Raw genomic sequence first — 288358 nt, forward strand, 5'->3', positions numbered from 1 at the left:
TATTTGAAATTATTAAATATAGATTTTAAGACGGCACACTGAGGTTTATGTGTTGCATTGTGAAATAGACCGTGTTGATTTAGATAGACTGCGTCAAGTAAGACATGTGGTATCAGTACAAAACATAGCATAATACTAATTATGAGCCCAAAGAAAATACTACTTATCAGCCTTGGTTTAGCCTGAAGCCCAAGTTGAAACCTCTATACAATTTCTCAAAAGGCTTGTTCTCACAGAAATAGACTTCCTTCTTTGCTTCCTCCCACAACACCAAATGCAGACTCACTGGTGGGATTTCGACTTGGAAAATTTCTTGCATAAACCAGCATTGGTATACAAAATCACAGAGAGTTAAGGCATTAGGTTCAAATCCTACATTGATTTTCCTCTGTTGGAGAACCTATCATTGGATTTTTAGAGTTAGAATCAATCCTTGGTTACCTTGAACAAAAAAAGCTAATAACCTTCAATGTTTACCCACCTATCATAAATAATACAGAAAAATAATTTCTTATTAATACTTCAGTGGTCTCTGCTCTTTCACACGAAGTGAATTAGGTCACTGTTCCAGAAGGACTGCTTGATCTAAACTTTCAGGATGTGGTGATGCTGGTGTGGGACTGAGGTGGACAAAGTTAAAAGTCTCTCTATTTATCTCTTTAACCCCTTGGCTCACAAGCCTAATTCCTGATGAAGGGCTTATGCCTGAAACATTGATTCTCCTGCTCTGCAGAGGCTGCCTGACCTGCTGTGCTTTTCCAGCAACACACTCTTGATTCTGATCTCCAGCATCTGCAGTCCTCACTTTCTCAAAGTTAAAAAATTACACAACTCCAGGTTATACTCCAACTGGTTTAGATTAGATTACATTACAGTGTGGAAACAGGCCCTTCAGCCCAACAAGTCTACACCAACCCGCCGAAGCACAACCCACCCATACCCCTACATTTACCCCTTATCTAACACTACGGGCAATTTAGCATGGCCAATTCACCTGGCCTGCACATCTTTGGACTGTGAGAGGAAACCGGAGGAAACCCACACAGACACGGGGAGAACGTGCAAACTCCACGCAGTCAGTCACCTGAGGCGGGAATTGAACCCAGGTCTCTGGCGCTGTGAGGCAGCAGTGCTAACCACTGTGCCACCGTGCCACCGTACTTTATTTGGGAGTACTAGCTTTCAGAGCGCTGCTCTTTCATCAGGTAATTAGTGGGATAGGAACATAAGACCTAGATCTAAGTTTGTCCAATATATTGTTTTAAATGCATGATGCTGTGATCTTTTGCTATAAGTTCTATGTTTTATGATCCTGCCCCACTAGTTACCTGATGAAGGAGCAGCGCTCTGAAAGTTTGTACTTCCAAATAAACCTGTTGAACTATTATTTGGTATTGTGTTATTTTTAACTTAGACTTTCAGGAAGTAACCAACCCCATTTGTCATTTTTGTAAAATCCAAACTCTAAAAATAACATTTTGTATACAAAAACGCTTGGTATCTTTCTTCACTGCATAACATTGGTAATTGTTTATTCTTATGAGTTCTGAGAGATGAATTTTCAAAAGTCCTCTTCTGTGGAGAATGACCCTACTGCAATAGCTGCTGATTTCACCCTAGGTTTCAGGAATGACACACATTGATGTGTACAGGCTAGAGTATTATGCCTTTAAAGGTGAATCAACGGTGGTCTTTCTGATGGAAATCTTGGCTAAAATGTTGGTGTAATACAAACCTAATCTGGTGGAATAGGTAAGGTCTCAAAATAAAGCAGCTTCAAACTGTTAACCATTTCTGTGGGAGATGACTATCTTCTACCAGTGCCATTTTGTGGCTTTTACCAGGCTGTTAATAAAATCTGCAACTGCTTTCAGCAGGACTTGTACATCAACTTTAACATTGAAACAAATAATAAGAGAAAATGGATACTGAGCCACAGACATTGATAGTGAAAAGGGTTGATCAATTGGATAAATCTTAAGGAAGGGTAAAATGAGAGAAAATAGGTGCTTCTTTATATCCTAAAATTCCCTACTCTGCTTCATAGTTAATCCCTCAGGATCGAAGATGAATTAATTGCACTGTGGCTTGATGAACTCTGAAATAACTGATAAACAAAAACATTGAAACAGGAGTAAGCCATTGAGATTTCTCCACTAATTAATACGATCATGACTGATTGAACATTTCAATACCTTTTACTCACAGTATCCCCATAACTCTTAGAGTTCTGATTACCAATGGTGGACTCAATCAACATCTAACTTTAAATATATTCAAAGACTAAGCTTCTACAGTCGTCTCCAAAAAAAAATTCCAAAATTTTATAACCCTGAGTAAAACAATTCTTCTCATCTTGGTTCTAATTGGCATTCCCTTAGTTTTAAATTGTGCCACTGGTTTCAGGCACCCCAACATCTTACCTGCATCAATCCTCTCTATTGCGTTAAAGTGTTTTGCATGTTTTCATTAGATCACCTCTCATTTTTCAAAACTCTAGAGAATATTGAGTCAGTTTGCCCAATCTCTGGTCATTGGACAGTTCTACCCTGGGAACAAATCAGCTGAACAATCCAATAGCAAATCCATCCATGATCTGTCGACAAGACACATGTTAGGCTTTAGGTGTTTGAAAGCTTTATAGGTTGTTTGGCTGGAGGTTTGTGCATCCCCTTCAATATTTCAACTTTGACTCTGCATATTTCCATTGAAGTTTTTCAATAAATTCAGTGCCTTTCTAAATAAGCATCCTCCATTGGTTGGTCAGAAGCAAACGTCTCCCTTCAGTTGGGGTTTTGTTTGACCTCTTCGGGGATGCTTTAAGGATATCACCAATGTGTTTTTGCTGTCCTCTTGGTAGTCACTTGTTACAATCAAGTTCGAAGAAAAACTGTTGCTTCAAATGTCCAGTGTCAGGCAGAAGAATTACACATCCCACCCAGTTAAGCTGGTTTTTATTGATTAATGCTTTAATGCCATTAAAACTCCAAAGCGGCAGTACTACCCGTAGTGAGGAGGAGCTTGGGAACAAGGGCTGAGTGAATAAGTAGCGAAAAAAAATTATCAGAAAGGAAAGATTTACATTGAGCCTTGCATCGACACAGTAGATACACGGTCCAACTCATCCATGCTGACCAGGTACCCTAAACTGAGCTAGTCCCACTTGCCTGCATTTGGCCTACATCTCTCTAAATCTTTCCTATTCATGTACATGTCCAAATGTCTTTTAACTGTTATAATTGTACCTGCCTCCACAACTTCCTCTGGCAAGTCATTCCACACCCACACCACCCTCTTTGTGAAAAGGTTGCCCCTCAGGTCCCTTTTAAATCATTCCCCTTTCACCTTGAGCCTATGCTCTCTTGTTTGGAATTGAATTGAGTTAGCTTAATTGTCACATCTTGGAAAAAGATTTTGGCTATTCACCTTATCTATGCCCCTCATGATTTTATAAACCCTGTAAGGTCACCCTGTCAGCCTTCGATGCTCCAGGCTATTCAGTCTTTCCTTATAACTCAAACTCTCCAGTCCCGGCAACATCCTTGTAAATCTTTTTTACACCCTTTTCAGTCTAACAACTTCCTTCCTACAGCGGGGTAACCAGAATTGTATGCAATATTCCAAACCTCAATGTTAGTAATCTCTGTATTACCTCCAGTGTCATGTGCCAGTGAAAGTAGAAATAGGAGGATAGAGCAGCAGATGCATGTGCAGCTGAGGAGTTGGTAGGGATTCCTTTTTGGATCATTGCAAACTCTTTTGGGGCAGAAGTGTCTTGTACAAGAGGGATGGGTTGTACATGAACTGGAAGGGGAACCAATATCCTTGCAAGGAGATTTGCTGGAGCTACCTGGGGGGTTTTAAACTAGTCTAGCAGGGTGGTGGGACCCTGATCAGTAGTGAGACAAGAGTGAAGGTTGAGGTTTGTACAGACGTTAGAGAGCAAGTTAAATAGACAAGGCAGGCAAGAACATGGCAGAGAATGAAGGAGACTGATGAATTAAGCTGCATTTATTTCAATCCAAGTGGCCTGATAGATAATGCAGATGAATTCAGGGCATGGATATGAACATGGGATTGGGAATTCACAGCTATTACAGAAACATGGCTGAAGGAGGGACAGGACTGGCAGCACAATGTTCTATGGTATAGGCATCATTGGAAGGATAGAAGGAGAGGCAAGGGGAGGAGTGGCATTTTTGATTAGGGAAAACATTACAGCAGTACTTAGAGAGGGTATATCTGGGGGATCATCCAGTGAGGCTATATAGGTGGAACTAAGAAATAAAAAGGAAGTGATCACTTTGATGGGAGTGTACTATAGGCCCTGCAGTAATCAGTAGGAAATTAAGAGGTAAATATATAGAGTGATCACAGATAGCTGTAAGAATAATTGAGTTATAATAATGGGGGATTTTAACCTTCCAAATAAGGACAGGAACTGCCATAGTTTTAAGGGGAGGAATTTGTTAACTGTGAACAGGAAAAATTTCTCAATCAATGTGTAGATGTTCCTGACTAGAAACTGAATCTCCTGTGATTTTTGAGATGATTTGTAGCTCAGATTATGGTTCAGGGTGTAAGTTTGCTCGCTGAGCTGACCCAGGGATACCAGTTCGACTGGGACAATACATCCATCCTGTGACAGGTAAACAAAGACATGCACGGGAATTTCTAGAGGCCTGGCATTCAAACTGGAATTCCATCAACAAACACATCAATTTGGACCCCATTTACCGACCTCTTAGAAAAAGAATGGGAAGTAGTACTACCCACCATAACAAACCAAGACACAGAAATAGGAAACGGGACAGAACATCAGCACTTCACCAGAGGCTCACTGTTGATGTTACCTAAGTTCGTGATGAAACGTCTGCAAACAAATCTTCCAGCTCAGCGAGCAAACTTACAAACTCAACCTCCTCTTGGGAAATATGGCAGGGCAAGTGACTCAGGTATTAGTGGCGGAGCACATTGAGACCTTTGACCACAATGGTATTAGTTTTAAAATATAAAAGGGATAGGTATGGTCTATAAGTTAAAGTTCTAAATTGGGGCAAGGCCAATTTTGATGGTTTTAGTCAGGAATTTTCAAAAGTTGATTGGGGAAGGCTGTTCACAGATAAAGGGACATCTGGCAACTGGCAGTCTTTCTAAAATGAGATAATGACAGTTGAGGGACAGCGTGTTCCCATTAGTGTGAAGGGCAAGGCTGGCAGAAGTGGAAACACTGAATAACTTGGCCTATTGAGGCTTTAGTCAATAAAAAGAAGAATGCATATGTCAGGCTGAGATCAAATGAATCCCTTGAGGAGGTGTACGAGTACACTTAAGAGGAAAATCAGGAAGGCAAAAAGACAACATGAGATAGCTTTGGCTAAAGGAGAATTCAAAGAAATTCGACAAGTATCTTAAGGACAAAAAAGGACCTCTTACAGATCAACAAGGCTATCTATGTGTGGAATCATGGGAGATGTGTGAGATTTTAAACAAATATTTTTCATCAGTGTTTACCATGGAGAAAGACATGAAAGCTAAGAGGTTTGGAGAAGTAAATAGTGATGTGTTGAAAAAAGTCTACATTATATTATTAAAATGCAAATAGATAGATAAATCTTGAGACTTGATCAAGTGTATCCTAGGACATTGTGGAAATTGTGGGCCCCTACTGGAGATATTTGCATCATTGCCAGCATTGGGTGAAGTGCTGGAAGACTGGAGGATGGCTAATGCTGTGCTATTATTTAAGAAGGACTGCAAGTAAAAACCAGGGAAATTCAGACTGGTGAGCCTAACATCACAGATGGGTAAGTTATTGGAGAGAACTCTGAGAGACTGAACGTGCATTTGGAGAGACAAGGGATGAGGGATAGTCGGCATGGGTTTGTGCATGAGTTTTCTTTTTGAACATGTGACCAACCCAAGGTGAAAGCAGAGTAAGTTGTTGACATGAACTTTAGCAAGACCTTCGACAGGGTTCCCATGGTAGACTGGTAAGTAAGATTAGATCACATGGAATACAGGGAGCGCTAGCCAATTAGACACCTAGCCAGTTGGAGATCTGTGACCAGCAGTGTGCCACAAGGATTGGTGTTGGGTTCACTGCTGTTCGTCATTTTATATAAATGCTTTGGATGAGATTATAAGAGGCATGGTTAGTGAGTTTGCTGGTAACACCAAAATTTGGTGATATAGTGGACAGTGAAAAGTTTTCCTAAGAGTACAATGGTATCTTGTTCAATTGGGCTGGTAGGCAAAGGAATGGCAGATGGAGTTTAATTCAAATAAATGCAAGAGTTGCATTCTGCTAAGGCTAACCAGAGCAGGACTTTAACAGTTAATGGTAGGGACCTGGAGAGTGTTGTTAAATGGAGAGATTTAGGGGTGCATATCCATAGTTCCTTGAAAGTAGTGTCACAGGTAGACAGATAGTGAAGAATGTGTTTGACACGCTTGCCTTCATTGGTACAGATTGAGTACAGGAATTGGGATGTCACATTACAGCTGTACAAAACATTAGCAAAACCACATTTGGAGTACTGTGTACAATTCTGGTCACCCTACTATAGGGAAGATATTATTAAACTGGAAAGTGTTTACAAGGACGTTACCAAGACAAGAAGGTTTGATTTATAAGGAGGGGCTGGATAGGCTGGGAATTTTTTCCCTGGAGTGTAGGTGACTGAGGGTAACTTTATAGAGGTTTATAAAATCATGATAGGCATAAAAAAGGTGAAGAGCCAAGGTCTTTCCCCCAGGATAGGGGAGTCCAAAATTGGAGGGCATTGGTTTAAACTAAGATGGGAAAGATTTAAAAGAGACCTGAGGTGCAACTTTTTCACGCAGAGGGTGGTGTGTCTATGGAATAAGCTGCCAGAGGAAGGCAACTACAATTATAATTTTTAAAAGAAATTTGGATATGTACATGGATAAGAAATATTTTGAGGGATATGGGCCACATGTGATTAGTTCAGTTTAGGAAACCTGTTGGGGGGGAACAAGTTGAGTTGAAGGGCCTGATTCCATGCCGTTTGATTCTATGACTCCATGTACATACACTGAGCAGCCTTAACAACTTATCAGTTGTATTAGTGCCTGGCATATTCCAGGTCCCCATGCATTGTCATATTTAGTACGAATATGCAATAAACAAAGTTCCAGGGAATTCTAAGCATGAAGATAATTCTTGATCTTGCCTTCTCTTCAACATGTCTGTCTTGACCACAAACTCTTGGATTCCTGATGAAGGGCTTTTACCCGAAATGTCAATTTTCCTGCTCCTCGGATGCTGCCTGAACTGCTGTGCTTTTCCAGCACCACTCTAATCTAGAAAGTGGATATAAAACCATTTGACAAAAGAAAATGCACTGAATTCTATAAATGAAAGTCTCATGACATTTCACCTGCAACTGATGTGGAGCTAATGTATGTATGTCTGTCATCGACCCGTAGACCTGACCTTTGACTTGATAAAGAAACTAAGGAAAGGTTCTTTTCTGACCTTGAATAAAGCCTTCACTGCCATTCCAAAAGATCACAATATCATCCATCTGATTTATTGCCAGGATTGCTTGTGACTGATGGCTGGAGCAGGAAAATTGGGAAATATCGGATGGAAGAAAGCAATGCAAGTTGCTTAGCAAGGCCTGATTATACAAAACGCTCTCCCACCAGAAGGATAAATAAAAACCATATGGAAGTACTGTAGATCAAAGTACAGGCAACTCATGGATTACATAATGCTGTGGGTCAAAGATCCAACTGATGCCTATATCACTCAGTCTGTGTGAGGAACTGACAATCTTCGGGAAAACTCATCAACCTTTTCAATTAGTGATGAACATTGACTCATTGCAATACCTGAATGTTCAGGAAGAAGAAAAATCAATCATCTCTAAATCAATATCAGAACGTTGGGATCAAATAAATCATGGGAGACTCCAGATCCAGAGGCATTGTCTTAAAATCAAGGGGTGCAAATTTAAGACTGAGATGAGGAGGGATTTCTTCTCTGAGGGTTGAGTGTCTTTGGAGCTCCTTGCTACAGAGAGCTGTGTGAGCAGAGTCCTCATGTATAGTCAAAGTTAGGAAATCAAGGTTTATGAGGAAAATGCAGGAAAGTGGAGTGTCACGATCTACTGACTGGCTAAGCACATTCAAAGGCCAATGGCCTATCCTGTTCCTGTGTTTCATGGTTTAAGAACAATAAGCCTGAATTTCGGCTGGATGAATGGGAGGCCTAGAGATTTAAGCCTCTCTTTCCAAATTTGCAGAGAGACCACAGAGGTTTTCAAATTGTTTCCTAGGTAGTAAGGGAAGGTAGTACTTTATCCTGATTTTAAAGAACTAGAATCTGCACCCCTGATAGAGGAGTGGGAATTCTGTCTCCTTTCTTTCTGCATATGGAGGAAAACTAAGGAATTTTCAAAATAATGCAGAGTTGGCAAGGGAGTTGCCTCATTTAGTTTTAAAAGGAAACAAGCCTGTACCCCTGCTGGTTCCAAAATGAGATGGGGTCCAAAGAAATTTCCAAATAACTCGCAGAGGGGAGGAAACTGCCCTACCTCAGATTTAAAAGAGCAGTAAAACCTTGTTAGCTTCCCCTCAGCCAAGGAGTCCCAAATAACATGGGACAAAATAGGGACACAGAATGTCCTAAACAAGGGAGGAAAAAAGAAGGAAAGGAAGCCCACATCCCTGCTGGATCAGCAGAACGTCCTGCTAGCCAACACCATCTTTCTGAATTTAAAAGGAGACTAGGGCATTTTCCAGATAGGCACATAGATCATGAGGGAGATTCCTTACTTACTGGAAAAGCCACTACAAAGCACAGCTAGAGGGCAGTAGTGTTCAAAAGAGATGGGATGTACAAATCACCAATGTCTCCCCGCAGTAACAGAGAAGGAACAGTTAGTTCTCCTATGTTCATCACACTTCAGATTGCCACCAGAAGTTCAAGTCCGGGTAAAACAGAACCCAGCACAGACAGAGCCTGGTCAACAGGTGAGTGTCTACCAGAGGGTGTCAGTGACCTTTGATTTGATCTGAAGATGTTTTGCTATAGGTTTACTTCTAAAATGAAACTTAAAACAAAACGTGGTTTGGTAATATCCTTTGGCCTATTTCAGTAAGGGACAGCAGGAAAAGAGAAAGGAGTAAATCAAACAATACCTTGCTGGCTTGGGTTTAAGTGGGGAGAAGCAATCATAATTTAAACTACCACCCTCAGCTCCCCATTTGTGATATAATTCATATCATCAGCCTTCTGGTGTGAGCATTAAATATTAACCATGAGGAAATCTCTTTGCCTCCATTCCAATATTAAACTGAACACCATAATTAGATATTTAATTTGGTTTTAATGCATCGTGTTATGAACCCAGACTGATGTTACTATTGACAAATCTTATCCCAGACTGATCTGGTTTAACAAGCTGGTCTCACATTGAAACATGAGCATGCAAATTTGTATAGTAAGTTTTAGCAATAAGACAGGAGTTTATTGTGCAAAAGAAATAAAGATAAAACAAACGAAACCAAATTAACCATGTATAATACATCTTTCAAAGCATACAGTAAAAATATAATCCCATGAAACCCAAAGCACCTCTTTACAATACTCACACCAGTGAAAATCTCCTTCTCTGTGACCTCTATCAGCTTAATTGAACTGTGACTTCAACTCCCAATCCAAAGAATCTGACTGCCTCTTCCTGAAGCCGTTACACATGTAACTTCGAATTTTCTCAACTTCAAATAATCACTTCATGGTTTTATCCACATATTGGGTGGCACGGTGGCACAGCAGTTAGCACTGAGACCTGGGTTCAATTCCCGCCTCAGGCGACTCTGTTTGGAGTTTGCACATTCTCCCCGTGTTTGTGTGGGTTTCCTCTGGGTGCTCTGGTTTCCTCCCACAATCCAAAAATGTGCAGGTTAGGTGAATTGGCCATGCTAAATTGCCTGTAGTGTTAGGTGAAGGGGTAAATGTAGGGGAATGGGTCTGGGTGGGTTGCGCTTAGGCGGGCCAGTGTGGACTTGTTGGGCCGAAGGGCCTGTTTCCACACTGTAAGTAATCTAATAAAAAAAATACATTTATGGTCCAGAACTATACAGAGCTCCTTATTCTGAGGTAATTTACTTTTTAACAAATGTAAACTATCTCAGAAGCTGCTGAAATTATAAAATTTTCCAAGCTATAGGTGTTTCTTCTAAACTTAAAAAGACCACAACACCCAGCCACTGCAAACAGAAACCTGTTTACATTATTCATCGTTATAATTCTCTCAAAGTAAAACCGACTAGTTCTTGGAGATGATCTTGCTGATTGTTTAAAATAGAACAACCATGTTACAGAAATGCTTCCAAGTTAGACAGAGAACACTCAAATGCTACTAGATCAAAATGTAAAAATGCTAACTCAAAATTAAATGACTTTATTATATATATATATATTATATATATATGCATCACACACCTTGAATCACAATCAGCAGACACATTTTCCCAGTTGCCATTATGGTGTTTGTCACATCTGAGGGCATTCCCATGCCTTATTGTAAATGAATAAGTCTACAAACAAGGAAAATCATGTTGCAGAACTTTTTCTATCTACTGCAAATATTCTGGGTTGGGGTGGAGGGAGGGGAATTGCTTTCAGAAGTTGTCAATCAGAGAGTCCATCAGTAACAAAGGCTTCAAACAATTCACTCCTCTCATCCTTGCCTAAATGAATGTTAAAATATTGTCAAAAGAGATTTTAAAAAATCACAACTTTCCTTATGATCTCTGGGACCATTAAAGTTATGTTGCAACCTAGTTAAGGACCAGCAACGTTTTTGTCCAAAATAAGCAACATTTGAAATCCTGTGAACTAACCAAGGTAATAAACCTATGAGATTTCACCATATTTAGACAAACAGGAAAAACTTTACTAAGAATATTTCGGAAATAAAGCAATTTGCAATATATAGGCAACTTATACTCTAACATTTAAAATTAACAAAATGTAAGGAAGGTTAACAGACAAATTGCAGGCCTCAGATTTTGAAATGTTATATTTGATTTCCATGTTCAAATCTTTGACCTAGATTAGCTTGGGCCTAAGCACTAATGCTTGCCGACACCATTAGTCACAACTTGCCATTGGAAAATGATTTTCACTCTCTATTTTCTTTCCATTAACCAATCTTCAATCTATCCCAGTGTACCAGATGGTTCAAGAAGGTGATTCACCATCTTCTCAAAGGCACTTTGAGATTGGCACCAAATATTAGCCTTACCAGGAATGCATAGATCCCATGAAAGTATTAAAGTATTGTGGTTTTTAAGGCCTGTGGAGTTTCGTCAATCTAAGTACAATTTAGAAGCCTGAAGTGTAAATATTTATTTTTGCATCATTAGAGATTTTCTGTATAGCATTATGTATGAAAAGTTTTCCTGAAGTATTGTAAATGTCAAGGTTGTTTGTCTTTAATAAAATTTATAGATTATATGATACATTTATGCCATCTAGTGGTATAAAAGAAGAATTAAAAATTGTTGCTGCAGTCCAACTCCATGACACTAACGACAATGACTTTTATCAGATGACACTCCGTTGCTTTTCGTCATTAATATTATTAAGTGGAGGTTTTGATTGACTGTGAGTCAGGTGCAATGCTGTCTGTGTTGAATGAGACTGTGTCAAATATGTTATTTTATTGCATTACTCTATATAAAATTCAAAAATGCTTCTCATGTTGGGATTGTGTGAATATATATTTTATATACTGTTACCTCTTTTGCTCTTACAAGTGAATCTTATATACACTATGTTTGGAGGAGTCCCATTAGACCTAAATTGAGTAAGGGAACTCATAGGCAGGTGTCCCAGAGAAAGCACATCCTGGAAGGTTCACCTACATCTGGTTTAGGTCAAGTGAATTGCTTCGCAAAATCCAAATCAGAACCAGTGAAAATAAATGTCTGGTTAAATGGTCACCCAGTTCTAATGGAGATTGATACCAGTGCATCTTTTTCAGTGATTGAGAACACATCTTTATGAAAGTTCACCATGTTTGTGCAAGACCTCAGCTTGACCGAGAACCTACAGCAGGGACCCCCTACAGATTCGGGATACAACGTCGGTTCCAGTCTCATGAGAAGCAGCAGGTTCAGTTACTGTTTATTGTAGTAGAAGGTTTAGGCCCAAGTTTGATGGGGCAAAATCGGTTGAGAAAGATTCACTTAGACTGGCTCAACATTTTTCAATTAGAAAATGGCTGCTTGAGTGAAGTCCTAATTAAATGGCTTGAGGTTTTCGGGACAGTCTAGGGGCTATCAAAGGAGCCAAGGCCACTTTGCATGTTGACCAGGAATCAATTCCATAACTTTGCAAGGCCTGCCCAGTGATATTTGCTTTACGGGCAAAAATAGAGGCTGAAATCAGAAGGCAGGAAAGGGAAAGAATCATCAAATCAGTCCGGTTTGCGAAATAGGTAGCACTGGTCATACTGATTGTGAAGTCCAATGGTCAGTTTGCCTTTGTTGGGATTTTAAACAAACCGTGAATTGCTTTTTGTAGCTCGATAAATACACAATCCCTGGCAGGTAGGCTGTCCTTCACGAAGCTGGACATGAGCTGTGTGTATTTGCAATTGCGTTTAGATGAAGGTTCCCAGAAGTATGCTACAATTAATACCCATAAGGGTTTGTACCAATATGTGAGACTGCCATTTGGAGTATCGTCAGCCAGTGCAATTTTCCAGTGGAGAATGGAGACCATTTTACAATGTCTACTCCAAACTGCCATTTATCTAGATGATGTGCTAATAATTGGAAAGACTAATACTTTTCACTGTACCCAGGGAAGTGACAATAATAAATCAAACCAATAAGGAGCAATTAGAGAATTTAGACATTACCCTTCGATGTTTCTCCCAGGCGAGCGTATGCCTTTGAAGGGAAGAATGTGTTCCAGGCACCCCAGGTGAACTACTTGTGCTACAGAGCTGACAAGACTGGGTTACATCCATTTGCAGATAAAGTGAGGGCGATCAAAGATGCCCCAGCTCCCATGTCTTTCCTTGGGCTGTGAATTATTATAGAAAGTGCATTTATAATCTGGCACCTTTGCATCAACTCTTAAAATAATGGTCAGCCTTGGAAAGGTTGTGTACAAAGTTGGGCGGTGGTGGGGGGGCGGGGGGGTGGGGGAGGTGGGGAGGGGGGTGCACGGTGGATCCGTGGTTAGCACTGCTGCCTTACAGTGCCACGGACCTGGGTTCAATTCCAGCCTTGGCCAACTGTCTGTGAGGAGTTTGCACATTCTCCCCGTGTCTGTGTGAGTTTCCTCTGGGTGCTCCGGTTTCCTCCCACAATCCAAAGATATGCAGGTTAGATGAATTGGCCATGTTAAATTACCCATAGTATTCAGGGATGTGTAGGTTAAGTGCATTGGTCAGGGGTAAATATAGGAAAATAGGGTAGGGGAGTGGGTGTAGGTGGGTTATCCTTTAGAAGGTCGGTGTGTACTTGTTGGGCTGAAGGGCCTTATTTCCTCACTGTAGGGATTCTACGATTGTACAAAACATAGCCTTCAGGAAAGTGAAAGAACAACTATCATCGTCTAAAGTGTTGGCACACCATGATCCCAAGAGAGACCTGCTAATTACAGGTGATTTTCCCTGTGTGACCACTGGATTGTATTAGATCTTTCGTGGCCCAATGGAGAGGAATGACCAATAGCATATGCATCCAGGAATTTGGCTAATGCAGGCCGTAAATACACTCAAATAGAGAATGATTTGGAGTCAGGAAGTTCCACCAATACCTTTATGGATGTAGATTTGTAACAATAACGGACCACACACCCTTGCTAGGCCTACATAAAGAGGACAAGACAGTGCTTCAGGCCAAATTCAGCAGTGGGCACTAATATTAAGTGCCTATGATTACCAGTTGGAACACCGTCTAGGAGGCCAAGTACAGATGTGGATGCATTGTGTCACCTCCTGCTAGCAGATACACCTCCATTGGTACTGCCACTGGAAGAGGCTGTAATGGTTTTAAATTTAAAGTTGAAAATATCAGATTTTGAACACGGCAAGATTTGGTCCTGGCAAAACTGAAACAGCTGGTCATAATGGGGGAAACTAACAACCAGAATTGATTTGGAGATGCCAGTGTTGGACTGGGGTATACAAAGTTAAAAATCACACAACACCAGGTTATAGTCCAACATGTTTAATTGGAAGCACACTAGCTTTCGGACCGTCGCTCCTTCACTGCTACCTGATGAAGGAGCGACGCTCTGAAAGCTAGTGTGCTTCTAATTAAACATGTTGGACTATAACCTGGAGTTGTGTGATTTTTAACCAGAATCGAAGTCTTTTGGAGACATCAGAATACAGAAGATGGCAAATTATTATGGGAAGCAAAAATAATTGTCCTGAGCAAAGGTTGCTGCCAGATATTGGCAGAACTTCACTAGAGTCGTCAGGGGTGGATTTTGGCAATGTTATGTCTGGTATTGAGTACAAGAGTTGGAAGGTCATATTGCAGCTGTACAGGGCATTGGTTTGGCCACTTTTGGAATATTGTGTGCAATTCTGGTCTCCTTCCTACTGGAAGGATTTTGTGAAACTTGAAAGGGTTCAGAAAAGATTTACAAGGATGTTGCCATGGTTGGAGAATTTGAGCTATAGGAGAGGTTGAATAGGCTGGGGCTGTTTTCTCTGTAGTGTCAGAGGCTGAGGGATGACCTTATAGAAGTGTATAAAATCACGAGGGGATAGTATAAAGAGACAAATTTTTTTCTCTGGGGTAGGGGAGTCCAGAACTAGAGGGCAGTGTGAGGGGAAAGATATAAGAGACCTAACAGGCAACGTTTTCATGCAGAGGGTGGTACATGTATGGAATGAGCTGCCAGAGAAAGTGGTGGAGGCTGGTAGAATTGCAACATTTAAAAGGCATCTGGATGGGTATATGAATAGGAAGGGTTTGGAGGGATATGGCAGGTGGGATTAGATTGGGTTGGGATATCTGGTCGGCGTGGATGAGTTGGACTGAAGGGTCTGTTTCTGTGCTGTACATCTCTATGACTCTATGACGCTATGGTGGTGTGGGTTGAATGCAGACATAGCTGCACTGGTGAGCCAGTGCCTAGAGTGCCACCAAGGACAAAAATTACCGTCTGCAGCTCCCTCCATCTATGGCTAGGTAAACTCTGGACTCGGTTACATGTTGACTATGTCTTTTCATGGGCTCAATGTTCTTAGTCATTAAGGATGCCCACTCAAAGTGGCTGGATGTGCATAGTGTTCGTTGATCAAACATGAGGATGATGATAAAAAAACTGCATGCATCTTTTGGAATACATGGACTCCTGAAAGTATTGGTCACAGATAACAAGCCATCATTTACTCAATACCAAGGAATTTGACTATTTCCTAAAGTTGAATGATATTTGAATGTAAAGACAGCTCCATACCATCCACCATCCAATTCTCTGGGAGAAAGAGTAGCCCAAACTTTGAAGGCAGGCGTAGAGAAACATCCTACAGCTTCACTAGATACCAAACAGCCCTGGTTCCTAATTGATTATAGGCCCACCCCTCATGCAACTCCAGAGATAGCTCCAGTGGAGTTGTTAATGGGGAGAAGGCCACACATCCAGTTAAATCTGATCTTCTTGGAGCTGGGGGGGGGGGGAGGTGAAAAGGTATCAGAAATGCCAATGCTGAACACTAGACTCAGCTAAGTAAGTTTATTTCAGGGGACAAAGTTTGGTGTAGCAACCATGGCAATAGCCCTACATGGGTAAGAGTCATGGCCAGCATGAGGTCAGGTTCAATCACGTATAAAGTTCGGGTTGGTGTGATGGTCCTGAACAAGCATGTGGACCATATGGAAGCTGCAAACTTGCAAATGGGGACAGAGTAAAATGTGTCCTACACTTTGACAGTCTTTTTGACTGTTCTGGAACCCCAGACTTTTCCCACTCTGTTAAAGGTTGACGATATCTCAGAATATGAGGTGGACGCCGCCTGAAGAAGAGATTGACTTTCTTCCCAGACGCTTTGGGCACAAGAGGCAAGCTGCTGTGCAATACAAACTGCATGTATTAAAGACAGATTGGAGAAACTTGACCCAGTGCTAAAACGCCTCAGGAGGAGCTACAAAAGAAAGAACTGACCTACATCCTTAGACTTAGAGGGGGAGGGATATAGTGATTGTAATAGTTGAGCCAGGTTGACCTCATAGAATATCAGTTCCCTGACTGGGGCTGTTAATCTGGTCAAATTTGAGAGCCCTGGCTGACAGATATAAACAGGATTGTCAGACATCTTGTTCACTCTGAGAGCCGGCTCTGAGAGAGATGGATCAGTGTTAAAGACTCTCCACATGTAAATAAAGGGTGACTTAGCAATGAGATACTGGTCTCTGTGTAGTTATTTTAGAGTGACTTCAGATTTAATCCTTTCTGGATATTTTATGAATTCTGTAACTGATCTAAACTAAATGTACAACACATTCAGCACTGGATTCATTTCTGCCTCAAGTGAAGATATTCCTGCAGGTTGTTCATTCTTTCAAACAGTGAAAGCAGCTCTGAACATTTGACATAAAAACTGTTAATCAATTTAAAACTTTTACTCTTCCCGATGTTTGTTGTAAACTAGACTTTCATATACAGGGCACAATTTCAAAATTTGCAAATGACATTAAACTTGGGAAGTATTGCGAATAAAGAGGAAGGTAGTGTAGAACAATATCTGAGCCTGTAAAATGGGAGACAGGTCGGATATGGGTGAGAATGCTACGAACTGCATTTTACAAACCAACAGTGGGTGATCCTAACATTCTGTCCAATGTGTAAAAGTACTTTAAGTTCTGCTGGCACGAACAACAAAAACCAAGAAAGTTTATCCAAGACGGTGAGTAAAAATTAACACAAAGGGACCATTTTACAGGTACTTGACTTTAGTGGCATTTATTTTTGCAGGGCTGTTGATTCTTCCCATGCTGTTTTGAAATTCAACCATGAAGCAGGCCTATCTATACTCAATAGTGCTATTACTGGGTCTGACAACTGCTGATGATTGAAGTATCAATTTCTGTTGAGAAACGACCCTGTGCCAAGGGGAAAGCTGCCAAATGTTCTTTTTTTGGACATAGCAAGCTTTGTAACCTAATACTTATTTGAGCTCATGGATTTAGTTACATATTGTAAGATTGTGAGATAATCCAGGCCAGGTGAGAAAGGCCAATTCTTTTCCCTGGAGGAGATTGGTGCATCAGTTGGAATGTTCACTGCAATTCTCTGTTGTTAGTCAGACTTAATGAGTGCAGTTTCACAATTTATCATATCTTGGAGCCTGAACTCAACAGAGTGGCAGTGGAAATGGCATTGGTGTAGTGGTAATGGTGGTTTTGCTGACTTAGTAATCCAGATGCCCAGGCTAATGCTCTCACGGTCTGGTTTAAAGTCCTATCACAGTGTTTGCTGTAATTTAAAATGTAATTCATAAATCTGGAATTTAAATGTTAGACCCAATATTGGTGACCAGATTTAATGAAAACAAATTCAAAATTTATCATACCTTGAAGGCTGAACTCACATCATTTAGGATTATTACTGTATCCGAAATACAAGGCCTTTCCAACTATCAGCTAAAAGAGTATCAGAAGACCATAAGATATAGGTGCAGAAGTAGATCATTCAGCCCATTGAGTCTGTTCCTCCACTCAATGAGATTACATCTGATCTGATAATCCTCAACTCACTCTCCTCCCCATAACTCTTGATTCAATTACTGGTTAAAAATCTGTCTATTTTAGTCTTGCATACACCTCACATAATCTCAAAGGCCCTCTGTCATAAAGAATTCCATAGTTTCATTACCCTCTGAGAGAAGAAATTCCTCGTCTCCATCTTAAATGTGTGACACCTAATTCTGAGATTATGACCTCTGGTCCTTGACTCTCCCACGAGGAGAAATGACCTCTCAACTCTATCAGGTCCTCTAAGAATCTTGTATATCTCAATAAAGACTCCTCTCATTTTTCCCAATTCCAATGAGTATAGATCCAATCTACTCAACGTCACCTCATGTACATGTTTAGTTAATGGATGGAATACATCGATGTATTGGAAATTGGCAACAATTGAAGTGAAAGAAAATTACACCATTCATTGATTGCATTGGTATATTTTTAATGCACTGTGGATCCATAGCAGCCTTGCATTGATCAGAGTCACATAAAGGTAAAAAAAACTCTTTCCTTCTCCAGTTTTCTCACCTATTTTGGAGGCACTGTCTCAAGTTACAATTTGGTTTGGCAATAGCAGCAATCTGACAGTTTGTCCAAATGCTTGATAAGTCATAATGCAAGAACACTCAAAAGAGTTCAGAACAAACAGAGTTATACAATCTATAAAATTATCAATTTTTCTTTACAGCAACAACATTAGGCTTACATTTTTTGACAAGTGGAGGCAGTGGCAGTGGTGTGCTGGTAATGGTGGTTTTATTTATTTAGTATTCTAGGTGCCCAAGTGAATGCTCTGGGGGTATGGTTTCAAGGCTATCACAGCATCTGGTGCAATTTAAAATTGAATTCATAAATCTGGAATTTAAATGTTAGCCCAGTATTGGTGACCATAAAGCTACTGTTGATTTTTTAAAAACCCATCTACTTCATGAAGGTCTCTTTGGAAGAAAGCCTGTCATCATTAACTGGGCTAGCTTATGTGTGAGTGTGGTGCTGGAAAAGCACAGCAGGTCAGGCAACATCCAAGGATCCAAGAGTCGATGCTTCGTGCATAAGCCCTTCATCAGGAACATGCCAGACATTTCGGGCATAATTTTTTATTCCTGATGAAGGGCTTTTGCCCGAAACGTTGATTTCGCTGCTCGTTGGATGCTGCCTGAACTGCTGTGCTCTTCCAGTCCCACACGTTTTGATTCTGATCTCTAGATTCGGCAGTCCTCACTTTCTCCAAGCCTTTATGTGACCCCAGACCCATAGAAACATGATTAACTCTGAAATGGCCAAGCAAGTCATTTAGTTTAAAGTCATTTAGACATGGGCAACAAATATTGAGTTGGCAGCAAAATCTACATCCCATGCAAGTCTCAAAAATAATCACTGGTTCCTTATCTTGTCTTAATATTTTGCTCACTTCCAACCTCAATTAGTTTTCAATTGTTCAGTTTCATCCTTCTGTCCATTTTGGGACAAGATTCGGTCTGCTTCTCCATCTCCTGTCCTTGCTTGAAGGTACTTCTTAAAACTCACCGTCTCAACCAAACCTTTCTGATAACTCCTCTTTTTCAAACCCATCTTTGTTTGCTTATACCTCTGTCAAGTACCCTGGAACACCATGTATATTTATTTGCGTTTTTTTTTGGAAGTCCAATTTCTTTCAATATACTAACTCATTAAGGAGCAGTCAAACTGAATTCTGCAAATACATGGTGGATTTTACTCAAATGTCAGGCATCTAATTTACTTTCCAATATCAGTAGTTAGAATTGGAGCAATTCAATGATATGGGCAATGATAAATGCATCAAGAATATGAATATATTCTTTTATATGGCACAGATTACGTCTGTAGAAAATATCAGGGTATTTGAGGCATTTATACAATATGCAGGTTATATAATAGGCAATGTGTAATTAAAAGGGAAGCATTGCATATATATTTCTCTTGTAGTCGTAGTTCTTCTCATTAACACTGTTTGAATTATACTCTTTTCATTTACTTTGTTCATTTTTTTTCATTTCTTGGTAAATTCTGATATTCTTCTCGGGGTAGGTCACTTCAGATAGACTGACTTTACAGATGGCTTTATTATCGGTTGTCATCAGCAGAAATGTAACTGTGGAGAGGCAGAAAGGCAGAGTGCATGCAGGCAATCCAACCTAGAAAATAACACATGATAAAAAAGTTGATCATTCTTTTCTACCATTGAGGTTGAATTTATATTGAATAGCTTTGTGGAAGACATCTGCATTATTGTGTGGTTGGTTGTAGTAGTTACAATAACTCAAAGACTGCGAGCTATAAGATGCTATAACTTTGTTCCACAATACGTACAATAATGGAAACATTCCATTTTCAAGCTACTTTCTCTTTGTTTGTCCAATGATGTCACTTCCTTCTATTAAATCATATATGACTACAGTTACCCCTTTATGGGACTTAATCTTATATATTTCATTGTATTATTGAATCCTCCTGAGAGGCGTTAAAATTTAACAGTTTATAGTGTTATGTAGTATTCAACTGAAAGTGTACATGCAACTTCACATTGTGAAAAAAGACTTCATTCCACTCAGGGCTACAGGGAATGTATGCATTCTTGTCAGTTTATGCTCTTATTTTGCATTTTGCACATACGACAATTCTAGTAAGAATGACTTAGCCATGTTTTTGTTTTCTTTCCATTCATAATATTCAAGAACATTATTTTCATGCCAATGTAAATAATTTGCTACATGGATAGAGTTAGTGAGTTTTTCTTAATTGTGGGATGGGAGATTTGCAGCTTGTCACTGTGTTGATGTAATTACAAGCATTAACTGGCATTACTGTAGTAAAATTGAAAACAGTAACATCAATGTAATTTGAGACTGCCATTACATTGCTAGTTTTACACTCATCTGAACTGATCAGCAATCTCAGTAACACAATGATTATGGTGAAGTCAGCTTGCCCATGAGAATGTACTTCAGTTTTATTTTATTCATTATGGAGTTTTTCTATCAAATCTCTAGAACCTTATTATTATGAGAAATCCCATGTTATGGCCTGTTTCCTTTGAACATCAAATACTACCCCATTAGAACAAAATGTTGTAGACGTATCCAAGGTGCAGTGAGCTATAACGAGAAATAGAAATTGGGTTTGTTTGTTAGCTTTTGCACAAAACTACAAAGAAAATTGTGGGCAGTACAAAGATGGCCATTTATTATTGTTGCTAAAAGATAACATTTTCACCATTAGCTAAACTTGTAAAATTGTAAACTTATGTCCAAAATATCTATTGTTTAACAGGTTCTATGTTGTCAATAGCATTTTTTTCTCCCTGCTTTACTTTGCTTTATTGCATGCTGATACATTTTCAAAACCGTTGTATAAATTCTAGTTTGAATTCCATCCCTCCAATAATGTGAACTGCGCACAATCTAGCTGTGGTCTAATCAACCTTTTATATAGATCCAGGATAACTTCCCTGCTCTTAAACTCTCTGCCTTAACTAATAAAAACAACTATCCAATATGCCTCTTAACCACTTTATCTACCTGTCCAGTTACCTTAAGGGACTGGTGGAAATGTTCACCTCTGTTCCTGGTGTTTTCCAATGTTCTCCTATATTCTCTTGCCTGGTTTGTTCTGCACAAGTGCATCACTCGCATTTATTTTAATTGAGTTCCATTTGCCATTGATCAGCCCACCTGACTAGACTGTCTATACCCTCCAATTATCTAAGGCTATTCACCTATTTACCACACTACCAATTTTCGAAACATCTGTGAACCTACTGATCAATCTTCCTACATCAAGTCTAAATAACTTTTATATACCACTAACAGTAAAGGCCTCCATACAGATCCTTGTGGAATTCCACCAGCCAAAGACTTCCAGACACAAAAACACTCCTCAACAATCGTTCGCTGTTTCTCGCCACTCAATTAATTCTGGACCCAATTAGCCAAACTTTCTCAGATTCCAGTATTTCTTTCCTTAAGTAAGGGGACGAAAACTGTTCACAGTATTCCAGCATGGTCTGAGTACTGTGCAAAGCCTCCCATCGTTTAATCTTCATTCTCTTTGATAAAATGGCCACTACTCCAATTGCCTTCCCCATTAGAATTGAACCCAGATGCTTGGTTTTTGAGCTCTCCCAAATTTGTAGTTTTTCTTAGGGCATTACTAAATATCTCTCAATTAAAGTATATTCCTGAAAAAGATGAAATATCATCGATGGCTAAACAAGAAAATCAAGGATAACATAAAGACAAACGTGAGGGGTATATCATACTGCAAAAGTTAATGGCAGTCTGAAAGATTGGGAGAACTTTAAATGTCAGCAAAGGATTACTAAAAACAAAATCAGAAGAATTGCGATGAACTATGAAAAGAAACTAACAGAAAACATAAGCAATGATACCAAAAGCTTCTTTAAGTATAATTAAGAAGAGAATAATGAAAGTCAATGTTGACCCTTTCGAGGATGAGAATAGTGAGTTAACAATGAAAACCTAGAAATGGCAGAGGCAATGAACCAGTATTTTGTTTCTGTTTTCACTGTGGAAAATAATAATTTCTTCCCACAAACTGCAGTTACTACAGAGGAACCTGCTGAAATTACTATAACTAGGGAGAGGGTATTAAGTAAACTAATAGGATTAAGGACATATTCGTCTCCAGGACCTGATGGCCTGGTTATTAAAGGAGGTAGCAGCAAAGATAGTGGATACATTGCATATGATTTTCCAAAATTTCCTGGATTCTGGAAAGATACAAGCATTTTGGAAACATGCTACTGTGAAATGCTTATTCCAAAAAGGAGAAAGGCAAAAAATGAGAAACTATACACCAGTTGTACTCTGTATTGGGGCGGTTGCTGAAGTCAGTCATAAAGTAGGAGATAAGCAAACATTTGGAAAAAACAAAACTCAATTCATCACTGTTGGCATGCTTTCATGACAGGCAAATCGTGCTTGATAAATTTGCTGGAGTTCTTGGAGCATGCAATTAGCAAGATGGGTAACAGGATTCTGGTAGATGTGGTATATGTAGACTCCCAGAAGCCATTTGACAAGGGTGCCACGTAAATGAATGATCCAGAAGGTTAGATTCCAGGGGGTAAGGATAGAGGATTGGTTGACTGACAGAAAGCAGAGGGTCAGGATAAATGGGTCCTTCTCTGGATGGCAACTGTAGCTAGTGGGGTGCTGCAACAATTTACAGTCTGTATACATAATCTGCGAGCAGGGGCAGTGTGTAACATAGCAGAATTCATGGATGACTCTAAAATAGATGGGAAAGTAGACTGTGATGAGAAGAGCTTACAGATGGATATTATAGGCTCGGAGAATGGGCCAGCATCTGGCAGATGGAATTTCATGCAGGTAAGTGCAAAGTTTTCCTTTTTGGCCAGATAAGCAAAAGGGCAAATTATTATTTAAATGGGAAGCAGACTCAAAGTATGGCAGTGAGGGATCTGGATGTCTTGTGCTTGAATTGCAGAAAGTGCGTATGCAGGTAATGCATATAATAAGAAAGGCAAATGGAATCCTTGGAATTTATTGGAAAAGGAATGGACTATAAAGGTAAAGAAGTGTTGTTACAACTGTATAAGGTGTTGGTAAGACCACATCTGGAATATTGTGTCCAATTCTGGTCTTCTTACTTGAGGAAGGATGTGGTGACACTGGATACAGTTCAGAGGGAATTCACAAGGTTGATTTCAGGGATGAAGAGCTATCGTACCAGGAGCGATTGAATAGTTTGAGCTTGTACTCACTGCAGTTCAGCAGAATGAGGGGGAATCTGATTGAGGTATATAAAATGCTCAAGGGGATTGATGAGGTTGATGTTCAACAGATGTTCCCCCTTGTGGGACAGTCTTGAACAAGAGGTCATAGATATAGATGAAATGAGGAGGAACTATTTCTCTCATAGGATTTTAAATCTGTGGGATACTCTGCTCCAGAGTGCAGTGGAGGCAGAATCGATCAACAGATTCAAGAAAGAAATTCATAGGTTTCTAATGAAAAGCAGGATACTGGGCGATAGAGAGCAGGCAGGAAAGTAGAGTTGAGACCTCCAGGATAAGATCAACCATGATCATGTTAAATGGTGGAGTGACACAAATTGCCCACTCTTGTTCCTAACTCCTATGTTCTACATTTAAATAATACTCAAGTTCTCGATTCTTCATTCAAAACCTCACAGTTCCTGCATTGTATTCCATCCATTAGGCAAATGCTTTACCTGTCTACCATCCCTCTTGTTCTGACATTCTCACCACTTGCCTTCTCACCTATGTTTCTATTATTTGCAAACTTGACATGAGGCACTCACTTTTCTCATTCACGTCATTAAAATAAATTGTGAATAATTGTGGCTCCAGCCCACATCCTGTAGCACTCCACTTGCTAACTTCATTCTGAAAATGTACCCATCATTCCTGATTCTGTCTTCAACAGTTAGCCAATCCTCGATGCAGGTTTACACACTACCTCTGCTTGGAGCGCTATTTCTATTCCATCTGATCATCCAACACCATGGACTCTTATTTTGTTTCATAGCCTAATGTGTGGAATCTTATCAAACACCCTCTGAAGATCCCAAATATATTTAGCTCACTGATTCACCTTTATTCATCCTGCTTATTCTTCCTCAAAGAATACCAGTAATTTTGTCCGGCCTGATTTCCTCTTTTTGAAACCATGCTGACTCTGCTTGACCATATTATGTATTCCTATATGCTCTGCTATTTACTATATTCTTTATAATCAACTCTAACATTTTACCAAATGACAGTTGTTAAGCTACTTGGCATATAGTTACCTTTTTTTGTCTCTTTCCATTAGTAAGAAAAGTGTTACATTAATATTTTTTACACAGAGAGTGGTTTTTACACAGAGAATGAACTTCCAGAGAAAGTGATGGATGTGGATACAGTTACAGCATTTAAAAGGCATTTAGATAAATACACGAGTAAGAAAGATTTGGAGGGATATGGGGGCAGGTGGCAGGCAAGTGGGACTAGTTTAGATTGGGATTATTGTCGGCATGAACTGGTTGGACCAATGGGTCTGTTTCCATGCTGCATGATTCTATGACTATATGACAGACTTCCAATCCACAAGAACCTATCCAGAATCTGAGGATTTCTGGAAGCTTACTATCGTTGCATCCATTATCTCTGTAGTTACTTCTTCTGCTATCCCAGGATGTATCCTGTTAGGTCCAAGAGATTTTTGATCTTTGGCTCCTTTAGTTTCCTTCAAACGTTTGCTCCAGTGACAGTTATTAGATTTCCAAACCTCTCTTCACTTTCTTAAAATAAACTCATGGAAAGTAGGTGTCATTTGTTAGGCCACCATTTATTGGTAAGTTGCTTTTAAGAAGGTGGTCGTGAGCTGCCTTCTTGAACTGCTGCAGTCTATGTACCAAAGGTAGACTCACAATGCCTTTAAGGAGGGAATTCTAGGATTTTGACCCAGCGACAGTGAAAGAAAGGTGATATATTTCCAAGTCAGGATGGTAAGTGGCTTTGTGGGGAACTTTCAGGTGGTGGTATTCCCATGTACCTGCTGCCCTTGTCCTTAGAAATGGAAGTGATCATATGTTTGGAAGGTGCTGTCTAAGGAGCCTTGGTGAATTTTTGCAGTGCATCATTTGTATGGTGCAATTTACTGCTACTGAGCATCAGTGGTGGAAGGAATGAATGTTTGTGGGTGTAGTGCCAATCAAGTGGGCTGCTTTGTGGATGGTGTCAAGTTTCTTGAGTTGAATCTCAAGTTTGTTATTGGAGCTGCACCCATCCAGGCAAGTAGGAAGTATTCTACTACACTCCTGACAATTGCCTTATGAATAGAGGGGAGTCCGGAGGTAAATTACTCACCACAGTATTCTGAGCCTCTGACCTGCTCTTGTAGTTACTGTATTTTGTGATGAGTCCAGTTGAGTTTCTGGTCAATGGTAATCCCCAAAATGTTGATAGTGAGGGGTTCAGTGATGCCAATACCATTGAATGTCAAAGGGCAGTGATTAGATTGTTTCTTATTAGTGATGGTCATAGCCTGGCATTTCTGCAGCACAAATATTACTTGCCACTTGTCAGCCCAAGCCTGGATAGGACTTATTGTATTTGAACATCGACTGCTTCAGTGTCTGAGAAGTCACGAATGGTGCTGAATGTTGTGCAATCATCGCGAATATCCACACTTCTGACCTTAGATGAAGAAAAGGTCATTGACGAAGCAGCTGAAGATGGTTGGGCTTCAGACACCATCCTGAGGAACTCCTGCAGTGATGTTCTGGAGCTGAGATGACTGACCTCCAACAACCACAACAATCTTCCTATGTGCCAGAGATGACTCCAACCAGCAAAGTGTTTGCCACCTAAGGCCCATTGCATCTAGTTTTCCTATGGGTCCTTGATGCCATACTCAGTTGATATCAAGGGCTTTCACTCTCACCTCACCTCTGGAATTCAGCTCTTTTGTCTACCTTTGAATCAAGGCTGTAATGTGGTCAGGAGCTAAGTGGTCTCGGCAGAACCCTTAGTTACTGTAGTGAGAAAGTTGTTGCGAAGCGGGTGCTGCTTGACAGCACTGTTGATAATATTTTCTGTCACTTTATTAATGATTGAAAGTTAACGGATATGGCAGTAATTGACCAGGTTGGATTTGCTCTCCTTTTTGCGGACAGCACATACCTGGCAATTCTCCACCTCATTGAGTAGATACTAATGTTTTAACTGCACTGGAAGAACTTGGCTAGGGGTGCAGAATGCTCTGGAACACAATACCTTAGTACTATTGCCGGAATGTTGTCAGGGCCAAAGGGAACAGGCATCATAATGTGGGAAAATTTAGCATTCTGTTTGAGAGGGAGAATCTTGAGTCAGAAACAACTGTGCTAAATTTAAAGGACTATAATTACTTGGAAATTAGGAGAGAATTGGCAGGACTGAATTGGGAAAGATGTATAGCAGAAAAGAAACGTGATAAACAGAGGCAGATATTTAAGAAAATAGTTCCTCACTCATTGAAAAATATATATCCCACTGAGGAAGAAAGATTCTAGGAAGGAATTAAACTGACCTTGGTTAACTGTGTAAGTTAAAGGTAGTATCAAATTGAATCCAATCAATCATGCTACCTTCATGAACAAACTTCCTTGTTTAATGATGTCTGTCAGACATGGTTTAATGATAATGAATTCAGTGGGTTGTTATTTATTACCTCAACTGTCAATGATTCTTTTTTTCCCCTGAATTTTGTTGAAATCTTATCAGCATTGATGTCAGGCTGACTAGTCCATTGTTTCCTAGTTTATCCTTCTGACCTTTTTTTAAGATTGGTGTAACACTTGTATTGCTTCAGATCTCTTTGGCCCTGCTCCCATCTCTAGGGAGGATTGAAATATTGTAGTCAAAGCCTTCATTATTGTCATAATTGCATAGTCAGTCATCTTGGATAGGTCCCAATGGGAATGGAGATAGTCTCTATTCCATCTGATCCTTTTAACCCCATCCTACTTTGCATTAGTAACATCTCATTAATTTAATTGTTTAATTAAATGTTGTTTTAATTAATAAATGACTTGTTTAATAAAGGCAAATATGGAGATTTTATGGCGCATTATTAGTGTCTCTACTCTGGGGCAGAAGGCCTAGATTCAAGTCCCTCCTGTTCCAGATGTGTCATAACATATTGAACAGTTTGATTAGAAATAGACAAAAAAGACAGATGTAAAGGATTCATTCAACACCTTTGATAAAGCTACTTAAAGCATAGAAGGCAGCCATTCAAACCATCGAGAATATGGCAGCCCCCTTTGGAGCAATGCAGTGAATCTCACTCATCCCCTTGGTCCCATCTTCCTGCAAATTTATTTCCTTCAAATGCCCATCCAATTTCTTTTGAAATCTTGAATTATTTCTGCATTCACTATTCTCACAGGCAATGACTTTCATGTAAGTATTGACTCACTGCTTAAAAACGTTCTTCCTTGCACTCTTCCTACATTTCTTGCCCAATATCCTAAATCTGTATTCACTTCTCCTTGCACAATAAGAGGATGGGAAGTATTCTTCATTGTTTACCTTATCTAAACTTGTAAACCTCATTATCTTATATACCTTTATCAAATCTCCCCTCACTCTCCTTTACTTCAAAGAGGCAATCCCAGCCTTTCCTAACTAATCTTGTAATTAAAAACCTCCATCCTTCAAATCACTTCGGCACATCTCCTCTGTACCTTCTTCACATTGATCTGAAAATGTGGTGACTGAACTGGGCACAATATTCTAGTTTGGGTCTAACTAAACCTTTAGGTAGATTGAGCATAAAGATTCTGCATTTCTGAAGAAGTTCATACTGGACTTGAAATGCTACTTTGATTTTTCTCTCCATAGATGCTGCCAGACCTGCTGCATTTCTGTGGGATTCCCAATATTTTGTATTTATAGAACTTCCCTGCATCTGTATTCATAACACCCTTGCATCTGTGTTCTCTGTCGAATTATAATTTCATTCTCGGTTGAGAGCCCAGACTTCTATTAGACTGCTGAAACAACTGAGTTCCACTGCTTGATTGATAATCCTGGCTCTCTAATCTCTTCTGTCAATTTCACAATATTTACTGATATAAAATGTGGAGGCTTAAAGGCTTACATGGATAGATTGGTTCTGGTTAACAACAGAAGTTAAAGACACTGTCAGGTTGAAAGAAGTGAACATATAATGTGGGAGAGAGTAATGGTAATTTAGAGATTTGGGAAAGGTTTAAGAGCCAAAATAAAATAATAAGTAGGAGAAAATAAACATTGAGGGGAATCTAGGAATACAAAGAAAAAGAGTAACAGTTCTTTAAATAAATACAAAGAGAGACACTAAAGTGAACAAAAGCTCCTTAGAGCACATGACTCAGGAAGTAATACTGGTGAAGTGGGAGAGAAATTGAATAAATAGTTTGCATCAGTCTTCACAATAGAAAACATAATTTAGTATTTATAGAATGCTATTAATCACAGGTCTAAAATGGGAAGGAGAAATGAAATCAAAACAATAACTACCAACAGAGAATAAGTACAAGAAAAGCTATCAAGGCTGAAGGCTAAAATGTTCTCCAGACCTGATAAATTGCATCCCAGGATTATAAAAGAATTAGCTACACAGTTAGTGGATGCACCGGTGGTAATTAAATTAGATTCCCTACAGTGTGGAAACAGGCCATTTGGCCCAACAAGTCCACACTAACCCTCCCAAGAGTAACCCATCCAGATCCATTTCCCTCTGAATAATGCACCTAACACAGTATGGGCAATTTAGCATGGCCAATTCACCTGACATGCACATCTTTAGACTGTGGGAGGAAACCAGAGCACCTGGAGGAAATCTACACAGATGCAGGGTGAATGTGCAAGCTCCACGCAGACAGTAGCCTGAGGTTGGAATCGAATCTGGGCCGCTGGGGCTGTGAGGCAGCAGTGCTAACCACTGAGTCGCTGTATCGCCCTAAATCAACAATTTTTCAAGAATCCTGGAAAAGTCCGAGACGATTGAAAAACTGCTAATGTAACACCCTCATTCAAAAACCAATCAAGACAAAAAAAAGGTAATTATAAGCCAGTTAGCTTAATATCTGTCAGAGGGAATACAGGGCAGAAACCGTTCTATGAGGGCGCGACGTATGAGCAATAAGGTAAATGAGATGGTAAGCAGATCAAAAATCGGCTAGTATGATCTGGTGGGCATCACAGAGATGTAGCAGCAAGGGGATCAGGACTGGGAGCTAAATATTCAAGGTGACCAAGCATGTGGATGAGGGTAGAGCAGTGGATGTAGTGTACATGGATTTTAGTAAGGCATTTGATAAGGTTCCCCATGGTAGGCTTATGCAGAAAGTCAGGAGGCATGGGATAGAGGGAAATTTGACCAATTGGATAGAAAACTGGCTAACCGGTCGAAGGCAGAGAGTGGTGGTAGATGGTAAATATTCAGCCTGGAGCCCAGTTACAAGTGGAGTTCCGCAGGGATCAGTTCTGGGTCCTCTGCTGTTTGTAATTTTTATTAATGACTTAGATGAGGGAGTCGAAGGGTGGGTCAGTAAATTTGCAGATGATACGAAGATAGGTGGAGTTGTGGACAGTGAGGAGGGCTGTTGTCGGCTGCAGAGGGACTTAGATATGATGCAGAGCTGGGCTGAGGAGTGGCAGATGGAGTTCAACCCTGCCAAGTGTGAGGTTGTCCATTTTGGAAGAACAAATAAGAATGCGGAATACAGGGTTAATGGTAGGGTTCTTAGTCAGGTGGAGGAACAGAGGGATCTTGGGGTCTATGAACATAGTTCTTTGAAGGTTGCCACTCAGGTGGATAGAGTTTGTAAGAAGGCCTATGGAGTATTATCGTTCATTAGCAGAGGGATTGAATTCAAGAGTCGTGAAGTGATGTTGCAGCTGTACAGGACTTTGGTTAGGCCACAGTTGGAGTACTGTGTGCAGTTCTGGTCGCCTCACTTTAGGAAAGATGTGGAACTTTGGAGAGGGTGCAGAGAAGATTTACCAGGATGTTGCCTGGAATGGAGAGTAGGTCGTACGAGGATAGGTTGAGAGTTCTCGGCCTTTTCTCGTTGGAACGGCGAAGGATGAGGGGTGACTTGATAGAGGTTTATAAGATGATCAGAGGAATAGATAGAGTAGACAGTCAGAAACTTTTCCCCCGGGTACAACAGAGTGTTACAAGGGGACATAAATTTAAGGTGAAGGGTGGAAGGTATAGGGGAGATGTCAGGGGTGGGTTCTTTACCCAGAGAGTGGTGGGGGCATGGAATGCGCTGCCCGTGGGAGTGGTAGAGTCAGAATCATTGGCGACCTTTAAGCGGCATTTGGATAGGTACATGGATGGGTGCTTAATCTAGGTTAGAAGTTCGGCACAACATCGTGGGCCGAAGGGCCTGTTCTGTGCTGTATTGTTCTATGTTCTATGTTCTATGTTCTATGATATATGTCCTATTGAAAAGATAGCAGGTGGGCAGAGGGGATGAGGTTGCCTTGTTAGTAAGAAATGAAATTAAATCAGTAGCAATAAACACAGTATGGTCAGATGATATAGAATCTGTGTGGTAGAGGTGAGGAACCGCAGAGGTTAAAAAAACCATAATGGGAGTTATCTACAGCCCTCCAAACAGCAGTCCAGATTTGGGGCATAAGATACACCAAGAGATAGAAAAGGCTTGTAAGAAAGGCAAGGTTATAGTGATCATGGGGAATTTCAATATGCAGGTGGACTGGGAAAATCAGGTTGGTAGTGGATCACAAGAAAAGAAATTTGTGGAATGTCTGTGAGATGGTTTTATTTTGGAGCAGCTTGTGGTTGGAGCCCACTAGGAAACAGGCAATTCTACATTTAGTGTTGTGCAATGAGACAGAATTGATAAGGGAGCTTAAGGTGAAGGAACCCTTAGGAGGTAGTGAACATATTATGATAGAATTTACTCTGCAATTTGAGAGGGAGAGGATGGAATCTGATGTAACAGTATTACAGTTGAACAAAGGCATCAACAGAAGTATGAATGAGAAGCTGACCAAAATTGACTGGGAGAGGAGCCTAGCAGGAAAGACAGTGGAATAGCCATAGCAGGAATTTCTGGGAGTAATTTGGAACACACAACAAAAAGAAAAAAGAAGCACACCAAAGGGAGGATGAGGCAACCATGTCTGACCAGCGAAGTCAGGGACAGCAGAAAAGCAAAGGAGAAGGCACATAATGTGATGAAGGGCAGTGGGAAGCCAGAGGATTGGGAAGGCGCCCATGACCAACAGAGGACAATGAAGAAATAAGATGGGAGAAATTAAATATGAGGGTAAGCTTGCCAGTAATATTAGGAAAGATTGCAAGATTTTCCTTAGATATATAAAGGGCAAAAGAGAGGCAAAAGTGGCCATTGGAAAATGTTGCTGGAGAACTGGTAATAGAGAACAAAGAAATGGCTGAGGAACTGAATGAATACTTTACGTCAATCTTCATGGTGGAAGATATGAGTACTATCTGAAAACTTCAAGAGAGTTTGGGGGTAGAGATTTGTATGATGGGCATCACCAAGGAGAAGGTTCTAGAAAAACTGTAAGGGCTGAAAGTGGATAGATCACTTGGTCCAGATGGACTATTCTCCAGAGTTCTGAAGGCGATAGCTGAAGAGAGAGTGGAGCCTTTGGACGTGAGCTTTCAGGTATCATTGGAGTCAGGGAGGGTCCCAGAGGACTGGAAAATTGCTAATGTAACCCCCATGTTTAAGAAGGGAACAAGGCAAAAGATGAGCGATTATAAGCCGATTAGCCTGACCTCAGACTTTGGTAAGGTTTTGGAGTCCATTGTGAAGGACGAGATTTCTGGGAGTGAATGGTAAACATGGTTTCATCAAGGGGAAGTCATGCCTGACAGATCTGTTAGAATTCTTTGAGGAGGTAACAAACAGGTTAGACCAAGGAGAGCCAATGGATGTTATCTATCTGGACTTCAAGAAGGCCTTTGATAAGGTGCCGCACAGGACACTGCTGAGTAAGATAAGGTGAAAGTGAGGACTGCAGTTGCTGGAGATTAGAGTTGTGCGCGTTGTGCTGGAAAAGCACGGCATGTCAAGCAGCATCTGAATGAGCCCTCATTCCTGATGAAGGGCTTTTGCCAGAAATGTCGACTTTCCTGTTCCTCGGATGCTGCCTGACCTGCTGTGCTTTTCCAGCACCACTCTCTCAACTGAGTAAGATAAAGGCCAATGGTGTCAGAAACAAGGTGCTAGCATGGATTGAAGCTTGTCTGTCTGGCAGAAAGCAGAGAGTGGGGATAAAAGGATCCTTCTCAGAATGGAAGCCAGTGACTAGTGGTGTTCAACAGGAGTCAGTGCATGGGACCACAACATTTCACTTTATACATTCATGATTTGGATGAAGGAACTGAGGGCATTCTGGCTAGGTTTGCAAATGATACAAAGGTAGGTGGAGGGGGAGTTAGTATTGAGGAGACATGGAGACTGTAGAAAGAGTTAGGAGAATGGGCAAAAAAGTGGCAGATGAAATACAACGTGGGGAAGTGTGAGGTCATCCTCTTTGTAGAAAGATTAGAGGCATGGACTGTTTCCTAAATGGGGAAAAAAATCAAAAATATGAAGTACAAAGAGACTTGGGAATTCTAGTCCAGGTAAACTTGCAGGTTGAGTTGGTGGTTATGCAGGTGAATACAATGTTGTCATTCATCTCAAGAGGATTAGAATATAAAAGCAGGGGTGTACTCCTGAGGCTTTATAAGGCTCAGAGGAGGTTCACAAGAATGTCCCAGGAATGAAAGACTTAACAAATGTGGAATATTTGAGGACTATGGGACTACACTTGATGGAGTTTAGAAGGATGAGGAGGGATCTGATTGAAACTTACAGAATACTGAATGGTCTGGACAAAGTGGATGTTGGGAAGATATTTCCAATGGCAGGAGAGACTAGGACCTGATAGCACACTCTTAGAGTAAAGGGAAGACCCTTTGGAATGGAGATCAGGAGAACGTTCTTAGCCAGAGAGTGGTGAATCTGTGGGCCTACCCTGTGAAAGGTAGGTCATTGAGTATTTTTAAGACAGAGATAGATATGTTCTTGATTGCCAAGGGGATCAATGGGTATGGGGAGAAAGCAGGAAAATTGGTTTGAATGATGGAGCAGACTCAATGGGCTGGTTGGCCTAATATCTGCTCCTATGTCTTCTTGCCTTATAGTCTTATGATCTAAAATGTTATTATAAATGATGTAATAGCTGAGTATTGAGAATATATAATACAATCCAGCAAAGTCTGCATGGCTTCATGAATGAGAAGTCCTGCAAGAGAAATTTATATAACTATATTTCTTTGAGGAGGTAAGAACTATGATAGAGAAAGGTGAACCAGTAGCTATAATGTATTTTGATTTCTAAAAGACATTTGATAAAGTAGCACACAAAAGGCTATTTAATAAGTGTCTATTGTCTCAGGGTAGTATTATTAGTATGGATAGATGATTTGCTAAGATATAGAATTGGAATAATGGGGCCATTTTTAAGATGGCAATGCGGAACTACTGGTGTGCCACAGAGTTCCTTGCTGAGTGCCACAATTATTTACAAAATAATGACATATGTATGACAGAAATGAATGTAATATAAAGTTTTAGATAACATAAAAAATAGGTGGGAGTGCAAGTATGATATAGGTAGGGAGACAGTGAGGTCTGCAGATGCTGGAGATCAGAGTTGAGAGTGTGTTGCTGGAAAAGCGCAGATGGTCAGGCAGCATCCAAGGAGCAGGAGAATTGACGTTGTGAGCTGGAGCCCTTCATCAGGAATGAGGCTGGGAGCCTCGGGAGAGATAAAATTATGATATAGGCAGGCTAAGTGAGTGTTTAAAAACTAATGTATGAATATGTGAGGACATGTACTTTAGCAGGAAGAATAGAAGACTGGAAAATACCACAAAACAGAGGAATTTGGAAATCCTCGTGTATGAATCACAAAAAAGCTAGCATTCGAGTTGAGCAGAAGATAATAGGATAATAAGGAGGGTAAATGATATGTTGGCCTTTATACCAAAGAGAATGGAGTATTAAAAAAAGGATATGTTTCTAAATCTATACAAGTGCTAGTCAGAACACGGCTGGAATACTGTTAATGGTTTTAATCTCTTTATCTAGGTAAACATGATGTGGAGGTGCCGATGTTGGATTGGCATGGATAAAGTTAAAAATCACAGAACATCAGGTTGTAGTCCAACAGGACTAGCTTTCAGAGTGCTGCTCCTTTGTCAGGTAACCTGATGCTTCCAAATACATCTGTTGGACTATAACCTGGTGTTGTGTGATTTTTAACTTTATTTAGGTAAAGGTATGCTGGTATTGGAGCAAGTCCAGAGAAGATTCACCAGGTTGATCCCAAGATTTTCTTGAGGAGAGGTTGTGTAGGTGGGGCATCTATTCACTGGAGATTAGAAGAATGAGGTCCTTGTTGAAACATGTTAAACTCTTAATGAACTTGATAGGATAGAGGTAGAGAGATTGTTCCTTTTATAGGAGAGTCTAAACCCAAAGAGCATAATGTCAGAGTGAGGGGACAACCATTTAAGGCAGAGAAGAGGAGAAATTCTTTCTCTCAGATGGTTTTGAATCTGTGGAATTCTTTACTCCAGAAGGCTGATGAGGCTGGGCTATTGATAGTGTTCACTGCTGAGACAGTCAGATTTTTAGTCAATAAAGGAATCATGAGTTATGGAGATAAGGTAGGAAAATTGAATTGAGGATGATCAGATTAGCTGCAATGGCATTAAATGGTAGACCAAACTCGATGAGCCAAATAGCCTGTTTGTGTTCCTTTGTCTTATGGACACGTGTCTTATGGATAAACTGGCTTGTCACCACGAAAATTGCATATTTCAATGACACGGCTGTTCCAATGTGGAACTGGCCAGATTGGGAGTGCAGAATGCAAGCTTGTGACCCAACCTAACCCACACCTAAAACTGCTGAAATTAGGCATGCTGGAAATGGGGGTTGAAAAGTGTGGTGCTGGAAAATCACAACAGGTCAGGCAGCATCTGAGGAACAGGAGAATTGATGTTTTGGGCATAAGCCCTTCATCAGGAATAGGGCCTGGCTGCCATTTTCATTCCCGCTAATTCCATAAACTTCCAGGACTGCATGTTTCTGAAAGAATTTGACATCAGTTGTAACTCTATTTGTCTTACTCTGGCTTTTGATTCAGAATATTGTGGGTTAGAGTCCCATTCCAGAAGCTTGGAATGCATAGCTCAATCTGATACTTCAGTACAGTGCTGATGGTATCATGCTTTGTCAGAGGTGCTAGCTTTCAAAGAAAAGCCAACACCAATGACCTCTGCCCTATTTGATGAAATGAAAGATCCGATGGTGCTCTTCAAAAACAGGAAAATTTCCTAATGTCCTCATTAACATTTACTGCGTGGGCTCCATCACAAAAATCAGGTGCATTTCATAAAATTGTGCTCAATTCCAGACTATGCCGCATTCTCTCTCATTTAACTGTAGATTTATCTAAGTTTTGATAAATAATGGAAGAGACTTACCACAGACATTATGTTCATGAGGGCTTCTCCTAAGTAGGCGCAGAAGAGTGCTATTAGGGCAGCATAAAAAAACATTGTGCTTAATAAACTTGAGAAGCATTCACTTTTTCGATAACTTAATCACAATAAAGTTTGCAGTTGGTGTTTTTCTTTAATTTACTGCCTTTAAATTGTTCATTTCTTCCAAGCTTAGATATACCTAATCAAGAATGCTGCTGGAGAGAAGGTGAAATTCAACTAATTAAGTAACTTGTCAGACTGGTTTTCTAACTGCCAGACAGTAGACTCAATCCCAGTGCATTAATAAGAGAGGTAATGTGCTGGACACAGAATGCAGTGAGATAGAATGGAATTGCTGAGAGTTTGGTGAGTAAGGGAGTTCAGGGAGGAGAGGAAGAAATTGCTCTTGTTCTTTCTTTCTCTTTTCCTCTTTCTCTTTCTGTCTTCATCAGCCTCCACAGGATTAGGAGTCAAGAAGCTTCAAGAAAGAGTTGAGTTTCAAAAACTAATCTTAAGTGTTTGTAAGTTCATGAATCTCTGATCTTCAATTTTGAGTAAATAGTACAAAAGTTTGCTTAGCTTATGGCAGGACAACTCAGCCATATGGAATATTCTTCCTCTGGTCTGTAGGAATCGTGGATACTTCACGTGTCCTAGATGGCTGGCATGCACAGGAAGTATCACTGGCTGCAGAAACTTGATCTCCAAGTTTCAAAACTTGAGTGGTGGCTGAAGTTACTATGTTATATCCATTAGGCTGAGATTTACATGCATGTTCAGAGAAGTGGTCAAATCATAAGTTGGGTGCATGCAGGGAGATAGACATTGGGTGACTACTAGAATGTTAAAAAAAAATCAGTCATATAGTGCCCATGGCAGAGAATTTCAGAGGTTCACTCCCTATAGGCAAAGAAATTTCTCCTAATCTTAGTCCTAAATAAGTAACCTCATGTCCTTAGGCTGTGACCCCGGGTCTGAACCCTCTGTTCATTGGGAACATCCTTCCTGTATTTACCTTGTTAGAACTTTATAGGGTTCAATAAAATTTCCCCCTCATTCTTCTGAACTCCGGTGAGTTTAGTTCTAACTGATCTAGTCTCCACACGTCAGAGCTGCCATCCCAGTAATCATAGCCAAGACATCCTTTCTCAGATAAGGAGACTAAAAACTGCACACAATACTCCAAGTATGGTCTCACTAATGCCATCAACAATTGCATCCCTGCTCCTGTGCTCAAATTCTTTCACCATGAAGGTCAACATAACATTTGTCTTCTTCACCACATGCTGCAACTGCATACTTACTTTCAGCAATTGGTATAGGTGAACATCCAGGTCTCTTTGCACTTTCCCAAGCTATCACCATTTAGACAATCATCTGCCTTCATGTTTTTAATACCAATGTGGATAATCTCACATTTATCCACTTCATATTTCATCTGCCATACATTTGTCCATTCGCTCAAATTGTTGAAATCATACTGAAGCATCTCTCCATTCTCCTCACAGCGCTCTCTCTCTCTCTCTCTCTCTCACCTAGTCTTGTGTCATCTGTAGACTTGGTGATGTTGAGGACATTAGCTAACATAGGATCCAAGAAGGAAAGTTAAGTGGTCAGTCCTTGAGTGAAACATGTGAAGAGATTAAGAAGTGTGCCTCATAGACAAGCTGAGCTTAATGAGGGAAAGTGGAGAACAATGAGAGAAAGATAGAAGTTCAGGGGTAGCGCAAGGGGTAGTCTTACAGAATGTTGAACCTGGTGGACCAGGGTAAGTAAAGAGAAGTGGCTGAGACATATGATCACATAATATCAATCTTGGTGACAAAGGAAGATTTGAGCTCATTGTACTTACCGTTGAAGATGGTGGAGACTTATGGTAAGAGTTTAAGATGACTGCAGTGGAGAAAAGAAACTTGGGGCTACCTATTTATTCCAGGATGACCCTAAAATAGCTTTTATGTTATAGTCCTCTTGAGAGGAGTGACAACATTGTATTTGCCTTCCTGGCTATCAACTCAACCTTAAGAGAATCCTGGTCTAGGATTCCCTTTGCACTATAGATTTCTGAATTTTCTCCCCATTTATAAAATAGTCCATGCCTCTATTCTTCCTACCAAAGAGCATGACCTCACACCTTTCCATATTGTCCAGTCTCCTAACCTGTCCAAGTCTTTCTGCAGCCTCACTGTCTCCTCAATACTATCTGCTCCTCCATTTGTATTTGTATCATCTGCAAACTTAGTCATAATGCCCTCAATTCCTTTCTCTAGATCATTAGTGTATGAAGTGAAAAGTTGTGGTCCCAACACTGCCCCCTGTGGAACAACAGTAGTCAATGGCTGCCATCTGGAGAAGGACCCTTTTATCCCTCATCTCTGCCTTCTTTCAGACAGCCAAGTTTCTATCCATGCTAGCACCTTGCCCCTGACACCATGGGTCCTTGTCTTACTCAGCAGCCTCCTGTGTGGCACCTAATCAAAGGCCTTTCTGAAGTCCAGATAGATATCGCTCAGCAGCTCTCCTTGGTCAAACATGCTCATTACCACCTCAAAGAATTGTAACAGATTTGTCAGGGATGACCTCCCCATGATGAAACCACACTGACTTTACCGTGTTTTCCATGTACTTCCAAGTAGTCAGAAATCTCATTCTTCACAATGGACTTGAAAACCTTATCAATGACTGAGGTCAGGCTGATTGGCTTATAATTTCCCATCTTTTGCCTTGCTCCCTTCTTAAACATTGGGGCTACATTAGCAATTTTCCAGTCCTCTGGGACCCTCCCTGACTCCAGTGATACCTGAAAGATCATTACTAAAGGCTCCTCTCTCTTCAGCTATCGCCTTCAGAACTCTAGAGTATAGCCAATCTGGTCCAGATGATCTGTCCACTTTCAGCCCTTACAGTTTTTCTAGCACCTTCTCCTTGGTGACGGCCACCATACTCATCTCTGCCCCTGACCCTCTTGAAGGTTTGAGATAATACTTGTGTTTTCCATCTTGAAGGCTAACGCAAAGTACTTATTCAATTCCTCAGCCATTTCTTTGTTCTCCAGCAATATTTTCCTGTGGCCCAACGTCTAGTTTTGCTTCTCTTTGCCCTTTATATAACTAAAGAAACTCTTGCAATCTTTCCTAATATTACTGGTTAGCTTATCCTCATGTTTAATCGTCTCCTATCTTATTTCTTTCTTCGTTGTCCTCTGTTGGTCTTGGTCGGCTTCTCAATTCTCTGGCTTCCCACTGCCCTTTGCCACATTATATGCTTTCTTTTTTTGCTTTTATGCTGTCCCTGATTTCCTCTTCCTTCCGTTGGTATGCTTAGTTCTCCTCAGGATGAAGTTTTGCAGTTCCTCTCAAATTATTCCCAGAAACTCCTGCCATTGCTGTTCCATTGTCTTTCCTGCTGGGCTCCTCTCCCAGTCAATTCTCATCAGCTCCTCCCTCATATCTCTGTAGTTGCCTTTATTCAACTATAATACCATTACATCTGATTCCACCTTCTCCCTCTCAAATTGCAGACTAAATTTTATGATTTTGTGGTCATTGTCTCCTAAGGGTTCCTAAGGAATAACCATATGATTCAGAAGCAGTGGAGAGATGTAATTCCATCCAGGACAGAATCAATGGGAATTTACACAATGATAGTTTGGTGCACAGTGAGTGAACACTCAGTGAGGGAAATTTTGTTAGTGATAGAAGCACAATTATATTGATTGGAATTGAACAGGATAGCCTTAGGTTTACTGAATTGAGCTATGGGTGTTGTAACTATCCAGCAGTTTACTTTAGTCAGTGAAAGGGAAAAAAACAGTTTTGATTAAAGTTTAATAAAAGTTAGGCAGGATAATATTTGGGGCAAGGAAAGTAGGAAAAACAGTTGAATTAATCCAGCATAGTAAGGTTGCATCAGGTCAGACATGTTAGCAGAATAAACATAACACAAACAGAAAAGAAAGAGTTAAACAAATGGTCTTGTAATTTGGAGATGATGGTGTTGGACTGGGGTGTACAAAGTTAAAAATCACGCAACACCAGGTTATTGTCCACCAGGTTTATTTGGAAGCACTAGTTTTTGGAGCGCTGCTCCTTCATCAGGTGGTTCTGCAATGTGGAGGTGGGTGTCCAAAACTAGATGGCGGAGTTTTAAGATAAGAGGGGAAAAATTTAAATAAAACTTGATGGATAACTTTTTCACGCAGAGGGTGGTGCGTGTATGGAAAGAACTGCCAGAGGAAGTGATGAGGCTGGTACAATTACATTTAAAAGGCATCTGGATGGGTGTATGAATAGGTAGCATTTAAGGCATATGAGCCAAGTGCTGGCAAATGGAACTAGATTAATTCAGGATAGCTGGTTGGCATGGACAAGTTGGAGTGAAGGGTCTGATTCTGTGTTGTGTGACTGTATGAGTCTGTAAGTTGCACAGGACAGTGAAACAATAACACACCTGCATGAACAATGCTAGACCCAGAGAAAATGTTTCCTTTCCCATGGGAAAATGTATCACCCTCAGACATTAAGACATTCTACTGGGCAATAAACAGATAGGATGTTGCAGTAAGTAAAGATTTGGCATCTGAACAAAAATAAAGTTGAAGATATAGCAGTTGGCTATCTGTTTAGCGCCCTCACAACCACATACCTGGATATATGCCCTAGTGTTAATTTACTATTCAAACATCATAGGTGCAATTTGACCATGACTGGATGAATGAAATCACATGTATTATAGCTGATTAGTACACTCAAATAATGGAGCATCCATTTAAAAAGTGTACCAAATCAGTTTTGTTACAGCCCTGGAGTCAAAAAGATCCATTTTCCCCATGAGATGAGTGGGTCTTCTTTCGTTATCAGGTATTGTGGGTCGAGGTGGGCACAGTTCTGGAGTCAAAGGTTTTGATATGACAGGTGGGAAAATGAGTGAATACTGTCAATGAACATTTTGAAATTTAGCCCATGCTTATCAACAATGCTGCGGGAGGAAAACATTTCGGTGATGAATACAAGAGCAACAGTAAAATTAATTGTACAAGCAAGGGAGAAATAGTTTGAGGATATGCCATGTGTAGGTTTGTTTTCAGGTGTGAGTGGGACCATAATAGCTTTTTACCACTGATGTGGCTGGGAGAAAGAAAGGATGGGAAATGACGATCAAAAGTGTTATTGTGATATTGGCTTGAAGGATGATCCAGTTTTCTTCCAAGAATTATTTCTCGTTTTATTAATAGTTAACTTTTATTTTGCAATGAAACAATTATGACTGCATTTACATGATGCCAACATAGATTTGTTTGTACTTACAGCATATTATTGCCAAGAGGTGTGTTTGCCATGTAAGGGCATAGAACATTCCTCCCACTGCAATACAGGCCAGAACACAGTTATAGCTCCATAATCCATCATAGATTTTCTGGAATGGTGAAGCAAGTGTTAATCCTATAAAGCAAATTGATAAAAAGAATAAAATATGTATCTGTTCAGTCCTTTACAGATTGTGAGCTGCTTTGATCCTGTTTTGTTGAAAAAGGACGTCAAGAATATTGCAAATATACAATACAAATAAAAGTTTTGATAGAAGTATTTCAAATGTATAATTATTAGATAATATAACCAGAAGTAATTGACTTTAAACATTCATTTTTACTCAATGAACAAGTGAAACCAACAGTTAAATGCAATTTCGTGTCAGAAAGTTGGCCAGAAATCTCCTAGACTCTAATCAACAGTCTAAAAGGAGAATTCTTTGTGAATGTGTCCTTTAAATAGCCCGGGTCCTTCCTGCCTTTTAGTACTATGAGGTCTCAGTGAGTTTATCACATGGTGAGTCAAACACTGAGGCAGATTAATATCTCAAACGGAAGTGAAAAGTGGTTATTTAAACAGTTCATTCATTGTTTTATGTAGTTTTGACGGGCATTCTGAGAAGCAGCCTGATCCAATATTGTATTGCATATTGGCAGGGAATGAGCACACACGTGTCACTTTTCTCGTTGAATGCTGAGGTGCTGGTTTGGTTTCTGAAAATGGGCTTCCAACTCCCTCTGGATGGTTTTTAACCGACAATGGTTAGGAATAGGCAATAAATATTATTCCTGCCCAAGAAAAAACAAAAAGTACATGTAACTTAGATTTTTTTGTGTGCTTATATCTCAGGAGCAGTGATAAAATCATACCTGCCAGTATACCCACAGTGGATCCAATTGCAGCATGGAGACATATGATTGGAGATGAGATAATTAATGCAACAAGGAAAATACCACCAGTCCATGGATTGTCACAGCCGTACACCTGTCCAACACCAACAGGGATAGCTCTCACAAGCTAAATAGGTTGAAACAAAGAGATGTTAAGTAATTTTTAAGGACTACAAATATTGTTTTTAAGAAGTTCTTGTTGAAATAAACAATTAACTCAAAACTGAAGGCAAACATTGGAAATGCTGGATATGTTTGTATCAATTCAACTATTTAAAGCTGTGATGGACCAGACCAAAGCCTCTCAAAATATTCTGAAGATAGTCTAGACCCTAAATTTTTCTCATTTTAAAGGTAAATGTAAGGTGTTGTGTTCCAGGTGCAATTTGATTGCTCAAACTACTGGACTTAAATCAAAATACACATTGTTTTATTTTAACTATAGTAGATGAATAAAGAAGGAGGTAATTGGAATAACAACTCAACTGGGAAACCTAACAGAATAATAGATAAGGTAACTATTACTAATTAACTGATCCAATATAGTTACATCCCATAAACACACCCTTGGAAAAAGGCAAATTCAGAAAAACAGATTGTCTCACATGCAACTCTTGTAAGCAGGCAAAAAACTCAAAGCAATTGGCTGTAACCAAGAGAGGAGAAAAAATAGCTACCACCTCTTCAAAACCCCAACAGCAATTGCTGAAGGCTAAACTCAACATCCTGATTTTGTGAGAGTTTGACTACACTCATTCAGGCTGCTTCTATTGTTCTAGCTTTAAAAGAAAACCGAAGCCTCAGAAGCTGTTTACTTTCTTACAGAGTGCTTGGCACCTCTCATTCAATCTCTTAAACAAAAGGACAAAATTCTGTTCTAAAGTCACTGCATCATCCCAAATGTATCATATTAGAGTGATCAGCCAAAGTCAGGTCTTTCTCTCCATGCATTGCGTCTTGGCATTCCTCTTCAGTTGATTGTCTGAGTTTAATTTTCAATTTTAAACTGTCTAACATCATCATTCTCTTTCTCATTTATTACCGTCTTAACAATTCTTTTCTTAAGATCTTTATTCATTCAATAGGTATGTTTTTTTTTACATTTGGAGAAGCATTCTTTACCATTTCCATTCCAAATCTGATTTCTTTACACCAAATGAAAATTTAGCTGATTTTACTTTGTTATGGAAACTATCACATACCTGTGTACTTTTCAGAAGATAAAGCTGATTTTTTTTACAGTCAGGACCAGATTGCAGAATTTAGCAACTAGTCCACATTGTAAAATAAGCTGTCCTTTGTTTTACAGCAGCATGGTTTGAACACTGCTGACATATGGTTAATCAATTGTAATCACAATGCAATTCTAAGGCAATATGTGTTACTTGTATATTAATGGATGATGTGTATGTCCTTCAATAAACTATGTAATTGTACACATAAAGAAATAAAATCATAATTATAACTTAATAGGTATTATGATAAGGATATAAACTTCTTTAAAATTAATTAGATTTGAAAAAGATATTTTGCTATGTATGTTCACCGTGACCTCTTTCTGTTTAATGTACTTGCTGCCTTAACAATGCTCAAAGATTATAAAATGACATACATATTTCTTACCATTGAAACACTGAGATCAGACCATGTAATGTTTTGTGACGAAGTCACAGGTCCAATAAAAATTTGAGGAAAGTGCTGGTTGTAATGTCCTGTTGCAGCCATGAACAAGCCGACAGCTATATTAAAAGGCAGAGTGAATACAGGTAGATCCCATTTACCCATCACAGCAGCCAAGGCACTTGAAATAACAGGACTGCAAAAAAGAAATTGCTTTCAGTGCAAATATAAAATGAAGGAGTTACAATCATATATGAAATGACTTTATTCTTTCAATCCCTTTTTGCTTTTCACTACCAAACTTCCAAACAAAAGGTTTCAATACCCACCCATTCAAAACTGTGTTTTGGATCTGGAAATGTTACACCATTCCAGTATGGATGAAGTAATCGAGATTCTGTCTACCAATTGTTTATAGACATATGATGGATTATTTTATGAAGCTTTAGTGGATAGATCAGCATTTGCTGTCTTCACCGAGAATTGGTCTTTGTTCTTCCACTGCTGGATCAGAAAATTGTAGGTCAAAACCTATTGCAGAGGCTACAGCACACAGGTTTGGCTTCACTTTTGTACAGGGGTATATTACTTTGCCATATATGCATCTTTAATGATGAGACATTAAATAGAGATGCAGTGTGTCCTTTCAAGTAGATACATAATATCATTTTATACAATTCAGAAAACAACAGGGAAGTCCTTTAGCCCTGACCAACACTTAACACTCAAGCAGCTCCATGGAAACAGATAATGTTTACCTCATTGATGTTTGGAGCACTCTGCAATTTGTTTGCTATGTTTGCTAAAATTATAACATCAACCACTGTTCAATCGGTGGATTATAGAGCCCAAAGAGAGAGAGATTGGATGAGTCCTAAAATTTCCTATGTTATTGCTTTGAACAATTTGTGGTATAAGCGTCGAGGGTGTTATTGGTTTTCATTATCACTGATGAGTTAGTACAGGTGGTAAAACTATTCCTGCAGGACATCTGTGATCTCACGACATTCCCCAAACACAGTCTCCTGCTGGACCTGAAACTAGGCATCTACTGTTTCTCTGTCATGCCGCAGTAGAAAGGTTCAGAGGAGCATGGTATTTTACTAAACACTGCTTAGATGATTGGGAAAATAATTGAATAAAACCAATCTATATTGACGTAGGGTAAAATTTGAAGGTGTGATAGAGAACTGTGGAACGCATGAAACCTGTAACAATAATAGAGTCTCATCTTCATATTAACTGACTGCTGTGAATTGTGAAGTATAAATGCAACCTGCTCAACCTAATGCACTCACGTTTAAATCAAGTAATTGTTTAAGGTGGTCCAAAAACCTAACCTTAGCTTCCATTAGATTCAGTTCCAATGTTGGCAGTTCCAGCGATGTATTTGACTTAGTACTTTGGATATAAACAATTGTACATGCCTTGTACACTCCATCATCACAAGCTAGCAGTTGCATTTACAAACATAATAACATAAGAAATAGGAGCAAAATAAATAAATGCCCCTTGCCAAGTTGTTCCAGAACAGCCACAACATCGGCGTGTACCCAGCAATATGGATAATTACCAGGTATGTCCTGTACACAAAAATTAGGACATATCTTACCGAGGAGAAAGTGAGGACTGCAGATGCTGGAGGTCAGAGCTGAAAATGTGTTGCTGGAAAAGCGCAGCAGGTCAGGCAGCATCCAAGGAGAAGGAGAATCGACGTTTCGGGCATAAGCCCTTCTTCAGGATTCCTGAAGAAGGGCTTATGCCCGAAACATCGATTCTCCTGTTCCTTGGATGCTGCCTGACCTGCTGCGCTTTTCCAGCAACACATTTTTCAGCCCATATCTTACTGAGCCAATTACCAACACACAAGCTAACTTTGATCATCAGTAAATCAATGGAATGGGTCATCACGGTATTATTAAGGAGCAATTGCTTAGCAACTTCCATTTTGGGGTCTTCCAACATCTCTCAGCTCCTGATGTCAATATGAGGAAAAAAAGAGTTAAATTCCAGAGGGGATGTGAGAGTGATGACCCTTGATATCAAGTCCACATTTGATCGAGTGAAACTTGAGTCAATAGGAAAGAGGGAGGAAACCTTCTGCTATTTGAGTCATATCTGGGATATAGGAAGACAACTGTGGTTGTTGGAGGTCAGTCATTTCAATTACAGGAGTTCTCTGCAGGAGTTCCTCAGGGAAGTGTCCTAAATCCAGCCATCTTTAGCTGCTTCATCAATGACCTTTCCGCATCATATGGTCAGAAGTGGGGGTTTTCGCTGATGATTGCACAATGTTCAGCACTGTTCATGACTCCTCAGATACTGAAACAGTCCATGTCCAAATGTATCAAGATCTGGTTAATATCCAGGCTTTGGCTGACAAGTGGCACATAACATTTATGATAGACAAGTGCCAGGTAATGACCACCAAAAACCAGAGAACATCTTATCATCACCCCTTTGACATTCAATGACATTACCTTTGCTAAATTCCCATTATCAAATCCTGGGGATTATTATTGACTGAACACTGAACTGGATTCGCCATATCAATACAGTGGCTACAAGAGCAGGTCAGGGGCTAGGAATTTTGTAACAAATAACTCACCTCCTGACTCCTCATTAACAGAATTGTGGGTATAGCATTGTCAAATGGATTGCTGTGGTTCAAAAAGCAGCTGACCATCACCTTTTCAAAGGCAACAGCAGTGACATAACATGAATATTTATAGGATTGTGATGATCTGCTAATTTGACTTCACTTCTATGCCTTTTTGATTCTAACTGATCAAAAAAAAAGATCCTTCTCAACTTGAATATTCTTAATGACTGAGCATCTATGTTGGCTGTATTCCTGTAAAATAGTTCCTATCTCTGTAAATGTTCTCATATTCCTCTGTTAATCTCCTCTAAAGATGAGAAATTACTTTAAGTATTGCTATCAACAATCTCCCTCTGGTTGTTTAAACTGTGGTAAATTTTTTGTGGTTAAGCCATTTTCAGGTTGAATGATTATGTTATTTCTCTTTATTTGCTGTTTGATTGTATCTCAATTGTGTGTGTATTTTACTGCTTGTAATCAGCAGGCATTCTCCAGTTCTAGTTATCCAGACTGTCAATGAAAACTCAAGCTCTTTCCAAGGCACCACCAATGATGTTTGAATTCATATTTAATGCATTATTATTTTCCTAAAATTATTACAAACTGTCATAACCTTTATGGAATGGATCACAAATTTAACAAATATATTTCTGAAAGGAGTTATTTTTGCATGTAATTTTAATTCATCTGAAGGCAAATAAAATTTAAATGTCCTGTACTCCTGGCAGGGAATGTCTTCATTGTGAGTGCATATTGGACACCTGAACAAGCCACCTGTCATTCCATTTTCAGTTTTGCCAAGAAAGTTATGCTTAGTAATTTATGGCATTTGTTTCAGGTCTCTACAAAATGAGAAAATAATTATTGTAGAACTCACAAGCATGTTTGACCATATTAAGTCAATTACTATAAAACATTTCAAATGATGGCATAGATATGAATCCATACTTCACTTTTAGTCCCAGTCTCAGCATTGTGTATGCAGCTCATGTCCATCTAGAATAGCTTGAACTGTTCTTACACCTGGGCCTCAGACTTCATACACATCTTAGGAACAAACTGTTGACTCCTATCACACCTCCATAGGCACCTCAACCTGTGAAAGAATGAATTTTGCACTGGCCCTCAGGTTATGTCTGGGAGTTGCCGTTTTGATTGACTAACAAGCAGATTGATGACGAGGTCTGCATGGTCATGGAAAGCTGTCCTGTTCCTTTTGGTTTCATGGAAATCCTCTAAAAATGTCATATGTAGCTGGTAGTCACAAATCCCACTTAAGATATGGTCTTCCGAAGAAACATATCCATGATTGAACAGCAGGGCCAACCTGATGAACCAAATGGCCTAGTTCAGCTCCTATATATTATGGTCTATGGTCTTGAAGTGAGATGGATGCAGAGTCTGCTCCTAGATATCACATATGATTAAATCCTACTTTGATATCATGAGTTCTTTCATACTTTCACCCCACCTCTGGAATTCTGAGATTTTGTCCATATTTGAGCCAAGGCTGTAATGAGGACAAACCCAAGTGGTCCTGATAAAACTCAATCTGAACATTCGTGAGCAGGTCATTGTTGTGTAAGTTTCCTTTACTCACTATCAATGACAGCTTCCATCACTTTGATAATGCTTGTGAGTTCACTGATGGAGTGAAAACTAGCTGAATTGGATTTGTCCTGCTTTTGATTGTCAGGGCAACCTGGGCAATTTACATAGAAACATAGAAGAAAGGAGGAGGTCATTCAGCCCTTCAAGCCAGCTCCACCATTCATCATGATCATGGCTAATCATCTAATTCAATAGCCTAATCCTGCTTCCCCCAAGACCTTTGAACCCATTTGCCTCAAGTGCTAAAGCTAGCCACCTTTGAATACATTCAATGTTTTGGCATCAGCTACTTCCTATGGTAATGAATTCCACAGGCTCACCAGTCTTTGGGTAAAAAAATGTCTCCTCATCTCCGTCCTAAATTGTCTACTCCAAATCCTCAGAACGTGACCCCTGGTTCTGGATACCTCCACAATCGGGAACATCCTCCCTGCATCTACCCTGATAGAATTTTATAAGTCTCTAAGAGAACCCCCTCATTCGTCTGAACTTCAGTGAAAACAATCCTAACCCAGTCAATCTCTCCCCATATGCCAGTCCCACCATCCTGGGAATCAGCCGGGTAAACCTTCGCTGCAATCCCTTGAGAGCAAGAGCATCCTTCCTCAGAAAAGGAGACCAAAACTGCGCACAATATTTCAGATGTGGCCTCACCAAATGCCCTGTATAACTGCAATAACACATCCCTGCTTCTGCGTGTGAAACCTCTTACAATGAAGGCCAACATACCATGTGTCTCCTTTACCACCTGCTGCACCTGCATATTTACCTTCAGTGACTGGTGCACAAGGTGATCCAGGTCTCGCTGTACCCTCCCTCTCCCAATTTACAGCCAATCAGATAATAATCTGCCTTCTTGTTTTTTGCTTCCAAAGTGAATAATTTCACATTTATCCAAATTATGCTGTATCTGCCATTGATTTGCTCAATCAGATATCCTGTCCAGATCATGCTGAAAAACCACTACATCCTTGTCACTGTTCACCCTTTCACCCAACTTGGTATCACCTGCAAACTTTGAAATGTTACATTTTAAAGACTCATAGGGCCATAGTCATAGGGGATTCTATTATTGTGTGGCCGAAAACGGAACTCTCGGATGGTATGTTGTCTCCTAGGTGCTCGGGTCAGAGATGTTACCGATCGGCTGCAGAGCATTCTAAAAGGGGAGGGTGAACAGCCTCTTGGTGCATAGAGGCACCAACGATATAAGTAGAAAATGAGATGAGGTCCTGAGAGCAGAATTCAGGGAGCTAGGAGAGAAGTTAAAAAAGGAGGACCTCGAAGATAGTGATCTCAGGATTACTACCAGTGCCATGTGCTAGCCAGCGTAGAAATGAAAAAAATAGGCAGGATGGCTTGAGGGATGGTGTAAGAGGGAGGGGTTCAGATTTGTTGGACATTGGGTCCAGTTCTGGGAAAGGTGGGACTATTACAAAATGGACAGTCTATATCTGAACCAGACTGGAACCAATATCCTTGGCGAGTTTTTGCTACTGCTGTTGTGGAGGTTTTAAACTAGTATGGCGGGGTGTTGGAACCAGAAGAGAAGACAAGTAGACAGCGAGATGGAGACTGTAAGAATTATGAAGATAGCATTAATAAGGTAAAGAATAGGCAGAGAGCAGATGAACGCGAAAGAACTGGTAGCCTGAAGTGCATCTGCTTTAATGCAAGGAGTATAGTGGGTAAGGCGATGAACTTAGGGCTTGGGAGTATGATGTCATTGCAATCACAGAGACTTGGTTGAAGGACAGGCATGATTAGCAACTAAATGTTCCAGGATATGGACGGTTCATACAGGACAGGGAGGGAAGTAAAAGGGGGTGGGGGGGGGGTTGCTGGTGGTGGAGTTGTACTGCTGGTCAGGGATAATATCACGGCTGTGCTAAAGGAGGACACTATGGAGGTCTTGAGTTATTATGGGTGGAGCTCAGAAATAAGAAGCGTGCAGTTACATTGTTAGGGCTGTATTAGAGGCCTCCCAACAGTGAGCATGAGGTAGAAGAACAAATAAGTAAACAGATTATGGAAAGATGTAAAAGCAATAGGGTGGTGGTGATGGAAGATTTTAATTTTCCCAACATTGACTGGGATACACTTAGCGTCAGAGGTCTGGATGGGGTAGAATTTGTAAGAAGCGTCCAGGAGAGTTTTCCAGACCAGTATGTCAATAGTCCGACGAGGGAAGGGGCCATATTGGACTGGTGTTGGGGAATGAGCCAGGCCAGCTGATAGAAGTTGTGGTGGGGGATTTCTTTGGGAACAGTGACCACAATTCTTTAAGTTTTAGAATACTCGTAAACAAAGAAAAGAGTGGTCCAAAAGGAAGAGTACTAAACTGGGCTAAGGCCAATTGTATCAAAATTAGGCAGGAGATGGGGAAATGTGGATTGGACACAGCTATTTGAAGGGAAATCCACATTTGATATGTGGGTGGCTTTCAAAGATAGGTTAAAGATAGTGCAGGATAGGTATGACCCATTGAAGGCAAAGGATAGGAAGGGCAAGATTCGTGAACCATGGATGACAGGAGAAATCGTACAACTAGCCAAGAGGAAAAGGGAAGTGTACATAATGTCTGGGCAACTAAGAACAGAACGGGCCCTGGAGGAATACCGGAAGGGGAGGACCAGTCTTAAACGAGGGATCAAACAGGCTAAAAGAAGTAATGAAATAGTTTTAGCGAGCAGAATTAAGGAGAAACCCAAAGCCTTTTATTCTTATATAAGAAGCGAGCGGGTAACTAGAGAAGGGATTGATCCACTAAAGGATAATGAAGGAAGGCTGTGTGTCAAACCTGAGAGAATGAGTGAGATTCTGAATGATTACTTTGCATTTGTGTACACTGAGGAGAGGGAGATGATGAATGTTGAGATTAGAGATAGACGCTTGATTAGTCTGGATCACATTGACATAAGTAGGGAAAGTGTGTTGGATAGGCTAGAGGTTATTAAGGTGGACAAATCCATAGGACTGGATGGGATCTATCCCAGGTTGTTGAGTGAGGCGAGAGAGAAAATAGCTGGGACCCTGAAAGATATCTTTGTGTCATCCTTAAACACAGGTGAGGTGCTGGAGGACTGGAGGATTGCTCATGTTGTCCCTCTGTACAAGAAGGATGGTAGGGATATTCCAGGTAACTACAGACCAGTGAGCCTGATGTCAGTGGTGGGAAAGTTGCTGGAGAAGGTACTGAGGGATAGGATCTATTTATGTTTGGAAAAGAATGGGCTTATCATGATAGGCAACATGGTTTTGTGCGGGGGAGATCGTGGCTTACCAACTCAATAGAGTTCTTTGAGGAAGTGACCAAGTTGATAGATGAAGGAAGGGCTGTTGATGTCATATACATAGACTTTAATAAGGCGTTTGATAAGGTTCCCCATGGTAGACAAATGGAGAAAGTGAAGTCACATGGTGTGCAGGGTGTTCTAGCTAGGTGGATAAAGAACTGGTTGAGCAATGGAAGACAGAGAGTAGAAGTTGAAGGTAGTTTCTCAAAATGGAGAAAGGTGACCAGTGGTGTTCCACAGGGATCAGTGCTGGGGCCACTGTTGTTTGGGATATACATAAATGATCTGGAAGATGGCACTGTTGGTATGATCAGCAAGTTTTCAGATGACACAAAGATTGGTGGAGTAGCAGAAAGCATAGGGGTCTGTCAAAGAATACAAGAGAATATAGATAGACTGGAGAGTTGGGTGGAGAAGTGGCAGATGGAGTTCAATCCAGGCAAATGTGAGGTGATGCATTTAGGCAAGTCTAATTCTAGAGTGAATTATACAGTGAACGGAAGAACTTTGGGAAAAGCTGATGAGTAGAGAGATCTGGGAGTGCAGGTCCATTGTACCCTGAAGGTTGCTGCACAGAGTGGTCAAGAAGGTATATGGTATGCTTACTTTCATCGGATGGGGTATTGAGTATAACAGTTGGCAGGTCATGTTAAAATTGTACACGACGTTGGTTCGGCTGCATTTAGAATACTGTGTAGGGTTCTGGTCGTCACATTACCAAACATTACCAAAAGGATGTGGATGCTTTGGAGAGGGTACAGAGAAGGTTTACGAGGATGTTGCCTGTTATGAAGGTGCTAACTATGAAGAGAGATTGAGTAGGTTAGGATTGTTTTCATGAGAAAAAAGGAGATTGAGAGGCAACCTGATTGAGGTCTACAAAATCATGAAGGGTATAGACAGGGTAGATAGAGATAAGCTTTTTCCCAGGGTGAAGGATTCAGTAATGAGAGATTACACTTTCAAGGTGAGAAATGAAAAGTTTAAGGGGGATATACGTGGCAAATACTTTACACAGATGATGCGGAGAGTCTGGAATGCATTGCCAGCAGAGGTAGTAGAGGCAGGCATGGTATATTAGAACATAGAACATAGAACATAGAAGAATATAGCGCAGTACAGGCCCTTCGGCCCTCGATGTTGCGCTGATCAAAGCCCACCTAACCTACACTAACCCACTATCCTCCATATACCTATCCAATGCCCGCTTAAATACCCATAAAGAGGGAGAGTCCACCACTGCTACTGGCAGGGCATTCCATGAACTTATGACTCGCTGAGTGAAGAACCTACCCCTAACATCAGTCCCATATCTACCACCCCCTTAATTTAAAGCTATGCCCCCTTGTAATAGCTGACTCCATACGTGGAAAAAGGTTCTCACTGTCAACCCTATCTAACCCCCTAATCATCTTGTACACCTCTATCAAGTCACCCCTAAACCTTCTTTTCTCCAATGAAAACAACCCCAAGTGCCTCAGCCTTTCCTCATAGGATCTTCCTACCATACCAGGCAACATTCTGGTAAACTTCCTCTGCATCCGTTCCAGTGCCTCCACATCCTTCCTATAGTATGGTGACCAAAACTGCACACAATATTCCAGATGCGGCCGCACCAGAGTCTTATACAACTGCAGCATGACCTCAGGACTCCGGAACTCAATTCCTCTACCAATAAAGCCCAGTACGCCATATGCCTTCTTCACTGCACTATTTACCTGGGTGGCAACTTTCAGAGATCTTTGTACATGGACACCAAGATCCCTCTGCTCTTCCACACTACCAAGTAGTCTACCATTAGCCCAGTAATCCATCTTCTTGTTACTCCTACCAAAGTGAATCACCTCACACTTAGCTACATTGAACTCCATTTGCCACCTTTCTGCCCAGCTCTGCAGCTTCTCTATATCCCGCTGTAACCTGCCACATCCTTCCTCACTGTCTACAACTCCTCCGACCTTCGTATCATCCGCAAACTTGCTCACCCAACCTTCTAACCCTTCCTCCAGGTCATTTATAAAAATGACAAACAGCAATGGTCCCAAAACAGATCCTTGCGGAACACCGCTAGTGACGGCACTCCAAGATGAACCTTTGCCATCAACTACTACCCTCTGTCTTCTTCCAGCCAGCCAATTCCTAATCCAAACCTCCAACTCACCCTCAATGCCATATCTCTGTATTTTCTGCAGTAGCCTACCATGGGGGACCTTATCAAACGCCTTTCTAAAATCCATATATACCACATCTACCGCTTTCCCCTCATCTACCTCCTTAGTCACCTTCTCAAAGAATTCAATAAGGTTTGTGAGGCACGACCTGCCCTTCACAAAACCATGCTGACTATCCTTGATCACATTATTCTTATCCAGATGTGCATAAATCCTATCCCTTACAATTCTCTCAAAGACTTTGCCCACAACAGAAGTGAGACTCACTGGCCTATAGTTACTAGGATTATCCCTACTCCCCTTCTTGAACAAGGGAACCACGTTTGCTAGCCTCCAGTCCTCTGGCACTACTCCTGTAGACAAAGAGGACACAAAAATCAAGGCCAATGGCTCTGCAATCTCCTCCCTTGCTTCCCAGAGAATCCTAGGATAAATGCCATCAGGCCCAGGGGACTTATCTATTTTCACCCTTTCCAGAATTTCCAACACCTCTTCTCTACATATCTCAAAGCCATCCATTCTACTTATTTGTGCCTCAGTATTCATATCGACAACAATGTCCTGTTCCTGAGTGAATACTGACGAAAAGTATTCATTCAGTGCCTCCCCAATCTCTTCAGCCTCCACACGCAACTTCCCATTAATATCCTTGATTGGACCTATTCCTACCCTAGTCATTCTTTTATTCCTAACATACCTATAGAAAGCATTAGGGTTTTCCCTAATCCTACCAACTAAGGACCTTTCATGTCCCCATTTTAAGATGCGTCTGGACAGATGCATGAGTAGGTGGGGAGCAGAGGGATACAGATGCTTAGGAATTGGGAAACAGGTTTAGACAGTAGATTTGGATTAGCTCAGGCTTGGAGGGCCAAAGGGCTTGTTTCTGGGCTGTGAATTTTCTTTGTTCTTTGTTTTTTAAAAATTTCCGATATGGTTGGATGGATTCCAATGTTATGGTTATCGTGGAGCAGTTGGCTCGGGAAATAGCTGGCTCTGAAGCACAAGGCTTCAGTTCCACAGGTGGTAACAACATAAAACATAGGAACAGAAATTAGGCCATTCAGCCCATCGAATCTGCTCTGCCATTCAATCATGGATGATACGTTTCTCATCCCTTTCTCCCAAGCGTTTCTCATCCCTATTCTCCCACCTTCTCCCCGTATCCCTTGATTCCCTTGACAATCAAGAACCTATCTATCTCAGTCTTAAAGACACTCAATGACCTGGCCTTCATAGCCTTCTGTGGCAATGAATTCCATTGATTCGCCTTTCTCTGGCTGAAGAAGTTTCTTCTTATCTCCACTCTAAGAAATCTTCCCTTTAATCTTCCCTTGGGTCCTTGTCCCTCCTACCAAGCTGTCAGTGCCCACAGCTTGTACTGTATCCAGTGCCATAACCTGCTTCTTAATCTCCATTGGAGTCAATCAACTTGACTGAAGACTGATATTTATGGTTCAGGAAATTGTAAAAGGAGGCTGAGATAGATAATCCACTCAAAACTGCAGGTTTTTTGGAAATTGAAACTTGCCTTCTGACTGGTTTCTTGATGACACACATGCCTCTCAACTGAATGTTTGTCAAAAAGTAAATTAGCATTTTACAAAAATTCACTCGTAAGATGTAGGTGTCGCTAGCAGGGTCAGCATTTATTGCCTGTCCCTAATTGCCCCTCGAGAAGATGGTGGTGAGCTGCCTTCTTAAACTGCTGCAGTTTATTTGTGTAGGGAAGGAATTCCAGGATTTTGACAGTGAAGGAAGGGCAATATATTTCCAAGTTAGGATGGTGAGAGGCTTGGAGGGGAACTTGAAGTGATGGTTTTCCCGATTTTCTGTTGCCCTTGTCCTTTAGGTGAAAGTGATCAGGGTTTGGAAGGATCTTTGCTGAATTTCTGCAGTACGTCTTGTAAATTATACACAGGGGAGTGGATGCTTGTGGATATGGTTCCAATCAAGTGGGCTGCTTTGTCTTAGATTATGCCAAGCTTCTTGAGTGTTGTAGAGGCTGCACTCATCCAGGCAAATGGGGAATATTCCATCATACTCCTGACTTGTGCCTTGTAGAGGCTTTTGGAAGTGAGGAGGTGAGTTCTCACTGCAGTATTCCTAGCCTCTGACCTGCTCTTATAGCCTCTGTGTTTATGCGGAGAGTGCAGTTGAGTTTCTAGTCAATGGGAACATCCAGGATATTGATTTTAGGGATGCAGTGATGGTAATACCATTGAATGTCAAGGGGTGGTGGTTAAATTGTCTCTTTTCTTAGGTAGTCATTGCCTGGAATATTATTTATCACTTGTTAGCCCAAGCCTGGATATTGTGTTGTTCCATTTGAACATGGACTGCTTCAGTGGCTGAGAAGTCCTGAATGGTGCTGAACATTGTATAATCATCAGTGAATATCCCCACTTCTGACTTTATGATGGAGGGAAAGTCATTGATGAAGCAGTTGAAGATAGTTGGGCTTAGGACACTACCTTGAGAACCTCCTGCAGAGACGTCCTGGAGCTGAAATGACTGACCTTCAATAACCACAACTTTCTTCTTATGTGCTAGGTATGACTCCAACCACTGGAGAATTTGGTACCTGAAAACCATTGATTCCAATTTTGCCAGGGCTCTTTGAAAACACATTGGGTTGAATGTGGACTTGATGTCAAGGTATGTCACTCTCAAACACTTCATAATAAAGCTGTGAGATTCTCTTATTACTTCACGATATATTGAGGCATTTGTGCACTATAATATGAAATCTTATTCTCAGAATATGTTCCTGCAGTTAAATAATTCAACCTCAGTATGTACATGTTAGAATAAATGAATTAGACACTTCCTATTGCTTGTCAGTTAGCTCAGTTGGCTGGTTTACAATACAGTGTGATCCCAACAGTGTGGATTCAATCCCTACACAATTAAGATTGCCACAAAGGACTCTCCTTCTCAACCTCTCCCCTTTCCTGAGATGTAGTAACTCTGAGATTCAACCACCACCAACTGTCTGTCTCTCTCTCTCTCTCTCTTTTCTCTCTCTAATGAGAGAACAGTTCTATAGCCTGGTAAGACCATGGTGACTTTATCTTTACCTTTATATTCATGTACCATCCTGTAACCATATTTTTTTAAAATTCTTATGATACAGACATTTATTTAGTTGAAAAACACACTTAGAAGATTTCTACATTTGAATGTAGAATATAGTTACTGTAGTGTAGCTTAAGTAAGAATACAAATAGACTTTTAACGTACCATATCATTGACATGAAGATTACAGCCACGATTAACCACCAATACCAATCTCCTTTATCACAAAACACAGCCATCAAAAGACCAACCAGAGTGCCATTGTATCCATAAAGCCCTGCTGCAATTGCGGACCTATAATGTTGCAAGTGAAAAAGTAGCATGTTGGAGCTAAACACTTTTCCAAACATTTATTAAATATACAAAAAAGATTTTGCCTGCTTTGATCTTGGGAAAAGTAATGGAAAACAAATACACTTAGAAAATAAAAAGGTAAATATCTGAACACAGAATTGTTCTGAATCATTAACAGCACCATATTAAGTATTGACTTCAAATTAGAAAATGATTCATTATAAGGAAAATGATCATAATTTAGCAGGTATTATTCAAGAAGAAGATTAGTTGCTTGCAAACAAAACGTATCAAAGAGATTTTTAAAAATAGCATTTATCTTGAGCGTTGAGAAGGTTAACTTTGAGTTGGTGCACATGAACACTTTGGCAGAGCAAACACTCTAGTTCTGGGTGAATATGACCCAAACCATGTGACCTAGTACATATCATATCAGTTAGTTATTAACAAGTAGGGTGTAATATATTTTTATGATCTCAGTTGGGAACTGAAACTATTTCAAGCTTCACCGGGAATTCAATGTAGTGCTCCTTTTCATTTGGTTTCATTAAAATGATCTAATCATAGAATTTTACATGAGGAGACTATTTATCCATCAGAAACAGAATATCTTCCTTTGTCCTTTTAAAATTGTTTACAATTTTGAGCACCTTAATAAAGCCATCTCTTAATTCTCTGCTCTAAGGAGAATTAGACCAATTTCTCTAATCCTTTCTTGTACCAACAATCCCTTATTCCTGGTAGTATTCTAGTGAATTTCCTTTACATTCTTTCCAGGGCTTTAACATTCTTCCTTAAATAAAGTGTCTAAAACTGAACTTAATACTCTAAATGTCATCTGACCAATAATTTGTAGAGATATAGCATCACTTCTTTGCTTTTATACTCTAATCCTGTATTTATAAACCTGATGATCCTATAAACCTTCTTAACAACTATTTCAGCTTGACTGACCACCTTCAGACAATTATGCACTTGAATGCCAAGCTCCATCTGCTCCTGTACTTCTTTCACAGTTGTACTGTTAAGCCTGTATTGTCTCTTCAAGTTTCTTCTAACAAAATGTATTACTGAAATTCATCTGCCAGGTGTCTGCCCATTTGGCCAATTTGTCAATGCGTCTCTGAAATCATTCACAATTCGCTATTCTTCCTAGCTTAGTTTCATCTGCAAATTTTGCCCTCAATACACATCTTCAAACTGTTTCAAGAAATCACAAAATCAAGACGCCCAACAGCAATCCCTGGGGAGCATCACTTCCAACTCGCCTCCAGTCTGAGAAATGCCCATTTATACCTAACCTCTGTTTCCTTATCTTACAGCCAAATTCTAATTCATGCTGCCAAGGACAAATCAAATGTTTCTAATTGTATAATCAGCCTGCCACGTGGCGCTGTATTGGATGCTTGCTGTAAGACCAAATACATAACATCCACAGCACTACCCTCATCCATTGCCTGAGTCATTTTGTGAAGGAACTGAATTAAATTAATCAGACTAGAGCTGCCCTTGACAAAGCCATGATGACTGCTTAGTATGAACTTAAAAAAAATGTGTATAATTATCTTATCCCTTATTATGGCCTCCATCAGATTTCCCACTATTGATGTTAAGCTGGCAGGTTTGTAGTTTCCTGGGTTATCCTTTGTCTCTTTCCTAAACAACGGCATCACATTTGCAATCCTCCAGCCCCCAAGGACTGATCCTATGTTCAAAGAGGTCAGGAAGATTTCTGATAATGGTCTTGCAATTTGCTTCCTTACCTCACTCAGCAATTTTGGATGCACCCCAGCTGGCGACTGCCCTACGTGGAGTACTGACAGCCTTTTTAGCACATCCTCTTTATTAAAAACTATAGTGTTCAGTTGCTCAACACTCACATTTCCTAATTTGATAAAGACAGAAGCAAAGCACTCATTTAATACCTCTGCCATACCTTTTGCTTCTGTAGGCAGCATACTCTTCTTGGTCTTTATGGGCCCCATTTTATCCTTCACTATTGAAAGGATTAGGACAGCATAATTTTTGACAACATGCCTTTTCAAGAATTTTGAAATTAACCGCTCAATTGTTCAACGTGAATGCTATTGGTGGCTGCCAATAACAGCTGTAACATTGTTTATATGGTCTTCGTAAACAATTTAGAGACTTATCTTTTTCTTAACTTTGATCTTTTTGCGTTCACTTATTTCTACACTGTGTCTGCATGTTGACTTACCATCTCTACTTACGTTTAGTCTTTAATTAACTCATGCATATTGTTAATTCAAGATTAAACCATAAGGTCATTTGAGTTTGTGAGAGGTTTTCCACAAAGGAAGTGATACTGTTCAAATTATCCTTGTTGCCACCAACTGAGTGGGTGGGTGAATAACAAGTGGGAGCCAGTTCAACCTTCCTCACCAGGGAACTTTATGATTTGGCGTATCCTGTCTGGATCCAAAATCAACTGTGAAATTTCACCCAGAGCTTGTTCATAACATTGACCATTTCCAGACTGTGTCCAGTAGTTACTGAATTTTTATAAATAGTAGCTAATTGCTCAGTTTAAGTTATTTTGATCAATTTTTAAAAGAAATCTTTTTAAATGAAGACATGGTTACCTGTTCTGACTGAGCAAAATTGCTGCCACAGTTGAGAACACTGTTCCAATGAAGCCATTTAGTGCCCACCATCGATTTTGTACAATCAGTCCCGCCAAAATAATAATCCCACTGAGTGGGTTGTTGACAAACATCACCTGAGCAATTCCACGGAGGTTCCAGTCAATAAGTTGAAAAATGATGTTTTTTTCTGCAATGTTGTCAGAATGAAATTATACAGCTGTTAAAGAATATGACTTTTATCTGCTTCCCAAACAAATAATGGAACAACAGGTTCATAGATTTTTGCAGATTTTAGAAGGTGCCATACAATTTACAGATAAAACCTTACCCCTGAAGTTAGATGATACAGTAACTTTATTATTCAGAGACAAACACTTAGCACGTAAAACACTTCAACTAATTTCTATAAAGTGGATCACCAATGGCATTGCTTTTTGTAAATTTACATTGTGTTATGTATAATGTATTAATCTGTTGTTGAATTGGTTCTGTGCATTTTCAATTAAGTGCAGAAAAAAGTCTAAGTGTTATAGTAAATGCTAAATGAAATTATTCTGAATTTCAATGATGCATGTTATTGGGGTTTGCACATTGCCATGTTCTTACAGCTGGCCTTAATAGCAATATCCAATCTGTCCAAGTTCAGGTCCTGCTTTTGTGATTGCCCAGAAAACCTTCTTGCAATAGCATCTGGAACTGTTCTTCTGAGAACAAAGAGGATTGTGGGAAAATTCAATAATGATGTTTAAAATTATGATAGAATATATGGAGCCTGTTGATCAGAGGAAAAGATTTTAGATACAGTTAAAAAGCCGGTGGGAGAATGGCTGACCCAAGCCCACCCTCCCCTAATATAATTTTATGAACACTCCAGGAGGAATTGATCAATCCAATTGCCCACAAGCCAATTTTGTCCATTTGAGGATTTTGACTTGCCCCTGCAGGGATTTTACCCACAGTGCTCACTAAACCACCAGATAAAACCTGGTCAGCCTTGATGCTGAGCTGAAGGATGGCTTTACTACTTGCTGGGCAACTCTGCTCTCTAACCAGAGATCCCCACAAAATGAAACTCTGCCCCAGTGTTGTCCACTGTTCTTTCCAATCATTCCATACAAGTCCCTCTCCCCTCTCAGGGGTCTGCCAACCTAGCTCTACCAAGATGCAAATCTCACCTTATATCCCAGCACCAAGGCTAAATGCTTTACTTGTTGCATGGCAACTGGCCTTGTAGGAATGATAAAATAGAAGCAAGGAATCCTGATCTCTTCCTGCCATTACTGACCATGGCAAATAGTCCAGAGATGTGGGTGTTGAGCAATAGGTTTGTGCTTACACATAAAGCAGTGGTCAAGCATTTGGGGCTGTTTAGCAGTGAAATGTGTTCAGCTATCAAGTGCATTTTATCATTTACTGAGTCTCAGGTTCTATGGAACATCAATGTTTCCCAGTCACAAGGAGGCAAGAGCTCAGTGGCATGACTGGTTTCTGGAAGTGGTAGCTATTGAATAAAACTATTGTCTTCTAAACTGCACTGGAAGTAAACTCAGCTTACTTAGACAATTAATTTATTTCAATATCAATCCAGAAAACCATCTCTTAATTGCTTGCAACACATTTACTTCTTCCTTGAAATAAGGAGATCAAATCTGCACACAGTATTCAGGATGTGGTCTCACCAAAGTCCTATATAACTGAAGAATTACCCCTTATGGTTATGTTTAGTTTCTCTCATAATAAAGGTTGGCAACCCATTTGACTTTTTGATTACACATTTTATCTGCATAAAAAACTTTTTTTGTGATTTGTGCACTGAAATAATTAAATATCTGCATTTTTGGATTTCTGCAATTGTTCTTTGTTGTTTTCTCATTCTTCCTGCCAAAATGAACATCTTCACATTCTCTCACATTAAACTCCATGTGTCACATGTTCGCCCACTGACTCAACTGATCTATATCTTCCTGAAAACACTTTGTGTCTTCTTCACAACAAACTTTCCTATTTATCTTAATACAGTCTCCAGGTTCAGCTATCATGCTTTCACTCCCCTCTTCTAAGTCATTGATGCAAGTTGTAAAAGTTGAGGCTCCAGCACACACCAATGGAGGACTCCAATTTCACATCTTGCAAATCAAAGAGCCATTTATGCATAGCCTTTATTTTCTACTAGCCAACCATTCGTTTATACCTGTTATCCCCATACCACATGAAAGGGTGCATTTCAAAAAGCTATTTCATTCATCAAGTGCCTTCTTTCCACACATCATATGCAACCTGCTTATTCTTGATTCTAACCAAATCATTTCCACTTTGGCAGAAAAGAATTGACATGTGTTCCTGTTCTTAAGCAAAGCAGTAGACTTATCAAACATTCATCCTTTGTAGTTTATTTGCCACTTTATCCTTGGCCACACATTTATAATTCTCAATAGATCAGGGAATGAGTTCATGTTACATAACGTTCAAAAGCATCTAATGTATTCATCACGATCACTCTTAACCTTGTTCTAACTAAACAGCCTTGGGGCAAATCTCTATATTCCTTCATCCACTGGCTATTGAAAATTATTTTCCGACAACATTGATAACCTTCAATGAAACCATCTTTCCAAATGTTAACTTACCTTTCATCCAGTAACCAAATTCTCTCATATCACCAGACAAGTAGCTAATTCTTTGCAAAAAGATTTCTTTGCGTTTATCTGAATGCAGAGTAGATACATTTTCGATCATTGCTGTTTGCTTCTTCTCCATGGATGGATCCTGTTCCTCACAGAATTAAAACAAAATCAAGCTACATGTTTAACATGAAGATACAAACAAAAGCATGATAATAATTTGTTAACTGTACAAGTATTTTCTACATAACAAAAATAAATCTGATTCAAATCACTCTAGGTTAGTGGCCTTTAAATGCAACCTCAGATGCTAAGCTCCACAGACCTGTGCAGCTTCAGATTCACAAATTCAAAACATTCCTTTTTTCACTGGTTAAAGTAATCCTCAAGGAAAGGGCCAATGCTTTTATGTAGTAGAAGTCACGTATGCAAAATTTGACAGCAGATTATAATCAAAACTATATTACTGGTTTGAACTATTTTGTTTAATGAGTTCATAATTGCACTGCCTAGGGTATTCTGTGCATGTGATGAAATATTTAACTTTGTTATCGATCAATAAATTACTTATGAAAAATTACTGTAATTGGTAATTTGGGTCAATGGAAAGTTACTGTGGCCTTGGAACCAAGGAAATGTTGGCTTTAACTCCAAGTGTCTGATAGCTCAGCAGAAATCTTCACCTGTTGGTTAAGATAAAGTACTCAGCAGATTCAAGCCATCACCTCAGTAATCGATTTTTCCTGAGAAATAAAGAAGAACTTGCATCCATAAGAGAATTGTTCATGTCCTCAAAACATTCTAAAGTGCTTTTAAAGTACAGTTGCCATGATAATGTGTGCAAACAATCAATTTGATCACAAAAGGAGAAAAGCAGTCTTCAGCAGAGAGGCAAAATGGACAATTTTTCACTTCACCTGATTGTATTTTTAATACAGAGTAATTTAGCTTGAAAATAGGTTCTACAAATATCAATGAGACTAATGGCCAGATAGATTACTTTGGTGATGTTGGCTAAATTGTTGGCCTAAATTATGACATACTCATAACATTCCTACATAGAATATAGAACATAGGGGCAGGCATAGGCCATTCGGCTCTTTGAGCCTGCTGTACCATTCAATATGATCAAAGCTGATCATCTAATTCAATAGCCTGTTATTGCTTTCTCCCCATACCTTTTGATCCCTTTATATTATAATTTATATAGCTAGGGAAAGGAGAGGGCCACTCAAGGATAAAGGAGATAATTTATGCATTGGAGAATGTAGGTGAGATCCTTATCAAATGCTTTGCATCAGTATTCACAAAGGTGAAGGACATGGTGGATGGTCATTTTAAACAGGGGTTTGTTGATATTCTAGGACAAGGCAATAAAGAAAATAGGTGTTGGATGTTTTGAAAAGATAGACAAGTTCCCAGAACCTGATGGAATCTACCCCAGAACACTGAGGGAGGCAGGTAAGGAAATTGCTGGGGCCTTGCATGAAATCTTTGTATCCTCTTTATTCACAGGAGATGTCCCAGAGGACTCCACATTTGGAGTATTGTGTGTAGTTTTGGGACCCATATCTCAGGAAGGATGTACTGGCCCTGGAGTGTGTTCAGAGGACATTCACAAGAACAGTCCCAGCAATGGAAATCTTAATATATGAGGAACGTTTGAGGTCTCTGTGTTTATACTTGATGGAGTTGAGAAGGATGAGGAGGGGTCTAATTGAAACATGTAGAATACTGAAGAGCCTGGACAGAGTAGATGTTGGGAAGGTATTTCCATTTGTCAGAGAGACTAGGAGGGAATATCCACTCTACACCTGCTTCAAACAACTGGCAAAGTTAGGGTCCAGGTTAATTTCTTGATATTTTTTGTGGGGGTCTGGCCTGGTCCATAACAGGTCTTTATCAATCTTTTTCTCTAATCATACCCATAGAAAGTTTTAGTCACTTTTTATGTTCCCTGCAAGTTTACACTATCACTTTATTTTCCTTTCTTAATCAATCCCTTTGTCTTCCTCTACAAAATTCTAAACTGCTCCCCTTCTCAGGTCTGTTGTTTTTTCCCAGCCAATTTGTGTCCCACTTCCTTGGATCTAATATTACTGCTAATTTTCCTCATAAGTCCTGGTTTGGCCAACTTTCTTGTTTTATTTTGCACCAGATAGGAATGAACAATGTTCCAGATCATCCATATACTCTTTGGATGTTTACTCTTGCCACTCCACTGTCACATCTTTAAGTAACAATATTAATCTACGATGGCCCTGTTTGATCCTGGCCTTTGATTTCCTTGCCTATCATTTTAAAAAATTCCTATTTCTGTTTTTTGTTCTTGTCCTTAAGTCGCCTTCCTCCAACTCTTTGCATTAGTTCCCATTTCACTGCCATTTTAGGTTAAAGCCTCCCCAAACAATCTTGCAAATACTCCACCCTAGACATCAGTCCCAGAATGAGACAAGAGAGTTGCGCTTGAGAAATGTCCAACAACAATCCTGAGCTATCTTTGAATTCCTATCACAGGAATAACACAACATCACTGGAAATTTGGCAGTAATCTCTTTTACACACATAACAAATTTATCACAGTATAATTTTGGAAAGTCTCAGATCTGGCAATTTCCTGACTAAAGTGAAAAATCACTTGGCAGATGCATATTTTAGAGTTTAGATCAGAGTGGTGCTGGAAAAGCACAGCAGGTCAGGCAGCATCCGAGGAGCAGGAAAATTGACGTTTCGGGCAAAAGCCCTTCATCAGGAATAGGAAAAGCTATTGCTGATGAAGGACTTTTGCCTGAAGCGTCAATTTTCCTGCTCCTTGGATGCTGCCTGACTTGCTGTGCTTTTCCAGCACCACTCTGGTCTAAACTCTGGTTTCCAGCATCTGCAGTCCTCACTTTTGCCTCGATGCATATTCCAGCCAATCTGATGACAATCACTGGTTTAGGTTCCCAGAATCTGACGTCAGAAAAGACAATGGAAGAAACAGCCCTGTCAATCTTGCAAAATCCTTCTTACTAACCTCTGGAAGAGCTATCACTCATAGTCATACTCATGGAATTATATCTTATAGACAGTGGCCCAGTTACCACCATTGCCATCTCTGTCTCACTGGAGGACAAACCAAGCTGAGATGGCAATGCAGTCAGGAGAGAGTTGCCCTGGGAGTATTCAGTATTGATTCTGGACCTCATGAAGTCTCATGGCTTCAGATTAAACATGGATAAGGAAGAATCCTGCTAACTTCCAAGGAAATCATCTACCAACCTCCTCCTGCTGACAAATTAGTACTCCTCCATGTTGAACAACACTTAGAGGAAACACTGAGGGTGGCAAGGGTACAAAATGTACTCTGTGTGGGCAATTTCAGTGTCCACCAACATGGGTGGTTTGGCAGCAACACTACTGATTGAAGTAGTCGGATTCTAAAGGACTGCTGGACTTGGTCTTCCTTGGTGAGGAAGTAATATACTTGGTCTCATCCTTACCAATCTGCCAGCTGCAGATGCATCTGTCCATGACAGTATTGGAAAGGGTGTCCACTGCACAGTCCTTGTGGAGCTGAAATCTTGCCTAAGAATAACCTCCATTGTGTTGTGTGACACTATCACCGTGCTAAATGGGACAAACTATGAACAGATCCAGTACTCAGGACAGTATGTCCATGAGGAGCAGTGGGCCATCAACAGCTGCAGAATTGTACCCTGGCACGATCATAACCTCGTGGCCTGACATATCCCCACTCAATCATTACCATCAACCATGCTTCAATGAAGAGTGCAGGAGGGTGTGCCAGAAGGAGCACCAAGCACACCTAAAAATGGGGTGTTGATCTGGTGAAGCTAACAGACAGAACAACTTGTACATTAAACAGCATAAGCAGCAACATATGGAAGTTATGGGAAACTGGGAAAAGGTGGCTCTATTATTTCATCAAGTTATTGGGACAATAGAAAGGAATGACCTAAATTCAAAAACCAGATGTTTGGGCACAGATGAGAAAGGATAAAAATGGGAAGTCATTGTGGAAGTGGGGCACAGGGACCTAACAATAACCACAAGATAGGATAGAGCACAAAGGAAGTAATAATGGGACCTTGTCAGAAAAGCTCAGAGATAATCGTGGAAGATTTTAAGTTACATATTGAGTGGAAAATCAGGTAGTTCCAGGTAGTCTTGATGATAATCTCATCGAATGTTTCTTTGTCAATTTGTGACAATAACATATTTGGAGCCAAACAGAGAGCAGTCTTTACTAGATCAGCGCTTTAAACCTCGATGAATGATTTTATAGTGAAGACTCCACTGGGTAGCAGTGACCATTGTAAGTATTCAATTTTGAATTCTGTTTGAGGGATAGGGAATTCAGTCTGAGAATAAGAAAATTTTAAAATTTAAGTAAGGGGTACTTATGTGAGTAAGAAAGCAGAGTATGAAAGTGAGCTGGCAAATTAAGTTGAAAACTGGGTCAATCGAGATGAAATGGCTGACATTTAAGGTATGCTGAATACACAGAATAGATAGTTTAAAATCACACAACACCAAGTTATAGTCCAACAGATTTATTTGGAAACATTAGCTTTCAGAGCACTACTCCTTCATCAGGGGGTTGTGGAGTATAAGATCATAAGGCACAGAATTTATAGCAAAAGTTTACAGTGTGATGTAACTGAAATTATATATTGAAAAAGACCTGGATTATTTGTTAAGTCTCTCATTGTTTTAGAATGAACATGCTGGTTTCAGTTCTTTCATGTGTAAATCACAGAACATTTAAAAATTAAATTCTCAAGTGAACTTTAACAATTGGTGTCATGTCAGCCCAGATAAGGTATGTAAGGTGGGAGCTGCCCATGTGTGAGACTGTCTGTGCCACAATGGTCAGACTGATTGTAATCCAAAAAATTGAGTTACAGAATCTTGCATGGATTCATGTAGTTTTAGAGCAAAGTAAAATGTAATTCTGCAAATACAAATTCACCCCACAAACTTATATGCGTATGTGTGCATGTGGGTGTGTGTGTGGGGGGTGGGAGGTGTTATGAGTGTATGGGGCTGTAGGAATTTAATTGAATTTACTGTCACATGTACAGAGGCACAGTGAGAAGCTTTGTCTTGCGAGCAATACAGGCAGATCACCGGGTTAAGTAGCACAGATGGTAAATGTTAGATAAACAGTGGCAAAAACAAAAACACAGGTACAGGCGAATGTTAAGAGTTTGTGAGTCCATTCAGTATTCGAACAACAGTAAGGTAGAAACTGTTACGAAACCAGTTGGTGTGTGTGTTCAGGCTTCTGTACCTTCTCCCTGATGGTAGAGGTTGTAGAAAAACATTGCTAGGGTGGATGGATCTTTGAGAATGCTGGCGGCCTTTCCTTGACAGTGGGCCTGGTAGATGGACTCTGTAAATGGGTGGTTGTCTGGGCCGCGTTCACCACTCTCTTAACCATCTCCGATCTTGAATGATACAGTTGCCATACAAGGAAATGATACATCCAGACAGAATGCTCTCGATACTCTGACATGTCTTGCAGAAGATTGTATGGTGTTGTCCTGAAAACTGGGCAGTTTGCTACGAACAATGATCTATTTGAGGTTTGATGGTTGTTTTAAGGCAAGAACTGGAGGTGTGGGGAATCACAGAACCATACAGTCATGTAGACCCTCTCTCATACGCTCACACATACATTCCCACACTCACACATGCACCCTATCACAGAATTATACCCCTTTACGCTCACACTCACACACACACTCTCACAGACACTCATAACCATTCCCCCCACCACACACGTGCACACACACATACATTCACGCATACACACATAAGTCTGTTGGGTGAATTTGTACTCGCAGAATTACATTTTACTTTGCTCAAAAACTGCATGAATCCATGTAAGATTTTGTAATCCATTCTGTAAAAGATGAGAGACATAACAAACAATCCAGATATTTTTCAATATATAATTTCAGTGATATCACACTGTAGACCTTTGCAATAAATTCTGTGTCTTACGATCTTATACTCCACAACCACCTGATGAAGGAGCAGTGCTAAGAAAGCTAGTGCTTCCAAATAAACCTGTTGGACTATAACCTGGTGTTGTGTGATTTTAAACTTTGTACACCGCAGTCCAACACCGGCATCTCCAAATCATGACAGAATGGATACATGGCATCAAATAACAAAAATTCCAAGGGATAGGCCCATCATCTCTGATTAGCCAGAAAAGTTAAAAATAGCATCAAATACAAAGAAAAAGCCTATAATTGAATAAAGACACAGAAGATTGAGCAGATGTTTTTTGTTAAAAAAAGCAAGGATTGACCATAAAAGTAAGCAAGGAGGGAAACATTTGCCTGAGAGAAAGTTAACCAGAAATATGCAAACAGATAGTAAGAGTCTGTATAAATGTTTTTTTAAAAAAAGAATTAACAAAGTGAGCACCGTTCCTTCAGAAAGTGAATCGAGAGAATTCGTAATGGAAAATAAGAAGGCATGTGAGTCCAATGAACATTTTGCTTTAGTCTTCAGTTCAGAGGATGCAAGAAAAAACACAATCACCAGAGAAGCAGATATAGATTGACAAGTGCCGAGACCCTGAGGAAGCTCATTATTGGCTCTTAAAGAAGTGGCTAGTGAGATAGTTGAAACATTGGCATCAACGTTCCCAAGCTTGCTAGATTCAGGAAAGATCCTATTAGATTGGAATATTCCACATGTGGCTTCTTTATTCAAAAAGTGAAGGGGATAGAAAGTAGGAAACTACAGGATAGTCAGCTTAACATCTATCATAGGTAAAATGTTAGATGATATTATTAAAGAAACTGTAGTAAGGCACTTAGCTTGCTTTAAGCTACTTGGATAGAGTCAACAGGATTTTGTGACTAATCTGTTGGAGTTCTTTGAGGAGATAACATGTACTGTGGATAAAGAGGAACCAGTAGATGTATTGTACTTAAATTTCTAGTGTCTATTTAATAAGGTGCCACATGAAAGGTTGTTGGAGAAAATTAAAGCTCATGATTTAGGGGTAGTATTTTGGCAAGGATAGAAGATTGACTAACAGTGTAGCAGAGTGTAGGCACAACTGGTTCTTCTTCAGGTTGGTAAGATGTAACAAGTTATGTGCCACAGTGATCAGTGTTTGAACCTGAATTGTTTACCATTTATATAAATGACTTGGACAAAGGGCGGAAGGAATGGTTTCCAAATTTATTTATTATACAAAGATAGATAGGAACATAAGTTGTGAAGGGTTCATAAGGAGGCTGCAGAGTGCTAGGTAGCTAAGTGGGTGGGAAAGATGTGACTAATTGAGTATGATATAGGAAAATACAAAGTTATCCATTTTGTTAGGCAGAATATAAAAGAAGCATCTTATCTAAATGGTGAGTGCTCTGAGATGTAGAAGAATGTTGAGGATTTTGTGCATGAATTGAAAAAGGTTAGTATGCAGAGCACAGCAAGTAGCTGGAAAAGCTTAAATAATGTTATTATTTGTTGTGAGGAGAATCAAATACGAACATAGCAAAGTTGTGCATCAGTTATCTAGGGCATTGGTGAGGTCATATTTGGAGTATTGCGCACAGTATTGGCACTGAATTTAAATGGAAATATAAATATATTGAAGGGCGTTCCAAGAAGATTTACTGCACTAACATCTGAAAAGGTTGTATAGAATAAGTTTGTGTCCATAGGAGTTTTGAAGAGTAAGAGGTGACCTCACTGAAACATCCTGAGGGACTTTGACAGGGTAAATGTGAATAGGATCTTCCTTTTGTAGAAAATCCAGAACTAGTAGTCACTGCTTAAAAATAAGGGTTGAGAGTCTTTTGGAGCTTTCTTTATGAAAGATGGTGAAAGCAGGATCCTTTAAATATTTTTAAGGCAGCTGTAAGACTGATTTTTGTTAAGCAAGGGGATAAAAGGGTGCTGGGAAAAGGTAGGAAAGTGCATGTTATAATCAGCTCCGCCACAATCCTATTCAATGGTGGAGCAGCTTGAGGAGTGGAATGGCCCATCCTGCTCCTTGTTCATAAATCTGTATGTTTGACGAAAGGCTAAAGTTTTATGGAATATCCTGAATGAATGCAGCTGTAAGAATACTTGGCATGGTTGCTCAGTGGTTAGCGTTGCTGCCTCACAGTGCCAGGGACCTCGGTTCGATTCCACCTTTGGGCGACTGTCTGTGTGGAGTTAGCACGTTCTCCAAGTGTCTGTGTGGATTTCCTGCCAATGCTCCAGCTTTTCCTCACAGTCCAGAGGAGTACAGTTCAGGTGGATTGGCCATGCTAAGTTGCTGATAATGTCCAGGGATGTGTAGATTAGGTGGGTTAGCCATGGGAAATGCAGGGTGATAGTCAGGGGGGTGGGATGCTCTTCAGAGGGTTGGTGAGGACCAGATGGGCTGAATGGCCTGCTTGCACACTGTCAGAATTCCATGAATACTCATGAAATTCAGTGCCATGTACTAGATCAGAACCCCTGCTACTGAATTTAATGTGCGCCTACTTTATCACGTGTCCTGAAGCCTCAATATTTAATGTCTCGGGAATACATTGTCAGAAAATGTCAAACTTATATCAATAGCACTATCAAGTCACACAACTACTGATAACAATAAGGTTAAGAAAAGCAACATTTTGGGAATATTCTAACTTCCAAGATACTCTTCAAGTTGCACACAATCCTAACTTGGAAAAATAAGATTTTAGTATTACTGGATTGAAATCATGGAATTCCTAACATTATTGTGGGTTCGTTATCACTGGCACCATTATAAGGATTACTTGGTTCTGAAAGAAATTTTACTGAGGAAGGAAGAGAAATGTCTGGCATAAACAAAAAAGAAGCTTTGTAGGATTTAATTTTAGCAATACAAAACCTGTGGGAACTCTACCTGAAGCCGCAGAACAAAATAAGACCAATAATGTTTATTAATACTGAAGGATTGAGTTTTATACCAGGTCTACAGGAAACAGGGACTTCAACTTTTATAACAGTCTAAGAACTCCGTGACCATAGGAAACTGCATTATATCAAATATTCAATTTTTTTTTCAAAATGATGAGAAATGCTATGAGTGCACAAAGTTATGGATTGTAGTGAAGATGGCCATGAATTATTTATAACTGTTGCTAACATTCTCAAGCATCACTTGTGTTTGTCATGTCCTGTTGCTAGCCACCTGTATTCAAGCCATCTGGAACTTAACTGGTGAACATTACTAAGGTACAGGAAGAACTTGTTCAATATGATAAGAGCATGCATAAATCATTAATAGTATCTTGCTAGTCTCTTATACGTGAATCTGTGACCTTCCTCACGTCCACAATCATTCGCAAAATTTTTGACCTGACCTGCATTGAAAATAAATGGTCAATATATTTTCATACCTTTGAGCCAATTCCTTCACAGATATCTGTTCTGATATCACTCTGTTTAATTATTGTTTCCTCCTGTATGATTTCTGTTCTCTGATGATCCATGAATGGAAATATTTCCTGAACAAAAACATTTACTGAAATATGTAAGTTTGTTCAAATGTTTTTGAAGTTTTTTGTATAATCAAACAATCCAATATTCATAGCAAACATACACAAAAATAGCTTATCTTGGATATTTACAGCATAATTTTAATATGTAGCTCAATAGAAAACTGCATGTAGCTAGGCAAAATGTGTCAATGTCTTAATTTAGTTGCCTATTCAAAGAATATCAATCAGTACAAATTTATTATTTTGCTATAGCTTCACTTTTCCAAAAATAAAATCATAATTTTTTAATAAAACCATTACCAACATCAACGATTTACTCTAACTGCAGTTAGGACAACCAGTATGTTGAATTGATATAATTTTGTGACATATTAAATATGATTACTTCGTCAATCTAGAAACAAAGCCATTCAGAGAATGTGGGTAGAGGCGGTAATGCTGTGTGGGTGGGAAGAGGACAAGGTGTCTTAATTTGTCATTGTGAGAAAAATCTTTCTTTCAATATGCACAAAAGAATTCAAACAAATTCCAATCAAGGCAACAGCCCTGGCTTTAACAATTTTGTTAATGAATGTGTTATCGCGTCTGACATAATATTTTAAGCATGTGAGCAAATATTTCACTTCTTTATTAATCAATAGATTACTTATAAAAGTTACTGAAAGAAATGATTTACTACAGTGTTAGGTTTGCACAGCTCAGTTCCAGAAGCATAACAGTTGGCTGAATTGATGCAATGTATGTAGCAAATCAGATATCACTTTGTCAATCTAAAAGCAGAACCATTTAGGGATGATGATGGTGGCGGTAGTGGTGGTGGTGGGTAGGGGATGCAGGGGTGGGGTTTGGGGGGGAGGTGAGGAGGGATCATGCATGGGGAAATGGCCTCAAATTATCATTATGATACAAATCATTCTTTCTATTGCAGACAAGAAACGACAAAATTATAACTGATAGAAGAGTTTCAGGTCCACCAATGAAGGAAGACTATTGGGTTTGATTATTCGGAATGAGTTGGGTGAAGTGGACCAAGAATCAATAGGGCACCATTTAGGGAATTATGTTATATGTTAGCTGTAGAAATTGGAAGACAGTCAATTTCAACTGGTTAAGAACATATCAGACCCTGATCATCAAAAGTTAGCAGGCAAAACCACAACAGAATAATGGTATGCTTTTAAAGAGCAAATAATTCGCTAATGACAAAAGATATAGACAGCAAAATAAAATAGATTAAGTGTGTAATAAACAGATGTCAGTTTGATAATGAAGTGAGATTTAAAGCTAGCTTTAGAGGGATTATCTAAAAGGAAATAAATGAGATAAAGAGAAAGTCAAGGAACACACTGGCAATTAACATAAAAGGGAATCCAGAAATCTTTTCTTGGCAATTAAATAGTAAAAGAGTAGTACAGGCAAGGTGGAGCCAGTCAAGAATCCAAAAGTTGATTATATGTAGAGGCAGAAGACATAGTTGAAGCCCGAGATGAATTGTAACAGAGGCAATGGTTTAGACACGTGATGGACTAAAAGTTGATAGATATGAGGTATCAGAAAGCCTGGTCACACCTAAATTTGGTAAGTTACCCTAACTACATAGAATATATTCTGAGAGGATGTTTCTCCTCATGGGAAAGTTTCAGAGAAGACAGAATTGTCTGAGAATAATGGGTGCTAATTTAAGTCTGAGATGAGGAGGATTTTCTTCTCTTAGAGTTGAGAGTATTTGGAACCCTTTGCTACAGAGAGCTGCGGGGACAGAGTCCTTGTGTATATTAAAACTGAGATAGATAAAGTCTTGATCAGTAGGGGAATCAAGAATTATGGGGAAAATGCACAATAGTGGATATGAGGAATACCAGATCACCCATGATCCTATTGAATGATAGAATAGGCTCAAGGGGCTATTCAGACGACTTCTGTTCCTATTTCTTTTGGTCTTATGGTTAAATCCAAGGCAGGACAGAAATTGTGGAGCACAGAGTTTGCAATTTTGACCATAATGAGGCTAACTACTATTCTCTGAGGGAGGGAATATCTTCATAGAGAAAATGACTTCCATTTAGAAAGCAATCTTCCAGTCTTTGATGTGGTTGTAGAGGTCTGGAAAATCACAGATATTAAATTTTCGTTCCAAAAGGGTATAATAATTAGGCCAGCAACTACAGACCAATTTATTCTTAGTCAGATGAAAACTTTTTCAGACAATAATCCACAGTTGCTCTGAGAATTACTGATTGAATAACTAAAACTAACACAATTCAGCACCTGGAAAAAGTGTCCAAAGGTAATATGCTTAACCAATCTTACGAAACTTTTAACAGAAAGCTGATAAGGGTAATGTGAAAATTTGTGTACATGATTTTTCGAAAAGTTTTGATGTAATGCCACTGTGACAGATAACAAAATGTGCCAGCAAATTTAAAGACCGTGTAATAAAAGGGGCAGTGACAATTTGTAAAGTTTGCTGAGTGACAGAGGACAGTTGCTTTTTTGGACTTTAGAAAGGTAAACTCTGGTCTTATTAGATTTTTTAGATCTTATTTTTATTGTGAGGTTTTCCAAGGGATGATAATAGGGTTACTGTTCTTCTTTGTGTACATTGATGTCATAGACCTGGATGTACAGGACACAGTACCAAAATTCTGGATGTTATGAAAACCCAGACGGATTGTTAGGAGGACAGAGCTAAACATTCTAAGAATGGACAGGTAAGTGGCAGATGAAATTTAAACCAGAGAAGTAAGAAACGTGATGTAGAATGAAGCGAAATATTATAAAGTAAAGGTCACAACTTTAAAGGAAATGAGGTTCCAAGGAGATGGGGGATGAAAACTTGCACAAATCATTGAAGGTAGCAGGGGAGGTTGCAAAGATGATTAAAAAGACCCAGACTGACAGTTAACATAATGGTGAATCCCAAGGTCTTCCATGCACATTTAAACAGTACCTGGAGGTGTAGGGCTGATTAGGAACTAAAAAGGGGATTTACACATGGAGACAGGGAAGCATGGCTGAGATGTTAAATTAATATTTTTCATCCGCCTCTATTAAGGAAGCACATGTTACCCAGGTCATGGTTACAAAGGAGGAATCTCAGTCACTAGGAGAGTTCAGAACTGATGAGGAAGAGGTTTTGAACCAGCTGTTGATACTCCGAATGCACTAGGACCAAGTAAAATACATCCAAAGATATTTAAAGAGGTGAGAGTGGAAACTGCAGAGAAATGGTCACAATCTTTCAGTCCTTCTTGAACAGAGACCTAAAGAATTGAAAATATATTCCTTTGTTCAAAAAAAATTGTAAGGAAAAGGTTAACAGCTACAGATAACTGTGGCGATGTAGAAAGTTCTTGAAACAATGTTTAATAGTCTCACGGTTTATGTAGGGGTAGCCAGGATGTATATTCTAAGGGAAAATCACATTTAGCTAACTTGCTGAAGTTCTGTGAGGAGTTAACAGTGATGATTGATAAAGGTAACGCTGTTTGTTACTACACATGGACTTCCAAAAGGCATTCAATGCTGTGTTGCACAGAAGACTTCTGTGAAAAACTATAGTTCATGGATATGTGGAACAGTAGTAACTAGAGCACAAAATTGTTGCGGAGACAGGAAGCAGAGAATAATGGTTAAATGGCATTGACAAATTGGTGGAAGGGGCAGAAAGGTGGCAGATGAGGTGCAATGTGGAGAAACACGAGGTTATATATTTTGATGGAAAGAACATAGAGAGACTGTATAATATAAACTCTAAGGGATGCATTGGAGCTGAGTGACCTGAATGTGTATGTACGTTAGTTATTAGGCAGGATAGGTGGAAAGAGTACTTAAAGCTACAATGTTCTAGCATTTGTTAATAGTGGCCTGGAGTATAAGAACAAGGGGGTTATGCTGAACCTGTGTAAGATACTAGTTATGTCCCAAATGGAGTATTATGTACAGATCTGAGCATTACACATCAGGAAACCTTTTTGGACACCTTGCAGGGTGTGTGACAATATTATGCCTTGAAAAGGGATTTGTTCCGTGTTGTTTCTTTTGCAGAGGGTTTGAATACTCTGGAAATAGAATGGCTGCTTCCGAAGCAGTGAGTAAACAGTTTGGAGCGCCATGAGTGTTCTTTTAAAAATTAGACAACAGAAGTATGAGTGGGTGGAGTTAGACTCACGTAGCCCCAGGTTTTAGTTCTGCTTTCCGTCGAAGTTGAAGTGGGGTGTTTGCAACTGATAGATACAGCTCTCTCTGCTGTAGCTAAAAGTTTGAGGTTTTTTTTTGCTAGATTGTTTATTTTGGTGTTTCTTTCTCCTGGACAGGAGGTACCACTTGAGACAATCTGTTTTGGTAAATTTGCCTTTTCCAAGCATGTGTTTATGCAATGCTGCTATATTGGAACAGTTAATGATTATTACTTTAATAATATATTCTTTTATTAAGTATTTCAATAGAGTTAAAGTTATGCCAGTCCTTTTTTTCTGTGGTGTATGATTAAAATGTGTTTTGCTTAAAGCCCGGTAGTGGACCAATCCAATCACATCTGGAACACAGCAGAGTGACTATAATGGTTTGGCTGAAATGTTTTCCACTGTTAATATAGTTGAAAAATTGTTCAGAATCCAAGTTGCAGCACAGTTCAAAATAAAAATAATCGAACAAAGAGGCAACAATTGCACTATCTACATCATTCAAGAGGATAGTGTAGTGGTAGCCAAACAATGAAAGTGTTTGTGGTTAATTTGAGTCAGACCCCACACAGCATGGTGAAGAACTATTTATAAGAATTCAAGTTTGACTTTTGATGCTGATGTGACTAAGAAAGGACAAGTTCAATGAAAATATCTGACCTATGTATTTCAAAATAGAATCTCCAAGAGCAATAAACATTATCATCAAACAAGAATGAAACTCCAAGTAACAAAAAAACAATGAAGGAGGTAGATTCAACAAAAAAATCAAGAATTGAGGTAAATGAAAAAAGCGAAAATACTCAAGAAGTTGAAATAATAATTCCATTTACTTCAGCACAAATCTAAAGGTATAATGAGAACCAAATTTAATTGATACAGGTTGAAGCTATGGTGTATCATAGTCCATTGAAAGCATCACTAAGGAAAAAACAATATACAAAGCTCCAAGATACTGCTATAACAAGGACCAAACCAATAACTTTAATGAATAGACTTACATCTCTGGAGTGCTCCGTGAGAGAAATTCAAGAGGTCAAAGACTGTATAATTCAAGAAAGAAATCCAAAGGCCATCAGGAAAGCCATCCAAAGGTTATTGAGTGTCATCAACTCTTATTCAAAACATGTCACAGGAACTTAGAGTGAAGAAAGATCTTGTAGAAAACAGACCTGTGGACAGTGTATACCTAACAGTCCCTGTAGTAATTAAAGTTATATTCACCTACCTTTAGATTAGATTAGATTACCTACAGTGTGGAAACAGGCCATTTGGCCCAACAAGTCCACACCGATCCTCCGATGAGTAACCCATCCAGACAACTAAGGTGGCATGGTGCCTCAGTGAGGGAGTCACTGTGCCACCCTCACTGAGGCACCATGCCACCTTAGTTGAAGTAGTGCTAAACTTAATTTATTTACAGAATAAAACTTCTGGATAGATCAGATATGTGAATATCTTTATTCATAGTGGGCCATTTTGGGCTTGCAAGATTCCCCCACACAAATATGTTGATACTTGGCTTATTGACTGGGGAGAGGACACTGCAGTTGGAGTGCTTTGACTCCAGAATGAGTGAATCTGGCAAAGAATTTCTCCTTTACCTTAAAATGCCTGCTATAGGTTGTGCAAATCTCTGTAACTCATAGGAGTGCGGGGGTCACTATTGACCAGTAAATCACTATCTTTAGACAGCAGCATAAAGACAACTGTGTATTTTTAGTAGTAATGGTTAAGAGATAACTGTCATAGAGTCATAGAGATGTACAGCATGGAAACACACCCTTCAGTCCAACCTGTCCATGCCTAATAGATATCCAAACCCAATCTAGTCCCACCTGCCTGCACCCGGCCCATATCCCTCTAAACCCTTCCTATTCATATACCCATCCAGATGCCTTATAAATATTGCAATTGCACGAGCATCCACCACTTCCTCTGGCAGCTCATTCCATACATGCACCACCCTCTGCGTGAAAAAGTTGCCCCTTAGGTCTCTTTTATTTCTTTCCCCTCTCACCCTAAACCTATGCCCTCTAGTTCTGGAGTCCCCAACCCCAGGGAAAAGATCTTGTCAATTACCCTATCCATGACCCTCATGATTTTGTAAATCTCTATGAGGTCACCCCTTAGCCTCCGATGCTCCAAGGAAAACAGCCCCAGCCTGTTCAGCCGCTCCCTATACCTCAAATCCTCCAACCCTACCAACATCCTTGTAATTCTTTTGTGAACCCTTTCACGTTTCTCAACATCCTTCTGATAGGAAGGAGAACAGAATTGCACGTAATATTCTAAAAGTGACCTAACCAATGTCCTATACAGCTGCAACATGACCTCCCAACTCCTGTACTCAATACCCTGACCAATAAAGGAAAGCATACCAAACGCCTTCTTCACTATTCTATCTACTTGTGACTCCACTGTCAAGGAGCTATGAACCTGCACTCCAAGGTCTCTTTGTTCAGCAACACTCCCTGGGATCTTACCATTAAGTGTATAAGTCCTGCTAACATTTACTTTCTCAAAATGTAACAATTCACGTTTATCTAAATTAAACTCCATCTGCCACTTCTCAGCCCATTGGCCCATTTGATCAAGATCCTATTATAATCTAAGGTAACCATCTTCGCTGTCCACTACACATCCAACTTTTGAATTGCCACACAGGTTGCCACCCAGGTTGAGAGGGTTGTTAAGACGGCATATGGTGTGTTGGCGTTTAGTAGTTGGGTGATTGAGTTTTGAGTCACGAGATCATTGTTGTACAAATCACTGGTAAGGCTGCACCTGGAGTATTGTGTGCAGTTCTGGTCACTGCATTGTAGGAAGGATGTGGAAGCTTTGGAAAGGGTTCAGACGAGATTTACTAGGACGTTGCCTGGTATGGAAAGAAGGTCTTACAAAGAAAGGCTGAAGAAACTGAGGCTGTTTTCATTGGAGAGAAGAAGGTTGAGAGGTATCTTAATTGAGACGAATTAGATAATCAGAGGGCTAGATAGGATAGACAGTTTTTCCTCAGATGGTGAAGGCTAACTTGAGAGGACATAGCTTTAAATTGAGGGGTGATAGATTTAGGACAGAGATCAGGGTAGTTTCTTTACACAGAGTAGTGGAATGGCCTGCCTGCAACAATAGTAGACCCACTGACATTAAGGGCATTTAAATGGGCATTGGACATACATATGGATAATAATGGAACGATTTAGGTTAGATTGGCGTCAGGTTAATTTCACAGGTCATCACAACATCAAAGGCTGAAGGGCCTGTACTGCGTTGTAACATTCTATGTTCGACATGAATGGACAATCCTCTCGTTTCTCATCAGTGAAATGTGATGCATCTTGGTGAGATTGTTTCAACTCAAAGACAGCACATCTGATAGTGAAGAATCTCCTCAGTAAAATGCTGAGGTGTCAATCTGGATTATAGGTTCAAGTCTCTGCACCAGGTCTTGAATTTAGAACCCCCAACTCAGATTTAAGATTACTTGCAACTGAGCTGTAACTGAGATTCAGGTATGGTCAATTTTCCAAAACTTTTGTGTCTCAATGCCTTTCTATCAAATTTGTTGTTTTTGAACTAGAGGCATGGAAACAAGTAGCAAAAATGCATAAATTGAGATGGGCATCAGTACAGCTGATGAGATGCTGTAATGTGAAAACCTGGGGAGAAAATAAATATTGGTATCCATCTAGCTTACAAGTTAAATTCGAGCAGGTTAAAAAGCAAAACACTAACTAGAATACAGGAGAAGAATGACAGACAGATATTCAAAAACTGCACTTCGTTCAAATGAATTGATTTTTGAGTCAGATCTGTACCAGTAAGTGCCTTTCAAGTACAAAAGCAGGAATGCGTGCAGTACATTTATTAATAGATCATTGTTTAAGTCATCCTGGAACAATGCAATGGTGGGAGGCTGAAGAACACTGCATACCTCAGAAATCATAACTACACAATACACTTTTCTCTTTACACAGACCCAGAGCATTCAAATAGCAATAACTAAAAGGAATATCCATTCTATTGCACATATAGTTTGTAAAGACAAAAGAAGTCTCATCTCCCCTGCATCTCTTCATTGATCTCTCTACGTTTCTCCATATAACTTCTAACAGTTATTTCCAATTTTGAAGGCATTAATAGTGTACAACTGTATGGAGAACAATACTTCACAGGAGTGTTATTGGGAAGCACTTTCTCCTGAAAAGATATTGGAAAATTGGAGGATTTGCATCAATGGATGTTGTTGGTGCAGTGGATAGATTGAAAATTCCACAGAGTCTGGTAAATTTATATCAGACCAAGATGTTAAGGGTTACAGAGCCAAGGAGAGTCAGCAGAGTTAGTGTGTATAGAACAAATGCATAAAGTAATTCAGGAAGGAAGTCTCTCAAGAGCCAAGAGCTAAAATATAAAACTTGGTGCAAGTGAGGGAAGGAGGTTTATGTCAGAATGTCGGAGGATGAGGGGCTGATCTGATAGAAGTATATAAAATGATGACAGGCATGGACAGGCTGGATAGTTGGAGTTTTTTTACCCAGTGTGGCAATGCCAAATACTGAGGAGGAAGGTTTAAAGGAGATGTGCGAGGAAAGTTTTTTTATACTAGAGAGTGTCGGTCTATTACCTCCTCTCTACTGCCAGGGGAGTCACAGAGTCATTGTGTTATACAGCACAGAAACAGACTCTTAGGTCCAACTTGTCCATATCAACCAGATATCCGAAAATGATCTAGTCCCATTTGCCAGCATTTGGTCCATATTCCTCCAAACCCTTCCTATTCATATACCCATCCAAATGTCTTTTAAATGTTGTAGTTATACCAGCCTCCACCACTTTGTCTGTCAGCTCATTCCATACACGCACCACCCTTTGCATGAAAAAGTTGACCTTTAGATCCCTTTTAAATCTTGTCCCTCTCACCTTAAACCTATGCCCTTTAATTCTGGACTCCCCTACCCTGGGAAAAAAATCCTTGGCTATTCATCCTATCCATGACCCTCTATAAGATCACCCCTCAGCTCTGACGTTCCAGGGAAAATAACCCCAGCCTATTTAACCTCTCCCTAAAGCTCAAACTCTATAACCCTGGCAACATCTGAACACTTTTAATTTTCACAACATCTTTCTTATAGCAGGGAGACCAGAATTGGACGCAAGTGGCCTAACCGATGTCATATAGAGCAACAACATGGCCTCTCAACTTCTATACTCAATGCACTGACCAATAAAGGCAAGCATACCAAACATCTTCATCACAACCCTGTCAACCTGTGACTCCACTTTCAAGGAATTATGAAACTGTACCCTGAAGTCTCTTACATTGGCAACAGTCTCCAGGTGGCAGAAACAGACAAAATTTAAAAGGCAATTACATGAACATGCAGGAAATAGAGGGATACAGACCGTGTGCAGGCAGATAGAATTAGTTCAGAAAGGAATCATGGTGGGTACAGGCATAGTGTGCTGAAGTGCCTGTTCCTGTTCCCTTTACTGTTTTACATTCTAAGTGCTGCGTTTGGTTCAGTTCATTGTATTGTCAGTAGCTGATGACTTGTCTTCTTTTGTCCCAAAGATGGAGCACCATAAATTTTGATTATTTTGTTGACTAATGTACTAATTTAGTAGATTATCAAAACCACTAATAACATTAGACAGTCATGTTGTGGCTATTATTGCAACATTTGGGAGTTTGTGGACTGCATTCAATCCTGGACAATCATATTTGGAGAACACATCTGCAGCTGGCAGACTGGACAGAGACAGAACATTGAACCTTATTTTATTTTGGCTAAGTGTTATTGAGTTTCATGGAGGGTTTCTCTCTTTGAGGTGTAGTGAAATCCCCTGCTATTTCACATCAAATTTGCCTCATTAACTACTTGTCCAACACCTATGGTACCCTCTTGACCTGAGCCCCTTGCTACTATCTGTTGGTCCCAGAAGAACTCACCACCCACCAGTTCAGTTTGCCTGAAGCCTGTACCATCTTTAAAAGAATGGTATCACCAAGACAAGAGTTTGCAATCTGGCATTGACACTAGTGGTATAACAGACACAGAGCTGCGCAGCTGGCATTCCCTTGCACACACAAACCCATTCGCACTACCAGGCCACACAGCTTCCAAGGCCCTAAAGGAGCCTTCCACATCCATCAAAGTTTTACCTGCATATCCACTAATATCATTTATTGTATCCGTTGCTCCCGATGTGGTCTCCTCTACATTGGGGAGACTGGGCGCCTCCTAGCAGAGCGCTTTAGGGAACATTTCCGAGACACCCGCACCAATCAACCAAACTGCCCCGTGGCCCAACATTTCAACTCCCCCTCCCACTCTGCCGAGGACATGGAGGTCCTGGGCCTCCTTCACCGCTGCTCCCTCACCACCAGACGCCTGGAGGAAGAACGCCTCATCTTCCGCCTCAGAACACTTCAACCCCAGGGCATCAATGTGGACTTCAACAGCTTCCTCATTTCCCCTTCCCCCACCTCATCCTAGTTTCAAACTTCCAGCTCAGTACTGACCCCATGACTTGTCCGGACTTGTCCGACCTCCCTATCTCCTTTTCCACCTATCCACTCCACCCTCCCCTCCCTGACCTATCACCTTCATCTCCTCCCCCACTCACCCATTGTACTTTATGCTACTCTCTCCCCATCCCTACCCTCCTCTAGCTTATCTCTCCACGCTTCAGGCTCACAGCCTTTATTCCTGATGAAGGGCTTTTGCCCGAAACGTCAATTTCGCTGCTCTTTGGATGCTGCCTGAACTGCTGTGCTCTTCCAGCACCACTAATCCAGAACTCAGCTACATCCTGTCTAAGTCATCGCTACTCTGTCACAAATGCCAAATGGAGACCACATCTTATTATTGTCCAATGGAGGAACATTAAAAACAGGCAAGCAATCAAATAGATGCAAAGATGAGCTTTTATTTATAAAAGCAAACACAAACAAATTGAGTAGAAGCTGCATTTCTTCCCCTCGATAGAGACTAAATGACCAATAATTATTTGATAGTCCTGCTGCACCCAGCTCTCATCTACCAGAACTGCTGTCAGTCAGGTTGTGTCTGGCTTATAACATGTAATGAAACTCCCCTCTGTCATGCAAAAGGATAGCTTCTTCCTCACCAATGTCCTTGTCCTTCCATATCAGAAGGCAACTCCCATTCCTCCAGTTCCTCTGCATTTAGCACATTGTCTTGTTGCCACTTGTAAAGAGCACAGCACACAAGGATAATGTAGCAGACTCTATTTGGTCTATACTGGAGGGCCCCCCCCCAACCCTGAACCAATGCCACCTCCCTCCCCTGCCCCGAAGTCGGTTCAATCATTGGAAATGCATCTTCAGCAGTCTGTTTCACCATGACCCTATAGACAGCATTATATCTGTGCTGCATGTCAGTCAGGGGGTTGTGCAATGATGTCATTAAACATGGTTTCTGTGGGTAGCCCTTATGCCTACGTAACCAGGCTTGTAAGGCTTTAGGACTATCAGATGCATCAGGTATACAAGAGGAATCCAGGATGTAGGAATCATGGCAGCTGTCAGGGTAGCGGGCATACATTTCCAGGATGTTGTCCTGGTGATCACAGATCACCCAACGTTAATCAAATGGAACCTTTCCTTTTGAAGAATTCCACAGCATTGTTATACTGCCCTCCCAGTGCCACATGTGGGCAGATGAAAGCCCCTGTGGGAGAGTAGCTGTGTTGCTGACTCCTACTGCCTGGGTTCCAGCAATGACCGTGTTATGGGGGATGGAAATTGAGCCAATGTGACCGTGCACTGGTGTATCAGTCACTGCACTGGTGTATCAGTCACTGCCCTGGTGTATCAGTCACTGCCCTGGCGCAGTTGTGGTGCACAGGTCATGCTTCGCTCTCTGGAAGGAGCCAATCACAAAGAAGTTCAAGGCAGCACTAACCTTCACAGCCCTTAGAAGAGGATGGTCTCCAACTTCTGCTGCTCTCTGGTTTGACTCTAACAGTCAGCATCATTCTGCCTGAACTCTGTACTGCTCATCCCCAGGAAATGGAGTTGGTAGGGGAGAATCTCTGGTCCTTCTCTGATGCTGACCATCCTGAGGGGCCCTGCAGTTGCAATGTCTGTCACCCCTGAGAGCCTCTCAGCCACTGTAGTAAGTTGCTGCTGCTCCTAGCTTTGCCATCAGCTGAGATCCTCTTACATCAGTGACTAACATCCCACCAGTGACTGGGTACATGACTCTTACTCCACATACATTCAGAAGGTAGCCCGGAAGGACCTGAAGAGAGAGCTAAGAGCAGCAAGGAGGGGACATGAAAGGTCCTTAGTGGGTAGGATTAGGGAAAACCCTAAGGCTTTCTATAGGTATGTTAGGAATAAAAGAATGACTAGGGAAGGAATAGGTCCAATCAAGGATAGTAATGGGAAGTTGCGTGTGGAGGCTGAAGAGATTGGGGAGGCGCTGAATGAATACTTTTCGTCGGTATTCACTCAGGAACAGGACATTGTTGTCGATATGAATACTGAGGCACGAATAAGTAGAATGGATGGCTTTGAGATATGTAGAGAAGAGGTGTTGGAAATTCTGGCAAGGGTGAAAATAGATAAGTCCCCTGGGCCTGATGGCATTTATCCTAGGATTCTCTGGGAAGCAAGGGAGGAGATTGCAGAGCCATTGGCCTTGATTTTTGTGTCCTCTTTGTTGACAGGAGTAGTGCCAGAGGACTGGAGGCTAGCAAATGTGGTTCCCTTGTTCAAGAAGGGGAGTAGGGATAATCCTAGTAACTATAGGCCAGTGAGTCTCACTTCTGTTGTGGGCAAAGTCTTAGAGAGAATTGTAAGGGATAGGATTTATGAACATTTGGATAGGAATAATGTGATCAAGGATAGTCATCATGGTTTTGTGAAGGGCAGGTCGTGCCTCACAAACCTTATTGAATTCTTTGAGAAGGTGACTAAGGAGGTAGATGAGAGGAAAGCGGTAGATGTGGTATATATGGATTTTAGTAAGGCGTTTGATAAGGTCCCCCATGGTAGGCTACTGCAGAAAATACAGAGATATGGCATTGAGGGTGAGTTGGAGGTTTGGATTAGGAATTGGCTCTCTGGAAGAAGACAGAGGGTAGTAGTTGATGGCAAAGGTTCATCTTGGAGTGCCGTCACTAGCGGTGTTCCGCAAGGATCTGTTTTGGGACCATTGCTGTTTGTCATTTTTATAAATGACCTGGAGGAAGGGTTAGAAGGTTGGGTGAGCAAGTTTGCGGATGATACGAAAGTCGGAGGAGTTGTAGACAGTGAGGAAGGATATGGCAGGTTACAGCGGGATATAGAGAAGCTGCAGAGCTGGGCAGAAAGGTGGCAAATGGAGTTCAATGTAGCTAAGTGTGAAGTGATTCACTTTGGTAAGAGTAATAAAAAGATGGATTACTGGGCTAATGGTAGACTACTTGGTAGTGTGGAAGAGCAGAGGGATCTTGGTGTCCATGTACACAGATCTCTGAAAGTTGCCACCCAGGTAAATAGTGCAGTGAAGAAGACATATGGCGTACTGGCTTTTATTGGTAGAGGAATTGAGTTCCGGAGTCCTGAGGTCATGCTGCAGTTGTATAAGACTCTGGTGCGGCCGCATCTGGAATATTGTGTGCAGTTTTGGTCGCCATACTATAGGAAGGATGTGGAGGTACTGGAATGGGTGCAGAGGAAGTTTACCAGGATGTTGCCTGGTATGGTAGGAAGATCCTATGAGGAAAGGCTGAGGCACTTGGGGTTGTTTTCATTGGAGAAAAGAAGGTTTAGGGGTGATTTGATAGAGGTGTACAAGATGATTAGGAGGCTAGATAGGGTTGACAGTGAGAACCTTTTTCCACGTATGGAGTCAGCTATTACAAGGGGGCATAGCTTTAAATTAAGGGGGGGTAGATATAGGACTGATGTTAGGGGTAGGTTCTTCACTCAGCGAGTTGTAAGTTCATAGAATGCCCTGCCAGTAGCAGTAGTGGACGCTCCCTCTTTATGGGTATTTAAGCAGGCATTGGATAGGTATATGGAGGATAGTGGGTTAGTGTAGGTTAGGTGGGCTTTGATCGGCGCAACATCGAGGGCCGAAGGGCCTGTACTGCGCTGTATTCTTCTATGTTCTATGTTCTATGTTCTAACATTAGGGGCAAACAGGTTCCTAGCTCTGAGAACAATCAGTAGTAGCATATCCTGCAGATGAGGGCTGCAGATACTGCTCTGTACAGTGATACATTGCAGTAGTTGGATAACAAGCACCACATCGCCATCAGCCATTCTGAGCGTGAGCCTGAGCATGTGCAGCAACTTGGTGAAGATGTCATGTCAGCTCAGTAAGCAACACAGTACATCAAAAAGGGATTGTGTGGTAACTCCCACCCATCGTAGATCCACACCAACCAGGAAACGTATTTAATAGCGTCCAACATGATACCTACATCATAGACAATCAAGCAATCATCTTCTCCTTTCACAGAACCCTTACAATTGTTGCATATTATGTGTCTTTTGGGCAGGCTTTTGCCTCTATTCAGGTTGCTGTTTCTAACTTATGCACTATTGACATGCCAATGTTCAATTTGCAACCACCAAAGACACAGTGCAAGTTTACTTTGACCTACATTTGAATAATCCAAAGCATGTTCACTCTGCATGCATTTCAAATAGACAATTTAATGCTTAAAAATTAAATTGCTTAAAAACTTCATGTGTTTGTCTCTCCAATGTCTTAATCCAGATGATGTAGAGCCCATTGAACTGACACTGGCTCCATGCACACTGGGCATTGTTCCAGCCATTTTCCAGCTGCAGTTAGCATCTCATGAGCAGCAGGTAATGGCAGGAAATACAATTTGTGGTAGACCCCATCAGCATTACGCCACTCCTGGTCAGCAGGTACACCCTAAAGTCTCCATATGCTCGTTTACCATTTCAACCCAGCCTGTGTGGAGACCCATCACATTAAACTTTGCCTCCAAATTTCCTCCTTGCTCTCTGAACCTCAACAATACACCTTACAAAGATCGGTGTATGTTGGAGGTCTGAAACAAAAACAGATGTTGCTGGAGAAACTCAGCAATTCTGGCAGTATCTGTAGAGAGAAAGCAGAGTTAATGTTTCGAGTCCAGTGAGTCTTCATCAGAATCTTAGTAATGGCCTCCTGTGGAGGCTATGATGTTGGTCACTGCAAGTAACCTGATGTCCCCATAGAATACCATGCCCTCTGATGCAATTCCACGTAGCCCTCTTGTACCTTGACTTTCTTCTTATCACCGTTCTTGACCCTAACTCAGTACAGGCCTCTGTTGTCACCCCCAGCCTTGACTACCCTGCCTCTCGACAATGAAATGCCTTTGCCCATATATCCTGCCCTTGCATCTTTCATATGTTCAACACACATACCCCAGGTCTGTAATTTGCTCCAGACTTCTGATTAATTACAACGAACCTGTTCTCGATATGACTGCCCAGAATTCTAAGCACTTAGTGCTTGAAGGACAATAAGTGATTCACTTGAGAGTGTGGTGCTGAAAAAGCACAGCATGTCAGGCTGCATCTAAGGAGCAGGAGAATTGATGTTTAAGCAAGAGCCCTTCATCAGGAATGAGACCTTCACCAGGAATGAAGGACTCTTGCCTGAAACGTCAATTCTCTTGCTTCTCTGATGCTGCCTGACCAGCTGTGCTTTTCCAGCCCCACACTCTTAACTCTGATCTTCAGCATTTGCAGTCTTCACTTTCTCCTAATAAGTGATTCCCTGACTGTCTGTGCTGGCCCTGCAGAATTCTCCATTGTGAACTCCCCTGACTGTAATTGGACATTCCCTCTGACTATGACCAGCCCAAGTACAGGACTGATCATGGCCAAGTCCCTGCACTGTGTATGGACTGTCCTTGTGACTGATGGTACCCTCTGAAGGATACGGTTTCTTTCCCTTGTCTGGACTGAAGACTACCTCCCACATACTTTTTCTCATGGCCATTTGTTTGAATATTTTTGCAGTGTGGTTTTCTGTCCAGGCAGCTGGAACATGCAGTAAGATTGTTGTCTCAGTGTGCTGTATAGCAAGATGCTCCTTTCCCACCTACCCCAGACAGATGCCTACTGACAAGAATGGCACATAACCTGTTTACATGGCTGTGCACAGGAATATGCCAAGACAACATGTTTTGGCTAGAGCACAAATGTGCCAGCAGGCATGTCATGACAGGACATGCTGCCAGCATGCAACTGGGTGCTAAGTGAGTGAGTACTAGGAGATCAATGCAGTAACCCTGAGCCTGGTCCACCCAGTGAGCTGGGTGTCTGTCACTGAAGCTAAATATCCTTGCAGCAGCCTTTCAATGCTTGCTGCTAATGTGGCCTGAAATGCAAGTCTCAACCTCCTAAACAACCTGCAAGTGAATTGAGAGGTGCCACAGGGATCCAGAGGAATTGGAAATGATTAGATGCAATGCCCATGGATGAAGAATACATGTGACTGGTGCCCATAGATTATACCTAGAGATGCCGCAACACAATGACCAACATGGAAGCTCTTTGAAGCCAGTGGTGAGTTGAAATCAGCAGGGACTCACTCCAACTTCCATGTTAAGCATTCTCAATGATTAGTCTGCTTGTAGTAGGATAGGAAGCTGCATAATAATGACATGGAATGTGCAGTTACTAATGTCCTTTTTAATAGGTAACTCACTGCTGCCTTGTGAGTATCCCTACTGATGCCCTGGACTCACTTAAACGATGCAGTGGATTGCTCCTGATGTTGAGATAGAATTCATTGGCATTCTCGTGCAATTCTGTCACATTTCTCTCCATAGCTCATCATTCAGGCCCTAATAAGATTCCATCCAAGATGTTTGAGTAGTGGTGCATGAATGAAAAAGTTCCATGCATATTAAAGTACTAAAAAAGAACTAAAATGAGTTGCTCTAGCTCTAAAACCACAAAGTCTTCTGATAGATATGACATAAATAGACTAGCTGCAGCAAAAGAGATAAATGGTTTTGATCTAATCACCCTTTGGGTGGCCTGGTTACAATGTGACCATACTTGGAAAATAAATATTTCAGGTACACAAAGTTTTGCAGAAACGGACAGAATGGAAAGGGGAAAGAGTAACTCTGATAGGCATGAATAACATAAGAAAAGTAATGAAAAAAATATCTTGGCTCGGAAGGAATCAAATCAGGTGAGTGAAAACTAGGAATACTATGGGACAGAAAATGTTGGCAAGAATTGTTTATATTCAATCAGTTGACACACTATAGAGAACCAAGAAACTCAACAGAACAATGAAATGTATGGAAATGCTTAAAACACAGCAATTCATAATTTTCTCAAAAAGAGCTGCTGCAACAAATTACAACAATTAACTTCTCAGAAGTCTATTAATCAAACATATAAAGTATCAATAACAGAAATGGTAAGTACTCAACACTACTTTATCTTCTGTGTGTATACCTCGATCTAGTGATAAAATAGATTTAAGAAGAAAACACATGCAAACCAATTAAACAATGTTTTCAATTTTATCTTGATGTTCTTTGCTTGCTATTGTGAAAGTTGAAGATGTAAACCTCCTTTATGTTTGATTGAAGATTCTTTTTTGAGACTTCTCGGGTATTGCAGCCACCTTGTTTCCTGTAGAAAAGTCTGAAACATTGCTGGTTTTCATTTATGAATGAACAAATGCAATTAGATCCTTTTCAACAACTGCCTCTTTAAGTTATAGCTGCAGCTTTTGCATCTTCTTCCATCAGCTTATCAGCTTCATTTTCTGCCAATCCTTCCTGAAGAAGACTATGGTCTAGAATGATCACTTGTGGCTGGTTAGCTTCATTCTTGGTGTCTTCTACTCTTAGTTTTAGCCCCTCTTCTGATAGAAATGAAAAATCTCTTCTCTCTTCCTGTGATCTTGGGGAAGATTTTCTGTCGTGGAGACTGAGTTGTGGCAAAGTGAATCAATTCAGTTAGTTCTGTAACTTCTAAACAAGGGATATTCAAAGCCGCACAAGCATATGTTTCTCAGAGTGAGAGTGTCAGTGATCTCTGTCTTACTTAATGAACAGAAGCAGGCATCCATCCTCATACCTGTTCTTGAATGAATCCTGGACCTTTAAATAGAAGGATTATCAAAAAGACTGACAGCTAACATAAAAGGAAATTCCAAGGTTGTCTGTCGGCACATTAAGTGAGAAAGGTGATAAGAGGAACTATATGGCTGATTAGGGACCAAACAAACAGAGACAAGATGTATAGCTAATGGTTCAGTAGATACTTTGCATTTGACTTTACCGACAAAGCAGATGCTGCCCAGATCAGTCTAGTCTTGTGACAGAGGAGGAAACTCAGTCACTAGAAGGGTGTAAAGTTGACAAAGAGGAATTATTGGATAAGCTTTAGGTACTAAAATGTAGGAGACAGTAGGACTGGATAAAATGCATCCACGGATTTTGAAGGAAGTGAGAGTGGAAATTGCAGGTGATTGCACTGATGATTATCTCTAAAGCTTCTCTAGATTCAGGGGTCATGCCAGAGGGCAGGAGAATTTCAAACATTACATCACCTTCATGAATTATATACCAGTTTAATTTTGGTGATTTACTTCCCAAACAATTATTTGGGACAGAGTTAATTGTCAAATTGAAAAACATGGATTGATTTGGAAAATTGGATCTGACTAACTTGGAGTTTTTTGAAGAGGTAACAAAGAGGATTATTGAGTCAGCAGCTCAATCGATGTGGTGTCCATGTATATTTAAAGAGTACTCAATACAGTGCTGCATAACATGCTTGTAAGGAAAGTTATATGTCTTTGAATAAAAGGGACAGGAGCAATATGGTTACAAAATCGGCTGAGAGATAGAAATCAGAGAGTCATAGTTAATGAATATTTTTCAGACTGGAAGAAGATTTATTGTCAAGTTCCTCATGGATCAGTATGGGGACCCTTACTCTTCCTGATACATATAAAGGATCTAGATCACAGCAATCAGGAACTAGAGGGCATAGGTTTAGGGTGAGAGTGGAAAAATTTAAAAGGGACCTAAGGGGCAACGTCTTCACACAGTGGGTGGTGTGTGTTTGGAATGAGCTGCCAGAGGGAGTGGTGGAGGCTGGTACAATTACAACATTTAAAAGGCATCTGGATGGGTATATGAAAACATAGGGTTTAGAGGGGTATGGGCCAAGTGCTGGCAAATGGAACTAGATTAGGTTACGATATCTCGTCGACATGGACGGGTTGGACCAAAGGGTCTATTTCCACGTTGTACATCTCTGACTCTACACCAGCCCCAATCAGGGAACTCATATTTTATGAGGTCCACCTGGCCGACCTTGTTGCTATCATTACACTTCTGGTATTTTGCATCTCTACAAGCCTTCCCTGCATGCTCATCATGGTTCTCTGCCCATAGAGAATCATTCGTCATGATTTTTTTACATGTCTAACAAATTTGAAGCATTCTCTTTGAGCTTGCTATGAACATCTTGTGTTTGTTGTTTTTTCTCTCGGTGCCCAGCTGAGTGGGACTGTACTTTCCTGATTACACATCTTTCTATTTAATCAAAGCTAGAGAATCTCCAGTCATGATGTATTTTCCAAAACAATTTCATTGTCTCTAGAATACCCCTCTTAAAAATCTATTCTTGCTGCCTGTCTTCCATCTAAATGGTGGCCTGTTTGACATCATTTCAAGACATCACAATGGGCTCCAGATTACATGGATAGCACCCAGGTCGATTCAACTCCCACCTCTCTGCCTCTGTGATGTCTTAATGCTTAGAACTGCAGTCCAATATCCAATTATGAATGAGTTTCATTTTAATTATTAAACCTTGATTAAAACTTTTTTCTGTAGCTTCTATCATAATCTGTCTTTTTTCCTATAATTGCAACTTGCATACTTCATCAAATGTCTGTACAACACTTTTCACTATATTTTTGTAACAAGATACATGTGATGATACATAAATCAAATCAAATCAAAATGATCCAGTTTCTGAATCAGTATATTTATTATTCTGAATTGATAATTCACAACTGGTCCATCACTCCTTGATGTTTATTTGCAGCAAGTGAGGTGCCTTAAGCTGTAAAATAAGTTATTTAATTCGGAACTCAAGTAACGCATCATCATATTTGCATCAGTGAACACACACAGCTTCATTGTCATTATTAGCACATTATTAACAATAAAGGATTTTCAAATTACAGTCACCATGCAAGTGAAATGGAATTGGCTCGCACATTCTGTTAAATGTAAAACATTAAAACATCTGAAACATAATGAGTTAGACCTGAAACATAAACTTTTTTGATTAGTGTTAGTTGTTCAATTGTTTGAATACTTCAGAAACAATAATTCAGCTACTTATTCATAACAGTAACAATGCAGTTTACTACAGCATACTATCAGTTTGTGGTAAAACATATTTTCATACTTCACCTTAGTATTGTGTTCTCAGTCTTCTATTACTGGACTCACTCAACAATCAATGTAACCATTTAATCTGAATTGCTGCTCTTGGGTTCTTGTCAAGGTGATTCTCACATAAGTTATGTAGCTATGACACTTTGCCAACCATTCATCCCTATTTATAGTTTTGCCATTTGATTAAGTGAAATTCCTCCCACATAATAAACCTGAAGTCCAGTTTTGATTTGTTGCTTTGCTAATCAAGCCTCCAGCTTTGACCAATAATTGCGATGTAATATTTTTCTATGGCCAATACCAAGCACTAGAAATTCATTGATCTCAGTGAATATTGGTCATAAGTACTCTTTAGCTAAAAGGCATTGTATCCATCGTGGCTCATTCCCTCCCTGTCAGTATATTAATGGAAAAAAAGTGGAGGTGGAGCAGACTCTGTTTAATGCTAAAAACTCTGAACCCTGCTGCATAAAAATTCCACTACTTCTACTATAAGACAGAACATCATTGAATTATTTAAACACAGAGGAAGGCTATTGGCTTGTTATATCCAAGCTGGCCCTTTGCAACCAAAATTTGCTGAGTGCCTCTCCCTTTTCTCTGTAGCCCTGTAACTAATCCCCCTTCAGATAATGATTTGATTCCCTTTTAAAAGTGATGATTGTGTATGCCTTTACCACACTTTCAGATCATGCGTTCTTGATACTAAGCAATCGCAATTTGAAAGTGTTTTTATTTCACATTGCCACTGCCTCTTTGCTAGTCACTCTAATTCAATATACTTCTGATTCTCAATCTTTCTTTCAATGGGAACAATTTGTCCCAATCTCCTCTGTCCAGATCGCTAATGGTTTTGAACACTTTATCAATATTGTGTATTAATATTTGTTCCCATGTTGGGTGGACCCAGTGCATTAGAAGGTGGGATTTTTGTAATGCATTGGTGGGATCTTTGGGATGTGGGTCAGGTGACTAAAACAAGTTTGCAGGTTGCAGAGATTGGTTGGGTATAAGGCCTGCCTTGGTGCACTGGCATTGTGCTGCAATTAGTTAAAAAATAAATAAAGCATCACTCTGTTCCCTACCATTCGTAACTCCTACCTCCACCCCCCCACCCCAACCTATACCTCATGCTTATCCATACCAACACTATGGTCCCATATACTCCCTTGCTGATTGCAGAAGCTTAGAAGATCAGTGCAAAAAACCTACTTGTTGCACTGCTGTGCATTCCTCTTGATATGTGAAACATCACTGACCAGGGCCACTGTCTGGGATCCAGCTGGCTGTGTCCAGGACCATGGCCTACTCCACAGGAACCAGAAGACAGGCCTTCTGTCCCTCATCTTGTCTACCAGTAATGCCAGCTGCCTTTCTCCAAAGCAGGATGCCAGCTTCCTTTTCTGAGATGTCACAAGGCCAAAACTGTTGGTACAGCTGACAGTGAAGGGATTTTCCTGGTTGCAATTTTGAAGTGATGTGCCTCTGGTGTTTACAACTGGGGCTAAAACTTACTCTTTTTTTTGGCTAAGTCCAAGTTATGCGGAGTAGTTTGGAGAGAACCTCGTAGTCAGGTACAGTCGTAACTTAACCAAACCTGCCACTTTAATTGCTGCCTGTGCCTCTATGGCATCCCTCAAGTCTGATTTCTGTTCCATCATAATGTGCCATTCCTCAAAGAGCTCACCACTCAGTGGATATCCACTTTGAGATCATCATTCTTTTGCATCTGCACCATCTTTGAAACCTGTTGTGTGCTAAAGGAACCCTGGCCCCTGGAAATGCCTTTGCTCAGCTTTGGAGACTGTGAGGAGAGCTGGCTGAGAAAGGAAGATTTTGCCAAGTTTCAACAAGGATCTAGAGGCCATAGTCATTGGGGTGGTCAGAGGAGAGGAGTCCTTTTCCTGGAGGACTGATAGAGCAAACCAAGCCACGCTCTCCATTCCAGACTATGGAGATTGCAACCTGGCTCAGTGACATCTCCAGGATGCTAGAAGACTGGGCTGCAGTGCAGAAAGAAGGTTAATGACCTTCTCTACCATTCCAGGGTAAGTGCCACACTCTGAACTGCATTCAGTTCCTGCACTTCCACACATGTCACTTATTGTATCTATTGCTCCTGATGCAGTCTCCTCTACACTGGGGAGACCAGACACATTCTCACAGAGCTCTTCAGAGAACATCTCCGGGACACCCGCACCAATCAACCCCACCACCTCGTGGCTGAATATTTCAACTCCTCTTCCCACTCTGCCGAAGACATGCAGGTCCTGGGCGGCCTCCACTGCCACTCCCTCACCACCTGACACTTGGAGGAAGAACGCCTCATCTTCTGCCTGGTGACCCTTCAACCCCATGGCATCAAACTGGACTTTATCAGTTTCCTCATTTCCCTTCCCTACACCTTACCCCAGTTCCAACCTTCCAGCTCAGCACTGTCCTCATGACCTGACCTACCTGTCCATCTTCCTTCCCACCTATCTGCTCCACCCTCCTCTTCGACCTATCACCTTTACACCACCTCTATCCACCTATCGCACTCTCAGCTACCTTCTCCCTAGCCCCATCCTCCTCCCATTTATCTTTCCACACCCGAGGCTCCCTGCCTCATTCCTGATGAAGGGCTTTTTGCCCGAAACGTCAATTTTCGTGCTCCTTGGATGCTGCCTGACCTGCTGTGCTTTTTCAGCACCACTCTACTCTTCACTCTTGTTATCATTCCATCTTCTAACACCACTACCCTTGCATGTCCACCATGCTGCTTTTTCACAATTTTGGTACACCTGAACACTTTCCCAGTACAACAATCATGCCATCCATTTATATCTTACTCACTTACCTCCTTTATATCATTACTGGAGAAGATACCCCATAACTGGGAAAAGCGACTTTGTGGGTGGGGTATGCCTGATATCCATGTACACGGCCTCCAAGAGGAGAGAATCCATAGCCTCAGGCGAAGACTTGAATTGCTCGTGCTGGGATGCAGAGAGATCCAAGTCCTGGCAACCAAGTAAGTATCACTCTTCATTCCATTGTAAATCTTTTGGTAACCATGCGGTCAGTGTCATGCAGAGAACAGCATTGACCATGATGCCTTCTGTCTCTTGTGTCTTACACATGCAGCTCACCTCCTGGATACTTCTGCAGAGAAGCACCAGCCTCCCCCAGAAGATACACATTTGAATTCTGAGGATGACAATGTTGTGGTTCGAGAGAAACAAAGGGAGACTCCTTCCTACATGCCTCTAACAGCTTGATAGGTCTACAGCTGCACAGATTGTGGGATTGGAAGCTGGTGACTGTTCTGTTGATGGGTGAAGATGAAACGCCCTTGGCCACTCAGATGACCACCAGAGACTGGGCACCAGCAGAGGACTCAGTAGTTTCTTTCAGGGACCTTCATGCGCAGGGCAGATCAGATTGAGCAGAGAGCTTAAGTGAGCCAGGTATGTAGTGGCAGGGAGGACAGGGTACCTTGACCTCAATCCAGGTGCCCTATCCTCACATATAGACCAGGCAGTGCCCGGGGTTACCACCAGAGGAAGATTCACACTCGGGTGACCGGGCCCTCTATCTCCAATCTACCTAACCCCCTCTGACCCTTAGAGGTTCAAGCCATGAAGGATCAATTTGCCGTGGACAAGAATCTCTTGGCTTATCTGGGCCATCCAGGCATAAGTACTCCTGGGATTTCCCCACCAGACCTTCATGGGCCAATGGGCTTCACTTCTGAGCAAACTTCCTCCATCTCATTCTGCAGAATAGGAGAGCTTGCACAGACCCAGTGAGAGGGAAGAAGTTCCAGGAAAATGTACTGAGGGCACATCAGTGGCATGGGAGACACGGTTCTGTAAATACCTCACAAATATATTTTAAACATTCCAATTTTCCAAAATTTGATGCAAATGGAATCAGTCATTTAGATCGTCAGCTCATGTGAAATTTGGGATGTCCACATACATCTCCTTGCAAAAACAGAAAAATGTAAGTGGAGGCAGCACTCCTTGAACTCAGTGATTTTCATCATTTTTTGGGGCCCTCCTTTCCAACAAAGTGAACAGTCCCAGCTTCCCTGATTTATCAATGTATATAGGCTAAAGGGCAGTCTGGAAACTTTCAACAAAATGTATTTCAGTCATTTTTAAAAAAAAAAAATCATTTGTGGGATGGGGGTGTCACTGGCTGGCCAGCATTTATTACCCGTCTCTAGTTGCCCTTGAGGAGGTGATGGTGAGCTGCCTTCTTGAACCACTGCAGTCCACCTGCTGTGGGTAGACTCACGATGCCTGTAGGAAGTGTATTTCAGGATATTGACCCAGCGATTGTGAAGGAATGGTGATATATTTCCATGTAAATGACCACCCACTTCATGTAAATGGATGTGTTTGAAGCTGATTTTGCATGCTTCCTGGGAATGCATCAAAAATATCCATTGGCAAGTGGGCCATCACAAAGATTCCTAATTTCAAAATGAGGGGTCTTCTTGCTGAAAACGAAGAAGACCTTTTTCTGTCAGAAGTTCATAAATATTTGGAATTCTGTACGCAGGAGAGAATTGGAGGCTGGATCATTGAAAAGATTTGAAGCTGTTTTATAGTGCTCATCTCTAAGGAAATCAAGATTATGCGAGACAGACAAGGAAGTGGAATGAACAAGAAATCTACTGATTACCATGCAACCATTGTCAGTTGTTGGCAAACCCATCTGCTCCACTAATATCAATTCAGGGAAGGAAATCTGCTAATCTGCCACCCTCACCTGGTCTCGCCTACAAATGACTCCAGACCTATAGCAATATGGCTGACTTGCAACAGCCCTCTGAGATGACCTAGCAAGCCACTCAGCTCAAGGGCAACTAGGGATGGGCAATAAATCCTGGCCAGCCAGCGACACCCACGTCCTATGAGTGAATAAAAAAAAGTCAGGTCAACTGATTTTATTGAATGGTGAAGCAGGCCAGGTGGGCCAAATAGGCTACTTCTGCTTCTGTTTTTATGGTTTTATTACAAAAGCTGATTACGGGTACATTTAGATCACCGATTGAATCTTAACTCCCAAAAATAGCGCATTAACATTAGGTCATAAGGAAAGATGCACAATATCTGAACAGGAACCCGATCAGTCTCAAATGCATTCATTTACATGAAGTAGGTTAGTCATTTAAATAACTTAATGAGGATATGAATGTGTAGTAGTTCCTTGGAACCATAAGTGATTTTTGCCCATGGAAGCACCTACATGTGGAGTCTTATATGGGGTCTGTTATGCTGTAGCCACCACACAGTCCTGGCTGCCTGGGGGAAAACTCTCCTGTTCCTACCAAGCATTCGTCCCAAAGATGGTAGCAGAGTTGGACAGTCCAGCTGGAGCTTATCTATTTTGCCTGTTCTTTTTCTGTTTTTTCTTCCTCTTTTCGTCCCTTCTGTGTTTTTCTTCTCCTCTTCTGTCTTCTCAGACTTCAGCTTTGGACAACCTCCACTACCTCTGACTCACGGCCTCCGAAGTGGGGTTGGTGGTTGGCGGCCTGTAGCTGGGATGCCAATGACCAGTGGCCCGGAGCGGAGTGGGGCAGCAGCCTGGACTGTAGTGGGGGCAGCAGCTGGCGGTCAAACACATGGAGGCCTCCTGCACTGGTCTGCTGTGGTGAGCCCTTGGAGAGAGATGGTGATGTTTGCCTTTTTAACTTTGTTTCTTGTTGTTCTGACCTATGGTCATAGTCTGTTTAGCTGTAATGTAACTTTTTTTAACTTAATTTCTCTATTCTGTAACTAAGGATTGTACCTAGGTACTTTGTACCTAAGATGGCACGGTATGTGATGAAACTGTTATACTGTAATTAAACTTGTAACTGAAGAAGCTGTATCTGGGTACCTTTGTACCTAAGATGGTGTTGTAAGTTACAACTTATAAACTTTTCACTGTACTCATAGAGTCATAGAGACGTAAGGCATGGAAACAGACCCTTTGGTGCAATTTGTCCATGCTGACCAGATATCTTCATTTCAGTACATCTGACAATAAAAGCTAATTCTAATTCTATTTCTAAAATTCTATTCACAGAAGGACTTATAAATTATTAAACAATCTGTTTAGCTGTGTTATGATGCACCCTCAACAGACATTAAATCCTGAAGTGGGATTTGAATTGAAGCCAGAACTGCAATAGTGGTGGACGTGGAGGGAGGATAATAATCACAGTACCACAAGACCTCTTATGTGGATGTTTGTCTTAACTTTAATAGTGAATGTTATTTTTAACCAAAGGGAGCTAAAAAGAGCAGACAAAGGCCAATTCCACAAGGTAAGTGACTTTACAGCACGATTTGTGGGCCTGGAGGAGTGGGAATGTTTTTCAAATCCTGAAATTACCCAGTAAACCCTACCTTGCTGTAGTAATAAACTGTGATTTGACCCATTCTACAATTTGATCCATTGACTGTCATGTCTAATCAGTCTCCCCAATCCAACCAGTCCTACCTGCTCTCGTCCAGCTTGGATGTTGTCGCCTTGTGTTATAATATTTCCTGCCCAAAAGGTCTCCATCTTATCAATCAGATTGGCTTTGCACAGGAAACCTAAAGGGAAAGAAAAATTGAGAAATTTTGAGAAATCTATACTTCAAAGCTGCTCCCCCATTCCACAGTGCTCCTGTAAGCTGAAGTTCATGTTTACACATCTGACATCAAGCAATTTCACTATCACACCAAGGTTAAAACAGAGCAGTGTAAATTGTGTCTTATGCCTGAACTTCATATGATTTTCATCTCCGTGGACTCTCACTCTTTGCTCCGGTATCAGTTTCAGTCCCTCATCCAATTTCAGGCTATGTAGTAAATTAAAAATAATCCTAGATTGTCCAGATCTGAAACCTCATAATTGGAAGTATTGATTGAAGATTTTCCTTTGATACATCATCCAAATTGAGGGCAAGACTATCAAGCAAGTACAGCAGATTTGCTACTGTTGAACTCTGGAGATATTTCTGAAAAGGTTAGTGATAAAATCTGAATTTCTGAGTAACAAGCATCCTAATCATTATCTGAGTTCTTGGAGTATGACTTAAATAAGATCAATGTGAAAAGCCCTCATGTTGCCAGAAACCGTATCAGTTACAATGATGAATACTTATCACAGTTACTAAATGACTGCAATGCCTCCACAACTTCCAAAGAAACCTCAAATACCATCACAACAATTTCTGCAGTACAGATAATTCTTACCTCTTATCAGAGCAACTGAAAAACCAAAGTTTTCAGCAAATATAGATGTGATCATTGTTGATATTGCTGGAAAATCCTTTTACAGATTCATATGATACTACTATCAATTAATGCAGACATTAACTCACAATGTTTAAAGTGGATGTATCACTCTTCTAAAATAACTTATCCAAGACCTGTACAGAAAGAACTCTGCAAATTCCCATTGTTTCAACACTACAGGATGTGTGGAATCAAGTGTAGTCAGCATAGCAATGGCATTAAAATAGATGACATTGGGTGTTTGATGTTGGGGCGTGTTGCTTGTTAGAGGGTTTCTACCTGACATTACTTACAAGTATTAGGTTTCACTTAAAACAATGTGTTAGAGGGGAAGGAAATGTGGATAAAATCATGCAGTTTGAAATCACCAGAATAATGGAGACTATCTGAACATTATGAAATGCATTGAGTTCTGATGAAAGGTTAGTGACCTGAAATGTTGGACGCATTTTATGAGGCAAAACGTCATACCACTCAGGCTGAAAGCAAGAGCTAAACCTGGAACTAGTTAAGAAGCCTCCATTTGAGGTCAGTGGTCCACCTTTGAGAGTTGGTGGGTTCATTAAGGTCAGTAGTTCATCGGCTTCACCAGTACTGCTACATGTAGTAGCTATTGTTGATGCTGCAAGATGTTGGGGAGACAGCCTCAAAGCTGAGGCACCCCTTAGGATAAAGAAAATGTTTTTGATGTGCTTTAGCAACTTGCCAAGGCCACTTGAACTGCATCTCCTCTAGGATGTAACTTCTACCTTTGATAAAGTTACTCTACAGTTTGAACATTGGTTCTACTGATAGTATCCTCAGAATATAACCAACATGTTTCTCCTTTTTGTTTAATACTTAAAGTTGTTCAAGCGGTGACCTAAGTAACAGTTGATGGCTTGGATAAGTCAAGCAAATCTCAAACATCTCGGTGTCAAACGTTCTGATGAAGGTTATTTAATGCCCATTGATTTGTATGTAAAATTGCCATGACCTCATTTATCAAACGTCTCTTCTGACTTCAAATATCTATTGTCTCATCATAGCACGGCTTCAATTTGTAATTTTGCAAAGCCTTAGGAGATGTTGCTTGTGGCTGTTACTTGAGGGGATGGTGAAGGAGCAGACCTACACATTGACCAAGAGAGCGCGGTATGGAAATGCTCTTGTAGAGGCACTGCCACTTCCAAAGCAAAAGCTGGAGGTAGGGTTTCTGAAAGAGGATTCCAATAAATTATCCAGAAAGAGCTGAAATCGATTATTTAATTTTGCTTTAAAAGATATATCCCTCTTTAAATTCTGCTTTTTAACGTAAGACTGAGAAATGGTACCTAAGAGTTCATTAGCTCCACCAATTGTCAGAATTTCTCCATTCATATTTAATGAAGTTTAGGAATTAAATTACTTTGGTATCAGGGTAGCTCCATAGTCACTTCCTTATCTAATCATGAGCTTTATTTGAGTTTTGGACACATGTTTCCTTTATTGCACTGAGGCAAAGCTATGAGGTAGGACAGAAATGGGTATCAATCACAGAATCACAGAATTGCTATGAGGCAGAAGGAGGACAATTAATCCATTCTGTCCGCACGGACTTTCTAATCACCATAATGATGTGGTGCCATTCACCTACCTTTTCCCCTTATCCTTGCAAGTTGTTTCTATTCAAATAAACATATCATGCTTTTTTCAACGTGTTGCTCATATGTACCATTGTCATATGTACCAATCTTCTGATGGTAGAGACTAATTAGTAGCCACAATGTTTTGGAATTCCTTGTTCATATATGTTTGTAATTGGTGGTCAAGCAAGTTGAAATTACCCTTTCTTGTGATTTGCTGCTTGGATTGTTATGAAGAGTATTGGGAATATTCATGATGCAAAATGACAGGGATCATTGTATCATATGGTTTAGGACAATGCTGGAAAATGACCAAAAAAAATCAAGAATAAGAATAACCAACTGGCGGACAGCCTGATCTCCATGGGGGCAGGGTATGTGGTGAGGTTTGTGAGTGGTAAGGACAGACCTGGTTCAGATAGAGTGAAACGGTTGGTCAGAGAACCTGTACCTGAACAGTGGGCTTCCTTCAAAGTGGAGAATAGGTAGAGTCATACAGCATGGAAACAGACCCTGAACATTCAAGGGAAACGTAGGACAAACAAATCCAGAGATCCCTGAATGATGAATGAAATACAAATGAAAGAAAATATTAAGGAAAAGTGATAGGAGTAAATACATTTGAGAACCAAGCTGTATTTAGAATATTCAGAAGGGAGGTCAAAAAGCAAATAAGAGAAGCAAAGAGGGATTATGAAAAAAGCACCATCTAACATCCTTTATCAGCTATTCAGGAATAGGGTGGTAAAAAGGAGAAATGGGTCCGATTCTGGATCAAAGAAAGTATCTACATGTGGAGGCAGGAGGCATTGGAAAGGTTTTAGGTGAATGTTTTTCATCTGTTTGTACCCAGGAGGCAGATACTATGCATGCCACAAAAAAAGAGGAGCAAACTCAGTCGCAAGAAAAGTGTAAAATTGAGAAAGAGGTGTATTAGATCAGTTGTCAATGTTTAAAGTTGGTAAGTTGATAAGGACCTGAGGAATGCATTCTAAGGTATTGTTAGAAGTGAGAGTGAAAATTTCTGAGGCATTGACAATAATCTTTCAGTCTTCCCTGACCCTGGAATGGTACTTGAGCAATGGAGAATTGCAAACATAATGCTCATATTTAAAATACATTGTAAAGATAAGCTTAGCAATTATAGACTCAGAATTTTAACTTTGATAGTGGGGAATTTCTAGAAATAATTATTCGTAATTGGAAAGTCACATGGAAGAATATAGTTTAATGTGGAAGAGATTTGACTTGTTAAGAGAAAAAATATTTTGAACTAACTAGCTGAAATTTTGAATGTTGGTGAGGGAATGCTATTAATGTGTTGTATTTGGACTTCCAAAAAATATTTGGTACAGTACTATAAGAATATAAGAACATTAAAAAATTACAATGCTGTAGCCAGGACTCAATGGTCTGAGTTATTGGGAGAGGTTGGACAAGCTAGGACTATTTCCTTTAGAGCGTGGGAGACTGAGGGGGAACCTCATAGATGTGAATACATTCATAAGAGACATGGTTAGAATAATGCGTTCAATCTTTTTCCAAGGGTTGAGGAACCGAGGACTAGAGGGCATCAGTTTAACGTTAGAGGGGAAAGAATAAAAAGGAATCTGAGGGGCAGGTTTTTTAGACAGAGGATGGGATGCATATGAACTAAGCTGCCAGCAGAAGTGGTTGAGGCGGGTCTATTAACAACATTTAAAAGACATTTGGACATGTACATGGATAGGAAAGGATTAGAAAGATATGGGCCAAGTGCAGGGAAACGGGGTTATCATGGATAGACATTTTAGTCGGTAGGACTCCATGACTGTATGTCTCCAGCAGTAGGCCATCTAGCACCTCGAACCTACTCCACCAGTTAATAAGATCATGGCTAACCTTTCCATGAACACAGCTCCAATTACCGCCCACTAACCATAACCCTGACTTACTTTACTGTTCAAAAATCCATCTGTCTTTGCCTTAAATCATTCAGTGAGGTAGCCTCAACTGCTTCACTGGGCAGGGAATTCTACAGATTCACAAATGTTTGGGTGAAGAAGTTCCTTCTTAAGTCAGCCCTAAATCTGATCCCCCTAATTTTGAGGCGATACCCCTTAGTTCTAGTTTCACTCGCCAGAGGAAACAACTTTCCTGCTTCTACTTTAACTACTCCCTTCATAATTTTCTATGTTTCTATAAGATCCTCTCTCATTCTACTAAATTCCAATGCATATAGTCTCAGTCTACACAATCTCTCTCAATAAGCCAAATTCCTCAACTCCAGAATCAACTTAGTAAACGACCTGTCCTCTGCACACCTTTCAGTGCCAGTACATCCTTTCTCAAGGAAGGAAACCAAATCTGTGCACAGTATCCCAGGCGTGGCCTCCCCAGTACCGTATACAGCTGCGGCATAACATCCCTAATTTGAAACTCCATCCCTCTAGCAATGAAGCACAATATTCCATTTGCCTTCTTAATTATCTGCTGCACCTGCAAATCAACTTTTCTTGATTCATGCACAGGTCCTTCTGCATAGCAGCGTGGTGCAATTTTTCACCACTTAAGTAATAGTCCATTTTGCTGTTTTCCTACCACACCAAAGACTTGTGAAGAACATCGATTAAAACAATAAGGGGAGCAAACAAAAAGGATTCATGGATATTTTTTGGGTTGGAAGAAGGCTGGAAATGGAATTCCCCAGGTGTTGGTATTAAAACCCTTACTTTTCCTAAAAGAGTTCTAGATCTTGGTGTGCAGGGGACAATTTAAAACTCGCAGACAATATAAAAATCGGGAGTATTCTAAACTGTGAAGAGGACAGTGTGGATAGTTCAAAGAGGCATTGACAAATTGGTGAAGTGGGAGGGTGAAGTTCCACATGGGCAAGTGTAAGATGATACATTTTGGCATCAAGAACATTAAACATTAAACTAAAGGGAACTGTTCTGAAGGGTGTACAACAGTAGAGAAATCTGGTTGTATATAGTGTAAGTCAGTAACAGTGAAAGGAGAGAACAGTTAATACAGTGTACAGTATTTGAGGCTTTGTTAATAAGAGCATAGATTGCTAGAGATAAAAGGGTATGCCTAACTTACAGAGAACAGTATGTAGATGAATACATTGGAAAGAGTGCCAAAACATTTTACAAGAATGATCCCAGAGATTAAAAACTTCAGTTATGAGAAAAGAATGAGGACATTGAGACAGTTTTCTTTGGATAGGTGAAGGCTGAGAGGGGAACTGATAATAGTTTTTTAAGCCTTAAGTTGTTTGGAAAGAGGAGATAGAGAGAAACTGTTCCCACTCATAAGTGGATTGACAACCAGTGGAGAAAGGTTCAAGGACATAAGAAATAGAAGCAGGATTAGACCGAGTTTGCCCTGCCATTCACAAGATAATGGTTGATCTGATCCAGACTTCAACTCCTTCTTCATGAATGCTCATCAATTCCATAATAATTAAAATGTAGATTGACCCCATCTTTAAATATTTTCAAAGAGTGTTGAAAACTCTTTGGATAGCCATCCATCTCTATTCTACTAAATTAATCAATTTATATGTTAAATATTTTAAAAGTGAACTTGTAACTGCATTCTTCAGCTGCAATAAAGTCTCCACTCAGCCAACCAAGAGAGACATGACAGAAATATCCACGAATTACATGCATGTTCTCCTGTCAGGCACAAATAGGTTGAAATTTGAACTTGTGTTGTCGATTATTTTTTAGCCCCCACTACTGCTGGCCTCCTTCTCTTTGTGAAGCTACTGTTCCCATGCTCTTTTGCACTCTTTTAATAGCATAGAATCCTCCCCTCCCTCATTCTTTTAGACATTGGTGACTAGTTTTGTTTTGCAGCAGAAAGTGGTAGGAGCTGGATGGAAGTGAGTACAGAGGCTGTTGGGAAGGTTAGTGAGTTCTATTTAAGTAGGCGTGTTCTATGCCCCAGGTCCTACACAGTAGGACTTCCCTTCCACCCTACTCCTCTGACCTAATTAAGAGCCCATAGACTCGCAGCAAAGAAAAAGGGGGTCGAGGGAAGTGTCTGGTGAGAAAAGTGTGAGTCTTTGGCTCAGAAGTCTTTGGCAAACAGGCTGAGTGAGGAGATCATGCCACAGTTGAAGAGGGTGAAGACATGACTGCCAAGCTGATTCAGTATGCTGCGTGCAAGATGTGGTGTCTCTCCCTCCTATAGCTGTGTAAAGTGTGTATACATTTAGCTTTGAAGGAGCATGTTGCAGCACTGAAGAAAGAACTAGATGACCTCAGGCTCATCTGAGAGAACGAGAATTTTCTGGACAGGACCTTCAGTGAGATCATTCCACTGAGCATAACAGAAGAGAGAAGAAGGGAGATGACGACGAGGAAGGAAGAGATGATTCAAGTACAAGAGACCCCGGGGAAAGTACCTCTCATGAACAGGTTGAATCTCTTGGAAACTGTTGAGACAGACGACACTGCCAGTCTGAGAGGTGGACAGGTCTGCCAATCGAAAATTGGCGTGGAGGTAGAGCCGATGAGTCAGACATCATGTAGATCTGTGGTAGTAGGGGACTCCATAGTGAGAGGGACTTCTGCTGCAACAGGCAGGATTTGAGGATAGTGTGTTGCCTACCTGGTGCCAGGATCCAGGACATCACTGACAGAGTGCAGGGAATCCTCAAGGGCAAAGGTGAAGAGCCAGAGGTGGTGGTGCATGTCAGCACAAATGACATCGAGAAGAAGAGAAGTGACATTCTACAGCGGGGCTTCAGACAACTCGGAAGAAGGCTGAAAAGCAGGACTTCCAGGGTGGTTATCTCCGGTTTGCTTCAAGTTCCTCAGGATGGAGAGGGCAGAAACAGGGAGATAATGGACTTGAATGTGTGGCTGTGGAACTGGTGCATGAAGCAAGGATTTAAATTCTTGGATCACTGGGGTATGTTTTGCGGTAAGGATAAATTATCTAAGAGGGGTGGGTTGCACCTTAAGAGGTGGAGGACCAGCATTCTGGCAGGTAGGTTTGCTACTGTCACGCAGGTGTGTTTAAACTATCTAGTGGGGGGAGGGGACAAACTGGAAATTTAAGAAGGAAGTTAAAGGGAAAGTTAGAGTAAGAGAAGTTAAGAAAGACAAGAATCTATGGAGCAGAAAACTCAAGGAGGGATCACATAGTATTGTCAAGTAAAATAGAGATTGATAGGAAGGGTGAGGGGAGGTAACACGTTAAAAATATTATATATGAATGCACGAAGCATAAGAAATAAGGTGGATGAGCTTGAGGCTCAGTTGGAAGTTGGCAGTTACGATGTTGTTGGGATAACTGAGACGTGGCTTCAAGTGGACAGGGCCTGGGAAATGAATATTCAAGGCTATACATGCTATCGTAAGAACAGACTGACAGGCAGAGGGGGTGGGGTGGCCCTGTTGGTGAGGAATAATATTCAGTCCCTTGCGAGGGGGGACATAGAATCAGAAGATGTAGAGTCAGTATGGATAGTGCTGAGAAATTCTAAGGGTAGAAAAACCCTAATGTGAGTTATCTACAGGGCCCCAAACAGTAGTCTGGATGTAGAGTATAAGTTGAATAAGGAGTTGAAATTGACCAGTCGCAAAGCTATTTCTACAATTGTTATGGGGGATTTCAACATGTAGGTAGACTGGGAGAATCAGGATGGTACTGGACCCCAAGCAAGGGAGTTTATCCAGTGCCTCTGATATGGATTCTTAGAACAGCTTGTATTGGAGCCTACCAGGGAGGAAGCAATTCTGGATCTGGTGTTGTGTAACAAACCGGATTTGATCAGGCACCTTGAAGTAAAAGAGCCGTTAGGAGGTAGTGACCATAATATGATAAGTGTTAATCTACAATTCGAGAGGGAGAAGGTAGAATCAGAAGTGTTAGTATTGCAGTTGAATAAAGGGAACTATGGAGCTATGAGGGAGGAGCTGGCCAAAGTTCAATGGTGCAATACCCTAGCAGGGATGGCAATGGAACAGCAATGGCAGGTATTTCTGGGTATAATGCAGAAGGTGCAGGATCAGTTCATTCCAAAGAGGAAGAAAGATCCTAAAGGGAAGCAATGGCGGACGTGGCCGAAGAGGGAAGTTAAGGACTTTATAAAAATAAAAGAGAAGTAGTATAACATACCAAAGATGAGTGGGAAGCTGGAAGACTGGGAAACATTTAAAGAGCAGTAGAGGATAGTTAAAAAGGCAATACGTGGAGAAAAAATGAGGTACAAAGGCAAACTGGCCAAAAATATAAAGGAGGATAATAAAAGCTGTTTTAGGCATGTGAAAAGTAAAAAAAAAATGGTTAAGACTAAACTCGGGCCCTTGAAGACAGAAACTGGTGAATTTATTATGGGGAACCAGGAAATGGCAGAAGAGTTGAATAGGTACTTTTGACCAGTCTTCAATGGGGAAGACACAAGCCATCTACCAGATGTAATAGTGGCTGAAGGACCTAGGGTAATGGATGAACTGAAGGGAATTTATATTAGGCAGGAAATGGTGTTGGATAGACTGTTAGGTCTGAAGGCTGATAAGTCGCCAGGACCTGATGGTCTGCATCCCAGGGCACTTAAGGAGGTGGCTCTAGAAATCGTGGATGCATTAGTAATCATTTTCCAATGTTCTATAGATTCAGGATCAGTTCCTATGGATTGAAGGGTGGCTAATGTTGTCCCACTTTTCAAGAAGGGAGGGATAGAGAGAAAACAGGGAATTATAGACCGGTCAGCTAGACGCCAGTGGTGGGAAAGATGCTGGAGTCAATTATTAAAGATGAAATTACAACTCATTTGGATAGCAGTAACAGGATAGGTCAGAGTCAGCATGGATTTACGATGGGGAAATCGTGCTTGACTAATCTTCTGGAATTTTTTGAGGATATAACTATGAAGGTGGGCAAGGAAGAAGCAGTGGACGTAGTGTACCTGGACTTTCAGAGAACCTTTGATAAAGTCCCACATAGGAGATTAGTGAGCAAAGTTGAGAGCATGGTGTTGGGGGCAAAATACTGACTTGGATTGAAAATTGGCCAGCTGACAGGAAGCAAAAGATAGTGATAAACGGGTCCCTTTCGGAATGGCAGTTGGTGACCAGTGGGGTACCACAAGGTTCGGTGCTGGGACCCCAGCTGTTTACAATATACATTAATGATATAGATGAAGGCATTAAAAGTAATATTAGCAAATTTGCTGATGACACAAAGCTGGGTGGCAGGGTGAAATATGAGGAGGATGTTATGAGAATACAGGGTGAATTGGACAGGCTAGGTGAGTGGACGGATGCATGGCAGATACAATTTAATGTGGATAAATGTGTGGTTGTCCATTTTGGTGGCAAGAACAGGAAGGCAGATTACTATCTAAATGGAGTCAAGTTAGATAAAGGGAAAGTACAACAAGATCTAGGTGTTCTTGTACATCAGTCAATGAAAGCAAGCATGCAGGCATAGACGGCAGTGAAGAAAGCTAATGGCATGCTGGCCTTCATAACAAGAGGAATTGAGTATAGGAGCAAAGAGGTCCTTTTGCAGCTGTACAGGGCCCTGGTGAGACCGCACCTGGAGTATTGTGTGCAGTTTTGGTCTCCAAATATGAGGAAGAAAATTTTAGCTATTGAGGGAGTGCAGCGTAGGTTCACGAGGTCAATTCCCAGAATGGCGGGACTATCTTATATTGAAAGATTGGAGCGACTGGGCTTGTAGAAGGCTGAGAGGGGATCTGATTGAGACGTATAGGATTATTAAAGGATTGGACACTCTTGAGGCAGGAAGCATGTTTCCACTGATAAGTGAATCCAGAGCCTGAGGACACAGTTTAAAACTAAGGGGTAGGCCATGTAGAACAGAGTTGAGGAGAAACTTCTTCACCCAGAGAGTGGTGGGTGTATGGAATGCTCTGCCCCAGAAGGCTGTGGAGGCCAAGTCTCTGGATACTTTCAAGAAAGAGATGGATAGAGCTCTTAAAGATAGTGGAATCAAGGGTTATGGGGATAAGGCAGGAACAGGATACTGATTGTGGATGATCAGCCATGATCATAATGAATGGTGGTCAGGGTCGAAGGGTCGAATGCCTACTCCTGCACTTATTGTCTATTGTCTCTGGGTACTCCCCTCACCTGTTGCTAAAGAAAAAGAAAATGCAAGATGAAAGAAAGGTTAGGGTCTGAAATGAAATGCCTGAATGTATGCTGGAGCCAGATTCAATTTAAAACATTCAGGGGGCATTAGATAATTATTTCAATAGAAACAGATGTGCAAGGTTGTAAGGAAAAGCAGGAAATTAGTACTGAGCCAAAATGCTCACCAAGTTGGAGCAGGTATGATGGTCTGAACGGCCTCCTTCTGAACCACAAGAATTCTGTAATGATGTGACTTTGTGCCAGGGAATGTCTGGCTAGATCTAAACAAGACAATATTGAGACTGCGCTTGAAGTATTCTGTACTACTCTGTTTTCCTTGCTTAAGGAGGCATGTACTTGTATTGAAGGTTCAGTTGGTGATGAAGGGATTTAGGTTAAGAGGTAAGATTTAGCAAATTCGTACTATATTCTTTGCAGTTTAGAAGAAAAATGAGAAGTGTTCTTACTGAATTGTATGATCTTCTGACTGATATTGAGGGGATGGATGTTACAAGGATCAGCCCAATTTTCGTGGTGTCATAGAAAATCTGTGGGGCTTTAAAAGTGGTAAATGGGACCATTTTTGGAAGTTCAGCCCATTTCTACCACGTTCAGTTTTTATCTAGGGGATAGCAGGCGGGGCATGGATCACATGAGGGAAAGCTAAACTCAACAGGGACATTTAAATTTGTACAGAATTCAAATAAAACTTTTTTTTTTGCTATAGCATGTACTTTAACCTATGGGTAGGAAGTGTTTTTTGGAGTTGTTGTAGATGCTCTTGAAAGATGAGTAAGATCTGTGGAACTATTAGCCTGCTGAGCTACTTAAATGTGCATCCATTTAAATGTTAAAAAAGAATAGCCAGCTTGTGTCATTGTGAGTTTAAAAAGTCCATCTAGCGGTTATGCTAGCTATTTTTGATGTTAGCATAAAGTCATTAATAACAGTTGGCTGCTTTCTGTGATATAAAATGTTACTAAAGTAATTTATACTACCATTTCACTTTTGAAATATGACTTCAGTTTACTGACATTTCTCTTAAGTATAGCAATGTTTGGATAAGCCTTTAAGAAATAGTAGTTTGTTTTGTTTATGCACAACAATTTGTACTTACATAGCGCATTTAATGAAAGAATATGTCACAAGGAGCATTGTAAAGAAATTTGAATTTGTGCAATGTATGGAGATGGTAGGGTAGGCTAATAGATGAAGAGTTTTTGTGCCCACTAATAGTGCAGCAAACAAAATCCTGATGCTTAAGATGCAAAAATTAGAGAATACTTTCTCAGACAGTGTGAGGCTGGTGAGATTGTTACAAAATTAGACTATGTTAGATAAGCTTCCCTACAGTGTGGAAACAGGCCCTTTGGCCCAACAAGTCCACACTGACCCTCTAAAGAGTAACCCACCCAGACCCATTTCTCTCTGGCTAAAGCACCTAACACTACGGGCAATTTAGAATGGCCAATTCACCTAACCTGCACACCGTTGGACTGTGGGAGGAAACCGGAGCACCCAGAAGAAACCCACGCAGACACAGGGAGAATGTGCAAACTCCACACAGACAGCCACCCAAGGCTGGAATCAAACCTGGGTCCCTGGTGCTGTGAGGCAGCAGTGCTAACCACTGAGCCACCGAGACTTCTGAGGAATTTAACACCAAGGATAAGAATTTTAAAATTAAAGCATTATTACTAGCATAATTCCTGGGATGACAGGACTGATCAATAGGAGAGCCTGGATCAATTAGGATTATTTGCACTAGACTTCAGAAGAATGAGGCAGAAAGTCTCTTAGAAACCTTTAAAATTCTGACATGACCAGACAAGGTAGATGCCAAACAGATGTTCTTGATGACCAGGGTGTCCAGAACAAGGGATCACAGTCTAAGGACAAGACATAAACCTTTTGGATAGAGATGAGGAGAGATTTATTTTTCAGAGAATGGCGAGTTTGTGGAGTTCTCTGCCATAGGACACTGTTAAGGCCAAAACACTGAAGACTTTCAAGAATATTGTAGATTTGCTTCTTGGGAAGAAAGGATCAAAGGATATGGGGAGAAAGCAGAAACAGGGTGCTGAGTTGGGTGATCAGCGATGCAGCAGATTAGGAGGGCCAAATGGCTTACACTTGCTCCTGTATTCTAGTTTTTATTTAAAAGTGAACTGGTGTTGGTGACCAGGTACAGGGGTGATGGGTGAACCCTGTCCAACTCAGAGTAAGGACAATCGAATGTTGGATGGGCTGATGCGAATGGAGGGCAGATGGTGGGAGATAGACCAGGAGTGTATTTCAATAGTCATGTCCATATTCCAAAAATACATTAAAAAGAGTTTCAGCAGAAGATAAGCTTACGTAGCAGGGGCTGGGGTTACCAAAGGTAAGAGTACAAGAATAGGAAGAGAAGTCACTGCAGTTGATTTTCTCAGGGTAATTAAATAAATAAAAGCTCTCGCTCAGTGTCTACTTGTGGAACGTCAGCTGTCTCAACATTTGTACCTCATGAGGTGCTGGTTCACCATAGCAGATTGCTGCCACATTCACAGGCTCTGGATCAAGACCAGTAGATCATAGAGTAATAGAGATGTGCAATACAGACACAGACCCTTTGGTGCAACTTATCCATGCTGACCAGATACTCTAAACTAATTTAGTCCCATTTGCCAGCATTTGGCTCATATTCCCTTTAAACCCTTTCTATTCATGTACCCATCCAGATGCCTTTTAAGTGGTGTTGTTGTACCTGCCTCCATCACTTCCTCTGAAAGCTCATTCCATACACACAATACACTCTGCATGACAGAATTTCCCACTCAGGTCTCTTTTAATGTTTCCCCTCTCACCTTAAAGCTATGCTCTCTAGATTTAGACCCTGATAACCTGGGAAAAATACATTGGCTATTTATCCTATCCACGCTCCTCATGATTTTATAAACCTCTATAAATTCACCTCTCAGCCTCCAATGCTACAGGGAGAAGAACCCCAGCTTTATCCTCCAATGTTACTGGGAGAATGACCCCAGCTCATTCAGCCTCTCCCTAGAGCTTAAACTGCCCTAGCCTGGCAATATTCTTGTAAATCTTTTCTGAACCATTTCAAGTTTAACAACATCTTTTCTGGGGCAGGAAGACCAGAATTGAATGCAATATCCCAAAAGTGGCCTAACCTGTGCAGCTACAAAATGACCTCCCAACTTCTGTACTCAATGCACCAACCAAGGCAAGTATACCAAATGCCGCCTTCTCTATCCTGTCAACCTGTGACTTCACTTTCAAAGAACTATGAACCTGCATCCTAAAGTTTGTGTACACCAACACTCCCCAGGACCTTACCATTGAGTGTCTAAGTCCTGCCCTGTTTTGTCCTATCAAAATGTAGCACCTCACATTTATCCAGATTAAACTCCATTTGCCACTCCTCGGCACATCTGCCCCATGACCAAGGTCCCATTGTATTCTAAGATACTCTTCTTCGCTTTCCAGTACACCACCTGTTTTGGTGTCATTTACAAACTTACAAACCATATCAGGTGAGTACACATCAAAGTGAGAATCAATATGGGCCACACTCTTGTGACCTTTGCCAGTCCCAGAGGTGGTGTGTTGTCTTATCCTACAGGGAGAGATATCAGGGAGTGATGAGTGTTAATAATGGCATGTGGGATAAACGCAAAGGACAGCCTTTGCAGAGCGCGAAGATGAGGTGTGGGTGCAAATGCGTAATTGGTTGAAGCTGACTGTGAATGTTGGTTATTCAGATGGAGATATGAAAAGGTACTTGAATCAGAATTATTCTGGGAAGTGGTATGCAGGAGAACGCTAGGAAAAATTTAGGACTTGGCAACTAAAATTGCTGTGCCATTCACCTTCCCTGTCCTAGATAGTTTTGATCCTTTTCAGATTGGTAGGATCACACTTCTATCGATTTCCTCAATCAGTTCCATTCTTGCTGGCTTGGTTAGCGAGGCTGTTCTCTTCCTCCCACCCCAAGTAAAGAATGTCTCACACATTCTTTGAATCCTGCATCAGTGCCTCCAGGTGACAATGAAAGACCCAGCAATAGCTTCCTAAATTTCATGACCTTCTGTGTGGTTCCTGCAATTTGAAATATTCACGCCCATTTGATCTATTCTAATTGATATTCGGGTCCCTTGGAATCAAAGTTCTTCCTCTGATAAACCCCACATATCACCACGTCCACCCTGTTTGATTGTTCAAACAAGTATATATAGCATTCCAATATAGCCCTATATTTGTATTTAGGATACTATCATAGTTATTATGGGGAATTACATAATTTCTTGGAGGGCTTCAGGTTTGAAGAATTATGGAAAAATTAATTATTTCAGGTTCTATGAATGTAAGGATTTTTTTAAACTTTGGCCATTGGAACATTATTTTAACAAGGCATTTCTTGGAAATCACATGATTGTAGGGGCAATCAACAGTGTTATCAAGTAACTCTTGTTGAGCATAACCTGCTCACTGACACCCTGTTTGGATTCCGCATTTGCACTCAGCTCTTGACCTCATTATAGCCTTGGTTCAAATGAGGATAAAAGAGTTGAATTCCAGAGGTGAGCTTAGAGTGACTACCTGACATCATAGTCTCACTTGACTGAATGTTGTCTCAATAATCTTGGGCAAAACTGGAGTCAATAGGAATCAGGAGAAAATAAAAGACAATTTAACCACCTCTTTATATTCAATGGTGTTACCATCATTAAGTTGCCCACTATCAAACCTTGGATGTTCTCATTGATCAGAAACTGCACTGCACAAGTCATATAAATATAATGGCCACAAGAGCAGGTCAGGAGCTAGGAATTTTACAGTGAATAACTCACCTCCTGACTCCCAAAGCTTGCCCAACATCCACAGGCATAAATCAGGAGTTAAAAATCACACAACACCAGGTTATAGTCCAACAGGTTTAATTGGAAGCACACGAGCTTTCGGAGCGTTGCTTCAAAAGCTCATGTGCTTCCAATTAAACCTGTTGGACTATAACCTGGTGTTGTGTGATTTTTAACTTTGTACACCCCAGTCCAACACCGGGATTTCCAAATCATAAATCAGGAGTGTGATTGAAAACTCTCCATTTGCCTGGGTGAGTGCAACTCAAGGAACATCCAGGACAAAGCAACAGCTTGGTAGGCATCACATCGAGAAACATCCATTCCCTCCACCACCATGTTCAGAGATACCAATGTGAACCATCTACACAATGCACTGCACAAATTCACAATGCACTGCACAAGCCTCCTTAGACAGCACCTTTCATACCCATGACAACTACCATCTAGAAGAACAAGGGCAGCAAATAAGTGGGAATACTCCCACTTGAAAGTTCCCCTCCAAGCCACTTACTGCCTTGACTTGGAAATATATTGAGTTTGAGTTTTTGAGTTTGATTAATTTTTGTCATGTACTGAGATACAGTGAAAAGTGTTGTTTTGCACACTATGCAAGCAGATTGTGCCATACAAAGTGCATCAGGGTAGCAAAACATTGTGCAGAATACAGTGTTACAGCTGCAGAGGGATCAAAATTAATATTTGAGAGATTCATTTAAAAGTCTGATAACAGCTGGAAGAAGCTGTTCCTGAATCTGTTCATATGTGCATTCAAACTTATACATATTCTGCCCAATGGAAGAAGGTTGAAATGAATATTACTGGGGTGGGATGGGTCTTCGATTATGTTAGCTTCTTTCCTGAGCAGCAGGAAGTATAGATGGAGTCGATGGATGGAAGACTGGTTTACATGATGGTCTGGGCTGTTCTCTGTGGTTTCTTGTAATTTTGGGAAGATTAGTTGTCATACCATGCTGTAATGCATCCAGATAGAATGCTTTTTATGGTGCATCTGTAAGAACTGGTGAAAGTCCTTGTGGACATGCCAAATTTCCTTAGCCTTGTGAAGAAGTAGAGGTGTTGCGGTGCTTTCTTGACTGTTGCATCAATGTGAATGGACCAGGACAGATTATTGGTGATCATTATTCCCAGGAACTCGATGGTCTCAACAATCTCCACCTCAGCAGACAGTGGTGTGCTCTCCACTCTGCTTACTGAAGTCAATAACCAGCTCCTTTGTTTTGCTGATCGCTGTTCCTTCATTCTCACTCGTTAAAAATCCCAGAACTCCCTCACTAATTGCATTGTGGGTTTATCTACAGTACATGGACTATAGTTGTTCAAAAAGGCAGTTCACCATCACCTTCTGAAGGACAACTAGGGATCTGCAATAAATGCTAGCCCAACCAGCAATGCCTATGTTCCTTAGAGACGAAAAAACTTTGCTGGACATCCCTTCTGCGGAGCTATTTTCTGTTCGAACAGCTTTTTGGGTGCAGTTGGTGTTGGTGCTCAGCCTGCTGAATGATTGAATGATGGAGAACACTCAATGGTCTGAATGGCCAAAATCTGCCTTCTTGATATTATGAAGGAAAGAGCTCAGCTCTTCTAGTTCTGAAAATCAAATCTTGCTGCGTACCTGTTGTTATATCGGGAACACTTATCGAGCCCTCTCATGAGAAGATCTTGTGGGAGAGTGTTTTAATATTTCCTCAATGACTCTGTATGTAAATATCCCAGAAAAACTTTGTGCCTAGTGACATGTCCCATGTGCTAGAAGGTCAGACTGGTAGTCACCTGAACATTTCACACCATTTCTTTTTGTCTTTAAGAGCTAACAATTATTGGGCAAAAGTGCTTTTGTTTTTAAGGTGAAATTTATTTTCTTGTTCCCTTACTTAGTATGCTTGTGTGTGTCTTAAGGTATTTAGACATTTGTACTTTCATATTTCAAGTTGTCTGATTTAACTTTGTAATTTGGCTTTACAAATAAACTAAATTAACTTTTCCCAGATAGGTATCATTTTCACAATACATCAAAAATTTGTTGCTTATTCAAAAATTAATAACTGGGTAAAATATTTAAATCTATATTACTGGCACCAGTTGAAGACAGTGTACACTTTCAACCTCAATCAAAACATGGTGCTGTTTTATGTTTATCTACTTATAACTTTAAATAATTTACAATTTTAGTTATTTGCTAGGAGAATACATGACTTGCCTTAAGGTGAAAAAGTTGACTTTGAAACTTAGATTAGATACATGCCCTTCGGCCCAACAAGTCCACACCGACCCGCCGAAGCGCAACCCACCCATACCCCTAACCTAACACTACGGGCAATTTAGCATGGCCAATTCACCTGACCTGCACATCTTTGAACTGTGGGAGGAAACCGGAGCACCCAGAGGAAACCCACGCAGACACGGGGAGAACGTGCAAACTCTACACAGTCAGTCGCCTGAGGCCGGAATTGAACCCAGGTCTCTGGCGCTGTGAGGCGCAGTGCTAACCACTGTGCCACTGTGCCACCATGCCGCCCACTTGTTAAATAGAACATAATGTTCCAAAAACTGTTTGGTTTTAGGTGCGGAATCTTTCTGCATGGAAAGCAATCACGCAGCACAAGATATCAGCTTTGTTAGAGACAAAATAAAGTGCGAAAATCCAAAGTAGACGGACAGGAGGCTGGAAGAACACAGCAAGCCAGACAGAATCATCAGGTGGAGAAGTCAAAGTCTCAGGTGTAACCCTTCTGTTCAGGCTTTGGCTGAGTTATAACATTCTGACACCTTGAGAACATTAAACCTGGCCCACAGATTGAGTGCAGTCAGGATGGAATGCTGAAATAACATAGGTGTTAATTTTTGGGTAAAAGTTTAAACTGACACTTCAACTACCCACTCAGGTGGGCACCAAAGATGATAAAAAACATAAGAAAAAGGAATGGATATAGACCATTTGGCCTATTGATTCTGTTCCAATATTTAATAAGGTTCATAGCTCCTTGAAAGTGGAGTCACAGATAGAAAAGATAGCGAAGAAAGCCTAGTATGATTGCCTTTATTGCTCAGTGCACTGTATAGGAGTTGGGAGGTCATGTTGCGTCTAAAAAGGACATTGGTTAGGCCACTATTGGAATTCTGTGTGCAATTCCAGTCTCCCTGCTGTGGGAAAGATGTTGTGAAACTTGAATGGGTTCAGAAAAGATTTACAATAGTGTTTGAGTTATAGGTAGAATCTAAACAGACTGTGGCTATTTTCCCTGGAGCTTTGGAGTCTGAGGAGTGACGTTACAGAGGTTTATAAAATCATGAGGGGCATGGATAGAGTAAATAGAAAAGGACTTTTCCCCAGAGTGGGGGAGTCCAAAACTAGAGGACATAGATTTAAGGTGAGAGGAGAAAGATTTAAAAGGGCCCTAAGGGGCAACCTTTTCACACAGAGAGTTGGAATGGGCTGCCAGAGGATGTGGTGGAGGCTAGTACAATTGCAACATTTGAAAGGCATCTGGATGGGTACATGAACAGGTAGGGTTTAGAGGGATATGGGCCAAATAGGACTCGATTTATTTAGGAAATTTGGGCGGCATGGTTGAGTTGAACCGAAGAGTCTGTTTCTGTGCTGTATGTCTCTATGACTCTAAGATCATGTCTTATCTGTTCGTGCCATGATCATTTTCATGCCAGACCCATATAATCGATCACACCCTTTTAGATAGACATCTGCCAAATTCTGCTTTAAATCAATGACTCAGCCCTCTGGGCTCTCTGAGGTAGAGAATTACAAAGTCTGTTGACTCTGAGAGAAGAAATTCCTTCCCCTTCTCTTGTCTTAATCAGGAGGCCACCTATTTTTAAACTGAGTTCCCTACTTCCAGGTTCCTCCTTGAGGAATGACATTATTTCAGAATCTACCTGTCAAGTCCTCAGAATCTTATGATCTGAACCTTTATCTTTCATTAAGATCATCTTTCATTCAGTGAGTGTAGGCTCAATCTATTGAACCCTTTGTCATAACTCAACCCTTTCATCTCCAAGGAACCTTATCTGTACTACCTCTAATGAAAAAGGATCTCCAAGGCCATCACCAAGGGGAGGGTGCTAGAAAAACTGAAAGGTCTAAAAGTGGATAAATCAACCTAGACCAGATGGACTACACCTGAGAGTTTTGAAGGTGATAGGTGATAATTGAAGAGATAGTGGAGGCTTTAGTAATGATCTTTCAGTGGAGTCAGGGAGGGTCCCAGAGGACTGGAAAATCACCAATGTAACCCGCCTGTTTAAGCAGGGAGTAACACAAAAGATGGGAAATGAGTAGCCTGACCTTGCTGGTAAGATTTTGGAGTCCATTGTGAAGGATGAGATTTCTGAATAGTTGGTAAAATAGGGCAAAGTCACCATGGTTTCATCAAGGGGAGGTCATGCCTCACTAATCTATTAGATTTCTTTGAAGAGTAATAAGCAGGTTAGACCAAGGAGAGCCAATGAATGTTATCTATCTGGACTTCAAGAAGGCATTTGATAAGGTGTCGCACAGGAGGCTCCTGAGTAAGATAAGGGCCTGTGGTGTTAGAGGCAAGGTGCTAGAATGGATAGAAGCTTGGCTGTCTGACAGAAGGCAGAGAGGGGGTGACGTGGTGTTCCACAAGGGTCAGTGTTGGGGTCACAACTTTTCACTTTATACATTAATGATCTAGAGAAAGGAACTGAGGGCATGATGGCTAAGTTTGCAGATGATACAAAAATGGGTGGAGGGTAGATAGCATTGAGGAGATGGGGAGGCTGCAGAAAGATTTAGACAGGTTAGGAGAGTGGGCAAAGAAGAGGCAGATGGAATATAACTTTGGAAAGTGTGAGGTCATGCACTTTGCTGGGAAAAAGAATAGAGGCATGGACTATTTTCTAAATGGGGAGAAAATTCAGAAATCTGAAGTGCAAAGGGACTTGGGAATCCTAGTCCTGGATTCATATAAAACATAGAACATACAGCACAGAACAGACCCTTCAGCCCTTGATGTTGCACGACCTGTGAACTATTCTCAGCTCATCCCCCTATACTATCCCATCATCGTCCATATGCTTATCCAAGGATTATTTAAATCTCCCTAATGTGGCTGAGTTGACTACATTAGCAGGTAGGGCATTCCACACCCTTACCACTCTCTGAGTAAAGAACCTGCCTCTGACATCTGTCTTAAATCTATCACCCCTCAATTTGTAGTTATGCCCCCTCGTACAAGCTGACATCATCATCCTAGGAAAAAGACTTTCACTGTCTACTCTATCTAATCCACTGATCATCTTGGATGTCTCTATCAAATCCCCTCTTAGTCTTCTTCTTTCCAATGAGAACAGACACAAGTCTCTCAGCCTTTCCTCATAAGACCTTCCCTCCAGACCAGGCAACATCCTGGTAAATCTCCTCTGCACCGTTTCCAATGCTTCCACATCCTTCCCGAATATGGCGACTAGAACATATTCCAAGTGTGACCGCACTAGCGTTTTGTACAGTTGCAGCATGACATTGTGGCAACTGACTAAACCTGCAAGGTAAACTTGCAGGTTTAGTCAGTAGTTAGGAAAAGGCAAAAAATGTGGTGCTGGAAAAGTTCTGCAGGTTAGGCCGCATCTGAGGAGCAGGAGAGTCAATGTTTTGGACATAAGCCCTTCATCAGAAGTATTAGGAAGGTAAATCCAATTTCGTCATTCATCTCGAGAAGACTAGAATGTAAGCACTTTTGGGCCCCATACCTCAGGACAGATGTATTGGCCATGGAGCAGGTCGGAGTTTATGAGAATGATCTCAAGAATGAAAGGCTTAATGTAGGAGTAACGTTTGAGGACGCTGGGATACTTGATGGGGTTCAGAAGTAAGACGGGGGTGGTGAAATGTTTAGAATACTGAATAGCCTGGACAGAGTGGACGTTGGGAAGATGTTTCCATTGGTAGGAGAGACTCGGACCTGAGGGCACAGTCTTAGAGTAAAGGAAAGACCCTTTAGAATGGAGATAAGGAGAAACCTTTTTAGCTAGAGAGTGGTGAATCTGTGGAACTCATTGCCACAGAAGGCTGTGGAGGCCAGGACATTGAGTATATTTAAATCAGAGATAGGTAAGTTCTTGATTACCTAGATGATCACAGGGAGAAAGGGAAAATGATTGAATGGCTGAGCAGATTTGATGGGCCAAATGGCCTAATTTTTGCTCCTATGTCTTATCGTCTTATGGTCTTATAGTCTTTACAGGAAGCAGGGTGTGAGGATGTATAGCCAAAGTAACTGAGGGAGTCAAGAAATATGGTGCTGGAAAAGCATAGCCAGTCAGGCAGCATCTGAGGAGCAGGAGAATTGATGTTTCGAGCATAAGCTCTTCCACAGGAATGAGGCTTGTGGGCCAAGGGGACTGAGAGATAAATGAGAGGAGGGTGGAGCTGAGACAAGGCAGCTGGGAATGCGATAGGTAGATGACGCTGGGACTGAAAGTGATAGGTCGGACAGGAGGGTGGAGCATAGGTGGGAAGGAAGATGTATGGGTAGAACCATTCAAGAAGGTGTTGCCACATTGGAAGGCCTATACTGTGATAAGGTGTGGTGAGGGGAAATGGGGAAACTAGTGAAATCCACATTGATCCCTTGTGATCCCACCTGTGCTATCGACATTTCAGGCAAAAGCCTCAGAAGTGGAAACAGAGATGTTGAGGAAGGGAGGAGAGGAGTCAGGGATGGATCAAGTGAAGGTGACAGTGGGGTGAAAATTGGAAGTGAAATTGATAAACTTCTCCAATTCCGGTTAAGAGAGGGAAGCAGCTCTGATATCATTAATATAATGGAAAAAGAGTTTTAGGTGGGTTGCAGAATAAGACTGAAGCAAAGAATGTTTCATGATCCCACAAAGTCACAGGCATAACTGGGGGCAATGAAGGTTCCGACTGTCTGCAAAAAAGACCCTGAGCTTCCAGTTGCCTGTCATTTCAGCACACCACTTTGTTCTCTGGCCAACATCTCTGTCTCAGCGAAGCTCAGTGCAAGCTGAAAGAATAACACCTCATTTTCCACAGCCTTCTGGACTCAATATCAAGTTCAACAATTTTAGGGTTTGATGCACCTTCTCCTATGTCCTTACCCCCACCCCCATATACGAGGCCTTGTTATTACGCACACTTATTATTACACATTGTTAACCACTAATAGTCTCCCATCAGCAGCCATTCATTCTCCTTTCCTGTCTATTATCCACTCCTTTTTCTGGCCAACTGTTCTTCTCTTTGGACTCCATGTTTGTAAATATCCTATCATTTACTCCTTATTACCTCCCCCATCCTATCTTATGCAACAATAAAAATTCATGACACGAAGGTCAGTGGAGTTGTTGATAGTGCTGAAGGGTATTGCAGGTTACATAGGGATATAGATAAGCTGCACAGCTGGGCTAAGAGGTGGCAAATGGAGTTTAATGTGGAAAAGTGTGAGGTGATTCACTTTGGAAGAAGCAACAGATATAAAGAGTACTGGGCTAATGGTAAGATTCCTGGCAGTGTAGATGAGCAGAGAGTCTCAAGGTCCATGTACATAGATCCAAGGAAGTTGCCACCCAGGTTGACAGGGTTGTTAAGAAGGTATACAATGTGTTAGCTTTTATTGGTAGAGGGATTGAACTTCAGAGCCATGAGGTCTGCAGCTGTACAAAATTCTGGTGTGCCGCATTTGGAGTATTGCATATAGTCACTGCATTATAGTAAGGATGTGGAAGCTTTGGAAAGGGTTCAGAGATGATTTACAAGGATGTTGCCTGGTATGGAGGGAATGTCTTATTAGGAAAGGCTGAGGGACTTGAAGCTGTTTTGTTTGAGAGAAGAAGGTTGAGTGGTGTCTTAATTGAGTCATGTAAGATAATCAGAGAGTTAGAGAGAGTCAAAAGTGAGAACCTTTTTCCTCGGATGGTGATGGCTAGCACAAGGGGACATAGCTTTAAATTGAGGGGTGATAATTATAGGACAGATGTCAGAGGTAGTTTCTTTACTCAGAGAATAGTAGGGGCGTGGAATGCCCTGCCTGCGACAGGAGTTGACACGCCAACTTTAAGGGCATTTAAATGGTCATTGGATAAACATATGGACGAGAATGGAGTAGTGTAGGATAGAAAGGCTTCAGATGGATTCCACAGGTTGGCGCAACATAAGGGCTGAAGGCCTTGTACTGCGCGGTAATGTTCTGTGTTCTATTTTTCTAGCTACCATCAGTTCTGAAGACAGGTACCTGGATCCAAAACGTTAACTCTGATTTTTCTCCACAGATACTGCTAGACCTACTGTCCTTTTTGGGCAATTTCTCATAGAATCCCTACAGTGTGGAAACAGGCCCTTCGACCCAATAAGTCTACACTGACACTCTGAAGAGCAACCCAGCCAGACACATTTCCCCAACCCAATTGCTCGACATTTACCCCTATTTAATGCACCTAACCTACAATCCCTGAACACTATGGGCAATTTAGCATGGTCAGTTCACCTAACCTGCACCTCTTTAGATTATGGGAGGAAACCAGAGCACCCAGAGGAAACCCACACAGATGGAGGCAGATAGTGCAAACTCCACACTGACAGTCGCCTGAGGCTGGACTCGAATCTGAGTCCCTGGTGCTGTGATTTCCAGCATCTGCAGTAGAGTCATAGAGTCATAGAGATGTACAGCATGGAAACAGACTCTTCGGTCCAACCAGTCCATGCCGACCAGATATCCCAACCCAATCTAGTCCCACCTGCAAGCATCCGGCCCATATCCCTCCAAACCCTTCCTATTCTTATACCCATCCAAATGCCTCTTAAATGTTGCAATTGTACCAGCCTTCACTACATCCTCTGGCAGCTCATTCCATACACGTACCATCCTCTGCGTGAAAAAGTTGCCCCTTAGGTCTCTTTTATATCTTTCCCCTTTCATCCTAAACTTATGTCCTCTAGTTCTGGACTCCCCAACCCCAGGGAAAAGACTTTGCCTATTTATCCTATCCATGCCCCTCATAATTTTGTAAACCTCTATAAGGTCACCCCTCAGCCTCCGACGCTCCAGGGAAAACAGCCCCAGCCTGTTCAGCCTCTCCCTATAGCTCAGATCCTCCAACCCTGGCAACATCCTTGTAAAACTTTTCTGAACCCTTTCAAGTTTCACAACATCTTTCCGATAGGAAGGAGACCAGAATTGCACACAATATTCCAACAGTGGCCTAACCAATGTCCTGTACAGCCGCAACATGACCTCCTAACTCCTGTACTCAATAGTCTGACCAATAAAGGAAAACATACCAAACACCTTCTTCACTATCCTATCTACCTGCAACTCTCCTTTCAAGGAGCTATGAACCTGCACTCCAAGGTCTCTGTTCAGCAACACTCTCTAGGACCTTACCATTAAGTGTATAAGTCCTGCTAAGATTTGCTTTTCCAAAATGCAGCACCTCACACTTATCTGAATTAACCTCCATCTGCCACTTCTCAGCCCATTGGCCCACCTGGTCCAGATCCTGTTGTAATCTGAGGTAACCCTCTTTGCTGTCCACTACACCTCCAATTTTGGTGTCATCTGCAAACTTACTAACTGTACCTCTTATGCTCACATCCAAATCATCTATGTAAATGTCAAAGAGTAGAGGGTCCAGCACCGATCCTTGTGGCACTCCACTGGTCACAGGCCTCCAGTCTGAAAACCAACCCTCCACCACCACCCTCTGTCTTCTACCGTTGAGCCTGTTCTGTATCCAAATGGCTAGTTCTCGCTGTATTCCATGAGATCTAACCTTGCTAATTGGTCTCTCATCTGGAACCTTGTCGAACGCCTTACTGAAGTACATATAGATCACATCTACCACTCTGCCCTCATCAATCTTCTTTGTTACTTCTTCAAAAAACTCAATCAAGTTTGTGAGACATGATTTCCCATGCACAAATCCATGTTGACTATCCCGAATCAGTCCTTGCCTTTCCAAATACATGTACATCCTGTCCCTCAGGATTCCCTCCAACAACTTGCCCACCACCGAGGTCAGGCTCACTGGCCTATAGTTCCCTGGCTTGTCTTTACCGCCCTTCTGAAACAGTGGCACCACGTTTGCCAATCTCCAGTCTTCTGGCACCTCACCTGTGACTATCGATGATACAAATATCTCAGCAAGAGGCCCAGCAATCACTTCTCTAGCTTCCTACAGAGCTCTCGGGTACACCTGATCGGGTCCTGGGGATTTATCCACTTTTAATCGTTTCAAGACATCCAGCACTTCATCCTCTGTAGTCTGGACATTTTGCAAGGTGTCACCATCTATTTTCCTACAGTTCTTTCAATTTTTAGTCTAATTAACATATAATTCCACACAATGCTTATTATCTCTCCAGTTCTAACTTAAATGAGAGCTTTAGTTTGGTAAAACAAAGGAACATAAATCTTAGCAAAGAATTACTTCTCTGCTTCCTTAATTAATGTCGCCGAGCTTCAGTTCTCAGAGTTCACTGTGTGCCAATCCTCCCCTTCAACCACTCCTTGTTGTATAAAAGACCAAAACAACATCTTGCTGCTGACTGTGTTAAATTCCAGAGTTCACTCTTCCGTTAAATTTAACACTTAGAATTTCCACACTCTCAAAATTCCTGATCTCAGTACTCTATTGAAGCTGTATTCTGTTGAACTGGCCTCTGTGCTACTTCACGTACATATTGGGTGGTGGTTGTAAAGGAAAGTCATGCTTATTACAGTGCATTTTTGCAAGTTATAAGTGGTGCATCTCCACTTGCCTTTTCTTTTATTCATTCACGTGGTGTGGACATCGCTGACAAGTTCAGCATTTATTGCCCATCCCTAATTGACCAGAGGGCTGTTAAGTGTTAACTACATTGCTGTGGGTCTGCAGTCACATGCTGGCCAGATCAGGTAAAGACAGAAGTTTCTTTTCCAAAAGTATATTGTTATTGACTTGGTATAGTCGTTAAATATTATACATCACTGGGCTGCCAGGCATGTACTTGTGGAGTAATAGAGCCTTAAAATTGTCCAACACAGAAACAGTCCTTTCAGTCCAACTCCTCCATGCCGACTAAGTTTCCTAAACTAAATTAGTCCCAGTTAGAGTCATAGAGTCATAGAGATGTACAGCATGGAGACAGACCCTTCGGTCCAACTCATTCACGTTGACCAGATATCCCAACCTAATCTGGACCCATTTGCCAGCATTTGGCCCATATCCCTCCAATCCCTTCCTATTCATATAGCCATCCAGATGCCTTTTAAATGCTGTCATTGTACCAACCTCCACACTTCCTCTGGCAGCTCATTCTGTACACGCATCATCCTCTGTGTGAAAAAGTTGCCCCTTAGGTCTGTTTTATATCTTTCCCCTTTCAGCCTAAACCTATTCCCTCTAGTTCAGGACTCCCACACCCCCGGGAAAAGACCTTGTCTATTTATTCTATCCATGCCCCTCATGATCTTATAAACCTATATAAGGTCACCCCTCAGACTCCGACTGTCCGGGGAAAACAGCCCCAGCCAACTCAGCCTCTACCTATAGATCAAATCCTCCAACCTGGCAACATCCTTGTAAATCTTTTCTGAACCCTTACAAGTTTCACACCATCCTTCTGATAGGAAAGACACCAGAATTGCACACAATATTTCAAACGTGGCTTGACCAATGTCCTGTAGAGCTGCAACGTGACCTTCCATTACTCTGACCAATCAAGGAAAGCGTACCAAGACACCGTCTTCACAATCCTATCTACCTGTGACTCGACTTTTAATTGCCTGTATTTGGTTCATATCTCTCCAAACCTTTCCTATTCATGTACCTGTCCAAATTTCTTTTAAATGTTATAACTGTACTGACATCTACCATTTCCTCTGCAGGTTCATTCCACATATGAACCATCATCTGTGTGAAAGAGTTGACCCTCAGGTCCATTTTAAATATTCTTTCTCTCTCCTTAAAAATATGTCCCCTAACTTTGACTCACTCTCTCCAGGGAAAAGATCTTTGCTATTCACCTTATCTATGCCCTTATGATTTTATAAGCCTCTGTGAAGTCATACCTCAATCCCCTATTATCCAGTGAAAAAGTTCCAGTCTATCAGTCTATTCTTATAGCTCAAATCCTCCATTGCTGCCAACATCCTGGTAATGTTTTTCTGAACCCGCTCCAATTTAATAATATCCTCCCCATTACAGGGAGTACAGAATTGTACACAGAGCTTCAAAAGTTGCCTTGCCAATGTTCTGTACCACCTCAACATGATGGGACAACTCCTATACTAGTGGTCTGAGCAATGAAGGCAAGAGTGTTAACCACCCTGTCTACCTGCAATGCAACTTTTAAAGGACTATATACCTGAACCCCAGATGTCTCTGTTCAACAACATTACCCAGGGGCCTACTATTAAGTGCTTAAGTCCTACCATTGTTTGTCATACCAAAATGCAATACCTCACATTTATCCACATTAAACTCCTCAGCCCATTGGCTCAATTGATCAAGATTCCTTTGTAATCTTAGATCATCTCCTTTACTATCAACTACACCAACAATTTTGATGTCACCTGCAAGCTTACAAGCCATGCCTCCTAAATTCTCATCCAAATTGTTTGTTTTTAACATTGGTTGCCGTACTCACCTTATTCCAATGCAAATGAGGATCATCCTTGCTTGCAATTACTAAAGGAGTGACTGCACTTCCAGTGTCTGGCTGACAGTGTTAGAACAGGTTGGTATTATTACTCATCTTTGAATTTAGGATTCATTTAGATAATCTAATCTAACCTAATCTAAAAAAAACAATATCTTATCTTTCAAGTGAGACTTCCTGGCTCTTTGTACAAAGCTTCCTTGACCATTAGTAAAAGTAAAAGTACTTTTCAAAAAGGACTGCTGTTCTGAGATTATTCATGCAGACATTTAAGCCAGACTTTTGGACTTTCTTTAGGTATTGCAAAGAATTTTGTACTTCCTTTTGCTTTGCATTGCCCTGGGGACTCAAAATATTTTGAGATAGCTGAGGTAGAATTAGAGGACTGAAAAATGGCTTCCCAATGAGAATACCATTTCAAGTATTCCATTTGCTCATGAAAGAACAGGACTAACAAGAAATTGCAGCAATGTTAAATAAATCAGTGTACAACAGAAAGCAAACACAGATAATTCTGGTCTGGCAGCATTTATAGAGAGAGACAGTTAATATTTCGAGTTTGACATGGCTGTTCTACAGAACTGAGAACCCAGAACCAGGCAACTCAATATATTCGATTTTTTAGTATTCTAGTATGGATTACTAAGAGGACCATAATTCGTTTATGCATTGCTGCATTCCCTCAGGCTGTAGGGTGTATCCTCCATCTATTTACATGTCACCAAAGGTACAGTCCATATTGATATAGAGTCATAGATGTACAACATGGAAACAGACCCTTCAGTCCAATTCATTGGTGCCAACCAGATATCTTAATCTAATCTAGTCCCCTTTACCGGCAGTTGGCCGATATCCTTCTAACTCCTTCCTATTCATATACCTCTATTCAGATACCTATCAACCTGCGACTCTACTTTCAAGGAGCTATGAACCTGCACTACAAGGTCTCTTTGTTCAGCAACACTCCCTAGGACATTACCATTAAGTGTATAAGTGCTGTTCTGATTTGCTTTTGCAAAATGCAGCACCTCACCTTTATCTAAATTAAACTCTGTCTGCCACTACTCAGCCCATTGGCCCATCTAGATTTTAGATTTAGATTTCGAATCCCTACAATGTGGAAACAGGCACTTCAGCCCAATAAGTTCACACTGACCCTCCAAAGAGTGACCCACCCAGACCCATTCTCATACCCTATATTTACCCTTGACTAATGCACGTAACCTACGCATCCCTGAACACTCTGGGCAATTTAGCAGGGCCATTTCACCTAGCCTGTACATCTTTGGATTGTGGGAGGATGGGAGCAAACCCACACAGACACGGGGAGAATGTGTAAACTCTACGCAGACAGTTGCCGGAGACTGGAATCGAACTCGGGTCCCTGGTGCTGACAGGCAGCAGTGCAAACCACTGAGCCATCGTCCTGCCCATTGTACTCTGAGGTAAGCTTCTTCGCTGTCCACTACACCTCCGAGTTTGGTATCATCTGCAACTAACATACTAACCATACCTCCTATGCTCACATTCAAATCATGTTTATAAATGATGAAAAGCAGTTGACCCAGCACCAATCCTTGTGGCACACACTGGTCACAGGCCTCCAGTCTGAAAGGCAACTCTTCATCACCACCCTCTGTCTTCTACCTTTGAGCCAGTTCTGTATCCAAATGGCTAGTTCTCCCTCTATTCCATGAGATCTAACCTTGCTATCCAGTCTACCATGAGGAACCTTGTTGAACACCTTACTGAAGCTCACATAGATCACATCCACTGCTCTGCCCTCATCAATCCTCTTCATTATTTCTTCAAAAAATCAAACAAATTCATGAGACATGATTTCCCACGCACAAATCCATGTTTACTATCTCTAATCAGTCCTTGCCTTCCAAACACATGTAAATCCTGTCCCTCAGGATTCCCACCAAACATCTGCCCACCACCAACATCACACTCATTGGTCTATAGTTCCCTGGCTTTTCCTTACCACCTTTTCTTAAATAGTAGCACCACGTTAGCCAACCTCCAGTGTTCTAGCACCTCACCTGTGACTATCGATGATACAAATATCTCAGCAAGGGGGCTAGCAAGCATTTACCTAGCTTTCCACAGAGTTTAAGGGTACCCCTGATCAGATCCTCAGGATTTATTCACCTTTATGTATTTTAAGATCCACCACCTCCTTCTCTGTAATATGGACATTCTTTCACGATGTCACCATCTATTTCCCCAGATTCTATATCTTCCTTGTCCTTCTCCACAGCAAGCACTGAAACAAATCATTTGTTTAGTTTCTCCCCTGTCTTCTGCGGTTCCACATATAGGCTGCCTTGCTGATCTTTGAGGGACCCTCTTCTCTCCTGAGTTACCCTTTTGTCCTTAATGTATTTATAAAATCCCTTTGGATTCTCCTTACCCGTATTTACCAAAGCTGTCTCGTGCCCCATTTTTGCCCTCCTGATTTCCCTCTTAACCACACTTCCACTGCCTTATATTCTTCTGAGGATTCACTTGATCTCTGCTATCTATACCTACATATACTTCCTTCTTTTACTTAACCAAAACCTCATCTTCTCTAGTCATCCAGCATTACTTACACCTACCAGCCTTTCCTTTCACCCGAACAGGATTATACTGTGTCTGGACTCTCGTTATCTCACTTTTAAAGGCTTCCCATTTTCCAGCCTTCCCTTTACACGTGAACATCTACCCCAATCTACTTTTGAAAGTTCTTGCTTAATACCATAAAATTTATCCTTGCTCCAATTTAGAGCTTCAACTCTTAGATCTGATCTATCCTTTTCCTTCATTATTTTAAAACGAATAGAATTATGGTCGCTGGCCCCTGACGTGCTCCCCCACTGACACCTCAGTCATCTACCCTGCCTTATTTCCCAAAAGGAAGTAAAGTTTTGCAACTTCTCTGGTAGGTACATCCACATACTGAATCAGAAAGTTTTCTTGTACACACTTAACAAATTCTGCTCCACCTGAACCCTTAACACTATGGCAGTCCCAGTCTATGTTTGGAAAGTTAAAATCCCCTACCATAATCCTCTTATTCTTACAATCCCAATAAGGTGATCATCCCTTTCTTATTTCTCAGTTCCACACAAATAACTTCCTTGGATGTATTTCCAGGAATATCCTCCCTCAGTACAGCTGTAATGTTATCCCTTGGCAAAAAAGCCACTCCCCCTCCTCTCCTGCTTCCCTTTCTATCCTTCCTGTAGTATTTGTATCCTGGAACGTTAAGCTGCCAGTCCTGCCCATCCCTCAGTCATATTTCTGTAATTGCTATGATATCCCAGTCCCATGTTCCTAATATGCCCTAAGTTCATCTGCCTTCCCTGTTAGGCCCCTTGCATTGAAATATATACAGTTCAATTCATCAGTCCCACCTTGTTCTTTGTTTTGTTCCTGCCTGCCCTGACTGATTGACTCGCTCCCTTTCCCAACTGTACCAGTCTCAATCTCTTTCCTCACTATCTCCTTGGGTCCCACCCACTCACCTTATTAGTTTAAATTCTCCCAAGCAGCTCTAACAAATCTCCCAGCCAGTATGTTGTTCCCCTTCCAATTCAGGTGCAATCTGTCCTTCTTGTACAGGCCTCTTCTATCCCAGAAGAGATTCCAATGATCCAAAAAGGTGAACCTTTCTCCCCTGTACCAGCTCCTCAGCGACATATTCATCTGTTCTATCCTCCTATTTCTACCCTCAATAACTTGTAGTGCTGAGAGTAATCAGATATTACTACCCTTGAGGACCTTCTTTTTAAATTCCTGCCTAACTTTCTATATTCTCCCTTCAGAATCATAAACTTTTCCTTTCCTATGTCGTTAGTTCCAATGTGTACAATGACCTCCTGCTGTTCCCTCTCCCCCTTGAGAATATTCTGCCCTCTCTTTGAGACATCCTTGATCCTGGCACCAGGGAGGCAACACACCATTCTGATTTCTTGCTGGCCGCAGAAACGTCTGTATGTGCCTCTATCTAGAGAGTCCCTTATCACAAGTGATTCTTTGGAAGCCTCATTACATTAGAGGCTTTCTTGTACCAGAAACTTGGCTGTTCCTGTACATTTCCTGAACTGTCCATCACCCCCTATGTTTTCCAAAACAGCATATTGTTTGAGATGGGGAGAGCCACAGGGGAGACTCCTGCACTACCTTCCTCCCTCTCCTACTTTCCCTGGAGTTAACCCACCTACCTGACTGTATCTGCAGTTTTTTCTCCCTTTCTATAACTGCCATCTATCACATTCCATCATCCAGCTCCTGTAAATTCCTCATTGCCTCGAACTGCTGCTCCAACCAATCCATGTGATCTGATGGGATATGCAACCAAACATACTTCTGACAGATGTAATCATCAGAAAGAGTGGCACGGTGGCTCAGTGGTTAGCACTGCTGCCTCACAGCACCAGGATCCTAGGTTAGATTCCAGCTTCGGGTGACTGTCTGTGTGGAGTTTGCACGTTCTCCCTGTATCTGCGTGGGCTTCCTCCAGGTGCTCCGGTTTCCTCCCACAGTCCAAAAATGTGCAGATCAGGTGGATTGGCCATGCTAAATTGCCCATAGTGTTAGGTGCATTAGTGAGAGGGAAATGGGTCTGGGTGGGTTACTCTTCGGAGGGTCGGTGTGGACTGGTTGGGCCGAAGAGCCTGTTTCCGCACTGTAGGGAATCTAATAAAATAACATGGAAACACTCCCTAATCTCCCACAGCTGATAGGAAGAGCACATCACTCTACTAAAGACTACCTTTGCACCTTAACAATCTACAGAAAATTGCACAGTCAACTGCTCTAAAGAAATTTGCTCCAGGCTAACTTGGTACCTATGTTTTATATTTTAAAAGTTAAATCAAGAGACAGATCTCAATAAAACATATCATCAAGAAAGAACCCATTGTACTCACCACTGTAGATTTACAGCAAGGTTACACACAAAAACTATGCACTTATCTGCTCCTGTGCTGTGAGCTTTCCCACACAGATTCCTCAAAGGTCATGATTTGGAGGTGCTAGTGTTGGACTGGGGTGTACAAAGTTAAAAATCACACAACACCAGGTTATTGTCTAACTGGATTTCGGAGCGCTGCTCTTTCATCAGGTGGTTCATCATCTGATGAAGGTGCAGCTCTCCAAAAGCTACTGTTTCCCAATAAACCTGTTGGACTATAACCTGGTATTGTGCGATTTTTAACTTTGTCTTCCCAGGTCAGCTGTGAATTTTGCTGTCTAGGTTTTCCTAGATGCGCTCAGATGTTCAGAGATACTCAAACTGCAAAGGTAGTAACTGTGCAGATTCACTGCTGTCTCAGACAGCAGTGTAGGTTTCTTTCTCTGACCATGTGCTCGCTGCCTTTGTCTTCCTCCTTTTTGAAGTGCTGTTGTTTTGATCTTTTTCATCCAAAGTTCCAAAACAGTGCAACATGATATAAATCAGTAATTGCTGTTCCTGGAACGCGAGAAAAAAATAACTCCAACACCTAAAATACCTCAAAAAAGGAGCAGCTCTTACAGTCACATTTTTTTCCTGTTCCCCCATCTTGGATTACCCAGAATCCTATCAATCACCAAGTCTTTCATTTCATAAATCTGCAGTGATTTGCCCAATACCATACACAGCTCCTTGTACATTAATTCACAACATGAATTTAGGATATGATTTGGAGATGCTGGTGTTGGACTGGGGTGGAAAAAGTTAAAAATCACACAACACCAGGTTATAGTCCAACAGGTTTAATTGGAAGCACAATAGTTTTCGGAGCGCGGAGGTGATAGTGGAGGGCTCGATCGTAACACAGAATTTATAGCAAAAATTTGCAGTGTGATGTAACTGAAATTATACATTGAAAAATTAATTGTCTGTTAAGCCTTTCGTCTGTTAGAATACAATGATAGTTTCACTTCTTTCATGTGTAAATCACAAAACCTTTTTTTTAAAGTTGCATTCTCGGGTTAGCTGTTAACAATGGTGATAGCTAGGCAATGTGTTGAAGGTGACTAGCTATTACCATTGTTAACAGCTAACCTGAGAATGCAACTTTAAAAAAAAGTTTTGTGATTTACACATGAAAGAAGTGAAACTATCACTGTATTCTAACAGATGAAAGGCTTAACAGACAATCAATTTTTCAAGGTATAATTTCAGTTACATCACACTGCAAATTTTTGCTATAAATTCTGTGTTACGATCGAGCCATCCACAATCACCTGATGAAGGAGCGTCGCTCCGAAAGCTAGTGTGCCTCCAATTAAACCTGTTGGACTATAACCTGGTGTTATGTGATTTTTAACTCTGAATTTAGGACAGGCAGCGACATAACGGTAATGTCACTGGACTAGTAATTCATAAAACTCAAATTCGTGTTCTGGGGACATGGGTTCGAGGCAAATCATTGAGAGTTTTGAACCAATATAAATCTGGAATAAAATGCTAGCCTAATGACAAAGCATGGCCCTTTGTTGATTGTCATAAAACTCTATTTGCTACCCCTTTAGGGAAAGCAATCTGCCGTTCTTACCTGGTCGGGCCTACATATGACTCCAGAAACACAGCAACATAATTAATTCTTAACTGCCGTCTAAAATAGCTCTAGCAAACTACACAGTTCAAGGACATTCAGGATGGATAACGAATACTGGCCTAGCCAGTGACATCTATGTCTCATGGACAAATTTTTAAAAAAAGTTTGAGCTGTTGTGATACTTTGTACCTTCATCAGTTCAGTGACTTGATGATTGTTGAAGTTCACTTCTCCCAAAGAGTTATGTAGAATCACGAGTTCTGCAGAACAGTGCTCCAAAGATCATTAGAATTGAACTTTTTGGGAAGATTCTGATGCCTGAATAGACCCACGAGAGCATTACAGTTTCCACCCAGCACTGCTCGAGGCAGTTGTGAAGCACACAGCATTTGATGGTAGATATCCCAAAGGAAGTCAGAGAGCTAAAAACTCCTGATGTTGCAGACCAGGATTCTGAACAGCAGGAAACAGGAAGAGTGGAAATAATTGCTGGAAATTTGAAAGTTCATTTGGCACACATTCACAAATTGACAAAGCACTAGTGTTCAGAAGTGTCAACCATCATTATCAGTACATTCTCCATGATCTAACTAAAGTCCTTGCACCAAGCAATCAAATTCTATTTTAACCTATTTATAAAAGTGTTTTATTTTAACTATGCATACTCCTTGTTCAGTATCTCTTCTGTCTTATTCTAGCATTTCTTCAATGTGTCATGACAAGGTTTGCTGTTGAAAATGTAAGTGGCTGCTGAAAGATGGATGTGGTTTTTCTTTTGAGAATTTTTAAGGTCTAGGATAGACATGGAAAAAGCTGATGGTGGAGCCTGACTGATGTGTATAAGATTTATAAAGGCCTTAAACAGGATGGATAGGAAGCAACTGTCCCTTTAGTTGAACGGTCAATAATAAGGGGGCATAATTTTAAAGTGAAGGGCAGGAGTTTAGAAAGGGGTTTAATGAATTATTTTTTCACCCAGAGGGCGTTGGCAATCTGGAATGCACTGCCTGGGAGGATAATGAAGGTGGGAAACTGGCAAGTGGGATTAATGTAAATAGGTCAGTAGGTACCATATTTAAGGGATGGAGATGACAGAGCATTGGAAGCCACAAGGTATTACGGGAGTGAGGGGTGGGGTGGGGGAGGGGGGGTGCGGGGGGACGGGGGGGGGGGGTGGTCATTGATGGTCACGAGCACCACCCTGGTTTTGATGGTGAGACAGTGCAAAGTGATATTTGGTATTACTAAGCTTTTGGCCTGGCGCTCTCGGGGTACAGTGTGGTATCAGTTTCAGGGCAGGGTTTAGTGCAATGCTATTGCCTGCTGCTACTGAGGAAAGATGTGGCTTTCCTCTCCAGCACCCTGTCTACCAGCATCTCCAACATGCCTCTTTTGACCATTTCCAGGGCAATCCTTCCCACTATGAATAGCAATTTCTTACTTGCAGTGTTTGAACTTGTGCAGAGCTGAGGTTTAAATATGGCACCAGCGACAGAAAAATTGCAATGTCCCACAGCAGTGAGCATTTCTGCTTGTAGTGAATGCAAGATAGATTGACAGTGGTGCCATGGTGGTGTGGTGCATAGTTAACAAAGTGAGCAGTGTAAATTTGAGAAAATGAGCTGAAGCTTGCAGAGAGAAACCATTCAAAACTTGGCCAGATATTGGGAAAATTCAGGCCAAGAGACATTGAACTGAATTTTCACAGTAGGAGAAAGTGAGGACTGCAGATGCTGGGGATCAGAGTCAAAAAGTGTGGCGCTGGAAAAGCCCAGCCAGTCAGGGAGCATCCAAGGAGCAGGAGAATCAATGTTTCAAGCATAAGCCCATGACACCATACCAGCCCAAATTTGCTCAATATCTGCCAATGGATTAATTGGAAATAAGGATTCAACTATATTCTAAATTGTCCAAAATACTCGACTGGTGAGCTTGATTCCTGCACAAAGCAAAATTGCTGAATCACCTACATATTCCATGATCTTTGTCTTAAAAGTCAGACTTGGAAAAAAATGGATAATAAGTACACATTTAAGTTTGGGATGACATTGACTTTTGGCTTTTGACTCACCATGAGCCACAGAGATTAGACAATAAATAAATGCAAAAGAAATGACAGGTAATGTGACTTCTGAGAAGTTTAGAGAGTTAATTCAATATTGACCAATACAACAGCGCTGTTGTACCACAACAAATGTGGACACTGTCAAGACTGAAAACAACAAATAGATGTACATTAAAGCTATTGCATTCCATCTTAGTGAATAATGCAAATGGAATAAAGTAGGATGAAGGAAACTAATTTGGTGTGGTTTTTGTAAAGGTGACTAAAATGTAACAGTAATGGTTTCTGAGGATGCATTGACTTGGTTGAATAAACTTTGATTGAATAATTTGATATGTTACAATTGGCAGTGCTTTGCAGTGTAAGTTTAAGTTAAGTAGTGGGCACAAAAGTGAGCATCACTTCTATTTGGGGGTGAGTCTGTTTCTTTCATGTAACAATCTGGTTCTCAGCTCATTACATATACATACACAAGGAGCATGGCAAATTACATGGTTGGGGGCCAGGAATTTCAGTGCTCCTGTTGTTACCTTCAGAGGTTGAAAGTCCTGGAATAGATTCTATTGAATTATTTATCTTCATTTTTCCTCCACTTAATTATTTTAGATCTACAATGTGATCCAAAGATGTGCAGGTTAGATGGATTGGCCAAGCTAAATTGCCTTGTGTCTAGGGATGTGCAGACTAGGTTGGTTAGCCATAGGAAATCTGGGGTTACAGGGTTAGGGTGAGGTGGCAAAGGTGAGATGCCCTTTGGAGGGCCAGTGCAGACTTGGGCTGAATGGCATCTTTCTGCGCTGTAGGAGTCCTATGATTCTCTGTTGTTTGGTTATACACCCACATGTGAGAAGAAAAGATTACTTGCTCTGGACAATCCCTTCATAATTTTGGATATGTTCATTAAATCTTGCTTTAATTTTTAATGCTTCAGCAAAAAAACTCACCTCTTCATTTAACTGAACTCTCTGATCCCTGTTGTCATTCTGACAAATCTTCTCTGTACTTTTTCAAAGTCCTAGACATCTTTCCGAAAGTGTGATGTCCATAATTGCACCCAATACACCAGTTAAAACCAAACTATGATTGATACAGTTTTTACATGACTTCTTGTTTATGTAGTCAATTTCTTCAAATCTAGGTAAAACCAAATATCCATCACACATTTTAACTATTTTATCATCTTTCCTGCCGCCTGCAAAAACCTGTGAATGATCATCTACTGTTGCACCCATTGAAGATCATACTGTTAGAGTGATTTCATACTGTTACATTTTGATTTCACTGTCTCTTTATTTTGTTTCTTCTCAATATTGTCACTTCACACTAATCTATCTGTGTCTGCCCATTTTGCCAGTATGTCTATGTCCTCCTGAAATCTTCCATTACCTTGCTCGCTACTTATTATTAGCCGAAGTTTTATATTATCCACAAACTCTCCCTTGACTGAAGTCCACGTCATAAATGTGTGTTGCTGGACAAGCACAGCAGGTAAGGCAGCATCTGAGGAGCAGGAGAATCGATGTTTCGGGCCAGAGTCCTTCATCAGGAATCGTTCTCCTGCTCCTTGGATGCTGCTGGACCTGCTGTGCTTTTCCAGCAACACACTCTCGACTCTGATCTCCAGCATCCGCAGACCTCACTTTCTCCATGTCATAAATGTCTAATTTCTGAAAGTTACATTCTAACGAGAATATAGGGATCATGAACTAAATATTCACAAGACAATAAATTCACTGAGAAAATGGTTATCTTCAGAACCACACAATTCTCTCAGGACCAATACTTGGAGCTGAATTTAAATTAAATTCTCTACAGTATGGAAACACACCATTTGGCCCAACAAGTCCACACCAACCCTCCAAAGAGTAGCCCACCCAGACCCATTTGTCTATCCTATATTTACCCCTGACTAATGCACCTAACACTATGGGCAATTTAGCATGGCCAATTCACCTAACCTGCACATCTTTGTATTGTAGGAGGAAACCAGAGCACCCAGAGGAAACCCACATAAACACAGGGAGAATGTGTAAACTCCACACAGACAGTTGCTCGAGGTGAGAATTGAACCAGAGTGCTGTGAGGTAGCAGTGCTAACCATTGAGCCACCATGCCACACATTTAATGGACAATCGTCTTAAAGTGTTCAAAGTTTAAGTATTTTTAGGTTTGCAGGTCAAAATTGTTCTACCTACTTTTCTTCACCCTCAAGCATAAAGATACGTTCACTTTGGGTTGTTTGGTGCACGATTCAATATACAGTCTGTCTTGTAGAGTAATCAGCTGTAATGAGATTTTGAATTTACCTCTTTTTTTTTCCTATGTAAGTCATGTCAAGATGTAACTAAATGCAAAACTGTTGGAATTGCTCCCTGGCTGTCAAAGAGCTTTAGATATATTTGTATGAAAATTCAGAGAGGAGGCAAAAATAATTTCAAAATAGGATTATTAACAAGATATTTAAAAGTGTGCAGAATTCCCAGGTTAACAGGAAGCACAGAACAGGATTCTGTCCTTAACAAAAATTACTATTAATTACAAGTAATTAGATTTGAGCCATAGAGAAAGCATTCTGAGCCATTGCTACCTAACCCTACAAATTAAAACTCTAGCCCACTTATAAAACCCTTCTGTACACGCACATGGAGCTAGAGATAGACTGAGAAAAAAAGATGGATGTTACAGGCAGAGGGAAAACTTGGAAGGCAGTTGAATGGTTGTTGGTTTGTTGAGATGATCCTTTTGCAGTTCAGAATACAACTTCTCAATCTTTCTCCTCTGGGTCCTTTCACTTATTTGCAGATATGGAGGTGCCGGTGTTGGACTGGGGTGGACAAAGTTAAAAATCAGACAACATCAGTTTCTAGTCCAATAGGTTTCTTTGGAAGTAAAAGTTTTCAGGGTGCTAGCTTTCACAGCTAGCTAGTGAGGCAGGATCACTCACACAGAATTTATAGTAAAAGATCAAAGTGTCATACAACTGATGCGATGTATTGAACAAACCTAGATTGTTGTTAGGTCTTTAATCACTTAGAATGGGTTGCACGTTTCAGTTCATTAATATTTAAATCCCAGAATCCCACATTCCTGAGATAACTTAAAGTCTTATCAGTATAAAAAAAGGTTACGTCTCAGCTCAGACAATGCATTAAAGGTGTGAAGTTAGAGTTGTCTTTATTCCAACCTTGACTCAGACTCATTCTATTTCCAAAGTAGGAATTTATAAAATGCCACACAGACTGACTGCCTACAGATTCTGTGCTTTTTGAACAAATTGAGTGTATCTGCAAATGTAAATCTGTAAATACAAACTCACCCCAAAGATGTGTGTGTGTGTGTGTGTCAGAGTATATGCCTGTCAGAGGGTATGCACATGAGTGTGTATGTGTCTGAGCAAGAGCAGATAACCTCATGATGCTACACTTCTCTGGCTTCCACCCTAAACATATTAAAATAGCTATCCCTTGCAGATAAGCCTTACACTTACACAAGATCTGTTCAGATGAGGAGGGACACAACGGACACCTGAAGGTGCTGAAGGACGCCCTCATAAGGACAGGGTACGATGCTCAACTCATCATTGCCAGCTCCAACGTGCCACAGTGAGAAACCGTAATGACCTCCTCAGGGGACAGACACTGGACATAACTGATAGGTTGTTCAGTACTTTCCAGGATTGGAGAAATGCACCATGTTCTTTGCGCCTGCAACACATTATTGATGAGAATGAACACCTCACCAAGATCTTCCATACGCATCCACTTCTTTAGCAAACTGCCAGATCATTGTTCGCAGCAAACTACTGTAAGACGTGTCAGAGTGTCAACATGGATACTACCATTACACATGGGGACACCACCCACCATGTACACAGCAGATAATCATGTGACTTGGCCAACATTGCCTATCTCATACGCTCACAAGGATGGCCCAAGGCATAATATATTGGCGAGACCAAGCAGATGCTATGACAACAGGTGAATGGACACTGCACAACAATCGCCAGACAGGGATGTTCCCTCCTAGTTGGGAAACACTTCAGTGGTCAAGGACATTTGACCTCGGATCTTCGAGTGACTGTGTTCCAAGCCGGACTTTGGGATATGCAACAACACAGAGTGGATGTGCAGAGGGTGATAGTCAAATTTGGAATCCATGAGGATGGCCTTAACTGGGATCTTGGGTTCATGTCACACTACAGGTGACCCCACTACACTATACACACACACATACACACACTGTTACACACTCTCACACTCATACACTCATGTAGACCCTCTCTCATACACATGGTCTCTCTCAGACACGCACATACAATTACTCACGCAGGCCCTCTCACAGGCATATATGCCATACATGCGCAGACACACTCACTCTCACATGCTCACACACACCAACAAATTGTCTCCATCTCTCCGACATACACAAACATCCTCTCTGTCTCTCTGTCTGTCTCTCTCTCTCTTACACACACACACTCACACCCTCTCACATGCATACACACACACATATAGGTCTACGGGGTAAATTTGCATTTACAGATTTGTATTTTACACATACATTCTATTTTGTTCAAAAAGCACACATTCTGTGGGTAGTCAGTCCATGTGACATTTTATAAATTCCTACTTTGGAAATAAAATGAATCTGACTCAAGGTTGGAATACAGTCAGAATCTAACCTCACACCTTTAATGCATTGTCTGAGCTGAGATGTTTTTTTTTATATACTGATAAAACCTTAAGTTATCTCAGGAATAAGACTTGAAAGAAGTTCTAGGATTTACATATTAATGAATCGAAACCTGCAACACATTAAAAGACTTAACCACAATCTAGGTTTGTTCAATATATCTCATCAGTTGTATGACATTTTGATCTTTTACTATAAATTCTGTTTCCTATGATCTTGCCCCACTAACTACCTGATGAAGCTGCAATGCTCCAAAAGCTTGTACTTCCAAATAAATCTAATGGACTATAACCTGGTGTTGTGTGATTTTTTAACTCTAATTGACAGGAGGCACAGAGTGACTGGTTCACCCTTTTAAGTCTCAAATGTATTAATTATGTCACCGCTTATAACAATTAATCAGCTGAAATAAACTGGTTAGCTTAAGGTTTTATTGCCCCAAATATTTACATCCCTGTTCAGCCACCTGGGATCCAATCACATAGTTGTTTACAAGCATGCGGCCTTTGTCATTGGTAACTGGTCACCATCTCACAGATCAATCAGTTACTTGTTTCGGGCCAAATCTCCATTCATATACAAACGCCTGGCTCCAGCACATCTGCAGGTAGGCTTTCTTCATTGTTTAAACCAGTAGTTGTGTAAACAGCATTTAAAATAAGTGTCATATAACTTGTTTTTAAAAAGTACAGCAGTCTTCCTTTAATCTTTGGGTTTTGAACCAGTCCTTTTCCCATTTCATTCCCCAGTTATAAAAAATACAGAAAACTAAAAAAATGCGGTCTTTATCCTGCAACCTACTGACCAGAATGTAGAAACTCTAGGTAAATATATATAAATGGAGATTTGCAAGGAATGAGCTCATTTTTACAACTCCAACTACTAAAAATAAATGCTAGCCAACCTTAGAAAATGTTGTTATGGCTCACAAACAGCGGCACTTTAGAAAAATCAAAATATTGTGGATTTTGGAAATCTGAAAACAGCACAGAAAATGCTGGAGAAGTTCAATAGTCTGGCAACATCTGTGGAGGCAAGAAGTGTTGCACTGTCATTTACTTAAATAGCAAAGACGTATGTGCTTATTTTATTTAAACATTTCCTTGTATTGTCTTGAATTTTAAGGGTTGTCCAGATAAAAAAACAATTTTTACCAAGATGTTCTAAATTCATGTTTATTCTGTGGTCCCATTTCCTCCCTTGAAATTTTCCTTGCTTTTGTTTCTAAAAATACAAGCTGAGAAAAGCTAGAAAATCCCAACATCAATAAAAAAACATTAATGATCATTAAAGCTTGCATCAACGTTGTTAGAAATTTAAACATATAGGCAAAATAGATGAGATCAGGATTATACAGATCACAAAATTAATGTAAAATATAAGAACATTGAGAAAATAAAGAGATTCCAGGAGCTTTGATAGGCATTTACTTGGAATGTACCAGGCAGCCAGGAAGTGAGATGTTCTGAACTGATTCTTTGTGTCTTTGTTTATGGAATAGATGTTGATATTTTCCTGGAAGCACGTATTGAGTTTCTGTGAAATAAAGGAGAAATTTCAAGGGCAATAGTAATTACTAATAATGGAGTGAGAGAAACATTGAAAATATTACAAGAACTTTAGAGCTGTGGGCCATGGGACCTGCATACAAATGTGGTTGAGGAAATAGCAACCTAAATTGGTCAGGACTTGAAGGGAATCATTATAACTGGAACTTCACATACAGAATGCAACAAAAGGAATGAGACAGTTTCAGGAAAAAACTGAAAGAACTGTGAATGCTGGAAATATGAAACAGAAATTGCTGGAAAATCTCAGCGGGTCTGGCAGCATCTGTGGACGGAAATCAGAGTTAACATTTTGGGCCCAGTCACCCTTCCTCAAAACTAATAGTAGCTAGGGAAAGATTGTTTTTTATACAGAAGATGGAGTGAGAGAGGGGGGAAGGAGTAAATGATAAGTGGAAATAGAGCCCAGAGAGAAACACAGTTGGACAGACAAGCAAGTGGGTAGAGGTCAGCTTGGGACAATGAATAGTTGCTATTGGGGGTTATTAATGGCTGACAATGGTTTGTGTATGTTAGCAACTCATATAATGTCAAAACCTGGTGTTTGGAGGTTGGGGTAAGGACATGGGAGAAGATGTTCAGGTCCTAAAATTATTGAACTTGTTATTAAGTCCAGAATGCTGTAGAGTTCCCAGGCAGAAAATAAGTTACTGTTCTTCTAGCGAGCACTGCAGCAAGCCTGAGACAGAGAAGTTGGCCAAAAGAACATGGTTGTGTGTTGAAAGTGGCAAACCCCCTGGAAGCTGGGGGTCTTTTTTTTGGACAGAACGTATGTTTTCTGCAAAGCGATCACCCAGTCTGCGCTTTGTTTCCCCATTGTAGAAAAGACCACACTGTGAGCAGTGAATACAGTAGACTAGATTGAGTGAAGTGCAGGTAAAATGCTTCTTCACCTAGAAGGTGCAAATGTAGGGGAAGGTGCCATGGGGCTGTGGGGGACACATTGGGAGTGAAGGAGGAGTGGACCAGAGTGTCCTGGAGGGAATGGTTCCTGTGGAAGGCTGACAGGTTTGTTGCATTTTAGGACTTGATGCACCTTCTACCATGATTTTACCCCAAATCTGACACACCAGGGTTTCACATGAGCTGCTACCATACATAGCCCATTGTCAGCTACTCATAGCCTCCATTAGTGGTTACTCATTCTTCCAGACTGACTTTTAACTACTTTTTTATCTATCCAACTGCATATCTCTCTCTTTGGGTTCTATCTAAAGGACACCAGGGAGCAGCAGATCTTGTTGCGATACATGAGTATACAGGATAAATTACTTACTCTTAGGTCTGGCATTCTTCAGTTCCTGCAGTCAGTCAGAGAGGTCACAAGGTCACATTTTTGAGCGGTTGCTTTATCTGAAACACTACTCGGGTAATGTCTCCCACCCATCCTCGTCCTCTAACCCAAAAAACCGTTCTGTGCATTGGTTGGTAAGGTGACAAGTGTTTTCTTTCGTGTTTCATTTTTTCAACGGGCTATTTGGGAATTTGGAATAGGGAGAATGGAGATTAGGGAATTTGAATGTTCCTCCTGCAGTATGTGGGAGGTAAGAGTTGTCTCAAGTGTCCCTGCTGAAGTGTGGGAAGTGCACCCACCTCCGTGTTAGGGAACTGGAGCTGGAGCTGGATGAACTTTGGATCATTCAGGAGGTAGAGAGCATTATTGAGAGGCATTACAGGGAGTTAGTTACTCCACAACCACATGAAGAAGGTAGATGGGTTACCGTCAGGGGTAGGAAAGAGAATCGGCAGGTTGTTCAGGGATATCCTATGGTGGATTTATTGTTTTGGATACTGTTGAGGGGGGAATGACTTAACAGGGAAACAATGGGGCACAGGTCCCTGGCGCAGAGTCTGTCCCTGTTGCTCGGAGGAGAAGGGGAAGAGGAACAGAGCTTTAGTCACTGGGGACTCCATAGTTAGGGGGACAGATAGGAGGTTTTGTGGGAATAAGAGAGACCCACAATTGGTGTGTTGCCTCCCAGGTATCAGGGTTCGTGATATCTCTGATTGTGTTTTTGGGATCCTTGAGTGGGAGGGGAAGCAGCTAGAAGTCGTGTTCCACATAGGTACCAACGACAAAGGTAGAAAGAAAGGTGGGGATGTAAGGCAGAAATTCAGGGAGCTAAGGTGAAAGCTTAGAGTGAGAACAAACAGATTTGTTATCTCTGGTTTGTTGCCCGTGCCATATGCTAGTGAAACGAGGAACAGGGAGACAGTGGAGCTGGACACATGGCTACAGGGATGGTGCGGGTGGAGGGTTTCGGATTCTTGGATAATTAGAACTCATTCTGGGGAAGGTGGGACCTCAACAGACAGGATGGTCTTCACCTGAACCAGAGGGGTACCAAGATCCTGGGGGGAGGGAATTTGCTGATGCTTTTCAGGTGGGTTTAAACAAATGTAGCCGGGTGATGGGAACCTGAATTGTAGTTCCAGTGCACAAGAGGTTGAGGGTAGTGAGGTCAGGGATAGAATTATAAATTAGCCAGAAAAGATCTAAAGAGAGGGCTAAGAAGAGCCAGGAGGGGACATGAGAAGTTGTTGGCAGTTATGATCAAGGTAAACCCTAAGGAATATAAGTATTCTATAGGTGTATCAGGAATGAAAGAATGACAAGAGTAAGATTAAGGCCAATCAAAGATAGTAGATCAGATTAGATTACTTACAGTGTGGAAACAGGCCCTTCGGCCCAACAAGTCCACACTGACCCGCCGAAGCGCAACCCACCTAGACCCATTCCCCTACATTTACCCCTTCACCTAACACTATGGGCAATTTAGCATGGCCAATTCACCTAACCTGCACATTTTTGGATTGTGGGAGGAAACCGGAGCACCCGGAGGAAACCCATGCAGGCACGGGGAGAATGTACAAACTCCACACAGAGAGTTGCCTGAGGCGGGAATTGAACCTGGGTCTCTGGTGCTGTGAGGCAGCAGTGCTAACCACTGTGCCACCGTGTGGAAAGTTGTGTGTGGAATCTGAGGACATAGTAGAAGCCGTTAAGGAACACTTTTCCTCAGTATTCACCTCGGAAAAGGGCAAAGATAGTGAGAATATGGAGACACAGACTTCAAGATTAGATGGGATTGCAGTTAACAAGGAGGAGGATTCAGCAATTTTGGAAGATCTGAAAATAGATAAGATCCCTTGGCCAAATGGGATTGATCCTCAGATTTTCTGGGAATCCAGGGAGGAGATTGCAGAGCCTTTGGTTTTGATCTTTATGTCATCATTGTTGACAGGAGTAATGCCAGAGACTGGTGGATAGCAAATGTTGTTCCCTTGTTTAAGAAGGGGAGTTGAGACAACTTTATAGGCCAGTGAGCCTTACTTTGGTTGTGAGTAAGGTATTGGAAAACTTTTAAGAGATATGATTTATAATCATCTGGAAAGGAATAAGTTGATTCTGGATAGTCAACATTGTTTTGTGAAGGGTAGGTCATGCCTCACTAACCTTATTGACTTCTTTGAGAAGGTGGATGAAGTTAAAGCAGTTGATGTGGTGTATATGAAGTTCAGTAAGGCATTTGATATGGTTCCACACTGTCGGCTATTGCACAAAATAAGGAGTTTTAGGATTGAAGTTGATTTAACAGTTTAGATCAGAAATTGGCTAGCTGAAAGAAGTCAGAGGATGGTGGTTAATGGGAAATGTTCATCCTGGAGCTCAGTTACCAGGGATGTGCCACAAGGATCTGTTTTGGGGCCACTGGTCTTTGTCATTTTTATACATGATCTGGATGTGGGCGTGGAAGGATGGGTTAGTAAATTTATGGATGACATTAAGGTAGGCAGCATTGTGGATAGTGCTGAAGGATGTTGTGGGTTACAGAGGGACATAGATAAGATGCAGAGCTTGGCTGAGAAGTGGCAAATGGAGTTCAATGCGGAAACGTGTGAGGTAGTTCACTTTGGAAGAAGAAACAGGAATGCAGGGTACTGGGCTAATGGTAACATTCTTGGCAGTGTAGATGAACAGGGAGATCTCAGTGTCCAGGTGCATAAATCCCTGAAAGCTGCCTCCTGGTTGATAAGGTTGTTAAGGAGGTGTATGGTGTGTTGACGTTTATTGGTAGGGGTTTGAGTTTCAGAGCCACGAGGTCATGCTTCAGCTGTACAAGATACTGGCAAGGCCGCACCTGGAGTATTGGAGTTCTGGAGGAAGGATGTGGAAGTTTTGGAAAGGGCTCAGAGGAGATTTACTAGGATGTTGTCTGATATGGAAGGAAGGTCTTATGAGGAAAGGCTGAGGGAACTGAGGCTGTTTTTGTTTGAGGGAAGAAGGTTGAGAGGTGACTTAATCAAGATGCATAAGATAATCAGAGGGGTAGATAGGGTGGACAGTGAGAGCCTTTTTCCTCTGATGGTGGAGGCTAACACAAGGGGACATAGCTTTAAATTGAGTGGTGATAGATTTAGGACAGATATCAGGGGTAATTTCTTTAGTCAGAGAGTAGTGGGGGTGTGGAACGGCTTGCCTGCAACAGTAGTAAACTTGCCGATGTTACAGGCATTTAAATGGGCATTGGATATACATACGGATAATAATAGAATGGTATAGGTTAGATAGGCATCAGATTAATTTCACAGGTCGGCACAACATCAAGGGCTGAAGGGCCTGTATTGCACTGTAACGTTCTATGTTCTATCTCTATTGTTGCAATCCATTCTAAAAGATGAAAGACTTAACAACAATCTAAGTCTGTTCAATATATCGTTTCAGTTGCAGACACTGTGATCTCCTGCGATAAATGATCCTGCTCCATAGCTACCTGATGAAGGAGCAGTGCTCCGAAAGCTAGTACTTCCAAATAAACCCATTGCACTGTTGTGTTGTGTGATTTTCAACTAAATACCTAAAGCATAACTGCCTAAGTTTTATATTCAAGTCCTCTCAAAGTAAAGAATAACATTCTATCAGCCCTCTTAATAATTTGCTATATCTACATGCTAACTTGTTTGCGACTCATTCACCAGAACATCTAGCTCCCTTTGCAGCTTCTACAGTCTTTTCATCTTATGTTTAGCTTATATCTGCTTTCTCTTTCTTCATGTAAAAGTGAACAACTTAATATTTTCCCACAATATATTCCATCTGCCAGACGTTTGCCCACTGGCAACATTGCCTGGCAAAATAGTCTCCTTGGCTCACAGTCTTGCTGCACAGAACAACCTCCACACTTTCTATCCCTTATTGCAATTACTTTTCTTCTCACTCACCCCACTTAAAAGGCATCCAGAACCAAGGTACTCTGTAAAGTCTGCTCCTTCTTCATACAGCTCTTGCCTCCATCCACACAGGTGAGCATCTCAATCTTGTTAGATAATTGCAAAGTTTGAGGCTCCTGCGCTACAATATTCTCCAACCTCTCACCTGCCTCATTCACACTCTCACACATATCTGTTCCCTACTACAGATGGAATCAAACTGTCCTGTCTGAAGAATAACTGCCTTCCAAGTCTCCAGGTAACCACCCCATCAAGATATATCACAATGTTTTCAACTCAGCCTCTAATAATAACCTGATTTGGAGTTCCTGTGGTTTTAGACATTTGTTACAAAATTTATGAAATTTCTCTCTGAGCCATTTAAGGAATTAAAACCAAATTGGGAGATCACATTGGTCTTGACTTCTCTAAGTATCTGCTATTTATGATAGGTGATGTTTGCCCCAAACAGAAACAGATATAGCTTGAAGAAACTTAGTGAATCCATGTGAATTACATAAATAAACAGCCTGTTCCTAAGAATAAACCACTTCTAACTGAGATCTTGTCGAACACAATTTAAAATGGTCACCCTTGAATACCTAATGTCTACCACCTTCATATCTCAGTTGCAGGTAGATGTATGATGTCCAGCAGGTTGATAGTCACTGGCCATTCACTTTACAAAATGTAACCCAGTTAACATGGAGAATCGATGTTTCGGGCATGAGCCCTTCTTCAGGAATCATGGATGCTGCCTGAACTGCTGCGCTTTTCCAGCAACACATTTTCAGCCCTGATCTCCAGCATCTGCAGTTAACATGGCCAAGATATTCTTGACTAAGTACAGAGTGTATGGTCAAGGAATTAGCATGCTTCAAGAACTCTGAGTTTTTAAATAGAAAGAACTGCAGATACTGTAATTCAGAAACAAAAAAACAGATATTGCTAGAAAAGCCCAGCAGGTCTAACAGTATCTGTGGAGAGAAATCAGTTCTGAGGAAGGGTCACTCAACCCAAATGGTAACCTTGATTTCTCTCCACAGATGCTGCCAGACCTGCTGAGCTTTTCCAGCAATTTCTATAGACAATAGACAATAAGTGCAGGAGTAGGCCATTCTGCCCTTTGAGCCTGCATCACCATTCAATATGATCATGGCTGGTCATCCTCAATCAGTATCCTGTTCCTGCCTTATCTCCATAATCCTTGATTCCACGATCCTTGAGAGCTCTATCCAACTCTTTCTTTAACGAATCCAGAGGCTGGGCCTCCACTGCCTTCTGGGGCAGAGTATTCCACACACCTACCACTCTCTGGGTGAAGAAGTTTCTCCTCATCTCTGTCTTAAATGGCCTACCCCTTATTTATAAGCTGAGTCCTCTGGTTCGGGACTCACCCATCAGCGGAAACATATTTCCTGCCTCCAGAGTGTCCAATCCTTTAATAATCTTATATGTCGCAATCAGATCCCCTCTCAGTCTTCTAAACTCAAGGGTATACAAGCCCAGTCGCTCCAATCTTTCAACATAAGATAGTTCTGCCATTCCAGGAATTGACCTCGTGAACCTACGCTGCACTCCCTCAATAGCCAGAATGTCTTTCCTCAAATTTGGAGACTGGAACTGCACACAATACTCCAGGTGCGGTCTCACCAGGGCCCTGTACAGCTGCAGAAGAATCTCGTTGCTTCTATACTCAATCCCCCTTGTTATGAAGGCCAGTGTGCTATTAGCTTTCTTCACTACCTGCTGTACCTGCATGCTTACCTTCATTGACTGGTGTACAAGAACACCCAGATCTCTTTGTACTGCCCCTTTACCTAACTTGACTCCATTTAGGTCGTAATCTGCCTTCCTGTTCTTGCCAGTAAAGTGGATAACCATACATTTATCCACATTAAACTGCATCTGCATCTGCCATGCATCCGTCCACTCACCTAACCTGTCCAGGTCACCCTGTAAATTCCTAACATCCCTGCCACCCAGTTTTGTATCATCAGCAAATTTGCTAATGTTACTATTAATACCATCTTCTATATCATTAATATATATTGTAAAAAGCTGGGGTCCCAGCACTGATCCCTGCGGTACCCCACTGGTCACTGCCAGCCATTCCGAAAGTGAGCCGTTTATCATTACTCTTTGTTTCCTGTCAGCCAACCAATTTTCTATCCAAGTCAGTACTTTGTCCCCAATACCATGCGCCCTAATTTTGCTCACTAACCTCTGATGTGGGACTTTATCAAAGGCCTTCTGAAAGTCCAGGTACACTACATCCACTGGATCTCCCTCATCCATCTTCAGTGTTACATCCTCAAAAAATTCCAGAAGATTAGTCAAGCATGATTTCCCCTTCATAAATCCATGCTGACTCTGACCTATCCTGTTACTGCTATCCAGATGTGTCGTAATTTCATCCTTTATAATTGACTCCAGCATCTTTCCCACCACTGAAGTCAGACTAACTGGTCTATAATTTCCTGCTTTCTCTCTCGCTCCTTTCTTAAAAAGTGCTACAACATTAGCCACCCTCCGATCCGTAGGAACTGATCCTGAATCTATCGACCTCTGGAAAATAATCACCAATGCATCCACGATTTCTCGAGCCACCTCCTTCAGTACCCTGGGATGTAGACCATCAGGCCCCAGGGACTTATCAACCTTCAGACCTAACAGTCTCTCCAACACCATTTCCTGCCTAATATAAATTCCCTTCAGTTCAGGTCCTTCAGCCACTGTTACCTCTGGGAGATTGTTTGTGTCTTCCCCAGTGAACACAGATCTGAAGTACTAATTCAATTCTTCTGCTATTTCTTTGTTCCCTGTAATATATTCCCTTGTGTTTGTCTTCAAGAGCCCAATTTTAGTCTTAGCCATTTTTTTCCCTTTCACATACCTAAAAAAGCTTTTACTATCCTCCTTTATATTTTTGGCCAGTTTATCTTTGTACCTCATTTTTTCTCTGCATATTTCCTTCTCAGTAATCCTCTGTTGTTCTTTAAAAGCTTCCCAGTCATCTTTGCTATGGTATACTTTTTCTCTTTTGACTTTATATGTTTCTTAACTTCCCTTGTCAGCCACAGCCACCCATGCCTCCTCAAAGGATCTTTCTTCCTTTTTGGAATGAACTGATCCTGCATCTTCTGCATTATACCCAGAAATATCTGCCATTGTTCCTCCACGGTCATCCCTGCTAAGGTATTGCGCCATTGAACTTTGGCCAGCTCCTCCCTCATAGCTCCATAGTTCCCTTTATTCAACTGAAATATTGTCACTTCCGATTCTACCCTCTCTCTTTCAAATTGCAGATTGAAGCTTATTGTATTATGGTCACTACCTCCTAATGACCCCTTCACTTCGAGGTCCCTGATCAATTCTGATTCGTTGCACAATATCAGATCCAGAATTGCCTTTTCCCTGGTAGGCTCCAGCACCAGCTGTTCTAAGAATCCATCTCTGAGGCACTCCACAAAGTCTCTTTCTTGAGGTCCAATACCATCCTGATTCTCCCAGTCTACCTGCATGTTGAAATCCCCCATAACAACTCTAGTAACGTCTTTGCAACAGGCCAATTTCAGCTTCTTATTCAACTTACACCCTCCATCCATACTACTGTTTTGGGGGCATGTAGATAACTCCCATTAGGGTCTTTCTACCCTTAGAATTTCTCAGCTCTATCCATACTGACTCTACATCTCCTGATTCTAGGTCCCCTTGCGCAAGGGACTGAATATCACCCCTTACCAACATGGCCACCCCACCTCCTCTGCCCGTCAGTCTGTCCTTACGATAGCACGTGTAGCCTTGAATATTCATTTCCCAGGCCCTGTCCACTTGAAACCACATCTCAATTATCCCCACAATATTGTAGCTGCCAATTTTCAAAAGAGCCTCAAGCTTATCCATCTTATTTCTAATACTTTGTGCATTCATATATTGTATTTTTAATTTGTTACTGCCCTCACCCTTCCCATCAACCCCTAATTCACTCAAGGTAAAAACAATGACTGCAGATGCTGAAAATCAAACACTGGATTAGTGGTGCTGGAAGAGCACAGCAGTTCAGGCAGCATCCAACGAGCAGCGAAATCAACGTTTCGGGCAAAAGCCCTTCATCAGGAATCCTAATTCACTCAACCTTACGGCATGATCCCTTTTTGCGTTTTCTGCTTCATCGATACCGCTGTCTTTCTTGGCTTCCCTTGTTTTAACTTTCTCTTCAATTTCCTTCTTAAGCTTCCAGTTTGTCCCCTCCCCCCCGCTATTTAGTTTAAGCGTAGCTGTTTTGCAGTAGCAAACCTGCCTGCCAGAATGCTGGTCCCCAACCTATTAAGGTGCAAACTGTCTCTTTTGTATAATTTATGCTTACCACAAAACATACCTCAGTGATCCAAGAATTGAAATCCTTGCTTCTTGCACCAGTTCCCCAGCCACACGTTCAAGACCATTATCTCCCTGTTTCTGGCCTCACCAGCCCGAGGAACTGGAAGCAAACCAGAGATAACCACTCTGGACGTTCTGTTTTTCAGCCTTCTTTCTCGTTCTCTGAAGTCCCGCTGTAGTATGTTCCTCCTCTTCTTCTCGACATCATTTGTGCTGACATGTACCACCACCTCTGGCTCTTCACCTTCGCCCTTGAGGATTTCCTGCACTCTGTCTGCAATGTCCTTAATCCTGGCACCAAGAAGGCAACACACCATCCTTAAATCCTGCCTGTTGCCATAGAAACCCCATTCAGTTCCTCTCACTATGAAATCCCCTATCACCACGGCTCTGTGCGATGTCTGACTCCTCGGCTCTGTCTCCACGCCAACTTTTGATTGACAGACCTGACCGCCTCGCGGACTGGCAGTGTCATCTGTCTCTACTGTTTCCAAAAGATTCAACTTGTTCCTGACAGGTACTTGCCCCACGGTCTCTTGCACCTGTCTCCTCTCTGCCTTCCTCATTGTCTTCTCTCTTCTGCTCTCTTCTGGTATGGTCGGTGTAATAACCTCGCTGAAGGTCCTTTCCAGAAAGATCTCGTTCTCTCGGATGAGCCTAAGGTCCTCGAGTTCTTTCTTCAGTGCTGTGATATGCTTTGTCAGTAGCTGAACGTGCACACACTTTCTGAGTTTCTGAGTTGTTAACCCTGTCCTGCCAAACAATCTCAAGTATTTGAGCCAGTAGCAGGGGCTAGCAACTATTCAGCCTTTTCTCCTGCCTAACATATTCTAACAGGACTAGACAACATAAATGTAGGAAGGATGTTCCCAACAACAGGGGAGTTCAGAATCAGGCTTGGAGTTGATGGATATGGGGAAAACCATTTAGGACTGAGATAAAGAGAAATTTCTTCACCCAGAGAGTGGTGAGTCTGTGGAATTTACTACCACTGACCACCCACTGATCCTCTACTTCTGGCACCTTCCCCTGCCACCGCAAGTGGTGTAAAACCTGCACCCACACCTCTCCCCTCACTCCATCCAAGGGCCGAAAGGATCCTTCCACATCTGACAGAGATTGACCTGCACGTCCATATATGTCAACTACAGTGTCCATTGCTCTCCCACGTGGTCTCTTCTACATTGGGAGACAGGATGCCAGCTTGCAGAATGTTTCAAAAACATCTCTGGGACATCTGCACAAAACAACCCCACTGCCCTGGGGCGGGATACTTTAACTCCCCCTCCCACTCCACTGCCAAACTCTAGCCACCTGATGCCTAGAGGAAGGATGCCTCATCTTCCGCCTTGGGACCCTCCAACCACACAGGATCAATGTGGATTTCACCAGTTTCCTCATCTCCCCCCCCCCCACCTTATCCCAGATCCAACTCTCCAACTCAGTACTGGCCTCTTGAACTGTCCTACCTGCCCATTTTCCTTCTCACCTATCAGCTCCACCCTCCACTCCGACCTGTCACATCACACACGACCTCCATCTACCTATTGCATTCCCAGCTACCTTCCCCCAGCCCCACCCCCTTCCCATTTATCTCTCAGCCACTGTGGGCCTCCCCCCATATTCCTGATGAAGAGTTTATGCTTGAAATGTCAAATATTGTATGATTTCAAGAAGGGAATTAGCATATAGCAACTAGGGCTAAAGAGATCAAAGAATATGAGAGAAAAATGAGGAGGCTATTGAGTTGGATGACCAGCAATGATCACAATGAATGGCAAAGCAGCCTGGAAGGGCTGCTCCTATTTTCTATATTTCTGTGATCTCATACAACCACAATTATTTACCTTCATTTTGATATTTATCCAACCAATGGAAATTCTTCCATGATTCCCATTGACTCCAGTTTTGCTAAGGCATCTCTGTTGAATGCTGCCATGATGTCCCACCTTATCTTTGGAGTTTAAATCTTTAGTCCACATTTAGACCAAGGCTGTCATAAAGTCAGGAGGTGAGTGACCCTGACAGAGTCCAAAATGAGCATCAAATTATTTTTGAGGAAGTGTCACTTGATGACATTGTCAGTGATACCATCGCATGGCTGACAGTCAGCTGATGGGCAGTAATTGACTTGGATTTGACCTACTTTCTGTGAACAGTATGTTCCTGGGCAATTTTTCACACTGCTGTATAGCTGTTAGGTGTTACATCTGTGCTTGAACAGCTTGCTAAGGAGCACAGTTAAGTTTGGAATACATTTTGAGTTTTGTTGCTGGGATAGTGGCATTCCCATCAGCCATTTCTGGATGTAATAAATGCTGGTCCAGCCAGCTACGTGAGTGAATTTAAAAAAAACAAGTTGTGAACCATAATTGCTAAAATCTGCCAATGGTGTTGCTGGGGACCACAGGAAGAGACCAAGACATATCATCCACTCAGCATTCCTGACTGAATATGCTTGTAAATGCTTCAGTCTATTCCTGCTTTTCTCCCATATCCTTGAATCCCTTTAGTCCCAAGTGCTATATCCAAGTCGTTCTTGAAATCATGCAATATTTTGGCCTCAGCTTCTTTCTGTGGTAGCAAATTTTGCTCTTTGGGTGAAGAATTTCTCCTTATCTCAGTCCTAAATGGTTTACCCCTTATCCTTAGATTGTGACCTCTGATTCTGGACTGTCCCTAAATCTTCCTGAATCTATCCTGTCTAGTCCTGTTAGAATTTTATAAAATTTTATAAGTCCAGCAAATATAATCTTAACCAATTCAACCTCTTCTCATACCTTAGTCCTGGCATCCCAGGAACCAGTCACTAGCACAATACCTGTTCAAGCCAAACATTCACCAGGATCTTTCATAGCAATTACATAAATCACCATGTGCTGAAAACAAATTTTAAAAATATGAAGTAGACAAGAGATTTTATTAACAAAAAGTAAATTGATAGAGATTAAAGCAGAAGTCTTTACAAAGAATTGGCTTAAATGGATATTTATTAGTACATTTTGTACCTCCAAAATTGATTTCGCACAGATGATCCATTGCTGAAAAAGTCTTATTACAATTCTCATTAAAACACACAAATTATGCAAAATAACATTTTAGTGGAAGAGTTAATCATTTCTAAAGAATTCTTTATGAAACCAATCAGACTCAAAGACAAAACCTGTAGAGAGACCAGAAGAGGATTAATCATCTTATAGTCTGTAATTGAAATAATACCTCTAATATTCATTAGCTAATAATCTATCTTTTTGGATAATCAAAAGATATTCAAAATACATAAGCTGCAATGTCAGGGATAATTGAATAACAAAATTATTTCTATGTTTCCATTTATGAAGGCACAATGGAAGGAAGCACAGGTTGGAGACAGAATTACCATATTCCCGCTTCTCAAAATCATGCTGTTTTTGTGAACAATCCGACTGGGAAAATAGAATTAGAACAGATTCAAGGCATTGTATGTTACTTACAGTTACACTTTTTTGGCATCTGTGAAAGTTATTTGGGTTGTGCACGTCTGCCGATAAATAGTTTGAATTATTCGAATGCACAATGTTATCTGGCTTCCCAGGAACCATAGAAAGAAAAAGCATTGTTCTGATGAAAGGCTGGATTTTCAATTGCCGGTGCAGGTGAATACTGGTGTGGGCAGGCATTGAAAACTGCAATCCCAGAGGGCATCATTGGCTCTGGAAAGCAATGCAGTTTTCAAAGGGAGGGCAGGGTGAGTGGGGGGTTGGGGTGGAGAGGAGCGTTCATGCCTTCCATTAACTGCTTGTTGAGCTCATTTATGAGCTTATTAAAAAGCCTCAGAGGAACAGTTTGAATTTTCAATAGGCATGCACAGGGATCATGCACTGTCTGGGTCACATTAGTCAAAAATCACCTGACACCGGGTTGTAGTACAACAGGTTTATTTGAAAGCGCAGGCTTTCGGTGCCCCTACTTCTTCCTCAGGCAACTATAAACTGATATGATGTGATTTTTGACTTAGTCCACCCCAGTCCAACACTAGCACCTCGACATCATGGGATACCTCAGTACACTACACTGCTGTTGTAAACACAGTGGAGAGCCATGATGACTAATGGAATTACTGGTCAACATTCATAATAAGCATCAAATAATCTCGGAGCAGTTCAGGGGACGTCACAAGGTTGATCTCAGGGATGAAAAGGCTGTGGTACGAGGAATGGTTGAATAGCTTGGGCTTGTACTTGCTGGAGTTCAGAAGAATGAGCAGGGATCTGATTGAGGTATATAAATTGCTCAAGGGAATTGATAATTAAATTGAATTGATTTAACTTTATTGTCACATGTATTCAAGTGAGTACAGAGAAAAGTTTATGTCACCACTTACAGTGCCATCTTAGGTATAAAAGTACCTAGTATAATCTTTAGTTACAGAATAGAGAAATGAAGGCAAAAAAAAGTTACATCACGTATGACATAGATCAGAAAAAACAACAGCAAACTTAAAAAGACAAACATCACAGTCTCTCTCCAAGGGCTCTCCACAACAGACGAGCACAGGGGACCTCAATGTGGTCTGATCGCCACGCTGTGCACCGGGCCACTGGTTGCTGGTGTGCTTGGTCTGATCGCTGGCGTCACCTCTCCAGCCACTGGTTGCTGACCCTGCTTCGGAGGCCAGGGTCAGGTGGCCAAGGCTGACAGAAGGGAGGAGAGAGGGAGAAAAAATTAAAAAAAGGAAGAAAACGAACGGGTGGAAGGTTATAAGTAAACTCATAAATGAGCTCAACAAGTGATTAATTGAAGGCACGTACGTTCCTCTCCACCAACCCCTCACACATCCTGTCCTCCCTTTGAAAACTGCATTGCTTTCCAGTCCAATGATGCCCTCTGGGATTGTAGTTTTCAATGCCTGCCCACACCACTATTCATCTACACCGGCAATTGAAAATCCAGCCTTTCATCAGAACAATGCCTTTTCTTTCTATGGTTCCTGGGAAGCCAAATAACATTGTGCATTCGAATAATTCAGACTATTTACCTGTCCAAATGTCTTTTAAATGTTGTAATTGTACTCACCTCTACCACTTCCTCTGGCAGCTCATTCCATATACGCACCACCCTCTATGTGAAACCATTGCTCCTTAGGTCCCTTTCAAATCTTTCCCCTTTCACCTTAAACTTATGCCCTCTAGTTTTGGATTCCCCTAAACTGGAAGAGGACTTTGGCCATTCACCTTATCTATGCCTCTCATGACCTTATAAATTTCTATAAGGTCACCCTTCAGCCTCCTATACTCCTGGGAAAAAAGTCTCAGCCAATCCAGCCTCTCCTCATAACACAAGCCTTATATTTACTTGTCTCTTTAATGAAGCTTACTTGAGAGACACAAAAAACCTCTCTTAGAGTCATAGAGTCACAGAGATGTACAGCATGGAAACATACCCTTCGGTCCAACCCGTCCATGCTGACCAGATATCCCAACCCAACTAGTCCCACCTGCCAGCACCCGGCCCATATCCCTCCAAATCCTTCCTATTCATATACCCATCCAAATGCCTCTTAAATATTGCAATTGTACCAGCCTCCACCACTTCCTCTGGCAGCTCACTCCATACCCATACCACCCTCTGTGTGAAAAAGTTGCTCCTTAAATCTCTTTCATATCTTTCTCCTCTCACTCTAAACCTATGCCCTCTAGTTCTGGACTCCCTGACCCCAGGGAAAAGACTTTGCTTATTTACCCTATCCATGCCCCTCATGATTTTATAAACCTCTATAAGGTCACCCCTCAGCTTCCGACGCTCCAGGGAAAACAGCCCCAGTCTGTTCAGCCTCTTCTGATAGCTCAAATCCTCCAACCCTGGCAACATTCTTGTAAATCCTCTTAACCATAGTAAGAAATAAAATTAAAAGTCAAAGCAACTTTTTTCTCTGTCTTATTGCTCTTCTAAAAGTAATGCATTTTTGTTGAGGGAGTGTACAACAAATTACAATACACCGTTATTAAATTACACAGAGAGACGGAACTGTTCTTCTCACAGCAGAGATGATTACAGAGAAATAGTGATCTGTAAATAACTGTGGCCCCAGCATTAATCCTATGGAACACCACAGATTGCTGTCCTGAAGATGGTCCCTTTTCCCCATTGGTTATCCAGTCCTCCATCCATGCTAATATACCAGCTCCATCATCATGGGCTCTTGTCTTTTTATGAAGCATAATGTGTGGCATCTTATCGAATACCTTCTGAAATACAAATATATTACATCCACTGCTTCTTCTTTATTTCTATCTGTCAATTCTGAAGAAGGGTAATTGAATCTGAAATGTCAACTTTCTCTAAACAGATGCTGCCAGACCTGCTGAGTATTTCCAGCAGTTTCTAAATTTGCAAGTGCAATCCCTTACACTTCTGAAGAATAGTCCTTTCAGAATCTAAACATTAACTCTGTTTCTCTCTCCACAGTTACCACCATACCTACTGCGTTCCTTCAGCATTTTCTGTGTTTGTTTACATTTACTAAGTAAAACTTGTTTGAAAAGTGAATATACATTAAAAAGCATGTATCCGTGAGGTGCTTCATAGAATCCCTACAGTGTGGAAGCTGGCCATTTGGCCCATACCAACCCTCCAAACAGCATCCACCCAGACCCAACCCCCTATCCTATCCCTGTATTTCCAATGGCTAGTCCACTTATTCTACACAGTCCTGGACACTTTGGCATGGGCAATCCACCTAACCTGCACATCTTTGGACTGTGGGACAAATGCGAAGCACCTGGAGGAAATCTAAACAGACATGGGGAGAACGTGCAAACTCCACACAGCCAGTTGCCTGAGGGTGGAATCGAAATCAGTTTCCTGGCACTGTGGCTCAGTGGTTAGAACTGCTACCTCACAGCATTAGGGTCCCAAGTTCGATTCCAGCCTTGGGTGACGTCTGTGTGGAGTTTGCACATTTTCCCCATGTCTGCGTGGGCTTCCTCTCACGATCCAAAAGATGTGCAGGTCAGGTGAATTGGCCATGCTAAATTATCCATAGTGTTAGGTGGATCAGTCAGAGGGAAATGGGTCTGGATGGGTTACTCTTTGGAGGGTCAGTGTGGACTTGTTGGGCCAAAGAGCCCATTTCCACACTGTAGGGAATCTTATCTAATAGTAAAAGAATCGCTAATCCTGGCTGGGACAATTTAACTACATACAGACAAGGAATTGAATCTGGAACTTGTCAGGATTGCAAAGCTCACTATCTTACTGGAATTTGCGATTATCCACTGAGGCATTAGGGAAGCTTTTAAATCATGTCGTTTTGTAACACATCGATAGATGTGTTAAAGAATATAGAATAGATATTGAAAACCACATTATTGTATTTTTAGTTTACAAATACACAATTTATGTAAATTCATTTTAACCTTTACACTGGATTTAATATTGTTGTAATAGAATATTTCTAAATATGGTACAGAGTTAGTAATGTAAAGTTACAGAACATGAAACAATCCTTCATATACCTAGAAGCAACAAACAATCTTCACATCCAAAATACACTGGATGAAATATCTGAGTGAACTGAATAACCAATGGACTAACTTTATTCCTCTTACATTTTTGGCATTTGATAAATTTATTGTGAACAGCAGTCTGAATTATATGAATACACAATGTTATCTAACTTCCCACGCACCATGGGAAAAATAATATGCTTCAAATAAAGTCTGTTTCTCACCCAGCAAGCGCAATTTACTAATAGTTCCAAGAAAGGTATACACATATTTTTGTGTTACAAAGATAACATTGGACTTTGCTGCAAAACGGTAAGCTGATTTTGCTCATATTTAAAGATACCTTACAAAAGCAACAAGGAGTTTCAAAATATCACATTATTCAAATTATCATTGGTTATAATAAGTATAAACCTATCAATAAATAACACAAATTATTTGCCAGTTAATGTAATTCTTAAACAAAGGGTTGTTTTTCAATCTGTGTAGTTTATTTCAGCCACTATTGTTCATCACTCAATTTGTACCAGGGTACGTTTGGGCACTGACAGTACTGAGGAGAATAAGATAAGTATTGTGTACTATGATCTCTAAGTTTAAAGGACAGTAATAGCATTGAATTTCTTCCTCCTAAATTACACAACTGGAGAACAGGAACAACATTTAAGATGAAATCAGTTCAACAGAGTAAATGTTTGAAACAGAATGAAATTATTGATTTATAATTATGTTTGGGTAGGTGGCTTGCATTAGTGAAACAATATGTTTGAAATCAATTTTGCAATGGGCAAGGTGTTAAAAGAGGGTTAGAAAGTTCAAGGTATTTGAAAGCTGAGAAAAAGTTAGCACAAGTAAATTTAGAAGGCTTATGGAAGGTAAAGTTGCTTTCGAACAAAACAAAAACAATGATCATATAGTATATTTCAAAGTTTATTGAATAGCATTAGTTTCAAACTAAAAAAATGCATAATATGATATCAGAGCAATACATACGGTTTATTCAAGGTGAGCTGAAGTCAGGGAAACAAGATGGCCACAATGATGGCTCAGGCAGCACTGCTGTCTCACAGCACCAGGGACCTGGGTTCAATTTTAACGTTAGGTGACTGTCTGTGGAGTTTGTATGTTTTGTCTACCTACGTGGGTTTCTGCTGGGTGCTCTGGTTTCCTCCCACAGTCCAAATATAGTCCTCCCACAGGTTAAGTGTGTTCTCTATGCTAAATTGCCCCATAGTGTCCTGGGATGTGTAGGGTATGTGGATTGGCCATACTAAATATAGAGATAGCATGGATGGTTGGGTCTAGATGGAATGGTCTCACAGGATCGGTGCAGTCTCTGGGCTAAGTGGCCTCTCCCTGCACTGTAGGGATTCTATAACTACAATTGTAAACCCGAGATTAAATCAATCCAACACAGAAGAAAGTAAAACTACCTAATCTGAAGCTTTTGTAATGGTGTTGTGAACACTTGAAGCCCATCAGTCATAGACTGAACACAATCTGTGAATTTATTACCACTATTTCCATATTACAATGTATGTTGAATGTTCATTTGTTGTGTTGCAATTAAATGAAATCCAGATAGTGCCAATACTGAGTTGCTGCAAGATATTCAGCATGTTTAACTTTACTATATCCAATGGTACAGAACCTTTGACGGTGTCAGTCACATAAGTACGGCCAAAAGAAAAGTGATACATCTCTACATTTAGCTCATTCTTTGATGCGAACTGAAAGAAGACTTCAATGGCTGTTCACTGTGTTATATTGAGGTCTTGCTTTGTTCAGCCTGATTCTGGATTTTACGTTACTCCACCAAGGAAGGAAGCAAATTAAGTCGAGTGGGCGGCCCTGTCACCACTGCAATTACAGATGAACCTTGATTATCCAAAGGACATGGGCGGGGAGTACTTTGTTCAGCTAATCGAATTTCAGATAATGGACTGCATTGTTCAACTGATCATCGGGACCTTGCGATCTTGCTGGATAACCTGGTAATTGGATAATCGAATGCCTGATACTTGAGGTTCCTCTGTAAATCAGTGGTGGGCTGGCCTGGAGGGACCATCTTCTGATAAGCCAATTGAAACTCTTTATGTGGACAATTAGTAACCACTTAAGGACCTTATCCCACCACTGATAGGATTAAACCATTATTGGGAGAAGCCTACAGCAAGGCAGCCATCCTGGAAGGTTTCCTCACTATAGGCTGGTGGTGGCATAACCAACCCCCGGGTCCATCGGGAGGGTCCCCAGGGTGAAATCCTATCTCCCTAGGTGCCATCAACCCTGAGACCTCAGCTGCCACCCACCCTAAGGTATACCAGATTCCCTTCTTGCTCTCAAAATACAGCATCCACGCACTTACAAGTTCTCCATCCTTTTTTCCAAATGCTCAGAAAGGTCATATCAATCACTGACATCTCCTTTAGCATTGGGTGTAGTACCGGTACTGGCCAGTGCTCACTGTGGCATGCCTACATTTGAGAGCTCTCAGTCTCTGATTGTGGGAGTCAGTCCCATCAACTGATTTTTTAGCTGGGGTGTGGAGATCATGGCACATAACATTATAAACTTATATTTAACTAAGATATATCAAAGGAAAACATATGATATATAATATATGCAAACTAGCTAGAGTGAATGACATTGGCTGTTGGTCATGACAATTTCTGTATAAGATATTTGCAATATATCAGAGGTTCTGGGACCTCTGCTCTTTGTGATTTTTACAAAAGACTTGGATGAGAAAGTGGAAGGGTGGGTTAATAGGTTTGCTGATGATACGAAGGTTGGTGGAGTTGTGGATAGTGTGGAGAGCTGTTGTAGGTTGCGATGGGACATTGACAGGATGCAGACCTGAGCTGAGAAGTGCCAGATGGAGGTTAACTTGGAAAAGTGTGAAGTGATTCACTTTGGAAGGTTGAATTTGAATACAGAATATAGGGTTAAAGGCAGGATTCTTGGCAGTGTGGAGGAACAGAGGGGTCTTGGGGTCCACGTCCATAGGTCCCTCAAAGTTGCCACCCATGTTGATTGGGTTGTTAAGAAGGCATATGGTTTGTTGGCTTTCATTAGCAGGGGGAATTGAGTTTAAGAACTGCAAGGTTATGCTGCAACTCTATAGAGCCCCAGTTGGACTATACTTGGAATATTGTGTTTGGTTCTGGTCACCTTATTACAAGGAAAATGTGGAAACTTTAGAGAGGGTGCCCAGGAGATTTACCAGGCACCTCCTGGACTGGAGGGCATGTCTTTTGAAGAAAGGGAGCTAGGGTTTTTCTCATTGGAGTGAAGAATGATGAGTGGTGACTTTATAGAGGTGTCCAAGATGTTGAAAGGCATAGATAGAGTGGATAGCCAGAGACCTTTTTCCCAGATCAGATATGTCTATCACGAGGAGGCATAATTTTAATGTGATTGGAGGAAGGTTTGAGGAGATATCAGAGATGGGTCTTTATGCCGAATGTGGTGGGTGCATGGCATGGACTGCCAGCAGTGGGACAGGCAGCATCCAAGGAACAGGAGAATCGACGTTTCGGGCATAAGCCCTTCTTCAGGCTGATGCCTGAAACATTGATTCTCCTGTTCCTTGGATGCTGCCTGACCTGCTGCGCTTTTCCAGCAACACATTTTTCAGCTCTGATCTCCAGCATTTGCAGTCCTCACTTTCTCCTGCCAGCAGTGGGAGTAGAGCCAGATACATTCGGGATATTGAAGCAACTCTTAGATAGGCACATGGGAGATACTTCAATGGAGGATATGTATGTTAGTCTGATCTTAGAGTAGGATAAAAGACCGGCACAGGCCGAAGAACCTGAAGTGTACTACACTGTTCTACATCCTGTGTTCTATGAAAATTTGAACTTAATTAAATGTAGCTAAATATTTTACACATGAATAAGACTAATAATTAGGTAAACAAATAGTTATGCTTATGTCTCTTACATAAAACCTCATGATTTGATCAAGAATAAGATTAGAAGTGATTGGATTTCAAAGTTTGTTGAGAAGCACCAGTTCAAAAAAGCACATATTAAGAATAGATAATAGAAATATAATCCATCAGAATATTTACCAGTTTGGAACTGGTCATCAGAAATGCATTTACATTAATAAATGGGAGGAGCTTGGTACCAATTATAAATATAAAACAGAAAAGGTGCCTCAACCATGACTTTCAAAGGAAAATAGAGATAGCATTAGATCCAAAGAGGAAACACAAAATTGCCAGAAAAATCAGCAAGCTTTGGTAGCATTTTAGAACATAGCAAACAAGGACAAATATTTGATCAAGATGTGGAAGATAGAGTCATAGAGTCATTGAACTGTACAGCACGGAAACAGACACGTCGGTCTAACTAGTCCATGCTGACCAGATATTTTCAATTAATCTAGTCCCATTTGCCAGCATATGGCCCATTTCCCTCTAAACCCTTCCTATTCATGTACACATCCAGATGCCTCATAAATGTTGTAATTCAGCCTCCACCATTTCCTCTGGCAGCTTATTCCATATAGGCACCACTCTTTGTCCCTCAGGTCCCTTTTACATCTTTCTCCCCTCACTTTAAACCTATGCCCTCTCGTTTTGGACTCTCACACCCTGGGAAAAAGACCTTACCCATTCACTCTATCCATGCCCCTCATGATTTTATAAACTGCTATAAAGTCACTCCTCAACCTCCGACAGTCTGGAGAAAATAGCTCCAGCCTACTCATCCTCCTATAGCTCAAACCCTTCCAGCCTGGCAACATCCTAGTAAATCTTTTCTTAAACCTTTCAAGTTTCACAGCATCCTTCCTATAGCAGGGAGACCAGAATTGAACACAGTATTCCAAAAGTAGCCTAACCAATGTCCTGTACAGCTGAAATATGACTTCCCAACTCCTATACCCAATGCCCCAACCAATAAAGGCAAGCATACCAAATGCCTTCTTCACTACCTTGTCGACTTGCGACTCCACTTCCAAGGAACTGTGAACCTGCACTCCAAGGTCTCTTTGTCCAACGCTTCCTAGGACCTTACCAATAAGTCTATAAGTCCTGCCCTGATTTGCCTTTCCAAGTCTGACCACAAAATTGTAGTGAACATTAAAACTAACCGTAACAGCTTCTACAAATACGTGGAGAAAAGATTAGTAAAACAGATGTTTTTACATTTACCTTAAAAATGTCATACAGTCAAAAACTAAGATGATCATGAAGAATAAAGAATGGCAGAAGAATTGAACACACACTTTGGTTTTGTCTTCATGAAAGAGGCAACAAATAACCTTCTAGAAATGTTAGGAAGGGCGAGAGAACAAGGAATCAGTGTTAGTAAGAAAGTAGTGCTGTGGGAATTAATAAGATTTAGGGCTGACAAATGAATAAGGTTTAGGGCTGGATAATCTACTGCCGAATATTTAAAGAAGGGGCTCTGGAAATACTGGACACAGGGAAAATTCTAGAGTTTATATAAAAGTTTACTCTAACAACAGAACACCTGGGAAGCATTAGCATGATTAGACAAAGGCAGCATGATTTATGAAAGGCACGTTATCCTGAACAAAGAAGAGAAGATAAAGAAGAACCGAAAGATGTTATGCATGTAGATTTTAAGAAGGCTTTTTTTGATAGGGTCTCAGATAACAAGTTAATGGGCAAATTTGAAGCACATGAAATAGGTGGTAATATACCGAGATGGGTCAAAATTTGTTGACCGACAGAAAAAGGAAAATTCAAATAAATGGGTCCTACTCCAGGATAGGTTTAGTGACTAGTGGGGTCAGTGCAAGGATCAGTGCTGTGCCACAGCTATTCACAACATATAAAAATCACTGAGATGAGGTAAGTAAATGTAACATTTTTAAGTTTGCTAACAAGACAAAGTTGAGCAGGATTGTGAGTTGTGTGGAGGATGCATGGGGGCATTAAGGTGATTTAGACAAGTAGATTGAGCGGGTGAACACATCGCAGATGTAATTCAATGTAGTTAAATGTGAAGCTGTCTCAGCTCCAGGACATCTCAGCAGGAGTTCCTCAGGGTAGTGTCCTTTGTCCAACCATCTTCAGCTGCTTTATCAATGACCTTCCTTCTATAATAAGGGCAGAGTGGGATGTTCATTGATAATTGCACAAAGCTCAGCACAATCATGATTCCTCAGATACTGAAGCAGTCCAAATGCAGCAAGATGTGGATAATATCCAGGTTTGTACTGCCAACTGGCAAGTAACATTCACACTACACAATGACAATTTCCAAAAAGAGACAATTTAATCATCACACTAGTCATACATTACTATCACTGAATTTCCCCCCCCCACCCAAGTTATCATCCATGGGGTTACCATTGACGAGAAACTCAACTGGACTTGTCACATAAACAGGGTGGCTACAAGAGCACATCAGAGGCTAGGTATACTATGGCGAGTAATTCACCTCCTGATTCCCAAAACCTCTCCACTATCTACAAGGCACAAGAGAGTGATATGACAGAATACTGCCCACTTGCCTGGATGGATGCAGCTCCAACAACATTCAAGAAATGTGATAGCATCTTGGTCAAAGCAGCCTATTTGACTGGCGCCACAATCAGAAGCATCCACTCCCTCCACCACTGATGCTCAGTACTATCTACAAAGTGCATTGCAGAAATTCATGAATGATCTTTTGACAGCACCTTCCAAAGCCACAACCACTTCCATCTGGAGAAGCAATATCAGTAAATAAATAGGAACACCACCACCTGCGAGTTCCCCTACAAGCCACTAACCATTCCTTCACTGGCACTGGGTCAAAATCCTGTAATTCCCTCCCTAAGGGCATTGTGGGTCAACCAATAGCATGTGGTCTGCAGTGGTTTAAGAAGTTTATCACCACCTGATCAAGGAAACTAGGGACAGCAATAAATGCTGGCCAGCCAGCCACACCCACATCCCAGGAGTGAACGCAAAAATAAGTTATATACTGGTGTGAAGATAGGAAAGGAAGAGTATTATTTAAATGTTGATCTACTGGGAAATGAAGATGTATTAAGTGAATTAGGTGTCCATGTTCACGTGTCACCTGAAGTAGATGGGCTGGTGCATCAAGAAATTAGGAAGGCATATGGTATATTGGCCTTCATTGCAAGACGATCTGAGCTCAGAGATAGGGATATGTTACTGCAATTAAACATGACCTTGGTGAGACCTCACCTGATGTATTGCGTGCAATTTTGGTTTCTTTTCCTACTTGGCCCAGACAAGGTGCAGCTGAGATTTACAATGATGATACCAGGGATAGCAGGAGTGTCCTATGAAAAACAGGTTGGTTTGACTGGGCCTGTCTTCACTAGAGTTAAGAAGAATGAGAAGGGATCCGTTTGAATCATACTGAATTTGAACAAGGCTGGACAGACTAGATGGAGGGAGCAAGTTTCCCTCTTTTCCCTGTCTAGAACCAGGGATGTAATCTCAGGATGCTGTGTTGGCCAGAGATCAGGAAACATTCTTTACTTCAACGATATTGAACCTATGGATTTCTCTATCCCTGAAGCTTGTGGAGATCAAATCCTTGAATATATTCAAGAAGAGATAGGTTTTTTTTTAGATACTATAAGTTTCTTGCAGTATGGGGAGAATGCGGGAATATGGCATTGAGATAGAGGATCAACCATGATGATATTGAAAAGTGGAACATGGCTATAAGGTCAAATGGCCTACTGCTTTTAGTTTCCATGTTCAATTGTTCAAAAGGGCGACAATGTGTTCATCAAGTTACAACACTATTTTACTCAGAACTTTGAAATAATGAAGCAGATCAACAGCAGAGAAGGAAATAAAAGGAAGCAAAAACAGAAGTATTTGGAAAAGCTCAGCAGGTCTGGCAGTATCTGTGAAGAAAAATCGGAGTTAACGTTTTGGGTCCAATGCTTAGATCAGAGTGGTGCTGGAAAAGCACAGCAGATGTTTCGGGCAAAAGCCCTTCATCAGGAATAGAGGCAGAGAGCCTCCAGGGTGGAGAGGTAAATGGGGGTGGGTGGATTACTCTTCGGAGGGTCGGTGTGGATTTATTGGGCCGAAGGGCCTGTTTCCACACTGTAGGGAACCTAATCTAATCTAATCTGGGACAGTTATTATTGTGTAGAAGTCTGCAAAGAATTAATAATTTAAAACTACAGTTAATGAACTCATGTCTTACGTATAGAGAATCACCATATATGAAGTACACCATATATGAAATACATCAAATGAAATGACCAGTGAACTGAAGAGCCAGTGCATTAATTTTATTTCCAATACATTCTTCTTATCTAAAAATGTTAACAGAACAATGTACTATTGTTTTTAAGTAGATCTCAAAAATTTGAATACATATTATCTTATTTAGCTGGTGTGGAAAAAAAATCCTAGCTTATCACAGCTCTTCATATTTTAGATAAAACAAGTTGATTCTTGTTATTTGGAATAAACTAAGTAATACAAATGTCCTTCACAAACCTTTTTAAGTTGCAGTGAGGATGGTGGACTTTATCTTTGCAAAACAATAAACATCAATTCAAAATTAAAGGCATAGTACAATTGGAAGTAGACATTGTAACTTGGCAGCAATTAATATATAACGATAATACATATCCATTGTAAACAGTCATTCAGTCATAGTCATACAGCGTGAAAACAGGCCCTTTGGTCCAACCAATCCATGCTGATTATTTTCCCAAATTAAACAGGTCTCACCTGCCAGTGCTTCGCCTATATCACTCCAAATCTTTCCTATTCATGAACGTATCCAAATATGTTTTAAATATTTCACTGGCAGTTCACTCAACACACGAACCACTCTCCGTGTAAAAAAAATGTTGCCCACTATGTCCTTTTTAAAACTTCCTCCTCTAACCTTAAAAAATGCCCCCTAGTTTTGAACTCCCCCATCCCAGGGAAAAGACGCTTGTCATTCATCTCATCTATGCTCCTCATGATTTTATAAACTTCCTCAACCTCCTATGCTCCAGTGAAAAAAGTTCCAGACTTTCCAGTCAGTTTCTATAACTCAAACCCTCCATTCCTGGCAACATCCTCATAAAACTTTTCTGAACCTGGATAATATGCTACCTATAATAGGGCCCTCAGAACTGCACACAGTACTCCGGAAGAGGCCTCACCAATGTCCTGCACAACCTCAGCATGATATCCCCACTCCTATACTCAAAGGTTTCAGCCGGGAAGGCAAGCTTGCGAAATGCCTCCTTAACCACCCTGTCTACATGTGACGTACATTTCAACAAATGATGTACCTGATCCCCTAGGTCTCTCTCTGTTCTACAACACTATCTGGGGCCCCACCATTGTTTGCCCTTGTTTGTGGCAATACCTCACATTTATCCAACTTCAGGTCCTCCTGCTTCCTCCTCCTCCTCAACCCATTGACCATTTGATCAGGATCTCTTTGTAATCTTAGATAACCTCCTTTACTGTCCACTGTACCACCAATTTTGTTGTCATCTGCAAACTTAATAACCTTGCTTCCAAAATTCTTATCCAAAACATTTATATAAATTACAAGCAAAAGTTGACCCAATATCGATCCCTGTGGAACACTGCTGGTCACAGGTGTCCAGTCCAAAAAATAAACTTCCACCACCACCCTTTGTCTCCTAACATAAAGCCAACTTTGTATCCAACTGGCAAACCTACACTGAATCCCAAGTGATCTAACTTTACTAATTAGTCTATCATGTGGAAGCTTATCAAAGACTTTACTAAAATCCGAGTAAACAATGTCTACCGCTCTGCCCACTTTGGTTATTTCCTCAAAACACTTACACAGACAAAACGATCTGAATTTCATAGTGCAGAATACACTTACTTAATGTATGCATTTGATGGTGCTAATACTGTTTGGAATTGTTAACCACAGGGGTAAGAAAAAGGGATTTTTTTTTGTGATAGTTTATGGGCTACTTTTATAAGACATAAATCTGTTATTCTTATGAGGATGTGCTATTATTTGGAGGAAGATCCTGTGATCTTTACTGGGGTTGCGCTCGATATAATTGGAAGATGGGCTCTATTGTTATGATGCAGAAATAAGTTGTGATAGTTACAAGGAAAGGTAATAATTAATGTAGCTGCTGTGACATTTATGTGAGATATGATGGGATATTTATTGAAGATTATGTTGATTATAATGTAATTGTGTCTGTGATAATCTTTGGCATTTATGTTGAGATTTTAGTGGGGCTTTTATGATATTTATGAGGTTTCTTCCAGAATATTTATGAGGCAATTGGTATTATATTAATGTTTGTGCAATGATATTCATTGAAGTTATGTTGTGATATTTAAGGGTCAAGTGTTAGGACATTTACTGGACTGTATGATGGTATTTAAGGTGGATACACTGTTTTATATATATTGAAGTTTATGCTGGGTTATGTTTGGAAATGCTTTGCAATGCTGACAGAGACATCCTTGGCTAGTTAAGATTTATGTTGTAAGATTTATGGTAGTTATAATGTAAAATTTATTAAGATTTGTGTTATGATTTTGAAGGAAATGTTCTGGGATATTAATGGAAATGTGCTCTGTTACTTCTGGTGAACATGTTATGATATGCCTCACAACATATGTGTATGTTATTTATGAGACGTTGCTGTGTTAATTATCAATATTTGTGCAGATACATTTATACATGACATTCTGGAATATTAATGGATTTTTTAATGCTGCTTGATATTTGCAAAAGATTGCTAGAATTTTGGAACATTTGTAGTTTTATGCTTTGGCTTTTATGCAGAATATGCTGGCAGTATTAAGATGGATACACAATACAATTTATTGGAGTTTGTATCGATACATTTTATAGGTGCTTTTTTCTAGGACATGTGAAGAGTATGTGCTTTGATATTTATGGGATCCATACTGGCTTAATTGATGTTTATACTAGGCATGCTGCGATATTGTTGTGATTGTACATGAAAGGCTGAGCGCAGAATAGGAGTGTGGTCTGACCCTAATGTAAATTATGTTGTCATGATTATTGGTATTTTTGTTCCAATATTTTGGGAGTTAGCATTGTGATAAATTTGTAAATTGTACTTTTCTATTTATCTGATGACCTCAATGGCATTACAGACCTATATAAAAATAACAAGTTATAAAAAATGCATGATTTTTTAAACTTACACTACCAGTGATACCACCATTTGGCTGGTCATGGTTATCTATCCATTTAAAACTGTGTTAATTGTACCAAGAAGTAGTTAGTAGTCAGGAAATATTCCTACTGACTCACTGAAAGTGATACCCATTTGTTCTACACCCATCTCCTTTTACTTTGAAAACGCTTTTGACAATTCTGTTTCCACCATTACTGTTGGTAGAACAATTGGCGTTGTTGCTGCAAAGTACTCAAAGCATTTGCTTCATTCTTTTGGTGACAATATTCATTTTAAATGGATGGAAAACTGTTAGATATCTCTATCAATAGCACAATTGTAGAGAATATTTTATCAGTTAAAAAATAGTTGATGCATAAATAATGTTTTTCTCTAAGTTAGTCATTAATACAAGGTTAATGCAGTAAACTACAATACCCATACTGATGGTAGCATTATTTTGGCACATGTACTCAATTAATAATTAGTCTTTGATATAACTGAGTATGTTATTCAATTATACCAAAGCCACAATGAAAAGCTTTAATTCCAATGGACTGCAGTTGTTCCAGAAGGTACTTCTCTATCAATGTCACAAGGGATGGGCAATAACTGAAAACCTGGCCAATATTAAAAATCACACAAACCAAGTTATGGTCCAACAGGTTTAATTGGAAGCACTAGCTTTCGGAGCACTGCTCCTTCAGCAGGTGGTTGTGGAGGAGCAACGCTCCGAAAGCTAGTGCTTCCAATTAAACCTGTTGGACTATAACCTGGTGTTGTGTGATTTTTAACTTTGTACACCCCAGTTGTACATCTCCAAATCCTGGCCAACATTGTTTATATCACACAAATGAATGGGAAGACAAATGTAAATTTCAAGCAAAGTATAGTTGAGTAAGATTATGCATTCATCCACTACTGCTAGCCAATCCTACTGTATCAAGTGACTATTGAAACATCTCAAAGTGTTTCTATTCTCTATCTTACTCAAAAGAACATTTATTTCCAAGAAGCCATAAATTACTTTGATATTGATACTGAAATTGATTTTCACCAGTTTGTATGCCCTCCCTTTGACATTAATTTGAACTAAGCTGAAAGCTAAGTTGAAAGTGTTGCAAATTCATATATTTCTGGTACTTAAAATTAAAAGCATTGATACACATTTAACATGTCAAGTACGACCAAATTACAAGTAAGCATTTTACTATATACACTTAGATTGAGCCATATGTTTACCCACAGGTTCAAAACAAAGATTTCCATTCCAAAATTTTACACAATGTTCCTTTTCATTCATATTGGTCATGTTTCAGCAACTGCTTGTAAACTTTTCTGTTTGCCTCCGGGGATGCCACTTTATTGAGTGGCAATTTATAAATAGCTTTGTTGTTACTGGTAATCAGCAGAAACACGAGTGCGGAAAGGCAGAAAGGCCATGTTCCTGCAGGTAATCCAAACTGGAAAATAACATAAAAGAAGTGTTACAACAGCAGAACAATGAAAGCACATTACAAATGCATCAGTAAGATTTTGTCCGTTATCGGGTCAAAGCAACAGTGAGAGAAATGATCCATTTATGATATTTTTTGGCAATAATTAAGGGACAATTGTTTGTGAGGTTTTGATCTGCTCTTCTTCTTCTTCGAAAAAAATGTCAGGCAGGCATTGGTTTAGCATCTTATCCGAAAGATAGAATTTCCAATAATGCAGCTCGCCTTCACTTCAATACATGGCACAGTGGAATAGATTTGCAAAAAGGGAGAGCAGGATTGGCCTCAGAGGTGGCTCTTAACAAGTAACTCAAATTTCTGGTTTCCTTATGTGAACTAGTAGAATGGACAGAATTACTGGTGAGAAGAGGGCATTTTCTGGAATGCACAGGAGCTGTGGTGAGGTCCCACTGTTATCTAGAGGTCCCAACTATGGAGAGTGTGGTCCTGACCATGGTGAGGTTGGGATACAATGATGGTCAGGGGCTCGAACATGGAAATTGTTCAAAGCAAGCGGTGAGCTGAATCTGCCTGGTGCTCACCCTTGTTTCCTTGGCCAATTTGTCTGTCATTGAGCTTGTTGTCAAGTTTGGTAAGATGAGAGGTTCAATATTAATAGGGTAAGTTGGTCTGTTAACAAGAAGTTTAACAAACAATAATTGGCAACTTGCCAGTACTTTGCATGAATCTTGCCATGCTGAAAAGCATAAAAGATCATGTGAGCTGTTCCTGATGTCAAATTGAGCCTCACAGCATTTATAGCTTGATACTGCCACACATCTCACCATTGACCATGTTTCTCAGACTCCTATAAAATTCTGCCCAATTAATCAATTAGTTCTCTGCCCTTTCTCTATTTCTCATTATAAATTCTCCTGGTTTTGCATTTAATGGACCTACTTTTGCCTTAGCCAAACCTTTTCTTTTTACATATCCATAGAAGCTTTTACAGTTCATTTTTATGCTTTTTGTGAGATTGCACTCAAATTGTCCCTTTCTTAATCCTCTTTTGCATATTCTGAAAATCTCTGAATCCCAGATTTCCTACTAATTCTGACAACGTTTTAAGCATTTTCATTCAATCTTATACAATCCTTCCCTTTGTTAACCATGGTTAACTGACCTTCCCTGAGTTTTTGCAGCTTAAAAGAAACATAGTTGCTGTAAGCCATGTTCTTCAAAGAAAATGAAATGCAAATGTACAGTCAAGCCTCTTAATGCATTTTCCATTCCACATCAGCCAGCTTGTGCTTCATAATTTCCCTTATTCAAATTTAACACCCTTGCTTCAGAATGAACTATTTCACTTTAAGACATGATGTAAAATTCTATTGTACTGTGCTCACGTGTCCCTAAAGGTTCTTTCACAACACGATTGTTAATAAATCCTTTTTTACTATATAAGTTTAGTTCTAAAATAGCCTGTCCTCTGGTCAGCACCGCAACGTACTGTTCAAAGAAACCATCCCTAAGAAACCCATCCTCCATGGTTTTAGTGCTCAATTGGTTATCCTTGATTTCACCCACGATTACTGTGGTGCCCATGCTAGAAAATTCTCTCATCTCCTGATTAACACCATGATCCACACTATCACTAGCCTATAAATGATTCCAACAAATGAACACTGCTTTTTGCTGTTTTTTAGCTACACTCAAACAGATTTCACATATTATTCTTCTGATCTGCAATCCTTCCTTACTAATATACTAAGCCCTTCCCTTACTCTCTGTGGGTTGTCACCTTGTTTTGGTGGAGAAGCTTATGTGGTCGTGAGATCTTGTGAGCGATGCCATCTGGAGCGATGTTCCTGGTATGGTCACATGGCTGTAAGGACAAAGGTGAGGTCCCTAAAAAAGAACAATCCAACCAAGACCTCAATGGTGGTTTGAACTCAATGGCTATGAAGGCGGATAAAACCTGCAACAAATCCATCAGCTCCGATCATCGTGGTCTCCATGTCATTGGAATCAGTTGGTTAGTTTGTGAAGTATCGTGTGCTTCTTGGAGTGCAACATCAAGTACATGTTAAACAAACACCTGCATAGGCATCTTCGCTCTGTGGGCTACCTCTTCAAGTCTTTTGGTGGTCAGGGGAGGGCGATGGAAGCAGGCAATGTGATGGCTGGAAACTCCTAGTTAAGAACCAGCACAAAAGTGGCGAATACTTGATTCAGTCGCTCAACCTTTGGATAGAAGCTGGAAAGTTGTTCGGTAGCAGTATTCAGGTCTGACCAGCCTTATTTAGGATCCCCTCTGCTTACCCTGAATTTGGAGAGGGCTAGAAAAGGTACCCTAAAAATAGTCTGCTTTACCCCACCTTGTATGGAAAACCACGTCCGGAAGGTTCATCATTATGTGGTCGAAAAACATCGAGAAGTGAAACTATGAGATTTGGAACCTGGAATATACGAACTCTGATGGATAACCAAACCCAGACTAGCCAGAGAGGAGAACTGCCTTTGTTGCCCAGGAACTCCAAAAATTCAACTTTGACATCTTTGCTCTGAGTGAGACCTGCAGAGCTGCAGAAGGGCAACCAAAAGAAGAGCAAAGTTAATGCACCTTTTTCTGGAAAGGACTTGATCCTGAACAACTGAGGATCCATGGAGTAGGTTTTGCCATCTGAAACAGCCTACTTCAGAAGCTAACAGCAAAACCGCTGGGAATCAAAGAACTCTGCATGGCTCTGCGAATCCAGCTCATCAAGAACCAACATGGCACCACCATCAGCGCCTATGCTCAAACTCTGGATGCTGAAGATGAAGTAAAGGAGAACTTCTACGCCCAACTTGATGACATCCTTTTCTCTTTCCCAACAATGACAAGACCATTCACTTGGGAGACTTCAGTGCCAGAGTTGGAAAAGATCATAGGCTCTGGCCTCGAATAATAGGCAGGGAAGGAGTTGACAAGGTCAATGCCAATGGAACACTCTTCCTCACCAAAGGTGTTGAACTCAATCTGGTGATTACAAACACCCTACTTCACCAGAAAAACAGGCATAAAGTCTCCTGGCAGCATCCATGCTCCAAACACTGGCACCTCATCGACTATATCATCGTATGATCTCAGGACCAACAAGATGTACTGACAACAAGAGCTGTTACTGGTGCCAATGAGTGCTGGGCAGACCATCGATTCATCTCATCCACCATGAGAATGAAGATTCAGCCCAAAAGGAAACACCAACATCAGAACACTATCAAGAAGTTCAATGTTGTCATCCTGTAAGACATCAACTATGTACAGAAGTTCCAACAAAATCTTCAAGAACAACTGCCCCAACATGTCCCACCATCCATAGAAGAACAATGGAATCAATTGAAGAACACTATTATCACCTTCTGCAAAGAAACAATTGGATTCAAGATGAAAAAAACATCAGGATTGGTTCAATAATAATGACAAACTACTCCAACAACTTATCGATGAAAAGAGAAAAGCTTTCATCACCTTACAAGATGACCACCAGTCGGCTACTAAAACGAAACACTATCAGGAATGCAAGGCTGCAGGCCAGAGGAGCATCTGAAATCTGAAAAACCAATGGTGGAGGAAGAAAGCTCAGGAAATAACAACTAGTGGACACCAACCACACTCGAGGCTTCTTCAATGCAATTAAAGCTATTTTTGGCCTATCTACTCACAGTCAAGCCCCTGTCAAAAGCAAAGATAGTTCAACCATCCTGAAGAGCAATGCTGACATCAATTCTAGATGGAGGGAGCACTTTTGAATCTTCTAAATCAAACTGTCCCATTTGACAGAAATTTGATCAACAAAATACCAAAACAGTCCGTTGATGACTCCCTAAGCAAAATACCAACTCTGAAGAAGTCAAGGAAGCCATCAAAACCTTGAAAAACAACAAGGCTGCTGGACTCAATGGAATACCAGCCAAGGTCTACAAATTTGGAGGTAACCTGCTTCATTACCAACTGCATCAACTTCTCATCAAGATCTGGATAAATGAAGATGTACCAGCAGACCTTAGAGACTCAGTACTCGTTACCACCTACAAAAGGAAAGGGGATCAATTTGAATGTGGAAACTATCATGGAATTTCCCTGTTAGTAACAGCCAGAAAGATCCTCATCTGTTTCACGAACAACCGGCTGTTTCACAAATCATAAAATGATTTTCTAAGTATATTGCTAAGATTTGCTTAAAAATGGATTCTAATATATATTCAAAGACTGATGTTAGTTAATGTTTTGAGTCCAGTGACTCTTTCTCAGAACTGAAGGAGGGTCACTCTGATTTCTCTGCACCGATGCTGCCAGACTTGCTGAGCTTTTCCAGTAACTTCTGCTTTTGTTTCTGATTTGCAGCATCCACAATTCTTTTGTTTTTTTTACTGACATTAGTTTGACTGATCTATAGTTCCTTGTTTTCTCATCCCTCTTGTCTTGAATCGTAATGTCACATTAGTTAACTTAATTTGTCGAGACGATACTAGAATTTGGGGATCTTTCAAAAGACAAGACCAATGTAACCACTTATTCTGAAATTACTTCTCTTTAATCCTGGAATATAGGCCATCAGTTCCTGGAAATTTGTCAGCTTTTCATATGTTTCACTGATACTTTTCTTTTGTTGATATAAATTATTTTGTTATTAACTCTTTGTAATTAGTCCTTTATTAATAACTTGCATTGTCTATGAAAACTTCATCATGATCCATGTACCATTTTTGTAGTAATATCATCAATATTGATAATCATACACAAGTTATAGTTTTATAATAATTATATCAATTTATCTGAAATGCTCAAGGAGCTCAAACAATAGTCAACATCCATGTATAATTATTAGTTTCAGCTCTAGATTTTCAGAACAGGTCCCCAAAGCATACTCCATCCTTAAAAGTTGTACTTTGGATTGTCTTGGTTTTTAAGAGGATTGGATTTACAAATGCAGACAAAGTAAATGCCACCTGGTAGTCAGTTATTTTAATTTCTTGTGTGTAAACTCCAAACTAATACCAAAGTAAGAGAGCTTTCCAGGAAATTCAGGCAAAATTTAGCATGAAAATTCACTTTCATAGGATCTCTACAGTGGCCCATTTTTCCCATTGAGTCCATGCTGACCCTCTAAAAAGCATCCCAGCCAGACCCACCTATTTACCCTATCCCTGTAGCCCTACATTTCCCATGGCTAATCCACTTAGCTTACACATCCCTGGACACTATGGGATAATTTAGCGTGGCCAATCAACCTAACCTGTACATCTTTTGACTGTGAGAGGACATCAGAGCACCTGGATGAAACCTGGGAGAATGTGCAAACTCCACACAGACAGCTGTTCGAGAGTGGAATCAAACCTGGATCTCTGGTACTTTGAAGCTGGAGTGCTAACTATTGAGCCATTATGCCACCCCAGTTTAGAGATAAAGATTCTGAATAAAATGCAGGAAGTACTAGCTGAATAACTTTGTAGGAAACACTGCTTTCTTAAAGTGCATTAAAAGTTTTATATTTTGTGATAGCAACTTACCACAGACATCATGTTCATCAGTGCTTCTCCTAAGTACGCACAGAACATTGCTATTGGACGAAATTGGAAAAAAAAATTCAGTAAGAATGAGGGACAATGACTAGTTTTCTTTAATTAGTGTTAAGTTACTGTATTACATTGAAGAGGACTTCAATATCTAATATTTCTTACTTTGAATTAATTTGTCATATGGTTCTTGTTTAAAATGTGAAGATGAGTCAATGGGACTGTATTTTACATGGGGACATACTACTCCATCATTCTATGCCTGTTAGAAAAGTTGTTCTCAAACCAAGGAGCTTTAGAAAAGGTTGTCCTGCTACAGGTGTTATACTACAGGTGGGCTTACCGGGTAAAGGCAAGTATTTCTCCCCCTCTGTGGAAGGAATATTTGCCCTTTAGAGCTGTCAAAAAATCAGATTGGCTGACAGTTCTTGCAGTTGCAAGCAGTGCCAGAACATAGTAGTGGGCACTGTAGGAAAGAATACAGTATGGATCCTGGCAAAAGATAAATTGGGCGTTTTTGGGCATTGGAGGATCAACCATCCTGGAGAGGAGCTTCATTGGCTGAGGTTCACAAGTTTTGAAAGCTAGACAGGGAGGCACAAAGGATGAACTTATGATATGATCCCCGATGTGCACAGAGCACTCACTGAACAATGCCCTCTCCTTTCTTTCTGCTTTTTCACCCACTTTGGTGAAAATAATGGCTTACCAAAGTTGCACATCTTCCATTTCCCAATTAATTGGTCTTAAGCATCTCAAGAGGCTTAAAGGCATGGTGGTTAGTACCTTACTTACCTGTCACACTTTACACCATCCCCAAGAAAAAAACACCCCCATGGAGTGGCTGCAGAATTCAGACTGTGGTGAAAAGTCAAGTGGCCAAAATTGTATTGGTACTAAGAAACCAAATTATTTACATATTGTAATCTGATAATAATCATTTGTTGCTAAATTAATAATAAGTTGGATGCATTATTTTATACTTATAGAAATCTCCAAAGCATTTGTGATCAAATTTGCATTAATTCTGCAAAAACATTCTTTACCTACAGACTTCTCAGTTATTCTTTCATCAAGTAGATTAGATTAGATTACATTACAGTGTGGAAACAGGCCCTTTGGCCCAACAAGTCCACACTGACCCGCCACCCACCCCTTACCTAACACTACAGGCAATTTAGCATGGCCAATTCACCTGACCTGCATATCTTTGGACTGTGGGAGGAAACCAGAGCACCCAGAGGAAACCCATGCAGACACAGGGAGAACATGCAAACTCCACACAGTCAGTCGCCTGAGGCAGGAATTGAACCCAGGTCTCAGGCGCTGTGAGGCAGCAGTGCTAACCACCGTGCCACCGTGCTGCCCTCCTGTAATAGGACTACAGCTTCTCACATTGGAAAAAGCTACATAAAATGTAAAAATGTAAAAACAGGCTGAGGAATACAAGTATGAATTTTATAAAGAATCTAGCCAGTGACTTGATTATAGTAATAGAAAATGAAAGTCTGGGAATTGTTTCTTTCCTGGCTTGAATCAAGCAAAAGTAACTGCATAAAAACATATAATTTTTTTAAAATGATAGATCGCTGCTTTTAAATAATGCTATTCTGATTGAATTCTACATATCTGCCATCATTCTATGAAAGCTATAAATGACTGGATTGTCCCTCTTCACGTTCTCACATTAAACTGCTGACCATCCAATCCTCTTTTCTGGATGTTATACCAACTGACATTGCTAATAGTTCTCTGTCTTCACATATTTACTGTCTCCATTTCAAACCTGCCACCATCACCCCCTGCTCAAAGATCCCTCTCTTCAACTCTCTGGTCTCGCAAATACCATTCCATTCCAGGTGGCATGGTGGCTCTGTGGTTAGCACTGCTGCCACACAATGCTAGGAACCTGGATTCAATTCCAGCCGGTCTGTATGGAGTCCGTGCCTATGAGAGTTTTTCCTGGGTGCTCTTGTTTACTCCTGTAGTCCAAAGATGTGCAGTTCAGGTGGATTGACCATACTTAAAAAAATTGCGTCATAGTGTGCAGGCTAAGTGGATTAGCCATGGTTGGTTGATGTGAGGTTATGGGATTAGGGTGGGATGCTCTTCAGAGGGTTAGTGCAGAGCAGTGGGCTGAATGGGCCCTGTCTACACTGTAGGGATTCTACAGTCTACCTCCAACTTCCTTTTCTTCTCCAATATAGATCATTTATTGACCCTCAAATCCATGCCCATTCCCCCACAATTACAGGTTAGCTGGAATGGAACTGATGGATGGTCAGGTTAATGGGAGAATGCTTAATGCTGGATTCTCAACATAACATTATCACAATCAAATGGATTTGAGTTGGCCAAGATGCATCCAGAAGCAGGCAGGGTATCACAAATCACACATAATTTGGAGGTCTCTGATGCAATGTTACAATTATCTCCTAATAGTATTTTTGCTATGAAACTGTTTAAGATTCGCTCATTGTTTTGCTTACAACTTATTTTGAAGATAGAAGTTGCAGTTACTGAGAGAAAATGACAGCTGAGTCTTTTTTCCTCATAAAAGTTTGTGAGTAGCTAACAGGTTTAATGAAAAATCATACTAACAAAACCTTTTCATGTTGCTAAATCCATTATAAATGGTTATATTTAAATACAGTTTTTCCATCATATTACAAATCTTGATATAAAAATGTTCAGAAAATGACATATGGACACTATAAGTGTGCCAGCACACATCAGAGCTTTAGTATTATTGATAATATGTACCACACATTACTGCCAAGAGGTGGGTTTGCCAAGTAAGGGCATAGAACATTCCTCCCACTGCAACACATGCCAGAACACAGTTGTAGCTCCATAATCCATCATAGATTTTCTGGAATGGTGAACCCAGAGATAATCCTAAAAGCAAGTGACAAAACAAATTAAGTAACTGCTCAATCTCTTAATGGAAGCTATTTTCAATTTGCTTCTGTACAAATTTGTTTGTTATGTTGTTATCACATTAAAATAACAAACCAATGGATACCATATTGCACATCTAGTTTCCTCTTTTTGTAGGGCACAAATCTAAGGAATTTTATGGAGCATCACAGAAGACATTCAGAAGAGAGATGATGGTATAATGGTATTGTTGCTGGACTGGAAACCCAGATTAAAATTCTACAGGTCTAGGTTCAAGTCTTACCAGAGCAGATGGATGGAATTTAAATTCAATACGAATCAGAAATTAAAAATCTGCTAAAAGTCTAAGGGAAGAAATGAATGTGGATGGACCACTTTGCATATATTAAGGCAAACACAGTCCTATCGATCTTGAAAAGTCCACCTTATCAACATCTGGAGGTGAGTGCCAAACTTGGGAGAACTTTCTCATAGACTGACACAGTCACAGTTATGGTACCACAACTTACATGCAATATTCCTGTTCCACAGGCATTATAGATTGAGCAGAAGTGATGGCATAGTGGCACACAGTAAGGAGGGAGTTGCCCTAGGATCCATCAACTGAATTAATTGGCTCTGGATCCCATGCCATCAGATAAACCATTCCAATTACCATGTACTATCTGATGAGTCAGTACCCCTCCATGTTGAACAGCATTTGAAGGAAGCACTGAGGGTGTCAAGGGTACAGAATGTACTACAGATGTTGACTTCAATATTTACCACAAACAGTGATTCCGCATTATTACTGACTGAACTGGTTGAGTCTGAAAGGATGCATCTATTAGACTGCGTTATAACAGGTAGTGAGGAAACCAAGAAAAGGAAAAAGTGAGCTTGACCTCAGCTTCACCAATCTGCCTGCCTCAGATGCATTTGTCCATGACAGACTGAATATTAGTGACTGCCACACAGTCATTGTGGAGAAACGTCCCATCCTCACATTGAGAATACACTCCATGTATGACATTATCACAATGCTAAATTGAATAGACTCTGAACAGGTCTAGCAACTCAAAACTCGGCATCCATGAGATGTTGTGGACCATCATCAGCAGCATAATTTTACTCCTACACAATCTACAACTTCATGGTCCAGTATATCCCTAACTCTATTATTATCAACAAGCCAACAAACCTGGCTCAATGAAGTATGCAAAAAAGGCTTGCAAGGAGCAGCATCAGGTGTATCTAAAAAGAAGCTATCAATCCAATGAAGCTAGAACACATGGCTCATCAACTCTACAACCAACAGATGCAGTCTGGACACATCTGGTTGTGGTGATGGGCAGTTAAACAATTCACTGGTTTGGAGAAGCCTCTACAAATGCCCATATTGTCAATGATGGAGAAGCCCAGTATGTCAGTGCAAAAGATAAGGCCTTAGCTTTGGCAACAATCTTCAGCTGGAATTGCTGATTGGATGATCCATCTTGACCTCTACAAACATGCTCAGAATTATAGATGATAGTCTTCAGACAATTTGATTCACTCCATGTCATAATAAGCTGGAAACACTGGATTGTGCAAAGACTAAGGGTCCAGACAACATTCCAGCAACAGTATGCTCCAGAACTTGTGCCTCTAGCCAAGTTGTTCCAGTACAGTTATAATACTAGCATTTATCCATCAAGTGGAAAATTGCCCTATACACATAAAACAGGACAAACCCAACCTTGCCAATTATTCTATTAGTCTACTCTTAATCATCAGTAAAGTGATGGGGAAGACATCAACAACAGTTACTGACACTCAGTTTGGGATTCTGCCAGGACCACTGAGATATTGACTTCACGACAATCTTGGTTCAAACACAGAAAAAAAACCAGCTGAATTGCAGAGGTGAGGTGACAGTATCTTCTCCTGACATCAAAACTGCATTTGACCCAGTGTGGCATCAAGAAGTCTAAGCAATAGGAGTCAATAGGTATCAGAAAAATACACAGAGTCATATCCAGCACAAAGGAAAATGGTTGTGATTGTGGGAGGTCAATCATCTCAATTCCAGGAATAGCTCAAGGTAATGTCCAAAACCCAACCACCTTCAGTTGTTTCACCAATAGTGGTGCCAACATTGTAAGGCCAGAAATGGTGACATTCTCTGCAGAGAGCACAATATTCAGTATCATTCACAATTCCTCAGATATTGAAGTAGTCCATGTACAAATGCAGCAAGAATTGGGCAATATTCAGGTTGGTGTGGCAAGCAGTATCAATTCTATTCTAATGCAGCATTAGCATTGTGTCGCTATTTTTACTGTTTGGGCTGCTATGGTTCACAAAGGCAGCTCACCTCCTCCTTTTCAAGGATAACTCGGGATGGGCAGTAAATGATAGCCCATCTGGTGACACATACGTCCAAGAATACTTTTTTCAAAATGCTGGGGTTCATTGTTCTGGCAGCCATTTCCAATGTGCCTCTTCACCTTTAGCATTTGAAGGGAGGTGATGGACTAGTGGTATTATGGCTAGGCTATTAGTCCAGAAACTCAACCAATGTTCTGGGGGCCTGAGTTTGAGTCTTGACAGGGAAGAAGGTGGAATATGAATTCAATAAAAAAATCTGGAATTAAGAATCTACTGATGACCTTGAAACCATTGTAAATTGTCGGAAAAACCCATCTAGCTCAATAAAGTCCTGGTCTGGAATACTCATGGAATCATTCCTTACAGACAATGTCCCAGACACCACTATCACCATCCCTGGATATGGCCTGTCCCATCGGCAGGACAGACTTAGCAGAGGTGGTGGCACAATGGTATACACTAGTCTTCCAGTGCAAAATCGTGGCAGAGTAGGAGGTTCCAGCTGGAGCTCCCCTGCTTTGCCTTCTTTTTTCTTCTCTTTTCTGTAGTTTTACTCCCCTCACCCACCCCAACTTAAACTTATCTGGAGGGAATAGAGAATGGAGCAGGTGAGCCCAAGTCCAGGCCGACATGGGAGACAATGGTGGTGTGGGATACGAGTCCTGGAGGCGGGTCGCGGGCCAGAGTCTGGCGTGTGATGCAGTCTGAGCCTATGCTGGTCTGGGAGATGAGTACTGGAGGTGAGTCATGGGCCGGAGCCCAGCACAGGAGACAGTCTGAGTCCAAGCAAGCCTGGGAAGATGAATCCTGGTGGTAGGTCCGGGCTAGAGCCCTGCACAAGGAGGCAGTGAGGCCTTGAGTTCTGAGGGCCGGCAGGCATGGACTCAGTGAAAAGGGCTGCAATTGGAGTACTTTTTAAAAATACTTTTATTTTTATTCTGAATTTTGAGTAATTTGAGTACTTTTAAAAACTTTGTATTTCTATACTAGACTGTACTTTTTCCCCCACTCTTTCAATTCTGTAACAGTTAGGTATCTGTACCTAGGTACCCTGTACCTAAGATGTTAACAATGTTAACATTGCAAATTTTTCACAGCACTCATTCAATTGCACGTAACAATCAAGGTTATTCTATTTTATAGATGTGAGGGGGTTGCTGTGGACCTTAGCATTGACTCTGGACTCATGAAGTTTCATGGCTTCAGATTACACTCAGGCACAGAAACCTCCTGTTGATTATCATGTACTGTCTTTCCTTACTGCTGATAAGTCAGGAATCCTCCATGTTAATCAATACTTAGAGGAAGTACTGAGGACAGCAAGGGTATAAAATGTACTCTGCATAAGGATTTGGATGCTCACTACCAAGAATGGCTTGGCAGCAGCACTATTGTTTGAACTGGTCAGGCTCTAAAGAACATAATTGCTAGACTAGGAATGTGGCAGGTTGTAATGGAACCAAAAGAGGGAAAAATGTGCTTACCAATCTACAAGCTACAGATACATCTGTCTATGATGGTATCAGTAAGAATGATCATTGCACAGTCCTTGTGGAAATGAAGTCCACCCCTTCACATTGAGAATAACCTCCATTGTGTTAGATGGCGTTATCACCATGTTGAATGGGGTAAACTTTGAATAGATGTAGCAATTCAAAACTGGGCATCCATGAGATGCTGTGGGCCATCAACAGCAGCAAAATTGTATTCCAACACATTCTGGAACCTCATGGCCCAGTATATTCCCCCACTCAACCATTTCCATCAAACCTGGGGATCATCCCTGGTTCACTGGAAAATGCAGGAGGGCATGCCAGGAGCAGCACCAGGCATACTTAAAAATGAGGTGTCAACTGGTGAAGCCAGCAAACAGGACTACTTGCATGGCAAACAGCATGAGCAGCAAGTGATAGACAAAGCTAAGTGATCTTTCAACCAGTAGATCAGATCTACATACTGATATCTGCCCCATTTGCCTGGAAATGATGGTGGACAATTAAACAATTCAAAGGAATAGGAGGCTCCACAAATATAATCACCCTCAATGATAGAAGAGTCAATGCATCTTCAGCCAGAGGTGTCAAATGGATCATCCATCTCAGCTTGCTCCAGCAGTTCCCAATATTACAGGTACTGGTCTTCAGCCAATTTGATTCACTCCACATGATATCAAGAAACAGTTGGAGTGAATAAATACTCCAAAGGCTATGGTCTCTAACAATAATCCAGCACTGAAGATGTGTGTTCCAGAAATTGCCACACCTCTAAGCCAAGTCGTTGCAGTACTATTACAACACTAAACTCTACCTGACAACATGGAAAAGTGCCTCGGTATGTCATGTACACAAAAGCAGGACAAGTCCAACCAGGCCGATGACTAACTATCAGTCCATACTAAATCATCAGTAAATTGATGGGAGGCGCCATCAACAATGCTACCAAACAGCATTTCCTTGGCAATAACCTGCTCATTGATGCCTAGTTTGGGCTCTGCCAGGGCCAGTCACCTCCTGACCTCATTACAGCCGTAGTTCAAACATGGATGAAATCAGTAAATTCCAGAAGTCGGGTAAGAGTGTTGGCCCTTGAAATTAAGGCTGCTTTAGGCTGAATACGACATCAAGGAGCCCTAGCAAAACTGGAAACAGTGGGAATCAGGGGACAAATTCTTTGCTGGTTGGAGTCATATCCTGCACATACGAAGGACGATTGTGGTTGTTAGAGGGCAGTCATCACAACCCCAGGACATCTCTGCAGGAGTTCCTTAGGGCAGTGTCCTAGGTCCAACCATCAATAGCTGCTTCACCAAAGATTGTCCCTAAATCATAAGGTCAGAAGTGGGAATGTTTGCCAATGATTGCACAATGTTCAGCACAATTTGTGACTCCTGAGATACTGAAGCTGTCCATGCTCAAATCCAACAAGGTCTGGAAAACATCCAGGCTTGGGCTGACAAGTGACAAGTAACAATTGCAACACACAAATGCTCGGCAATGGCCATTTCAAATAATGACAAATCTAACTGCTATCTTGGATTTCAAATGTGTTACCATCAATGAATTCCTCACCACCTCCATTCTGTGGGTTTCATTGACCAGAAACACGACTAGATTTGCCATATAAATACAATGACTATCAGGGTAGGTCAAAGGTGAGTAACTCATCTCCTGACTTGCCAAAGCCTATCCACCATTTCCAAGGCACAAGTCAGGAGTTTAATGGCATACTTGCCTTGCCTGGTGAGGTACAGCTCCAACAACACTCAGGAAGCTTGAAACCATCCAGAACAAAGCAGCCCATTTGATTGGCACCACATCTACATACATCCACTACCTCCACCACTGACACTCTGTTGCAGCATTGTGTACTATCTACAAGATACACTGCAGAAATTCACCGAAGATCCTTCACCAGCATCTTTCAAATCCACAATTACTTATATCTTGAAGGACAAGGACAGCAGATGCAAGGGAACTCTTCCAACCACAAGTTCCCCTCTCAGTCATTCACCATCCCAACTTGGTAAGGTACTACCATTCCTTCACTGTTGCAGGGTCAAAATCATGGAATTGCTTCCTAAGGGCATTGTGGACATGGATTACAGTAGTTCAAGATGACAGCTCACGACCACCCTCTCAAGGACAACCAGGGATGGGTAAACACCCATGTCCCAAGAGTGAATAAAAAAATCCTGACACCATGAGCAATCTTTATTGTCGCACCTTATCTGATGCCATTTGCAAATTGGTTCCTTCTTATCCGTCGTGCTTGTTACATTCTCAAACTTTTGCAAATTTGTCAAACTTTATTTTTCTTTCATTCATCCATGTTAATTTTGCTTGATTAAGTCTTGCTATTACCTGCTTAATATTGTATTTGAGCATTTCTCCTATGATAGATGTTAGACTAACTGGCAGCCTTCCTGATGAAGTGCTTGTGCCCGAAATGTCGATTTTCCTGATCCTTGGATGCTGGATGATCTGCTGTGCTTTTACAGCACCACACTCTAGCATCTGTAGTCCTCATTTTCACCTAACTGGTTGATAGCTTCCTACTCTTGATCTCTCTCTATTTTTGATAAGAACAGATGTTATTCGCATGTAGAACGTACTGGAAAATGAGCAATGCATGCACTATCATTCCAGCCACTTCCACTAAGATCATGGGATGCAGGTCATTAGGTCCAAATGACTTGTTAGTGTTTACTCCTATTATTTTTCCCAGTACATTTTCCTCTTGTGAACACGATTGTTTTAAGATCTTCTCTCTCTTATGCCTTGAGATTTTCTGCTGTCTCATCTTTTAACCTATTCTCCCATTTTATTTTAGAAAATTCTGCTTTCACACTCTTGCAGTTGCCTTTGCTAGTTTCTAGACACTAGTTTCAGACTGAAACTTCTAACCCTCAATTTGAATGTGAAATTCTATAATATCTTGATTCCTCTTGCCCGTAGGATCCTTTATCATGTGGTTCTCAAATACTACTGTCTCATTATACATTACCTGGTCTAAATTAGTCTGTTCCATGAATGGTTACCGAACAAATTAATCCACAAAACAGTCCCAGATATTGGACTGGAAAATCACTAAGTAAGGCAAAAGACGGGAAATTATAAGCTGATTAGCCTGACCTCAGTGGTTGGTAAGATTTTGGAGTCCATTGTGAAGTATTAGATTTCTGAATACATGGAAGTGCATGGTAAAATAGAGCAAAGTCAACATGGCTTCATCATCAGCATACCTGACAAATCTGTTAGAATTCTTCGAGGATATAATGAGCAGGTTAGACCAAGGAGAGACAATGGATGTTATCTATCTGGACTTCTGGAAGGCCTTTGATAAGGTGTCACACAAGAGGCTACTGAGTAAGATAACGACCCATGCTGTTAGAGGCAGGTTCTAGCATGGATAGAAGATTGGCTGTCTGGCAGAAGGCTGAGAGTGGGGATAAAAGGGTTCTTCTCAGGATGGAAGCTCGTGACTAGTAGTGTTCCATAAGGGTCGGTGTTAAGACCACAACTTTCCAGTTTGTACATTAATGATCTGGATAAAGGAACTGTGGGCATCCTGGCTAAGTTTGCAGATGATACCAAGATAGGTGGAGGGAGAATTAGTATTGAGAAGGCGGGGAGGCTGCAGAAAGATTTAGATAGGAGAGTGGACAAAGATGTGGCAGATGAACTACAATGTGGGAACTTGTGAGGTCATACACTTTGCTAGAAAGAATAGAGGCATGGACTATTTTCAAAATGAGAAGGAATTCAGAAATCGAAAGTGCAAAGGGATTTGTGAGTCCTAGTCCAGGTTTCTCTTAAGGTAAACTTGCAGGTTGAGTCAGTAGTAGGCAGGCAAATACAATGTGGTCATTCATCTTGAAAGGACTAGAATGTAAAAGTAGAATGTACTTCTGAGGCTTTATAAAGCTTTGGTCAGACCACATTTAGAGTATTGTGAGCAATTTTGGGCCCTATACCTCAGGAAGGATGTACCGATTCTGGAGAGGGCCCATATGAGATTCAGAAGAATGATTCCAGGAAAGAAAGGCTTAACATTTGAGGAATGTTTGAGGATTCTGGGACTTTACTTGATGGAGTTTAGAAGGATGAGGGGAGACCTGATTGAAGCTTACAGAATATTGAACTGCCTGGGCAGAGTGGATGTTGGGAAGATTTTTCCATTGGCAGGAGAGATCTGAGGGCACAGCTTTAGTGTAAGGGGAAGAACGGAGATAAGGAGAACCATCTTCAGCCAGAGAGTGGTGAATTTGTGGAATTCATTGGCACAGAAGACTGTGGAGGCCAGGTCATTGCATATATTTAAAATGGAGATAGATAAGTTCTTGATTGCCAAATGGATCAAAGCTGACTGGAAGAAAGCGGTAAAATGGGGTTGAAAAGGCTATTAGCCATGATTGAATGGTGCAGCAGACTCAATGGGCGAATGGCCTAGTTTGTGCTTCCATGTCTTATGGTCTAATGGCCTTATATGGACTCCTCCTCAAGCTTACTTCTGTTAATTTGATTAAATCAGTCTTAAACGAAAGTTAAAAACTTCCACAATTATTGCAGTACCTTTCTTACATTTTTTAAAAATACGTTTTCACTTAATTATGATCAGAGGACCTTCAAACTACCTCCATCAACCAATGTTTCTTTTGCTAGTTATTTCCACCTAAACTAATTCAAATTTTGATCCTTCAGCCCAGATTATTTTTTTCACAAATATACAAATCTCATCTTTTAGTAACAAAGCTAACCCACCCCATTTTTCTTTCTTCCTACCCTTCCACGTTTTGCCTTGGGACCCTTCAACCCCATGGCATCAACATCAACTTCACTAGTTTCCAAATCTCCCTTCCCCCCCCACCTCATCCTAGATCCAACCCTCCAACTCTGCACCGCACTCTTGAACTGTCCTACCAGTTCATCTTCCTTCCCACCTATCTGCTCCACCCTCTCCACCGACCTATCACAATTACCCCCTGCCTGCATCCACCGATCGCCTTCCCAACTATATTCCTCCACCCAGCCCCCCCACCCCCCCCACCCTCCATTTATCTCTCAGCTCCCCTTCCCCTCCACATTCCTGATGAAGGGCTTATGCCCGAAATGTCAACTCTCCTGCTCCTCTGATGCTGCCTGACCTGCTGTATTTTTCCAGCACCACACTTTTCGACTCTATCCTTCCAAAATGTAAAAAATGAGAATATTCAAGTTCCATTTTGCAACCATGTTTCTGGGATGACTGTCTAATTATAGTCATCTATTGCTATTTCTGTTATCAAATCAGTTGTCTTATTGTGAATATAGCAAACATTCAAGAAAAGAACCTTTAATTCTGCCTTTGATTTTTTTAACAGTGTAACCTTTTTCTCTGGAGTATTATTATGTGACGTACGGTGTATGGTTAATATGTATTTAATACCATTCATTTTAGAATTAGGAGTTTAAACTTGTGGAATGTCAGATTTAGCAGGTGTGTATATGAAGGGGTTTACTGATGAATTTATAAATATTTCTGGAGTCAGTGACTTAATGTAGAGGCAACAGGATGGTGCTGATGGGAGAATTTAATTTTCCCAACATTGACTGGGATACACTTGGTGTCAGAGGTCTGGATGGGGCAGAATTTGTAAGGTGCGTCCAGGAGAGTTTTCGAGAGCAGTATGTCAATAGTCCGATGAGGGAAGGGGCCATATTGGACCTGGTGTTGGAATGAGCCAGGCCAAGTGGTAGAAGTTGTGGTGGAGGACTTTTTAGGGAACAGTGACCACAATTCTGTTAGTTTTAGAATACTCGTAGATAAAGATGCGAGTGGTCCTAAGGGAAGAGTACTAAACTGGGCCAAGGCCATTTATATCAAAGTTAGGTAGGAGCTGGGAAATGTAGATTGGACACAGCTATTGGAAGGGAAGTCCACATTAGATATGTGGGTGGCTGTCAAAGGTAGGTTAAAGACAGTAGGTTAAAGATAGGTATGTCCCATTGAAAGCAAAGGAGAGGAAAGGCAAGATTCGTGAATCATGGATGACAGGAGAAATCGTATGACTAGTCAAGAGGAAGGAAAGTGTATATAAGGTCCAGGCAGCTAAGAACAGAACGGGCCCTGGAGGAATATCGGGAAAGTAGGACCAGTCTTAAACGAGGAATCAAGCAGGCTAAAAGGGGTCATGAAATAGCTTTAGCAAGCAGAATTAAGGAGAATCCCAAAGCCTTTTACTTTGTAGCAGTGTTCACTGAGGAGAAGGACATGATGAATGTTGAGATTAGAGATAGAAGTTTGATTGCTCTGGATCATGTTGACATAAGTAGGGAAGATGTGTTGGGTAAGCTAGAGGTTATTAAGATGGACAAATCCCCAGGACCGGATGGGATCTATCCCAGTTTGCTGAGGGAGAAGAGAGAGGAAATACTTGCCACATGTATCCTGGCCACATGTAGCCCTGACAGATATCTTTGTAGCATCCTTAAATACAGGTGCGGTGCTGGAGGACTGGAGGGTTGGTCATGTTGTCCCCCTATATAAGAAGGGTAGTGGGGATATTCCGGGTAACTACAGACCAGTGAGCCTGACATCAGTGGTGAGAAAGTTGCTGAAGAAAGTACTGAGGGATAAATTCTATTTATATTTGGAAAAGAATGGGCTTATCAGTGATAGGCAACATGGTTTTCTGTGGGGGAGATTGTGCCTTACCAACTTAATAGAGTTCTTTGAGGAAGTGACCAAGTTGATAGATGAAGGAAGGGCTGTAGGTGTCATATACATGGACTTTAGTAAGGCGTTTGTTAAGGTTCCCCGCGGTAAACTAATGGAGAAAGTGAAGTCACATGGTGTGCAGGGTGTTCTAGCTAGGTGGATAAAGAATTGGTTGAGCAACAGGAGACAGAGAATAGTAGTTGAAGGGAGTTTCTCGAAATGGAGAAAGGTGACCAGTGGTGTTCCATAGGGATCAGTTCTAGGGCCACTGTTGTTTGTAATATACATAAATGATCTGGAAGAGGGCACTGTTGGTATGATCAACAAGTTTGCAGATGACACGAAGATTGGTGGAGTAGCAGAAAGCATAGGGGTCTGTCAAAGAATACAGGAGAATATAGATAGACTGGAGAGTTGGGTGGAGAAGTGACAGATGGAGTTCAATCCAGGCAAATGTGAGGTGATGCATTTAGGCAAATCTAATTCTAGAGCGAATTTTACAGTAAATGGAAGAGCCTTGGAAAAAGTTGATGAGCAGAGAGACCTGGGAGTTCAGATCCATTGTACTCTGAAGGTTGCTGCACAGAGTGGTCAAGAAGGCATATGGTATGCTTGCTTTCATTGGACGAGGTTTAAGTATCAGAGCTGGCAGGTTATGTTAAAATTGTACAAGACTTGGTTCAGCTGCATTTAGAATACCATGTACAGTTCTGGTTGCCACAATACCAAAAGGATGTGGATGCTTTGGAGAGGGTGAAGGTTTACGAGGATGTTGCCTGATATGGAAGGTGGTAGCTATGAAGAGAGGTTGAGTTGGTTAGGATTGTTTTCATTAGAAAAAAGTAGATTGAGGGGGGAACCTAGCTGAGGTCTATAAAATCATGAAAGTTATTGACAGGGTAGATAGAGATAAACTTTTTCCCAGGGGGAAGGATTCAATAACGAGAGGTCACGCTTTCAAGGTGAGAGGAGAAATGTTTAAGGGGGATACATGTGGCAAGTACTTTACACAGAGGGTGGTAGGTGCCTGGAACGCATTGCCAGCAGACATAGTAGAGGCGGGCATGGTAGATTCATTTAAAAGGCATCTGGACAGATGCATGAGTAGGTGGGAAGCGGAGGGATACAGATGCTTAGGAATTGGGCAACAGGTTTAGACAGTGAATTTGGATCGGCTCAGGCTTGGAGGCCCGAAGGGCCTGTTCCTGGCCTGTAAATTTTCTTTGTTCTTTTTGTACTTTTAATGTAAAAGAAACAGTATGTGAGCTATAAGTCTTGGGGCTAATGGCAATTTGTTTACATTGGAGGAGGCTTTATGAGCAAACAAAGTAAACAGTAATGTGCATTTAGCTTCAGTTAGAAAGATGAGGAGTTGTATTCTTTCAGTTTAAGGGAGATAAACAATTATTAACTATGAATATATAACAACTAGTTAAACTCTAAAAGCCTTCTCTCTCTCACACACACACACTCACAAAATAATTGTAAGGAATAAAAACCTTGGGAAACAGTTCAATGATGGGGTGTTCTTGTTTCCCATGTGCTTCAGTTCTCTGATCTTTTCCTTTGCCTTTTCACAGGAGGCAGTGACTAACTATTCACAAATTATAAAGTATCTGACTAACTCATTAAAAGTAACAGTTTACAGTTACTGGTAGCGAATAAATACTGGATTTCTTCAGGCATTAGGCATTTTATTGAAATTAACATCCTCTGCCTTTCAGCAGTCTAAAGGCTTCTTCTAGTATTGTTTACAGCCCCAAGCTGTTCACCCACCAAGAACTAGTCCAATTATTGTTGTCAGTCTGGTGGGCTTTGGTGTCCACAACTAGCCACAATTCCATAAACGAATCAGCAAGTTATTGCAGCTAAATCTCACTGTGTTCACAGGCAGTCGCCAGTTATGAATGGTTCCATCCTCAAGTTTATTTGTAAGTCAATTTATAATGTAAGTCAGAACACAATAAAATACAGTTCAATATAAAATAGCCATTTATAAGTACAAGCAAATGTTGGCACATCTGATATTTTAAAATATTACTAATATGGCATCTTGTGTGTAAGTATAAACATTCATTTATAAGTCAGACATTAGTAAATTGGGGACCTCCATCCACACATTAAAGCTATGCCATCTCCTCTGACAACTCTTCCCCCTGTTTGCAAAGCAGCAGTGTAAAAACAACTTAAAATGAGTTTCAGTAACTCAGTTTTCAAACGTACAGCAATTCCTTCTGCAATTCTTTTTTCTGAAGCAGTCACTTTCCCAATTCAGTCAAGATAAAATATGAAGTAAAATTAAAAGATATAGCCTTTACAAGTGAAGCAAGAGTCTGATCATTCTCGTGGCACTAAGTGTATATAGTTATTAGAATGTGAGTAAGCACGTACATTGAAAAGACATTTGGCTCCACCAATTTCTCTTTAGTGAAGCATCCAACCTCCTCCAAGACTTCTCATACAACAATACATTTTTAGCTGACAAAAGTATCAAATGTAAAGTAAACTAGCCAGTTTAATATCTGCCAAATGAAAGACAAAGGCTAAGCTCATGGAAGTTTATGTAAGAATATAAGAATCAGGAGTAGGCCATCTAGCCCCTCGAGCCTGCTCCACCATTTAATAATATCATGGCTGATCTTTTTGTGGCCTCAGCTCTACTTAACCACCCTCTCAGCATAACCCTTAATTTCTTTACTGTTCAAAAAATTATCTATCGTAGCTTTAAAAACATTCAATAAGGGAGACTCAACTACTTTACTGTACATGGAATTCCACAGATTCACAACCCTCTGGGTGAAGAAGTTCCTTCTTAATTCAGTCATCAATCTGTTCCACCTAAATTTGAGGCTATGCCTTCTTGTCCTAGTTTTACCTGCCAGTGGAACCAACCTCTCTACTTAAATCTTATCTATCCCCTTCATAATCTAATACATTTCTATAAGATCCCCCCTCTTTCTTTTAAATTCCAATGAATGTAATCCCAGTCTACTCAGTCTCTCCTCAAAAGCCAACCCGCTCAACTCCAGAATCAACTTAGTGCACCTCCTCTGCACTTCCTCTAGTGCCAGTATATTCTTTCTCAAGTAAGGACACCAAAACTGTATGCAGTACTCCAGGTGTGGCACTACCCTATACAGCTGTAACATAACCTCCCTGTTTTTAAACTCAATCCCTTTAGCAATGAAGGACAAAATTGCATTTTCCTTGTACTTATTTGTTGCACCTGTAGACCAACCTTCTGTGATTCATGCACAAGGACACCCAGGTCCCTCTGCACAGCAGCATCCCACAATTTTTTAACCATTCAAATAATAGACCTTTTTACTATTATTCTTACCAAAATGGATGACTTCACGTTTATTAGCATTGTACTCCATCTGTCAGACCTTTGCCCACTCATTTAAACTATCTATGTCCCTTTGCAAAGTTTCATAGTCCTATGCATACTTTGTCCTACCACTCATCTTCGTGTCATCCACAGACATTACATGTGGTCCCCAACTCCAAATAATCTATGTAAATTGTGAATAATTGCAGTCCGAACAATGATCCCTGAAGCACACCACTAGTCACTGATTGATTGCCAACTAGAAAAACACTCATTCATCCCCACTCTTTACTTCCTGCTAGTTAATCAATCCTCTATCCATGCTAATACATTACCCATAACACCATGCATCTTTATCTTATGCAGCAGTCTTTTGTGTGGCACCTTGTCAAATGCATTTTGGAAATCTAGATGCACCACATCTACTGGATCCCCGTTGTCCACTGTGCTCATAATGTTTTCATAGAATTCCAGTAGATTAGTTAAGCATGACCTGTCTTTTATGAACCCATGCTGCGTCTGCCCAACAGAACAATTTCTATCTAGATGTCTTCCTATTTCTTCCTGATAATAAATTCAAGCCTTTTCCCACTACAGAAGTTAAGCTAACCAGGCTATAATTCCTCATCTTTTGTCTACCTCCTTTTTTAACCAGTGGTGTCACATTTGCCATTTTCCAACCTGCTGGAACTGCCCCAGAGTCTAGTGAATTTTGGGAAATTACCACAAGTGCATTTGCTATTGCTGACTGAGGAGAGAGCGTATTCCTGGGCTGGGGGAGAAAAGTAGGAAACGGCGGTGAGGGTTAAAAGAAAGCGGGTTGGTCAAGGAAATACATTTAAGAAGTACTTTAAAGGAGGAAATATTGGTAGAATGGCAGAGGGACTTAGGGAGACAATTCCAAAGTTTAGGACCTGGACAGCTAAAGGCATGATAATCAGTGGTGGAGCAATTAAAAATAGGGGTGTTCAAGAAACCAGAATTGGAAGAATGCAGAATGCATAGTGCTTTCAAGCAGGTGAAAATTACAGAACTAAGAAGCTGGTGAGCACATGGAAGAATTTAAACATAATGAGATTTTAAAATCAAAGCATTGGTTTACTGGGACCCTTTGCAGGTTAGATAACTCAGAGGAGATAGGTGAATGGAACTTGCTGTGAATTAAGATACACACAGCAGAGTTTGGGATGACGTCAATTTTTCGATTATAGAGCAAGTTGGCCAGGAATGTGTTGGACTAATCATGTCTAGAGGTAACAAAGGCATGGATGAGGATTTCACCAACAGATGAGGCAAACAGGAAGGCCATCGTTGACTGTAGCACATTTTAACCAACCCCAGATAATATTTGACTCTTTACTTAGTCAAGAATCTATTCATATTTGCTTTAGAAATATTCAGTGACACTGCCTCCGTTGTTCTCTAGGCAAAAGAGTTGCAAACACCCACCATCTACAAAAGAATCCTTATTTTTGTCTTAAATGGGTTATGCCTGTTTTTTAAACTTTGTCCCCTGGATCTAGCTCATCCCACAAGAGGATACCTTCTTTTTAAATATACACCTTTTCAAGTGTCCTCAATATAAGATCATTCAAGTAGATCAACTCTCATTCTTCAAAATTCCAATGAATATAGGTCTAACCTTTCCTCAGAACATCTTACTCCTTATTCTAGGAATCATTCAAGGGAAACACCTCATGTAACTGAGAAAGAGGAGGCAGCTAATGATAGATTCGAGGGGGTGACCAATGGTTTTGCTGTGGATGAAGAAGAGAAGGAATTGCTGGTTATATTCTGGGTGTGATTGGTTGGCCCTTCTTCACAATTTATAGTTATGTTGTAGCTACAAGTTGAAATCTGAATTGCAATTTTAAAAAGATATACTTAATTGAAATAAACGCATCCACAAAAATCAAACTGCAACTAATTTAATCACTTACGAAGTGTCGTATGGGATTCACAACTCTGCTAAATCTTGCTTTAGTAAAAGTCACACTGTCTCACAAATTAATCCTGTGTTGCTGATGAAGTTAGCACACTCACAATAATGATGTGCATAATTTGACTGCCATATCATAAGGTCCAGGCATAACATTATTTACCTCATTAGTTTGAGCTGTTTGATTATTATGATTTTTGTATCAGCTTTGGCTCAGTTGTTACTGTGCCAATAGATTTGGTGATTCAACTTTCATGTTAGAACATCAGCAAAGAATGTAGGAAGGCACTTTAGGATGAAACAGGCACGTCATTTACATGAAATATTAAATTCAGGTTAAAGTGGATACAATAAATGGCATATTACTATCTCAAAAAATGGCAACCTCCTAGTGTTAAGTCAATACTCAATTCTCAACCAAAAATAGATATTGAACCATTCATTTCACTTTTTTATTGTGGTACTTTGTTATGGATTGCATTAATGAAAAGTAATTTATAAGCGTGAACATCTTAAAACTTGTGATTGTGCCTTAATGGGAAGGCCTCATTGCCATAAAAAAACCTTAAAATTCTCTTTCACTTGATCTCTGTTGAAGTGTTGATTGTTCTCCTTCACACAGATAATGCTCAAGATGTTGTTTCCAAGCTTTTATTTTTCTTATTTCAGATTTCCAGCATCCACAGAATTTTTCTTTAATATTAAGCTTAAATTTGTATCTTCTGTTAGATCGTTCTACCACTGGAAACAATTGTTCCTTATTTACTCCATCAAAGCTTGTAAAAGGGTGTAGTTTACTACATAATGATTTGCCAGTAATACAAAGAGGCCTTTACCAGATATCACAATGGGATCCTTGGAGTGATGTGAGTGGGGCAGGATTGGGGTTTGAGGACAACGTATAGATAGTGAGGACAGGAAGGTCTTTCAGATTTAAAGGCAGGGGTTTCCTAATACCAGCTTCTTTGATTGGGTGCTAAGTGCCTTTGAAAGATGGACCTCCTGGAATACTGCTGGTAAACGTGACAAAGTTTGCTTTCAACCTTCATGATGAAAGGCTACCTCATGAGAGATGGGGAAAATCCCTTAAACACAGATAATGACCTTAAATGGCTAAATAATGGGTCTAAGCAGCCAGCAAGCAGATTCCCTACACTGGCCTATTTTCACCATGGACTTAACATCACTGTTTCTGGAATCTTCTAGTGCAATCTTACCTGCCAGTATACCGAGACATGATCCAATTGTAGCTTGTAGGCATATAATTGGAGATGAGATTATTAATGCAATAAGGAACATGCCACCAGTCCAGGGATTGTCACAACCAAACACCTGGGCAACACCCACTGGGACAGCTCTAAGAAGCTGATTAAAAAATAAACAATAAGTCATTATTTGATTGATGTAAATATGATGCCATGGAAGCTTTGACAAGTAATCAAAAATGTTGTTTAGGATCTTAAAATCATTCAGTTTCACATGTAACATTTTGTTGCAAATACTTAATACAGCTGACATGTAAATGTATATTATATAAATAACATATGTGCATTTGTCGTTAATTAAAATCATTTTTCCACAATAAACAAGTTAAGATTCTCCAGAAGTTTTGCTCACCATGGTAACACTGAGATCTGGCCATGTGACATTGAATGGTCCAGTCACAGGCTGAATGAGAACCTGGGGAAAATGTTGGTTGTTATGTCCTGTGGCAGCCATAAACATCGACAGAATAATATTAAAAGGCAGCGTGAAAATAGGCAGATCCCATTTTTCCATTATGGAGGCCAAAGCACTTGAAAGCACAGGGCTGCAACAGAGAAATTATTTTACTGCAAATATGAATTGACTACCTAATTAATTTATCGAATACTTAGTTATGTTTCTAAAGTTCAGGAAATGGTAAATTTTGCATTGCAAGTAATTCCTTCTTTAAAGAACAGTAACAACAACTTGCATTTAAACAGACCTTTACATCCCAGGGTGTGTCACAAAAACTAGGAGAAAATGAGGACTGCAGATGCTGGAGATCAGAGTCGAAGAGTGTGGTGCTTGAAAAGCTAATGCTTGAAAAGTCAATTCTCCTGCTCCTCGGGTACTGCCTGACCAGCTGTGCTTTTTCAGCACCCCACCCATCGATTGTGTCACAAAAGCATTATCAAACAAAAAAAAGTCACATATAAAGATATTAGACAGGTGACTAAAAGTTTGCTGGAAGACATTTTGCAGGATGGGATATAAGAAAGTGACTGAGATAATTGGAATAATTGAAACTGCAACTAAAATATGGTGAGAATGAAGGTTGGTATTTAGATGAGAAAGAGGATGCAGTCGATGATTGCTTGGTCATCTCCAAAAGCAACAATGCAAGAAACCACCATTGGAAGTCCTTTGGATATTATCGGAATTGTATTGAGTTCTTAGTACTTCAAATAACATTTTGAAAATTGTGTTGTTTTTTGTCAGTGGTGAACAAAACATAGGACCTCATCATTTTAAGAGGTAAATGAAATACAAAGGTAGCTTAATATGAAAGCCAAAGAAACTCCTCTCAGACAACTCCACATGACAACAATAAATTTGTAATCTGATTTTCTATGAATAGAGCTAGAAATATGATGGTCATTATTTTGAAGAAATATTGAAAAAAATGCATGAAATGGATGCTATAACAAGGTAAGCTTGTTTGAAAATGTGCTTGCAGCATGGAATTTTGGACTTATTCACTGATTAACATCATTTGAACTTGCCGAGAGCTGCTAAGGCAGACTCCTGCTGATTTAACGCTCGGGCTCCAATTAAAAACAGTTTTCATGGAGCAGTGTACGTGGACCCCAAGCACTCACACCAGTGAAGATGAGTAGTGTGATGACTGATGCATATCAATATATGGGATGAATGACTCAGAGTGTAAATGAGAGGGCACATAGGTTTTCAGATTCAACATTAGAGATCCTGCTGGAGAAAGCCCAGAGAAGGAGTAATATGCTGAAGGTATAGGGGAGAAGGGATCCAAGTTGGTCTCCTGTTCCCATATCACGCAGCAGCTGATGCTCATCTATCTGGCCTCATGTCCATCTCCCATTCTCCTGCAGACTAAGGGGGTTTTGTAGCAAGATGCAGTTAATCATCTTCCTTCTTGTGATTCCTGTGAGGTGCCCTATCTGATAGAATAGCACAGCATTTACCCCTGCATTCCTTTCAGACAAAGTCCTCAGAGAAATGCCAAAACAAATGCTGATAAAGTTCTGAAGGGTCACTGACTCAAAATTAACTCTCTTTTCTCTTCACATGCTGCCAGACCTGTTCAGTTTCTCCAGCAATTTATGTTTTTGTTTCAGATTTCCAGCAGCCACAGTTCTTTGTTTTATACAATTATGTTGAAAAAAATGTTGGAGAAGATTTGACAAAGTGTCCCATAGAAATTCCTGATGTGTTTGAAAAGTTTTCTTCAAAACTTCAGCAACATCTGAATAGTAAAAGGTGATTTTTGCCTTTAAGTCACTCTTGTGATCAGTGATAGGATGCAGTGCTATTCAACAGAATGTCACACAGCCCCTTCAGGTTCATACATCTTTAAAATGTCACAAATAGGTGCAGAAAATAAATAAGAAAGCTAATGGAATGCTGGGTTTTATATCCAGAGACTAGGATGTGGAAGTTATGCTGTAGTTTTATAAAACCCAGATTAGGAAAAGCACACCAGGTCAGGCAGCATCCGAGGAGTAGGAGAATCAATATTTTGGGCATAAGCCCTTCATTAGGAATTAGGCTGGTGGGCCCAGGGGCTGAGAGATAAATGGGAGGGGGATTGGAGTTGGGGAAGGTAGCTGAGAAAGCAATAGGTGGATGAAGGTGAGGGAGAAGGTGATAGGTTGGGGAGGGTGGAGTGGATAGATGGGAAAGGTGATGGACAGGTCAGGAGGGCGGTGCTGAATGGCTTGGGACTGGGATAATATGGGGGGAGGGGAAATGAGGAAACTGTTGAAATCCACATTCATCCCGTGTGTTTGCAGAATCCCAAGGTGTAATATGAGGCGTTCTTTCTCCACGCGGTAACAGTTTGGCATTGGAGGACGCCCAGGATCTGCATGTCCTTGACGGAGTGGGAGGGGATTTGAAGTGTTCAGCCACGGGACGGTGGGGTTGGTGGGTGCGGGTGTGCCAGAGATGTTCTCTGAAATGATCGCTTCCACAAGAGTACTGAGAGCAGAAGTGGGCATCACACCTTCAGAGGGATTCTTGACCTTGGAGGGAGTACAATTTAGGTTTACAAGAATGACAGCTGGACTTCAGGGGTTAAGTTACGAGGAAAGATTACATAAATTAGGCCTGTTTTCTCTAGAGTTTTGAAATATATGATCAAAGTCTTCAAAATATTAACAGCAAAAGATAGGGTAGATAAAGATAAACTATTTCCACTGGTTGAGGAGTCTAGAATTAGAGGCATAGTGTGAGAATTAGGGCCAGATCGTTCAGGAGAGATGTTAGGAAGCACTTCTATAAACAAAGGGTGGTAGAGGTTTGGAGCACTCTTCCACAAATCACAGTGGCTGCTGGATCAATTGTTAATTTTAAATCTGTCAGAGATGAACTTTTGTTAAGTGGAAGTATTAAGGGAAATGGGCCAAAAACAGGTATATGGAATTAGGCCACAAATCAGCCATGATATCACTGATTGGTGGAACAGACTCAATGGTCTAGTCCTGCTTCTATGTTCATATGTCGCTATGCTCCTAATAGTGGAGCAGACTTGATGGGCTAAATGGTCCACTTCTGCTCCTATGTCTTATGATCTTAAATTGTAGAACAGAACCCATGGTCTGAATTTGTTGAACTCAGTGTTGAGTCCTGAAGGTTTTAAAATGCTGAAATGTAAAATAAGGTGCAGTTCCTTCAGCTTGCATTGGAACACTGCAGCAGGCCTCAAACAAAAAATGGTTAGCACGGCAGCATGGTGTATTAAAATGGTAAGTGACAGAAGGTCAGGTCTTTCTTGAGGACAGAGCATACTGAGGACAGGGCAGAATCTGTCAGGCAGTATGCATTTTGTTTCACAAATGTTGAGGAGACCCCATTTGTGAGCAGCCAACACAGTAGACCAGTTTGATTTAAGTACGAGTAAATTGTTGATCTCCTGGTTAGTTTGGAGCCTTGGGCATTGAGGAGAGTGGAAGGAAAAGCAAAAGCATTACACCTTCTAACTAGAACTAGGAGGCATAGCTTCAAAATAAGGGGGCGCAGATTTAGGGCTGAGTTCAGAAGGAACTTCTTCTCCCAAGAGATTGTGAATCTATGGAATTCCCTACCCATTGAAGTAGTTGAGGCTACCTTGTTGAATGTTTTTAAGGCAAAGATAGGTAGATTTTTGAACAGTAAAGGAACTAAGGGTTATGCTGAGCAGGCAGGTAAGTGGAGCTGAGTCCACAAAAAGATCAGCCATGATCTTATTGAATGGTGGCGCAGGGTCAAGGGACCAGATTGCCTATGTCTGCTCCAATTTTGTAAGTTCTTATGTGATGGTATGGCAAAGTGCCACCCAGAGGTGAAGAGATGTTGGGAGTGACAGAGGAGTGGATCAGAGTGTGGTAGAGGGTCCCTGCAAAATGTTGACAGGGAAGGTAGGCAAAGATATTTATGGTGATGACATCCTGATGGAAGTGGCCAAACCGGCAGAGAACGAACCTTTGAATATGGAGGCTAGGTGGGGTGGAAAATGAGGACAAGAGGAACCCTAAATTGTTCGAAGAGAGAATGGAAAGGTCAGTTTGGGTAACTTAGAGAATGGGGAGTTCTTGGAATTCTTTACCCAAGATGGCAGTAGAGGCTTAGTGATTGAGCATATTCAAAACAGAAATCAGTAGATTTCTGGATATTAAAGTGATATGGGAATTATGTAGGAAAATGGCAGGAGGGCAGAGTCATGACTTGCTGAACGGTAAAGTAATTTCAAGGGCCAAATAGGCTAATCCTGCTCCAATCTCCCATGTTCCTATGTAACAGGACCTTCTGTAAATATCTCAGTTTGGCTGGAGGCTAAAGTGTGGCTAATGAAGCAGCAGATAAGAAAAATGTTTCATTTCTTCCAATAACTCCGTATTAACAAAATCTGCCATGACCTGCTGAATAACTCCAGAATTTCCTGTTTGTTTCTGATTTCCATCATCCGCAGTATTTTGCTTTTACTGTTTATTTCAAATCCCACCACAGCAGCAGGATATTTCACATTTAATGAAATAAGTTTGGAATAAAAGCTAATCATGGTGGCCATGATGCTAACAGATTGTCAGAAAATTAAATCTGCTCCTGTCCTACCCAGCCTAGATGTGACTCGAAACTCACAATAATGTGACTTATGATTAACTGTCCTCTGAAATGGCCTTGAGTCATTTGTATGTAATTATTAGCTGGATGCCTAAAACTTCCTCCTTACAGCACTGTTGGTGTACATATGTCAACATTTTTTAATTGGAGAAAATCTGCAGAAAGCTACAGAACAGATAGATTTGGAAATCCTTAGCCATGAATCACAAAAAGCTAGCATCCAAGTTCAGTGGGTAATATTGAAGAAATATGGAATGTTTGCATTCATTTTAAAGACAATGCAGTATAAAAATAGGATGGTTTTATGAAAACTATATAAGGCCATGAATGTGACCATAGCTAGATTACTGTGAACAGTTTTGGTCCTTGTAACTAAGAATATTCATGAGGCTGAATATTCATGTATAAGGACTGTCCAATGAGGACAGGTTGAGTAGATTGGACCAGTACTTATTGCTATAGAGAAGAATGAGAGGCAAACTCAATGATACATTCAAGATTCTTAGGGGGCTTGACAGAGTAGATGCGGAAAGGTTGTTTCCCATTGTGCAACGGTCTAGAACCAGAGGATATGCTTTCAGAATAAGGGGTCTCACATTTAAGACAGAGGTGATGAGGGATTTCTTCTCTACGATGGTTTTGAGTCTGTGAAATTCTTTACCACAGAGAGCTGTTGTGACATTAAGTATATTCAAGGCTGAGATAGCCAGATTTTTAATCAGTAAGGGAATTGAGGATTCTGGGGAAAAGGCAGGAAAATAGTGTTGAGGATTGTCAGATCAGCCATGATCTCATGAATAGTAGAGTAAACTTGATGGACTGAACAGCCTACTTCAGCTGCTACATTTTACAACAATTGCGGTCATAGAGTCATAGAGATGTACAGCATGGAAACAGACCCTTCGGTCCAACCCGTCCATACCGACCAGATATCCCAACCCAATCTAGTCCCACCTGCCAGCACCCGGCCTGTTCATATGCCCATCCAAATGCCTTTTAAATGTTGCAATTGTACCAGCCTCCACCACTTCCTCTGGCAGCTCATTCCATACATGTACCAACCTCTGTGTGAAAACATTGCCCCTTAGGTCTCTTTAATATCTTTCCCTCTCACCCTAAACCTATGCCCTCTAGTTCTGGACTTTCCGACCCAGGGAAAATACTTTGTCTATTTATCCTATTCATGCCCCTCATGATTTTGTAAACCTCTATAAGGTGAACCCTTAACTTCCGATGCTCCAGGGAAAACAGCCCCAGCCTCTCCCTATAGCTCAAATCCTCCAACCCTGGCAACATCCTTGAAAATCTTTTCTGAACCCTTTCAAGTTTCACAACATCTTTCCAATACGAAGGAGACCAGAATTGCACACAGTAGTCCAACAGTGGCCGAACCAATGTCCTGTAGAGTCACAACATGACCTCCCAACTCCTGTACTCAACATTCTGACCAATAAAAGGAAGCATACCAAGCGCTTTCTTCACTATCTTATCTACCTGCAACTCCACTTTTAAGGAGCTATGAAGCCGCACTACAAGATCACTTTGTTCAGCAACACTCCTTAAGACCTTACCATTAAGTGTATAAGTCCTGCTAAGATTTGCTTTCCCAAAATGCAGCACCTCGCATTTATCTGAATTAAACTTCATCTGCCATTTCTCAGCCCATTGGCCAATCTGATCAAGATCCTGTTGTAATCTGAGGTAACCTTCTTCGCTGTCCATTATGCCTCCAATTTTGGTGTCATCTGCAAACTTACCAACTGTACCTCTTATGCTCACATCTAAATCATTTATGTAAATGACAAAACGTAGAGGACCCAGCACCGATCCTTGTGGAATTCCACTGGTCACAGGCCTCCAGTCTGAAAACCAACCCTCCACCACCACCCTCTGTCTTCTACCTTTGAGCCAGTTCTGTATCCAAATGGCTAGTTCTCCCTGTATTCCATGAGATCTAACCCCATGAGGTAACTTGTCGAACGCCTTACTGAAGTCCACATAAATCACATCTACTGCTCTGCCCTCATCAATCCTCTTTGTTACTTCTTCAAAAAACTCAATCAAGTTTGTGAGACATGATTTCCCACGCACAAAGCCATGTTGACTATCCCTAATCAGTCCTTGCCTTTCCAAATACATGTACATCCTGTCCCTCAGGATTCCCTCCAACAAATTGTCCACCACTAACGTCAGGCTCACTGGTCTCTTGTTCCCTGGCTTGTCCTTACCATCCTTCTTAAACAGTGGTACTACGTTAGCCAACCTCCAGTCTTCCACCACCTCACCTGTGACTATCGATGATACAAATATCTCAGCAAGAGGCCCAGCAATCACTTCTCTAGCTTCCCACAGAGTTCTAGGGTACACCTGATCAGGTCCTAGGGATTTATCCACCTTTCTGAGTTTCAAGACATCCAGCACGTTCTCTTCTGTAATATGGACATTTTGCAAGGTGTCACCATCTATTTCCCTTAATTCTATATCTTCCATACCCTTTTCCACAGTAAATACTGATGCAAAATACTTGTTTAGTATCTCCCCCATTTTCTGTGGCTCCACACAAAGGCCACCTTGCTGATCGTTGAGGGGCCTATTCTCTCCCTAGTTACCCTTTTGTCCTTAATGTATTTGTAAAACCCCTTTGGATTCTCCTTAATTCTATTTACCAAAGCTGTCTCATGTTCCCTTTTTGCCCTCCTGATTTCCCTCTTAAGTATACTCCTACTGCCTTTACACTCTTCTAAGGATTCACTCGATCTATCCTGTCGATACCTAACAAATGCTTCCTTCTTTTTCTTAACCAAACCCTCAATTTCTTTCGTCATCCAGCATTCCCTATATCTACCAGCCTTTCCTTTCACCCTGACAGGAATATACTTTCTCTGGATTCTCATTATCTCATTCCTGAAGGCTTCCCATTTTCCAGCCGTCCCTGTACCTGTGATCATCTGCCCCCAATCAGCTTTTGAAAGTTCTTGCCTAATACTGTCAAAATTAGCCTTTCTCCAATTTAGAACTTCAACTTTTAGATCTGGTATATCCTTTTCCGTCATTATTTTAAAATTAATAGAATTATGGTCGCTGGCCCCAAAGTGCCCTCCCACTGACACCTCAGTCACCTGCCCTGCCTTATTTCCCAAGAGTAGGTCAAGTTTTGCACCTTCTTTGGTAGATACATCCACATACTGAATCAGAAAATTTTCTTGTACACATTTAACAAATTCCTCTCTAAACCCTTGACACTATGGCAGTCCCAGTATATGTTTGGAAAGTTAAAATCCTCATAACCACCCTATTATTCTTACAGATAGCTGAGATCTCCTTACAAGTTTGTTTCTCAATTTCCCTCTGACTATTAGGGGTTCTATAATACAATCCCAATAAGGTTATCATCTCTTTCTTATTTCTCAGTTCCACCCAAATAACTTCCCTGGATGTATTTCCAGGAATATCCTTCTTCAGCACAGTCGTAATGCTATCCCTTATCAAAAACCTTATCCCCCCCGACCCCACTCCTCTCTTGCCTCCCTTTCTATCCTTCCTGTGGCATTTGTATCCTGAAACATTAAGCTGCCGGTCCTGCCCATCCCTGAGCCATGTTTCTGTAATTGCTATGATACCCCAGTCCCATGTTCCTAATCATGCCCTGAGTTCATCTGCCTTCCCCGTTTGGCCCCTTGCATTGAAATAAATGCAGTTTAATTTATTAATCCTACCCTGTTCCTGTCTGCCCTGACTGTTTGACTCTCTTCTGTTCTCAACTGTACCAGTCTCAGATTGATCTCTTTCCTCACTATCTCCCTGGGTAACCCCCCACCCCCACCCACCCACCTTATTAGTTTAAATCCTCCTGAGCAGCTCTAGCAAATTTCCCTGCCAGTATATTAGTACCCTTCCAATGTAGGTGCAAACTGTCCTTCTTGTACAGGTCACTTCTGCCCCAAAAGAGATTCTAATAATCCAAAAATGTGAATCCTTCTCCCATACACCAGCTCCTCAGCCATGCATTCTCTGCTCTATCCTCCTATTCCTGCCCTCACTAGCTCGTAGCACCCGGAGCATTCCAGATATTACTACTTTCGAGGACCTCCTTTTTAAATCCCTGCCTAACTCTCTTTAATCTCCCTTCAGAATCTCAACCTTTTCCGTTCCTATGTCATTGGTTCCAATATGTACAATGACCTCCTCTCCCCCTTGAGAACATTCTGCACCCTCTCTGAGACATCCTTGATCCTGGCACCAGGGAAGCAACACACCATTCTGATTTTTAGCAGCATTTCACCAAAGATAATGAGAAATAAGCAACAAGTATGGGCCTTGCCTGTGGTATCCAGGTCTCCTGAATATTTTTGTACTTTTAAGAGAAAAGACAATGCTGGCCCTTTTGTTTCTATAAACTTTTAATATTGCATTAAGGCTCCTTACTCTTATAATGTTCATAATATAATAGATCACTAATCACATACGTTTAATTGTTCACTTTCAATTGCATGAAGAAAATAAGGATTAATAATGGGAAAAAAAACTAAAAAGCAAGTGATTAAAGTTTAAGAAATTAATTACATCAGATAGAATCCATTAAATGCTTGCAACATAAAGGTTGAACATGAAAACTGTCTTAAATACACTGTAGCTCTTTAAAAATAGGAAAAAAAAGATTAGAAAATAGTATTTTGATTTGTTTTAGAAGGTCAAATTTATAATCCTGTGTATTATGAGCCAGCTAGCACGACATTAAAAACACTGAAGTTAATTACAAAGGAAGGAAGTCAACCTTATTTAACACGAATAAAGGGAATAACTTGATGCCAAAATAGGGATTATGATAGATAAGCAGATCATGCTTAACAAATTTATTGCTAAGACATTTGTCATAGAGTCACAGAGTCATACAGCATAGAAACAGACCCTTCTGTCCAAATGCTCCTCGCCGACCATGTTCCCAAACTAAACTAGTCCCACGTAGAGTCATACAGTCATAGAGATGTACAGCATGGAACCAGACCCTTCGGTCCAACCTGTCCATGCCGACCAGATATCCCAAACCAATCTCGTCCCACCTTCCAGCAGCTGGCCCATATCACTCCAAACCCTTCCTATTCATATACCCATCCAAATGCCTCTTAAATGTTGCAATTGCACCACATCCTTTGGCAGTTCATCCCATACACGTACCACCCTCTGCATGAAAAAGTTGCCCCTTAGGTCTCTTTTATATCTTTCCCCTCTCACCCTAAACCTATGCCCTCTAGTTCTGGACTCCCCGACCCGGGGAAAAGACATTGTCTATTTACCCTATCCATGCCCCTCATAATTTTGTAAACCTCTATAAGGTCACCCCTCAGCCTCCGATGCTCCAGGGAAACAGCCCCAGCCTGTTCAGCCTCTCCCTGTAGCTCAAATCCTCCAACCCTGGCAACAATCCTTGTAAATCTTTTCTGAACCCTTTCAAGTTTCACAACATCTTTCTGATAGGAAGGAGACCAGAATTGCACACAATATTCCAACAGTGGCCTAACCAATGTCCTGCATTTGGCCCATATCTCTCCAAACCTTTCCTATACTTATCCAAATATCTTTTAAATATTGTAATTGTACCTGCATTTACCACTTCCACTGGTAGTTCATTCCACAGACAAACCACCCTCTGTGTAAAAAGGTTGCCCTTCATGTCTTTTTTAAAACTTTCTCCTCTCACCTTAAAAAATGCCCCTAGTTTTTATGTCACTAGATATGCAATCTGGAGATCTTAGTTCAAGTCCTATTATAACAATTGTGGAATTTAAATTCAGTTAAGAAAATAAATAATATTTTAAAATTACTCTCACAAACTATCTTTAGGGAAGAAAACACACTATTCTTACCTGGTCATACTGCAGTCCACTGCCCTCACAAATGGCTCACAATTATATCAAACTCTTTGTAAAAGTATAAAATGAATATAACCAGATGGATCACTCAATAAAAACAGAAGTACTAAATATGGTGCATCCAGCACGTGACCATCGTAAATCATCCTCATTAACATTTGAGGATGCAACAGATTGTGGTGTCTCACATAGGTCCATAACAAATAGAAGAAGTGGGCCAATTAGCCCCTCAAGCCTGTCCTGCCATTCAACAAAATCATGGTTAGAGACAAAAAAAAACTGCAGAAGCTGGAATGCAAAATAGACAAGTGAGTTGGAGAAGTTGATGTTTCGGGTATACCTGAAACATTGACTTCTCCACCTCCTGATGCTGCTTGGCTTGCTGTGTTCTTCCAGCCTCCTGTTGTCTACATTCAACCAAATCATGGCTGATCTGTCCTTAATCAGGCCCCAAACTTTCTTTCATGCCAGATCAGTATATCCATCAACTCCCTGATATTTCAAAATTCTATATACTTTGTTTTTAAATATTTTCAGTGATCTAACTTACATAACTTTCTTGGGTCGAGAATTCCAGACATTTACTACCCTCCGGGAGAAAAGGTTCCTTTGCATCTTGGTTTTAATTTAGTCTCCCCTTATTCCAAATGGCCCCTAATTCAAAAATCCCCAACTAATGGAAACATTTTCTCAACATGCACCTTAAAATCATGTTTGCTCCAATAAGATCATCCAGCATTATTTTAAATTCTGAAGAAAAAATACCTAAATTGTTTAAGCCTTCTTGATAAATCAACTTCTTCATCCCAGACATCAGTCAATATATCTTTTATAAAATATGGGAACAATAACTGGACCCAATACTCCAGTTGTAGCTTCAGCAACATCTTGTACAGTTGTAAGAAGACTTCCCTGGTTTTAAACTCCAACCTGCTAGCAATGACAGTTAAAATTCCATTTGGTCTCTTAATTGCTTGCTGCATCTGCATGTTATCTTTTGTGTTTCACACACAAGAACATCCAGATCCCTCAGTACTGCACTTTGTTGAAGTCTCTCTCTTTTCCAACTAATAGTCTGTCTTGGAGTCTCTCTCCTTCAAATAATTATCTTTTAATTTTTCCTAGCAAATTGCCTGACATCACATTTTCCTCTATTAATACCAGCTGCCATTTTTTTCCCACTTATTCAAGCTATTTATATTCCCTTGCAGATTCCTTATGTCTGTATCACAATATATCTTCCCAATAATTTTTGTATTGTTATTGAATTTGGATGCATTTTACCCTGCCCCTCCTCCAAGTCACTAATAGAGATTGTAAATAGTTGAGACACACAGACTGATCCTACAGCACTCCACTAATTACATCTTTCCAACCATTAGCCCCATTAAATTGACTCTCTGTGTCAACTTATTCTCAATCCACACTAAACATTAATCCCAATACTGGGAGCTCCTGTTGTGTGTAATAACCTGTTTTGGAGCACCTTCTAAAGATCTGCTGGTTCTTCTTCATCAATGCTTGTTATATCCTCAAAGAATTGTAACAAATATGTCAAACATAATTTCCCTCTCACATAACCCCACTAATTCTGTTTGGCTGCAATAATCTTTTCTAAATGTCCTGCTATTTCTTCATCAATAATGGACTCTAGCATGTTTCCATCACAGAATTACAAATTTTCATACTTGCAGAATTAGAACTTTTGCCCATGTCTCAGAAATTTGCATCATTATTTCCTTGTACGGGTGGCTCCAAGTGGTAGGGCAAATTGAGCAGAGTTGCCAACAAAATCAGGAGAAAGCATTTACATTTTAAATTATTAACAAATATTAAATATGAAAAAGAACATGGGGCCCATAAAAAGAGCATGCTGGAATTTTTGCTTATGTAAATTTTTAAAATAAATCTTAGAAATTGTAGAATCTCATATCCTTGTAATGGTCAAAAATAATGTCCTATCTGATCATTGGACTTTTAAGGGTTGCATCTCAATTCATGCCGCAAGTAAGGATTAGTAATAGCAAAAATGAAAACAAACATGAATGTTTAAACTTTTAAAAAATCAATTAAACTAGATTGGACAAAATAAAGATCTGATGACATGCAGGTTGAAGGAGGGAGAGCTGTGTCTGAAATTGTTGTAGCTCATTAAATGCAGGAAAAGTACCAGAGATAAGAAAATAGAATTCCAGCTTGCTTTTGAAAGGTCAGGTTTATAATCTTACATATTTCCAGCCAGTTAGCACAACATTAGAGGTTGAAAAAAAAACAGAGGTTAATTACAAAGAAAGTACTTCAAGCATACTTAACATGAAGAAAGGGAATATCTCCAAGCGAGCAAAGGGATTGCAAAAGGTAAATCATGCTTAACAAATTTATTGTAAAGGCAGTTGTTCTTTGGAAAATCCAGACGTGCAATAAAATGAAGAAATATTTCTCTCTTTACCAAATCTCTTCTCATCCACATCCATCACATTTCTGATGCTCTCCATTATTGCAGTTAATGAGAGTATTCAATCTCTCCACACCCATATAACACAGGACAGCATGATCACTCTCCACATTTTCCCTGTACAAGATGTATAAAGTCCTCATGTAAAATTATCTGACTCAACTTATTGTCACATTTAATAACTTCTCCTTTAACTCCAATCAGTTCTATCAAACCAACGTTTGGCGATGGGACTCAATGTAGATTGTAGATATGCACACTTTTAAACAAAACTTGCAGAACATCAACTTTTTCAGTTCAAATCAGGCCCCTCCTTTGATCTCATTTTCTGTTGCGTTGTTGGAAATGGAAATTTTCATCAACTTTTCTCGCAACTGCCACTTTTCCTTTCTTTTCACATGCCCCATCTGACTCTTTACTTCCATTATTCAAATTCTCTGACTCATTTTCTAGGAATAGACTATTAACCAATATCCACTGTAAATCCATTGACTTTCACAACTGCCTTGGCCGTACTTTTTCATACCCTTCCTTCCGTAAGGATTTTAACTCTGTCAACTGCTCTATCATTTCTTTTTCAACATTGAGAGCATTGGTATAAAGGTGACAATGTGCCTTTTCTTTTTCTCGCCCAAAGATTCTCCCACAGTGTGGTTTGGAAGGTCCTCAAATATGTCCTTTCCAATTTAGGCACTTCTGCTTTAACTAGAGCTAAGTGATTCCACAACCAATGGATCACATCTTAGAGCTACAGTCCTGCCACATCCAGTTGTGAATGGTGGTGGAAAATTAAGCAACTTACTGGAGGAACTGGCCCCACAAATATCCTCATCCTCAATGATGGGGGAGCCCTGTACATCAATGCAAAATGTACAGCTGAAGCATTCACAATAATCTTCAGCCAGAAGAGCCAAGCAGATGATCTATCTTGGCCTCCTCCAAAGGGCCCCAGCATTACAAGATCGTCTTGAGTCAATTCAAATTTCTTCAATTGATAACAAGAAACAGTTGGAGGCACTGAATACTGCAAAGGTTATCGGCTCCAATAACATTCCTGCAATAGTACTGAAGATTTGTGCTTCAGAACTCTTCAGGATCCCAGGCCAAACTGTTTCAAAACAGCTACAGCTTGGCTGACAAGTGAGAAGAAACACTTGCAACATAGGAATGCCATACCTGCCTCTTCGTCGGACCCCAGCTATGCCTGCCTCTTCATTGGATATGTGGAACAGTCCATCTTCCGCAGCTACACTGGCACCCCCCCCCCACCTTTTCCTCCGCTATATCGATGACTGTATCGGCGCTACCTCGTGCTCCCACGAGGAGATTGAAAAGTTCATCCACTTTACTAACACCTTCCACCCCAACCTCAAATTTACCTGGACCGTCTCAGACTCCTCCCTCCCCTTCCTAGACCTCTCCATTTCTATCTTGGGCGACCGAATCAACATGGACATTTACCATAAACCGACTGACTCCCACAGCTACCTAGATTACACATCCTCCCACCCTGTAAAAACGCCATCCCATATTCCCAATTCCTTCGCCTCGGCCGCATCTGCTCCCAGGAGGACCAATTCCAATAGCGAACAACCCAGATGGCCTCCTTCTTCAAAGACTGCAATTTCCCCTCAGACGTGGTCAACGATACTCTCCACCACATCTCCTCCACTTCCTGCTCCTCTGCCCTTGAACCCCGCCCCTCCAATCACCGCCAGGACAGAACCCCACTGGTCCTCACCAACCACCCCACCAACCTCCAGATACATCGTATCAACCTTCATCATTTCTGCCACTTCCAGACAGACCCCACCACCAAGGATATCTTTCCCTCCCCTCCCCTATCAGCGTTCTGGAAAGACCACGCCCTCTGCGACTCCTTTGTCAGATCCACACCCCCCACCAACCCAACCTTCACACCCAGCACCTTCCCCTGCAACTGCAAGAAATGCAAAACTTGTGGCCATACCTCCCCCCTCACTTCCCTCCAAGGCCCCAAGGGATCCTTCCATATCCATCACAAATTCACCTGCACCTCCACACACATCATTTACTGCATCCGCTGCACCCGATGTGGCCTCCTCTAGACTGGGGAGACAGGCCGCCTACTTGCGGAATGTTTCAGAGAACACCTCTGGGACACCCGCACTAACCAACCCAACCAACTTCCCCTCCCACTCCGCCAAAGACATGCAGGTCCTTGGCCTCCTCCATCTCCAGACCATGGCAACATGACGCCTGGAGAAAGAGCGCCTCATCTTCTGCCTAGGAACCCTCCAACCACAAGGGATGAATGCAGATTTCTCCAGCTTCCTCATTTCCCCTCCCCGCCACCCCCCACCTTATCTCAGACTCAACCCTCGGACTCAGGACTGCCTTCTTGACCTGCAATCTTCTTCCTGACCTCTCCGCCCCCACCCCCTCTCTGGTCTATCACCCTCACCTTAACTTCCTTCCACCTATCGCATTCCCAACACCCCTCCCCCAAGTCCCTCCTCCCTACCTTTTATCTTAGCCTGATTGGCACACCTTCCTAATTCCTGAAGAGGGACTTATGCCCGAAATGTCGATTCTCCTGCTCCTTGGATGCTGCCTGACCTGCTGTGGTTTTCCAGCAACACATTTTTCAGCTCTGATCTCCAGCATCTGCAGTCCTCACTTTCTCCACATAGAAATGCCAGGCAATGATCATCTCCAGTGAGAGACAATCAAATCTTTGCCCCTTGACATTCAATAGCATTACCATCACTGAATCTCCCAACATCTTGGGGGTTACCATTGATCAGAAACTGTACTGGTTTAGCCATATAAATACTGTGGCTAAAAAAGCAGGCCAGAGGCTAGGAATACTGCAGAGAGTAACTCATCTCCTGACTCCCACGAGCCTGTCCATCATCTATAATGCACAAGTGAGGAGCGTGATGGAATACTCCCCACTTGCCTGGATCAGTGCAGCTCCAACAATTCTCAAGAAGCTTGACACCATCCAGGACAAAGCGGCCTGCTAGTTTAGCACCACATCCACAAGGACACACTCCCTCCATTAACAACGTTTATTAGCAACAATATGTACTATCTACAAGATGCACTGTATATAAATCTAAAGATCCTGAGATAGCACTTTCCAAAACAATGACCATTACCATCGAGAAGTACAAGGGCAGCAGATGCATGGAAACACCAGCACCTGAAAGTTCCCTTCTAAGCCACTCACCATCTCGACTTAGAAATATATCACTTCCTTGACTGTCACTGGGTCAAAATCTTGGAATTCCCTGTGGGTCAACCTACAGCACATATGGACTGTAGTAATTCAAGAAGACAGCTCACCACTATCTCCTCAAAGGCATCTAGGGATGGGAAATAAAGCTGACCCAGCCAGCAACATCCACATACACTCATAGAGTCATAGAGATGTACAGCTTGGAAACAGACACCTCGGTCCAACGTGTCTGTGCCGATCAGATATCCCAAATCAATCTAGTTCCATTTGCCAGCACTTGGTCCATATCCTCTAAACCCTTCCTATTCATATACCCATCCAGATGCATTCTAAATGTTGTAATTGTACTGGAGTGGTGGAGGGAGTTTGATTTAGACAAATGTGAGGTGCCGCATTTTGGAAAAGAAAATCAGAGCTTATCCACTTAATGGTAAGTCTTGGGGTGTGTTGCAGAACAAAGAGACCTTGGAGTGCAGGTTCATAGTTCCTTGAAAGCGGATATGCAAGTAGATAGGATAATGAGGAAGGAGTTTGGTATGCTTTCCTTTATTAGTCAGAGCATTGAGTTTGGAGCTGGCTGGTCATGTTTGCAAGTGAAAAAGAAAACTTCCTTTCCATCCCAAAATCATGAGTTTCCCTTGACCTCACCTCCCACTCCACCAGCTTCCAGATGCAATGCCTCATCTTCTTCTTCATCCACCAGCTTCAACGTCATGCCATCATCAAACACATCCCCTCCATTCTCTTTTCCATTCCCTAAAGGGACGATTCCCTTCACACCACCTTTATCAACTCCTCAATGAGCTCCATAAGCGTTTCGTTTAGCAATTTTGCATCTTCAGTAGCTCAAGAAAGCCGCTCACCATCACAGAAGAGATCCAACATCTCGAGTTGTCAAGAGTGCAATGTTTTAACTGGGACTGAGTTAATCAAGAACTTCATTAATTTATTAAAAGCTGAACTGTAGGAAAAAGTGCTAGATTGACAACTCTGAAATTCCTGACTCCTACAATCCTTCTCAAAGGTGAAAATCCAGGCATAAGTGGTTGCCATGTAAGCTGACAGCAGATATATTTAATCATTTAGCAACCTCAAGGGTGCTTCTTAGTCCCACCAGTGAGCTATAGGTTAAGCATACTCTGTTTCAATTTTGCCAAACATAGCTGCTGATGAAAGTCCTTGGCTAGCTTATGTTAAGCAAATGAGAGTTTCAGTTATTTCATGGGTGTCAGGTAAATGTCTGAAGTGTTAATTGTACTTATCCATCCCATGTTAAGGATCCCTTCCAATGATATCAGAACCTCTAGAGAATAGTACAGGGCAGAATTATAATGCCTTAGGAACTTCTGGAATTTTGGTATTTGTTGTAGTGGGTTATATTAACAAGGAGTTAGAATGCACATCAGTCAAAATTTAATCTTGTTTATAAAGTCTCTCAAGTGTAATGAGTCACACCCCATGATCTTCATCCTATTTTCTTTGTTCTTTGTTTGAATCCACTAGAGAATTCCTATCAAGTGGACATTGCTCCAATTCATTCATGTAGAAGAACATTCCCTTCAATTCAATTAATATAAAAACGTATTTCAGCTGTGACAAAGCATGCTTAGATTAGGATTGGACTTGATGAGAACAACTGAAGGTTACAAGAAAAGGAAGTAACAGAAAGGTCAATTTGGTAAATGAGCCATAACTCATTAATTTAGCAATCCTCATTACATTCTTTTTCTTTGGACACATGCAGAGTGACGCCAACAGTGTGGGTTCAATTCCTACACCGGCTGAGGGTTACCATAAAGTACTCTCTGTCTCAACCTCTCCCATCCCCTAAGGCGTGGTGACCCTCAGGTCAAACCATCACCAATCATCTTTCCTATTGTTTGGTAAGACTATAGCGATTTTGCTTACTTACTTACTTTCCAACATCATCATCTGAAAATAGTATAACGCGCAAAGAACAACAAGCTCATTTACATATAGAACATAGAACATAGAACAATACAGCACAGAACAGGCCCTTCGGCCCACAATGTTGTGCTGAACATTTGTCCTAGCTTAAGCACCTATCCATGTACCTATCCAATTGCCGCTTAAAGGTCACCAATGATGCTGACTCTGCCACTCCCATGCCACAATTTTTCTCGTGTTTCAGAACTATTTGATATTTAGCACAGGATGAGCAGAACATTTCTCCAAATAAACATTGGGAAGACTGAAGCAATTATCTTCAGTTCCTAGCATACACTGTCCCCTAATCACTGATTCCATTCTCTGGCAACATCAGAGGCTGAGCCAGATCACATCTAAGCTTGGTGTCATGTTTGATCCCAAGATGAATTTGCTCTTGCACACTTGTACAATCAACCAGGACTTGAACAAGGACCAAGAAAGGAGCAACCATTGAACACTTTGAACCTGTTCCAAACCACTCTGTGTGACTGTGGTTGGTTTGTGACATGACTTCGTATATTCACCTCTGTCCCTTGTTCCGTAAGCTTAAATTGACAAAAATCTTTGAATCAACTTGATATTAGGCTATTAGATCATTAGGTTATATCAAAACATATTCAAACCAGAGAGCATTTGGGAGGACAAATAAATCAAAAGAATATCCAATAAGTGGTAAATTTATGAAAAGTGTGGAATAAGAAGGACATTGGAGTACATGTCTACAGATTCAAGGAGCAATATGGATAGATAAGATGATCAAGAAAGCATTCAGGATTTGCTTTATCTTTGCTTTATCACTTGAAGTTTAGAATGTAAAAATAATGATGTTCACTAGAACTGTGTAAAAGTTGAATTAGACTATGGTTTAATTACTGTATACAGTTCTGCTCACATTATATGAAGAGCATGATCACACCACAAAGGGGAGAAAAGAGATTTAAAATGTGACCAAGAATGGAAATTTTAACTATGAGATATGATTGGATAGATTGGGATTGTTTTTTAATAGAACATAGGAGGCTAAGTGGAGATTGACTGAGGTCTATCAAATTATGAGGGCCCTAAATAAAGTGGAAAGGAAAGGTCAATTTTCATTTGCAGAGAGGGCAAAAGATTTTTGTAGATTTATAGAAATTTATAGATGACAGAGGAGTTGAAGACCAAATTTTCCTTCAGAGAATGGTGGGAATCTAGAATTCGCTATCTGAAAAAATGGTTGAGGCAAAAATTCTCATTGCATTTAAAATACACTTGGACATGCAGTTATGGTGACAGAAACCACAAGGAGGTAAGATAAGACTTGTTAGCTCTTCCTCCTCAGGCCTAGAGGCAATTGAGTGATGGTTATACATCTTTTTACATAAATTCTTTGACATTTAACTTAACAATTATTCTGGCATCAATTGTCATTTGCAGAGAAGAGTTTGAAGCTTCATTTTGTATGTAGAAGGTTTTGACCATGCCCTTCAGATAATTGTAAAGCTGAAGATTACACAGCCCCACTGGGGGTGATTTTGATAGAGAGAGTCACAAGAAATAGGTTGGGTGTCAAACTCATCACCTTCCCAATCACTCCTGAGCTTGTTAATCCAGGTATGGTTATTAACCAAATGTTGCTGCATATGGATCCGATTGGAGGAATCGCGAATTATGTAATCATCACCTCGAAGAACAAGGGCAGCAGATACAAGGGAACACCACCACCTGCAAGTTCGCCTTTAAGCCACTCACTATCCTGAGTTGGAAATATATTGCATTCCATTAATATGGTTGGAACAAAGTTCTAAAATTGCCTCCCTAATGGCACTGTGCGTCTACCCACATCACAAGGACTGTAATGGTTCAAGAAGGCAGCTCACTGCCACATTCACAAGGACAAATAAGGATGGGCAAGGGCCAGTCAATGCTATAGACCCACACCCCATAGTAGAGCATTTAGAAACACGTACTGTAATCAAGCAGTCAGCATGTCTTCATGAAGAAGAAATCTTGCCTGACAAATTTATTCGAGCTCTTGAGGAGGTAACAAGCAGGATAGATAAAAGGGAACCAGTAGATGTCATATGTTTGGATTTCCAAAAGGAAATTGATAAGGTACCACACAGAAACTCACTTAATGAGAAAAGAGCCAATGGTTTTAAAGGGGATATATTAGCAGGGAATGGAGGATTAGCTAACTTATAGAGGACAATGAGTTAAGATAAAGACATTTTCAGGCTGGCAAGGATCAGTGCTGGGCCTAAAATTATTTGCAATATGTATTAATGACTTGGATGAAGGAAATGAATATACTGCAGATGACACAAAATTAAGTGGGAAGTTGAGTAGTGAGGTTGACATAGGAGTGTACAGACTGTGAGTGGGCAAAACATGGCAGATGGAATACACTAATAATGGGAAAATTTTGTTATTTGTTAATTGAGTTTTATACTTTTTCAGGAAAAATAAATCAGAATATTATTTAAATGAGTAAGATTGCAGAATGCTGCAGCACAGAGGGCTTCAGGGTCCTCATGCATGAATTACAAAAGGCTCGCATCCAAGTTCAGCAGCTAATAGGGAAGGTAAACGGCTCTGGCTTTTATTTCAAAGGAAATGGAATAGAACTATAGGGATGTCTTGCTAAAATGATACAAGGCATGAGTCTGGCTGCACCAAGAAAACTGTGAACAGTTCTCCTTATCTAAAAAAAGGTAAACTGGCAGTGAAGTCAGTCCATGGTAGGCTCACTAGGTTAATTCTAGGTATGGGGGGATTTTCTTATGAGGAGCTGAAGATGAGTAGGTTGGACATGTACTCATTGGAGTTTAAAAGAATATGAGTGACCTTATGAAAACATAAGATTCTTAGAGGATTTGGCAGGATAAATGCAAAAATGTTGTTAATTGTGCCAAAGGGCACAATCCCAGCGTAAGGAGTCACCTATTTAAGACAAAGATGAGGATTTTTAAAATCAGTAAGGGAATTGAGGGTTGTAGGAAAATGGCAGAAAAGTGGAAGTGAGGTTTATTAGACGAGCCATGATCTTATTGAATAGTGCAGCAGACTTGATGCACCAAATTGTCTACTTCTGCTGCTACTTCTTATTGTTTGGTCTGTGGGGCAGCTCTCTCCTGTGATGTTGGGAAGTAGGACTATGCAGGGTAAGCAGGGTTGTGTTTGCCATTGATGTTTCCAGTGCATAATTACATGCTAGATATTCGTCTGAATTAATTAGTTTCAAAGGGCAGTTAAGAGTCATTCAATTTTTATTTATACATACCATCACGCTGGCAAGATAAGAAAACAATGGCAGGCCCCCTTGCACCACCACCACCCCGCACCCCCCCCCCCCCCCCCCCGAAACACAGGACAGAAAACAGATTAAATCATTAATTGTCAATGGTTATAATATAGTTAATTCCAGATTTTATTGAATTCAAATTTCACTATCTGCCATGGTGGGGTTCAAACCAGTTTCTGAATTAATAGTGTCATGATATTACCGTTAAGCAACATCCTCATCTTAATATTGCCATCGTCCCTTCAACTATATTCAACAGGGCAACCCTGAAGGCATGTAGATTTCAGTCTCTTTCTGTTGCTATATTTTAGCGATACTTTTTATTGTAAAGTTTAAAAATACTCAGTTATTAATAAACAAAATAATTAATTTTATTCTCAATGACTAGAATACATAAAGATGTTGAATATAGAATATGTGTTTCAACTTTTCTACATGTAAAAATAATTTGTTTCTCATACCATAATGATGACATCACAGTCACTGGCAATAGCAGCCACCAATACCAATCTCCTTTACTGGAAAACATTGCCAGTACGAAGCCAACCAAGATACCATTGTATCCATGAAGCCCTGCTGCAATATCAGATCTGTAAAAAAGCAACATAATATAGTCTAATATTTGATAACACAATATTTAAGGGAACAATTAATCTTTTTATTGATTTTTATTTGGAGTCACTGCAAATGGGTTATAGCACTAGTTCAGGACCATACTGTGCTGGAGGAAATTTAGCCTTCCAAAGAGTGGAATCTTATTTAATCCATCGTAGATGGTCACAAATAATAGGCATTCTATATCTGCCAAAAATCAAATTGAATTTGTATGGAAAACTTCAAGTTTCAATTAAAATCAAAACATTGTCACCATCCATGTTTTTAAACTTTACAGAAAATTGCTCAATGTACTTTCAAGACAGAGGGTGGTGGTGGAGGGTTGTTTTTCAGACTGGAGGCCTGTGGCCAATGGTGTGCCACAAGGATCGGTGCTGGGACTACTGCTTTTTGTCATTTATATAAATGATTTGGATGTGAGCATAAGAGGTACAGTTAGTAAGTTTGCAGATGACACCAAAATTGGACAGCGAAGAAGGTTGCCTTAGATTACAATGGGATCTTGATCAGATGGGCCAATGGGCTGAGAAGTAGTAGATGGAGTTTAATTTAGATAAATGTGATGTGCTGCATTTTGGGAAAGCAAATCTTAGCAAGATGTATACACTTAATGGTAAGGTCCTAGGAAGTGTTGCTGAACAAAGAGACCTTAGAGTGCAGGTTCATAGCTCCTTGAAAGTGGAGTCACAGGTAGATAGGATAGTGAAGAAAGCATTTGGTATGCTTTCCTTTATTGGTCAGAGTATTGAGTATAGGAGTCGGGAGGTCATGTTGTGGCTGTACAGGGCATTAGTTAGGCTACTGTTGGAATATTGCATGCAATTCTGGTCTCCTTCCGAGCGGAAAGATGTTATGCAACTTGAAAGGGTTCAGAAAAGACTTACAAGCATGTTGCCAGGATTGGAGGATTTGAGCTATAGGGAGAGAGTGAATAGGCTAGGGTTGTATTCCCTGGAGCGTCAGAGGCTGAGGGGTGACCTTATGGAGGTTTATAAAATCATGAGGGGCATGGGTAGGATAAATAGATAAAGTATTTTCCCTGGGGTTGGGGACTCCAGAACTAGAGGGCATAGGTTTAGGGTGAGAAGGGAAAAGATATAAAAGAGACCTAAGACGCAACTTATTCACTCAGAGGGTACGTGTATGGAATGAGTTGCCAGTGGAAATGGTGGAGGCTAGTACAATTGTAACATTTAAAAGGCATCTGGATGGGTGTATGAATAGGAAGGGTTTGGAGGGATATGGGCCAGTTGCTGGCAGGTGGGACTAGACTGGGTAGGGACATCTGGTCAGCATGGATGAGTTGGACCAAAGAATCTGTTTCCACGCTGTACATCTCTATGACTGTATGAAAAGGGATATATATGAAAAATGTGAAGGAGTGCAACCAGGTGAATTGCCTTTTGAAACAGTACCTCGGGCCAAACCCCCTTCAGTGCTGCACTATTTTAAGTTTCTATGATGAAAGGTCACCTTAAGTTTTAGCACTCCTGGGTTTCACTTCTTTTTTGAGACTTTGCAGCAATTATTACAAAGGACCAGCATGCTAAGGCCGTTCAGAAGGCAGTCTGGAGCCATCCATGTTGCTGTGGGTTTGGAATCACATGTAAGCCAGACAAGATAACAGCGGCAGATTTCCTTCCTTAAAAAGTATCATTGAATTAGATGAATTTTCCCCACAATGGTCAATTCCAATTTTTCTTTTTATTGAATTCATATTCCACCATCTGCCATGGTGGGATTCAAACCTGGGACCCCAGAACATTATCCGGGTTCCTGGGTAATTGTTTAGCAGTAAAATCACTGGACCATCACTTTTCCAAATCACCATCACTTCACTGTTGCTGGATCAAAATCCTGAAACTTCCTTCATAACAGCACTGTGGATGTGTCTACCCATTGTGGATTATTGTGGTTCAAGAGATTGGCTCACCACTATAATATTGATGCTCCCTTTGGAACCAGACATTATATACCAGGTAGATAAATCTGAATAGGAACACCTCATCAATGATACTCATACCTCTCCAGCTGGTTCAGGACTGGACCCAAGCTCTGCCCCTCCAGATCACTCGACCAGCTTTCCTAAACAGGTGGCACACTATACTACACACATACACCCACAACTGTGTACATAGAAGAGGCAACAGCTTAGTGGTTTTATCACTGGACTGTTAATTCATAGACCCATGTAACATTCTAGAGACCTAGGTTCAAATCCCACCATGGCAGATTGTGGAATTTGGATTCAATAGAAACCTGGATTTCATAGAATCCCAACAGTGCTGGAACAGGCCCTTCAGCCCAACAGGTCTACATCAACCCTCCGATGAGTATCCCACCCACACCCATTCCACAACCCTATTACTCTACATTTCCCCCTGACTAAATGCACCTAACCTACACATCCCATAACACGATGGGCAATTTTAGCATGGCCAATTCACTTAATCTGCAATCTTTGGATTGTGGGAGGAAACTAGAACAAACCCACGCAGACACAGGGAGAATGTGCAAACTCCATACAGACAGTAACCTGACGCTGGAATCGAACCCGGGTCCCTGGCGCTGTGAGGCAACAATGCTAACTACTGAGCCACTGTGCCACCAGTGGTAGAACACAGAACATTTCAGCACAATATAGGCCCTTTGACCCTCCATGTTGGTCCACCCCGTGAAACCAATCTGAAGCCCATCTATCCTACATTATTCCATTCTTGTCCAGATGCCTATCCAATTTCCATTTACATGCCCATAAAGTTGGTGAGTCTACAACTGTTTCAGGCAGTGCATTCCATGCCCCTATCACTCTCGGAGTAAACAAACTACCTCTAATATCTGTCCTATATCTATCACCCCTCAATTTTAAGCTATGCCCCCTTGTACTAGACATCACCATCCTAGGAAAAAGGCTCTCACTGTCCACCCTATCTAACCCCCTGAATATCTTATATGTCTCAATTAAGTCACCTCTCAACCTTGTTCTCTCAAATGAAAACAGCCTCAAGTCCGTCAACCTTTCCACATAAGACCTTCCCTCCAACAGCCTAATAAATCGCCTCTGAACTCTTTCCAAAGTTTCCACATCCTTCCTATAATGTGGTGACCAGAACTGTACCCAATAATCTAAGTGCGGCTGCATCAGAATTCTGTACAGCTGCAGCGTGATCTCATGGTTCCGAAACTCGATCCCCCTACTAATAAAAGCTAACACACTGTATGCCTTCTTAACAGCCCTATCAACCTGGGTGGCAACTTTGAGGGACCTGTGTACATGGACACCGAGATCTTTCTGCTCATCTACACTATCAAGAATCTTACCATTCACACAGTACTCTGCATTCCTGTTACTCCTTTCAAAGTGAATCACCTCACACTTTTCTGGATTAAACTCCATTTGCCACCTCTCAGCCCAGCTCTGCAGTTTATCTATGTCCCTCTATAACATACAACATCCTTTGGCACTATCCACAACTCTACCAACCTTAGTGTCATGTGCCACCCATCCTTTTACACCCTCATTCAGGTCATTTATAAAAATGATAAACAGCAGTGGACCCAAAACAGATCCTTGCAGCACACCACTAGTAACTGAACTCCAGGATGAACATTTCTCATCAACCACCACCCTCTGTCTTCTTTCAGCTAGCCAATTTCTGATCCAAACTGCTAAATCACCCTCAATCCCATGCTTCCTATTTTGTGCAGTAGCCTGCCATGGGAAACCTTATCAAACACCTTATTGAAATCCATATACACCACATCAATGGCTTTACACTCATCCACCTGCTTGGTCACCTTCTCAAAGAGCTCAATATGGCTTGTGAGGCATAACTTACCCTTCACAAAAATGTGTTGACTATCCCTAATCAACTTATTCCTACTGAGATGATTATAAATCCCATCTCATATAACCTTTTACAACACTTTACCCACAACTGAAGTCAGGGTCACTGGTCTATTATTATCATGGTTGTCTCTACTCCCCTTCTTGAACATGGAACCAACATTTGCTATCCTCCAGTCTTCTGGTATTACTCCTGTAGACAATGATGACATAAAGATCAAAGCCAAAGCTCTGTAATCTCCTTGCCGGTTTCCCAGAGAATCCTAGGATAAATCCCATCCGGCCCAGGGGAATTATCTATTTTCACGCTTTCCAGAATTTCTAACACCTCCTCCTTGTGAACCTCAATCCCATCCAGTCTATTAGCCTATTTCTCAGTATTATCCTCAATGACATTGTCTTCTTCTAGTGTGAATACTGACGAAAAATATTAATTTAGCGCTTCCCCTATCTCCTCTGACTCCATGCACAACTTCTCACTACTATACTTGATTGGCCCTAATCTTACTCTCGTCATTCTTTTATCCCTTATATACCGACAGAAAGCTTTAGGATTTTCCCTGATCCTATCCACCAAGAACTTCTCATGTTCCCTCCTCACTCAGCTTATCTCTCTATTTAGTTTTTTCCTGGCTAACTTGTAACTCTCAATTGCCCTAAATGAGCCTTCACATCTCATCCAAACATAAGTCTGCTTTTCCTCTTGACAAGAGATTCAACTTCCTTTGTAAACCACGGCTCCTGCACATGATAATCTCCTCTCTGTCTGACAGTTATATATTTATCAAGGACACACAGTAGCTGTTCCTTGAATAAGCTCCACATTTCTATTGTGCCCATTCCCTGCAGTTTCCTTCCACATCCTATGCATCCTAAATCTTGTCTAATCACATTGTAATTGCCCTTCTCCCAACTGTAGCTCTTGCCTTCTGGTATATACTTATCCCTTTCCATCGCTACAATAAACATAACTGAATTGTGGTCACTATCACAAAAGTGCTCATCTACATCCAAATCTAACATCTGGCCGGGTTCATTACCCAGTACCAAATCTAATATATCCTTGGTCCTTGTTGGACTGTCTACATACTGTGTCAGAAAACCCTCCTGCACACAATGGGAAAAAAAACCTGACACATCTAAAGTACTTGGACTATAGTAGTGCCATTCAATATTTGGCAAATGAAGTCCCCCTTAACAACTACCCTGTCATTCTCGTTCCTATCCTATTCTTTCCTCTAAATCTCTGGAACTATTCGGAGGCCTGTAGAAAACTCCCAACAGGATGACCTCTCCTTTCCTGTTTCTAATTTCAACCCATTCTACCTCAGTTGACGAATCCTCAAAAGTTTTTTCTGCAGCCGTAATACTGTCCTTGACTAACAATGCCAAACCCTTTTACCATCTTCTCTGTTCTTACTGAAACATCTAAATCCTGGAACCTGCAGCAACCATTCCTGTCCCTGCTCTATCCACGTGTCAGAAATGGCAACAACATTGAAATCCCAGGTACCAACCCATGCTACAAGTTCACCCAACTTATTCTGGATGTTCCTGGCATTGAAATAGACACACTTTAAACTAACTTCTTGGTTGCTGGTGCCCTCTTGTGACTCTGAAACCTTATTTCGAACCTCCCTGCTCTCAACCTCCTGTATGCTCAAACTCTAATTGGGTTCCAATCCCCCTGCTGAATTAGCTTAAACCCACCCGAACAGCAAGATTCCCCTCGAGTATATTGGTACCCCTCTGGTTCAGGTGAAGACCATCCTGTTTGTAGAGGTTCCACCTAGCTGGAAATGTGTTGCTGGAAAAGCGCAGCAGGTCAGGCAGCATCCAAGGAGCAGGAGAATCGACATTTCGGGCATGAGCCCTTCTTCAGGAAACAATATTGAAGAAGGGCTCATGCCTGAAACGTCGATTCTCCTGCTCCTTGGATGTTGCCTGACCGCTGCACTTTTCCAGCAACACATTTTCAGCTCTGATCTCCAGCATCTGCAGTCCTCACTTTCTCCTAGAGGTCCCACCTACCCCAGGATGAGCCCCAATAATACAGGAATCCAAAACCTTCTCTCCTGCACCATCCCTGTATCCACGTGTTCAACTCCTCTCTCTCCCTATTTCTCACCTCGCTAGCACATGACACAGGTGAAACATCAATTTTCCTGCTTCTCTGATGCTGCCTGACCTGCTGTGCTTTTCCAGCTCCATACTCTAGACTCTGATTTCCAGCATCTGCAGTACTCACTTTCATCTAACACACCAGAGATAATAACTCTGTCCTAGCTCTAGCTCCCTGAATTTCTGCCTTAAATCCCCATCTCTCTTCCTACCTATGCTGTTGGTGCCCATGTGGAGCACTACCTGGGGCTATTCCTATTCCCCGCAAGGATCCCGAAAATACTATCAGAGACATCATGAACCCCGACACCCGGGAGGTAACACACCAACAGTGAGTCTCTCTCTTGGTCCCACAGAACCTCCTGTGTGTCCCCCTCACTATGGAGTCCGCAATGACTAATGTTGTTGATTGCCAGGAAAATGCCCATCTAGTTCACTGATGTCCTTTCAGGAAGGAAGTAGCCATCCTTACCTGGTCTGGCAGACATCTGACTCCAGATGCACAGCAATATGGTTGACTCTTAACTGCCTTCTGGGCAATTCGGGATGAGCAATAAATGCTAGCCCAGCCAGTGATGCCCTCGTCCCATGAATGAATTTAAAAAGTCCCTTTTTTTAGAAAGAATTCCTGTTAATAAACATATATGTTGTATCCAACATCTGGGCATAGACAGAAATATTTAGAAAAGCATGGCAACCATAGAAAAAATGACTGCTGCCCCTCATACAAGGCATTTTGTCTTTAGATGACATCGCCGTGATTAAGTCTCTCGTGAGTTCAGAGAGGACTGTCTTCTCATCTCAGGAAAGTTTTCTAATTAAGTCTCTCAGGCCTCTAGAAGCTCCTGTTGTTCTGCAGATACATGCCCTCTCTAATTGGCTATTGTTGCCTTGTGAGCTGCTGTTGTCTCCTCCTTGGGTATGACCAACCCTAGCTTGGAGACAGATGACTTGGTTGACACCTCTGGTTCCATCTGGACTGGTTCAGTATCCTGAAAGACTTCCCTCCATTAGTGAGGTGTGATGACCAGCTGGCCAGTCTGCCTCCTCCAGACTAATTCATCCCTCGTCTGTACCACATATGGCAATGATCCTGTTTGAGTCACCACCAATGCTGGGATCCATTTCTCCCCAGATGTACAATTCTGGGCCAACGTGATCTCTCCTCTTTGGAATACCCTTGACCTTGAGGTGCACCCTCTGGCCATCTGTCCTTCTTGATTTGGCTCTCCCATATTTCTGGTCTCTTCCAGCTGAAATAAGTCAAACATGGTTGTCAGCTGAGAGTTGAACATAAAGGACTTCGGCGATCAATGAGTGGTCACATGTGGCGTCTTCTTATACATGCTGAGGAACTTGTTGATTCACTGTCCTAGCGACCTCTCCACTTGTGAAGCCTTTGAGGCCTGTTTCATGGTTTGAACAAATCTCTCCTCCTGGCTGTTTGTCGCAGAGTGATATATGCAACCAACCAATGTCTAACTCTGATTTTCCAGCTACTCCTTGAACCTTTGCACCACAAACTGTAGGCCATTGTCACACCTGAATAAAAAACTGAAAGAACTGCAGATGCTGTAAATCAGAAACAAAAACAGAAGTTGCTGGAAAGGCTCAGCAGGTCTGGCAGCATCTGTGAAGTTAATGTTTCAGATCCGGTGACCCTTCCTCAGACCTTCAGTTCTGTGCACCTGCACTATCGGGCTTCTCTGCCTGTCAGTATTTGATCTTATATGAGTAGGCCATTGACAGAGTCAGAGGCAATCTCTACAGGCGTGCTGCTGCCATTGACAATATTCCTGTATATGGGCACAAAATGGAGGTTGGTGGTCTATGGCTGTTCTGTGGCATGGAGTGTTTGCCGTAAAGGAAATGGGTGAATTTCTTAATGCTGAACATGATGATCAATCCTTCCTTTTCCACTTGGACATAATTCTCTTCTGTCTTCGTAAATGACCTCAACATAAACATGATGGGTCTTTCCCCTACATTCAGTAAGATGTGTGACTGTACAACACGCTCACCCCAAAGGAAGATGTGCAATTGCGTGGCAACTTGGTGTCAAACTGTGTTAATGCTGCTGACCTTTTCAAGGCTTGCTTCACTCCTGTAAGCCACCTCACATTCCTGAGTCCATTTGCGTTGCTGCCCTTTTCCCAGCAATGAATATAGGTGTTTTAGCATGGTTGTGCTAAGACCAAACATGAACTTGTCACAGTAATCTATAATTTCCTCAACTGAGGCTCATTCCCTGGTCTCTGGACTTTCATGATAGCCTCTGTCTTCTTGGGCGCCTTCTGTAATCCCTCACAATTGACTACATGCCTAAGTACTCTATGGAGTCTTTTGAAAACTTGTATTTCTCCATTTTCACTTGTAGGCCGTGCTCCTGCAATCTTTTTAGGTTTCCTTCTAAATTTTTCAAAAGCACGTCTTTGAATGATCAATTAATCAAAGTATTGTCCAGATAACACTGCAATCGTGACAACCCACTTAATATCTGATCCATAGCCCTCTGGAATAGAGCCAGTGCTGACATGATGCCAAAAGGAAGTCACTTGTAATGGAAAAGACAGTGTTTGTCACTATTGTTAGTAATGGCTGAGATGCCTTCATGACCCCCAGCTGTCAGTGGGCTTGCAATCAATCCATTTTTGAACATTTTTTTCTCTCTGCCAGTCCACTGAGTAGATTTTCTATGCGTGGAAGATGGGTGTTGATCTGCATTCATGGTTGAGTTGATTGTGATTTTAAAGGCAACACAAATCTTCACCACATCATCTGTTTTTAAGATTGGTATGATGAGAGTTGTCCATTCACTGGTGTTTACTGATTTCATCACTCATAGATTCACCATCCATTCAAGTTCTGCCTCCACGTTAGACCAACATACCTTTAGACCCCTATGATGAGCCTCTGGCTTCAGCAGAAATTTAATTTTGACTCCTTTCATTTCCCCCAGGGTTCCTTTAAAGACATTTTTGTACTTGTCCAGGATCTCTTGAAAACTCATACTTGAGTCCCTCAACTTATTAACTATACCCCAGCTCCACCTTAATATTTTAAATCAGGACTTTCGAAATAATGACAAGTATTGACCTTTTATTAAATGTGCGCATTGGTCCCTTAATTGTACTTTGACCAGTACATTTCCATTCAATGGCACCACTTGTTTCTATGTATGTCTGTAGTATAATCTTGGTAAGCTTCAACGGTAGTGCTCTCAACTTCTCCCTATAGTTAGATTCAGCAATCAGGGTCACTACTGCATCGTGCTAACTTTCATTTTTACTATCTTCCCCTCTACTTTGCGAAGAACCCAGAAACGATCAGTTACACCTCATACTGAAACTCTGCCTTGCAAACAATGCCCACACCTCATGAAAGAATAAAAGAAAGTGAATGCACCTTAATAATCAAATGTTCTTCATGAAGCTTTTCAATAGAGCTCCTGGGAGGAAAATACATTAATAGGTGGAATTATTTCAATAATCTTCTAGAATGGTTGGATATTCTTTGCAGTTACCATATACTAAACAACTAGACAATGAAAGATGATTTCAGAATATGAAATATTAAGGACTAGATTCTCCTCTGATTCTGGTGACTTTCAAAAAGATTAAATATAATCTCCTCGTGTAAATAATAGTTTCACATATAAAAGTAAACGCAGTAAAAAGTACTGTAATGTCTTCTTCAAAAAATAGAAATACAGTAATAAAATACATAATAAAAAAGAAAATTACCTGTTCTGACTGAGCAGAAGTGCTGTCATGTTTGAGAACACCAATCCCACGAAGCCATTAAGTGCCCACCATCGATTTTGGAAAATCAATCCAACCAAAATAATTAACCCGCTCAAAGAGTTGTTGACAAACATCACTTGAGCAATCCCACGCAAATTCCAGTCAATAAATAGGAATATAACATTTTGCCCTGCAATATTTTCCAAACAAAAAAAAAGGGTTAGAAGATCTACTTAGTGTTCTTCTAGTTCACTAAATATTTTTACTTTCTAGTACTATAAGCAACTTATACACCAATACTTCAATGATAAAATTATTAGTAATCAAAATTGGGCATGTTTGCTACTACCTGAAACTAAAACATTGCAAACTGAAAATAAATCAAGACAAGCTATTGGTTTTTATAGCATGGACTACATACAATGGCATTACAGTCAGTGGTAATCTCAGTGAAAAATTATAACCCTACTTTTCTGTCTGCTGTATTTATTCTACTGGTTGCAGCATGGATCCAATGGTGAAGTGAGTGGAGGGGCCTTTTGGCACAGTGCAATGCAGATAATGCTATTCCCCCAAGATGAAGACACACTCCTTGAGTACTGTGTTCAGTTCAGTGTATGTAAGTGGATGGTAATGCTTTCTTATTTGTTGTAATGATAGCTACCCCATCTCTTAGCTCCAGGTTCCCAACCCACCAGAACTCTCCAAACCCATTGTTACCACTCCAACACCCTGGCTCTTCTCCACCTCTGCTCTTTGGAACAATTAATGGCAGAAACAGCATTTGCCTTCTTTCTCTCCTCCTCCACCAAGTAGCCAAAATTGTTTATACACACTTCTATATGCACACTGTGGCACTGGAATATGTGGAGTCTCTACCACTCCTGACGCCATAGGTGTGTGCCTGTCACCTGTTTACTGGTGCAGCTCAGGAAGTTATCCGTTCACTGCTGCCTCAGTTTATACATTCCCTTTCATTTGCCCATCTTCTAGCCCTCAGCTTCGCTCCCCCATCTGCAGTCCTACTTTTTCATTTATAGAAACACCCTGGCCAATACACACTTCTCCTCTGTTCACAGATACTCCCTAAGATTTTCCAGTACTTGCCGTTACTCTAAGGGTTTGCCGCTAACAATGTACTTTCTACTTGGGATGAACTTGGGACACTGTCTTGCTTTCCACCCCATTCTCTCTTTGGCTGAATTAGTTGATCGTGGCTATCTATTATATTGATAGCTTTGATTTCACAGGCACTGCAAAAACATGTGTAACTCTGGCACCTTTTGCTATTACTAAACTCAGTCTTGTTACAAGCGATCCATTCTTTCATAGGCTGTTGCTCTTCAGCCTGCCTGTAATTTTTCCCTTGTCGCTCAAATGCATTATTAGTGACCTTGGCTTGTTGTTCATGTTCATCAATACACTTCGTGCTGACATGGAATAATCTAGCGCTGCACATCTTGTTAACTACCATGGGCCATTTTACAAGGAATAGTGTTATATAAATGTCACTTTATAACTTAGTAAAATAGTTCCTGATAAATACATTACATTTTACATAATTTTTTTTTGTTAATGTTAGCAAAGACAATAAGCTCAGTTCTGTATTTCTTACCTTTCAGCCAATCACCAAACCTTTTGACTTTATCAGGGAAGGTTATAATAAGTTGACAATTACATCTGACAATGTTTTTATTATGTTTTATGGCTGTGATTTCTCCTCCGTGATTTTTTATTTGTTGCATGTGTTCCTTTGACTCCAGCTTAAAATCAAATTCAGAAGAGGTTTAAATAGTCTTTAAAGTAAGCAAACTGAAGCTATCAAAATACTCTGGAAAAGCTTACAGGCAATTGCAAAAAATGATGACAGTTATTTGAACTGTGAGCAATATCATGTAACTTGTACACTTGAAATATCTAAAGGATTCAACACAACCCAAAACTCTGTAGCAGTTGAGACAAAGAAGTATACAGAATTAAATGTATTGTTTTAAATTTAAAAATATCATTGAGTTAATATTTGATTAGACAAAGTTTTGAATTAAATTACCTTGGCCACGTTCAGTTTTTGGAAACTAAATCTGATAGTGATCACAATAAATGAATAACTGATGCTGTTGACTGCAATGTGACATTAAGCAGGCTTCTCACTGCTTGTTGGTTTACATTACTAAAATGTTCCAGCTGCATTAACTATGCAGTTGTTTAGCCAGTTGTCTAAACAAAACACTACAGTTGTGACTGGGTAATGCCAGTAGCTTGGCATCTCTTAAAAGGGAAGATGCACTATGATTGGGGCAGGTGCTAGGAAACCTTTGCGAGCTGAGTATGGCCTTGCAGAATTAGAAGAATACCATATTATAGGATACTGGGTTGCAAAGCTTTCCAAAACTACTCAGATGGCCTTGTAGGTGTAAAGGAGGAGCAATGAACTATACTTGCAGGGGGTCTGGGAACTTACCAAATACAGAATCAGAAAGCAAAGGGAGAAAAAGTTGATGCTGTTTAATGCCAGGAGTCAATCCCCTGGCAAGTGGATGCATCCATGCCGTTGCAAGAAGATCAATGACTTCACAAAATTTGAATTTAGTAAATTTATCTTCAAATACGATATTGTATCAGCTGCATCAGAAGCTTCACACATTGCTCAATTCATCAGGGATCCTTTGTCAATACCTTTAAAACCTGTGACCTCTACTTCCTAGAAGGACATAAACAGCAGAGGTAAGGGTGCACCACCTATGTTTATTCTTTATTATTCTCCCATTTAAGATACCTCTTGTCAAGAGCTTTGCTGAAATCCATTTAAACTACATCAAGGCACAACACTGATTCACATGCCGGGTCATCTTCCCGAAATTTGTGAGGCAAGACCTTCTTCTGAAAAGGCCATGCAGACTATCTCTGAACAAACCTTGCCTCTCCAAGTGGAGATTCATTTTCTCCCTCAGAATTTTCTCCAGTAGTTTCCCTAATACTGATATGAGACTCACTAGTCTGTAGTTCCCTTGTTGATCTCTAATAACCTTCTTGAAAACAAGAACCATGTAAGCTGTCCCCCATTCCTCTGGCACCTCCCCTGTATCTACATCCTCTTTCTCCAAAGTGAAGAACTTGTTTGACATCCTGCCAATACGTTCTGGCTCCATGAAGGTGGTCCTCTTGGTTCCTAATGGGCTCCAACCTTTTCCTGGTTATCCCCTCTTCCCCTTGATATGTTAATAGAATATCTCGGGATTCTCACTAATTTCACCCACCAGTGTTTTTCATGCCCCCCTCTTTGCTCTCCTAATTGCTTTCTTAGATTTCTACACTCCACTAGGGCCTTTGTTGATTTGCTCTTTTTTTAATATCTGCTAAAAGCATTTCTTTTCCTTTTTATCCAGTCCTGAATATTCTTAGACATAAAGGATTCTCTAGGCATTTTTTGCCTATATTTCACTCTAACAAATACATATTTGAGCTGTACCCATGCCAAATCAATTTTGAATGCCCTCCACTGTTCTGCTATAGATACATCCAGAAGTAGCTTATCTCAGCCTATTTTGGTGAGATCCTGCCTTAGTTTAATAAAATCTGCCTTCCCCAATCCAACACTCCTTTTGGCAGACAATCTTTTTTCTTTTCATAACTAACTTAAAACTTATGGTGTTGTGGTTGCTATCACTAAAATGCTCTCCTACTGTCACCTGAGTCACCTGTCCAGCTTTATACCTAGAATTAGGTCCAGCACTGCACCTAGTAAATACATCTTGTTGGACCTTGTACATGTTCATATAAGATCATAATACCATAAGACATAGGAGCAGAAATTAGGCCATTCAGCCTATTGAATCTCCTACACCATTTAGTCATAGCTGATAGGTTTTTCAACCCCATTTTCCCGCTTTCTCCCTGTAACCTTTGATCCCCTTGGCAATCAAGATCTTATTTATCTCTGTTTTAAATGCTCAATGACTTGGCCTCTAAAAAGCTCTCTTGAATATATTTCAAGAAATTTGTCCCGTTCTAAACCCTTTACACTATGATTATCTCAATTAATACTGGAGAACTTTAAATCCCCTGATATAATTAGATTTAGAAGAAATGGGAGGGGAAGCAATGTCAAGTCAGAATGCAGATGATGTGAAGATTGGCTGGGTGCTTCGCAATGAGGAATAAGTCTTATTTTACTGGACAATATAATTGGATTGGGCAGATATGGAGCTCAGTAGCAGATGGAATTTAACCCTGAAATGTGTGAGGTGATGCACTTTGGAAGAAGGAATAAGACAATGGACCATTTAGTGAATGACAGGACACTAGTAAGTTCAGGGGAACAGAGGAGTCTTGGGGTGTTTGTGCGCAGGTCCCTGAAGGTAGTAGGGCAAGGTGATAGGGTAATTAAGAAGGCATATGGAGTACTTGCCTTTATCAGTCAAGGCATAAATTATAAGAATAGTGAGGTTATATTGGAACTGTACAAAACTTTGGTTAATCCACAGCTGGAGTACCATAGACAGGATATGATTGTAACAGAAAGTATATTGAGGAGATTCACAGGATGTTGCCTAGGATTGGGCATTTTAGCTATTAAGAAAGATTGGACAGATTGACATTGTTTTATTTACAGCTGAGGGGTCATGATTGAGGTGTATAAATCAGGAGAGGCATGGACAGAGTGGATACAATGTAACTGTTTCCCTTAGCTGAAGGGTCAATAATTTTAAGGTGAAGGGGACATCATTTTAAAGTAAAAGGCAAGATTTTTAGAGGAGATTTGAGGAAAACCTTTAACCCAGAGTTTTGTGGGAATCAGGAATGCACTGCTGGGAAGGTAATTGAGACAGGAAACCTAACAACATTTAAAAAGACAGTTGGTTGAGCAATTGGCCATGTGCGGGAAATTGGGATTAGCACAGATAGGGCAATGTAGCCTTGACGGGTCAAAGGGCCTGATCTGTGCTGTATGGCTATAATTTTAAGCAATGATTCCAACTGTTGACTGTGTCCAGGGATTGCCAACAGGACGGATAAAAGAGAGAGGCTGTGCAGCTGGACAGAAGAATGCTCCAGAACAAAGAAGGAACCTTTACAGGAGTCAAAGTAGGAGACTTCAGGGAAGTGAGAGCCTTCAAGAGTTTTGGGGGTTGGGGTGAGGGATGGGAGTTGCGGGAGCAGAAAGGAGGCTGCAAGGTGAAGCGGGATCTTTGGTTCATTTGCAATGGGAAGCATTAGGGCTGGGGCTGTGGAGATGTTCAGCATGTGTGGCAGCATCAGAAAGAGAAACATCGGTCCGTGAACCTTTATCATAACTACACCAGATGGATCTGAACCTTTAATTCTGCTTCTCTCACACAAAATGCTCCGAAGCCAGCTGAGTATTTAGTGCACTTTCTGATCTAATTTAATATTTCCAGCATCTGCAATTTCTAATTATACAGTCAAGGTGGATATTTGTAAGTATAGTTAGTTTTAATTTAAATAAGAAAATATTTATCATTCAATGCAGTGTGTATATTTTCTATTAAAGTCCACTTGTGTGGATAGAAATAAAGCAGATAAATTGGTTGGTTGAAAATACTGAACCATACTTATACAGAATCCAACATTCAATTTTAAGAAATATTGTATTCTTCAATTTCTTTAGGCTACCACTGCTAGTCTTTAAAGAAGTTTTCCAATTCATATGATCAATGTCTTAAGACATAAACATAACAGCTCAGCCAAACTTCTACAAAACCTCCTTGTCGCTGGGCTGCAGTGTCACCCTCCATCAGTCTCCCCCCGCCTCTTCTCTCCCTCCATCAGTCTCCCCCCGCCTCTTCTCTCCCTCCATCAGTCTCCCCCCGCCTCTTCTCTCCCTCCATCAGTCTCCCCCCGCCTCCTCTCTCCCTCCATCAGTCTCCCCTGCCTCCTATCTCTCTCCATCAATCTCTCCACCTCTTCTCTCCCTCCATCAGTCTCCCCCACCTTCTCTCTCTCCATCAATCTCCCCACCTCTTCTCTCCCTCCATCAGTCTCCCCCACCTCTTCTCTCCCTCCATCAGTCTCCCCCACCTCTTCTCTCCCTCCATCAGTCTCCCCCACCTTCTCTCTCTCCATCAATCTCCCCACCTCTTCTCTCCCTCCATCAGTCTCCCCCACCTCCTCTCTCCCTCCATCAGTCTCCCCCACCTCCTGTCTCCCTCCATCACTCTCCCCCTGCCTCCTGCCCTGTCTATTCCACCCCCGTCTATTTGTCTCTACTCTGCCCTGACTCTCCACCCCCCCCCCCCCCATCTATTGGTCTCTTCACTGCTCTGTAGCCCACACCCCCCATCTATCAGTCTGCTCCTTGCCCTCTCCCCTCTGCCCTGTCTCCCCAATCCCTCCACCAATCAGCCTCCGCCTCCCACCCACCCATCCATCCATCAGCCAGTCAGTCAGTCCCCCCTCCTCGTGCCCTGTCTCCCCCATCCACGAGCTCGCGGCGAGAGGAACCCGGTGCCTCTTTAAACCCGGCGGCTGTTGCCGCACATGCGCTATGAGCTGACCTCACGAGGCGTCAAACTTCCCGCGCCCACGTCTTGACATTATCTAACGCTACCGTACTCTTAAAAGGCACAAGAACACATGTTAAAACAGTGTACACCACATGATATTGTCAGTATGCAGATGCATTATTTGACATAATGTTACCTGGATCACCTTGGTTTGAAGCATTGCTCGTGTTCCCTAATGAACACTGAAATAACGGTTTGGATGTGATGCAGACTGAGAGCTCAGTGCTGAATTCTTCATCAGTGTGTGGTTTTAACACCACAGCATGTGCCCGGCTCTGGATTAACGTGCAGCTTTATCAACCCACATGACTCCGCACTCAGCCATTTGGCAAATAGTTGAAACGCAGGCCACCGAAGTGTTCGGGAGGATTGAGAAGTCGAAGGAAGTTCAGCTTTTACAGCTGGAAGGCACAATACGAAAATGACTCTATATTCGACTGATTGCCCGCAATAGTGTTTAGTTTAAAATTGTGCAACAAATTAAAAGCGAGAATGATCAATCTAATGTGAGAAGTATCGAATGACAAGGAAATCAATGAAGGTTAGGAAATCGACTGCAGATGATTTCTAATTCCCACGTCATTAAATCCGGAAATTTAGACATGGCAATGCCGTAATCAGGAAAGCCTCATTGGAAAGTAGGACAGTGCATTATTTTCACAAGCGTGTTCTTGTGACACTTAACCTATAAATACCAACTGGGTCCAGTCAATGGAAGCAATTTATTTCAAAATAGAGGAATATCTTGAATACTCTCTGATATTTAGTATACGCTTGGATGATAAAAAAAAGGTGCTAGACCCTTTTGGAGTGTTGAGGCAAAATCATTTCAATTGTAATAGATTCATGTTCTGGTGCACAGGTTGATCCCAAGATCCTGACCGAGCACATGTGGAGAGGATGTTTCCTCATGGGAGAATGGGAACCTTGGGGTTACTTTTTAAAAATCATTGTTAGTTCATTCAAAACTGACAAGGTTTTTTTTATCTCAGAGGGTCAGGATTCTTTTGAACTTTATGAAAATGCTGTGGAGGCAGAGTCCTTGAATATTTTTAAGGCCGAGGTAGATAGATTCATGTTGAACAAAAAAAAAGTTTAAAAAGCTATTAGGGCTAAGTTGGAAGGTGAATTTGAGGTTACAATCAGATCAGCTGTAAACTTATTGAATGTGGAGCAGGCTCGATGGGCTGAAAAGCTGCTGCGACTTGAAATTCGATGTCTTGCCGTGGTATTTTTGCTGCCTCTGAGCCTGATGTTTTGGGGAAAATTCCTCGGGCAGTACTTGATGGTCATGGAAAGTGCACTCATATAGATTGACTATAAGTCTGCAAATTCTTCCAACATGAGCTATTGACATATAGTAAGACCAGGAGAGATTCCTGATCTGCCTCTGTTAGCACTATTCATGACTCCAACGACATCAACTCAGGGGAAAGGGCTGGTGAATAAAGAGAGTTGTTAAGTGAATGAATAGAGGGAGAAGGGGTTTTGGAAGAGGAATTGCTAATTGAGGGGGAGGAGAGTGGGAAAACAGGGCTGGTGAGGGTGATTGTGAAGATGGACTGTTAAGTCTCTGTGGGAGTGAGGGGGATGAGGATACGGCATATTAGTCATGGCGAGGTGTAATGAATACAGTTGTGCATGAAATGCTGAGGCTTCACTAAGGCTTCTGTCACCAGGAAATTTGGAGCATTTGGTTGAATCCTACATTAATATACAAAAAATATGCTTAGAAATACTTTAATTTTTTTCATCTTTATTTCGGGTATTATTATATGTTGCTGGATAATGCATAATTTACTGGATGTTACTTTGCTGTTTTGTTTTAGCTGGCATCTGGGATTACATTAATTTACAATATTTTTAATTAATTCGTGTCAATGAAGGCATCATCTGCGAAGCTAGCAGTTATTGCACACTCCTAATTGTCCACTGGGTGGTTAAGGGTAAAAAGAACATCGCTGTGGGTCTGGTATCACATGTAGACAAAATCAGATAAGGAAGGCAGATTTCCTTTCCCAAAGGACATTGCTGAACCAGATGGGTTTTTAAGACAATTGATAGTGGTTCTTGGTCACTGTTAGAACAGAAATTGCATCCATTTTGTTTAGGGCGTATTTAACTTTTGCCATCTGCTAAGGTGGGCTTTTACCCATGTTCCTAAAACATTAGTCCAAGAATCTGGATTACTAGTTTAGCGACATTATCATGATGCTTCCACCTCCCCCATGTACTGAAATGGATTCCATTAGCATCAAAAATGTATAGATCCCTGTCGAACAAATTCAATGACTGACGATTCACTGACTGTGAGAAACAAAGCCCACTCACTTCAATAATTTCAGTCCGAGACAAGATCTGAATCAATAGTGTCATTTATTTTACACTTGCAAGTGGGTGTGATGTCCCGTGTCTAAAAGGCAGAAGACATACACACACCAGGTTCAATTCATACATAATATTTATATGATTTAATGTCCATTGTTTTACACTGCTCCCTCCCCTGCCTACATCATCCACTTCCCTAAGACCGGCCCCCATTACCCCTGTTTGCCTCTTGCCTTATCCGGCCTTGTCTGTGATAAAATGCTTATTTCTGGTCTCACAAGGCTGTTTGACCTTACCCTGCTATAGGTCATTGTTAGGCATATCCCTTCTTCATCATTATCTACCCCCTTCATCTGTGCCTTTCCCGAGGCCGTTCTGATCCCTATGACCCTTTTAATTGGGGTTTGTTCCTGTGTTTTCATAAAAGTGGGAAGCAGATGTTTATACCTACTGTTTGTACAGGCGTATCTAGCTTAACTTCATCCTCTCACAACATCTTATCTATTTGCCCACCGTGCCTACTATTGTTCATTGGCACATTTCATTCTGACATACAATTTTAGCTAATACAAAAACAATTCTACATTTCCTCTACATCGTTTCCATTCTTGTTGACTCAGCTCTTGACTAAAACAATTACCCACTGGTGTGAGTTCACCTCCTTTGTAAAATGGAATTGCAGAAGTAACACTAATCCACCTATATCCCACACTGACCCATGAGATAGCAAATTCAAATTCTTCACAATTTAAGTAAACATTCTTTTCATTCCCTCTAATGCAAATATATTCTTACTTGACCATGAAGACTAAAATTGTACATAATACTCCAGATGTGGTGTTACTAAAGTTCTATATGATTGCAGTGAGACTCCTTTCCTCTTATATTACAATCTCTATTGGGTAACATATCATTTGCGTCACTAACTATAGCCAATCTCCTGTGATTCATGTACAATGACATCCAAATACCGTTGACAGTCTCTCACCTTTTAAAAAAAAACTGTACCATGAATGTCTTTTGTTACTGCCACTTCCAACAATATCAATAGTTCTTGAAGGTCTGGTAATTTGCTGTTTTACAATGTGTCTTCACTGTGTTGCAACTCTGTGACTACTTATTACCCTGGTCAGTCTGCAAACCTGATCCTGACCTCTTGGTTGCTTGCCATTTTAATTCTCCACCTCAGCTTAAGCACATGCACTATATAAAATAAGGTAAATACACTTGCAGCACAAATTGAAATTGGCAGATATGACATTGTGGGTATCCTGGAGACGTGGCTGGAGAGTAATGAGCGCTGCAAACTAAATATCCAAGGATACATGTTCTAGCAAAAGGACAGACAGATGAGCAGAGAGGCCAGGATTGCCTTGTTATTAAGAAATTGAATTAAATCGATATCAAGAGTGACATAGAGTCAGAAGACACAGAAGCTGTGTGGGGAGAGTTTTGGAGCCGCAAAGGAACAAAGACCCTGTTACGAATCGTGAACAGGCCTCTGAGCAGTAGTCAGGATGTGGGATGAAAATAAATCAGGAGATAAAAAATGCATATAAGAAAGGCATGTTACAATAATCATGGGGAGCTTCAATATACAGGTGGACTGGGAAAATTAAGTTGATAGTGGGCATCAAGAAAAGAAATTTATTGGAGTAGCTTGTGGTAGAGTCCCTAAGGAACAGGCAATTCTGGATTTGGTGTTGTGCAATGAGGCAGACTTGTTGAGGGAGCTTACGATTAAGGACCCCCCGAGTGACAGTGGCGATAATATGATAGAATTTCTCCTGCAGTCTGAAAGGGAGAAGCCGGAATCAGATGTAACAGTATGACAATTGAGTAAAAGTAACTGCAAAGACATGAGGGAGGAACTGGCCAAAGTTGATTGAAAGGGGAAGTTAGCAGGGAAGATGGTGGAGTATCAATGACTGGAGTTTCTGGGGTAATTCAGAAGGTACAGCAGAAATTCATTCCATGGAAGGAAAAACATCGTGACAACCATAGCTGACAGTGGAAGTCAGAAACAGCATAACAGAAAAGTATACAATGTGGTGAAGATTAGTAGGAAGCCAGGGAATTGGGAAGTCTTTAAAAACCAGTAGAGGATAACTAAAATAGCAGTAGTGGGTAGAAGATGAAAAATGAGAGTAAGCTTGCCAGTAATATTAAAAAAAAGAGTCTTTAGATATCTAAAAGATCAGAGAGAGACAAAAGTGGACATTGTGTCACTGGAAAATGAGGCTGAAGAGATAGTAATAGGGAATAAAGAAATGGCAGAGAAACTGAAGAGATACTTTGCATTGGTTTTCACAGTGGAAGATACCAGCAGCATACCAGAACTTCAAGAGAGTCAGGAGGCACAGTTGAGTATAACTGCCATCACTGAAGAGTAAGTGCTGGGGAAGCTGAAAGTTCTGAAGGTGGATAAATCACCTGGATGGATGGACTACACCCAGAATTCTGAAGGAGATAGCTGAGGTGATTATAGAGTCATTGTAATTACTGCAGTCAGGCAGGGTGCCATTGGACCAGATCTTGGCTAATGGCCCTTGCTTAAGAAGAGAAGGAGGAAGAAGACAGAAATTATAGGCCAGTTAGCCTGATCTTGGTGTAAAGTAAGAGTTTAGAGTCGATTATTAAGGATGAAATTGGAAAGTACTTGGAAATGTATGGTAAAATGGGGTGAATCAGCACAGTTTCATCAAAGGGATGTGATTTTGTTAGAATTCTTTGAGGACATAGTGAGTAACTTAGAAAAAGAGGAGCCAGTGGAGATGATCCAGTGGGATTTCCAGAAGGCCTTTGAGAAGATGCCGTACAAGAAGATAAGAGCTCATGGTATTAGGGCAAGCTACTGGCATAGATAGATGATTGGCTGACTGGCAGAAAGCAAATTTTGGGGATAAAGGGCTGGCAGGATGGCAGCCAGATGGAGTTCCACAGGGATCAGTGTTAGGACCACAACTATTCACATTATGCATTAATGAGCTGGATTTAAGAACTGAGGGTATTGTTACTAAGTTTTCAGATTTTTTTCTTTTTATTCATTCATGGGATGAGGGTGTCATTGGCTAGGCCATCCCTATTTACAAGGTAAAAATAATGACTGCAGATGCTGGAAACCAGATTCTGGATGAGTGGTGCTGGAAGAGCACAGCAGTTCAAGCAGCATCCGAGGAGCAGCGAAATCGACGTTTCGGGCAAAAGCCCTTCATCAGGAATAAAGGCAGAGAGCCTGAAGCGTGGAGAGATAAGCTAGAGGAGGGTGGGGGTGGGGAGAAAGTAGCATAGAGTACAATAGGTGAGGGGAGGAGATGAAGGTGATAGGTCAGGGAGGGGAGGGTGGAGTGGATGGGTGGAACAGGAGACAGGCAGGTAGGACAAGTCCAGACAAGTCATGGGGACAGTGCTGAGCTGGAAGTTTGGAACTAGGGTGAGGTGGGGGAAGAGGAAATGAGGAAACTGTTGAAGTCCACATTGATGCCCTGAGGTTGAAGTGCTCCAAGGCGGAAGATGAGGCATTCTTCGTCCAGGAGTCTGGTGGTGAGGGAGCGGCAGTGAAGGAGGCCCAGGACCTCCATGTCCTCGGCAGAACGGGAGGGGGAGTTGAAATGTTGGGCCACGGGGCAGTGTGGTTGATTGGTGCGGGTGTCCCGGAGATGTTCCCTAAAGCGCTCTGCTAGGAGGCGCCCAGTCTCCCCAATGTAGAGGAGACCGCATCGGGAGCAACTGATACAATTAATGACATTAGTGGATGTGCAGGTAAAACTTTGATGGATGTGGAAGGCTCCTTTAGGGCCTTGGATAGAGGTGAGGGAGGAGGTATGGACGCAGGTTTTACAGTTCCTGCGGTGGCAGGGGAAGGTGCCAGGATGGGAGGGTGGGTTGTAGGGGTGCGTGGACCTGACCAGGTAGTCACGGATGGAATGGTCTTTGCGGAAGGCGGAAAGGGGTGGAGAGGGAAATATATCCCTGGTGGTGGGGTCTTTTTGGAGGAGGCGGAAATGTCAATGGATGATTTGGTTTATGCGAAGGTTGGTAGGGTGGAAGGTGAGCACCAGGGGCGTTCTGTCCTTGTTATGGTTGGAGGGGTGGGGTCTGAGGGCGGAGGTGCAGGATGTGGACGAGATGTGTTAGTGGGCATCTTTAACCACGTGGGAAGGGAGTTTGCGGTCTCTAAAGAAGGAGGCCATTTGGTGTGTTCTGTGGTGGAACTGGTCCTCCTGGGAGCAGATACGACGGAGGTGGAGGAATTGGGAATACTGGATGGCATTTTTGCAAGAGGTAGGGTGGGAAGAGGTATAATCGAGGTAGCTGTGGGAGTCGGTGGGTTTGTAAAAAATGTCAGTGTCAAGTCGGTCGTCATTAATGGAGATGGAGAGGTCCAGGAAAGGGAGGGAGGTGTCAGAGATGGTCCAGGTAAATTTAAGGTCAGGGTGGAATGTGTTGGTGAAGTTGATGAATTGCTCAACCTCCTCGCGGGAGCACGAGGTGGCGCCAATGCAGTCATCAATGTAGCGGAGGAAGAGGTGGGGAGTGGTCCTGGTGTAATTACGGAAGATCAACTGCTCTACGTAGCCAACAAAGAGACAGGCATAGTTGGGACCCAAACATGTGCCCATGGCTACCCCTTTGGTCTGGGGGAAGTGGGAGGATTCGAAGGAGAAATTGTTAAGGGTGAGGACCAATTCGGCCGAACGAATGAGAGTGTCAGTGGAAGGGGACTGTTGGGGACGTCTGGAGAGGAAAAAACGGAGGGCTTGGAGGCCCTGGTCATGGCAGATGGAGGTGTAGAGGGATTGGATATCCATGGTGAAGATGAGGCATTGGGAGCAGGGGAAACGGAAGTCTTGGAGGAGGTGGAGGGCGTGGGTGGTGTCTTGAACGTATGTGGGGAGTTCCTGGACTAGGGGGGGATAGGACATTGTCGAGGTAGGTAGAGCTGAGTTCAGTGGGGCAGGAGCATGCTGAGACAATGGGTCGGTCAGGGTGGTCAGGCTTGTGGATCTTGGGAAGGAGGTAGAACCGGGCAGTGCGGGGTTCCTGGACTATGAGGTTAGAAGCTGTGGGTGGGAGATCTCCTGAGGTGATGAGTTCTGTATGGTCTGGGAGATGATGGTTTGGTGATGGGGGGGTGGGGTCATGGTCGAGGGGGCAGTAGGAAGAGGTGTCCTTGAGTTGGCGTTTGGCTTCAGCGGTGTAGAGGTGATTGCGCCAGACTACCACTACGCCCCCTTTATCTGCTGGCTTGATGGTGAGGTTGGGATTGGAGCAGAGGGATTGGAGGGCTGCGCGTTGTGAGGGTGAGAGGTTGGAGTGGGGGAGGGGGGACGACAGGTTGAGGCGGTTAATGTCCCGGCGGCAGTTGGAAATGAAGAGGTCGAGGGCAGGTAATAAGCTAGCGCAGGGTGTCCAGGTGGATGCAGTGTGTTGGAGGTGGGGGAAGGGGTCTTCGGAAGGCGGGCGGGAATCCTGATTGTGAAAGTAAGCACGGAGGCGGAGGCGACGGAAGAATTGTTCGACGTCACGGCGTGTATTAAATTCATTGATGCGTTTACGGAAGGGGATGAAGGTGAGTCCTTTGCTGAGGACTGATCGTTCGTCCTCAGTGAGTGGGAGGTCTGGGGGGATGGTGAAAACCCGGCAGGGCCGGGAGCTGGGATCTGGTGTGGGTGTAGAGCTGGGAGTGGGGGCGGAACCTGTAACTGGAGTGGATGTGATGGTGGGGGGAATGTGGGTGGAGTCATGAGTCCCTATTTACAGTCGAGAGTGTGTTTCTCGGAAAGCACAGCAGATCAGGCAGCGTCCGAGAATCAGGAGAATTGACATTTCAGGCATAAGCCCTTCATCAGGAATGAGGTTTATGGGCTAGGGATGAGAGATAATTGGGAGGGGGGTGGGGTTGGGGGTGGGGTGGGGGGAAGGTAGCTGAGAAAGCAATAGATGGATGAAGGTGAGGGAGAAGGTGATAAGTCAGAGGGGGGTGTGACGGGCACGTCTGAAGGGCGGTGCTGAGTTGGAGGCTTGGGACTGGGGTAATGTGAGGGTAGGGGAAATGAGGAAGCTGTTAAAATCCACATTTATCCTGTCTGGTTGCAGGGTCCCAACTTCCGCATTGAGACATTGCAACCACACAGGATACATGTGAATTTCAACAGCTCCCTCATTTCCCCCAGCCCCACCCCCACCCCCCCCCACCCCACCCCACCACAGTACCCCAGTCCCAAGCCTCCAACTTGGCACATCCCTCCGGACCTGTCCATCACTCCCCCCTCTGACCTATTACCTTCTCCCTCACCTTCATCCACCTAGTGCTTTCTCAGCTACCTTCCCCCTAACCCCACCTGCTCCCATTTATTTCTCATCCCCGGCCCATAAGCCTCATTCCTGATGAAGGCCTTATGCCTGAAATGTCGATTCTCCTGCTCCTCTGATGCTGCTTGACCTGCTGTGCTTTCCCAGAAACACACTCTTGACTTTGATTGCCAGCACCTGCAGTCCTCAGTTTCTCCTAGCTGATTTCATCCCCATTTATCATTAAGAATCAACCACATTATTGTGAATTTGGAGTTACATGTAGGTCAGACCAGGTAAGGAAGACATTAGTGAACCAGGCGTGTTTTTCCTGACAACTGACAATGTTCATGGTTACCATTAGACTCTTTGTTCCAGATTTTTATTGATTCCAGAACATAAGATGAATTTCTGGATTAATATCTAATGATAATACCACAAGCTTTTGCCTCCCCCAACATAAAGTTAAGTAGAGGGACAAATAATATTGAGAAAGCGGGGAGGCCGTAGAAGACCCTGCTATGTGAGTGGACAAAAATAGTGGCAGATAGAATACAGTGGAACAGTGATTAGCACTGCTGCCTTACAACGCCAAAGTCCTGGGTTCAAATCCCGCCTCGGGCAACTGTCTGTGTGGAGTTTGCACATTCTCCCCGTATCTGTGTGTGTTTCCTCCAGTTTCCTCCCACAGAGTAAAGATGTGCAGGTTAGGTGAATTGGCCATGCTAAATTGCCCGTAGTGTTAGGTGAAGGGGTAAATGTAGGGAAATGGATCTGGGTGGGATGGTCAGTGTGGTCTTGTTGGGCCGAAGGGCCTGTTTCCACACTGTAAGTAATCTACTATGGGAAAGTGTGAGGTTTTGCACTTTGACAAGAAGAATAGAGGCGTAGACCATTTTCTAAACAGAAAAAGGCTTTGGGAATCTGAAGAACAAAGAGACTTGGGAGTCCTAGTTCAGGATTCTCTTAAGGTTAACATGCAGGTTCAGTTAGGAGTTATTAAGGCAAATACAATATAAACTTAATTTCAAGAGGGCTAAAATAGAAAAGCAGAGATGTACTGTTGATCATACTACATTTAGAATATTAGGAGCATTTCTAGGCCCTGTATCTAAGAAAGAATGCACTAGCATTGAATTGAGTACAGAAAAAGGTTTACAAGAAATATCCTGGGGATGAGAGGTGTGTCATGTGAGGAGTGGTTGAGGACTCTGGTGGTTTAAGTCTGTAGTCAATGGAGTTTAGAAAGATGAGGGGGACCTCTGAATGAAACTTAAAGAATACTGAGACGCTTGGGTAGAATGGAGTAGAGAAGATTTTCCCACTAGTAGGAGAGACTAGGACCTGAAGGTACAGCCTCAGAGTGGAAGGATGAACCTTTAGAACTAAGATGAGGAAGAATTTCTTAAACCAGAAGGTGGTGAATCTGTGGAGCTCATTGCTGTAGAGGGCTGTGAAGGCGAAGTCATTGAGTGCATTTAAGACAGATATAGATAAGTTCTTGATTGACAAGGGGATCAAAGGTTACAGGAAGAAGGCAGGACAATGTAGTTGAGGAACATCAGCCATGATCGAGTGGTGGATATTTTAAAAAGCATTAAAATAGATGAGTCTCCTAGACTTGATGGGATCTATCCCAGCATACTGAGCAAGACAAAGGAGGAAATTTCTGGGAAATTATGAAAATCTTAGTATTCTTTTTTTGTCACAGGCGAGTTCCCAGAAGACTGGAGAATAGCTAATCTTGTTTCTTGATTTAAGAAGAGCAACAAAGACAATCCAGGAAATTGAAGACTAGTGAGCCTTACCTCAGTGGTAGAGAAATTATTGGAGAAGATTCTTAGGGACAGGATTTACTCACATTTGGAAAAATATGAACTTGTGCAGGGGAGGTCATGTCCCACAAACGAGATTAATTTATTTGAGGAAGTAATGAAGATCTTTGAGGGCAGAGCAGTGGATGTTGTCTACATGGACTTGGACAAGGGCTTTGACAAGGCCTCCCATGACAGGCTAATACAGAAGGTGAAGACGCATGGCATCTGTGGTGAGCTGTTAAGATGGAAACAGAATTAGTTTGGTCATAGAAGATAGAGAGTAGCCGTGGAAGGGTGTTTTTCTGACTGGAGATCTGTGACCAGTGATGTTCTTTAGGAGTCAGTGCTAGGACCCCTATTGTTTGTATAATATGTAAATGATTGGAAGAGAATGTAAGTGGTCTAATTAGTAAGTTTGCAGAAGACACAAAGTTTAGGGGAGCTGTGGATAGTGAGGAAGATTGCCAGAGGATACAACGGAATATAGATTGGCTGGAGACTTGGGCGGTGAAATGGCAAATGGAATTTAATCTGGACAAATGCGTGATGATACATTTTGGAAGGTTTTTTTAATTTCAAAAATATACATTATTCATAAAAATCTTTATACATATACAGAGGAACCTCAATTATCTGATGGATACGAGCAGGGAGTATTTTGTTTGGTTAATCGAATTCTGGATAATTGAATGCCGGATAATCGAGGTTCCTCTGTAAATATAGTCACTAGAGCATTTTAATTCTGCCCACAGTCTTTACACATGTAGAATAAACAAACCCAAAACATTCTTAACTTATACAAGATCAAATTTACATGTATTTGAGGGACTGGGAGGGTCCAATAACTGAACAGACCATTATAAAAGGACTATTACAGGAGGGAAGTATGCAGTAAATGGCAGAACCCTTAGAAGCATTAACATAGAGAGGCATCTGGGTGTACCGCTCCACAATTTACTGAAAGTGATACGCAAGTAGATAAGGTGGTCAAGAAGGTAAATGGCATGATTACCTTCATCAATTGAGTTATAGAATCCAAACATTGACAAGTCATGCTGCAGCTGTGTAGAACTTTAGTTAGTCCATATTGGAAATATTGCATACATATTCCACACTACCAGAAGCTTGTGGAGGCATTGGAGAAGGTACAGAAAAGGTTTACCAGGATATTGCCTGGTTGGAGGGTATAATCTGAGAAGAGATTGGACAAACTCTGTTTGTTTTCATTTGAACGTCAGAGGCTGTGGGGCAATGTGCTACATGTTTACAAGATTATGACTGACATGGATAGAATGGATAGTTGGAGTCATTTTCCAAGGTTAAAAATGTCAGTTACGAGGGGACATTAGTTTAAGGTAAAAGGAGGAAGGTTTAAAGGAGATGTGAGAGGCAAATCTTTTACACAGAAGGCAATAAGTGCTTGGAATGCACCGCAGAGGAGGTGGTGGAGCTAGATACAATTGCAACATTTAAGAAGCATCTTGATAGATAGATGATTATTTTTAAGATTTATTTATTTGTGAGATGTGGGTGTAGCTGGCTGGTAGGCATTTATTGCCCAACCCCAGTTACCCTTGAGAAGGTATTAGTGAGCTGCTTTCTTGAACCGCCGCAGTCCACCTGCTGTTGGTTGACCCACAATGCCACTAAGGAAGGAATTCCAGGATTTTGACCCAGCGACAATGAAGGAACGGTGTTATATTTCCAAATCAGGATGAGTGGCTTGGATGGGAACTTGAAGGTGGATGCTTCTAATATATCTGCTACCGTTGTCTTTCGAGATGGAAGTGGTCGTGGGTTTGGAAGGTGACATTTGGTGAATTCCTGCACTGCATCTTGTAGATAGTACACACTGCTGCTACTGAGCGTTGGTGGTGGAGGGAGTGAATATTTGTGGATGTAGACCCAATCAAGTAGGCTGCTTTGTCCTGGATAGTGTCAAGCTTTTTGAGTGTTGTTGGGGCTGCATTCTTCCTGGCAAGTGAGAAGTATGCCATCACACTCCTGACATCCCTGTGCATGATGGACAAGCTTTGGGGAGTCAGGAGGTGAGTTACTTACAGCAGTAACTATAGTAGCCACTGTTTATGTGGTGAGTCCAGTTGAGTTTCTGCTCAATGATAACCCTCAGGTTCTTGACAGTGGGGTATTAACTGTTGGTAACACCATTGAATGTCAAGGAGCATTGGTGACGTTATCTGATATTGATCTTGGCCATAGCCTGGCATTTGTGTGGAGCAAATGTTATTTACCACTTGTCAGCCGAAGCCTGGATATTATCCAGATCTTGTTGCATTTGAACATGGACTGCTTCAGTATCTGAGGAGTCACAAATGGTGCTGAACATTGTGCAATCATTGGCGAACGTTCCCACTTCTGACCTTATGATGGAAGGAACATCATTTATGAAGCAGCTGAAGCTGATTGAGCCTTGGACATTATTCTGAGGAATTCCTGCAAAAGATGACCTGGAGCTGAGATGACTGACCTCCAAAAACCATGTTTGCCTCATTGATTTCAGGGCCAGGGCCCCTGGATGCCACATTTGGTCAAATGCAGCCTTGATGTCAAGCACTCTCACTCTCACCTGACCTCTGGAATTCAGTTCTTTTGTCCATGTTTGAACCAAGGCTGTAATGAAGTCAGGGGCTGAGAGGCCCTGGCGGAACCCAAACTGGGCATCACTCAGCAGGTTGGTTGCTGAGCAGATGCTACTTGATAGCACTGTTGATGACACCTCCCAACACTTTAAAGAACAAAGAAAATTTACAGCCCAGGAACAGGCCCTTCGGCCCTCCAAGCCTGAGCTGATCCAAGTGTACTGTCTAAACCTGTCGGCCAATTCTTAAGCATCTGTATCCCTCTGCTCCCACCTACTCATGCATCTGTCCAGACGCATCTTAAATGAACCTACCATGCCTGCCTCTACTAGCTCTGCTGGCAAAACATCCCACATGCCTGCCACCCTCTGTGTGAAGTACTTGCCACATCTTTCCCTCTTAAACTTTCCACCTCTCACCTTGAAAGCGTGACCTCTCATTATTGAATCCTTCACCCTGGGAAAAAGCTTGTCTCTATCGACCCTGTCTATACCTTTCATGATTTTGTAAACCTCAATCAGATCCTCCCTCAATCTCCTTCATTCTAATGAAAATAAACCTAACCTACTCAACCTCTCTTCATAGCTAACACCTTCCATACCAGGCAACATCCTCGTAAACCCTTTCTGCACCCTCTCCAAAGCGTCCACATCCTTTTGGTAATGTAGTGATCAGAAATGTACACAGTATTCCAAATGTGGCCGAACCAATGTCTTGTACAATGTTAACGTGACTTGCCAGCTCTTATACTCAATAGCCCGTCCAATGAAGGCAAGTATACTATATGCCTTCTTGACCACTCTATCCACCTGTGCAGCAACCTTCAGGGTACAATGGACCTTCATTCCCAGATCTCTCTGCCCATCAATTTTTCCCAAGGCTCTTCAGTTCATTGTATAATTCGCTCGAGAATTAGTCTTGCCTAAATGCATCGCCTCGCATTTCTCTGGATTGAAATCCATCTGCCACTTTTCTGCCCAACTCTCCAGTCTATCGATATCTTCTTGTATTCTTCGACAGTTCTTATGTTTTCTGCTACTCCAATAATCTTCGTGTCATCTGCAAACTTGCTGATCATTCCAACAGTGCCCTCTTCCAGATCATTTATGTATATTACAAACAACAGTGGCCCCAACACTGACCCCTGTGGAACACCACTGGTCACCTTTCTCCATTTCGAGAAACTCCCTTCAACTACTATTCTCTGTCTCCTGTTGCTCAACCAGTTCTTTATCCACCTAGCCAGAACACCCTGCACACCATGTGATTTCACTGGCTCCATTAGTTTACCATGGGGAACCTTATCAAATGCCTTACTCAAGTCCATGTATATGACATCAACAGCCCTTCCTTAATCTATCATCTTGGTCACTTCCTCAAAGAACTCTATAAAGTTGGTAAGGCATGATCTCCCCCGCACAAAACCATGTTGCTTATCACTGATAAGCCCATTCTTTTCTAAATATAAATAAATCCTATCCCTCAGTACCCTCTCCATCAACCTTCCCACTACCGATGTCAGGCTCACTGGTCTGTAGTTACCTGGAATATCCCTACGACCCTTCTTGTACTGGGGGACAACATGAGCAACCCTCCAGTCCTCTGGCACTTCACCTGTGTTTAAGGATGCCACAAAGATATCTGTCAGGGCCCCAGCTATTTCCTCTCTTTCCTCCCTCAGCAACCTGGGATAGATCCCATCTGGTCCTGGGGATTTGTCCACCTTAATAACCTCTAGCCTACCCAACACATCTTCCCTACATGTGTCAACATGATCCAGATTAATCAAACTTCTTTCTCTAATCTCAACATTCATCATGTTCCTTTCCTCAGTGAACACTGATGCAAAGTAATCATTCAGAATCTCACCCACTTTCTCAGGTTTGACACACAGCCTTCCTTCATTATCCTTTAGTGGACCAATCCTTTCTCTAGTTATCCTCTTGCTTTTATATAAGAACAAAATGCTTAATTCTGCTCCCTAAAGCTATTTCATGACCCCTTTTAGCCTGCTTGATTCCTTGCTTAAGACTTGTTCTACTCTTCCGATATTCCTCCAGGGCCCGTTCTGTTCTTAGCTGCCTGAACCTTACGTCTAGTTTCCCTTTTCCTCTTGGCTAGTCGTACAATTTCTCCTGTCATCCATGGTTCACGAATCTTGCCCTCCCTATCCCTTGCCTTCAATGGGACATGCCTATCCTGCACTATCTTCAACCTATCTTTGAAAGCCTCCCACATATCAAATGTGGACTTCCCTTCAAATAGCTGTGTCTAATCCACATTTCCGAGCTCCTGCCTAATTTTGATATAATTGGCCTTGGCCCAGTTTAGTACTCTTCCCTTAGGACCACTCTCATCTTTATCTACGAGTGTTCTAAAACTTACAGAATTGTGGTCACTGTTCCCAAAGAAATCCCCCCACCACAATGTCTACCACCTGTCCTGGCTCATTCCCCAGTACCAGGTCCAATATGGTCCCTTCCCTCATCGGGCTATTGACATACTGCTCTCGAAAACTCTCCTGGATGCTTCTTACAAATTCTACCCCATCCAGACCTTTGATGTTAAGTGTATCCCAGCCAATGTTGGGAAAATTAAAATCTCCCATCACCACTACCCTATTGCCTCTACATCTTTCCATAATCTGTTTACTTATTTGTTCTTCAACCTCACACTCAGTCCCGACAATGTAATTGCATCTTTCTTATTTCTCAGCTCCACTCATATTGCCTCACTACCCAAGACCTCCAAAGCATCCTCCGTTAGCACAGCCTGATATCATCCCTGACCAGCAATGCAATTCTACCCCCCCTTTTACTTCCCTCCCTGTCCTGTCTGAATTGTATATATCCAGGATCATTTAGTTGCCAATCATCATGCCCTCCCTTCAACCAAGTTTCTGTGATTGCGATAACGTCATACTCCCAGGCACCAATCCAAGCCCTAAGTTCATCTGCAGTACACGCCATACTATCGCAATAAAGTAGATGCATTTCAGGTCACCAGTTCTTTTGCGCTCATCTGCTCTCTGCCTACTCTTCCCTTTATTATTACTATCTTCATAATTATTACAGTCTCCAGTCCCTACCTCGCTGCCTACTTGTTTTCTGTTCTGGTTCCCAGTCCCCTGCCACATTAGTTTAAAATCTCCCCAACAGCAGTAGCAAAAACTCCCCCAAGGACATTGGTTCCAGTCTGGTTCAGTTATAGACTGTCCATTTTGTAATAGTCCCACCTTCCTCAGAACCGGTCCCAATGTCCAACAAATCTGAACCCCTCCCTCCTATACCATCTCTCAAGCCACGTGTTCATTCTGCCTATTTTTCCATTTCTACGCTGACTAGCACGTGGCACTGGTAGTAATGCCGAGATCACTATCTTTGAGGTCCTCCTCTTTAAATTCTCTCCTAGCTCCCTGAATTCTTTTTTCAGGACCTCATCTCGTTTCCTACTTATATTGTTGGTGCCTATATGCACCAAGACAACGAGCTGTTCACCCTCCCCTTTTGGAATGCTATGCAGCTGATTGGTGACATTCCTGACCCGAGCACTTGGGAGGCAACATACCATCCGGGAGTCCCGTTTTCAGCCGCAGAACTGCCTATCTACTCCCCTCACAATAGAATCCCCTATGACTATGGCCCTACAAGTCTTTTTCCCGCCCTTCTGAACAGCAGTGCCCTCCACAGTGCCATGATCTTGACAACTGCTGCCCTCTTCTGGTGAGCCATCTCCCCCAACAGTATCCAAAACGGTACACCTGTTTTGGAGGGAGATGACCACAGGGGACACCTGCACTGCCTTCCTACTCTTTTTCTGTCTTTTGGTCACCCATTCACTGTCTCCCTCAGCAATTCTAACCTGCGGTGTGACCAGTTCACTAAACGTGCTATTCACAACCAACTCAGCATCGCGGGTGCTCCACAGTGACTCCATCCACAGCTCCTGAGCCGTCATGCGGTTAAACAAGAGCTGCAACTGGACATACTTCTTGCAAGTGTAAAAGTCAGGAATGTCAGATACATACCTAAGCTCCCACATCAAGCAAGAGGCACATGCCACGGGTCTGAGGTTCCCTGCCATTGTAAGCTTAGCTTTATATGAACTAACTAAAACCAAACAATGCACTTAAATATATGAAAAAGAAAGATAAGAAAGAAATAAAAGTCTTACCTTACAGAGTCTTTTACTTCTGGTTAGAAGAGAGGGGCAGGAGGGAGATACTACACGTGTAGTATCTCTGGTTTAGCCACTGCTCAAATATAAATTAAGCCCTAAACTTCCTGGCAGCCCTCGCTTCACCTCACCTTCTCTCCTCGCTGCTCTATCAGCATGGAGGCCTGACTTCCCCCTTTTTACACGGGAAAACTTACCCTTCCCAGCAGTCCTTGCTTCACCTCGCCTTCTCTCCTCGCCACTGATATTTGAGGGTAGATTGATAGGATGGTAATTAGCAAGGTTGGATTTGCCCTGCTTTTCATGCCGAGGACATACTTGGGTAATTTTCCACAATGTCTGGTAGATGCTAATGTTGTAACTGTACTGGAACAACTTGGCTAGGTGAGCAGCAAGCTTTGGAGCACAGCTATTGCCAGATTGTGGTCAGGGCCCATAGCCTTTGCAGTATCCAATGTTTCCAACCGTTTCTTGCTATCATATGGAGTGAATCAAATTGGCTGAAGATTGGTTTCTGTAATGCTGGGGACCACTTGAGGAGGCTGAGATGGATCATCCACTCACACTTCTTGCTGAAGATTGTTATGAAAGCTTCAGCCTTATCTTTTGCACTGATGTGCTGGGCTCTTCCATCATTGAAGATGGGGATATTTGTGGAGCTTCCTCCTCCAGTGAGTTGTTTAATTGTCCACCACAATTCACAACTGGATGAGGCAGGTCTGCAGACCTTAGGTCTGATCCATTGGTTGTGGGATCGCTTAGCTCTGTTTATCATTTGCTGCTTATGCTGTTTGGCATGCAAATAGTCCTGTTTGGTGGGTTCACCAGATTGAAAGCTCATCTTAAGGTATGCCTGGTACTGCTCCCGGCATCCCCTTCTGCATTCTCCAGGGCTGATTCCCTAGCTTGATGGTAATGGTTGAGTGTAGGATATGCTGGGCCATGAAGTTGCAGATTGTGCTAGAGTATGATTCTGCTGGTGTTGATGACCCACAGCACCTCATGGATGCCAGTCTGAGGGATGTATGAGGGATGGTTTCTATGACCAATGTGTCGAGGAACCAGTTAGAGGGCAATGCTGAACTTAAAGAAAGCTAACTTTGATGGTATGAGGCATGCATTGCCTAGATAAACTGGCCAAGGATAATTAAGGGGTTGATGGTGGATAGACAATGGCAGACATTTAAAGAACACATAGATGAACTTTAACAATTGTATATGCTTATCTGACACAAGAGTATGCAGGGAAAATGGCTGAACCATGGCAAACAAGGCAAATCAGGGAAAGTACTAAAGCCAAAGAAGAGGTACATAAATTGGCCAGACAAAGGAGCAAACCTGAGGACTGGGCAAAATTTAAAATTCAGTACAGGAGGACAAAGGGTTTAATTCTGAAGGGGAAAATAGCATATGAAAGTAAGCTTGCAGTAAACATAAAAACTGACTGCAAAAGCTTTTCTTGATGTGTAAAGAGAAAAAGGCTGATGAAAACTAATGTAAGCCCCTTGTACTTAGAATCAGGTGAATTCGAATGGAGAACAAAGAGATGGCAGACTAGTTGAACAAATATTTTGGATCTGTTTTCACTAAGAAGGACACAAATAACCTTCAGGAAAGCTAGGGGACAGAGGGTCAAGCATGAAGGAGTAACTGAAGGAAATCCTTATTAGTCAAGGAATGGTACTAGGGAAATTGATGGGATTGAAACCCACTAAGTCCACAGGGCCTGATGCTCTGCATCCCAGAATGCTTAAGAAGTGACTCTAGAAATAGCGGATGCTTTGGTGATTATTTTCCAGCATCTGGAAGAGTTCCAGTGGACTGGAGGGTGTCTGATGTAACCCCACTCTTTAAAAAAGGAGGAAAAGAGAAAATGGGGAATTATAGGTCGGTTAGCCTGACATCAGTAGTGGAGAAAATACTGGAGTCAATTATCAAGGATGTAATAATTGAGCATTTGGAAAGTAGTGACAGAATCGGGCCTAGTCAGCATGGATTCATGAAAGGGAAATCATGCTTGACAAATCGTCTGGAATGTTTTGAGGATGTGACCCAGTAGAGTAGACAAAGGTGAATCAGTAGATGTTGCATATCTGGACTTTCAAAAAGCTTTTGACAATGTTTCACACAAGTGATTAGTAAGGAAAATTAAAGCACGTGGTATCGCAGGTAATGTAATGTATTGATGTGGATTGGTTGGCAGACAAGAAGCAGAGATTTGAAATAAACAAGTTATTTTCAGATGGCAGGCAGTGATGAGTGGGGTATTACAGGGTTCTATGCTGGGACTTCAGCTGTTCATAATATAAATTAACAATTTGGTTGAAGGAATTGAATGCAGATGACACTAAGCTGGGTGGCAGTGTGTACTGTGAGGAGGATGCTTAGAGGCTTCAGGGTGACTTGGAAGGACTGGCTGGGTGGGTAAATACTTGGTAAATGCAATATAATTTCGATAAATGTGAGGTATCCACTTTGATCGCATTAACAGGAAGGCAGATTATTATTTGAATGGTGGAAGTTTTAGAAAAGGTGAGGTCTAATGAAACATGAGTGCCATGGTGGAACAGTCCCTGAAGATTGGCATGCAGTGAGGAAAGCTAATGGCATGCTGGCATTCGTAGCGAGAGGATTTGAGTTTCGGAGTAAGGAAGTCTTGCTGCAGTTATACAGGGCCTTGGTGAGGCCATAACTTGAGTATTGTGTCAGTTTTTCCCAGTCTGAGGAAGGACACTCTTGCCGTTGAGGGAGTCCAGCAAAAGTTCACCAGAGTGATTCCCAGGATGACAGGACTAACATATGAGGAAAGACTGGATTGACTTGGCTTGTATTCATTGGAATTTAGAAGAATGAAGGGGGATCTCATTGAAACATATAAAATCCTGATTGGACAGGCAAGATGCAGGAAAAATGTTCCTGATGTTGGAGAAGTCCAGAACTAGTGGTCACAGTCTAAGAATAAGGGTTCAGAACTGAAATGAGGAAGAATTTCTTCACACACAGAGTTTTGAACCTGTAGAATTCTCCACCCCCAGGAAGCTTTTGGAGCCAGTTCATTAGATATATTGAACAGGGAGCTGGAGATAGCCCCTGCAGCTTAAGGGATCAAGGGGCATGGCAAAAAAAATGGGAATGGGATACTGAGATTGTATGATCAGTCATGATCATTTTGAAAGGGGTGCAGTTACTCCTGCACCTACTTTCTATGTTTCTATGTCTTAAGTTGCTAGATCTGTTCAAAATCTGTCCCAGTTAGCACAGTGATAGTGCCACACAGTATGATGGAGGTTATCCTCAATGTGAAGGCAGGACTTTGTCTCCACAAGGACTGTGTGGTGGTTGCTCTTACCAATATTGTCATGTAGCTGACAGATTGGTAAGGATGGGGTCAAGTATGTTTTTCCCTCTTGTTGGTTCCTCCACCACCCAGTCTAGCAGCTATGTTTTCTAGATCCTGATTCGATCAAGAGTGCTGCTGCCAAATCATTCTTGGCAGGGAATAGAGGGATATGGACTGCTTGGAGGCAAAAATTTTTTAGTTTAGTTTAAAAAGATATCCAGTGTCAGCCGAGGCTTAGTGGGCCGAAGAGCCCGTTCCAGTGCAGTCCTGTTCTTTGTTCTATGAGAGGCACAATATCTAGTTATTTGCACATTGAGGTAAATGACTCATACATTTCAGTGATTCCTACTTGATTTGCATGCTGCACTTGCTTTGACCTTCGACATAACACTTGGCAAATTTCTTTTTTAGGAGTCAACCACGAGTAAACTAATGCACAATGACAGAAGCATCAAATAAATCAACAGTTAAGGAAGTGTTGACTGAAATGACTAACTGACAATCTCCCACAATTCAAATGTTCTCACAACACTTACATGTCTCTTGCTCACATTCTTTTGTTAAATTCATGAGCTTCAGTAATGTGACACGAGGATGGAGTGGCTTTTGGTAGTCGTAGCCTCTATGAGGAAAAGAAAGGACTCTACAGGATAAACCAATAATCTTTACCTGATTCAGCAGATTTACTAATCAAGAGTCAACTTAGAAACTGCAAAGTGGCTACCTGCTGATCCTTACTTCTATGGCAATGTACAAATCTGAAAATTTAATTTAGCATTGCTTTTGATTGCTTAGCTGCAACATAATTAAGTAAGCTGTAAATACCAGCAATGTCATGCTAAAGCCTAGAAGGAAAAGAATCTAATGAAAATAAATTCGGCTCTAATCTTCACAGCCAGAGGTACTGCAATGGCAATTCAAGAGGATAAATATAAGTCATTAATCTACATATGAAAAGAAAATGGTCGTTTTTCACTAATTGAAATTCATTCACTCCTCAATGCAAATTACACATCTCCATGACACCATCCATAAGGTTGTTAATAGCTCAGGCAGAATATAGAACATGCTGAATGTTTCATCCTGCCATTTGTAAGCATTATATTTTGTGTATTTTCATCATTCCATAGATAACCTATCTTTTATCAAACATAAGCAGTTTATTAGCAGATTGAAAACTGTAAGTGCCACAATTATAAATGGATCATGGTTACCTGGGTTTCCATATGTTGCCGTAATTAAGTTACTTGAAATTATGTACAAAGAGGTACAGTCAGTAAATTTGCAGATGACACGAAAATTGGAGGTGTAGTGGACAGCTAAAAGGGTTACCTTAGATTACAACAGGATCTGGACTAGATGGGCCAATGGGCTGAGAAGTGGCAGATGGAGTTTAATTCAGATAAATGCGAGGTGCTGCATTTTGGGAAAGCAAATCTTAGCAGGACTTATACACTTAATGGTAAGGTCCTAGGGAGTGTTGCTGAACAAAGAGACCTTGGAGTGCAGGTTCACAGCTCCTTGAAAGTGGAGTCGCAGTTAGATAGGATAGTGAAGAAGGCGTTTGGTATGCTTTCCTTTATTGGTCAGAGTTTTGTGTACAGGAGTTAGGAGGTCATGTTGCGGCTATACAGGACATTAGTTAGGCCACTGTAGGAATATTGCATGCAATTCTGGTCCCCTTCCTATTGGAAAGATGTTGTGAAACTTGAAAGGGTTCGGAAAAGATTGAGAAGGAAGTTGCCAGGGTTGGAGGATCTGAGCTACAGGGAGAGGCTGAACGGGCTGAGGGCTGTATTCTCTGGAGCATCGGTGGCTGAGGGATGACCTTATAGAGGTTTACAAAATTATGAGGGGCATGGATAGGATAAATAGACAAAGTCTTTTCCCTGGGATTGGGGAGTCCAGAACTAGAGGGCATAGGTTTAGGGTGAGAGGGGAAGATATAAAAGAGACCTAAGGGGCAACGTTTTCACGCAGAGAGTGGTAGTGTATGGAATGAGCTGCCTGAGGATGTGGTCGAGGCTGGTACAATTGCAACATTTAAGAGGCATTTGGATGGGTATATGAATAGGAAGGGTTTGGAAGGATGCGGGCTGGGTGCTGGCAGGTGGGACTAGATTGGATTGGGGATATCTGGTCGGTATGGATGGGTTGGACTGAAGGGTCTGCTTCCATGTTGTACATCTCTATGAGTCTCTGAAAAAGTGCGTAAATCTGACATTTTAGTTTTAAAAAGTCATAAAAAGCGGGCTAGATTTTTACCCCATGGCAGCCAACATGAATTTAGGTGGTTCCATAAATAAGTGTGAAAGTAAGGAATGCAGATGGTGGATATCAGAGTCAAGATTGGAGTGGTGCTGCCCGAAACGTCGATTTTCCTACTCCTTGCATGTTGCCTGATCTGCTGTGCTTTTCCAGCACCACTCTAATCTTGACCCTGATCTCCGGCATCTGCTGTCCTCACTTTCGCCTAGTTGATTTTAACCTAACTGTGAATCATCTTCCATGGATGCTTACCTTGAAGAAGTTCTCCTCCTCTCTCTACAAGAATCGCAGTGAGTCTCTCTCTCACTGCAACCCCCAGGTCATCTTCTCTGTCCTGAAGCTCCACCTATCCGCTCCACCCTCCTCTCCAACCTATCACCTTCATCCCCACCTCCAGCCACCTATTGCACTCCAACTACCACCTTCCCAGCCCCACCCCTCTCCCATTTATCTCTCCACCCTGGAGTCTCCCTGTCTCATTCCGCACGAAGGGCTTTTGCAAGAAAATTCGATTTTCCTGCTCCTTGGATGTTGCCTGACCTGCTGTGCTTTTCCAGCACCACTCTAACCTTGACTATAAATTAGTACCACATGCCAATTTGTCATCATTGTTGCGACTGCCAGTAATTTTGGTCAGGAAGGTGGAAAGTTGAATCAAGTGACCTGCCTGGTTCAGATTATTGGGCAATCAAGCTCATTGTCAAGCTCCTTGTTAGCTCATTAAAATCCAGTTTGGAATTTTGTTTGAATATATAGATTATATAGACTCTTAGAATACACACTGTTATTGTCCCTATCTTTGGGCTCGGCAACGTAGGTTCAAGTCGCATCTGTTCCAGGAGTGTGTAGTCACATCTCTAAATAAGCTGATTGGAAAATTATATGTATAGATTGTACTATGGATCTGGAACATGGTGGAGAACCAGTCATGACCATACCATGCAATTAGGTGAGCTAATAGGTTCCATTGAGTGAGCAACATTATGGAGTAAGTGGTTGGGCAATCGAAATAGTCATGGCTTTCTAGGTTTTGTGGACATTTGAGAGGGTGTTACAATTATGGTGAGTACAGCTGGAAATGGATTTTTAAAAAAAATTATTTCATGTCATATTTGTGTTGTTAGGTATATCAGCATTCAATAGCCATCCCTCATTGCTCTTGAGCTGGTTTGGTGAGCTGTAATTTTAAACTATTCACCCCTTGGGGTGTAAATGTAATGTTGTGAGGGTGGAAATTCCAGAATTTTGACCCAGCGACAGAGAGGAAATTATGATTTGGTTCCAAGTCAAGATAGTGTGTGAAGGGGAGCTAGCAAGTGATCATATTCTCTTGTATCTCATGCCTTTGGCCTTCTGGATAGTAGAAGTTGTAGATTTGGAAAGTGTTGGCAAAGGTGATGAGTTACTGTAGTGTGTTTTGTAAATTGCACACACCAATGAAAGGAATGGATTTTGAAGCTCATGATTGGTATTCCAGTCAAACAGGATTATTTATCCTGAATGATGTTGAACTTCTTGAGTGTGGTAGGAGTTGAACTCATACAAGCAAGTCGAAAGTCTTCCATCATGTGCCTTGTAGATGGTAGTCAGGTACTGGGAAGGCAGGAGATTATTATTGCAACAGAATTAATCACTTCTGATCTTTTAGCTATTGAGTTTCCATGGCTGGGTCCTTTTAGAGTCTGTTTAATGGTAACTCCCTGGATTTTGCTAGTTGATTATTTATTGATGCTAATGCACTTGAACATTAAGAGATATGGTTAGCTTCTCTCTTGTTTGAGATGGTCTTTGCCTGATTGAATGTTACTCACCAGTTATTGGTTATGGTCTGGATGTTGTCTGGCCCTGCTGCTTTTGGACACAAGCTTTTTCAGTACTTGAGATCACAAATGATGCCAAAATTGGGCCATCATCAATGAACATTCTCAATCCTGACTCTGTGATGGACAGAAGTTCACTGTTGAAGCAGCTAAAGATGCCTGAGTCCGGGACACTACAGTAAAGGACTCCTGCATTGATATTCAGAGACTGAGATGATTGACCTCCAAAAAAATCAGCATCCTTTGTGCTAGGTATGACTCCAATCAGTAGAGAACTTTACCCTGATTACTTCAGTTTACTTGGGCTTCTTGATGCCATTCTGGATTAATTGGTGCATTTATGTCAAAGGTGGTAATTGTCAACTCACATTTAAAAGGCTGCTGTGCACTTGGACATGCATTGGTAATCTACATTGCCCCTCATCGGCAACATAATGACCCAGCAGTCACATTACTTCCACGCGATCACAGCACATACGTGGCATGGCTGACACTCCCTCATGCATACAACCCTATTCTGTCAACCTGGTTGTCATTTAAACACAAGGCCACTCAGTTTAATTATCCATAGCTACACTCCATCAAAACAACCTCTCTAACAGTGGGGAAGCAATGGCCTAGTGGTTTTATCACTGGACCTGTTAATCCAGAGACCTTAGTAATGTTCTGGGGACCTGCATTCGAATTCAGTTAAAAAAATCTAGAATTAAGAATCGAATGATAACCATGTTGATTGTTGGAAAAACCCATCTGGTTCACTGATGTCCTTTAGGGAAGAAACTGCCATCCTTACCTGGTCTGGTCTACCGTGATTCCAGATCCACAGCAATATGATTGACTCTTAGTTGCCCTCTGGGCAATTAGGAATGGACCAGTGATGCCCTCATTCTGTGAATGAATAAAAAAATCCTGTTACTCAAATGACTACTGGAGACTTGCAGTCTGTCATTGTCCAGTAGGAAAACTTCACATACATGCAAGGAATAGTACAATCCCAAACATGAGCCGGCAAATGAGTAGACACTGCAGATTGTTCCCACAGTCCAACAAAATGCTGGCATGATGAAAAACTATTTGAATTTGACAGTCCGTGATGGTTTGCTGTACTCAGCTCTCAACTACTGGAGTGAGTTAGGCGAAAGTGAGGACTGTCAATTAGACCCTGTGTGGCTTGAGGTGCCGACGCTGTTGAGCTCTGTCATGTACAGTGAGCTTCCTGTTGCTTAATGTCTAGATCCTTCTCCTTAGATGACTGCTGCCAAAGTGTTGGATCCTCAGCCTCTATCGTATTTACTTGATCCAATTGTACAGAGCAATGATGATGAAGCAACATCCCCCTAATTGCTTAGCACTTGAGGAACATCCCCCTAATTCCTTAGCACTTGAGGAAGTCTCACAAGTAATGTGATGCATTTTTTGTCTGTGTCCATCTACTTTTAAGTCATTGCTTCTTACTTCTATATCACTGAGACAATGTTAGGTTTGCAAGCACCAAAGGCATAGCGCAGTCTGCCTTTGACAGCATTTGATACCTAAACATGCGAATTGTTCACATGTTGCAATTGTGTGGAATAATGATTGCAGATAAAATTTAGTGGAAATTGTGCAAACACATGTATTAAGTTTTTGCACTCTCAATATCCTCGAGTACAGCAGACATATATCCCATACTTCTGCCTATCAAAGTGACACTGACTTTACCCACCCTGGGAATTATGCCTGGTAGCATCTAGAGAATGGTAAGTGATGGCAGGGAAGCCTGATAAGTGTCCATATAAATGTGAAGAATGCAGCTCAGAGAATCCTGACTGGTGATGATCAAATCCACCTGGTGCCATAATCTTGAATGTCTCCAGAACACCTTGTGGCATGGTTTGTTATGAAGTAAGGTGTTAATTGTACAGAACCTATGGCAACAGCAAAGCTCACACAGTTTCTGTCCTTTGTCATTTATCTTTTCTAGGTCATGGTGACCAAGGAAAGGTAACCACTCTTGAACTGAAATCCAGCAGCAGGAAAAGGCTCCCTGACGTAGGGATCCTGTTGATTGCAGTATCAAGTTCCTCATAGAATGTGCCTTTCACATCTGTGGTGGAACATACGTAGTTGGAACATGGATACTGATATGGTTGATTGGCCCTGTTTGAGTTGAGACCTCCAGCACATGGATTGCAGCAGTTCAAGAAGGCAGCTCACCATCATCTTTTCAAGGGTATCTAGGGACAGGCAATAAATGCTAGGCAAAAGTGAGGACTGCAGATGCTAGAAACCAGAGTTTACATCAGAGGAAAAACACAAAGGTCAGGTAGCATCCATGGAGCAGGAAAATCGATGTTTCAGGCAAAAGCCCTTCATTAGAAATAGGTTAGGTGCCGGCGCATTGCTGTGAGTATGGAGCGGAGGATCTAGAAGGAGAACTGTTTCTGGTGGTTTTGAATCTGTAGTCTGTACTGGTTGTCCTGTTCGGTTCCGAACTGTGCTGGGTTGAATGTAGTCCGGAGTCCATGTGGGATCAGTTGATTACAGAGGCAGGCACTGAGGAAGCAAATGTGGCTGTGGTAGAGAGTCTATTTCAGTACATAGTTGAAGAGCTTCAGGGCAGAGGAGATGACCTGGGGGTTGCAGTGAGAGAGAGACTCACTGAGATTCTTGTGGAGAGAGGAGGAGAACTTCTTCAAGGTAGGCATCCTTGCAAGAGGATTTGCAGTAAGGTTAAAATCAACTAGGAGAAAGTGAGGACTGCAGATGCTGGAAACCAGAGTTTAGATCAGAGTGGGGCTGGAAAAGCACAGCATTCGAGGAGCAGGAAAATCGACATTTCAGGCTAAAGCCCTTCATCGGGAATAGCAGGAATCAGGAATCCTCTAGAATAAATGCTGTCTAGCCAATGATGCCCACATCCCTAATGAGTGAATTTAAAAAACTGAACAATTTATAGGTGATTTTGTTATCAAGTGTACTGACAAACACTACACCTTGCTCATACATTACCCCTGAATTCTTTCCCTTTTGAATGAATATGCAAAAACATATATTTCTGTGATCCATTCTTGGCAAGTCTGAACTCTTGTAGAAAAACTAATGTTGACTGTGAAACTACCAGATTACCATAAAACCCACAATATTGGTTATTGAATGCAAGAGTTCTAACATTTTGCCTGATATGGCTTACATGTAAATCCGGATTGACAGCACTATGATTGACTCTTAACTGTCCTCTGAAATGACCGAGCAAGCCAGCATCTCCATTCAAAATTAAAATAAGAATACAATTGGGCGAGCATCGGCACAAGAAATGATAAAACACAGAACTGGCCCTTTATCCCTGGATGTTGTGCCAAACATGATGGCAAATTAAACTATTCCCTTCTGTCTGACCTTAGTCCATATTCCTCCATTCCGTGCACATTCACGTATTAATAAAGAAGTCTCTTAAAAGCCCCTATCGTATCTGCCTCTACTAGCACCCCTGACAGTGCTTTTCAGAATCCTGCCACTCTCTGTGTTAAAAAAAACTCGCCACATCTCCTTTGAACTTTCCTCCTCTCACCTTAAATGCACGCCCTTTAGTTTTAGACATTTCAACTGTGGGAAAAAAGCTTCTGAGCATCAATATAATCCCTACATTTTATAATTTTATAGGCTTTATCATGTGTCTCCTCAGCTTTTGCCACTCTGGAGAAAACAAACCAGGTTTTTCTAGACTCTCCTTATAGCTCATAACCTGTAATCCAGGCAGCATCCTGGTAAACTTCTCCTGCACCCTCTCCAAAGCCTCCATACTCTTTCTGTGATGTGGCAACCAGAATTTATTGCAATACACTTGAGTGTGGCCTAACTAAGGTCTAATAAAGCTGCAATATGACATCCTGACTCTTTTACTCAATTCCCCAAACAATAAGGGGTCATCAATTCCCCAACCATCAAGCATGCCATTGCCTTTATTATCCTATCTTCGAAGCTACTTGGATGCTGCCTGAACTGCTGTGCTCTTCGAGCACCACTAATCCATCCTATCTATTTGCATGGCTACTTTCAGGGAGCAATGGACTTGAATCCCGTGATCCCTTTGTACATTATTGCTGTTCAGGGTCCTGCCATTAACTGTATACTTTTCCTAAACATTTGATCCCCTAAAGTGCAGCACCTCACACTTACCTGGATTAAATTCCATCTGCAATTTCTCTACTCATATCTGCAACTGGTTTATATCCTGCTGTAGCCTTTGACAACCTTCTACAATGTGCACAACTCCACCAATCTTTGTATTGTTTGCAAACTTGCTAGTCCACCCATCTGCATTTTCATCTAAATCATTTATATATATATATATATATATATATATATCACAAACAGCAGAGGTCCCAGGAGGGATCCCTGTGGAACACCACTAGTCACGGACATCCAGTCTGAAAAACAAACTTCCACCGCCACCTTCTGCCTTCTATGAGCAAGCTAATTCTGAATCCACATGGCCAAGTTGCCATGGGTCTTGTGGGTGAGCCTTCAAGATGAGATCTTATCAAAGCCTTACTAAAATCCATGTAGACAACATGCACTGTTTTACTGGCATTGATCACCTCAGTCATCTCCTCAAACAATTCAATCAAGTTAGTAAGATATGACCTGCCCTGCACAAAGCCAGGCTGACTGTCCTTAATTAGGGCGTGCTTTTCCAAATGTGTATAAATTCTATCCCTAAAGACTTTTCTCCAATAGTTTCCCAACCGTTGACATGAGACTCACCGGTCTACAGTTTCCTGGATTATCCCTATTTCCTTCTTGAACAGAGGAACAACATTAGCTCCTCACCAGTCCTCTGGGACCTCTCCAGTGGCTAATAAGGATACAAAAATCTTGGTCAAGGCCCCAGCAACCTCTCTCATTAACCTGGGGTAGATACCATTGGGCCCTGGCAATTTATCCACCTTAATAGAGGTACAGCAAACCTCTTCACTAACCTCTGAAGACTTGTGACAAAATTGGAAAATCTGTCCCAAAGACAATTCAAGCAACAGCCATAAGCATGAAATCATGTCTCAAAGCTATTGTTCCATCTCATGTCACCAATAATCTTTTTTACTATTGCTCAGTTTGAGTCCTGCCAGGACTACCTGGCTCCTGACTTCTTTGCATCCATGTTCCAAACTAAAGAGCTAAATTTCAGAGGTGAGATGAGAGTGACTGCCCTTAACATCAAGGTAGCATTTGATTAAGTGTACCATCAAAGAATCTGAATAATATTGAAATCAATAGGGATAAGGGGAAAGGTTTTTCACTGGCTGGAGTCATACGTGACACCAATGGAATATGATTCTGGTAATTGGAGACCAATTACCTCATCCATGCAGGATATCAATGCAGGAGTTCCTGAAGGTCCAAACATTTTCAGTTTCTTCATCAATAAACCCTTCCATCAGCATATTGTTTTCCATTAGCAGATGTGAATAAAATAATTGAATAGTGTTCAGTTCCATTGCAACTCCACAGATAATTAAGCTTCCCTACCTGCATGCAATAAGACCTGGATAACATTCTGACTAATAAGTGGCAACTGACACTTGTGCCATCCAAGTTTAGGTGAGGCTACCTACGACCTACCTTTTTTCACTTGATGTCGACTGGGATTAGTATTGCTGAATCCCCATCTTGGAAATCTTAGGGATCTGCATCTGCATCTTCAGTCCTCACTTTCTCCTCTAATCTTAGGGATCATCACTGATCAGAGATGTAAATACATCAGCTACATAAATTGGCAACTAAAAGATCAGATCAGAGGTCAAACATTTTGCACCAAGTAACTCACTCATCTGTCTACCATCTACAAAGCACAAGACATGTCTGTGATAGAATACCTCCTTCTTGTAGCTCCCAAGAACCCTCAAAGAGCTGAGTGCCATCAGGACTAACCAAACTGCTTGATCAGCATCCAACCCTTATATATTCACTCCTCCAACACCACACTGGTGTGCATACCATTCACAATATGCACTGCAACAACTCAGAAAAGCACCATCAATATCCACAATTCTATCACCCAAAGGTCAAAGGCAGAAGCCGTATTGGATCACCATCACCTGCAGGTCCTCCTTTAAGCCATACTCCAATTTGATGTGGATATATGTCCCTGTGCCTTTACTGTCATTTGGTTGAGAAATTGAAATTCCTTTCCAAACAGCACTGTGAATGTATCTCCACCAAATGGACTGCAGCACACCAAGAAGGTGGCCAGTGACACCAACATCCCATATATTCGATTTTTTTCTCATATTAATTCATGGGAAGTGGGCTTTGCTTGCTGGGACAGCATTTTTTGCCCACGTTTAATCTTGAGAAGATGAGCTGCCTTCATGAACCTTGTCAGAAGTCACACGACACTTGATTATAGTCCAACAGGTTTATTTGAAATAAGAAGCTTTCAGAGTGCTGCTCCTTCATCAGGTGAAAACTGTTGGACTATAAACTGGTTCTGTGTGACTTCTGAAGTTGTCCACCTCAGTCCAACATCGGTAAGTCCACATTATGGGTATTCATGAACCTTTGCAGTGCATTTGGTAAGTGGAGCCATAAAACTATCAGGGGGGAGTTCCAGAGTTTTACCTAGTGGCATTGAAAGAACAGCAATATATTTGCATGCCATAATGGTAAATCTCTTAGTTGGGAGCTTTTAGGTGGGTGGTGTTTCCAAGTATCTGCAGCTCTTGTCCTGCTAGGTGGTTGTAGTCTTAGATTTCAAACTTGCTTTTTAAGAAGCCTTGGTGAATTTCTGCAAAAGCAATTTACAAAGTGTTTAGCTCCATGAGTAACGGTTTTGCGGCACGATGGCTCAGTGGTTAGTATTGCTGCCTCAGCACAAGGGAATCGAGTTTGATTCCAGCCTCGGGCGACTGTCTGTGTAGAATTTGCACATTCTCTCTGTGTCTGCGTGGGTTTCTTCCTGGTTTCTTCCTGGTTTCCAAAGATGTGCAGATTAGGTGAATTGGCCAAGCTAAATTGCGCAAAGTGTTCAGAGATGTGTAGGTTAGGTGCAGTAGTCAGGGGAAATGTCGTGTCGTAGAGTAGGAGAATGGGTCTGGGTGAGATGCTGTTTGAACAGTCAGTGTGGACTTGTTGGGTCAAATGGCCTGTTTCTACACTGTAAGGATTCTGTGAAAAAGAAATCTAGCAGATTTGTCAGGCATGACCCTCCCCTTGATGAAACCTTTCAACCATTCTCACCACTAGATGGCACACCAGGTGATTTTACTTCGGATAACTTGGGAGTGAAACGTGTTGTCATTTGTGAAACTATGCAATACTCCTTCACACGACATTTTATCAAACGTAATACAGACATATTTATGATTCAAGGATATTTTTTCAGTAGGTAGAAATTATAATATTTAATTGTTAGGATAACAAGCCTAAATAATAGAAAACTCTTCAAATAGTCCTATTAGTTCCTGGTGAGCACAGCTGGTCGGCAAGAAGATGTAGGTATATTACCAATGGTGAATTGAGCTCAATTGGAGACTGTTAGAGTTAAGTGATCAATTATAAAGTGATACTAGGTCTGAACAGAGTGTTATTTTAACTTTTGAAGTGTTCACAGATATGAACATAATAGACTTAGTATTCATATTTTGAACAGGATGAGTGTGAGAAGAGCAGTAGACTAGTTAGAGAAAAAAGTTGGAACAATTTAATTTAGAAATCTCCTGACAAGTCACCAAATTGACTTTGCAACTTTGCAACAGCAGGAGAATTGCAGCATGCTACAGTACAGAAGAAGGCCATTCAGCCCAATTCAAGAACAATTCACCATTTGCTAACTTTTCCCTGTAATCCTACAAACCTTTTCCTTTCAGATAATAACTCAATTTCTTCTGCAACCACAAATGAATCTGTTTTTAACACTTTATCTGGCAGTGTATTCTGGATTCTAATGAATCATTGCATAAAAACTTTCAATACCTTGAATCCCCTGGTTTTTGATTCTTCCATCAGTTTAAATAACCAAAAGAGAAAATGCTGGAAAATCTCAGCAGGTCTGGCAGCATCTGTAAGGAGAGAAAAGAGCTGACGTTTCGAGTCTAACAGAGCTTTGACAAAGGGTCAGTTAGACTCGAAACGTCAGCTCTTTTCTCTCCTTACAGATGCTGCCAGACTTGCTGAGATTTTCCAGCATTTTCTCTTTTGGTTTCAGATTCCAGCATCCGCAGTAATTTGCTTTTATCAGTTTAAATAATTTCTCCCCATCCATTCTTTCCAGATCTCAAATATTTTGAATACTCTATCAAAGCTCTTCTGAACCATCTCGTGACCAAGGAGAACAGCCCGTATTCTGCAATCTATCCAAGTAAGTGAATTTCCTCAAACCTGGGACCAATCTTGTGTATCTCTTTCTGTGACCTCTCTATGCTTTCCCATCCTTTCTGTAGAGTGCCGGCAAATTCTGATCTCATACTCAGAGTTAAGACCTGGATTTCTGTTCAATTAGTTTGCATTTCTGGACATAGAACTGCATTGCTGCTGCCTTTTGCAGAATGGCTCACCAGAAAAGTCCCCTTCTTTTACCATCTGCAACTAGGTATATTGGAACAATTTATAGGCTGCCAATCATCTTGTTTGGCCATGTTACAGATGCATTTTCCATGACCAACAAGTTCTGGTCTGGGACATGATCCGAAAACTTCTGTCCCTGCTGTGGCGATACTGTTACTGGAGGAAAAGTGAGGACTGCAGATGCTGGAGATCAGAGCTGAAAATGTGTTGCTGGAAAAGCACAGCAGGTCAGGCAGCATGCAAGGAGCAGGAGAATCGATGTTTTGGGCATGAGCCCTTCTTCAGGAATGAGGAAAGTGTGTCCAGCATAGGAAGAGAGCTTCTTCAAGGAAGGCATCCTTGCAAGAGGATTCGCAGTAGGTGGACACGCTTTCCTCATTCCTGAAGAAGGGCTCATGCCCGAAACGTCGATTCTCCTGATCCTTGGATGCTGCCTGACCTGCTGTGCTTTTTGATACTGTTACTGGGCAAGAATACCTCCCTATAAAGTAGGTAGCCTACTTGTCCTTCTAGATCTTGTGACAGTGCAATCTTCCAGTGACTTAGACACATTACTTCAATGTTTTTGACTTGTAGGTGCATTGGCATCCTGCTTATTAATGTATTGAATTCCACCTGCTATTTTGGCCTGTTTCTCTGGGTTTAACCGATATGCGTTTTGATTGATTGGGTCTCAATTACCTGCATCTATGTCATATTCATTTAATGTGGTACATCCAAATGTGTCTTTGCAAGCTTTTTTTTATTTTCTCACAATATCCTTCTGTTGATCTTCTCTAAACATGAAAATGTAATGTCTGAATTTTCGAATACCTCCAAATTTGTTAATCCAATAGTAGGAAGTTCATTCTGGGAACTGACCAATTCTCTTTGGTCTCAACCATCTTTCATATATCCTCTTTAACTACATTTAGACAACTATACACAGCCAATTTCAATTGTTTAATCCCCAAACTATGAAGGATATCTTGAAAAAGGTTTGACATAAAATTTCATCCTTGTTTAGCCTATACTTCCACTGGCAGATTGTATCAGGTGAAAAACTGTGTGAGTTTTTCCATTACCACTTAAGCTTTGATTGTTAGCTTCTGAGTAGTAGTATCCATAATGGTGAAGATATATTCATTTCTAGGTTTTTTTTAGGTAATGCTCCTACACTGTAGAATTACATTGAGTCATAGAGTCACGGAAACAGATTCTTCAGTCCAACTCATCCACGCTGACCAGACATCCTAATCTGACCGAGTCCCATTTGCCACATTTGGCCCATATCCCTCTAAACTCTTCCAATTCATATACCCATCCAGATGACTTTTAAATGTTGAAATGGTACCAGCCTTCACCACTTCCTCTGGCAGCCTGTTCCATACACTTACCACCCTCTGCATGAAAAAGTTATCCCTCAGGACCTTTTTTGCATCCTTCCCCTCTCACCTTAAACCTATGCTCTCTACTTTTGATTTCTCCCACCCAGGAAAAAGACATTAGCTCTTCAACCTAATCGTGCTATCATGATTTTACAAACCTTTGTAAGGTCACCCCCCCCAGCCTCTGATTGAATGATTCTTCAAACACTTGTATAGGAATGAAGGGTGCTGGTTCAACCACTTGTATGTTTACCTACAACTTGATAAGTATGAAATGTTTTACAAAACCACATCACATTGCTATGCAATTTTGGCCATTTATAACATCTGGTTATGGATGCCTGAGTTTTCTGAAGCTCCGTGTATCCTACCATGGGAATATCATGTGCTAGTAGTAATATCACCCTATGATAGCTGGGTAATTATAATCGACATTCTTCATCTGCAGGTCTATGAAGGGATCTTCACTTCCTCATCAGTACTCCAGTCTTAAGCTAATGGCACTCTGAAACTCTCTTGGCCTGTACCTCAGTATGAGCTGACTGAAGCCATACTGGTCTGAAAATGCCTGATTTTGTTTGATCACAGAGGCTAACCAGACTCAGGCCTGGTTAGTACTTGGATGGGGGATAACCTGGGAATACCAGGTGCAGTACACTTTGGGGTCTTGTGGCACAGTGGTAATGTCCCTAGTTTTGTGCCCAGCTTCAAGTCCCACCTGTTCAGAGGTCTGTTAAAAACATTAGCCCAGTCCATCATGCAAGCTAACCTTCCATCCATTGACTTCATTAATACTTCTTGTTGTCTCAGGAAGGCAGCCAACGTAATCAAAAATGCCTCCCGCCCTGGTTGTGATCCCTTCCACCCTAATCTGTTAGATAGAAGATACAAAAGCATTAACACACGTACCAACAGATTCAAGAACAGCTTCTTCCCTGCTATTATTAGACTTCTGAATGGACAGCTCAAATTTTAAATTTAATGTTGATCTCACTCTTTGTGCACCTTCCCTGCAGTCATAACATTGTATTCTTCATTCTGTTCTATTACCCTAATGCAATTTGTTCTGGTATAATCTGCCTGTACTGCACACAAAACAGAAATTTTCACTGTACCTAGGTACATGTGACAATAATAAATCAAATTAAATCAATCAAATGAAATCACTGAGCAGGTTGATTAGAAAAAGGGTGAGCTAACTGCACCAATTTATTTAATTCAGGATCTGCTTTTTGTGCAGTAATTACGGACATCATATGAAACACTCTACCTGGATTATCTTTGCCTTTCAGGAAGGTTTCGACTATGTTTTCACTTGCTTGTGGTGTCACATCAATTATTATTGATGGATTTTGTTTAACTATTGCCCTGATTACCACATATGCAGGAAAGATACCAGGAACTTATTCCTGTAATTCTGTTTCTTGTACCTCCTTTGGGAGTCCTGTAATTATCAGCGAAGCTATTACCTTTAATTCTGCCAAATCATTACCCTGAAGTAAAGCTATTCCCTCAACAGGTAATATTTCAACAATTACTCCTCCTGATAACAAATCACATTCTAGTTATAGTGGATGTAATAGAACTGGAAATTATGCTCCACCTTAGGTCCCATAGAGCTGTCTGGAAGGAAGATATTATTTTTTTCTCCAGTAAAAATTATTGTTTGTCCCTGTACTTCTTCATAAAGTTATGGATTTGGCTACGTCACCTTTTTTTAAAATTATCATTTGTGGGATGTGGGCATTGCTGGCTGGCCAGCATTTTTTGCCCGTCCCTAGGAACTATTGAGAAGGTGGTGGTGAGCTGCCTTTTTGAACAGCTGCAGTCCTGAATATAAAGGAGTCACCAGGCCTTTTGACAAATATCTGCAATACCTCTTATCTGCCTTATAACTTCCTTTACGAATGACAGATTTCACCTCGACTTTTTTTGTAGTTAGTGATATTATCAATTTGTGTTCCCTTCTCTGACTCATTTTTACTAATTCCTGTAAGATCTAATTCACAACTTCTTTCATTCTAAATTGTCCATGGTCCACCAGAAACACTTAAGCTTCTGAACTTCACTTCCACCCTCAGCAATTTCCTTCTTATTCTGAGGAGTTCTTATGGGAATTCCCTACTCTCCACCCCCTACTCTGGCCACTCACTTCCCTTTCACTCTCCCACCTTTTATTCTCCTCAAGTTTCAGAGGGTGATCGTTTATGGATCAGTTTATAATCGTAAACTTTTATCGCTGCGTGTCTTGCCTTTGATACTCACTTTCGGTACCAAAATCCAATTTCAGACCTATGTGGTCTGCATTTCAAGGTCCCAGTTGTGGTATGACATGGAGATAGATATCCAGACCAAATTTGCTATTCCACCTCTCTATTCGCAACACAGTAGTATTAAAACCATCGAGACACCGAATAGTTATTCCAATGGTTTTGGAACAAATGTTTTAATAACTAACTTTGTGAATAATTAATTCCAGCCAGTGGTTTTCATTCTTAAACAAAAGTCTTAACCATTTATTAAATACACAATTAGTTTAGCAGAGAGAATTAAATAACAAGGTAATCTAATTAGTGTCTATGCCTTAAACTCAAAACATTTGTTTTCACTCCCATCCACAAAAGACAGACAAACAAACATAGTTAAGGGATAAATAAAGAAGATAACTAAACTGGCCAGATTACTTAAATGGTTTTCACAATGAGTTGTTTCACAGGCATAGTTATAGAGTCATAGAATCATGGAGTCCTACAGACAGGCATAGAGACAGGCTTTTTGGCCCAAACTGGTCCATCCTGATCAAAGCGTCCATCCACACTAACCCCATTTCTCTGCACTTGGCCCATATTCTTCTAATCCTTTCCTATCCATGTAATTGCCAAATGCAATTTAAATATTATTAATGTACCCCTGCTATTATTAGACTTCTGTTGGCAGCTCATTCTATATGCGTACCACCCACTGTGTAATAAAGTTCCGCTCAGGTTCCATTTTATTCTTTCCCCTCTAACCTTAAACTGATGCTCTCTAGTCCTCGATTTCCCCAATCCTTGGAAAAAGACTAAGTGCATTCACCCTATCCATGCCTCTCATGATTTTATACACCTCTAAAAGGTCCTCCCTCAGTCTTGTACACTCCAAAGGAAAAGGTCCTAGCTTGTCCTGCCTCTCCCTCTTATTCAGACCATTGAGTTCAGGCAATATCCTAGTAAATTTCCTCAACACTCTTTCCAGTTTAACAACATCCTTCCTATAACAAGGTGACAAAAACTGAACACAATACTCCAAATGTGGCCTCACCAACTTCCTATATAACTGCAACATAACTTTGCAATCTCTATACACAATGCCCTGATCGATTAAGGCCAGTGTGCCAAAAGCCTTCTTCACTACCCTGTCTATCTGTGACTCATCGTTCAGAGGACTGTGAATCTGAACTTCAAGATCCTCTGTGCCACTACACTCCTTAAGGCCCTACCATTCACCATGAAACTCCTACCTTGATTTGACTTTACCAAATTACAAGACCTCGCACTTACTTATATTAAACTCCGTTTGCCATTTCTCGGCCCACTTCCCGAGCTGATCAAGATCCTGCTGTGATTTCTGACAACCTTCCTCATTGCCCATGATACTATCTATTTTAGCATCTGCAAATTTACTAATCATGCCTTGTACAGTCTCATCCAAATCATTGATATAAATAACAAACAGCAATGGGCCGAGCACGACCCCTGAGGCACAGCAGTAGTCACAGGCCTCCAGTCCGACATGCTTCCTTTCACTATTACCCTCTGCTTCCTACCATCAAGCCAATTTTGTATCCAATTTGCCAGGTCCCCCTGGATTCCATGCAATCTAATCTTCCAGATTGGAACCTTATCAACGGCCTTACTGAAATCCATATAGACTACGTCTACCGCCCTGCCCCCGTCAACCTTCCTGGTCACTTCATCAAAGAACTTTAACAAATATGTGAGGCATGATCTTCCACTAACAAAGCCATGCTGACTATTCCTAATCAAACCCTGTCTTTCCAAATGCATGTATATCTTGTCTCTCAAGTAACTTACCCACCACAGATGTTAAGCATACTGTTCTATAGCTCCCAAGCTTTTCTTTGCAGCCTTCTTGTATAATAGCACATTTGCAACCCTCCAGTCTTCTGGCCCCTCACTCGTGGCTAATGATAATGCAAAAATATCAGCCAGGGTCACTGTAAATTCTTCTCGAGCCTCTTGCAGTCTTCTTGGATATCTCTGATCAGATGAAAGTGAGGACTGCAGATGCTGGAGATTAGAGTTAAATGTGTGGTGCTGCAAAAGCACAGCAGGTCAGGCAGCATCCGAGGAGCAGGAGAATTCGGGCAAAAGACCTTAATCAGAAATGAGGTTGTGAGCCATGAGGGTGGAGAGATAAATGGGAGGGGGTGGAGCTAGGGGGAAGGTAGCTGAGAGTGCAATAGGTGGATGGAGGTGGGGGTCATGGTGATAGGTTGGAGAGGAGGGTGGACCAGATAGGTGGGAAGGAAGATGGATAGGTAGAACAGGTCGTAAGGGTGGTGCCGAGTTGGAAGGATGGAACTGGGATAAAGTGGGGGCATGGAAATGAGGAGACTGGTGAAATCCACATTGATGCCGGGGGCTTGGAGGATCCCAAGGCGGAAGATGAGGTGATCTTCCTTCAGGCATTGGGTGGTTAGGGAATGGCGATGGAGGAGGCCCAAGTCTTGCATGCCCTTGGCAGAGTGGGAGTGGGAGTTGAAGTGTTCAGCCACGGGGTGGTGGGGTTGGTTGATGCCAGAGATGTTCTCTGAGGCACTCTGCAAATAGGCGTCCTGTCTCCGCAATATAGAGGAGACTGCATCGGGAGCAATGCATGGAAGTGCAAGTAACTCTGATGGATGTGAAAGGCTCCTTTGGGGCCTTGAACAGAGGTGAGAGGAGAGGTTTGGGAGCAGATTTTGCAATTCCTATGGTGGCAGGGGAAGTTGCTGGGAGGGGAGGGTGTGTTGATTAGAGGCGGGGGCGGTGGCTTGGACCTGACAAGGGAGTTGCAGAAGGAATGGTCTTTACAGAAAGTGGATAGGGGTGGGGAGGGAAATATATCTCTGGTGGTGTCCGTTTGTAGGTGGCAGAAATGGTGGAGGATCTTGTGATATATGCAGAGGTTGATGGGTGGAAGGTGAGGACGGGGGTTTCTGTACTTGTTGCGGTTGGAGTGGGGTGGGTGGAATTCAAGGGCAGAGGTTCAGGAAGTGGATCAGATGCGCTGGAGGGCATCATCAACCAGGTGGGAGGGGAAATTGCCATCTGCTGTGTTCTGTAGTGTAACTGGTCCTCCTGGGAGCAGATGCGGCAGAGGCAGAGGAATTGGGAATAAGGGATAGTGTTTTTACATGAGGCAGGGTGGATGGAAGTGTAGTCATTTCAGTTCCACCACAGAACACACCAGATGGTCTCCTATTTTTAAAGAACCCAATTTCCCCTCCAACTGGGTTAATGATTCCCTCCAGTGCATCTCATCCACTTCCCACAATTCCGCCCTCAAATCCCACCACTCCAACTGCAACAAGTACAGAAACGCCCTAGTCCTTACCTTCCAACCTACCAACCTCTGTATATATTGCAAGATCCTCAGCCATTTTTGCCACCTACAAATGGACCCCACCACCAGAGATACATTTCCCTCCCCCCCATCACCACCATCTGCTTTCCGTGAAGACCATGCCCTCTGCAACTCCCTTGTTAGGTCCATGCCCCCACCAATACACCCTCCCCTCCCGGCACCTTACCCTGCCACAGCAGGAATTGCAAACCTGCGCCCACAACTGCCCCCTCACCTCCGTCCAAGGCCCCAAATGAGTCTTCCACATCCATCAGAGTTTTACCTGCACTTTCACTAATGTCATTTTACTATGTCCATTGCTCCTGATGTGGTCTCCTCTACATTGGGGTGACAAGACGCCTACTTGCAGAGCGCTTCAGAGCAATCTCCGGGACACCCACACTAACCAACTCACAGCCCCGTGGCTGATCACTTCAACTCCCCCTCCAACTCCATCAAGGACATGCAGGTCCTGGGCCTCCTCCATTGCGACTCCCTAACTACCCGACGCCTGGAGGAAGAATGCCTCATCTTCCGCCTCGGGACCTCGTGGCATCAATGTGGATTTCACCAGTTTCCTCATTTCCCTCCACCCACCTTATCCCAGTTCCAACCTTCCAACTTGGCACTGCCTTCATGACCTGTCCTACCTGTCCATCTTCCTTCCCAGCTATCCGCTCCACCCTCCTCTCCGACCTATCACCATTACCTCCATCTCTACCTACCTATCGCACTCTCAACTACCTCCTCCCATTTATCTCACCACGCCCCCCTCGGTTCACAGCCTCATTTCTGATGAAGGGCTTATGCCCGAAACGTTAATTCTCTTGCTCCTCGGATGCTGCCTGACCTGCTGTGCTTTTCCAGCTCCACACTGTTCACTATCTCTGATCAGGACCAAGAGATTTATCCACCTTCATACATTCTAATGCACCCAACACCACCTCCACTGTGATATGGACTGTCCCCAAGATATCAGCACTGTTGTTGACCCCTTGGTAGCTTTTCTGGAGGCGTTGATCAAAGTCACTTTTTCAGTTCATTCAGGCGCAGGCATATTTCTAACTCAGCTTTCTACTCTCTGGGCTTCTGAAGCTGGTGTGGGAGATTAGGCAGGAAGCTTTCAAATCTTCATGCTGTGTCACCAACAGTTAAACTTATCTCCCAGAAAACACAGTTCAAAACAAACAACTCTGCTTCCACACCTGATGGTCTTAATTACTATTCAACATTGGCTGTCTGCTTGAATATAGGGTCTCTTCCACACTTGTCGGAAAAAATTCTCAAATACTTACCTTATTAATAGCTAACCTCTGCTAATTGTTTAAACACAATGCTTTTACCAAGGTCGCTGTGTCTGTAGGAACTCTTTTAATCCAAGAAACACCCTGATATTAAACTCCATGCCTGGCCTCACAAGCAAACAAAACCTTGTTTATAGATTAGTGGTGCTTGAAAAGCACAACAGTTCAGGCCGCATCCAAGGAGCAGTAAAATCGACGTTTCGGGCAAAAGCCCTTCATCAGGAATACAGGCAGAGTGCCTGAAGGGTGGAGAGATAAATGAGAGGGAGCTGGAGCTGGGGAGAAAGTAGCATAGGATACAATAGGTGAGTGGGGGAGTGGATGAAGATGATAGGTCAGGGAGGAGGCTGGAGTGGATAGGCGGAAAAGAAGTTAGGCAGGTAGGACAAGTCATGGGGATAGTGCTGAGCTGGAAGTTTGGGACTGGGGTGAGGTGGGGGAAGGGGAAATGAGGAAACTGTTGAAGTCCACATTGATGCCCTGGGGTTGAAGTGTTCCGAGGTAGAAGATGAGGCGTTCTTCCTCCAGGCATCGGGTGGTGAGGGAGAGGCGGTGAAGGAGGCCCAGGACTCCATGTCCTTGGCAGAGTTGGAGGGGAAGTTGAAATCTTGGGCCACAGGGCGGTGTGGTTGATTGGTGTGGGTGTCCCAGAGATGTTCCCCAAAGTGCTTTGCTAGGAGGCGCCCAGTCTCCCCAATGTGGAGGAGACCGCATCAGGAGCAATGGATACAATAAATGATATTGGAGGATGTGCAGGTAAAACTTTGATGGATGTGGAAGGATCCTTTAGGGCCTTGGATGGAGGTGAGGGAGGAGATGTGGGCGCAGGTTTTGCAATTCCTACAGTACCAGGGGAAGGTGCCAGGACGGGACGGTGTGTTGTAGGGCGTGCCGTCCTGACCAGGTAGTCACGGAGGGAACGGTCTTTGTGGAAGGCGGAAAGGGGTGGGGAGGGAAATATATCCCTGGTGGTGGGGTCCGTTTGGAGGTGGTGGAAATGTCGGCAGTTGATTTGGTTTATGTGAAGGTTGGTAGGGTGGAAGGTGAGCACCAGGGGCGTTCTGTCCTTGGTACAGTTGGAGGGGTGGGGTCTGAGGGCGGAGGTGCGGGATGTGGACGAGATGCGTTGGAGGGCATCTTTAACCACATGGGAAGGGGAATGCAGTCTCTAAAGAAGGAGACCATCTGGTGTGTTCTGTGGTGGAACTGGTGCTCCTGGGAGCAGATACCGCGGAGGCGGAGGAATTGGGAATACTGGATGGCATTTTTGCAGGAGGTAGGGTGGGAAGAGGTGTAATCGAGGTAGCTGTGGGAGTTGGTGGGTTTGTAAAAAATGTCAGTGTCAAGTCAGTCGTCATTAATGGCGATGGAGAGGTCCAGCAAGGGGAGGGAGGTGTCAGAGTTGGTCCAGGTAAATTTAAGGTCAGGGTGGAATGTGTTGGTGAAGTTGATGAATTGCTCAACCTCCTCGTGGGAGCACGAGGTGGCGCCAATGCAGTCATCAATGTAGTGGAGGAAGAGGTGGGGAGTGGTGCTGGTGTAATTATGGAAGATCAACTGTTCTACATAGCCAACAAAGAGACAGGCATAGCCGGGGCCCATACGAGTGCCCTTGGCTACCCCTTTGGTCTGGAGGAAGTGGAAGGATTCGAAGGAGAAATTGTTAAGGGTGAGGACCAGTTCAGCTAAACGAATGAGAGTGTCGGTGGAAGGGTACTGTTGGGGACATCGGGAGAGGAAGAAACGGAGGGCTTGGAAGCCCTGATCATGGCGGATGGAGGTGTAGGGACTGGATATCCATGGTGAAGATGAGGCGTTGGGGGCCGGGGAAATGGACGTCTTGGAGAAGGTGGAGGGCGTGGGTGGTATCTCGAATGTATGTGGGGATTTCCTGGACTGGGGGGATAGGACAGTGTCGAGGTAGGTAGAGATGAGTTCAGTGGGGCAGGAGCATGCTGAGACAATGGGTCGGCCAGGGTGGTCAGGCTTGTGGATCTTGGGAAGGAGGTAGAACTGGGCAGTGCGGGGTTCCCAGACTATGAGGGTGGAAGCTGTGGGTGGGAGATCTCCTGAGGTGATGAAGTTCTGAATCGTCTGGGAGATGATGGTTTGGTGATGGGGGGGTGGGATCATGGTCAAGGGAGCGGTAGGAAGAGGTGTCCTCGAGTTGGCGTTTGGCTTCAGTGGTGTAGAGGTCAGTGCGCCAGACTACCACTGCGCCCCCTTTATCTGCTGGCTTGATGGTGAGGTCAGAATTGGAGCAGAGGGATTGGAGGGCTGCGCGTTGTGAGGGTGAGAGGTTGGAGTGGGGGAGGGGGGTAGACTGGTTGAGGTGCTTAATGTCCCGGCGGCAGTTGGAAATGAAGAGGTCGAGGGCGGGTAATAGGCCAGCACAGTGTATCCAGGTGGATGCAGTGTGTTGGAAGTGGGCGGGAGTCCTGATTGTGAAAGTAAGCTCGGAGGCGGAGGCGACGGAAGAAGTGTTCAACGTCACGGCGTGTATTAAATTCATTGATGCGTGGACGGAGGGGATGAAGGTGAGTCCTTTGCTGAGGACTGATTGTTCATCCTCAGTGTGGGAGAGGTCTGGAGGGATGGAGAAAACTCGGCAGGACTAGGAGCTGGGACCTGGTGTGGGTGTGGAGCTGGGAGTGGGAGCGGACCCGGTAATTGGAGTGGGTGTGGTGGTGGGGGGAATGGGGGTGGAGTCATGAGCAGGCGTGGTGTTCCCCTCAGGTTCTGGGGGGCGGGGATGGTGACAGTGGGATCTGTGGGGGGCATGTCAGCAGAATGCAGGTGAGTGGCATTGGTTTGGGCGGAAGTGGTGGCACACATGGCAGTGGGGTATGGAAGTCACTGAGCATGTGACATCAGTGATGAAGTGATGTCACGTGTGGCGCATGATGAATTGTGAGGGGTGGAAGTGACATCATCCATTACTGTGGGGATGGAAGCTGCAGCAGCCGCATGGCTAATGGCATCTGAGCAGTTCCAGAGGCCGGGGGAATCTACTGGAATGTTTGAGGAGCGCTGGTTATGGAGGTGGGTAGATAAATGTTTGTTGTACTTACAGTTTTTGATGTTTGAGATGGAGTTGAAATACTGTTTGTTGACAGTATGAATTCTCCTGAGGATGTAGTACAGAAGGGGTCCTTTGCAGTTCTGAGAGAGTGTGGCCCTCAGCTGAGGTAGGACTGACTTGTTTAGTCTGTTCTTTTCCTTTTACCACAAACTGTTGTGCAAAGTCCATGAGTAAAATCCAGCTCAAAACCAAAATTAATAAAAGAATAAAATAATGTAAAATCAGCAATGGTTCTAGGACTTGGCTGAAGGGACCAAAGGTCTCATCCGCAATGATATGAAGATAAGTAGTAATACTGGACAGGTCAGGTTCCAGAATGAAACTTGGCTTAACAGGTTATCTATTTCATTTTTACATAGTGGTTAGTCACACACACATAGTTATGTGAGGCTACATATGTTTTTTAACAATAAGACCTTTGTTGCACAAAAGAAATAAACAAATAATATATAGAAGTCAGTTAGAACATTCTTCACACAAATATCAAAACAAAATTTCAACCTGTTTCCTAAAATCATTCATTTCCAGAAACACCATTTGAGAGAAATATCACAACTATCTCAGTTTTTAAAAATCTTTACTTCACTGATGCTTTCCAGTTTTTTTAACCGTTGGACTGCTAATACTTTTAAAAAATGATTTCTTTCTGAGTTTGTTGGCATGACTTTCACAGTTTTGATGACCTAAACCTTCTACAGTCCTAGTAATTGGAAGATTTATCTTTAAACTATCTCGGTTTGTAAGCTCCATAGAGAAGGAGCCTCATGTGCCTCACATGAACTGAACTGAAAAACCTGGTTCTCCTGCAAGAGAAAAACTGTTATTTTCTGAATAAAACTCTGGGTTCTTCTGAAATTAAACCTTCTATTCTTAACTCAAAACTGAACTAATTGCCTATATGCATTTGATGTGTATCATAAATCAAACAATATAATAATTTTATTAATTAACATTGGGTTCTCCAGGCACTCTCCTGCAATCATACGTTTTCTTTGAACTGATGCATTTAAGTTATTGTTCCAAAATGACTTGGTGACCTTTAAGAAAAGCCTTTACAGAACTGACTAAAATGTATCTGCTTCAATCTTGAAACTTAAAATGGAAAGTATAATATAAATAGTATACCTTTCATTAGATTAGAAAACATAAAAACATAGAAAATAGGAGCAGGAGTAGGGCATTCAAGATCGCCATGCCAGTCAATATAATCATAGCTCATCATCTAACTCAGTACACTGTTTCCATTTTCTCCCCATGCTTTTTGATCCCTTTAGCCCTAAGAATAATATCTCATTCCTTCTTGAAAGCACTAAATGTTTTGGCTTTAATCAGTTCTGTGAGAGAAAATTCCACAAGGTGAAGACATTTCTCCTCTCAGCCTTAAATGGCCTACCTCATTTTCTTAAAATGTGATCCCTGCTTCTAAACTCCATGGTCATTGGGAATATCCTTCCTGCATTTACCCACTCTAGTACTGTTAGAAACCTATTCAATTCTATAGGTTTCCATAAGAATGCCCCTCATTTTTCTAAACTCCAGTGAGTATATTCCTAAATGATCCAAGCTCTCCTCATACACCAGTCCTGCCATCTAGGAATCACTCTGGTAAATCTTTGTTGCATTTCTTCCATAGCCAGAACAACCTTCCTCAAATAAGGAGACCAAAACTGCACAGAGTACTCCAGGTGTTATCTCACTAAGGGCCTGTACAGTGCAGCAAGACATCCCTGCTCCTGTACTCGAATCCTATTACTTTGAAGGCCAAGATCACATTTCTCTTCTTCACCGCCTGCACCTTTTTCTATTTATTTAATATTTCCTTTTCCCTTTTCAGTTCTTTTTCTTATATTTCAAGTTGTTTATTTTATTCATTTCACTTTCTTTCCTTTTTCCATTTGATTCAAAATTTTTGTTCATCTCAGTCATATTAGTCAGTACATTTAGTATAGGAATTGGGATATCATGTTGGAGCTGTACAGGATGTTGGCTTGGCCATTTTTGGAATATTGCTTTCAATTTTGTTCTCCTTGTTATAGGAAAGGCTTTGTTAAATTTGTTGCCAGGGTTGGAGGATTTGAGCGATAAGAAGAGGCAGAATAGGCTGGGGCTATTTTCCCTGAAGCATTGGAGGCTGAGGGCTAATCTTATAGAGATTTATAAAATCATGAAGGAAAAGGATCGGGTGAATAGCGAAGTCCTTTTTCCCACGGTAGGGGAGTTCAAAACTGGAGGGAAAATGATTAAGGCGAGAGGGGAAAGATACAACAGAGAACTATGGGGCAATGTTTTCATGCAGAGGTGGTGCATGTCTGGAACGAGCTGCCAGAGGAAGTGATGGAGGCTGCTACAATTACAGTATTTAACGTGCATTAGGATAGGTATATGAAAAGGAAGGATTTAGAGGGATATGAGCTGTATGCTGGCAAATGGGAATAGATTAATTTTGTATATTTGGTCAGCAAGGATGAGTTTGATTGTAGAATCAGAGATTGCTGCAGAATTAGTTTTATTTTTGAAGTAAAATTTTATAGTGGACTCTTTACTATTGGATTTGTCCTGTTTCTACTGTCTTCTCACAATTTGTTTGGTTGGCCTTTTGGACAGCTATAGACAACAGACCTCCTTATTCATTTCCACCTCTTCCATCAACACAGTTAAAATAGTATTTGAGAATGGTAAAGCATCTGACCTCTCCTGCTTAATTCTAATTCACTCCTTTTCCTGGTCAGACTCCATTCCATAAATGATGTGTTCAGTTACTTTCGAAAGCATTTTATTCTATATATTTTGGTGTCATGGATGTGTTCGTGTAGAGATTGAAGTTAGGTTGTGAATATGTTTAATTTCTCAGCATGATGAGTATAGTTTCTGTGGTGATTGTAATGAGGTCAGCCAGGTCGATCTCAGAGAATATCCCGTGGCTACAGGGCTGGTGCAGGAGGGAGGGCTTTAGATACATAGATCATTGGGGTACCTTCTGGGAAAGGTGGGACCTATACATGAAGGACAGGTTGCACTTAAACTGGAGGGGCACCAATGTCCTGGGCGGGAGATTTACTAGAGCAATGTGAGAGGGTTTCAACTAGTTTGGCAGGGGAATGAGAACCAGAGCTCCAGATCAGAGGAGAGGTTGGTTGTTGAACGGGCAGAAATAGAATGCAGAGAGCATGTCAGGAAGGATACACAATTGATAGGGTAAAGGGATGGTTAAGGTGTGTCAGTGATAAACTTTAGAGCATGGATCAGTACCAGAAACTACGATGTTGTGGCTACAATGGAGACATGGATTTCACAGGGACAGGAATGGTTGCTGGATGTTCCAGGGTTTAGGTCTTTTAAAAAGAACAGGGAGGGGGGTAAAAGAGAAGGAGGAATAGCATTGTTAATTAGATAGTGCATCACAGCTGCAGAAAAGGAAGTTGTTGAGGAGGGTTTGTCAACTGAGTCAGGATGGGTGGAAGTCAGTAACAGGAAAGGAGCAGTCACTTCATTGGATATTTTCTGTAGCCTCCCCAATAGTAGCAGAGAGATGGAAGAATAGATTGGACAGCAGATCTTGGAACGGTGCCAATGTAACAGTTGTTATGGGTGAATTCAATTTCCCCAATATTGATTGGAACCTCCTTAGTGCAGATGGTCTGGACGGAGCTGATTTTGTCAAGTGTGTCCAGGAAGGATTCCTGACTCAATATGTAAATAGGCCAATTAGGGGAGAGGCCATATTGGATTTGGTGCTAGGCAATGAGCCGGGCCAGGTGTCAGATCTCTCAGTAGGAGAGCATTTTGGTGACAGTGACCACAACTGCCTCACCTTTACCATAGATATGGAGAGGGATTGGAACAGATAATATGGGAAGTATTTAATTAGGGGAGGTGAAATTATTCTGCTATTAGAAAGGAGCTATGGAGTATAAATTGGGAACAATTGTTCTACAGGAAATTCACGACAGTAATGTGGAGGCTGTTTAAGGAGCACTTGTTGCGAATGTTGGATAGCTTTGTTCCATTAAGACAGGTGAGGAAAAGGTAAGATGAAGGAGCTTTGGATGACAAGAGAAGAGAAGCTTCTCATCAAGGGGAAGAAGGATGCTTACTTAAGGTTGAGGAAGCAAGGGTCTGACACAGCTTTAGAGGATTACAGGGTAGCTAGGAAAGAACTCAAAAATGGACTGAGGAGAGCTAGGAGGGGACACAAATAAGCTTTGGCAGGAAAGATTAGGGAAAACCCAAACCCACACTCACCTGAAGAATAAGACAATGATCAGAGAGAGGGTAGGGCCATCAAGGATAGTGGAGGGAACTTGTGCCTGGAGTCTGAAAAAGTAGGGAAGGCCCTAAATTAAGTTTTTGCTTCAGTGTTTACGAGAGAGGGACCTTGTTGGTAGTGATAACACCATGGACCAGATTAGTAGGCTTGAACAGATTGATATTAAGAAGGTGGATGTGCTGGAAATTCTGGGAAGCATCAAGATAGCTAAGCCCCAAGGGCCAGACCAGATATATCCAAGGTTACTCTGGGAAATGAGGAATGAGATTACTGCGCCTCTGGTGATGATTTTTGCATCCTCACTGTCCATGGGAGTAGTACTGGCTGATTGGAAGGAGGCTAATGTTGTTCCTCTGTTCAAGAAATGGAACAAGGAAATCCCTTGGAAATGTAGACTAGCCAGTCTTATGTTTGTGGTAAGCAAGGTACTGGAAAGGATTCTGAAAGATAGGATTTAAGACTATTTGGAAAAACATAATTTAATTAAATATAGTCAGCATGGCTTTGTGAGGTTCAGGGCATGCCTCACAAGCCTTATTGAGTTTTTGAGGATATGACAAGACAAGTTGACAAAGGTCAAGCAGTGGATGTGGTGTATATGAATTTTAGAAAGGTATTTGATAAGGTTTTCCACGGTAAGATCATTTGGAAAGTTAGGAGGTATGGGATACAGGAAAATTTGGCTGTCTGGCTACAGAATTGGCTTGTCTAAAGAAAACAGCAAGTGGTAGTGGATGGAAAGTATTCCACCTAGAGCTTGGTGACCTGTTATCTGTTCTTGGGCCTCTGCTATTTCTAGTTTTTATAAATAACTTGGATAAAGAAGTGGAAAGTTGGGTTATTACATTTGCCGATGACACAAAGGTTGGTTGTGTTTTAGATAGTGTTGGGATCTATTTCAGGCAATGACAGGATGTAGAGCTGGGCTGAGAAGTGGCAGATGGAGTTCAAACTGGATAAATGCAAAGCGTTTTATTTGGAAGATTGAGTTTGAATGCTGAATACAGGGTTAAAGACATGATTTTTGGCAGTGTGGAGGAACAAAGGGATCTTGGGGTCCATGTACATAGATCACTCAAAGTTGCCACCTAAGTTGATAGGGTTGTAAGAAGGCATATGGTGTTTTGGCTTTCTTTAACAGGGGGATTGAGTCTAAGAGCCACGAGGTTTTGCTGCAGTTCTATAACACTCTGGTTAGACCACACTTGGAATATAATGTCCAGTTCTGTTTGCCTCATTATAGGAGGGACGTAGATGCTTTAGAGAGAGTGTAGAAGAGATTTACCACGATGCTGCCTGGACTGGAGGGCTTATCTTAATAAGAGAGGTTGAGTGAGCTCAGGCTTTTTACACTGGAGAGAAGAAGGATGAGAGGTGACTTGATAGAGGTGTACAAGGTAATGAGAGGCATAGATAGAGTAGAGAGCCAGAGACATTTCCACAGGGCAGAAATGACTGTCACGAGGGGTCATAATTTTACGGTAAGTGAAGGAAGATACAGAGGAACCTCGATTATCTGAAGGGGTCCCGATAGAAACATTACGTCAAAGACGTGTTTCCAGTAGTGATCACGTCTTTTGTTTACAGTGATTAAACAGGCACCGTTTCCAAATAATTGCCTGCCCACCCTCTTTCTCTTCCTATGTTTTCCCTGGAGTTCTACAGAAGGGTGTACCCTAAACCCCGCCTTCCCCACATAATCTCTCCAACATTGTCCTGTACTGGGCAAATGTGGAATTGTCAAAAAGGTGCAGTAAATAGTTAGGAGAAAGTGAGAACTGCAGATGCTGGAGATCAGAGCTGAAAAATGTGTTGCTGGAAAAGTGCAACAGGTCAGGCAGCATCCAAGGAACAGGAGAATCCTGAAGAAGGACTTATGCCCCAAACGTCGATTCTCCTGCTCTGTGGATGCTGCCTGACCTGCTGCGCTTTTCCAGCAACACATTTTTCAGCAGTAATAGTTGTGTGTGTGTGTGTGTGTGTATGTGTGTGTGTGCGCTATTTGGAGACATACCCCACAAAGGCAGCAGCAGTTTTAATCCTGGTGTCTAGTCCAGCTGTCCCAGAATGTGGATGGGGGGTGGGGGGGGTCGTATGTGGGTGGTGGGAGGTGATGTTGGGTGGGGTAGAGGGCGGTGTTGGGGTCGGGGGGCGTGGTGTTGGGGTCAGGATCCTGTGTTGGGTGGGGCAGGGGGCGGTGTTGGGCAGGGTGGGGGGCGATATTGTGGCCAGTTGGGTGGGGGAGTGTTGGGTGGGGCAGGGGGTGGTGTTGGGCAGGGTGGGGGGGGGGGCGATATTGTGGCCGGTTGGGTGGGGGAGTGTTGGGCGGGGCAGGGGGTGGTGTTGGATGGTGTTGGAGTCAGGGGGCTGTGTTGGGTGGTGGGGGCATGGGGTAGTGTTGGGGTTGGGGCACGTTGTTGGGGTCAGGTGGCAGTGTTTGGCAGGGTGGGGATTGGTGTTGGGGTTCTGGGGTCAGTGTTGGGGACGGGGGGCAGGGGAGTGGTATTTGGCGGGTTGGGGGCGGGGGATGGTGTTGGGGCCACAGCGTGGTGTTGGATGGTGGGGGGGCCGTGTTCGGTGGGGTTGGGGGCGCGGTCACATGCGCTGTGCGCTACTGCCATCTCCTGAACGGTGAACAGACTTTTAAAAACTCCTAGCCCCTGAGAAAAAGCATTTAATCGATTAATCAAATAATTGATTATCTGAACGAAATAGTGCCTGCCCATCTCGTTCGGATAATCGAGGTTCCCCTGTACTGGGGAAATTTCAGAGGTAGGTTCTTTACGCAGAGAGTGATGTGTGCATGGAATGCACTGCCAGCGGTGGTAGTAGACTCAGAGACATTAGGGACATTTAAGTGACAGCTGGACAAGCACATGGATGTCAGTAAATTGAGGGGTCTGTAGGTTAGATAAAGATAAATGCTCGGCACAACATCATACTGTACTGTTATATGTTCTAATATGAGTTCCTGATTGGGGCTGTTAACCTGTTCCAATCAGGGAACCCTGGCTGACAGATAAGAACAGGAGTGTCCGACATTCTGTTCACTCTTATAGCTGGCTCTGAGGGAGCTGGAGCATTGTTAAGGACTTTCCATGTGTAAATAGAGGTGACCTGGTGATGGGGTTATTTCAGTGGCAATGAGAGAAAAGCATGCTCCTGAAGAAATTCACTTGCATCATTCGTCTTTGAATTGGGGTAAGCATTTTTGGCACCATGCCGTTATTTGGGAAGCTTGACTTGTGCAATCCTGCCATTGAAGACTGAGCCTAGTATCTAGAAAGAATGCAATAGTTTTTACTGGGCAAATGACATTGGGGCAGTTGAAAAGCAATGAGTGATTCTTCGGACTGCTTGTGGACACACAGTTTTGTCGGTTTTCTGGAGCCTAACCTTCCCAGAGGCACCAGATACTAAAACCTTTCAAGAGTTGACGGATTTAGTTAAGGAATATTACAATCCCAAGTCTCTTCTCTTTCTAAGATTCCATCAGTTTTACTCAACAGTTCAAGAACCGGGGAATCCATAGCAGGACTTTTGATTAGGGTAAGAAGACTGGCAGAGGCATGTGACTTTGGTTTAACCTTTGATGAGATGTTGAGAGACTGTTTAATATGTGGGATTAATGATGTAACTATACAAAAGCTCCTACTAGCTGAAGCCCAGCTGGACTTCAAGCAGGCACTACAACCGGCTTTATCATTGAAAAATATGGCCGAATGGGGTATTCCATTGGAAGGGGACCCCCTCGTCAATCCTATTAAGCTTGGGGAACACCACTTGAGTGAAGGTAATTGCATAGCTTCACTCAGGACAGATCTTGAACAGAGGAACTCTAGGTCAGCTCACAGCAAAACCTTAAAACAAAACCAAGCCTGAGCCAACTAGTTAAAATTGTCTTCAGGATTCAGGTTGACATGCTATTGTTGTTGTTACTGGTGTGTGGACTTGAGATAGCAAAACAATCCCACCAGACCTAAATTGAGTAAAAGAACTCATCGGCCTCTATCCGGGAGACTGCACACACTGGAAAGCCCACCTACATCTGGTTTAGAACAGTTAAATGCTTTGCAAGATCCAAGTCCGAGCCAATCAAATAAGGGCCTGGTTAAATGGTTGCCCAGTTCCAATGGAGGTCGATACTGGCGCAGCCTTTTCAGTGGTTGCAAGACCAGTCTTTAGTGAAATTTGCTCTTGATTCCTATCCTTACATTTGCACAAGACCTCAACTAGACTGAGAACCTATA

The 288358-nt window shown here is 41.5% G+C and overlaps 2 protein-coding genes across 5 annotated transcripts; both read right to left on the reverse strand.

The window, feature by feature from the left end:
* Window positions 1-18198: 18198 nt before the first annotated feature.
* On the reverse strand, window positions 18199-154532 carry slc14a2 (solute carrier family 14 member 2). Of its 2 annotated transcripts, XM_072571793.1 has the most exons (11): window positions 154488-154532; window positions 98552-98649; window positions 71343-71450; window positions 61954-62098; window positions 59324-59513; window positions 56592-56720; window positions 43672-43864; window positions 42028-42175; window positions 41156-41290; window positions 35850-35899; window positions 18199-19913 (listed from the first exon to the last, which is right to left on the reverse strand). In XM_072571793.1, the coding sequence occupies exons 1-11, from the start codon at window positions 154504-154506 to the stop codon at window positions 19746-19748; spliced, it is 1383 nt and encodes a 460-aa protein (XP_072427894.1). In that variant the 5' UTR covers window positions 154507-154532; the 3' UTR covers window positions 18199-19745. The 2 variants fall into 2 exon arrangements, with proteins under 2 accessions (XP_072427894.1, XP_072427895.1); XM_072571794.1 differs by lacking the exons at window positions 98552-98649; window positions 154488-154532 and adding an exon at window positions 92087-92196.
* Window positions 154533-170389: 15857 nt separating this feature from the next.
* On the reverse strand, window positions 170390-235771 carry LOC140478575 (urea transporter 2-like). 3 transcript variants are annotated; one of them, XM_072571808.1, is made up of 9 exons: window positions 235440-235771; window positions 230386-230533; window positions 228771-228960; window positions 218906-219034; window positions 196957-197149; window positions 196557-196704; window positions 179387-179521; window positions 176618-176667; window positions 170390-171088 (listed from the first exon to the last, which is right to left on the reverse strand). In XM_072571808.1, the coding sequence occupies exons 1-9, from the start codon at window positions 235452-235454 to the stop codon at window positions 170921-170923; spliced, it is 1176 nt and encodes a 391-aa protein (XP_072427909.1). In that variant the 5' UTR covers window positions 235455-235771; the 3' UTR covers window positions 170390-170920. The 3 variants fall into 3 exon arrangements, with proteins under 3 accessions (XP_072427909.1, XP_072427901.1, XP_072427916.1); XM_072571800.1 differs by having other exon boundaries at window positions 235431-235770; XM_072571815.1 differs by lacking the exon at window positions 235440-235771 and adding an exon at window positions 231232-231268.
* Between the last annotated feature and the right edge of the window lie 52587 nt (window positions 235772-288358).

This window comes from Chiloscyllium punctatum, chromosome 1 (assembly GCF_047496795.1).
Source record: "Chiloscyllium punctatum isolate Juve2018m chromosome 1, sChiPun1.3, whole genome shotgun sequence".
Lineage (NCBI taxonomy): Eukaryota > Metazoa > Chordata > Chondrichthyes > Orectolobiformes > Hemiscylliidae > Chiloscyllium > Chiloscyllium punctatum.

Coding starts and splice junctions, on each gene's coding strand:
- LOC140478575 (XM_072571800.1), bottom strand. CDS start 235,454: ATGCTTCAAACCAAGGTGATCCAG. Junction 179,522..196,556: donor ATGTCTCGGTATACTGGCAG/GTAAGATTGCAC, acceptor ACTTGCTTTTAG/GATTATCTCTGGGTTCACCA. Junction 176,668..179,386: donor CCTCTTGGCAGTAATGTGTG/GTACATATTATC, acceptor TTCGTCCAATAG/CAATGTTCTGTGCGTACTTA.
- slc14a2 (XM_072571793.1), bottom strand. Junction 56,721..59,323: donor ATTTTGCTCAGTCAGAACAG/GTAACCATGTCT, acceptor GCAACATTATAG/GTCCGCAATTGCAGCAGGGC. Junction 35,900..41,155: donor CCTCTTGGCAATAATATGCT/GTAAGTACAAAC, acceptor CTGCCCTAATAG/CACTCTTCTGCGCCTACTTA.